We start from the raw sequence: 232,046 nt of genomic DNA, 5'->3' as shown, positions 1-232,046 counted from the left end.
TTAATATATGGATATGAACATCAAGAGAAGTATTTACTGTACAGTTTGATGAGCATAGTATATACATTTATCCAGACATTACACCCCTAGGGTTCATGACTACCCCTGTTGTAGGTTTTCAGTATCAGGGATGTATGTATTCTCTCCCATGGAGCAGGCCTCCAGTCCAATTAGAGGGCAGTTCATTTCCCCCATAACAGACATGCCACTATTATACCCATTGGCTCATTCGATCTGACTGGCCAAATATAAGGCTTGCAGTGTCCACTGTTACGTATCTTCACTGGTGATTTCTTTCTCTCCCATTGAACTGCATGCAGCGTGGCTTTTCCCAGCTTTCTGTCAGCTGGTCTACATGCAGGAGGTTTCCATCTCAGCTCCAACAGGATTTCTCAGTGATCTTGCAGCCCAAGTATGTGGAGTCTTCTGCAATAGGGTCTTACCATCTATTCCTGGTGGGAAACCATGAGCCTCAGCAATGGCCTGTAATGTTTTGTGGGCATCAGGGACCAGGGATCTCCCTGGCCAACAACTCACTGGAAAGTATCCCATCCCTGGCACTGAAAATTTTCTAGTAACAATCTATGGCTCTTGAGTGTTCCATTGTCAAAAAAAGTAGGTTTCCATATGACTTATTTATATCCTCTTAGATTTTGATTAATCACAGAGAGCTAAGCTGTTTTTTTTTAATATTTATTTTTATGTATTTATTTGAGAGAGGGGTGTAAATAGAGAAAGAGAGAGGGAGGGGAAAAGAGAGAATGGGCACACCAAGGCCTTTCCTTTACTCAATATCTTCCCCTGACCTCACTTAGGTCTTTTCATCCCCATTAATCTGTTGTTCTACTTACATATATACAATACAATCCTATTAATCCCCCCTCCCTTTGTATCTCAGATATCAAAATACAATTACTTTGCATCTCAGACTAACTTGATGCACAAAGGTATCAGTGACACACCATGAAGATCTAAACTCCAGGTTGGACTGAAGATGCAGGTACATGCTCACTAGCAACCCCATGACTCAAGAAGCAGAAGGGTAAGAATGGCCACATGAAAGTCCCGCCTTGCTACACAGTGACACCCTGTCTGAAAAAAAATACAAAACTGGAAAAGAAACAAACAAATAAACAAAAAACAAATTAGAGCTGGAGAGATGGCTTAGCAGTTAAGGCACTTGCCTGCAAAGCCAAAGGATTCAGGTTCGATTTTCTATGACCTATATAAGCCAGATGCACAAGGTGGTGTATGCATCTGGAGTTTGCTTGCAGCAGCTGGAGGCCTTGGTGTGCCCATTCTCTCTCTCCCTCTCCCTCTCTCTCTCTCTTTATACCCCCTCTCTCAAATAAATACATAAAAATAAATATTAAAAAACCAACTTAGTTCTCTGGGATTAAATGCTCAGTGAATGTTAGCTGGTAGTATTAATTTCCCTTTTCTTGTTATTGTGCCCCTGATATCCAAGGTTGACTGTGGTCCTCTTGTTAGCTGGGAAATCTTTTCATTATGTAAAAAGTATTTAGAGGGATGGCCTTCTGAATTGTCACCAATGCACATTAAATCTCAGATCCAATGTCATCTAGCGTGTACACCATTTGTCAACTGTGAAGTTAACTAACTGTGTCACGTATGCTTTCCTTTTCTGCATTTCCTCATCTGGAAATCAGGACAAGAAGGTGCCAGCTGGTGATGATGACAGAGTGATGAAACAGTGACCAGATGTCACAAAGATGGGAGGGGCTAAGAGGGTTCACAGCAAACATCAGGGATGTGTTCTCCCTGACCGAAAGTGGACAGTCCTGTTTCCCACGGCCTTGGCCTCAGAAACTGTGGGAAAAATAAGCCCTGGTCCCAGGGCTTCCATTTCCAGATAACAGAGCTACCTTCAAACAGTGGCAGTTTTAGAACAGCAAAAAGAGAGATCCGTGGACCTGGGACCCAGGAGTCTAAGGAATCAAGCTTCTCTTCCCTTGCCTACAATCCCCGGTCAGCACAGTGTTTCACTTCTACACCTCACAGGAAAAGAGCTGGACCACCATGAAACTTATTTTCTATATGAGCATCCTAGCTGGTATGTAACTACTCTTTCCCTTAAGGCGTAGGTCAACATAGGATGGGATGAGGCAAAGGTGAAATGTGGGAAAGTTGCAAGAGAACAATCAATAAATAATCAGTGCAGGGCTGGAGAGATGGCTTAGAGGTTAAGCGCTTGCCCATGAAGCCTAAGGACCCTGGTTCGAGGCTCGATTCCCCAGGACCCACGTTAGCCAGATGCACAAGGGGGCGCACAAGTCGGAAGTTCATTTGCAATAGCTGGAGGCCCTGGTGCACCCATTCTCCCTCTCCCTCTCTCTCTCTCTCTCTCTCTCTCTCTCTCTCTCTCTCTCTCTCTCTCTCTCTCTCTCTGTTGCTCTCAAATAAATAAATAAAAATAAAAATAAAATTTAAAAAACAGCAAAACAAAAGAGAGGAAGGAAGGAAGGAAGGAAGGAAGGAAGGAAGGAAGGAAGGAAGGAAGGAAGGAAGGAAGGAAGGAAGGAAAACTTCCACAAGCAGAATTAAGGTCTCCTCATACCACATCCAAAGGCTGTCAGCAGTAGACTAATTCCATCCTTCTAAATACTAAGCTATGGGATGGGTTATAGCACACAGCTGCCTGGAAATGCCTCAATAGTGAGTGCTCCCACCCTTTAATCTAAAATATGGCCTGCCTTAGCCATGATAAAAGTCCTTCAGTCAACAAGGACAGAGATCCCATGGGGACTTCAGATAAGTCCTCTTCCCTATAAGCTCAGAATGCAATGAATGGTAAAAGTGGAAACAAGATACTCAATACTAGGGTCCCTGCCTTCTGCATTCCCTGCTTCCATGAAGCTCTGGCTGTAGAATTGACTGGTGAGGCATTTCCAACTACTCCCTGATGGCCAAGGTCGCATCTGTATTAGCTGGGTAAACTCCACCTCAGCTGAGGTGGGATGGGATATGTTGCCAATGTCACAGAGCTGCCGTGAAGCTGAGATAAGTCTGTGCAAAACAAGGGGGCTGGTACCTGATATAGAGTTCAGTGTCTCTTGCCCTCCTTAGTCCATCCTAGGACACCCTTGGAGTTTTGAACTATGATCACACAGAGGAGGTGGGTGAGGGTCAGGCCCATTGTGGTAGGATCAGCAAAAGTACCAAGAACAGTCAAGATAGGAAGTGTTTCTGACACTAGATTGAGCATTATTTTCTTTTATATTTTGTTTTTTTAATATTTCATTTATAAAAATAATAGACCTCACAATGGATACCAATAACCTCCCTGGAATGGAGGTCAGGGAGAGGGGATATAAGAGCAAAACCATTTTAAGAGTAAAATATTTTTAAAACTGAAAAAACTAAATGTTCATTTTAGAAATTTGGGGTTTTTTTTTAAAGTAGAAAAATGAACTATATCACTGTCCATGCGTAACATACCAATAACTGACATTTTTCATTTAAATTATTTTTGTTTTTAGACAATTAAATTGTATTATATGTATTCCATTATTTTAACTGAAATGTTACTAATATTTCATTTTGCTATTTAATATTTTAAATACAATTTCAATAGATGATCTTTCACATGTTCATGTGCTTATTTATTTCAGTACTTAGCAATACTGTATTAGATATTTAGGCTTCCAATGTTCAGCTAATATAAATAGTGCTAAAATGATTAGACTTTTAATAATATGTGTATATCTGATTATTTCATTAAAACAGATTATTGTGGTTGGAATTATCAAGTCACAAATTATGAGAATTTATAATTCTCAATGCCTATTTCTAAATTAATTTTTAAGAAACTAAAGTCAACTTAGAAGCTGCAAATGTGTCTTTCACATACACTTTCTTAAATATTAGCAATATTAATCAAAAATGATTATTATAAGTATTATGCAAAGTGTAATTAATTGATTACTTCTTTTCATTTCTATTTTTTTTAAGTTTTGTTTATTTTTATTTATTTGAGAGCAACAGACAGACAGAGAAAGAGGCAGAGAGAGAGAATGGGCGCGCCAGGGCCTCCAGCCACTGCAAATGACTCAAGATGCATGCGCCACCTTGTGCATCTGGCTTACATGGGTCCTGGGGAATCGAGCCTCAAACTGGGGTCCTTAGGCTTCACAGGCAAGCACTTAACCACTGAACTATCTCTGGCCCTGATTACTTCTTTTAAATCATCCATATTTCTTTTCAACTGGGAAGACACTGACCTTGGTATATTAAGAAGATCATTTATTTTCCACAGGGATGTCTTTCTTTGCTCACTCGGCTGTGCAAAAAGAAGACCATGCTCCCTATTTGGTGTACCTCAAGTCTTACTTCAACCCTTGTGTAGGTGTCCTCATCAAACCCATCTGGGTGCTAGCCCCATCTCACTGCTACTTACCGTGAGTACTGAGCAACCTCAACCCCTGAAGCTGGTCCGACTCACTCCAAATCAGAAATTCTCCAATAAGGGCAACTGTCCCCCTTGTGTCCACTTGACAATGCCTAAGGATGCTTTTCATCACCCCATCAGGGAAGAGAGCTACTGTCATCTTAGTGGGTAGACGCCTAGTGAGGATGCCGCCAGAATTCTTAGCGTGCGCTGTGGCTCCCCCACCTAGAAACCTGTCCTGAAAAACATTGACAATGCTGCTATGGAAAGGCCCGAGCCACACGTCACACCTCCTCTATATCTCACCTGTCTTTTTGTAAAATTTTGCACTAAGACATGAATGCATTTCTTCCATTAAGAACAGAGAAGAGGCTGCAGAGATGGTTTAGCCTGTGAGGTCTAAGAACTCATGTTTGAATCTCCAGGTCCCACATAAGCCAGACACAGTAATGCAAGTGCACAATGTCGCACGTGTCTAGAGTTTGTTCACAGCAACTGAAGGCCCTGGCATGCCCATTCTCTCTCTCTCTCTCCCTCTCTCTCTCCCTCTCTCTCTCTCTCTCTCTCTCTCTCTCTCTCTCTCTCTCTCTCTCCCTCCCTCCCTCCCTCCCTCCCTCCCTCCTCTCTCTCTCTCTCTCTCTCTCTCTCCCTCTCTCAAAATAAGAAAAAGAAAAACTTTTAAAGAACCCAGCAGATAAGGTACAATTCACTCCAATTAGGTAAATTTAGAAGAGCTTTGAGAAGAGAACTAAAAAAGTAATGCACATAATGACAGGAAAACGCAAACAGTCACAGGTCCCCCAAAGGCAGTCTTAGGAGCACTATATGCCCATATATATATATATAGTGCCCATCCCATCTGTATGCCTATAAGGAAAGAAAGGGATTGAGGAAGACACTTATGCATGAAGAGTCTACCTGATGGCAAGGGTAACCTTTGTCAAAGACACAGCCAAGCCAGGTGTGGTGGCGCACGCCTTTAATTCCAGCACTCGGGAGGCAGAGGCAGGAGGATCTCCATGAGTCTGAGGCTGCCCTGAGACTACATAGTGAATTCCAGGACAGCCTGAGCTAGAGTGAGATCCTACCTTGAAAAACCAAAAAATAAAAGACACAACCAAGGAATGGGGAGGTGACTCAGCTGTTAAAGGTCCTTGCTTGCAAAGCCTGCTGGACAGGGTTCAATTTCCCAGTGCCCATACCCATGTAAAGTCATATACACAAAGTGGCACATGCAGTTTGTTTACAGCAACAAGTGATCTTGGCATGTCCCTCTCCCCCCGCCCCTCTCTTTCCTTACAAATGAATATAATTTTGAAAACAGACACAGCTGATCTGAGGCACTGACGCAGACAGAGAGCAGAGAGGACAAAAGACTACAGCCTCCCCCTTCTCCCTTCAAGTGCTTCCAGTGCTTCCTGCTAACCAAGAAATCTCATGGATTTAGTCCACATGCTACCTTCCAAAACTTCAGAGCAGCTTAGAGACACCCGTCAGTGGTTTGGGTGAAGAAAACAGAAGATGGACAATTCTCTGGTCATTTCATTCTCCTGTTTCCCCTAAAATGCAAATTTTACACCGTGATAGATCAGATGTAGAGAGAGGGTAGAATACTAAACTTCACAAGCATTATCTTCATCTCCACTGCATTAAGGACATCACCTTCAAACCCAGTGGTTAAGGTCTCCGCTAGGAATAAACACAGGGTCCCACTGCCCCGACATATTGTGAGCAGATGCGACAATCAAGATAGAGCATCATTCACAGTACCTGCCACATTGTAATACCCAATACCCAATGCCTTAACAACGATGACAGTTACTTTCCCCTTCTCCCTCCAGGAATTTGAAGGTGATGCTAGGAAATTTCAAAAGCAGAGTGAGAGACGGTACAGAGCAGACAATTAGTCCCATCCAGATCATCCGCTACTGGAACTACAGCGACGCTGCCCCACAGGATGACCTCATGCTCATTAAGCTTTCTAAGCCCCCCGTTCTCAACCACAAAGTCCAAGTCATGCCCATTGCCACCAGCAATGTCCAGCCAGGCACCAAGTGTATAGTTTCAGGTTTGGACTGGAGCCAAGATAACAACGGTGAGTGCTCCTCCCAGCAAATTAAGGATGTCAGCTTCCCCCTGAAGAGGAGTATCCATGTCCTAAGAGAAGGGGGCCACTGGGGAATGGCTGGAGACCTAAGGGGGACACTACAAGAGCAGTCAGGGAAGCTGGGCATGGTGGTGCACGCCTTTGATCCCAGCACTCGGGAGGCAGAGGTAGGAGAATCGCCATGAGTTCAAGGCCACCCTGAGACTACAGAGTGAATTCCAGGTCAGCCTGGGCTACAGCGAGACCTTACCTCAAAAAAAGCAAAAACAAAAAAAGAGTCGTCTGGACACCTGCCCAGAAGCCCAATGCTTCTCTGCTCCCTGGTGTCAAATGTCCCTTCCCTGCCTCTGCAGGGCTTTCGCAGCCAGAGCCCCCAGTCCATCCGACTGCACACAGACCACATCATTCCTGGTTGCTAGAGATGCCATTCCCACGAAGGAGGCCAGTGGTCCCATTTCACATGTAAAAGACAGCTCAGACAAACTGAGTCAGGTAATCTGATTCCCTCAGGACTGGACACAGAGGAAAATGGACACTGTTATTTCAGTGACCAGATCACAATACTCTGGATTAACATTCATAGTGACTCAAGTTCATTTATTCCCTTGTTCTTTTCCGTTTTAACTACACACACAGGACACACACAGAAAGAGAGAGAGAAAGAGACAGAGAGACATTGAAGTGAGGGTTAGAATTGAATAGCAATTGTGACCAGGCTGTTTCCTCTCACTCTGTCTTCTTCTCTCAGAGAGGCATCCTGACTTACGGCAGAACCTTGAGGCCCCTGTGATGACTGACGAAGAATGTCAGATGACTGAGCAAGGAAGCAGCCACCGGAACTCCATCTGTATTAAATTTATGAAAGTACTCAACCGGATTATGGGGGTAAATGTTTTTTTAATCTACATTCAGATTTATCTTACTTGTATATTGTCCTGTTAACTATTTAACCGGGGTGCCATTTTTTTATTGTCATTTTTTTGAGATTTTTATAAGGCCACTACAATGAGACTTTTCATTTCCTAATCAGGGATTCCCCTTACAAAGAGCTTTGTTAGAAAACAGTATAATGGGCTGGAGAAGATGGCTTAGCGGTTGGGGCACTTGCCTGCAAAGCCAAAGGACCCTGGTTTGATTTCCCCAGGACCCACATAAGCCAGATACACAAGGAGACCCTGCATTTGGAGTTCGTTTATAGTGGCTGGAAGCCCCGGTGTGCCCATTTTCTCTCTCCCTCCCTCCCTCTCTACCTCTCAAATAAATAAATAAATATTTTTTGTTCATTTTTTATTTATTTGAGAGCAACAGACATAGAGAGAAAGACAGGTAGAGGGAGAGAGAGAATGGGCGCGCCAGGGCTTCCAGCCTCTGCAAATGAACTCCAGACGCGTGCGCCCCCTTGTGCATCTGGCTAACGTGGGACCTGGGGAACCGAGCCTCGAACTGGGGTCCTTAGGCTTCACAGGCGAGCGCCTAACCACTAAGCCATCTCTCCAGCCCAATAATATATTTTAAAAAGAAAACAGAATAATGACTTTGAGGCCCCTACTGCCTAGGGACCAAGACTGAGCAAGAAATCTATAACAAGTCCCAACAAAGCCACCTGCATGGCCTTGGGACTTACCTAAGAGCAGAAGAGGAACAGAGCAGCCACACCTCCTTAGACACCTGGAAGGACTAAAGACCTTCTTTATCTCTCTTCTACCGACTCTAACTTCTCTCATATAATGTGTCCAGACACACCATTTCCCCCAGAAACTCATAAAAGAGAACACCCCGTTTCTTGGATTTCCAGAGCTCACTTGCCCCTCTCCCCTTTGTCTTTAGACCCCACTTCCAACTCTCTTAAGGAAAGCTTGAACTCTAAAAGACCATTGTCTCAGCTGCCTCTCATCAAATGAGCCCGTTGCTCTCTCTTTCATCCCGCTTTTGATCAAACTTTATTCACTGAAGTGTATTACATACCTCTAGTTATTCCCACTTTGCTGGATATTCATTCTCATAGCTACAAGTAAAAGAGTGGGGGGGGGGAACACTTTTTTTTTTTAATTTAAAAAAAAATCAAACTTTTAACAAGTTAAAACTTACTTCAAACTGGGCATGGTGGCACACGCCTTTAATCCCAACCACTCAGGATCTCCATGAGTTCAAGGCCACCCTGAAATTACATAGTGAATTCCAGGTCAGCCTGTGCTAGAATTAAACCCTACCTCAAAAAAAACAAAAAACAAAAACAAACAAAAAAACAAAAAAACCTTACTTCAAAATGAGGAAGGACTCATTTTATATGGGATATCCAGAGACGCTGATCTTGGATTTTCAAGATCAAACAAAGCTAGCTACCACCAAGTTAGACAAAAAGAGCCTAAGCTCTCAGTCCTCCAACTCAGTGCCCCTTTTATGACATCATGCTGCCTCTCAGCAGAGCTCATCTGAAGTGAGAGCTTCTAGGGAGGATTCCTGTGAGAGGACCTGATGACTCTCTCTCTTTCTCTCTCTCATCTCTGACAGGAAGTGGCTGTTGCGACTGTCATTTGTAAAAACAAGCTACAAGGGATCGAGGTTGGAAACTTCATGGGAGGAGACGTTGGTATCTATACCAATGTTTACAAGTATGTGTCATGGATTGAGAAAACCACTAAAGATAGGAAAAATTGAATCCCTACTTCGCCCTCTGCAGCCCACTGTCTCTGCCATTGACTATACAAGATCATATGCTCCCTAAACTCAAAATAAAATCTCCAAGTAGGAATGTTCAGGTGCAGCACACTTGGCAGCCAGTGTCGGCTTCTTTGAGCCTGCGCCCATACCCTGCTGCACTGTCCTGGGTTACGCTCATTACTATACGTAGTAATGCTTATGACAAAACCTTGAAGTTGTTTTTCATCCTCCTTTACAAAAGAAGACTTACAGCTAAAGAAAGCATAGCCCATAATTATCAGATTATCAGAGCTTTGAATGAAATGCCAAAATGCCTATTCTAAATCTCGTGCAATTTGCCTCGCTATTACAAGGGAATCCATGGCGTTGCTCTGGGGTGTGGGGTCAGGGCAAATAAAATATAGGCATAGTACTAGCTTCAGAGGAAAGGAAAGTATCCTGAGGGGCAGGACAGACTGTTTTAAGATCTTGGCTGCAGCTAGGGCTGGGGATATATATAGTTCAGTGAGTCCCGCTTGCTTTGAAAGATTGAGGACCAGAGTTCAATCCCCAGAACCCACGTAACAATGCCTGGAGTGGTGGGGCGTGCTTGCTTAGAATTCCAGCACTGAGGAGGCACAGGCAGACAGATTTCTGAAGCTTGCTGACCAGCCCGTTTAGTTTACTTGGCAAGCTCCAGGCCAATGAGAGGTCCTGCCTCAAAAAAGGTCAGTGAAGGAGGCTGGAGAGATGGCTTAGTGGTTAAGTGCTTGCCTGTGAAGCCTAAGGACCCTGGTTCAAGGCTTGATTCCCCAGGACCTGTGTTAGCCAGATGTACAACGTCTGGAGTTTGTTTTGCAGTGGCTGGAGGCCCTGGCATGCCCATTCTCTCTCTTTCTGTCACTTTCAAATAAATAAATAAAAATTAAAAATAAATAAAAAATTTTAAAAGCCCAGCACTGAACACTGCATGGGGACCACGCCTGTAACACATGAGCCTCTTGCAGGGTACACTTCATACCCAAACCACAACAGTGTTGAGATAAGGGCAACAAATCCCTGAATTCTTGAGATAAACACCTTGATCATGGCATATCCAGTGTTTTAATCTGGTGTTACATTCTGTTTTCTGATCAAATGATCATTTGTATTTCACATATCTTACTTTTATATTTACAGGTTAAGTTGGCCTATGGTTTTTTGCCTTTGATTTCTGTCTGGTTTGGGGGCCAAGATTGTATCAGCTTCAGAGTGAAATTGGGAAGTTATTTCCCTTATTCTTCAATTATCTAGAATAGCTTTTTAGAGATTAAATTATAGGGCTGGAGGGATGGCTTAGCGGTTAAGGTACTTGCTTGCAAAGCCAAAGGACCCAAGTTCAATTCCCTAGGAACCACGTTGGCCAGATGCACAAGAGGCCACACGCATCTAGAGTTCATTTGCAGTGGCCAGATGCCCTGGCACAACCATTCTCTCTCTCTCTTTCTCTCTCTCAATAAATAAATAAAAATTTTAAAAAAACAAGTAAATTATAACAGGGTTAATTTTTATCTATAAATTTTTCTGCATGGGAATAACTGCTATTACTTCAAGCTATTATATTAAATAAGTATGTTCTTATTTCTTCGTAACTCAGTTTTTAAAATTATTTATTTATTTGAGAGGGGGGAAAGAGAGAGAAACAGAAAGAGGCAAACAAAGAGAGAGAATGGGCACGCAAGGGCCTCTAACTATTGCAAACAAACTCCAGGCACATGCACCACCTAGTGAATCTGGCTCTATGTGGGTACTGGGGAATCAAACCTGGGACTTTTAGCCTTTGCAGGCAAGTGCCTTAACCACTAAGCAATCTCTCCAACCCCCTGAACTCCGTTTTTGTAAATTGTATTTTTCTAGAAATTTACAATTTCATCTAAGTTTTCAAATTTATTGAAGTAAAGTTTTGCCTGGGGTGTTTTTATTATCTGTCCACTGTCCCACTTTTATTTAATATAGTTTGGAAGTCTTAGCCATAGCAATAAGGCAAGAGACACACATAAAAGGGATACAAATTGGAAAGGAAGAGATCAAGTTATCATTATTTGCAGATGACATGATTCTATACATAAAGGACCCTAAAGACTCTACTAGCAAACTGTTAGAGCTGATCAAAACCTACAGCCATGTAGCAGGATACAAAATAAATACACAGAAATCAGTAGCCTTCATATATGCTAACAACAAACACACAGAGGATGAAATCAGAGAATCACTCCCATTCACAATTTCATCAAAAAAAAAAAAAAGTACCTTGGAATAAACCTAACCAAGGAAGTAAAGAATCTCTACAATGAGAACTTTAAAACACTCAAGCGAGAAATTGCAGAAGACACTAGAAAGTGGAGAAATATCCCTTGTTCCTGGATTGGAAGAATCAATATTGTGAAAATGGCAATCTTACCTAAAGCAATCTACACATTTAATGCAATCCCTATCAAAATTCCAAAAGCATTCTTCATAGAAATAGAAAAAACAATCCAAAAATTCATTTGGAACCACAAAAAACCTCGAGTATCTAAAATAATACTGAGCAACAAAAATAAGGCTGGTGGTATCACCATACCTGATTTTAACCTATACTACAGAGCCATAGTAACAAAAACAGCATGGTACTGGCACAAAAACAGACATGTAGATCAGTGGAACAAAATAGAGGACCCAGATGTAAGCCCAAGTAGCTATAGCCACCTGATATTCGATAAAGATGCCCAAAATACTCATTGGAGAAAAGATAGCCTCTTCAGCAAATGGTGTTGGGAAAACTGGATATATATTTGCAGAAGGATGAAAATAGATTCTTCTCTCTCGCCATGCACAAGAATTAAGTCCAAATGGATTAAAGACCTTAACCTCAGACCTGAAACTCTGAAACTGCTAGAGGAAAAAGTGGGGGAAACCCTTCAACATATTGGTCTTGGCAAAGACTTTCTGAATACAACCCCAATTGCTCAGGCAATAAAACCACAGATTAATCACTGGGACCTCATGAAATTACAAAGATTTTGCACTGCAAAGGACACAGTGAAAAAAGCAAAGAGGCAACCTACAGAATGGGAAAAAAATCTTTTCCAGCATGATATCTGACAGAGGATTAATATCTAGGATATACAAAGAACTCAAAAAGTTAAATAATAAGGAATCAAACAAGCCAATCAAAAAATGGGCTAAGGAGCTAAATAGAGCATTCTCAAAGGAAGAAATACAAATGGCATATAAGCATCTAAAAATATGTTCTACGTCCCTAGTCATCAGGGAAATGCAGATTAAAACTACATTGAGATTCATTCTCACTCCTGTCAGATTGGCCACCATCATGAAAACAAATGATCATAAATGTTTGTGGGGATGTGGAAAAAGAGGAACCCTTCTGCACTGCTGGTGGGAATGCAATCTGGTCCAGCCATTGTGGAAATCAGTGTGGAGGTTCCTAAAACAGCTCAAGATTGATCTACCATATGACCCAGCTATAGCACTCCTAGGCATATATCCTAAGGACTCATCTCATTTCCTTAGAAGTACGTGCTCAACCATGTTTATTGCTGCTCAATTTATAATAGCTGGGAAATGGAACCAGCCTAGTTGTCCCTCAACTGATGAGTGGATAATGAAGATGTGACACATTTATACAATGGAGTTCTACTCAACGGTAAAGAAAAATGAAGTTATGAAATTTTCAGAAAAATGGATGGACCTGGAAAGGATTATACTAAGTGAGGTAACCCAGGCCCAGAAAGCCAAGCGCCACATGTTCTCTCTCATATGTGGATCCTAGCTACAGATGATTGGGCTTCTGCGTGAGAAGGAAAATACTTAGTAGCAGAGGCCAGTAAGGTAAAAAGGAAACATAAAGGGAAGAGAAAGGAAGGGAGGCGGGTACTTAATAGGTTGATATTGTATATATGTAAGTACAATGATTAATATGAGGAGGTAATATGATGGAGAATGGAATCTCAAAGGGGAAAGTGTGGGGGGTGGGGGAGGAAGGGAATTACCATGGGATATTTTTTATAATCATGGAAAATGCTAATAAAAATTAAAGTTTTTTTAAAAAAATTTCAATAATCTCGGCAGGAAGATGGCGGGCCTGGGGTCCTGAGCGCAGCGGGTCCGCCTCGTCCCCCACCGCGCGCCTGTGGCCCGAGCCTGTGGCCCGCGGGGCAGCGTGAGTCAGCAGCGGCCAGCGCGGAGACTGCCCAGCCTGCTGGTGGACCCGGCCCAGGAGACGGTGCACCGCCGCTGCCAGGACCCCATCAATGTGGAGAGCCTGCTGCCACCAAAGATACGGATTAATTCAGGAAAAAATGTACAGTATGTATCCATGAGAACTCTAAAAGTGAAGAGGCCTCGTTTTGATGTGTCACTGGTTTATCTAACTCGAAAATTTATGGATCTTGTCAGATCTGCTCCTGGGGGCATTCTTGACTTAAACCAGGTTGCCACAAAATTGGGAGTATGAAAATGGCGAGTGTATGACATCACCAATGTCTTAGATGGCATCGAGCTAGTGGAAAAGAAATCTAAGGATCATATTCGGTGGATAGGATCTGATCTTAAAAATTTTGGAACAGTGCCCCAACAAAAGAAACTCCAGGAAGAACTCTCCGACTTATCAGCAATGGAAGATGCACTGGCGAGTTAATCAAAGATTGTGCTCACTTGAGTCTCCTCCAAATCATATTAGGAACCAGCCTGGTGCTGAAGAACCCAGATAGAGTGGCCATTATCCAGGGTTAAAGGGAGAGGTAGCAGGTAGAAGTCACTGAGGAAGGGTTAGGGGCTTCAGCCAAAAACAGATTCGGGGAGACAACCAACTGAGGCTTTAAATGTCACACCTTCCAAGTCTTTCCTACCTCATCTCCCAGCTTCAGGTGAGGTGTTAACAGTATTATCTCAATTTGTAGTCTTTTTTTTTCCATTCCAGCTGTCCTGAGCCCTCGATGGTGTATGCCCGCCCCCCCCACAACCTTTCCTAGCAGATTCCTTCCTTTCCCTTGGCCAAAGACTTATTGAGTGGATAGGGGTGAAGCCTTGGTCTGACCCTCCAAAACCCTGGCCACTTAAAAAGTATATCCCTGATGGGTGGAAAGGTGTGTGCTGCCACATAGATGTTTGGGTCACTCCCCAGAGGAGAGGTAAACGACACCCTCCATCTTCATGATATCTTTTTGCTGTTGCCATTGACTTCCTACCCTTTATTTTGTCCTATCCTACACTGCAGATTTCTATTTTGTGTTGAACTTGCTTTTTTTCATATTGAAAGGATGACATTGCCCCAAGAGCCAAAAATAAATGGGAATTGACAAAAAAAAAAAAAAAAAAAAAAAAGATTGTGCTCAACAGCTGCTTGAGTTAACAGATGACAAAGAAAATGAAAGACTGGCGTATGTGACCTACCAGGATATTCTCAGCATTCAAGCCTTCCATGAACAGATTGTTACCGCAGTTAAGGCCCCAGAGGAACCCAGACTGGATGTTGCAGCTCCCAGAGAAGACTCCGTAACGGTGCACATAAGGAGCACCAAGGACCCACTGACGTGTGTTTATGTGAAGTGGAGCAGAGCCACTCAAGTGGCAGCGCGTCTGATGGAGCAGAGACCTCCTCCTCTCAGAGCAAACACCCAGAACGCCCCGAGAAAGAAGCAACGCCTCAGTGAAGTGAAGGATCATTCGGGAGGAACTGACAGCCTCTGAGAAATGGACTGAGGTTTGAGAACTGCACATGTGGATAAATTCCGCATCGGTTTAATTCTCAGCAATAAATGGCCATGAAGTGCCCTCACTCTCCTTCCATAGCAGCAGTAAGGCCAGTAGGAGCTGAGTAGCTCCCTACTGGAGTAACTGGATAATTATGGTGACCACATTCAGAATCCACTTTTGATCATTGTTCTCTGCCTTTTATCAGTGAAAAAGACATCTTGTCTCCTGAAATAGTTTTATCACAAGGAATAGCATGAAAATAGATGGTCAGGTCTGACAAAGGCAATTCCTCATAGATGCTGCCTTTCCCTAAAGAATCCTGTTGTGTTACACAAGAGAAATTGCCTTACACTGGTTCACATTTGCAAGTTTGTAAGTGTTGTACACTGGCTAGGTGTACACACAGAACGATATGTGATGTCTTTGTATATATCTGTAAAATGTTTAGATTACTTGTGAAATATGTCTTAAGTCATACTTTCCAGCCTTGTACAGCCAAAATAATGTATAGGTGGAAAGTGACAAATAAATGCTCTAATTTCCTTAATATCTCTAACTTATTAGAATCCTCTGGATGAGAGTTAGCAGTTATTTTTTTTCAAATTTCTACATGTAGAAGTGTCACAAATGTGCTATACATTTAAATTCATGTACTTAATTAAACTATTTTAATATGGTTTCCAATTCTAAAATTGGAGTCAGGTATTTGCTGATTTTCAGCTGCCTACAGGATTACTGTGTCTCAGTCAGTTGGTAGCTTGCCTTAAGACTTTGGGAGCAAGTATAGAAATACTGTCAGGTTACAGATCAGCTCACGGAGATGAGAATTTGGTCATGGTGAAATTGGCAATCACGTGAAGTTTCCTGCAAGCAGGTTTTTGGGGTGCACTTCTGCACGCAGCCATGCTCCTCGGTCGGGGTCACCTCCCATGCCTTGTTCCCTGCCCACCTTTCAGCTCTAGTCCACCTTTCTAGCACCTCACTGTTTCTACCTCAGTAAGTCACGGACCACTCTGTGCCTCAGTTTACTCAGTAATTTACCATAGACTGTGAGCTCCTTGAGTTACCTTAGGTAGTCATTGCTCTATCTCAGCGCCTTACACCATGCCTGGTCCAGAAAAAGTGCCCAATAAATGTGTGACAAACCAAAAAAAAAAAAAAAATTCAATCTCAGTATCCAGAGGTAAGGAAAATGTTTCATTCATATTTTTCAACTTCAACATTCTTTATCTTATAGTGGTACATTAGTTTAAGTTGTCATAATGCATCTTAAACTGGGTGGCATATAAACTATTCCTGTGGTTTGGGCGGCTGTGAAGTCCAATGCCCAGGTGCCAACAGATTCAGTGTCTGAAGAAGGCCTACTTCCTAGTTCACAGCCAATAAGTGCATGTATGTGTGTGTGTGTACACATGTCCATGTATGTGTGTGTGTACACATGTCCATGTATGTGTACGTGTGACATAAGAGCCTTCCAAATATAAAGGCAATGATTCCATTTATGATGGATCTACCCTCAGAACCAAAATGTATCCCCTCACAAAACCCCAGCTCTAAACAAGGTTTCTGTATATGAATTTGTTTTTTGTTATTTCTTTGGTTTTGTTTCATCTTCCTTTGCTTAAGTCAGGGTCTCACACTGGATACAGTGTGATAACAGGCTTGCTTTATACTTGAAATAATCCTTTTGCTCCAGTCTCCCAAGTGCTAGGGTTACAGACATGGATTTGCCTGGCTTCATGAAGTCAATTTCAATTTCAATTGAATATCAATTTCACAGGGATACAAACTTTCTGTGTGTGGCAAGTGTTTGTAATTTACTAGCCTTTTTGGAGAACAAATCTTTTTTCAATATCTATGCAAAGAAGAAACACACTGAAGAAAGATAATTGAAGGTAATTTAATATGATATATTAAGGGTCAGGAAAGATTAAAGAAACTAACAAGGTGTGATGAAAGCTCCAGAATCTGATGGTTAAGTTCTATTGTCAACTTGTTCAGATTGAGAATCAAATAAGAGACACCCTCTTGAGCAGGTCTGTGAGGACTTTCTTTAAAAGATTGATGGAGGGAGGAAGGGCATCTTCCAGAGCAGTGGTCCCTCCAGTGAGAATATATACAGAAGCTCCCAGGGAACACAGGGCCTTTCCCTTGAATGTCCTTGCTACTTGCGAGTGGTACACACACCTTCCCTGTTGCTGTTATCCTCCATGGTCACTGGAGCCCCACCCTCATCAGCCTTCCAATGGGAACCAAAGACCACCAGCGACCCAGGAATCTTCCAGGTCTTTAGTGACAGATTGGGACTGCTGAGGCCCCCAGTTTTGTAGACTGAACAGCTTCTGTGTTCCCTGACTTTTCAGCTTGCAGGTAGCCATTATGACGGCTCAACCAGAATCCTGTAAACTAATATAGTAAGTCCTCTTTATAATACATATTAAGTATATCAGTTCTGTTCTTTTAGAGAACCCTGACTAATACAGAATTCTTCTCCAAACTCGAGCTTGAAAGTTTGCCAGTAGTTGGTTCATGTGTTAAGCTGGGTCTCCAGCTTGGTGCTGTTGGAAGATAATGAAATTTTAAGTGGTTGTGCTTGCTCAAAGGATTTGTGTCACTAAGAACTTTAGGACTCCCGCCCCTTCTCTTTCTTCTTTTTCATTCAATCGCCATGAAGTGAACGAGCATGTCACACACCTCTGCCATTACGTGCTACCTACCCCCACGTCTCCAGAGCCCTGCAGACCATGGGTCCCATCTACCGCTGACTGAGATTTCGCAAACTGTGGGCCAAGACCGCCCACTCTTCTCCATAAGCACGTCACCTTTGGCATGTCTTACAGTAGTGGAAAGCTTGCCAACACAAAGGTTAAGAGAGCAAGCGGGTGTTGCCAGCTTCCACGTGGCTGGGATGAGCATCCAAACCAGGGCCGGCTTAGAGGGGGAAGGGGTTCATTTCAGCTTGCAGATCAAAGGGGAGTCCCACCGATGGTGGAAGAAGCTGGCTCCCACTCATAAGTGCAGAAAGAAACCACCAAATAACCAGCACTACAAGCAAGCACATCAGAGCCCCTAGCCGGGCGTGGTGGCGCACGCCTTTAATCCCAGCAGTCAGGAGGCAGAGGTAGGAGGATAACCTTGAGTTCAAAGCCTCTCTGAGACTACCCAGTGAATTCCAGATCAGCTTGGGCTAGAGTGAGACCCTCCCTCAGAGAATCAAAAAAGTAAAATAAAATAAAATAAAATAAATAAAACTTCTTTGTGTATCTTTAGACTTGAATTCAGATCCACTCCCAGTGATACCTCCAGGCAGAAGGTGGAAGAGCCAAGTGGCAAGATTTTTTTTTTCTTTTGTTTTGTTTTTCTGTTTTTCGAGGTAGGGTCTCACTCTACACCAGGCTGACCTGGAATTCACTATGTAGTCTCAGGATGGCCTCGAACTCACAGCAATCCTCCTATCTCTGCCTCCTGAGTGCTGGGATGAAAGGCGTGCGCCACCACATCCAGCATTCCAAGTGACAAGGTTTAATAAAACACCTGCATCTATGGGGGAGTCTATGTGGGATATACATTCAAACAACCACGCAGTAAAGGCACAGTCATTAGAGAAGGGTCTCTGATAAGGAACCACAGCCTCAAAGACAGCAGCCTACCTGTCCCAAACCATTCCCATAAGGACATATACACAAAATTAACTTTCTCTATCTATGTATTATCCTTTTCTCTATCCTTATCTGACTGCCTTTTTTGTATGAAACTCTTCTGAATTTTATTGACATTTGTATACATATATACAATGTGTTTTGATAAAGTTCCATCCCACTGTCTTCTCTTCATTCCCCTTCCACTAGACCCCTCCTTCACAACGAGCCTTTTTTTTTTTTTAACGTTGATATCTTTTCTTGTGCATGTGTGTTGCACGGAGTTTAATTAGAGTACATAAGCTTATGGGTAACTTCCCAGTGACTACACCACTGCAGAAAATGTCTGCTGCCCAGCCAACGTCCACTTACTTTCCTTTTTGACAGCATCCGAATCCTACCCAAATGTTGGGTGCCTCGTTTTACCTAATGTAAATATTTCTGAAGTCGTAGAGAATCAGACCCCCAGCTTCAGTAGGTATGTGACGTAGAATCAGCCGTCCAGCCAGTAAATCCCCCTGAGGCCTCCGGATCAGAGCAGTGACTCAGAAATACATCCCCAGAGGCAGTGGGGCCATCAGAATGCAGCCAGGAATACACCCTGTAGTGTGACTTACTTTATGCCTCATTCCAGGAAAACACCAATATCCTTCCAAGAAACCTGTTTTTACCCTAATCAATGTAAAATCAAATGACATCCCTCATAAATAACAGAAGTAAGAACAAGAATGCCAGGTGTGGTGGCACATGTCTTTAATTCCAGCACTCGAGAGACAGAGGTAGGAGGATCACTATGAGTTCAAGGCCCTCCTGAGGCTACATAGTGAATTCCAGGTCAGCCTGCACTAGAGTGAGACCCTCCCTCAAGAAACAAAAAACAAATGAACAAAAAGTCAGAACAGAGCAGTGAGGAGAGCCAAAGCACCTCTTTCTTCAGCATAGCCAGGGTTCCTAAGATAGTGTCACAAGTCATGAATCAAAAAAGAGGAGTTGAGGGCTGGAGAGATGGCTTAGTGGTTAAGCACTTGCCTGTGAAGCCTAAGGACTCTGGTTCGAGGCTCGATTCCCCAGGACCCACGTTAGCCAGATGCACAAGGGGGCACACACGTCTGGAGTTAGTTCGTTTTCAGTGGCTGCAGGCCCTGGCATATCCATTCTCTCTCCCTCCTCCCTCTCTCTCTCTCTCTCTCTCTCTCTCTCTCTCTCTCTGCCTCTTTCTCTCTCTGTCACTCTCAAACAAATTTTAAAAAAAGAGGAGTTGAAAACATATTAAAATTATAAAACTAATGACTGGAAAAACTACAACTGAAATACAGATGTTCAAATTTAGGCATGGATTTATGATGAAGTATGATAATCTCCAAACTTTGATGAATTACAAAGGATTAAAAAGATACTGCTCACTTTTAACCAAATAAAAGAAGTAAAACCTCACATTGTAAAAATAATCACCAGAAAAACTAAAGCAGAGTGGAAACGATTATTGGCTGTAGGCAGCGAGGCTAATAGTGGTGAGCGAAATGGGAAATCAATGCTGTTCATCTCCTGCCTTTCTATACAGTGGAGTCATTCTTAGCCATAGTGTTAAGCTGAACCTTTATCACTTCAAATCTCCACATGACACCATCAAGGAGTAATACATTATCAGAGGGAGGCTATTAGTACACAAGCACATGGACACACACACACACACACACACACACACACACACACACACACAGGGATTCAGCTGCAACTCTGCGAATGCAAACTAGAGAAGATTTGATTACACAGGAATCCATTCGGGCACAAAGATTTGCCTCCTGATTTGTTTTCTTGCTAAAACACAAAGCTGCCTCACACCTGTCAACCACCAAACCATTTACAGAGAACAAAGAAATTAAATCCCAAAGTGCACATGGAAACATGTAAGGACTGTTTTAGTATCCAAGTTATACATCACATACCCTCCAAGGCTCAGGGTCCATTGCAGAAGAGGTGGCGGAAAGAATTTAAGGGCCAAAGGGAGGGGACCACTCCTTACATACAACGGTCCCGACAGAAATTGCCCTCGATACCCACGACCTCGCAGTGCCTAGCAATACCCACACAAGACCCTCATAATACAAGAAAAAATTAAGAGACTAATGGAGAGAGGGAGGGGATATGATGGAGAGCAGAGTTATGAAGGGGAAAGCAAGGGAGGGGAGGGAAATACCATGATTTGTTGTCTGTCAGTATAGACGTTCTCAGTAAAAGTATATGTATATTTTAAAAAATCCAAGTTTATTGAGGTATAGTTGGCAATAAAAATTATATACATTTACAGTGTATATGTGACATTTTGATGTATGATGCATTATAAAGTGATTACCACAATCAAGTGAATTAGTATATCTGTCACCTCACATAGTTCCCTCTCTAGAAACAGTAAGGCCTATTCTCCCAGCAAATGTCACGTGTGTAAAAGAGTACTGTTAAGCAGTGTTTTAGACTTCAGATCTCCAGGACTTACTCATCCAGGGAGCTTGTGGCCTTAAATAAGCATTCTTTATTTTTTTTCCCCACACTCCCATCCTGTAATGGCCACCATGCTCTCTTCTGCTTCCCTGAGTTTAATTTTCAAATTCCATGTATCAGTGAGGTCATCAGTAGTTGTCTCTGGGTGAAGTCTATTTTCTCAGCAGTGTGTCCTTCAGGTCTGTTCTAGCTTTAACGAACAATGGCCACTTTGTAAACAAACTGACTAACTTTCCATTGCATACGTAGGCTACATGCTCTGTGACTGTTCACGCCTTCGTAGTCACAAGGTTGATTCCACATCTTGCTATGCCCCTGAGAAAAGCAAGTCATAGAAAATTTGATTTGTTGTGATTTTGGATCTCAGCTCCCATGCATATTACCAGCACCACATTTGAAAGATTAGTTCTCACCTTATATGCTTAACATTTTTCATAAACTTAAAAAATAAAATTTTCATAAACTTAAGCATCTCACATAGGATACACCTGGCATGGTGTTTGACAAGTACTAAAATTACCTGCTAAGGTTTACTGGAAAGAGCACAAAACCTGGAGTCAAAAACCTGGGTCTGGGGCTGGAGAGATGGCTTAGCGGTTAAGGTGCTTGCCTGCGAAGCCTAAGGACCCAGGTTCGATTCTCCAGGTCCTACTTAAGCCAGATACACATGGTGATGCATGTTTCTGGAGTTTGTTTGCAGTGGCTAGAGGCCCTGGCACGTCCATTCTCACTCTCTCTGTCCCTCTTTCTGTCTCTAGTAAATAAATAAATAAAAATAAATCAGAAAAAAATTATTTAAAAAACCTGGGACAGCTTCGTCTGCACATTTACCATGGGATGATGGTCTTTTGCATAACATTACATCAGTTTTGTCACTATGAAATGAGAATAGTTACTGTCAGCATGACATTGCTATTAAAATCAAATGGGATATAGATATAAGAATGCAACATTGTTAGGCACAGTTATTTAGCATTATTACAATTGTCCACAAAGTGCATCTATCTATCTATATAAAACAGAACTGGCATAATGGGCATTCATCCCACTACTACCAAGAAGAGAAAGGAAATGAGCTCAGAAGTGAGCAGAGTTGTCATGAAAGTGCCTAACTTATTGTCCTTCAGAAGCTATCTTTGTTTGGAATAGAATATGATACAAATATGCATGATCAGCTGAATTCGCTGAGGCTCCTAAGATTCCCACCCCCTGGTGTACACACCTGGAGCGATCCTTGTGTGTGAATGTGTGGGAATGGAGCAAAGCTGAAGGGCTTTGTCAGATTCAAAAATGTCCTACATCAGTCAATTTGGAGTTAATCAAAAGGACACTATCCTGGGTGGCCTGAGTCAATCAAGTGAAAGCTCTGAGGAGTGGACAAGGTCTTTGCCGTTGCTTCTACCTCTTTCCGGAGGACAGCTGTCCTTCTGCTGACCTTGGAGAATCTGGCACCTTGTGAGAAGGTCCATGGTGGAAACATCAGGAGACCTGATGCTGAGAATCACCGCTGACTGACAAAACGAATGTATGTTGTCATAAGCTGCTAGGTGTGGGTTGCTGCAGTAGTGCAGTGACCAAACCAAGCTGGAAATGACTGTGAGGAGATGTGGACAAAGAGCATTTGGACTGTAATGAAGATGGACTGCCAGGCTAGTTTGCTAGGAAGGCAGTGTGGAGTAAAGAGTTCTTACCAAGAGCTAGAAGCACTGAAGTCTGGCTCCTGTACTGCCTTGGATTCTCTAAGAAGCTATGACAAGCCACTTCCCCCTCTTGGGATTGTGGACAAAATTTCCGTTTCTTCAAATAAACATAGAGAGTTCTTATTATGGTGCCAAACTACAGTGTGCTAGGTACACAGGACGTGACAGAGACTGCGGCAGTCTCTGTTTCCAGGGAGTGTACTTCCTACACCATCTCTACACAGCTCCAAGACCTTGCACGCAAAAGCCGTGGCTGCAGGCTAGAGGGAAAGGAGAAGTTCTGATCATCTACTGGCTCCAAAACCCATAAACTTGAACCTTCAAAAGTGCTATTTCAGGGCTGGAGAGATGGCTTAGTGGTTAACCGCTTGCCTGTGAAGCCTAAGGACCCCGGTTTGAGGCTCGGTTCCCCAGGTCCCACGTTAGCCAGATGCACAAGGGGGCGCACGCGTCTGGAGTTCATTTGCAGAGGCTGGAAGCCCTGGCGCGCCCATTCTCTCTCTCTCCCTCTATCTGTCTTTCTCTCTGTGTCTGTCGCTCTCAAATAAATAAATAAATAAATAATTTTTTTTTAAAAAGTGCTATTTCAGAGCTGGGGAGATAGCTCAGTAGTTAAAAGCACTTGCTTCCAAAAACAGTATTTATTTGGCAACATTTTGAGAATTGTAAGTAACTCACTCTCTCCATTCCTGGCTTACTCTAGTATAGACCTTCAGGCCATCCACCTGACATGTTCTCCAATGCCAAGTACAACAATAAGTAAATAATAAATTTACTTCAAAAAACATGAAGTAGAATTAAGACAGGCTACTTTATTTACTACTGATGTCAGGAAGCTAAGCCTAATAGAGAACTGAAATACACATTTAGTTAATTTCAAAAGAAAAATGCTTACCTAAAAAAATAGCTAGGGCTGGAAAGATGACTCAGTAGGTAAGGTACTTGCCTGAAAAGCCCAACAACTCAGGTTTGATTCCCCAGTACCTATAGAAAGCCAAATACAAATAGAGGTGCATGGATCTGGAGTTCATCTGCAGCAGCTGGAGGTCCTGATGTATCTATATTCATATTCTCTCTCTCTCTCTCTCCCCTCTCTCTCTCTCTCTCTCTCTCTCTCTGTTTGTAAATAAAAAAAATTTTAGTCTGCCAATTAAGATACTGGTTCATTATTTCTTAAGGTACATATACTTAAAAACATTTGTAAATTATGCCTATTTCCTGCTCCTCAACAAGGAGAAATAGTGAATGTATGGCAGGATGGTGTGCAGAATTTGAGATAATGTGATACTTTCTATGCAAAGTATAACAAACTGATTTGCCTGCTGGAGTTTATGGAAATGATGCATTTTGTATCACTTAGAGAGCAAAAGTTCTGGTTTCTTTGTGTGCTTTTTTTAATGTTACCTTCCCATTTTGTGTGAAAATCAATTAAGAAATGAGAATGAGCCAGGAAATAAATGATTTTTGAAATATTTTATTCATTTATTTGCAAGAAGGAAGAGAGAGAAAAGAGAGAGAGAATGGGTGTGCCAGGACCTCTTGCCACTGCAAAGGAACTCCAGTTGCATGCATCACTCTGTGCATCTGGCTTTACATGGGTACTGAGGAATTGAACCCCAGTTCTCCCCAGTACCCTTAAGCACTGAGGGTGCGCCTTAACCACTGAGCCATCTCTCCAGCCTCAAACAAGTGATTTTTTTTTTTAACTGAAAACCTCGGTTTTAGTGTTGTCAACCCCAAGTCAAGGACTTGGCTAAGTCAGTCTCCAGTGCTGTGTCCCTAGAATCACCAAGCACACACCACCTTCCACAGACTTCTCTGACAGCTCCACATCATCGTGAAAGCTGAGGTAGGATGGGAAGAAAAGATAGCCTAGACTATTGCAGAAATGGAGACAGTGGGAACCTCCGAGAGGGGACGTTTGGAGAGGATGGGGAAGGGTGAGGAGCAGGGCAGGGCGCACCACATCAAGGAGGAACTTCATAGCGTGCATGCATGCGTGGGGGGGGGGGGTCATGCGTGTGGAGGTCACATGACAGCTTAAGCGTGTCAGTCTTCTCATTTCACCTGGTTTGAGATTCTCTCTCTCCCTTCTCACTCTCTCTCATATTGTCATTGTTTTCTACTTTTTATGTTTGCTTTGTTTCTGCCACTGTGAAAGTCAGGCTAGCTGGCCTCTGTGAGCCCCAAGATTCCCTGACTCTGCCTATAGTTGCCACCATAGGTGTACTGGCTTTACAGATGCCTGAACTGCTTTGGCTTTATATGGGCTCAGGGGGTTAGAACTCCTGATGGATTCATAATGTGATGGTACTGATACTAGTCACCCGGAGCTCTGTGGAGCCTCCTTTCAGCTCTTAGGTGGGCTTAAGTCACTTGTGGGGCACCTGATTATAGTCACCAAAGCCACTCAAAGTTCTTTGTCTTGAAAAGTTGAAGAATTTACTTCACAATAGAGTTGTTTTCTTTGTTTTAAGAGCTTTATTTGCAGGGGGAAGAAGTAGCAAAAGGAGAAGGAGGAGGAGGAGAAGGAGCCACGGCCTATTAGGAGAACATCAGCGCAGATTGGAGTGCCTGGGCTGGGTATAGCAGAAGGGACCAAAAAGTGGTAGCTATTGATGGCTACGATCCAGGGTTTTTATAAGTTTTTCTGGTTGGGGAAATAAGTTCTGTTTTTTGTTGTTTTTTTTGTGTTTTGTTTTTTTAATGACTGGACTAAGACATAGAGAAGTATTGGTCTGGCCCAATCATTAATCCCCACGCTGTGTCTATGTGTCCCTTCCAAGCAAGGAACTACTCTTGACCCCATGGTCTTGGTGACTGGGCTGGGGGGCGGTGGTGGGGGTGCTGTTCAGCACAGACCTGCAAGCTCTACAAGGGAGAGAGGACAAAATCAAGGAGGGTAAACAGCCCTGTTGTCAGGACAGAGTGCTTTCTCATGTGGAGCAGGCTTCACGGGGCGGGGGCAGCTGGTGCCTGGCAACTGGCTTTACTGTTTCTTCCCTGGACACCCTCTGTCCTTCCCCTTACCTGCACTATCTGCTGTCTCATGTCCAGCTTCAAGCTGTCCTCCCTGGTTTGCTGTCTGAACCCCAACATTCACTTTAGCTGCTTTAGTTCCAGGGCAAGGACAAAGAAACAAAACTGCTGCCAAGGAGTAGCAGCCTGCCAAGGGCAGAGCAAGACTCTCAAGGTCTCTTCTCTAACGGCCTCCAGACATGGTCCTCCTGTCTTCACTGGTATTATTTGGAAGTACTGAAAGATGGGGGGGGGGGGGCTTACTTGGAGAAAGTAGGTCACTGGGGGCATGCATGTCCTGGAGAGGCCAGCAGGCATAGGAATTGTTTAGCTAGCACTGAATAAAACTTGAGTTCAATCCCCAAACACTGCAGCAATAAATAAATAAATAACCGCAACTTGAAGAATAGGAAAAAATAATTGCAAATTAGGCACTAGACAAGGGATTATTATCTGGAATATATATATGAAAATTAAAATGTTCAGCCATAAAAAATACCTAATTTCTAAAACAGGCAAGTTCTTCTTCTCAGACGAAGTACAAATGACCAACAACTGTGTGAAAAGTGTCCATCATCACTGGCACCAAGAAAAGGCAAATCAAAGTGAAAATGAGGTATTGCCTCCCAGTCAGGATGGCTATCATGGAAAAAAGTAAATAGCAACAAGCTCTGGTATGGACAGAGAAAGTCACTCCTTTTCTAAGCTGTGTTTTGATACCCGTTATTCACCTCTATCCCCTCCTCCCTAACTAGCTTCTTTAAAATTACTAGCCCACTGTCTTCCACTTTGAAATCAACCTTTTCAGATTGCAAATATGGTGCTTTCCGTGCTTATCTTATTTCAGTTAAAAATAATATCCTTCAGGTCTATCCATTTTGTCACAGATTACAGGATGAAATTAAAAAAAAATTATTTATTTATTGGATAGAGGGTGAGAGAGAGAGAGCGAGTGGCGAGTGTGTGTGTGTGAGAAAGAGAGACAGAGAGAGAAGGGGCTCATCAGGACCTCCAGCTGCTGGAAACAAACTCCAGACATGTGTGCAACCTTGTGCATCTGGCTTACAACCAGTACCCTAATACCACATTCATAGACCCTACATTTTAAAGAAGGAATAGGGCTGGGCATGGTGGCACATTCCTTTAATCCCAGCTCTCAAGAGGCAGAGGTAGGAGGATCCCTGTGAGTCTGAAGCCACCCTGAGACTACATAGTGAATTCGAGGTCAGCCTGGGCTAAAGTGAGACCCTACCTCATAAAAAGAAAGAATGAATGGAAGGAAGGAAGGAAGGAAGGAAGGAAGGAAGGAAGGAAGGAAGGAAGGAAGGAAGGAAGGAAGGAAGAAAATACAGCATTTATCAATTATTTGACCTATTAAATGTTTACATGTGCCAAGCCTGCTTCGGGCTTGGCTTGGAACACAGCAATACTAAGTAGGCAAAATCCCTGTTCTCATGCAGTTTACATTTGGGTGGCAATGCCAAGTGCCTAATAGTTTTGACAAGTTTATAACTTGAGGATATAGAGGGCTATATTTATACTCATGAACACTTATTTGCATAGAAAATAGGAAAGTAAACAGTGAGAAAACAAAACATAAAACAGGATGGATATTAACTGCTGAGTGAGTATATTCTAGAAGTCAGACAAGAATCTATTAATCACAGCCAGTACTCCATTTCAGCTCCAAAATCTGTCACTCAAAAGCCTAAATGGTGAGCTATATCCTCAGTCTTCTTGTTTATCAAAGCAACCATTTGGTTTTCATTTTGGACATCACTGAAATGTATCCACTATAATACCACCGTGCCTTTCTGCAAAAGAAGTCCCTTTTTAATTCACAACCCTGTACTCCACTGCTCTGAGTAGTCAGATATTTTCCCAGCACTTGAGCCAAGGTAAGAAAACCATGTGGCACGTGACCATCAGACACCTCCAAGGAGTGGCCTTATACTCAGAATCCACAGGGCAGCCAGTCCATCCATTCATAGGAAACAAACAGTGACAGGAAAAAAGGAACAGCTGCTGGCTGCAAAAAGCAAACACTTTCATTGTCAGACTCAGCACGGCTCCATCCCTTAATCTCTATCTGATTTACAGAAGAGGCCACTCTTCCAGCATTTTGTATTCCTATATTGAGGCAACTTTTCAGTCTTCCCAGGACTGTGTCTATCTGGCCACTAGATGGCAGAGAAGGAACTCTTCTATGGCCTCTGTTACCCCGAGGGACCTGATTCTCTAAATGAGTGGCATTTATTATTCCAGGTATTCAGAAACTGAACAGATCAAGTATGTCGTTAGTAAGCATCCGTAATAGGAACAAAAGTTATAAATGTTCTTCCCTGCCATCTTAGGAAGTGATGTTCTGGCTTGCAGTGTGGCACCTCAGGAATGGGAAGTAGACATTTGGTGGAAGGAGCCACCAAAACTACCAGGTCTAGGCTTCTGGGTGCAGCTGGGATCCCAGCCTTTGAGGAAGAATGGAATAAACACGGCCTTTCAAAATATTCCCTAATAGTTATATGAATTTTGGTAGTATTTGTAGTAACATCTCCCTGTGTGTCTACAATTTTTAAAACTTGATCTTCTTTCTTCCTTTGGGTTAGCTGAACCTTCACCAGGCCCTTAAAGGGAACACCTGAGCCACAAGACACTAGAGAGGGTATGATGAAGACTGACCTCAATCTTCTATAGCTTCTCTCCCTTCCTCCCCAACCCACCCCCTCTCTCTCTCACACACACACACTCTTCTCTCTGATTCTTATATATTAGTTATCTTTTTCTTCCTTTTCTTAGTGGGCACTGACCTGTAACTCCCAGTACCAGCATGTGGCTATCATCCACAATTAGCTTTTGATCAGAGAGACCTTCAAGGTTTCCTAAAAGAAAGACAGATTCCTGTCAGAGTACTTGATGACCCAGCAAAGGTTAGTGGTAAGACCCTACTGCTGAAGACACTTTATGTGGTTGACATGTAAAATGGAATGGCATGGCTGGAAGCTGGAAGAGAGTCAGTCCCCAGACAGTCAGTGCATCTAGGGCCAGAAGTTGCTACATGGGCGACTGGGGGAAAAAGACCAATATCTGTCCAAGCAACTCATGGTCTAACCTACTTAGCAGCAAATAACCTGTCGTGATGCTCACACAAGTGCAATAGTGGTGCACAGCCATGGTGGGAAACCAACTGCTCTCGATTCGGCTAACCGATCCCCTCAGTGGTAAGGGACCCATAGCTGGAGCTGGGAAACAAGTCAGAACCATATCCAAACATGAGCACACTCTCCATCATCAAGCTACAATCAATCGTGGGATACAAGAGGGCCTATGCCTATTAAATTCTCTATAAAAAAAAAAAGTAAGCGTTATCTCTTTTGTCTGGTGCTAACTTACTCTCCATTGGAGAATCTGCTTCTCTTTTTCAGATAGATGTAGATCCTAATGAGAGAGTCACCTCATCATACCTCAAAAGGGCCCCGGCTGAAACTAAGAACAATTGGCAAAACAAGCAAGAGTGCTGTTTCTTGGTGAACCAGGTACCAGCACAAGGGTGAAGGAGATCAACACAGAGAAAAACCAACTCCTACCAAATCAGAGATCCAGAGACCCAGAGGACCCCAATACCTCAGCACTGAAGCAGACCAAAACTGAACCCAACACAGCTCAGGGAAATTTTGTGGAAGAGGGGTCGGAAAGAATGTCGGAGCCACATGTTGGGTCATGATATGCAGAGACATTTATCCTACCCATAACTGTGGGCTAACTCCACAATGCATGACCCATATACCTCAACAAGGAAGGGCCATGGGGAGGGGGTAGGTCACGAATGAGCCTGATAAGGGAACCAAACTGACTGTATCCGCTGAGTACAAAACTAATTAATAAAAAAAAAAAATTTTAAGGGCAACTTTTCCATTAAAAAAAAATCTCACCCTCACTTGATTGCTCACCTGAAATAAAAGGTAAGAGTTTGTTGCAGAAGACATCACCAGCTGCCAACACAGAACATCAAGAGATCATGCTGGAACCTGGAAGGAAGCCAGTTCCTAGGTGGCTAGCCTATATACTGCTGAAAAGTACAACATGTGCTGCTGGGAGAAAATGGCCACCACCATTGTGAACAGACAGAGGACCCTGCTATACAAAGTCAACCATCTGGACAAGATGTACACACCTGCGCAATGGTGGCATCCAGCCTAGGCAGGTAACCAATGACTCTAATGAGCTAAGAGACTGACTCAGGGGAAAGGAACTCATAGCTGGTGCTGGAACCAAGTCAGAATCCTATGGATATGAGGGTTGTGGACTCCACTTTGAAGCTCCTACTAGTTTTTGGCCAAAAGAGAGGCTACACCCATCAAATCTCTCCTAAGTAACTATACTTATCCCCTTTATCCCACGCTGCTCTCACTCTCCATTAGAAAATTTGTATTTTTTGTTGTTGTTGTTACAGAAGGCAGCAAACCAAGGACAACCAGTCAGGAGCCAAGTGAAACCACAGAGGAATTGGCAAGTTAAACAAGAGTGCTACTTCCATGGCAAACATGGTAGTGCCTGCACCAGGGTTTTGGTGATAGACACTGAGGACACTCAAATGTACCAAAGAAGAAATCCAGAAGTTGCCAAGAGCTTAACACTAAAGTAGATTTTCAAACATGCCCACCAAGGCTCAGGGAACATTGTGGAAGAAGAGGCAGAAAGCTTGTAAGAGCCACAGAGTGTGAAGGAGTATCTAGAGGCATTGACCACCCCCCCCCCCCGCCGCCACCACAATGACTGCGCTCTCACAACTCATAACCCACAACCCCATGGAGAGTGTCACCAGCCCCAATGAAGAGTGCCCTCAGTGAAATGGGGGCAAGAAGGAGGGAAAAGGTACCAACACATGGGACAGTCAATGCCTCTAGATACTCCTTCACACTCTGTGGCTCTTCCAAGCTTTCCACCTCTTCTTCCACAATGTTCCCTGAGCCTTGGTGGGTATGTTTGAAAATCTACTTTAGTGTCCATATAAAGTTTGTACTTAATCACAATAATAATAAACTCACATAAACTGCAGGTACCAAAAGCCATTGACATGTGACAAAGTGCCATTCTGTTCTGGTTATGACAACTATGTCTCCCCACAGGATTTTCACATCCTCATCCCCATATTGCACGTACACTGGCAGCCCTGGGGTGTGTCTTCAGGCTGGACACATGCTACTTCGGTCATCATTTTCAATAGTTTCTTCCTATTTCAGGAAAAGAAAGAAGTATTAAAAGTCTTTTCAAAGAAGAATCCATAAACTTCAGAAAGAGATTCTTAGCAAACACTTAAAACTTTTCCTGAAATAGGTGGATGATACAGGGATGGGCAGAATCTTAAGCATTTATATTGGAGAGCCTATAAAATATCATGGATCAGCAGAATGTTGTCAGAAATGTACATAAAAAGTAATCCGTACACAATAAGACAATTTACTTGTCTTTCTAAGGGATGAGAAAGTGGACATTGACATAAAACTCCCCTATCTGTCCTTTAGAAGGATGGGTGATAGATGATAAACCCATTGACAGACTTGTACACATTATATGTATTTTAAAATATTTTGCTGATAAGTACAATGATTGAGATGGGGAGGTAATATGATGGAGAATGGAATCTCAAAGGGGAAAGTGTCGGGAGCTGGGTGTGGTGGCGCACGCCTTTAATCCCAGCACTCGGGAGGCAGAGGTAGGAGGATCACCATGAGTTCGAGGCCACCCTGAGACTACAGAGTAAATTCCAGGTCAGCCTGAGCCAGAGTGAGACCCTACCTCGAAAAACCAAAAAAAAAAAAAGGGGGGGGGAGTTTCGGGGGGAGGGAGGGAATTACCATGGGATATTTTTTTATAATCATGGAAAATGTTAATAAAAATTTAAAAAATAAAAAGTAAAAATAATATTTTACTGATTACAAAAGAAATATGTATTGATCATAGAAAACAGACAAAATAGAGCTAGGGATATAGCTCAGTGGTACAGAACTTACCTAATATTGCAAATGCCTTGAGTTCAACCCCCAACAGTACAAAAAAGTAAATTCCAATATAAAAATAATCATTACATGGATTTTTTTGAAATTTATTTTGTTCATTTTTTATTTAGTTATTTGAGAGCGACAGACATAGAGAGAAAGACAGATAGAGGGAGAGAGAGAGAATGGACACGCCAGGGCCTCCAGCCACTGCAAACGAACTCCAGACGCGTGCGCCCCTTTGTGCATCTGGCTAACGTGGGACCTGGGGAACTGAGCCTCGAACCAGGGTCCTTAGGCTTCACAGGCAAGCGCTTAACCGCTAAGCCATCTCTCCAGCCCCATTGCATGGATTTTTAAAGGCTTCTTTTTGGATTTTTCTCCAGCTGAACCTATTTTCGTAAAATTGGTATAATATTGTACACACAGGTTTTTGTTTTTTATTTTACCTAGCATATATTAAGTGTTTTTAAATATGTTTACTTAATTTTCAAGAGGAGAGAGAGAGCATGTCAGCCAGGGCCTCCAGTCACTACAAATGAACTCCAGATGAATATACCACTGCATCTGATTTTACATGGGTACTGGGAAATCAAGCCTGGATTGTTAGGTTTTGCAGGCAAACATCTTGACTGATAATCCATCTGTCCAGCCCTATTAAATGGTTTTAAATATAAGCTATTAAGTAATTACAGTATTCCATCACAAAGGTGCATGTTGTTGTGTGGAAGTAATGTAAAGCATGAGTTACTCGGTTAAGGCTATAAACTAAAGCACAGCTCCTGGAATAATGGTCTGGATATGTTTGCTTCTCATGATCAGTCCTGGAGTTCAGACATCAGAAGTTCAGAGCTGGCATGTCGGCGCTGCTGTGTCAGGAAACACAGCGATTCTAGGACAGATAATAATGCCACTAGCCCCAAGTGTTCACCTCAGTTACATGGTCCAGAATAAGCAATCATTACATCAGTATTCTAGTCACTGGCAAAAGAGAAATAGGAAATGGAGACAGGAAAGCATGGATCCTCCAGAGGCAAACCTAGAATTATATAATTACTTCTGCTCACATGCTATTGGCAAAAGTTAATCTTGTGTCATACAGTGCTGATTTATTGGAGGAAGCTATAAAACACAATTAGCTGCCAAAATTCTGGATAGCTAATAATTTGGTTACTAAGCCAAAGAAGAAAACTGAAAGGCACTGTAGGAGTCGGTCACTCATTTGACATACACTGATCATTCTCAGTAATCCTTTCACCTGTTAATTCCAACATGGCGAACGCCTCCAGGTTTTGTCCTATAAAATATTGGTTTAAGAATCACAGTCAAGATTCTGGTGGCCAGAATAGAAAAAGACAGGTCATTTGTAAAATTTGAAGATTTATTTTGAGATGTATAAATGTGATATGAGCACTTTATAAATATTTAGAATCAGTTAATTTTAAATGATACAAATGTAAATAATTAATGTCCAATTCCCCTCTCAAAACCTGTCAGCATCCCGCCATCACGTCCATGCTCCTCCAGAGCCCTGCTCCTGCTCTCCTCACCCCCAGAAGCAACGGAGCAACCCCCTGCCCAGAGCCACGGCATCAATGCACACTATTCAAGCACTCCCTACCAACCAGTGACTCCAGTCGCCACTGAACTCCATGACACACGGGGAGATGCGGTCTGTTGGACAGTTTCACTAAGGCAGTGTTAATCTCACTATTCAGAACTTGCTTTTGTCCTAAGGTTATTTTTCTTGATTCTAAGAACCTTTCAAACTCTACACTTGAATAGACTAACCCCAGTCACTTTCTATGACCTACCCATTCTGACTCTTCCCTCCAGTCCAGTACAAGGCTAAAAACCAGTTAGGATCATCAAGTGGGTAGGACCCTTTGTCCATCAAGTCCCACAATATGCATGTTGTTTTTTAACCTTTCTCTTTCCTTCACTTTTTAATCTCTGAATCTTTTCTTTTCTTTTTTGTGCCACTTTGTCACACATTTAGCCAAATTACTAGGTCTGAGTGACCACCTAGTCACAGGTGACTTCTTACTCAGGGCCCCTTAGTTAAACCCCAAAATCTTTGCAATCATGTACAACACGATGTACCCTTCAGTAGCTTCTGGAACAATGTGATGAGTCCCATCATCGAGGAATACAATTGCCATGCAAAATATATAATACCACAACAAACAATCTCCTTAAAGACTATGCCACACATTAAAATATCAGCTGAAACACACAAACTTAATCGAAATAACAATCAGTCAGAGGCCCACAATCCCAGCTATGATCTCATAAAATAAATTTCTCAGATCATTGGAAAAAACTGACAATGTAGAAAATCTTGCTCACAGACCATGAGGTGATGCAGTCAATGTTTACTAATAAAATGCCACTGTCCCTTCAAACACAGAATCTTCTTAGCTTTTGCCTTCAGTTTAGGATGTGTGAGAATGATGAGAATGGAATGGCCTGGAGGATAAATGGTAGAAATGATCAGGTAAATGGCACTGGCTCTCTGGTCATTCCGTACGCTAGAAGGGAGATAGAGCAGGACTGCGACTGAGTATGGAATGTAGAGGACGAGGAAATAGACCATGAGCTTCATGGCCCCGACATGAGCTTCGGTCTGGGGATTCCAAAAGCCAGTGCTTCTCTGCATCCTCTGGACATGTCTCCTCAATGAGTGGATCAGCAAGGAAGCAAAGGTCACATTGAGTATAAGCTGGAGTAATGAACTCAAAACCAAAGAGGATACCAAAGTCACGATGCCGTCCCTGCTGCCAAGGGCCGTGTCATTTCTCCCAGCCACATGCTCAGGAGAGCGGGCTACGGCCCTCAGTCCAAGATTCAGGAGGGTGGTGAAGATAGAAACCAGCACACAGGTCAGCAGCATCCTGGTGGTCTTGGTAGAGATATTCCGTTTCAGCAGGAGAAACACTGGGTGCCGGAAGTTGGTTATCTTTACACAATACAAGCTGTTGAGCAATGTCACAAACCAGAGACTGCAAGCATCCAAAAACTTCCAGCCCAACACAAAAAGTGAGGGCAAGAAGAATGACCTTCCATGGTTTGAATACACGTAGGTGATACTCAGTAGAAACAGTCCCAGAGTGAGGGATCGGGTGAGCCCCAAGCTGAACAGGATCCTCTCGGAAGAAGAGATTCTGTGACTTTTAACCCAAGTCATGAAAATGGCCACTGTCATAAATAGATTCACAATGATTCCTACACAATTAAAAATAATGGTGACAGTGAAAACAGCTATGAACAGCGGCGGAAGCATCTTGGCCCCCTGGCGATCCGGCAGCTGCAGTAGAAGAAATGCTGACCCGTATAAACGGGCACCAGCACGCAGCCTGGAAGGACGGATTTTTCCCAGTGTGGTAAGTGACTTGTTGCTGCTCTAAGAGGAAGCTGCTTTTACTAAGATGCAAATCTTCCAAAGATTGTGTTACTATTTCTTCATCCCCATCCTTTATTCCTTAGAAATGCTTAATTCTAAACAAGCCTAGGAAAACCTGGGAGTCCATTCCTCTAAGAGCAGGAGGGCCATATACATAGACACAGAAGACTCCCAGAACTTCAAACTCCAAACCAGAGCTCCGCTGTTACTTGTCACTGTGTCACGGCACAGCTTACTTACAGAAACCATGTAATATTGTGAGCACCCTCATGCCTTACTCCTCCCTCCCGTCTTCTCTCTGAATATCCAGGATTATTGGAATCCAACTTCTCTGCCTCCTATGTGACGTTGCTGCAGCCATTATTTTTTTTCCAATTGTCATTCTAACCATACCCCCTTCCTTCTATCCTTTAGCATCTAAGGTGATTTACCATACCTCTCTACATAAAAGTTCAAGAGCATGATCTCACCTTGATGCATCTTTTCATAATTACTTTGCGTTCCCTTATTAGCCGAATATCTAAATCTATGCCACCATCAATTGTTATATTCTGGATTGTGCCTAGAAAGAAAGGTTGGTCCTTTCACATGCTTCTTTGATAAATCTGGATTTATGCTTATATCACACAGAGTATTTTCTCTTAGGCAGTTATTGCCAATCAAAGTACTCTGGGACAAAATAATACAGCAATGTTGTAGTCACATTAGTGTTGGAAATTTACATTCAGGAATGCCATTCTGCCTCAGCCAACTATGTTCACAAAGTTTAAGAACTTTTTGTGATAATAAACAATATTTTTCTCATTGGCTTTTCAAAAATGTCCAATGAGAAGTGAACAAATGCCTATGTGAGTGTGGTCATCTGAATCCTAGATCTGAAGGAACTCTTTCTTCATAGAGTAGCAGAGGGCACAGGATGGAACCTGGAAGACCTCAGAGATCTTCTTGACCCTGCCATGGGACTAAATCTGTACCATTATTTAAATAGAATAGATATTTCTATTTTAAAATATTGATTAAATCTCAAACTTCATACATGCATCTTAGCAAGAGGGAGGGAAGAAAGGAGGAAAGGGAGAGAGGGACAGAGAAGGAAGAAAAAGGAGAGAGGAGCAAAAGGGAGGGATGAGAGGATGGTGTAGACATGCTGCTCTTTTACACAATCTAAAAAGAAAAAAATCGGGCTGGAGAGATGACTTAGTGGTTAATGTATTTGACTGCAAAGCCAAAGGACCAAGGTTTGATTCCCGAGGAACCATGTAAGTCAAAGGACCTTGCTTTGACTCCTCAAGACTCCGTAAGCCAGATTCACAAGGTGGCACATGCATCTGGAGTTTGTCTACAGCAGCCTGAGGTCCTGCTGTGCCCCTTCTCTTCCTCCCTCCCTCTCTCTAGTGAGCGCTCTTCCACTGACATTTCTCAACGTGTTTTACCCCTTCAAAACAACCTTATGGAAGCAGGCCATAAGAAGTGTGGTTCTGGGGCTGGAGAGATGGCTTAGCGGTTAAGCGCTTGCCTGTGAAGCCTAAGGACCCCGGTTCGAGGCTCGGTTCCCCAGGTCCCACGTTAGCCAGATGCACAAGGGGGCGCACGCGTCTGGAGTTCGTTTGCAGAGGCTGGAAGCCCTGGCGCGCCCATTCTCTCTCTCTCCCTCTATCTGTCTTTCTTTCTGTGTCTGTCGCTCTCAAATAAATAAATTTAAAAAAAAAATTTAAGAAGTGTGGTTCTCACCGTGGAACCAGGCAGGACCAAGTGCAAAGCAGACAGTGTCTGCTGGTATAGACTTGGCGCCACGGGAGGGTCGGGAAGAGCTCTATAGTCCGAGGTCTTCCAGGCTCCGTCCTGTGTCCTCTGCTACTCTACGCAGAAAGAGTCTGTTCAGATCCAGAATTGAGATGACCGCACTCATATGGGAGCATCGCCACAAATGTCTGCTTCAGCTTCTTGGTCCCCAGAATAAGGATAAATGAGTGGCCAGAAGGATATAGCATTAAGATGACTTCGCCGATCATCTTGGCCATCTTCACTGATGGTAAGAAACGGCTGACTGACACGATTATAAAGGAAAGGAGGTAAAGTAGGAGCGTCACGAGGAAGGAGAAGATGATTCTGAGGGCTCGCCGGTGGGCCTCGGTGTTCCGGTCTCCAGTGCCGGCCCCGTGGTGCCCCATGTGCTGCGTGTGCCTCCCCAGAGAAAGGAGCAGCAGAAAGTAGGCGGCGAGGGACAGGATTAAGGCAGGAAGCTTCCACAGATTCCCAAGGACGTGGAACAGATCGTATTCACTTCTGTCCCATCCCAAGGGTTCTGTCACATTCCCTGTGGTACTGATTTCCAGGAGGGCAGAATAGATCTTAAATTCATTCATCAGAGACAAGGTGCTCGCACAGGCTATGAGCAGTGAACCCCGCAACATCCACACAACCGCCAGGGAGGCTCTCCACTTGAGCCAGAGGAAGGCAGGATGAGAGAAGCTAGAAATTTTCAGGCAGTAGAGAACACCAAGCGAGGTGATAAACCAAATGCTCAGATGGTTTGTAAATGTCCAGAAAATGTCTATGAGCTGCATTCCTGTTCCCCAACTGTGCTGGTCATAAGAGAACACTATTAGAAGACCATCGATCAGGATGATCCACAGCAGAATAATCCTGGAGAGGGCCACAGAGGTAATGATGAAGTCAGGCAAGGACATTTTCTTGCTCTTGAGCCAGCCGCCACCATTGACCAACACAATGAAAACGTTCCCCAGATTTCCAAGGATGAACTGAGCAACAATCAGAATCAGGAACACCCCTTCAACGGGTCCCACCATGTCAGTACTTTCTCTTGATGTCATCTTGCCAATTTAAAATATTTTTCTTCTGAGATCTGCCCCACTCATACACACGTACCTGTCACTTCACTGTGAAGTGAGATGCTTGATTTTTCAGCACAGGTTAGCAGGCCATACAGCCCAGCTCTGAGAATCCTCTCTGGGTCTAACAGGTTACTCTGTCCTCTTCACAGATGGCCTGGGTTGTCACTTCCACCTAGGATCTTCAATTTGGCAGCTTTGCTAAAATGCAAATAGTGGCCAGTGTCATTTGGAAAAGGAAGACACCTGGTTCACAAATAACATGGAGGACCAGGACTCAACTTCAAAAGTGAAGCTGGGAGCCTCCCAGCAAAGAAGGATGACTGGCACCAAAAGGAGGCACACGCTAGCCAAGGGTCTTGGGCTTCATTCCTCTGAGAGAGTTCTAAGAGACACCAAAATGGGGAAATATACAAGAATGCCATCATGAGGTACTACCCATCACACCAGAGTTAGGTGTAATTCCTTATTCTTAACTGACCCTTCACAATAAAGACATTGACTTTTAGTTTTGCTTTTTTTTGTTGTTTTTTTGTTTTATAAATTTGCTCTTGTGGCTGCAAACAAAAACCAGATGCCAGATGCTTGTGCCACTTTTTTGTATTTAGCTCACATGGGTAGCTTGGGAATTGAACCTGGCCCCAAAGGCTTTGCAAGCAAGGGCCTTTAACTGTTAAGCCATCTTCCCAGGCTCCAGGTTTTTCTTCAGGCAAGTAAGTGTTTAAATAGCCAAGAATTTTGTTTGCATAAAGTGTAATCTTAAAAGAATCAGTGAGTGTTCTTTTTATTTTTATTTATTTTTTAAACATTTTGTTTATTTGTATTTATGTATTTGAGAGCGACAGACAGAGAGAAGGAGGCAGATAGAGAATGGGCGTGCCAGGGCCTCCAACCACTGCAAATGAACTCCAGACGCGTGCGCCCCCTTGTGCATCTGGCTAACGTGGGTCCTGGGGAATCAAGCCTCGAACCTGACTCCTGAGGTTTCACAGGCAAGCGCTTAACCGCTAAGCCATCTCTCCAGCCCAGTGAGTGTTCTTTTTAGGAGGGGTCTTGATAACAAATTTTCTGACATTTGTTGAATCATCTCTATTTTAGACTCATTAACACATGCCCCTTTTGTCAGCTATTATTTGCACATAAGCATGATCAGTTTCTATATTCTACGCCAGCTCTACTCATCCATTCCAGCATCAACAGTATACCTTATAACCACATCACAAAAGCAGCTAACAGAAAAGGTGAGATGAGCTCCCTCTTCTCATCTGTAGTATGTGGTTCTCATTCATCAACACAACTTTAGAATCTGCTTCTCCAGTGTCCCCAAAGGACTTCTGGAAGCTGATTTAAAATCACTTTCCATATGTGACATTAATTTGGGTGAGGCAGCGTATGTTTAAAAAACCAATGTCTCCAATTTAAAAGATATGGTGTGCACCAATGTGTTTAGTTTGCTTTTAGCATATTTAGTTTTTATTATTATTATTGCGTCTGAGAGAAAGAGGCAGAGAGAGAATGTGCACACCAGGGCCTTCTGCCACTGTAAATCAACTCCAGAAGCATGTGCCACCCTGTGCAGCTGACTTACATGGGTCCTGGGGAGGTGAACCGGGCTCCTTTGGCTTCGCAGGCAAGCACCTTAACCACTAAGCCATCTCTCCAGCCCAGCATGTTTAGTTCTATGATGTTCTGCAGAGTTCATGCATGGAAGAGATATATTCTGATGTGCACATGGAATCTCTTAAAATTTACATTTCTAATATTTTATTTGGGGGGGGACAGATAAAGAACTGGTGCACAAGGGACTCTAGCCACTGCAAATGAACATGACACATGTGCCACCTTGTGCATCTGGCATTATGTGGGTACTGGAGAATTGAACCTGGGTCCTTTGGCTTTGCAGGTGAGCACCTTAATGGCTAAGCCCTCTCTCCAGCCCCAAAAATTACATTTTGTATGTTGTTTGCAACTGACTCTTGGGCACTGATGTCATTTCCAGCAAATTTAACATTTTTATTTATTTTTTTGTTCATTTTATTTATTTGAGAGTGACAGAAAGATGCAGAGAGAATGGGTGCGCCAGGGCCTCCGGCCACTGCAAACTAAACTCCAGACACATGCACCCCCTTGTGCATCTGGCTAACCTCGAACTGGCGTCCTTAGGCTTCACAGGCAAGTGCTTAACCTCTAAGCCATCTCTCCAGCCCAAATTTAACATTATTTTAAATGTCTATTTGCAAGCAGAGAGACAGAGAATGGGCACAGCACGGCCTTTAGCCATTGCAAACGAACTCCAGATGTATGTACCACATTGTGCTTCTGGTTTTATGTGGGTGTTGGGGAACTGAACTAGGGCCATTAGGCTTTGCAGACAAGTGCCTTAATTGCTGAACATCTCTCTCCAGCCTTCATTTCCAGTAACTCTTATTGTATCTATACATTTGTTTTCAGTGTACTCATATCATTTGTGAATCACATTCTTGTCTATCTTGTTTTCCTTTTAGAATGGCACTTGCTGGATTCTCACTACAAGTACATGGTTAAGGAGAAGAGGTGAGAAGTCCTCTCAACTCCACTGTAAAGGAAATTTTTAGGAGTTTGATGACCACTTTTGGCACATAGCCTTCGCTTTTATCTTTAAACCACTCTGCCAAGATTGGTATACCCCCTTTTCTGTGATACCTGTTTTTCATTTCAGTTCCAAATTTATTTTGAAACTGTCACTTTCAGTTTTCTTCCACCAAGCCCAATGTTATCCAATGCAAGCCCACTGTACCTCTGGCTTCAAAATCCATTGTTGGGAGTTTTCAGCCCCAGGATGACAGCTACTTGGAGGTGAGGTTATTAAGAAGAAAATGAAGGTCAAGTGAGGTGAAAGGGTGGTGGATGGCTCCTGCGAGAGCACATCAAGTGAGCAAACAAGATGGCAACCATGTGCACACCCAGACGTTTCGTCAGAAACTGATCGTGCTGATACCATGCTCGGCCATCCAGCTTCCAGCACTGTGTCTGTTCGGTAAGCCAGCAGTGTATACTGGCATATAGCACAGAAGTACACTTGATACGTAAAGCCTATTCTGCCCTTGGGCTCTAGTTTCTTTGCGCAGTAATCCTATCTGATTTTCTAGTCTACCCGCCAGGGGAGTGTACTTCTACTCTTAACCTAACAGCTCCTCTACTTAGTGGAGGACTTAAGGATCCTCATTGGGAACTGTAACCTGATAGTATTTGCTTGCAGAAATATGCTTCTGCTTACCCTTAAGATTAACTGCTAAAATCATATGTTTTAATATCCCCCTCCTCAAATTTATGATTTAGGTTAAAAACTGCAGACTATGTGATCAGTGGTAAGATTTTTAGTTCTGCTTGCAGTGTTAGGTCATGTACCAGAAAGGGTAGGAGAAAAGATTTGATCACACATGGAGACAACAGTGAAGAAGGTGTGAATTTATAAGGATTAGGTTTGACTCCACACAGACACGAGCAAGACATTTATTTGCATACGGCAAAGGAGTTCAGAGGTAGACTATCCAGGCTGAGTGCGGTGGCTCCAGGCGATCACAGATCCCAGCACCTTCCATCTAGCATCCTAAAGACTACTTCATGTTCTGGATTCAATCATCTTGTCCCAAAACCAGACAAGACAACATAAAAGGCCAAGGGATGAGAGTCTGGAGGAATATGAAGGAAGACACTACCAACAGTTGACCCGAGAACTCTCCTGGAAGCACCACGTCTGCATGTGGCAGCATCTTCTGCATCTTAAGCAAGTCACCAGCTGGAAACCCACTCAAAACTGTCACTCTGTCCACCACAAAAAACAGGAGTCCTGATGACGTCTATTTACGCTGCGTGTGGCAGAATAATATGCCGAGTGCCTTTCCTCTTCCAGCTCTTGGCTCATCCTACATCCTGGGACAGAACTGCACTTTCTTCTGAGTTTCTCTGAGTTACAGCCAGCACAGGAGTGGCAGGGAACTGGAACAGTGTGTGTCAAATCCATGTGAATTCCAAATGCGCCTCAAGTCACCTCAAATGCCTGCCCCACCAAACTTCCCAGGGGCTCGCAGCGAGGCCGGGCTTTCCTGGGCTGGCTCAGCGCCTCATCTGGGTGCTGCTCTTCCTAGGGCACACCCCTCATATGCTCCTGTTTTCAGAGCTTCTAAGACTCCAGATGCTCAAAGCTCTCTACACATTTCCAAAGCCCTTCGGAGTCAACCTGAACCCCCCTTTTCTTGCTTTGTTTTTGGTTCTCAAAACCTGTCGCATGTCTGGCTCATCGCTCACGCTGCTGCTTCAGGTGAGTCACCTTTGCCAACTACTCGCTCGGCGCTCCTCCCCAGACCGCAACCCAAGCAGCTGCGCAAGCTTCTGCGTGTGAACACTTGTTTTATTTATTACATAAATCTCAAGAATTACAGTACTTATGCATTTTTCACAGCAGGCTTATAAAGAAGGTACCATTATCCTTGTTGTACTAATAAAACAACAATCTAAAACAGTGAAATGAAGTAACTTGACAAGGTGAGAAGCAAGGATTCAAATCTGAGCTATCTGATGGCATAGCATTCCTGCTGAACAATTAATATTACAGACTCCTTTTTACCCAAACAACACGTGGGGCAGTTAAAATTTTTGAAAATGCCAAGCAGGACCCCTGGGAAAAATCAAGATCCTGATGTCCAAAACGTGGCAGAGAACAAATGGTTCAAAACAAGTGATGCTTCAAGTGTGTGGCTGTGTGGTATTAACAGATAGGAAAGGTGCTCATGAATCCTCCAATATGGAGCTGTGAGGCTGGGGAAGAGGCAGTGATGAGAACACAGGTCAATGATGTTGATGCCTGCTGAATAGTCTCTTCTCTAAAAACTGAGCTAGCTGGGTATGGTGGCACACACCTTTAATCCCAGCACTTGGGAGGTAGAGGTAGGAGTCACTGAGTTCAAGGCCAGCAAGAAACTAGAGTGAGTTCCAGGTCAGCCTGGGGTAGAGTGAGGCCTTGCCTCAAAAACAAAAATAAAAATAAAAACTGAGCTAAAAACTTCCTGAATAACATTCTCAACAATTTAACTCTTAGGCAGTCAACAAGGAAAGGAGCACTCTAAGGAGACATGCTTATAAAGTGAAAGCAAGGGCTTGAGAGATGGTTTGAGATGGCTGAGCATTTAAGGCACTTGCCTGCATAATCAAAGGACCCAGGTTCAATTCCCCAGTACCCACATAAAGCCAGATGCACAAGGTGGCACATACTTCTGGAGTTTATTTGCAGTGGCTAGAGGCCCTGCTGTGCCCATTCTCTCTCATAAATAAATAAAGTTTTTTAAAAAATTAAAGTGAATCATGGAAAATGCTAATAAAAATTTAAAAAAAAATAAAGTGAAAGCAAGAGTAGTAGATCATTTTCTTGCAAGATCACCAACCAGAAAGAATAAGAGGTTGCGGTATTTTCCCTATTCATAAATCTCCACCCAATATTTACTCCTAGTATATTATGAATCACATTGTGTGGGCACTCTTCAAGTCCAGTACAAAATGTGTGCAGGCAGTGGGCAAAAAACTAAATGCACAGTTCACGTACCTCACTTCCAAGGCATGCAGCGTACAAACCATGACCTTGAGAAGTTACCTAGCATCTCTCAGCTTTCGAATTTCACCTGTAAAATGTGGACACGAGCGCTTTCTTCTTAGTATGAGACAATGGTAAAAATTTCTTAGCTTAGGGCTTGACCCGGGGGAAGGACATAATGTGAGCCATTGCTATGGATGTTGTTGCCTTTTCAGAGATTACCCTAAAACTCACTAACCTTAGCAATTACTGCTCATTTTCTAGGATTTTCCTGCTGTTGTTCTCACCAGTCTTCACAGAACGCAATTCAAATCCTGAAAGAAAATGAGTAAAATGATCCCACCCTCATTTTCATATCAATGCTCCACTGCAATCTAACATAAACATTTATAGAAGCCCTGAACGCCACTATGCTAGATGGGGACAAAAGGATAATCTGAGTAGCAGACAATCCTGCCCCCAAGAATTATATTTCTTACAGGGAAAGGTGAAAGTCTGTTGCAGTCAGCCTCTCGTTGCTGGCAGATCCTGACCAAAAGCAGCTGATGGGAGGAAAGGGTTTACTTGGACTGACAGACTAGAGGGAAGCTCCATGATGGCAGAGGAAAACTCAAATGAGCAGAGGCTGGACATCACCTCCTGAGCAACATCAGGAGGAAAACAGCAACAGTAGACTGTGTCAAACGCTGGCAAGGGGACGCTGGCTGTAACACCCAGAATCCTGTCCTCAATAACACACCTTCTCCGGGAGGCTCCACCGGTTGGGGACCTAGCATTCAGAACACATGGGTTTATGAGGAACACCTGAATCAAACCACCATACTCCCCAATAATGTTTACTACTCAGCCGTAAAGGTCACACGACAGTTTTATCTTGAACAACAAGTAATCCTCCTAAGTAATTGTATTCCCCAAACAGCCTCAGACAAATGTGTTGGGTGTCTTGGGTACTTTTTTTTTAAGAGGTAAATGAGGATGAAGCCTACTAGTATAAAGATGCTAAAAAGCTGGCAGCTGGGAAAAATATATGCAAGACTTTATTTATATGTATATGTGTGTGTGTGTGTGTGAGAGAGAGAGAGAGGGAGAGGGAGAGGGAGAGAATTAGTGCTGGCTGCAGGACAAGTAGAACTGTGAGGTTTGGAAATAATAGAATTTTTTTTCTCATTATAGAATACATGCTTGTGTGTGTTTTTTTTTAAAAAAACTACATAGGTGTGTGTGTGTGCGTGCCACTACTGCAAATGAACACCAAGTGTTTGCTCTGCTTTTTGCGTCTGACGAGCCACTTTCTCAGTGCCCACCATTCCAGACTTTTCAAAAGCACATACTCAACTATAACTTACTTTTCAAACACCCCAAAGTCCTTGGCCCTTCTCCTCCCACTGTACTAAGTAGTCACCTTTCCACTTAACAAGGAATCTCCAAATCAAAGTGATAGGGCGGTTTTCTACAGGCATGTGCAAAGAGAAACACTAGACCTCAAACTTGAAGCAGAAATCCCCCAGTCTCGTAGTGCTGTGGGATTCTCCAACCCTGCTCTGTGCCTGGGCCAGCGTGAGAGCAGCACCAAGTTTCAGGAAAGGCGGCTGCCCAGAGGTGATGCTCCGGCACATCCAGCTGGCGTAGGACAACGGGGCCTGCCCAACTGGCACCGGCAGAGGACTCGGCCTGACCGCAGTCAGTCGCCACCGCCTCTGCCTCACTGTCATTCAAGGACAGAGAAGAGACGGTCTCCAGGGAGCTGGAGAAAAGCCCCATAGCTGAGGTGACCCTGCAGGAGACACTGTTCTGTTTCTGCATCCTGGACTGCTGTGAGATGAGTATCATTTTACTGCAGTTTCATCACTGTTTAAATAGGAATTCTAACTTTTGTACGATTTCTCACAACATTTAAAGAGTACAAAAACTTCTTTGCTGAGGTAAGACACAAAATTGTCCTCAAGACAAATTTAATCCACTTTATCACCCAATCCCCAGCTTCACAAAAAGACCCTCACCCCTACCCTCAGAGATCTGGAAGAAAATCTCAAAGGGATAGTAAACAGGGGCTTAGAAAGATAGAATTGAATGGAATTATAGTGCCTGGAGATGAACTGTTTCATCTCTAGCTAAATCTCAGGTCTTTAATGCTGGTAACACCAGGTGTTAAAATGATATAGCAAAACTGCCCAAGAACAAAGTGTGAAGGTAGGTTAGCGTCAGAGCAGTTGAGACTAGACCCTATCCACACTAGCCATTACATCAAGAAATGCAGCTTAAAGACATGAAGACTGGGCTGAGCATAAAAAGATCTAGTATGCTGAGTAATGACCCCAGCTGCAAAAAGAAAAGAAGAAGAAACAGTTTTTTTCATCTGTTCCTGCACAAGACAGAAAAAAAAAAAAAACCAAAACCTAAGGAACTCCATCTTAACCAAATTTGACTATCAGTACAAGAAGGCTATTCAAAGTCAAGGGCCCATACAGTATTCCACTAAATGCTAAACTCACTGCAGTCCAACTAAGCTACAGCTGCACCATACTCGGGCTTCTAACACTTGAACAAATCAACCTGCTCAGCAGCAGGCAACTGCTGAGAAACTGTAGGCTGATCCAGGGAGGAGTGGCACAAATTTTAAAAAGATGTACTATAATCTTTATTGGCAAATTACGAGTAATCTTACAATCAAATTGTGCATACATGATTTGCATGTGTGTTTGTGCAACAACAAACCATAAGGAAAAATGCACTCTCTGAGGCTCTCTAGGAAGGCAAAGTCAAAAGTGTGAAGAGGACCTTTGAACTGGGTGCAGGTCAGCGTAGCACAGTACTGGCTCAACATACTTGAAGCCCTGGGCTCGATCTGTCAGCATCACCAAAGACGACCCTCTCCTCATCCTTATCCTGAATCCCAGGGGAAAAATTCTACAGGACCCACAAAGAAGGGATTGGAGAGTTAAAACTGAATGGAATTACAGAACATGGAACCGAACTATTTCCTCTGTAGTTACATTTCATGCCTTTGGTGCTGGTAAACTATGTCTCATAATGCTGTAACTAAACAACCCAAAATCCAGGGGTGAAGGTAGGTTAAACCTTAAAGCAGTCTAGACCACACACCAGCCACTGTTCAGCAACCTTCTGCAATTTGGGCCAAAGTTCGCTTTCCCAATGGGATTGCTCCCCATCAGCATTTACTGAGTGGCTCTTCCGTGCTAAGCTCTAGTTAAGGTGTCAGTGCACAGAAAGAAGTCCATCCTTACCTTCACATCTACACAGCAGATCAGAACAATCCACGTCTGACTACGGGAGAACTGATTGACAGTGATGCTCAAAAATACTGAGCGTCCAAATCAATTCTATAACAGACATGAAGAGGAAAACCTGAGGTCTTCCAAATGCCGTGGCCGCGGCACGACAGATGGCCCTAAAAGTTCACTATTTTGTGCACCTGGACACAGAACCACTCTTAAAAGAATAAACAACTAGTAAATGTAGAACTGACAGGCATTACAGAGACCATGCCCCAAACGGGAAAAAGGTAAGTGTCAGAAAAATATTACCACTCATTTTATATAAAAAGCATTTTAATATTTATCTTTAGAAACTATAAACTATACATGATTTGCAAAAGGAGACTATACCAAACAAAGGCCAAAGAAGAATCATCCATTCTACTCCTTTTCTTTTGTCTGGTCACTCAGAAATATAATGTTGTCTGTAAAGAAACCAAAATATAAACATTACTTTCAGAACTCCCATTTCATTGATAATTCCTCTCTAATGCATCCATATATTAGTGTGTTGCAATTTTTTAAAATATTCAATCTGTTGGGCTCACAAGAGGCACAGAAAACAGGTATAACTAAGAGCAGAAAGGTAGGCTTCAGCTATTTCCTCCAACTCAGACTTGGTTGGAAGAAGGGAAGTATGTATTCTCTAGTTTTCCCGGCAACAACTTCCTGAACCGGAAGTGCACATGCAGAGCAGCCTCTGAAACCAGACACACACCCACGGTCCACAGAGACCCAAGGAGCACGCGGCACGTGCTGCAGGCACACAGGACAGGGCTTGGGCTCACATGCTCCCTTCTTAGCAACTGCGCGTTCCTTCCATTTCTAAGTAAACAAAAGACATTTTCATTTTCTCACACAGGTTGTCCTCCCAAGCAACCTGTATTGCATCTCCCAAGGGTTTCTACTTAAATGACCCAGACCTGGAGGAACAAGCCTGCATGGGCAGCTTAGTGTGCCCCTGTCTCAAAATACAAAGTAGAAACAGGGCTGAGGATGCAGCTCGTTGGCAAAGGGCTTGCCTAGCCTTTGCAAGGCCCTATGCTCAACTCTCAGGACCAAAAAATAAAAAAAAGGAAAATTTAAAATATATATAATGCATATGTGTGTGTGTGTGTATGTATACATATATATATATATATATATATATATATATATATAGTGTGTGTGTGTGTGTGTGTGTGTGTGACATGTATGGCAGCTGTCTACAGAAATAAATTTTCAAGCCACAAAACTCCTTTGAAATTCTAATAATGGTTTTTATATACCTGTTTTTGTGAAGTTTTACACCCTACAGAGTAAGCATCTTTATTTAAAGAAAAAAAATCAGACATTGCTCTGATTATTAGAGAAAATTAGGATAAGCAGTTATGCTGTTTTTCATGGGTAACTTCAAAAATATTAGCTACTTATTAAAAATAAAATTGTATGCAAGATAGTTATTATGTAACAAGTGAGTATGTCCATGACTTCATGAACAAAAAAAACATTTTAACATAGAATGGTAACTGATTATTAAATTGAAAATATTGTGTCAAAAGCCAAGAGTGCCATCTAGTGGTAGTTATGTTTAAGTTCAGGTATGGTTTTTAAAGCAGATCAACTGAAATAATTAATAAGATGAAAAAGACAAAAGAAAAAAGAAAAAAGCCACGCGTGGTGGTGCATGCCTATAATCCCAGCACTCGGGAGGCAGAGATAGGAGAATCACCATGAGTTCGAGGCCACTCTGAGACTCCATAGTGAATTCCAGGTCAGCCTGGGCTAGAGTGAGACCCTACCTTGAAAAACCATCACAAAAAAAAAAAAAAAAGATAGGATTATTGGATGGCAAATGCATTCTTAAAATATACTACTGGGGAGCTTGAGGAATGGCCTAGTGGTTAAGGCATTTGCCTGCAAAGCCAAAGGACCCAGGTTCGATTCCTCAGGACCCACATTAGCCAGATGCACAAGGGGCACACGCATCTGGAGTTTGTCTGCAATGGCTGGAGGTCCTGGCGTGCCCATTCTCTATCTCTCTCCCACCCTCTTTCTCTGTCAAATGAATAAATAAGTAAAAGTAAAATATTTAAAATACACTATTTGGTAACTCCAATACGTCCTGTACACAAAGTAGACAGGATGTACCCATGCAAAAGACAAAAACTTAATCAAACTAAATGAAATCAGAAAAAAATACAAATTAAATTATTTTCTTCCATTCAGATATCCCTGTGATCTATTCAGTTTTACTATAATCAACCGGCCATGCTGGTGAAAACCTGTGAAAAGAAAGCAAATGGCAAACAACATGAAATGATTCTCTCTGGCTTAGCTCCTAACAACTCAACAATTCACATAATACGAAGTTTGTCCGCACACTTGGTTCATGATGGAGCACAAGTGAGGGTAGGAAAATACCTAGGTTGGTTTCAAATCAATGTATTTCCCAAAAATCTCACTATAGAAAGAAATGATTACTACAGTGAACTGTAATTTACTAATATGCACAGTGGACAAGACATGAGCTCTGGGGTGAAGGGGAAAAGACAAAGACTTACAGATTAAGACAGACCTAAGAGATTTTATACACACACACACACACACACACACACACACAATGTGATATAGTGTATGGACACATTTCTACAAAGTGATCCAGATAAGTTGAATACTGTGACATTTAATGAAAAAAAATAGCAATAATCTCTTCATATTAGGTTAAATACTGATCTTACTGTTATTTTTTTGGAGAGATCTACTATATTTATGAATAATATAAGGTTGGGTTCACATCAAACTGATACAGGTATAGGAAAAGTAGTTAAGGAAAGAAAAAAGCAATATTGGCCATCAATTGATAATTGACAAAAACTAAATGATGGGGTCATGCTACTATTCTGTCTACTCATATGTTTGGCATTTCCTCAACAATTTTGAATGTTATTACCTAACTACAGCATATCTCAGTATTTCGTAAACACTGAAACATCACCATTTCTTTTATTTATATTTATTTATAAAACAGGTTCTTAGTATAGTATTTATAGCAATACAAACAAAAGACTCAAATTGAGGCTTACCAATGCCAAATTTGAGAAAATTGTTGGAGAAGTAATAAAAACACCATCTATCTAATTAAAAGATTCTTTAAATAAAATTTTACTTTTCATGTTAACATATTAAATTTGCCAACTATGTACTATTGAAGAGCTCACTGAACTTAATAAGGTTGTAGGCATCAAACTGCTATAATATTTAGATTTATTTATACATAATTTGTACAACTGTCTGTGCTTATGCCTATCTTTGTATAAGACAAGTCCTTTAAAAAGACACTAACAGGGCTGGAGAGATGGCTTAGTGGTTAAGTGCCTGCCTGTGAAGCCTAAGAACCCCGGTTCGAGGCTCAATTCACCAGGTCCCACGTTAGCCAGATGCACAAGGGGGCACACGCGTCTGGAGTTCCTTTGCAGTGGCTGGAGGCCCTGGCGCCCATTCTCTCTCTCTATCTGCCTCTTTCTATCTCTGTCTGTTGCTTTCAAATAAATAAATAAAAAGAAACAAAAAATATTTTTTTAAAAAAAGATGTTCTTAAAAAAAAAAAAAAAAGACACTAACAGGAGCTGAAGATATAGCTTAGCAGTTAAGGTGCTTGTGTCCAAAGCCAAAGGGCCCAGGTTAAATTCCCCAGTACCCACACGAACACAGATGCACAAGGGGGCACATGCATCTCAAGTTTGCAGTGGCTGGAGGCCGTGGCGTGCCCATTCTCTCCTTATCTGCCTTTCCCTCTCCCTCTCTTTCTCTCTCTTTTCAAATAAATAAATAAAGATAAAAAAATAAGTTTTAAAAGACACTAATGTTAAGTTCTTCTAAAATATAAAGTAAGTACTGGAACAGACAATGCAATTTTATATTCTACTCAAAATTCGTGAAGTAAAAGGCATTGAGTAGATAATTTTCTAAAGGAACATATATAATGAAGAAACTCTTAGTCAAATAAAAATGAAAGTTATACAACTCTTCTGGTGCATTTCCTACAATCCCACAAGCATCAACACTTACACCCCGGCAAAGGCCCTACAACACAGCCGAGCTTTCACAGAAAGAAACATCACGAACTTCTTACCAGCTATGATCGTTGTTGCTTGTCTTCGCACATTATTTTTATCCATGTATTCACCATAGTCTACTTTCCCTTCCACATAAATTCGGGACCTGACATAAATGAATAAAATTTGTAATTTTTATTCTGAAGATTCTAATACTGCTTTAGGACAGAAAGTCAAGTCATGGTGGTAATGAGGTCACACATAAGGATGAAATAATTATACATAATATCACTTTTGCTACTACTTCTCAAAAGTTCAAAGTTAACAATACTGAAACCCAATGGGGTCTTATTACACATTGGGTAAAAGGCCAGTGTTAGTTAGGCATGGTGGTGTCAGCCTCTAGTCTACCTCAAGACCTGAGTAATTTACTGAAGCTTTGTCTCAAATTTTAAAAAAAATGAGACCTTGTCTCAAAATCAAAAACTTTATATACAGGCTTGGCGACGTGGTGGTGACGTAGCTCAGTAGTACAGCATTTTACTTACCATGCACAAAGCCTTGAGTTCAATCCCCAATGACACACACACACAATGCTCTCAACCTGCAGCTATTATCCTTAGGAAAGTCTAAAAACACTTAAAATAAATCTTAAGCCTAAACAAATTCCTTCTAAATATTTATGTTCATGCCCATATATTAGGGCTGTTTCACTTCTGGTTAGAAAAACTTCTCTTTCTCAGGTAGTGGTGATCACTGAGGAGACTCAAAACTCACCAAAGTGCTGAGACGTGATAGTGCAGTGCTCAGCACTAATAAAACACCTCCATCACACCTTCCCAGGCTAAGGGACCACTGGGGAAGAGGTGGCGGAAGAACGTAAGGACCAAAGGACAGGAAAGGTGCTTTGGAACAGACTTCTAGACAAAGTGGCTGATGCAGTCACCGACCTCACCACAGCTACTGTTACCTGAAAAAGACCTGAAATATACTGGCCCCTCTGCATGTTGTCAGGGATAATGGAGGGAAAAATCAAAACAGAAGAGGGAATAATTCAAGATGGTAGGCAATTGGGGGGGGGGGGACCAAAGGAGAGTAGTGATGGGGAGTGTGTAAATTTTTTAGTTTAAAATTTTGAAATATAAAGTAAAAAAAAAGCCCTAATTCAAATAGAATAACTTGATAGGATCCTTTAAATCTCTAGAAATTATTTCTTTTTTCAATTTTTATTTATTTATTTGAGAAAGAGATGAGGGGAGGAGGAGGGAATGGGCACTCCAGGACCTCCAGCCACTGCAAACAAACTCCAGACACTTGTGCCACCTTGTGCATCTGGCTTATGCGGGTCCTGGAGAATCGAGCCTGCATGCTGTGGCTTTGCAAGCAAGCACATTAATCGCTAAGCCATTTTTCCAGCCCCAGAATCTCTAGAAATGATTTCTAGTGGGTCAAAATAATTGCATTTTGGACTATCTTCCAGCTATGTTGATTTTTTTTAACTAATTTATCATGTCCCTTCTACAGTAGGGCTCCTGACCTTATTATCAAGGGACTGAGATTATTAAATTTCAAAACAGGTTTTTCAGCTTAGTTGATCACTTGGCATTAATTACTAAACTACTTCCACACTATATAGGCCAAACTTACAACAGTCCTAACTATCATTTTAAGGTGAAGAAAACGACCATAAAGGCAGCCAGTGTCTAAGTCCACCAACATAAAACACTACAAGACAACAAGACAAACTAGTGAAATTACCAGGTACTACAGACAGACAGACAGATACACATTCAGCAACCACAGGCCAAACTGTGTACATAGTCATCGTTCCTGAAATAGCCTTAGCCTGTGTTTGTATGTGCTGTACATGAGCATATATCCCTCACATATGAAGAAGAGAAATGCAACCAATGAAATGGAAATCTTAGTCACTGCTGGCATTATTCTTCATGAAATCTTGTATTTCTATAAAACAAGCATATGTTGGGGAGTCGGCTCAATCAGTAAATTGCTTGCCATGCAAGCATGAGAACCTGAGTTCAGATCCTCGTAACACTCTTTACAGCCAGGTGCAGTGGCACACGCCTGTAACCCCAGCTCTGTAGGACCCTTAAGGCTTGATGCCTAGCTAGTATAGTTGAACCAGTAAGTCATGGGCTCACTGAGACACCTTCTCTCAAAAACTAAGGTAGCAACAGATTACGGAAGATAGTCAACATTGATCTCTGGCCTCCACACACATGCATACCCGCAGACATACAAATACACACATACACACACGAATACCCATATATACAACACAGAAAAAGAATACCAAGTACATTTCTAAACATACCAACTATTAATACAACTTATATGACCCACAACCTCTGTCTGAGCATTTGGGAAAGACTTCTAAGACACTATTAGGCCTACAGAAAATTACCAAATACAAAATAACTGCTGAACAAGAATGAAGGAGATAGACACTGAGGACACTCAACTCCCACCAAACCAGAGATCCAGAGGCTCCTAAGTACCCATCACTGAAGTAGATTTAATATGCACCCAACATGGCTCAGGGAATTTTGCAGAAGGGGAGGCAGAAAGATTGTTACAGCCACAAGTTGGGACATTTTGCAGAGGCATTGCCTCTTCTCCATAGCTGACTGCTGCCCCCATAATGCATGACCCACAATCCCCATGGGGTTGACCTGCATCCCCAATGAGGAAGGCCTCTTCAGAACAGGGGCAGGGAGGAGGGAAAGGATGGTACCAACATGAGTTGTTTACATATTAAATATGTCCATATCTAATAAAAAAAAAAACTATTCCAGTTTCTCCATCATGTGGCTGCCAAGAGACAAGAGGCAACCTCCAAGACCCCTGGTCACCGTAACACAGGATTTTCTACAGCATACTGTGGATGCTCAGACAATACACGCTGCAGTGATATTTAACAACTTTACCATCTCTCCTGCCTCACCTACTTACACTTACACACACACACACACACACACACACACACACACACACAGAGATGTTGTTTGCTCTTAAGCTGTTAGAAGACTAAAATCACGTTGTTTTGTTGAGGGCAAATCTCACTCTAGCTCACACTGACCTAGAACTCAATCTACAGCCCAGACTGGCCTTGAACTAACAGAAATCTTTCTACCTCACCCCTGAGTGCTGAGCTTACAGGCAGGGGCTACCATGAGCAGTTGGAACCCATGTTTTGCGCACTCTGCACACAGTGACATTCTACACACGATATTAATAAATACCAAGTAGTATAATTACTCAGGAATATAGGAGTGACACATTCCTTGCCACAAGAGCACTTGCTTGCAGTTCATTAAGCCATTTCAATATGAAAGGTCCTTACCCCTTTTTCACATACTGGTAAGCCACATCCCTGAGGCCTGGCCGAAACACGGATATTCTGTGCCATGTTGTCTTCTGACTGACGTCGCCTGAATAAAGCACACGCACAGGGAACATGGTCATAAACGGAGCAGGCAAAGCAAAGGCCAGCAGACAAGTTGCCCAGGAAAAACAAACTCACAGCTTATAAAAAAAAGAAAACAACAGAATTAGAGAAGACAGACCTTACCTGAAAGTAGTATTTTTATGAAGATAAGTAGCAATAAATAGTGTCCATTTTTATTGCTGATAAAATAAGAACTCTAGTCTTTTACACTCACCTATTTGGTAAGCTTCACTGTCCCCTGATCGCCACATCTCATTTGTTGCTAAGGAAAATATTGTGACTGGATTTTTTCCATCCACCTGTCTCATGACAGGGTCCTGACCCACTCGCCCAAGTAACTGCACACGATTCAGAGCTGCAATGAAACGTGGAGATGATGAGATGACAGTAAGAACTTGCTGTGGATTCAATGTCTGTGGCCCTCCCCTTAAAATGTTTCTCAAAGTGCTAATTACCAATGTCACAGTATTTGTAAGTGAGCCTTGAGGGGTTAGGGAGATTTAGATGGGGTTGGATTCAGAAGATTGACTCAGCAGTTAAAGTCACTTGCTTGCAAAGCTTGCCACTCTGAGTTGGCCAGGGTTCAATTCCCCATTACCCACAGAAAGCCAGATGCACTAAGTGGTTCATGTGTCTGGAGTTCATTCACAGCAGCAAGAGGCCCAGACACACCCGTTCATTCTCACTGATACTCTTTCTCTTTCTCCCTCTCTCAAATGAATATATAATTTTTTTAAAAAAAGATGATTTAGATGAGATCACAAAGGTAAGGCATCAAGGATAGAATCAGTGCCCTTATAATAAGAGAGCAAAAGCCCAGAGTGTATGATATCTATCTATCAATCATCTTTCCCTCTCTCTCTCTCTTTCATCTCCCCTGCCACCACAGTGAGAGGGCAATTATCTGTGAGCAACCAAGAGGGTCCTCACCACTAGCCCAGACATGTTTGCACCTAACGTAGGATTTTCTAGCCTCCGGAGCTGTGAGCAATGCGTACTTTGTGCTTTGGCCGCCATGTCTGTGGTAACTCATTGCAGTAACCACAGCTGACTATGAAACCCACACCTACAGTTGACGGAAATGTCCAGAAAAGGAACAGCTACCAATATGACCTTCAACATCACTCCCTGTACTAAGCAAAACCCAAGCTACAGAAGATCAGCAAAAGGGAAGTGAGGGGGGAAGGGCTGACAAAGACAAAAGGAGCAGTCTCACAAAGCAAGTTTTAAGACTTGTAACTTAAGTTCTGACAATCTTGTAAAAACTGTCTGTGACGCTGATGAAAAAATCTTTGTAGGGCTCAGCAGAAAGCATAGCAGTTAACGGGCTTGATGTAGAGCTAGGTGCAAAAAAATGGCAAATGTGTCTAGCATGCATTTGCAGTGGCAAGAAGCCCTACATACTTGTGTGTGACACACACACACACACACACAAACACCAAGAATTTTTTATTTAACCATAAAAATCTTTATGAAAAAAAGGAATATTCCTGCAGAGTATCTTACACAAACTGATTAACACAACTTTGGAATATTCAACAGGACAGTGTGTGATAACAAGAAGAGCCCAACTTACACCAGCTCCCCACAGCCTGTGGGGGAAAGGGCAAGATACACGGAACAAATATGAACCAAAGGCACGATGACTAACGTGGGCAAAGCCATAGCTACATACACCTTTGGGAATATTAGCTACTTACATCTTTCGAGAACCAAACTAGTAGCTACTTCAGACTCATGTCTTACAAACTGACGAATTACCTGAAAGGAAACAAACACGTTAACACTGTTTTATATGTTTTCATTAACATCTTCTAAACACAACAACAGGACAGGTTCTGAAGTCAGACTCCCTCAGAGTCAAACTTACATAGTCTATAAAAGTGCTTCCCTGATGGCTTTTTCAGAATCCATATGGGATAGGCAGTCCCTGAAATATGATTGATCTAAAAAGTTTCATTTAAAAATGAGCAAAGATGATAAATCTCATTAATCTCGCAAGGTTACTGCAAACAGCAACAGTGTCGGTAGCAAGCTTAGCCCAATGGGAACATTCATGCTTTCACTGGATCAAAGAAAAGCAATCCAATATAAATGTGGGGACTGGGGAGATGGTTCAGTGGTTAAAAGTGCTTGCTTGCAAAGCCTGCCAGCCTGAGTTCAAGTCCCCACCCGTGTAAAGCAGGAAAGACATTCATTTGTTCCGGCAAGAAACCCTGAAGCAGTACACACATACATACAAAAGAAAAATTAAAAGAACATGAATTTGGTTATATAAGCATAAAGATATGACTACATAAGTCACAGTCACTGAAAAAGGGTATTTACTGCCAAAAAACAGCATCACTTCACGTGCAAAGTGCTTTACCAATTATCAGTCAATCCTAAAACTACATAAACAATGCACAGTAATTCCCACTTTAGAGACAAGGAAACAGCAGAGAAAGTACACAACTTGCCCAGGATCCTATTGCAAGTAAGCTCTAATTCATGACTCAAACTCAGGCTGTCTGACACCAAGGCCACTACTTTTCCTACTGCCCTCTGCTGCCTTCTGAAAGACATTGTCCTATTGAGGCCATAAAGGTTAGGATGCATATCACTGGATTTGGGGTGTCAAACATTCTACCAAAGAAATAGCTCTCAAATGGTAAGTCTCTGAGTATAAAAAGCAGAAATCCAGCTGGGTGTGGTGGTGCACACCTTTAATCCCAGCACTCGGGAGGCAGAGGTAGGAGGATCACCATAAGTTCAAGGCCACCCTGAGATTCCATAGTGAATTCCAGGTCAGCCTGGGCCAGAGACCCTACTTCAAAAAACAAAAAACAAAAAAAGCAGAAATCCATGGTGGTGCATTCCTTTAATCCCAGCACTTGGGAGGGAGGAGGATCGCTGTGAGTTCAAGGCCAACCTGAGACTACATAGTGTATTCCAGGTCAGCCTGGGCTAGCACGAGACCCTACCTCAAAAAACAACACTAACAAAGAACAAAGGGGGAGGGGGCGCTGAAGAGATGGCTCAGTGGTTAGAGTACTTGTCTGCTAAGCCTAACGACCCAGGTTCAATTCCCCAGGACCCACTTAAAGCTGGATGCATACAGAGGGGCACATGTGTCTGTAGTTCACTTGCAGTGGTTAGAGGTCCTGGCGTGCTCACTCGCTCACTTTCTCTGTCTCTGCTTGCAAATAAATAATTTTTTAAAAATATTTATTTTAAAAAGGGTAAATCCATGTGGTGAACAGACTGGCAAGTGGTGGAAGCGTACATCCTTTAGACCATGCAACAGAAAGAAAACAAGTTTACTTCATACACAGCAGGAGGGATATGGCTGGACAGTGAGAGCGTTGTCAGCCACTTTAAGGCAATGGACTGGGGAAGGAGCCTCCTCTATTGTGGAGTAGTACTCATTCAGTCAGGGTGAGCCACTTAGCCTGCCCTTTTCTGGCAAGTAATTCCCTCCATGTGAATAAGGGCAGTCTGGATTGGTCCATGTTGAGTCCTGGGAGGTTACTGTGTGTTGCTGGGCATGGAATTTCCAGTTATGCAATCTCCAACTTGTAAGTAAGGGCAGTCCTGATTGATCAATGTGTGTCCAGGAGCAGGGCTGCAGCTGTACGGTGGCAGGGTACAGTTTACCACAACTAAGAGTTTGGCCAGAGGCAAGGTCTTCCTGTGTGGTATTTCTGAGCCAAACTCGAGGAAATTCCCTCATAGGGACCTGTTCCCTTTTCTGGTCTCTCTACAATGGCTTTGGTTTCACACAACACTCAAATGAATATCAAATAACTCAGTGGGTTCAGAGTGTTAAAATTCTACCTAATAATAATAATTCTCACAAGGCAGTACTGTCAGTACAAAAAGCAGGCCATTATACCACACAACAAAGCTTAAGTACTACTATCACCAAAAGGGAGAACAAAATTAAGATTCAAGTTCCATCACTGTACAGACGCAAACTGTTAACTAGAAACGGTTTTTGTGCACATGTTCCCAAAGGCCTGAAGAAATCTGATGACTAGGACTCTCGAGACCAGAGCTTAGAACTAATACAGAAGAGTGCCTACCTGTAATACAGGTCTCCGAAACATGGCTTCAACTTTGATTTCTTACAATCTAATCTTTAGGCTTTTCTAAGGGGGAAAAAAAAAAAACATGAGTCAAGTTAAGTGCAATTTACAAGCACAAGTTCAGTAGTCCTAAATTCCTAATGACATTCATTTTTATGTACATCCAACTTGCAACCAAACCTTTTCCATTTAATAAAAAAAAAAAAGCCCACAGTTGGTTGTCTTTCTTTTTCAATCCCAATTAACTTCCAGGTCCCACAGCCCACAGTGGGAAAATAAATAAAACTCCCTTGAGCACTTCCAAGACACTGCTTAAATTCTAATGAAATGCAAATTCCCTCAGGGGGGTAAGAAACTTCTGGTTTATGTGTTTGCTGCTATTTTAAATCGGTAAAACAGTTCCTATACTAAGGGCTCAATTAAATATCACTGTCACTGAAGGACTAAAATACAAAACTAGTTAACTGCTCAAAAAGAAAACCAGTGCTCCGTTTCTCGTCAGCAATGACTAAGGAGCGCTAAGGACAGCCGGAGTCCCCATCCGGCACCTCTGGGACAGCGGGGAGGGAGCCCTTCCTAAAGGCAATGCTCCCACCCACCACCACGGCGGGGAGGACACCAGACTCCTCCCGACCAGTGACAATGACACACCGCTTCCCGTCCTGAGCACGCCGGAGTGCACGCCTAACACACCGCTCTGCCACCTTCGCTCGCTCGCCTGACGTACTACACGCGACGGCTGGGGACCGGGCAATCACTTCCAGTGCGCAGGGAAGGGGGAAGCGGGAAACAGGAAGTCCGTGGGGGCGTGCGCCATAGAAATGCTTCCGCCACGCCTGACGGGAAACACGTCGCCTTCACTTAAGCGTTCCGAACGTCCTTCTAGGCGGCAGTGGCTGCATTCACGCCGCCAAGTTTTCAAATTTTCATACAAATGAAATTTTTTTTTCTGGACCCTTGTTTTTTTTTTTTTTTTTTCCTTTCTGTTACTGGCAATTTGAATCTCAGGGCCCCGTCCCATGCTCCTCCCCCCACAAAGCACTCTGAAATGAAATGACCCGCCGAGGTACCCGTATGGAGAGGGAGGTGAGATAGAAGCTACTTCCGGTCGTGGGAGGGGAGATAGAAACCACTTCCGGTCGTGGGAGGAGCGAAGTGCGGCCTCGACCTTGGAGTTGGGCGAGCGAGGCGGCGGGGCGGCAGCCGGGGCGCAGCATGTGGAGCCGCGCGTGCGGCCGGCTCTCCTCGGGCCTGCGCGGCGGGGGCGCGTCGTCCGCCGTCGTCGGTCGCCGCGGGGGCGCGTCGGGGCCGCGGGCGTCGGCGGATCCGGGCGAGGGCGCGGCGGCGGCGGCGGCGTCGGGCCCGTTGCAGCCCGCGCTGCTGGAGTTCCTGGTGTGTCCGCTGTCCAAGAAGCCGCTGCGATACGACGCGTCCACGAACGAGCTGGTCAACGAGGAGCTGGGCATCGCCTATCCGATCGTGGATGGGATTCCCAACATGATCCCGCAGGCCGCGAGGTCCACGCTTCAGGCTGGGAAGCAAGAGGAGGCGCCGCCGCCGCCGCCGCAGCGCTAGGTCGTCCTTCCCTAGAAAAGAGCACGGCGGCGACTCACTGGGAGAGGACGGAAACCGAAGATGTTCGCGTCTCTGCCCACCTTGACTGTGCTTGTGCCTCTGATTTCTCTAGCAGGGCTGTTCTACTCCGCCTCGGTGGAAGACGACTTCCCGCACGGCTGCACTAGCGCGACCAGCCTGTGCTTTTACAGTCTGCTCCTGCCCGTGACCATACCCGTGTATGTGTTCTTCCACCTCTGGACTTGGATGGGCATTAAGCTCTTCAGGCACAACTAGTGGGCGCCCGCTCAACGTGGACTATAGGCTAGTAAAGAGGACTTAAGCATTGGCCCGTGAAAATTCAAAATAGATGCAAACCCACTTTTTTTGCAAGAAAAACTGCTTTGCCCTCCTCTGATGCCGAATTCCAGCTGCTGCGTTCGGAAGAGAGATTTTCTACGACACGCCCAGTCATCATCAGAGGACTGTTTCTTAACCCGTTCACTTAAACGTTAGTAATTTGGAATTTTGTTTGTTTGGGTTCATGGTAAACCCACACATATTAGGAATGACGCAGTCTCAGTGGAGCTATGGCATGTTGGAGTAATTGTAGGGAAATGCATTCCAACTAGTGTGATAAATTAGAAACTGGAAATTTCTGATACGTTTTTCTAAAATTCTGAGTTTGTAAAATTACTTTCATTTCTTTGGCATCAGATGCTTATGTTAATAATAAAGTAAGATGTTTACAGTTTCCCCACAAAAAAGCCCAGTTTGTTTATTGTTTTGTTCCGTCTCGGTGTGATATCAAGGGAAAATGTAGAAATATTTTCAATAAGTGCATGCTATCTTTACAAAGGCTCAATGCTAAATACCCAAAATTCCCATGAAAAAAAAAGATACTTTTGATGGGTAAAGGTAGGGATGGGAAGCTAATTATGTCCTGTAGAATTTAGAGCTGAGCCTGATTATGTCTTGTTGAATTTATTATTTAAGTCATTCTTGCAGTTTTTCCTGTCTTGGGAATTCTGGTTAGCCCTGCAAAGGGCCTTGATTTTTCTAGGCCCCTTAACAGAACTGATTGAAGATGGTACAAGAACTACTTTAGAAGCATGAGTGCTTCAATAATTAACCTGAAAGAAACATATCGGTTGTAAATGTGACTTCATATACACACAGGAGACACCTGTGCTAGGGCTCTACCCCAGGGCCTGGTGCATGCCAGGTTCCAACCACTGAGCTCTATCCCCAGCCCCCAGCTCATCCTTAGCTTCCTAACGTCGTTTAATCAAAGATTTAGACAGTGCTTCTGTCATCAGAAAATTAAAACATGTTGGATGGGTTCTATCAGTGCATTAAGTTTAAACATCTTCATGTTATCCAATGGCAATATGTCAATAAACTAGAGGTTCCCCAGTCATTTCCTGAAGTGGAGTTATTTTTTAACCCTAAATTTCACGTTTAACCATCTGCGAGCTGTAGCCAGTGTAAATGAAACATGTTTGATTATAACCATTGTATTCTGAGAAGTCAATCTTAGTTTTTGGAAGTCAGGCATTAAAGGAAGCTGATAAGATAATACTTGAGGGAGCTCAGTATTTAGCTGTATCCTCTCCCTAATAGAGTCTGTTTAGAACTCACTTGTATAAACAATATCAAATATGTTATTCACATAGTACACAGTCTAATCTTAAGGGAGTAGAGATTGACTTGAACCACAGTGATGGAACACTCGTGAGATCCCAGCACTATGGAGGTGCAGGCAGGAGAAACAAGTTCAAGGACAACCTCCTCTACATGAAACTATCAAAACAACAACAAACATACATTAACCAATGGGCTGGAGAGATGGCTCAGTGGTGAAAGTACTTGCCAGCAAAGCCTAAGGACCCAGGTTTGGTTCTCCAGTACACACTTAGAGCCAGATGCACTGGGTGGCACCTGCTTTTGGAGTTCACTTGCAGAGGCTAGAGGCCCTGGCATGCAAAGCAAGCTCTCTCTCAAAAAATTTTTGAAAAATACGTAGGAGGACCACAGTGAGTTCAAGGCCACCCTGAGACTACATTGTGAATTCCAAGTCAGACCCTACCATGGAGGTGAGGGGGAATAGCCAAAATAGCTAGTGATTGGACTGAAATGCAATCATCTAGACATCTGGCTAAAGTCTGTTTTCTTTATTGTCAAGCATACTGTGGACATTTCAATAGCTACCCTCTTTATTTTGTTGGAAAATTACAGCACTTTCCCCTAAACCAATTATGCCAGTATGCATTTTGGGGTGACTAAAGAGCAACACTTTAGAATTCATAGGGCTGTTTCTTAATTTTAAAACATCAAACTAATGAGCTGTATGCAATTCATGGTTGAAATTATAGTCCTAGAATTTTTTTTTTAAAGTTCCATACTCATCTTTCTCCACTTTTAGATAATTCATCTTTTAAAATTGGTACATGTAGCCGGGTGTGGTGGGACATACCTTTACTGTTGACCTGCTGGAATTGCTAACCCACTCAAAACATAAATTCCAGCGGTTGAGGAGATGGCTCAGTTTGGATCCCCAGCACTCACGTAAAATCTGGACGTTGTGGCATCCCAGTTCTAGGGAGGCAGAGACCGTGATTTGTAGGGCTTGCTGATTGGCTAGTCTGGCTAGCTAAGTCGGTGAGTTCCAAAATAAAGTGGAGAGCCATTGAAGAACACACTGGACAGCGGCCTCCACATACACACAAACGCAGCACCCAACTCCCACTACACACGCTTCTTACATATTACGAAGAGTTTTACACACGCTTAGGAAAAGATAAAAACCTTTATTTACAAATATTCTGTTCCTTTTAAAATGTATCCAGAGAAAGATGCTAAAAATCACAGGATACAAAGCCAAATTCCACTAAAATCAAGAGAAATTGTTGCTGTCAAAACTTCAAAAACAATCAGAACCAGCCACCAAAGGGTCAGGACACGTGGAGAACAGCCACCTCAGACTCCTGCTGACCTTGTAAATCCAGTTATTTTTGTTTCACAAGTTAATAACCAGCTCCAGAATGTTCACATATTCTTTTTCCTCACCACATCACTTAACGATAGCCATTTATTTAATATGGCCTGAGGAAAGAGATGACTTCCATCAAGAAAATATATTATAAATAAAAGGTACTTGCTCAAAGGAGCTGTGAGTTCTTCAGGGAGTAGCATTGCATAACCTGGGAAAGAAGCACTGTTGAAATCCAGGCACATTTTCCTGTAGGCTGTTACTTCAGTTTACTCCTTTGATATACAGGGAAAATCCTGAGGTCCTTGGTGATGGCAACTTCTTGATCCGTTAAGGCAAACCAAGAAAATTGCTTCCTTTTCTTCCAATCCACAGGCCCATGTTTGCTCATCGTTCATTCAAAGAGAATTAAGTAAGTTCTAAGTAGGTGGCATGAGGAATGTAACAGGCAAGAGAAGTACCTACCAGTTAATGTGTGGGAACCAAGGCTAATAAGAGGCCCTGGAAGCTTTGTGATCTTGGCTCTAGATGCTGGATTAGGACGGCTTTAGGCATTCAAGCTGGTTAATTTTTCCCTTACTTAAGAGGTTTCTCCGGGCCATGTGGCAAAAGGCTGGCTGGTGAAAAATCAATTTTTGTTTTGATTTTTTGAGGTAGGGTCTCGCTCACTAGCCCAGGTTGACCAGGAATTCACTATGTAGTCTCGGGATGGCCTCAAACTCACAGCAATCCACCTGCCTCTGCCTCCCGAGTGGTGGGATTAAAGGCGTGCGCCACCACGCCTGGGTGTGAAGAGTGAATTCTTATGGCGAAGAGGTTCCACAGGTAAAGCTTGAAGACTTCCTACTCTTTCCTCCCACCAGGCGTTTTGTACTTGATCCTGTTTGGGCTCCAGACGTCCCAGGATCACCTTGTTCAGCATCTCGCTGAGGACACTGAGTCTTCTGCACTTCTCTCAGCTCCCTGCAATGAAAGTTGATAACCATAGGCTACTTACTCCCCAGTTATAGATAGTATTGATCTTGACAGCTAATATATAGATTGTTATTTTTATTTTACTTGTAAAAAAGCAAAGCTAGGCAAGGTACAGGATAAATATCAGTTCCTGGGGCAGGAAAGATGACTCAGCAGTTAAAGGCGCTTGCTTGCAAAGCCTGAAGAGCTAGGTTCAATTCCCTAGTACCCACTTAGAGCCAGATACACAAAGTGGCACATATATCTGGAATTTGTTTGCAGAGGCCCTAGCATGCCCATTCTCATTCTCTCTTTCCCCCTCTCCCTCTCTCCCTTCCTCCCTCCCTCCGTGCAAATAAATTTTAAAAAGTCAGTTCCTATGATTGTTACTGTCATGCCATTACATACAAATGGATCCTAAAATGGCCTTTAAAATTAAACTGTTAACAACTCTAAGCTAAATATAAAAGCTATGTGGTCAATAAATTGCAGCCTCTTAGGCACATCCAGTCTACTACCAGTTTTGGTATAAATTCTTGGAACATAGCCACTCACATAATAAATATTTAACAGCTATTGTTTTGAACAGCAACAGAGTTGCATCATTACAGCAGAAATCATATGGTCTGGAAACCAAGCAATAAATATTTACTGTCTAGCGGTTCCAAAACAAGCTGAACTATGCCCTCTGGTCCAGATCGTGTTCAGATGCCATCTGCCTCATCTGAGATGGGGGTCCATCGCTGGTACTGAATGATAACCACCACATGAACCTCCAGCGCTGCTCACAGAATACATACACCACAGCTTGACAGACACATTCTTAGGACCATGTACGTAGTAAGAACTTTGGACTTTATTATCTGAAGCAACGGGACTCAAAACTAGAGTAAACAAACTTTGACCTGGTTTGTTGGGAGTATCGCCAGGGTAAGAACCAAGAGCCTGAGCAACTTACAACTAAAGAATTAGTTTGGTGACTTTTCAGGTTTTCAAACTAGTCTTTCTAAGATGCATTTTTCTATCTAAGAAAAGCTGGATATCTAAGCTTATTTTAAGCAAGTACCATATCTTATTTCCTTCTTATTTTCAACAGTATATAGATGATGTAATGATCCATTAAGATTTCTTCAGAATATTTAAATGTCACTGTCTGATCTCTTTCAACTTTATTCCAACTTTAATTCTTGTTTAATGAAAGAATTAATAAATGGTTACGTGTATGAACACAAGCCTACGTCAATCAGATCAAATTGCTTTCTTTCCACAGAAAAACACCTCTTCCTGTAAATATATGAGGACAGGATTCTGCTTCTTGTCTCTGAAACTTACTGGCTCTCTAAAGTAGATCTCTACTTGCCTAAGGTTTCTAAATTAGGTTTCCACTTATCTAACATTATGTCAGAGGATTGCCTCCAATTATTTTGATATCTGCTTTTCTTCAGAATCCAAGAATTTCTTTACCAATCGGAACATAAGGGATTGTTCCCTCTTGCTTCCTGCACTTACCTGGAACTCCCTCAAGTTGCCTAGTCACAGAGCAGCCCAGTGCCCGCCACCCCACATACACACAAGAATGGCATGTTGCCAGTCTCCCTGTGGTCAAAGCCTATGTATTAAAGTGTAAAAATATACACAAATTTGAATCAATAGACACACAAGACCCATCATACCATTACAAACATTGCACAATGGAGGCCATCTTGACTCCAACAACCAAAACCTACTTTTCCAGGGCAGCTATCTTGACCTTTTCCAGGTTCAGCTGTTGCTCAAGTTCCTCTGTTTTCTCCAAGAAGGGCCGGAGGATGCGACTCCTGGTCAGGGCTGCCGCAGAAGGCCTCTCTTTCGGATCGGGGTGGATCATGTTCTGGCGATTCAGGACCAAAGCAGGAAATAGGTTTCACTACTGAGAAAGTCAATCTTCCCCCCTCAACCCAGCTTCTGCTAGGGGTTTTGTGAAAGTGCTGCTTCTTTTTTGTGCACAGGAATAAATGACAACTTTGTTCCACCTTGGACAGAGTGTCCATCCATGTCTGGTAACAAATCGCATGCATCTTAAAGCTGCCTTTAAGTGTCATATTTGAGAGCTGGCTGATTGGTTGATTAGTCTAATGTTTTAATTTTAAATGGCACTACATAAAAGTGATTTGTCCTACTTATTGGGAGGGGACAATACTAAAACCTGGTTTACCCCCATCTTTATTCAGCTTGCTTTTTACTGCACTGTCGTCCTTGTCACTGAATGACCACAGTGACAGGACTCCTAAAATAGCCATCTCAAGGCAGAAGACATAAGATGATCTGAACATGATGGAAATACCAAATTGAATATGGTGGGAATGTCATATACATATTCCATTAACAGTGCCATATAATGACAAATACACTGAACTTTTTATAGCACTCTTTTGGGGAACAAATTCAGAACCAGCTTTACCATTTACTTAAAGTTTGATGCAGCTTAGTTTTCCTCTACCTGAATTTTACAAAGATGACATTTTCCTTCTGGGACTAATATGAGAATCAAATAAATGAACAAATACTCTGCATTACATAGCACAGGACCAATATTTAGGCACTCAGTAAGTACGAACTAAGTCTAAGAGCCTTTTAGCACGCATGATAGATGATTAAGCTGGAACAAAAGCCAAAGTGAGAAAAGGTTTGTCTCTTTCCAGGAAAGCAAAATGAAGTCAGAACGAAGATATGCGTAATCACATTTGAAGTCTGCAGGCGGTTCCATTCCCCAGGACCCACATAAAGCCAGGTGCACAAAGGGGCACATGCATCTGGGGTTCATTTGCAGAGACCAGAGGTACTGGCATGCCCCCCCTTTCTCTTTTATCTCCCTCTGCTTGCAAGTAAATAAATGCATATCTAAAAGATTCAAATATAATGCCCAAGAGAGTAGATTATTTCCAAGTCCACTTTAGAAATCCTAACCAATCCTGTTTTCTAACCCAAGAAGTTATGTATACATTTTGTTTCCTAGTTAGGTATATTTTTTTTAAAATTTTTGTTTCTTTGAGAGAGAGGGCAGGCTGGAAAGATGGCTTAGCAGTTAAGTGCTTGCCTATGAAGCCTAAGGACCCCGGTTCAAGGCTCGATTCCTCAGGACCCACATTAGCCAGATGCACAAGGGGATGCACACATCTGGAGTTTGTTTGCAGTGGCTGGAGGCCCTGGCGCACCCGTTCTCCCTCCCCCCCCATCTGCCTCTTTCTCTGTGTAACTCTCAAATAAATAGATAAAAATGAATAATTTTTTAAAAGACAATGAATGAATGAATATGGGCATGCCAGGTCCTCTAGTCACTGCAGATGAATTCCAGATACATGTGCTTCATGTGGGTACTGGGGAATTGAACCTGTGTCCTTTGACTTTGTAGGCAAGTGCCTTAACTGCTAAGCTATCACTCCAGCCCCTAGTTAGGTATATTCTAAGCTTCGTGGCAGTATAAGGGTCTTTTTTTCCATTGGTTGCTGTCTTTGTTTCAATACAACATACTTATTTTGTTATCTCTATACGTATGTAGCTATTATTGAGCAAATAAGATTTTTGAATTGAAACTATGCCATTTTTCTAGTAGTTAGAATACTTGATAGTATTTCATTACTAATCACAGTGCTCATTTTATACTCTTAAAAGTACACTTAATTCTTTTAGAAAATTCATCACTATTAAGATAGTGGAAATGCTAAAGTAGAATGGAAAAGACCAGGCTTGATTAGGGAGTTAACCAATTATTAGCTGGATACAAAAGTCAAATAGCTACCTTTGGGCCTTGAGTTTCCTCCATTGTGGGATGAGATACAACCTGCCATTTTGCAAGGTTATTGGGAAGAACAAAAAGATTTACAACAGTTTTTTTTTATAACTTTAACATGAAAAGTTAAGTAAGATTTCTTAACGTATCTTATCTGGACTTCCTACTTCCTTCTTCCTTCTGTTTATGATCCTGTCAGTTTTATTTTCCTAGCCTGCCCCCCCATTTGTCATCACATTTTTGTTTTTTATTTTTTATTTTTTGAAGTAGGGGCTCACTCTAGCTAAGGCTGACCTGGAATTCAATGTCTTCTCAGGGTGGCCTCAAACTCACAGCAATCTTCCTACCTCTGCCTCCCAAGTGCTGAGTCATCACATTTTTAAATTTCTTTTTTTTGTTTTTTTTTTTTTTTGTTGTTGTTTTATCTTTATTTATTTGAGAGTGAGAGCAAGAGAGGGATTGAGAGAGAGAAAGGAAGAGAGAGAGAATGGGCATGTCGGGGCTTCCAGTCATGCAAATGAACTCCAGATGCATGCACCCCCTTGTGCATCTGGCTAACATGGGTCCTGGGGAATCGAGCCTCGAACCGGGGTCCTTAGGCTTCATAGGCAAGCGCTTAACCGCTAAGCCATTTCTCCAGCCTGAGGTCATCACATTTTTATTTATTTATTTTTTTATTTGAGAGCGACAGACACAGAAAGAAAGACAGATAGAGGGAGAGAAAGAGAATGGGCGCGCCAGGGCCTCCAGCCTCTGCAAACGAACTCCAGACGCGTGCGCCCCCTTGTGCATCTGGCTAACGTGGGACCTGGGGAACCGAGCCTTGAACCGGGGTCCTTAGGCTTCACAGGCAAGTGCTTAACCAGTAAGCCATTTCTCCAGCCCGAGTCATCACAGTTTAAAATACAAAACAGATGTTTACATCCTCTCTATCTCACGAGAGATGTCACCTTGAGTAAACTGTGAAAGTCTTCTGACAGCTCCTGAGGAATGTCTGGGAAGTTGCCCTTGCGGATGTGATGCCACGCGTCACCGTTGGTGGGTAATGGCTCTGCTCCCGCAGCCACTGCAATTGTTAACCCCAAGGCAAATATGTCTGCTTTGGGAAGGTGTTTATAATCCTGCAGAACAGAAGACAGTTCAACCAATGAGTCGGCCTAGTAGAATGAGTCTACAGCGTAACTGGTGGGAGGTGTTTGTTGGGTGCACCTGAGCTCTCAATGCTAAGGCACAGGTATACCTTGGACAGCTGTGGGCTTGACTCTAAAGGGAACATAAGCATGCCATTAGAAAGAACAGTGAGTGCGAGCCGGATGTGGTGGCGCACGCCTTTAATCCCAGCACTCGGGAGGCAGAGGTAGGCGGATTGCCATGAGTTCAAGGCCACCCTGAGACTCCATAGTAAATAGCCTGGGCTAGAGTGAGACCCTACCTCAAAAAACCAAAAAAGAACAGTATGAGTACTGATTTATCCTTGGTGGAGCCAGTTTTCCCATGCTTTTTGGAAGACTTTCTTTACTATATTTGGTCTTCATTCTTAGTAGAGAAAGAGATACTATATGTTTCAATTATAAACACCTCAGCTTCACGTTTGGTATTGTGAACCTTCATTAGAGTCAAAGGGTTCAATTGATTATAAAACACCCAACATGCCTATAGTCCCAGCTACTTGGGAAGCTAAGGGAAGGAAGACAATGAACTTAGAACCATACTGGACAACTGTTGAAGTCAGGTTCACGTTGCTGGTAGAAAACACCTGACCAAAAGCAGCTTGTGGGAGGAAAGGGTTTATTTTGGCTTACAGACTCAAGAGGAAGCTCCATGATGGCAGGCAGAAATGATGGCATGAGCAGAGGGTGGACATCACCTCCTGGCCAATATCAGATGGACAGCAGCAACAGAAAAGTGCTAAACACTGGCAGGACACTGGCTATAACATCCATAAGCTTGTGCCCAACAATACACTGCCTCCAGGAGGCTTTAATTCCCAAATTACATCAGCTGGGGACACAGCATTCAGAATACCTAAATTTATGGGGGGGACGCCTGAATAAAAACACCACAACAACATAGAACAACCCTGTCTCATAACAAAATAAAAACTGAAAATAAATAACATATCTATTGTCCCAATCTATACCTCTTGCAAAACTTCATTGGCCAAGAAGCGAGTATCTCCTTCTTCCACTTTGGGTTTGTCTATTGATGTTGCATGACCCAGGTCACCTTCAAAAACAGAAAAGAAATAATTCTCTGGTCCCCCTCCAGAGACTGACTGAGGCATTCATAACTCCACACTGAATAACATAACACCACTGCAAAGGACCCCCAGGGAAAGGGGAGTAGGGACAAGAGAATAAGAGTATAATCTGACATATATAATAATTTTTGGTGCTGGAGAGATGGCTTAGTGGTTAAGGCACTTGCTTGTGAAGCCTAAGGACCCATGTTCAACTCCTCTGTTCCCACCTAAGCCACACACACAAGGTTACACATGTTCCAGGTCACACATATGCACAAGGTAGCACATCCATCTGGAGCTTGATTTGAGTGGCTAAAGGTCCTGGAGCACCAATATATTCTTGCTCTTGCTCTTTCATAAAAAGGCCAGTCTGTTGGGCTTGCCTTAAAAAATATTATTCTTTATTTTTTCTTAGAAATGGAATCAGTACAGTCATCATTTTTTACAGGATATTAATATATGAGAGGTATATAAAGCAAACGTACCAATTTTATACATCACGCTGGCAGAGAGAAACCAATCTGCTTCATTTTCAACCTCTTCTGGTCCTCCAAGAGAGTCACTTTGCATCTTATGACAAATAAAGATGTTACCTGAAACATACAGAGTAGACATCAGTAACAATTCTTGATCTTCAATTCCCAGGTATTCTTATCTGGATATGACATTTTTTTTGCTCCCTTCCTTTCCTCTGTGTGGCTGTGACAACACTATTATCACCCTTTGTTTTCAGTGTAATCTCTTACATCAACATTGGAGCAGCCAGTGAGGGATGACACCTATCTGTTAAACTGACTTCATACATTCTCTGTTCTCTGGAGAACCTGGTGGCAGGAAGCTGCTGGCTCAAACAAAAGCCACAAGATAATGACTTGTCCTTAGGTTTCATAGTCCAGAATGGTACAACCACTCATTTCTGCCCACTTTGCTCAGGGGTGAAGTCTGGTGCTAGCTCCAACACAGAATGTAACCAACATATTGTCACTACTCTAGGTCTTAAGTAAAATGTCTACATTTTGCTTTCTATATGAGAATGAGTCTTTTCTTCCTGTGTCATCTACACCCAAGGGGGGCAACAAGTTAAAGCTATTTGATGTTTTTTAATGAAAAACAAATAGAAGGAAGAAATTCTTCCAGAAACTGATGTCTTTGATATTGAAGACACACAGGTTCAGATTTTGATGGAAGTGTGACAAGGATCAAATATGGCAGGAATAACAAAAAAATAAAACTGTACTGACTGGGTTTGATGTCCAGGTGTACCATGCCAGAGTTGTGGATGTACTTAAGTCCCAAAGAAACCTGTAGAAGGATGTCTTTGAGTTTGGGCTCTTGGAAATGATTGCCAGACTTAGTGTTTTCAGATATAGCAGCTTGCAAGCTCCCACCTGGAAAAAGAAAACAATAGAAAATAAAGCCAAAAGAAAATAGGACTTAGCAGTAAAAAAAAAAAAAAAAAAAAAAAAAAAAAACTATATATATATATATATATATATATATACACACACACACACATATACACACATATACACACATATACACATATATATACATATATATATATATACACACAGTAAATAATCAGTAAATTCATCATAAATGATGTCAACAAATCTAAATTAATTCAATATCAGCATAAAGCTAATAACAGCTGTCCCATGGCTATGCCATGGCTAAGTTAGAAAACTGAAATGCAGGAATCTTACAGAGGAAAAGGAAATTCCAGCATTTTAATATGTGGCCCTGCTGCCTCAAGTACATGCCAACTAACTTTTTTTTTTTAAGATTACCCAATTGTTCCAGGTGTGGTGGCACATGCCTTTAATCCCAGCACTTGGGAGACAGAGGAAGGATCACTGAGTTCAAGGTCACTCTGATACTCCATAGTGAATTCCAGGTCAGCCTGGACTAGACTGAAACCCTACCTCGGAAAAAAAAAAAAAAAAAAAAAAGACTACTGAATTGCTAATCGGAAATCAAGCTTAGTTATATAGCTTATGTAGTTATATAGCTACTATTAATGTCAATAATTAACTTGATGTTAGTGTCACACTAATAGTTGTAGGCCATTAGTTTTGTTGGGTTTTTTTTTTTGGGGGGTGGTTTGAGGTAGGGTCTCACTCTAGCCCAGGCTGACCTGGAATTCACTATGGAGTCTCAGGGTGGCCTCCAACTCACGGCAATCCTATCTCTGCCTCCTGAGTGCTGGGATTAAAGGCGTGCGCCACCACGCCCAGCTTGCCATTAGTAATCTTACGGTAATTGGTCCGTATTCTATTAAGATACAGCATAAAGATAGGATATATGACTGCTAACCAAGGAAAAATTGTAAATTATATACATGTATATGTACATACACATACATGTAGATACACACACACACACACACACACACGAATCGTGTTTGGGCCATAGTATTTGCACATCAGTTGTAGACTATTTTATCTTTCTTATCAATAAAGGTTAAGGCCTGAGTTCACTTTACTACCTAGTCTTGGTCACTCATCCTGGGTATTAGATTGCTTCTGAATATTTTATTTCCTTAATTAGCATTTACTGAGACAAGATCTTCAGTTAGAGTCCTTATTCCCATCGGCAGTTACAGAACTATAGTTCTTCTGTCAAGTATATATCAGAATAATAGGATCTAAAATGGTGATAGAAATTTTAAGGAAATCTAAATTTGTTTCCTGTATAAAATTCAGTGTAGGGCTGGAGAGATGGCTTGGTGGTTAAGCGCTTGCCTGTAAAGCCTAAGGACTCTGGTTCAAGGCTCAATTCCCCAGGACCCAAGTTAGCCAGATGCACAAGGGCACGCACGCATCTGGAGTTCATTTGCAGTGGCTGGAGGCCCTGGCGCACCCATTCTCACCCCCCCCCACCTCTTTCTCTCTCTGTCTGTCACTCTCAAATAACTAAATAAAAATGAACAAAAAAAAAAAATCAATGTAAAGACTGATTTGTCATACTAATAAAAGTTCAGGAGGGAAAATTCATTCCCTTTCAAGGCATTATAGGAAAGCTTTTTATTTCTCTAGGAGTCTTCTTGGAAAAGAATTTATGTTCTATAGATGACTTGTTTAAAAAAAAAAAAGGATCGTTTTGGATCTTGTTAAAGAATTCACTCAAAGTGTATAGGTAAAGTTATGATGTGTTAAAAACACGAGGAAAGAGGCTGTGCCCCATAGGACTCTACTGGCTGCTACCAGCCCAGGCATTCCTAAAGGGCTGAAACCATGTCTTGTCCACAAGGACCCCTTAGAAGTAGAAAAGAAGAGCAGCCTTCAGAGAGGTGGTCCCTAGCAGTCCCTTACTGTGTTCTTGTAGAAAATAAACATACTTCTAGAGAACAGCAGTTATTTCATGAGGGCAACCCAACCTACGTTATCCCCACTTTGGAATACCTGCATGCTCTGTAAGTAAAACGAAATACAAGCACTGATTAACAGAAGTTACGGAATGGTATTCATTTACATGGAAGTGTTCCCATGTCCTTATTTCGCTGCAGCTAAAGCGGATCCTTCCACAGCTTGTGAAAAAGCATAATTGTTCTTTGCTAGATAGAGTCAGTGAGCGAGCTATGAGCTTCATCTCTGCTCATACCATCCAGTCACACCGAAGCCACAAATCCCACAGCCCAAGGATCTTCCCCAGGGTGTTGGCAGGGGAGTGGGAAGTATGGTTTTCAAATATGTTACTGTGGCTAAAATGTGGAATGTTTCTCCCAAAATGAGGGCAATGTTTTATCCAATCTATAGTGCTTCACTGTTTTACCTGTGAACATTCTGATGGAAATTATCCCAAGGCTTGCACCACATAATTGCGGTTATAGCAAGTCCTTAATCATAGGTTAGATGCTAAACCAAAGGACTACAGTTAATGGTCTAAATCGCCCAGAACAAGAGGTAGTAGCAGTGAATATGCATGTGTGGTCTTGAAGGACCTAATAAAATATACCTGAAGCCACGAAGCTTGGCCCTAGCACCCATTCCATGCCTGCACGCTGGTGAAAGAAAGATAACTAACTGTGCGTGGGAATCCCAGCACATACTGTTCATATTTGACTGTGAGGTATTAAACTATGAGGAGGCAGAGGTTATGGCTGAAAAACTTTCAAGTTAGTCTCCCCTCCGTCAGTACTTGTAAGCTTACCATTGCAGTACTCGTTCTGAATGATCACGTGATCATCCTCTGCCCAGGAGGAATAGTACCGCACCACGTGAGGATGGTGCCCAAGCACGGCGTGAGCATAGACCTCGTGCAAGTCCAGGTACCTGCAGGAGAGCAGAGCACGGAGAAGAGCAGATGGTACCAGAGACATAGAAGAGGGCACACCATTTACCCAGTGCCTACGCACAATATTCCCGAGATACTATTTGTGGCACTAAGCAGCCATCCCATGACTCATTCATTTATTTAAAAGGGCAATAAGAGGGGCTGGGGGATGGCTTAGTGGTTAAGGTGCTCACCTGCAGAGCCTAAGGACCCAGGTTCAATTCCCCAGGACCCACATTAGCCAGATGCACAAGGTGGTGCATGTGTCTGGAGTTCATTTGCAGCAGATGGAGGCCCTGACACACCTATTCTCATTCTCTCTCCCCCCCCTTTCTCAATCAAATAAATATTTTTTTTTAAAAGGCAGTAAGAGCTGGATATGGGGGCACACATCTTTAATCCCAGCAGAGGTGGGGGATCACCGAGTTCGAGATTACCTTGAGACTACATAATGAGTTCCAGGTCAGCCTGGCCTAGAGAGAGACCCTAACCTCAAAAAAAAAAAAAAAAAAAAAAAGGCAGTAAGACCAGTAGGAGAGAGTAAAAACCAAGAGATTAAAGCAAACAAATAAACTAAGCTGGGTATAGCGGGGCACCCCTTTAATCTTAGCACATGTAAGGTTGAGATAGGAGGATTTCCATGAGTTCCAGGCCACCCTGGGCTACAGAGCAAGTTCTAGATGAACCTGATCTCAAGTGAGATCCTGTCTCAAAAAATAAAAATAAAATAAAGCATGAAGTAACTATGTTATATTCTATGAAATAACACTGGGTACCTGGACAATAAAAATATGAAAGGAAGGCTGGAGGGATGGCTTAGTGGTTAAGACATTTGCCTGCAAAGCCAAAGGACCCAGGTTCAATTTCCCAGGACCCACATTAGCTAGATGCACAAGGGGGCACATGCGTCTGGAGTTCCTTTGCCATGGCTGGAGGCCCTGGTGCTCCCATTCTCTCTCTCTCTCTGTCCCTCTCGTAAGTAGATAAAACTTAAAAAAAAAATTAAAAAACAACATGTGATATTTACATACAAAATATGTCTATATCTAATAAAAGATTAAAAAATTAAAAGAATATGGAAGGACTATGAATGTCAAATGACATACAATGGCAGGGATAACTTAAATACAAGCAGGTGGTCTAGGCTGGGTGTTTTGTGTATGTCAAATGTTGTGGTGTGGATGTGGCCTGCACATGTATGTGCTCACGTGGTGACCCATGCTTCCACCTACCGTAGCCAGAGGGGTGTCCGGTGTCTTCACTTTTCCATCACTCTTTCACCTCATCTTACTTAAGCTAGGATCTTAAGCTGATCCCCGAACTTGCCAGGTTTTCTGTTTGCTTGGTTTTGTTTTTCCCTGGGAACCGAGGCTACCATCTAGTCTCTGCCACTCACAGGACAGAGGTTACAGATGTGCATGGCCGTGCCCCGCTCTTTGTGGGGGTTCTGGGGCAGTCGCTCATGGGTCCTTAGGGCCACATGCGTGCACAGGTAATGCTCTTAACTGCTGAGCCATCTGCCCAGATGGAATGTTTTAAATGACATCAGTGCTATTCTTTAAGATATTTTCATACAGAACATCTCCAAATCCAAATCTGTACTTCCAGTACTTTCCCCAAGGTACTCACTCAGCTGACAATCCCGAGACAGATTTTGTGGAGCGCTTTATTGCGTAAACACATCCGTCCAGCCTCTTGATGCATTTGTAGACTGTACCAAATTCTCCAACCCCTATTTTTTCTACCTCCAAAAATTCTTTTTCATAGCGGGAAGACATGCTAGTTTCTTGTAGAACACTTTTCTAAAATATTTAAAAAGAGTTAGAATTGGGATCTATAATATTCCATTCCATTGCTTATAATATTAAGTATCTTAACTTGCATCTGAAGAGACTTGGGGTAGCTATTCAAGGACATTTTCAAGGCAAATGCAATGGGCCTATTTAGGTTACCAGTGGCTGACCATATCTATTTCTTTGTAATCATTTCATGCAACTCAGCACTGACCTTTATCACATATTTTTAAATATTTTTCCCCCATCTGGTCATACTCCTTTGTGGGTCCTACAAGGAACACCTTCTCAAGCCCAGAGCTACTGTGCTCAGCTGAACTATTCCAGTAGCAAGAAACAGGACAGAGCACATTTAAAACAAGGAACAAAAACCAAAACCTCCCTTTGACTCTCTTTTCTGCCCATCTCACAGTATCTATGACATATTTCATCTTAGGTTCAATAAGTTGTTTCAACTTATCTTCCCAAAAATTTTAATGTGGGAAACAAAATTGCCAAATATGCTAAAAATCTAGTGAGCACTCCCCCTAGTGGCCAACCAGCAGCATCGACATCACACATTTTCCATCAAGTGAATAACCCGGGTTGTTTTTTTTTTTCATCTTTAACTTGAAGGTCATGCATGGCAAAGATTCTTCAGGGTACTTCTAACATTGTATGATGATATACAGTATCTTCTTATTTGTATTATTTTGTACACTAATATATATTGCCAAAAACATAGATGCATTACACGTATATATTAGTATAAAGCCTAGCATACAGAAAAATTTCAGTAAACTATGATCAAAATCTCCACAACCTTATATAAATCTAAATCCAAGGTTACTTACCTCCAAAAGTCATACTTCCCCAGTACCCCAATTAACAAGAATTTTCCTCATCTAACATTAGTAATTTTAAAAAGTCTTGATCCACACTAGCTCGTTTTGACTTCCCATTCTAATCTGTCTTCCTCAGCAAGGTCTATGACCTCCAGTGCCCTCTAATCTGAAGCTCTGACTTCTCCATATATAGACTTGCCTCAGCTCCCCCATTTCCACCTCCTTTAGTAGCGATTATTTCACTATCACAGAATTCAAAACCTAATTGTTCAACCCATGAGAAATGTAACCTTTGACAACAGGCCTGAGGCCCTTCTACCAACTGGCACAGAGGAACTTGGCCATCCTTGTTGCAGATACCAAATATCCCAGAGTATTGTCCACATCAGTGCCAACCACTCACTGATGCCCACCCAATCCTCTCACACATATGTCCTGTTCTCCTGACTTCGGAGCACTGAAAGTTACTTATTTCTTTTGCCTGGAATTATCTTCATACAAATGGTTCTATAGTCTTCTCTTCCTACAAGATTTCTTTTTTATCAGTTTGCGCTGTATTATAAACAAACACAGGCATTTATACATCATATGCAGGTCCATACAGATGCACACAGCTCACAATATGGAGAGGTTATTTTGAAATTTCAAAGGTGTTAGTTCCTCTTGGGAAGTGACTGTTGCAGAGATACTGTTTTTCCTTATGTCTTTATGACAGCTAAGTAACATGATTTGTACATGGTAAATGTTTGATGATTATTCTATCTGAAGTGAGGTGATAATACAACAAGTAAGCAACAAAATTCCAATGGCATGAAGGCATGAGTCCGATACTTTTGCATGTGCAGTTGAAATCTTGTTCCCATGCCTTGTTTATGGCGATTACAATAGCCAAACACTGAAACTTTAAAATATTAACTCAAGCCTACGCCTGCAATCTCAGCATTCAAAATACAATAAAAGGCTGGGGATATGGCTCAGTGGTGGTTAAAGACGTCTTCAGACCTGATTGTGATTAGCTGAAGAAAGGAGAGAGAGAAAATGAAGTAGGGATGAAAAAGAGCAGAGAAAGACTGGATAAGGGGTGGGGGAGGAAGGATGAGAGGAAGCAAGAGGAAGAGGACAGAACGGGAGGAAAAGAAAAGAGGGAGAAAAGGGAAAGAGTGGGAACATGAAAAGCGGACCAGTGAACTGTATTCACCTTAGCAGGCAGCCATTCTTCCAGTTTGCCTTCCTGCGCACCAGCTTCCTCGCTAAAAAGAAAAATTTAAGAAGAGCAAAAAGATTAGAGCAATGTATTATTAATGATTATGTATGATTAATGCACTTCCTGAGCCTGGTACCGTGCTAAGTTATGAGGCCATAGAAGTAAGTAAGTCTCACTAGCTCCCAAACAGCTAAAACATATTTCCTTCCATGTATATCTGGGAGTAAAGATAACTCGGAAACCTAAAACAAGAACTCAAGACATGGTAAGAACAAAACCTTGGAGAATACCATGGACAGCGCCCTGTTCTGCAAGTATTTCCAGAGGAAAAGAGCTTTCTGGAGAATTTGTAAGCTACCAAAGAATGAGTTGGACCTGACTAAGGAGAGTGAAAATTTTAGGCAAGTAGGATGTCACATGCTAAGAATTAGAAGCAAGGAAGAGCACAGAGCAGATGTGAAGTTGTAAGTTGATGCTACCACCTCCACATGAGCACAGCTGGAAGGGCACAAGTTGGATTTGAAACCAAGTAGGACACCACATCAGCTTCATGGCCACACTGCGCTCTCCCTCCAACATCTGCTTCCCTCACAACCTGGCCTTCAAGTCCGTGCACAGGCAGACATTGAGTCTAGTATAGTCCTGCCTATGAGTCTTCAGTTACTTTTAAGTATGCAAATGTCCTCTATCACATGAGTAGGCTATATTTTAATGTACATATCAGCCAGTTACATTTTTTTTTTTCTTTTGGAGAAGTACTTGGTAGAAATCGCAAATGATACTGCATTCACGGAAATAAGATGAACATTTATGACTTAAATTTAGCCCTATGTCCTCATACTTCAAAAAATGACAACACAATAATTAAGGAAGAATAGCCCATCTGAAGCAAGAAGTAAAGTGTCACCATGTTCATTGCTAAGAATTCAAATCAGCTGATTTTCCCCCCGCTGGCCCTAGTGAGAGGAGAAACCATCTATTCTAACAGTTTAGTAAGGCTCCCATGGAGCCAAAACCAGTGATAGTCTTGGTAGCTAAAGTCAAATGGGTATAATTGTGCTATGAAATCCTGCTTACTGAAGATTAGGCGACAGACTGGAGAAAACCCTAATCTTGCCACAAAGCTCTATAACAATACATAGTCTTGGATGCCAGAAAGACCAGGTAACACAGGAAGTGCTCCACAAAGCTCAGGTAGCTGTCTGTCTTGTGAAGCATGTATGGACACAAGTGACTTTCCAGTTTTAGAAACGCTTCTGCTCTATCAGACATCACAGAAACACATCAATGCAATGTCCCCAACTAACATGCACGGTGCTTATTTGGACAGTGTGGCTTTCATGAAGTAGGGTCTTTTTTCTTTTAGCACCTGAAAACGATACTATCTCTTTAATCTTTATGCAGTTTTCCATTGCCTGCAGAGACGTTCCCATCCCTTCTCAGTAGCAGCCATCATTAGTATCACTAAGTATCACCAAGGTAGATGCTGTCTGATGTCTGTGGGCTTTTCCCAGTTGCTAGCCTCATGTGAACCAATGAAGAGCCCTCAAATTCGGTCCCTAGCCCACTTTCATCTTTCTAATCGAAGTCACAGATCTACTGCTTACTCTGCCTAGAACTTTTGGGAGATTTCTGCCGAATGGAAAGAGGCTAGGATCTCTTGTTGATCAACACTGATGCTTAGGGAGGAGAGATATGTGGACATTATTTCAGCTTAATTCAAGTAGATTATTATTCCTAACCTTCATCTCAGAAGCTAGAGACAACTGCACACTTACAGATAGCCTCGGGTTTTCCTCTTGCCCTTTGACTGAAGCAATAATTTTTTATAGGTCTCTGGAGTGAATGGGTTGATATTAACCAAAGACAAAGAGGTCTTTTCATCCATGAAGGGAGCAGGCGTGAACCTCAGATGCTTGGAGCTTCTGGCTGAGAGCTTTCCCGGTGTAGAAACCTCTGTCTGGATTGGCTGACTCTGGGTTGGAATGATAAACATCAAGTCAGAATAGGGTTAGTAAAAAGAAAATTCCAGGTGGGAGAGAAGACTTAGTGGTTAAGGCTAGGGACCCAGGTTTGATTCTCCAGTACCCAATTAAAACAGATGCACAAGACGGCACAGAAGCTTTGGCATGCCTGTTCTCTCTCTCTCTCTCTTTCTTTCTTTCTCATATTAAAAAAAAAAAAGGAAAAAAGAAAATTCCAGGTCAGTTCAGTTAATATTTGAAGCAAAGACTATTTTGGCTTTAAAGACTAATTGACTCAGTGATACCTGATAACATTATGCCTGTTATATAAAAGTATGAAATCTGGGCTAGAGGGATGGCTTAGCAGTTAGGGCACTTGCCTGTGAAGCCTGAGGACCCAGGTTCGATTCACCCTTGTAGAGCTCTTTATGAAAGAATATCATCAGGCTTGGGAGATGGCTCAGCAGTTATGGTACACTGATAAATGACTACCCAGAACTACAGCTGGTGGAGTGGGAAGACCCCAGATTTCGTGACTGGGTTTCTCCTTCATAAAGAGCACAGACCCCAAGTATTCTTTCCAGTTCCTGCATTTTGTTTTGTTTTGTTTTTTGTGTTTTGGTTTTTCAAGGTAGGGTCTCACTCTGGTCCAGGCTGACCTGGAATTAACTCTGTCATCCCAGGGTGGCCTTGAACTCATGGCAATCCTCCTACCTCTGCCTCCCAAGTGCTGGGATTAAAGGCGTGCGCCACCATGCCCAGCTTTTGTTTTGTTTTCAAAGTAGGGTCTCACTCTAGCCCAGGCTGATCTAGAAGTGACTATGGAGTCCCAGCCTGGCCTCGAATTCACAGCCATCCTCCTACCTCTGCCTCCCAGTGCTGGAATTAAAGACGTGCACCACCACGCTCGGCTCAGTTCTAAGAATTTTTTTTTTTTTAAACCAAGAACCTTTCCCCAACCAAGACTTATTCATATGTGTCAAATACCAAATAATTACTGGCATCATTAATTTGGGGGAAATAAGTGTCAAAACATTGCATTCTGGGTTTTTTTTCGGGAGGGGGGGGAAGACTTTAAACTTGTCTTCATTTCTACCAATAAAAATGCAACAGGATACACCCAGCCTGGAAGACAAGCCTGTTACATACACATAAACCACCAGGTCCTCTTAGCCTGTCAGCTGAACTGCAGGAAAACAGATCTCAGAGACCTGGTGCCCTCCTATCCCATAGCTCACTCACCTTGGGGGTGGAGGGGCCTTCATCAGGTGGCGTCTTGCTCCTGCTGTGTGATGGTGCTGGTGTTGCCGGACACTTGGGAGGGTCCGAACTTGAAGACTCTGGGGTAGAATCTAGATTTCCCTTATCTTTCTTCTGAGAGGTGTCAAGTTCATCTTTGCTGGGAGTCCTGGGAGTCCTGGGAGCCTCCAAATCCGCAGTCTCTGTTGCCTTCTGTCCTTCCTTCTCAGTCTCTTCATCAGAAAAGGAAAAGTTTAACTTCTTGTTCAGCTCTTTCTGAGCCCCCTTGCCTTCCATCTCAACGATGGATCTTACAACGTGGGCAAGGAGATTTCCAAGAAAGGGCCTCTGAATCTATGGAGGTAAGGAGGAGAAAGTACCCCAGCAACTTCCACAACTTTAGCCCGCCTTTTCCTCATTAACTAGCAGCTGTGAGTCACTCGGTGGATTTTCTCCCTTAAGTACCACAAATCAGTAAGGCCTCAGCTTATTCTTATTTCTACTCTAATGAAGGAAGCTCTGGGAACTCTCTGAGCAGTTACACCTGATTCATGCACAGAACTCTTGTGTATATATCACAGGGTCTCCTTGTAGCCATTTGCTTAAAAAAATATTAAGAAGGGCTGGAGGGATGGCTTAGTGGTTAAGTCACTTGCCTGCAAAGCCAAAGGACCCAGGTTTGATTCCCTAGTATCCACATAAAGCCAGATGCACAAGGTGGCACATGTGTCTGCATTTGCAGCAGCTAGAGGCCCTGCTGCACCCATTCTCTCTGTCTCTCTCTGCTTGTAAATAAATAAATAAAATATTTTTAAAATATATTAATAAGATGTGGTGGTGCATGTCTTTAATTCTAGCACTTGGGAGGCAGATGTAGGAAGATTGCCATGAGTTCGAGGCCAGCCTGAGACTACACAGTGAATTGCAAGCCAGCCTGGGCTAAAGAGAGACCCTACCTCAAAAACCCAATAATAATAAGAAGAATATATTTGGATTCCTTTAGTTTACTATGGCTTTAAAAATGCTTATTGGCTAACTTGGGAGCAAGCTTGTAATCAGAAAGAATTATTTTCACTGTTTCACACCACACACATGCAATGGCTCACAGCAGGTCCTTAGCTTTTGGCATCACCTGGATATCACAATGACCTTTACTTAACCAACTTCTAACATGTCTTGGCTGAAGCTCATATTCCTGATGTGGTCACAGCTTACAACTTTGCCAAACACACCTGTCCTACTTCAGGCATTCTCCCTTCTTTCTAAGTACCAGCAGGTACAGCTTTGAAGACATTGGAAAATTTTTAAACCAACAAAAGAAAGCCTGTGGGGCTTGTTAGATGGCTCAATAGCTTGAGGCACTTGCTTGCAAAGCTTGCAGCCCCAGGCTCAATTCCCCAGCTCCCCATGTAAAGCTGGATGGGCATTCATTTACAATGGCAAGAGACCTTGGTGTGCCCAATACATGAACACAAATAATAAAGAAGGGAAGTCTAGAAAGATCAGCGATGCCTAGAAGCAGGTGTTGATCACTTTAAAATGGCAGTGACGTTTGCCACCAAATGCCTTATTTTATGGAATGTCTTTTGCTTACACTTTAGATATCTTTGAAATACACTGGTTTCCTTCTCAGAAGTCCCCATAGGAAGGGTGAAGCCTCTTTGATAGGAACACAGACTGAACTATCAAGAGATCCAAAGTGTTGTCTTCAGAGGATGTGCACCCAGGAGGAAATGGAATCAGCGCCTCAAAGCTGAGTCCAACCCCGTGTTCACGGCAGCACCGGCCACAGAGGCTCTGTGACGTCATTGATGCGAGAGTGGATTCTCTAAGCCGCAGTGCAAATGTCCAATGGGATATCTTCAGCCATTTGTGCAGGGAGCCCTGCCAATTTTTGACATGGATGAGCCTGGAGGATGTGATGCTAAGAAAAAAATCAGTAGGACACAAATGATCTTAATGATATGTGGAATCTAGAAAAATCGAACTAGACGTAATGAGTAAAATGGTGGCTGCCAGGGGTTGGGGACAAATTGCTCAGGTCCAGTTTTTGTTGTAAGGTAAACAAGTGCTGAGGGTCTGGTGATTAGCATGAGTGGTGACGGATGTGTTAATCTGGTGATGATCACTCACTGCGCGTGTGTGTGTGTGCGTGCACACACACTGAAAAAGAAAGAAAAGCCCCATTCGTACAACGTTATAGGAGAAAACTTTATGAAAGGAGGGCCATAAAAAAAGTTAAAGATACAGGGCTGGAGGGATGGTTTAGTGGTTAAGGCGTTTGCCTACAAAGCCGACGGACCCAGGTTTGATTTCCCAGGACCCACATTAGCCAGATGCACAAGGAGGCACACGCATCTGGAGTTCATTTGCAGTGGCTGGAGGCCCTGGCGCACCCATTCTCTCTCTGTCTCTCTCTCCCTCTGAATAAATAAATAAAAATTTTTAAAAAAGTGAATGGTGCACATAACCCTCCCAGAACCTTCAGGAGGCTCTATGGGGGATTGGCATGGAGAAGGAGAAAAAGGGACAGAGATTAAAGGACCAAGGCACCTCGAAGGAGTCTGAAACTAATTTTATTTCCTTTTCTTTGTTGCTCTTTGGCTTACCAGAGGCTCTCCACTCCTTCTCCTTCTCTTCACCTATCCCTGCTTCATCTTCTCTCCTACTTCTTCCCTGTCTCCAACACCTGAGAAGGGCAACCGAGAAGAAACTGAACCACAGTGAGAAAGTGTTTCCTTTGCCCAAGGCCTCCCCAGCGTCAGTGCTGCGTAGTTGGCCCGCCTCTTGCTCTTGCCTTGTCCCTCCCCTCCCCTCCGGCTCCCATGATCTGTCCCAGAGAGGTGAACAGCACTCAGTAACTCACTGCTCACCTTGGCCTCTCGGGGTTCAGCATTCCACGGGTGGCAATAAAGAATCACCCTAGGGAAAGGAAAGCACACAGGTCGCCAGTAAAGAAATCACCAGCTGAGCCCAGGGATGAGCTTGCTGGTTACAGGCCAATGTTGAGGGGATATGATTCCTCTCCTACAGCCGTTGTGTTGGTCTCTTTCCCTCTAACATCCCATAACTTGTCACTTCTGTCTCTTCAGGCCTGCTGGTAGCTGACTTTGCTCCCACCAGAATATGGATGGATCTAAGATGCTAAGAATATCACGGACCTGGAGGAGGCCCAGGGCTGTGGGTGTTGGTTGGGTGGTACCCAAATAGATTGTGTTAGTATTCTTTTTTTGAGGTAGGGTCTCACTCTAGCCCAGGCTGGCCTTGAACTCACAGTGATCCTTCCTCCTACCTCTGCCTCTCAAGTGCTGGGATTAAAGGCGTGCACCACCATGCCCGGCCTAGGTTATTACTCTTTACTACCTTTTTTTCTCTCTCTCTCTCTCTGCTATAATTCTCAATTACAAGTATACTCAATTATTTATGACTTAGATGTTTGCCTGCAGAGAGGAACTGTGCCATTACCGATGGTTAAATCATGTGTGATCAGTGATAATTCTAATAGAAACTACGGCTGTTGGCCCTTCCATGTAGGTTGCTTGGATGGTGATAGTCTACGTTTGGAAACCACAGTAGTGGGAAGTGGTCACTTGCTGATTCTGATGACCTAAGGCAATCCCTGGAGCACATACCATGCCTGGGGCCCAGGGCCTAGCAATTTTTTGTTGTGTTAACTCTGTTCTTCATTCTTCATCAAAAATTCCATCTGTGCCTCAGAGCATCCATCTCAGATCTAAGCTTTGTGAACACAGCCAGGATAATGTGAGAACAGGGACCACATGTTATCTGTGGCAGCAGAAGCAAAAACAGGTTTCTTCCCCTTAGTGGCCGTAGTGAACATAGTAGGTGTTCAAAAAATTGTGGGTAGATTTGGGGAAATAAATTAATATACCTCACTTTTGTTCAAAACAGTCACATCACTTACTTTTTTTCTTTCTGAGGTAGGGTCTCACTCTCGACCAGGCTGACCTGGAATTCATGATGTGGTCTCAGGCTAGCCTCGAACCCACAGTGATCCTCCTACTTCTGCCTCCCAAGTGCTGGGATTAAAAGTGTGTGCCACCATGCCTAGTGCCATAATTTACCTTTTAAATATTTTATTATTTATTTATTTGCAAGCAGAGAAAGAGTGACAGAGGGGAATGAGTACACCAGGGCCTCTGGCCACTGCACGATGCACGTGCCACTTTGTGCATCTGGCTTAAATACTGGGGAATCAAACCTGGGCCCTCAGGCTTTGCAGGCAAGTGTCTTTAACTGCTGAGCCATCTCTCTAGCCTTAACTCACTTTTTTGTTCATTTTTATTTATTTATTTGAGAGCGACAGACACAGAGAGAAAGGCAGATAGAAAGAGAGAGAATGTGCGCGCCAGGGCCTCCAGCCACTGCAAACGAACTCCAGATGCGTGCACCCCCTTGTGCATCTGGCTAATGTGGGTCCTGGGGAATCAAGCCTCGAACTGGGGTCCTTCACAGGCAAGCGCTTAACCGCTAAGCCATCTCTCCAGCCCAATTCACTTTTTTTTTTAGATCGAATGTTTTATTTATTGATGAAGTTGATGAACAGGGAAAAAGCAAAGACCGCCAAAAAGAGATCCATATGAAGAAAACTAACCTCATCTCTCAGGTTGCACCCAAGATCCTAAATGTCATGCTTGTAGGACGTGTGCCTCTGGCAAACATACTACCAAAGGATGCGAAAGGAAGCTCCTAGACTTCATTCTGTGCAAACCTTGGTTCCAGGGCCTTAACAACACTGATGGGAAAGACAGAAGTAGAAAATCTACTTATTCAAATGGATGTTTCATGAGGTAGAAACCATATTCAATATTGGGGGAGACTTCTTTTTGCAGGATAAAATTAAGCTATGCATATGACATACTTCTGAAGTGAAGAGTCTGTCACTCCAAGTAAGAATATGTAGCTTGATTGTCACCTCAGTCGGGGAAAAAAACTATAAAAACATTCACAGTTCCCAGTGAAGTCTTACCAAGCTGAAGATTGAGTTAAGACTGTCATTCAGATAGGTAGACAGTCCTGTATGGGGTGGAATCACCTCCCTTCGAAACTGTTGGAAAGTCTGGTTTCTTATCATTACTCTTTGTTTAAATTTTGTCTTATAACAGTGTTCAAACATACCAAAAAATAGGGATGTTAGTTTAATGAGTCCTAACTCATCACAACTCTATAAGCTTATTTGCACCTATACCTTCAAATTTGGGGGTGGGGGGAGGGAGTGGTTAAGTTGCTAGAGTATTTCATTGGTATGTCATTCCTCCATGGTTCTGCCCAGAACCATGATCCGTGAGAACCATGCTTTTGTTTGTGAACGAGTGGGTACCAAAGTATCTAGCAGGTAGAAGTAAAAGAGCAAATGACAAGCAGCAGGTGGGTAGCAGAATGTCAGGCTGATCCTGCAGCATCCAGCAGAAATGACGGGGCGGGCCCTGTTGAAACAGTCAGCTGGAGTCCCAGTAGATCAACAGACCCAGGCAGAGCATCCCCTTTTCTTCCAGTGAGCCTTCCAGTTAGCTATTTCCACCATGAGGATTTTTATATGATGGGATAAATGGTAGTGACCTCTGCTCAAGTCTTCAGATTTGGGGGTGGAGATGTCACCAGACAGCCTGGGAAGTGCTTTGCCTTCCAGGTGTTCTCAAGGACTTGAGGTACTTAACTCTTAGGCTGTTTATTGTTATCCTTTCTTCATATCACAGAGTCAGGGGACCAGCCTGCTCCAGGGTGAGGGGTCTTAGATCTGAGACAGGGGGTCCAGAATCAAATCTCAGCAAGCTTATACAGCACGTGTCAATTTATTAAAATAACTTACATTGCATATACACAAGTCATCTTGTGCCATTAGTAAAGATCTCTGGGTTAATCCATCAAATTTGAAATTTACTGAAATCTACTGGTGAATAGATCAAACAGACTTTAATGAATTGCTTCTCTGGCCATGGTTTCCCGTTGGCTAGAACTAGAGGCCATTCATCAAAATAACTGTCATAGTGAAGACATGCTGCTCGTCAGCCCACAGACACCGTCCTCTTCTCAGACCAGGAACGGGTTTCCAGAGACATGCGCAGAGTGCAGAGATTCATGGGGTCCTGTCCCTACTTATAGGACAGATGAACAGAGAGGCTTACATGACTGTATGACGCTATTTATCTAACCTTTTCTGTGTTAGCCACAGTCAGACTATGGTTATTTCTAGTTTCCCATAAAATTACACAGGTAATAGGCTTGTCTCTATGATCTCAGTGAAGATAAGAACAGCTGCCTGAGAGGCGAGACCTATGCCTCCCTGCTTTCTCTCTCTCTCTTTCTCTTTCTGTCCCCCCCCCCACTTTTGATACACGCAAACACATGTACACATATATGCTACGTCCACGGCGACCTCGCCTCTGTAGCAAAGATGCCTCTACACCGGAAGAGAGCTGAGGACAGAGGGCCAGCACTCTTTGGAGGGATGCCCCTGGTGACCCCTTGGCAGTCAGTTACTGTAATGGTTCCTGCTGCCCATAAGAAGTCACAAAGACCCGATTGCTGGCGCCAATGGGCTGTTTTCTGCGCTCTGTTTCTTTCCTGCTTTCTTCTAGCTGTTTGTCTAAGAACAGCTAATTCAACACTTATTAGTAATCATGCACGCAATCAGAGTACAAGAAACAATCTAAGCATTGAATGTGCCCCTCCTATGATTAGGGCAATGGAGGATATGTATAACTCTAATAGGAATAAAAAATTAACTCTAAAACAGTTTTTAGATGGTGTAGAGCAAAAACAGCTTATGATGTTTGAGAACGATACTGAGCCTGAAAAAATGAAAGTAAAAATGTTGATCAGTAATGTTCATTAGAAGCATGACAGTTCTACAGGAAAGGGGGTACAAAACTTAGGCATTCCCACCAGGAAACTTCCTGGGGGATATGTTCAGTACTTGATCAAGGGCAGATCGTGGATACCACCGAAGTGAACTCCTAGAGCTGGAATCTACTTAGTTCCACTCCCCTATGAGGGAGGATATGATAAATTCAGTAATAGATGGGTAAATTATGAAGGAAAAAGGAGGCTATGGCATTCTCTTCCATTTATGGGAACATTTAGCAGGGAAGTGTAAGCCTTGATGTTTATACAATAAACAAGTAAAAAGGGAATTTCTAAAAAGTATTACACCAGCCTTAAAATATTGGTGGTCTTTTGGATGGAAACACTTTTATAATAAATATGAGGATCATATAAATGATTTAATAAGTGGAAAAAAGATGGTTTGGGACAGTCCTTGGGGCATGACAGTCCTTGGGGCATGACAGTCCTTGGGGCATGACAGTCCTTGGGGCATGACAGTCCTTGGGGTATAAGAAATAAGTAACCTGTTATTCACCTTACACCTTTTGCCCTAGTTTCTGTTCGTATAATGTTGTGGTCAATGGTGCGAGACGTGCTTCTCAGAAAATGGGTACATTTCCTGCCTGATAAACACTACATGTATAAAATAGAACAATACTTAAGATTGTTTAAATTAATAATTCTTGAGATCACTTGTTCAATCTATATAAAACCTTAATGAAAACTTCAGTAAATCGCAACAACATATTCAACTTAGAGTGTGTCTGTCTGTCATTTCCTCGCCAAATCCCGAGTTCTCCTTGAGCCTTCGCCCTTGTTCTCCCTCGGTCCTGATCTCCCCGAGAGTCAGTCCGCGGCACATATATGCATTATTTCCCTGGGAAGATAAGACTAAGTACAGAAAGGCACCTTCTCAGAGCAGTATTGCTTGTGACCGTGACTTACTGCCTCTGTGTTGTCCCTGGAACAGGCTTTGGAAGTTGCTAGTAACTTGGGGAAATACTACCCGACATTACTTATAATTCTGTTTCAAATACTAGGTCACTATGCTGAAGTTTTACCTCCATCAAAACTTTTTCTATTTTTATTTTTTTTTTAGATAGTGATTCACTAGGCTCAGACTGGCCTTTGAACTGGAAGCTGGCCTTAAACTCCTGATCCTTCCGCCTCTACTTCCCCAGTGCTGGAATTATAGGCCTCTACTACCTCACCCAGCTTGGAAAACTTTCTGTAAAATATTTGATTTTAATTTATTTATTTGAGAGAGGGAAAGAGGCAGAGAGAAAGAGAGAGAGAGAGAGAGAATGGGTGCACCAGGGCCTCCAGCCACTGAAAACGAACTCCAGATGCATGCGCCACCCTGTGCATCTGGCTTACATGGGTCCCAGGGAATTGAATCAAGGTCCTTTGGCTTCACAGGTAAGCACCCTAACTGCTAAGCTATCCCTCCAGCCCTGGAAAACTCTTTATGAGTGTCTGAAGATAATGATAAATAAGAATTCTAACCTTTCTTCAGGGGTAAACGTCAGAAAGTCTGAAACCTTAGAAACCTTAAGAAGTGATTGTCTCCAAAGGAGAGAGTGAGGGTGGATTTAGAGAAGGCACTTGGTACTCGTTACATGCCTGCTATGTAGTTGAATTATTTGACTATTTTGCCATAAATATCTATCCACTAAAATGTTTCAAATGATGTTTGGAAATATCTGTAATCAGGTATACAGCGAAATGTACAAAGAGATATATTTGAAAAAAACTGGTCCCTGACTCGCTTGAATTGACTTTGGTAACTTTCAGACCTCTAAATTATGAAGTTGCCTGGGCTCATTCTCCCAAACTTCATTCTTTGTACCCCCACTTCCTTAGACTATCATTCAGCTGGAGATGCTGTCTACAAGCTAAAGCCCGCTACATTTGCATCTGCATCATAAACCTTTTCCTTGAACTTCCTATTTTCAATGGTCTTATAAAGTTTTCCTCTGCATATCCAAAAAGCCACCTCTTTCCATATCTCAAACTTCCCTATCACACCCTCTCCTTCTACCTGTTTCCAGATCTCAGTAAATGCAAACTCACTTCCCCTGCAATCCTACATCCAATTGGTGAGAAACATTTTCCGTTGTATCTTTACCTCTTCCCTGCAGACAATGGTCTCTTAACAGGGATCTGCTGAATTCAATCTGTCTCACTCATTCTTTCCTGCATCTATTTTTAAAATATTTTATTTTATTTATAAACAGAGAGAAAAGAGAAACAAACAGAGAAAGAGAGAGAGAATAAGTGTGCCAGGGCCTCTAGCCTCTGCAAACAAATTCTAGACGCATGAGCCACTCTGGCATCTGGCTTTACATGGATATTTGGGAATTGAACCTGTGTGTTAGGCTTTGCAGGAAAGTGTCCCAACTGCTGAGACCTCTTTCCAGTCCTCTCTTCTATATGTAACAGCGGATGGATGAGCTCCTTCCATGAAGTAAGTGAGATCATTATATTTCCTGCACTCAACCCCTCCCAGCGCCTCCTGCCTCACTGAGAAGACAGAGCTAGCTAACACCAAGGCCCCTATGGACACATGATCCCCATTGCCCCTAACTAGTCCAGCTCCTGCTACCTTCTCCCTCATGCATTTTTTTTGTTTGTGTGGCAAGCGCTCTTAACCCTGGAGCTATCTCCCTTGTCCTTGAAGTTTTCATTTTCAGTCCCAATATAACTTTGACAGGATTTTAAATAATTTAGTAACTTTATTTATTCAGTTTTGGATTTTCATGGTAGTGTCTCACTCTAGCCCAGGCTGACCCTGGAATTCACTATATAGTCTCAGGGTGGCCTTGAACTCATGGCGATCCTCCTACGTCTGCCTCCCGAGTGCTGGGATGAAAGGCGTGTGCCACAGTGCGTGGCTGATTTAGTGACTTTAAACATGTATTCCATTTCTTTAATCCCCTCTGACCCAATTTGGGCCCAGCTTCGGAGGTACATGACTTATCACACCAACGTGTGCCTACGCTTGGAGAGATGGTTGGCGAGGTGAAGGAAATGTCAGCTCAGACAAGGCTGCACTGTAGCTAGTGAGCTCTGATGTGAAGTAGATGTTCGGCAGGAGGGAGGCCGGAGTAGATCAACTTAGGCAGTTGGAGGGCTGAAAGTGGCCTGGAGCATCCCAGGATGCCTCTGGATACCCCGAGCTTTGGGCCCTGTGGTAGTTTGAATGGATGTCCCCCAACAGACACAGGGGTTTATTAAAGCCTGTGACTTGGCTGTTTGAGGTGTTACTGGGGGCGGATCTGAATTGCAGCCTAAGATATGCAGAGTACCTGAGCTTCACCTGGACCAGAGTGAGACCCTACCTTGGGGAAAAAAAAAAAATGAGAGAATGAGCACATCAGTGTAGGAATTAAATGAACATTTCTTAAGTGCATAGCAAATATTAACTATTCAATGGAAAAATTTAGTCTCACTTCATACCACCTGTCAATAATAAACATTGGAAAAGACTCAAACGCTAAATGGGTAGTTGTGCTCTGAGCAGAAACTGCACATTGCCAGCATTCAGTTTGTAAACATTATTATATTCAATCACAAAACACAAACATTCAGCACTCAAAAATCTAACACAATGAGCTGGGCGTGGTGGCGCACGCCTTTAATCCCCACACTCGGAGGCAGGCGTAGGAGGATCGCCTTGAGTTCGAGGCCACCCTGAGACTACATAGTGAAATCCAGGTCAGTCTGAGCTAGAGTGAAACCCTACCTCAGAAAGCAGCAACAAATCTAATACAATGAATGCACTTCAACCTGCTGATGACCTCCAGCAGTTATAAGTGCCTCTCTCCCCCTTTATTCCACATTTCATTTCTTATCCAATAGCTCTTTCTCTGCTAGTCTGTAAGCTTGACAGAAAAGACATCTCTATCTTCCCAGTGGACACATCAAGTTGAAAGTCATAGAACTTAGTAAGGATGAAATTCGGTAAAGACTTCAGGCTGAAAAAAAGGGAAAGGTTTTACTTTCCAATAATGACAAATGGTGAAGTAACTTATCAAACACTTATGATATCTATAAAAATGATGCATACAAAAATTTTCTGTATAGCATTCCAAAATATTCATATTTTGATATAAAGGGATAAAAGAATGTGACTCTGATCTAGAGAATACCTTCAATATGTAAGTGTAGAAAAAATTGTCTCCATACATATATATTTTCTAAATAGCCAGGCGTGGTGGCACACACCTTTTTAAAATATTTATTTTTATTTATTTATTTACTTATTTGACAGAGGGAGAAAGGGAGAGAGAGAGAGAATGGGCGGGCCTCCAGCCACTGCAAATGAACTCCAAACACATGTGCCCCCTTGTGCATCTGGCTAACATAGGACCTACGGAATCGAACCTGGATCCTTTGGCTTTGCAGGCAAACGCCTTAACCACTAAGCCATTCCTCCAGCCCTGTCTTAATATTTTTATCCATTTATCTATTTATTTTAAAGAAAGAGAAAGAGCAGCTGGGCATGGTAGCACATGCCTTTAATCCCAGCACTCAGGAGGCAGAGGAAGGAGGATCACCATGAGTTCAAGGCCACCCTGAGACTACATAGTTAATTCCAGGTCAGCCTGGACCAGAGTGAGAACCTACCTCGAAAAGAAAAAAAGACAGAAAGAAAGAAGGAAGGAAGGAAAGAAAGAAAAAGAGAATGAGTACACCAGGGCCTCTAGCCACTGCAAATGAACTCCAGATGCGTGAGCCACCTTGTGCATCTGGTTTACATGGGCACTGAAGAATCAAGCCTGGGTCCTTAGGCTTTGCAGGCAAGTGCTTCAACCACTAAGCCATCTCTCCAGCCTGAGAAATTTATGTTGGCATGCCAGTAAGAATAAAAAGTGTAATGTGGGCATACTGGCGCACACCTTTAATCCCAGCACTCAGGAGGCAGACGTAAGTGGATTGTTGTGGGTTTGAGGCCACCCTGAGACTACATTGTGAATTCCAGGTCAGCCAGGGCTACAGTGAGGCCCTACCTTGAAAAACCAAAACAAATAACTAAATAAGTAGTGTTCAAGACAGGGAGAGTAGGATCCCAGTATAAAATGATGGCGCTGGGCGTTGTGGCGCACACTTTTAATCCCAGCACTCGGGAGGCAGAGGTAGGAGGATCGCTGTGAGTTGGAGGCCACCCTGAATTCCAGGTCAGCCTGAGATAGAGTGAGACCCTACCTTGAAAAAGAAAAAAAAAAAAAAAAGATGGTAAACCAAGGGGTCAGGTAAGAAGACTGCATCTTGCATCTCAACTTTCTCACCCAGAAGAGGAGGAAAAACCTCACCTAAGAATTTGAATTATAAGCCCGTAAGTATTAAAGTTTGCTCTTTGAATTCACTCTTGTAGTGCTGTCCAAGAAATCTTGAGCAGAGATTCCACTCAAATTAGTCTCAGGTTGGTGGCTGACCAAAAAGCAGCAACTAACAAAACTCATGACAAGACTTGACTCACCTCTTGTTTGTTTGTTTGTTTTAAGGGTCTTGCTGTAGCCCGGGCTGGCTTGGCACTCACTCTGTAGTCCCAGGGGCTGGCCTTGAACTCACCTACCTCTCCTATCTCTGCTTCCCGAGTGCTGGAATTAAAGGCCTGTGCCTCCACACCAGGCATGACAAGACTTCACAGCGGCCAGGTATGGAGGCACAGGCCTTTAATACCAGCACTCTGGAGGCAGAAGTAGGAGGATCTGCTGTGATTTTGAGGCTACCCAGGGATTACATAGTGAATTCCAGGTCAGCCTGGGCTAGAGTGAGACCTTACCTCGAAAAAAAAAAAAAAAAAAAAAAAAAATAAGAGGGGCCCACAGTTGCTAGTCAAGGAAGCAAGGTGAAAAACAGAAGCAATTTGCATCCTAGAACTAATGAAACAGAACAACTAAAATCTTCACAATGGCCATCAAAACAATGAGGTCATGGATCAAAATTACTTTCCTGAAGTTATAAAATATATATATTTAATATGTAAGAAAGTAAAAATAAATTTATTTTAAAATTTAGACATCACATTTTAGGTAGACCCATTTTTGAAACAGTACATCAACCTAGGGTCTTGAAAAATCACTGATCTTTCTCTCTTCTTGCCTTCCATTCTTGTTCTGCAGCGAGATACCCTAAATTCATATAGCTCCCTACCATCTTGGGACACTCAGTTGACACAGAGATTAATATGATGGTCAAGTACCAAGCCTCCTTCAGACTGTGAATGGTGTCCTAACCACCATTAACATTTTAGCACCTACTATGTGCAAGATACTAGATAAGGCCTGGCAAGAGGGCCCTGTGGTACAGAAATATTTCTTTCTTGCATGCATTTACTGAATTTGACAGTTATCAGCTGAACACCTCCAATGCAAGGAATATAAAAGGGCACGTGGTTGGTGAGCTAGAATGTACTGTAACTATAAATGAAGACTGGACCTAGGAGAGAGGGGGAGGTGACTAGTTCACTCCCTGACACATACACAGCCCCAGGGTATTAAATGAGGAGGTGCTGGGACATTTAAGAGAGGAAATATTTCCACAAGAGATCAGGAAATTACCTTTCTCCAGGGAGAAAGAGAAAGCCCACTTGCCCTAATACTGATGGCCTTGGAAAGCACCTTAAGGATTTTTCTCCCAACCTAAACTCTTACATGTTTCCACCTCAGAAGTTTTGGCTGTGACCCCACCTTTTAAAGTAGTGGGCTTTGGTGTCTGGTCTGGAGAGCTGTGCTTAGCCTAGCCCGCCAAGACTTTGAAGGAACTGGACAGGGCCGTTAGATTAGGTTACCTGCCCCTCCATTTCAGGGACTGTGCATTCCATTGACTGGAGTCTCATATTTGCCCTTAGGGGATGGAAGTCAGATGGAACTAAATAAACGAATGATGAAAGCAGTCTGAGTTTTGTTTTAGGCTAAATTGTTTTGTTTTTATAATGCAGCTCACAAAATCACTGGGACTAGAAGTAGCAGCCAGGGACAGTCATGGCTGATTTCCTTGGGAACAGGATTCAGTCACTCCTTGCAGCTCTGGCATGATCAGTGTTGGATCTTCACAAGTCTCACCTGGTGTCACAGGTGATATGTGAACTAACACATAAATCCACTGGGTCCTGGTCATCTGGCCTTCCTGAATGGTTAGGTGAATTGTGTATGTCAGTACTTCTCTCTTGTCATCTCATTTCTTCCCCTGAATTTAATGGATATTTCTTAAGCTTATTTCCTCCTAGTTACTTAGCCACCAGATTAACCCCCAAGAGTCGAGATACTCTAAAATTTATTTTGAAATATATAAAAAGGGTTCATGGGGCTGGAGGGATGACCTTGTGGCTAAGGTGTTTGCCTGTGAAGCCTAAGGACCTAGGTTTGATTCCCTTTTACACACGTAAGCCAGATGCATCAGGTAGCCCATGCACCTGGAGTTCGTCTGCAGTGGCTGGAGGCCCTGGACCACCCATTTTCTCTCTCAAATAAATAAAAGTTAAAAATTAAAAAAAAAACACAACCTATTTTAAAAAGGGTTCATGAAAATATTCAATTTCCAAAGCCATAAGCCTTGGGCCTTTCTTCTTACTACTCCAAGCAACTTCTTTTTCCTGAACACCCCTCCTCCACCAAACCCCAGCACCTCCCAGTTTAATATCCTCAGGTTGGTTGTACATACACCCAGAGATCCATCCAAAATGCCACCCCGTCCACTTCACTGCGTGAAGAGCGAAAATCGCCAGTCCCCTTCCAGTCTTCAGGTCTGTTGACATTCACCTTGCAGGGGCTCACAGCTTTCCAAGATTTCAGGATTATATAATACATGTGTCATGGGTCCTTGTGACCACGGGACTTAAAAAAAATAAAATAGACCAGGTGCCGGATACACAAATTCGCAGAGGTAATAGTTTGCCCCCCCACCCCCCGATCCTAAGTGGGAAGGCGCCTCAACCCACTCGCAGGTGGACGGACAGACAGACCCAGGGATGCGATGTGCGTCCCGCCCCTCGCGCTGCCCATCGCGAGCACCCACGGTGCATGCCATGCAGGACTGAAGCCAGCCCTCCGAGCCAGGCCCTGGGGGCGCCCACCCTGCGCGGGGCGTGGTGGGTGGGTGGTGGGTGGGTGGGGGGCGCCTTCTCGAGGTTCCCGGGGTGGAGGGGAGGGACGGCGGCGAGGGATCTCGGTGGGAACCGGGTCCCGGGCCGGGCGGGGAGGGAGGAGCGGAGAGGGAGGAGGAGGGGAGGGAGGAGGGGGAGCGCCCGCGCGCCCCGCCCCGCCCCGCGCCGCGCGCCCGCCCGCCCGCCCGCGGCTCCTCCTCGCCTCGCCATGGTGGAGCAGGGAGACGCGGCGCCGCTGCTGCGCTGGGCCGAGGGCCCCGCCGTCTCCCTGCCGCAGGCCCCGGAGCTGCCGGCGGGAGGCTGGGCCCGGGGCGGCGGCGTCCGTCCGTCCGGGGAACCTCTGCGCCGCAGGGAGCCCGAGGCACCGAGCCCCTCCGAAGTGCTGCTGCAGCCGGGGCGCCTGGAGCTGGGCGACGTGGAGGAGGACCAGGTGGTGGCCGTGTTTGTGGTCACCTTCGATCCCCGCTCCGGTGAGCCTCTCGCCGCTCGGGGATGAGGGGCGGGGAGAGGGTCAGGGACGCGGGGGGGTGTGTGTGGGTGTGGGAGGAGGGGGAGGACGAGGAAGGACTGGCTGCGCGCGCACTCGCACCCACACACCTGCATCCTCACCGCCCCCCATCTCCCGCTCGCTGCTGGTGGTGGTGGGGGGTGGTCCCAGGCTCCGGGACCCCCAGATCTCGCCTGCAAAGCGGAGTCCCCGGGGCGGTGTGTGTGTGTGGGGGGGGGTTCGCCGGGATGGGGGAGCGTCTCCTTGGGATGGACCCCGGGGTGGGGGCTTTGTTCCCCGCCTCGTCCCGCCGCTGCGCTCGGCTCCCCGGTGGGTGTCTGGTCGGTTCGCTGAGCTCCGCTGGTGGACGATCGGGTTGGGGAAGCGGGGGCGGGGGGGTGTTGGCCTCCGCGGGCACGTTGGCTTTTGTTTTCTTTCGTTTCTTGCTGGACTGGAAGGCTTTTTAAATTTATTTTTATTTATTTATTTTTGGAGGTTGGGATGCAGAAAGCCCTCCCTCTCTCTCTCTCTCCTCCCCCCCACGCCCCCCCGTGGAACCCCTAAGCTCCCCTGCCCGCCCCGGTTTCCTGCCTGCTCCATCGTAACTTTCCTAGAGGCCAAGTTCACTTTCGGGGCCCGGCCGGCGCGATGTGCAGGAATGCTGGGCGAGAGCATTCAGGACTGGATCTGGGGATTCCGGGGAAGTGAGCTTGCAAGAGCATCTCCCCTCAGCTGGCTGTCTTTCTACAATTGCTAGTCCCCTCGTCACCCTTACCCTAACCCCCCACCGTGTGTGTGTGTGTGTGTGCGCGGAGGGGGGTATGCATTATAATGCTGAGCGATTCCGTGGGGGCTAAGAAGTAAAAGGATGGAGATGGCCCTCTCTCTGAGAGCTCTGGAGGTCCTGGGGTGGGGGGCATCTACATCAGAGAGCTGTTCGCTTGCTCAGTGTTGGTGCCGAGGGGTGACTTGAGGGGCTTAGAGACACCCCCACCCCCGCCCCGAGAGCCCTTCGCCTGCCTAGTGCGGCCCCTGGAGGGAGAGGAGCTGGTGTCTGTCGGGTGAAGTACTGACTTTTTTTCTGGGAGCTCCCTCCTGCTTCTCCAGCTCCCAGGGTAAGGTTGGGGAGGGGAGGAGCAAAGGATAGGATCTGGAGTAGGGGGTCCGGATGTCATAGCAGCTGGTGGCTTCCAGGCAGGGTGACTTCACTCTGACCTAGGATGCTGAGCAGGCATGTAGAAAGTAGACCGAGGTTAAGCCTCTCTTTGGGCGGGAGGGCCGGTCTGTGGGGGCAAGAACTCTGGCCTTTTCTGAACCTTGTCTGTTGCTTTGCCCCATGCCAGTGACTGTCAAACTGTTTTGGCTGATCCACCATATGAAATTAACGTTACATCATAACCAATGCATTCACATCATATGTACTTCAGTACCCAAACGACACCAAAGTCTCATGAAATAGTACTCATTCCTTGTGACTCCTTCCTACACATGGATCCTTTTTAAAATATTGGTTTTAGAGCCAGGCATGGTGGCATACGTCTTTAATCCCAGCACTCAGGAGGCAGAGGTAGGAAGATTGCTGTGAGTTCAAGGCCAGCCTGGGACTACAGAGTGAATTCCAGGTCAGCCTGGGCTAGAATGAGACCCTACCTTGAAAAACAACAGAAGATTGGTCTTTTATCTGCTCAGTATTGGGCCCGCTAACGTTCTGTTGTGGATGGTAGAGGAGAGCAAAAACCAAAAGACATGAAAGTGGAGGAGGGACTTGTTGGAAAGAAGTTCACTGGAAGGGGGTACAGAAAGGGCTCAAGAAGAGGTATCTTAAAAAATTAAACAAGAAAACAATAAAGAAGACATTGGTCTTTTAGACCAAAGTAACTCTTCTTGCTAAACAGAAACATATACTTTCTAACTAACTCTATTTCCTATGCCCTACTCCATCAATCGGGTAAATAGATGCAAGCTTTTCACTCTGGGATATATTTGATATCTCTCTCTCTCTCTCTCTCTCTCTCTCTATATATATATATATATATATGAGATATATTTAAAAGTCACTGAAGAAAGGAATGGAAACATTACTGGGGGGGGGGTCTGATGCATACCAATAGTTCACTGGTGATAATCTAGGGAAGGAAGGAAGGAAGGAAGGAAGGAAGGAAGGAAGGAAGGAAAAAAATTACCTAGAAGTCAAAAGTGATCATTGATCAGTTACTGATATTACTCAATTATTGATACTGACCAGTGAATATTTTTTATTACTTTATCTTTTATTTACTTGAGAGAGAGAGAAAGAGGCAGAGAGAGAGACTGATAGAATGGGTGCTCCAGGGCCTCTAGTTGCTGAAAATGAACTCCAGATGCATGCATCACCGTGTGCATGTGGATTTTACTTGGTACTAGGGAATTGAACCTGGGTCATTAGGCTTCGTAGGCAAGCTCCTTAACAGCTAAGCCATATCTCCAGGCCACCCACTTCTTACTAGAGAGAGAATGGGGGCATCAGGGCCTTCAGCTACTGCAAACAATGTCCAGACTCATGCACCACCTTGTGCATCTAGCTTCATGGGTCCTGGGGAATTGAATCTGCATCCTTAGGCTTTGTAGGCTATCACCTTAATGGCTAAGCCACCCCTCCAGCCCTTTTAACAATTTTTTTTTTTTTTTTAGTTACATGAGAGAGAGAAAGAAAGAGGCAGAAAGAGAGAGAGAGTGAGAGAATGGACGTGGTTGATAAATTGATCTTGATCAATTCACAAAAACATCCAAAGATCTGGGACCTTTCCCTACATCTTATCAGTCACTGCTGGGGAGCATAGCTTTGCTTGCTTGTGGAGCTGTCATGTATTTGTCTGAAATGGTTTTTAGACTAAGGCTAGTGTAGAAAGAAGGCAATACCACTAATCTTATAACAATTTGTTAAGGCATTTTACTATAATCCTGTTTGATTTAGTTATAGAGTTTGATAAAACAAATTTGCTGATTGCTTACACCCAATTTGTTCTTGAGGAAATTCACCAAAGATGGACAAGTGTTTGGGAACTGTTACCTAGCCAGTCTAGGTGTCTTTCTGGCACACTGCACTGCAGGAACCTTTATTCTGTAACTTTTCATTCCTTAGCTAGAATCTGGATGGAGGGAGAGAAGGGAGATATGTATCCTGGGTGAATCTTATTAACTTTGGTTAGGTTGGAGGGAGAAGCAGTTATTTTGTGTCCATAAAACTTGTTTCTTGGGGCTGGAGAGATGGCTTAGTGGTTAAGGCATTTGCCTATAAAGCCACCAGACCCAGGTGTGATTCTCCAGGACTCACATAAGCCAGATGCACAAGGGGGCACATGTATCTGGAGTTGGATTGTGGAGGCTGGAAGCCCTGGTATGCCAGTTCTCCAACTTGTCTCTTTTTTTAAAAAAAAATATTTTTTGTTAATTTTTTAAAATTAATTAATTTATTTATTTGAAAGCGACAGACACAGAGAGAAAGACAGATAGAGGGAGAGAGAGAGAATGGGCACACCAGGGCTTCCAGCCTCTGCAAACGAACTCCAGACGCGTGCGCCCCCTTGTGCATCTGGCTAACGTGGGACCTGGGGAACCGAGCCTCGAACCGGGGTCCTTAGGCTTCACAGGCAAGCGCTTAACCGCTAAGCCATCTCTCCAGCCCTGTTAATTTTTATTTATTTGAGAGCAACAGAGAGAGAAAGAGGCAGATAGAGAGAGAGAATGGACGCGCCAGGATTTCCAGCCACTGCAAACAAACTCCAGATGCATGCGCCCCCTTGTGCATCTGGCTAACGTGGGACCTGGGGAACCGAGCCTCGAACCGTGGTCCTTAGGCTTCACAGGCAAGCGCTTAGCCGCTAAGCCATCTCTCCAGCCCCAACTTGTCTCTTTCACCATCGATTTCAGTCCTAATTAGCATTTTTTTCATGTAAAAACATGCTGGTAGTGCTTGTGTAGAATAAAATTGTATGGCACCTCTCTTATAAGTAGGGGTGAATGAATGCTGCTGGGGTGCCCTGGGCCTCAACGGTTAGCTTCAAGATAAAGACCCTCAAAGCACCCGGTGTGCCCTCGCGCAGTGGCTGAGAAAGTCACGTTCAGCAGCGAGAGGAGAGGAGAGGTGAGGCCCGCGGTTGCCTTGCAAACTGGCAGGGTCATAGGGGCCAGAATGGTGTCTCCTGATTTGAGTGCAGGATCCTCCGTGCTGTTCTGATTCCATCCGCCCTGTGTTCCTTACATGTTGCTAATTACGTTCGTCCTCTCAGACTTCTCCCTCCTTAGCCTGAATTGCTAAAAGTAGCATGGTAAGGACTGCTTAGTACACTTCACCAAAATCCCAGCGTATGATTGGAGTTACTAAGTGGGAGGGGCTTCATCTCGTGTCTCTCCCTGGTCTACCTCCTTAGCCAGTCCCAGTGCCTCTCTCTCTGTCCTCAGTTGTCATTCCTAGGAGCTACCTTAGGCCCAGTCGCTTTCCGCACAGACCATGGGCATCCATGCCGCCTTTCAGCAGGCGTGGGTTACTGCTGGCTCGGGGTTCAAGTCAGCGGGAGGGGCATAAGAGAGAGAACTGGAGAGAATGAACAGTAGCCTGTCTATGTGGAAGTGGATGTGGGAAGATGTCCTGGTTACTTTTGTAGTTGCTGGGACAGAAATCCCTGGCAAAAGCCACTTCAGGATGGAGGGGTTTGTTTTGGCTCGTGGTTTGCAGGGCAAAGTCCGTCGTGGCTGGGGAAGGCGTGGTGGCGGGTGCCCGAGGGAGCTCGTCACATTGTGTCCATAGTTAGGACCACGACTGTAGGAAGAACGTGAGCGCTCAGCTTGCTTCCTTCTCTTTTCCTATTTTTAAAAAGTATTGTATTTTTATTTATTTATTTATTTGACAGAGAAAGAGGGGAAGAGAGAGAGAGAGAGAGAGAATGGGCACACCAGGGCCTTCAGCCACTGCAAACGAACTCCAGATGCGTGTGTACCCTTGTGCATCTGGATAACATGGGTCCTGGGGAATCAAACCTGGGTCCTTTGGCTTTGCAATCAAATGCCTTAACTGCTGAGCCATCCCTCCAGCCCTTCTTTTCCTAGTTTAAAATATTTTTATTTATTTGCAGGCAAACAAAGTGAGACATAGAGAGAAATGGAGAGAGAGAGAGACAGAGAGAGAGACAGACAGAGAGAGAATGTGCGTGGTCATGCTAGGGCCTCTAGAGTCTGTGAACAAACTCCAGATGCATGCGGCACTTTGTACATCTGGGTTTACTGGGGAATTGAACTAGGTTGTTAGGCTTAAGTGTCTTAACTGCTGAGCCATCTCTCCAGTTCCTTTTTATTCAGTCCTATTCCCTAGCCCTGGGCCAATGCCACCCACATTCAGAGTAGGGCTTCCCTACTTAGTTACAGTCTCTGGAAGCACCTTCATAGACACATTCAGAGGTATGTTTTCTAGGTGATTCTAAATCCAGTCAAGATGACAATGAACATTAAACCATTACCACAGAAGGAATATAAGGGAGGAGTGGATCCTTGTTAGAATGTGTGTGTTTGGATTAGGGCAGGAATGTGTTCCATGGTTTTCTGATAAATAAGGGAATAATTCCTTGACGCTGTTAAATACCACCCTTGGAAAGCTGTGTTGGGAACCTGTAGGAAAATTCAAGAAGAAGGTAGAGACATGAAGATTATTTCCAGTGGATTCATGGCTTGACAATTATGGAGGTTGGATCTCCACATGACTGGAAGACTGCGGCTTCAGGTTCAAGGTGAGGCATGCACATGAATACACAGAGCCTTTATTGGGGCAGGGCAGGGAGCTGTAGAGGGGGCATTGGCCGTCTGGGTTACAAAGCTGCCATTGAAACCAGGCCCAGATGCTAACTCTGCATGCTAGCCAAAAGATTGCTTTTTTTTCATTGTGTTCAAGCCCATGATGTAAGGCTCTGTTTTTAATTTTAGTTTTTTTTGTTGTTGTTGAGTTTCTAGTAAAGCTTTCTTTTCTCTGTTTCATTAAGAAAAAAAAGATATCCTCACACTTCTGACATGCCCTGGTGGTAGCTGGAGCTCTCTCTTCAAAGTAATGAGGCTGATGAAACATTGGACTTTCAATGATCATTTATGAATCTGACTCATTATACCATTTCTTGTTGCGATTCATATTACACTGTTGAGTTTCATCCAGGATTATTGTGTGGGTACCTGGGGCAATTCTTATGTGGTGTGTTTGCAGTGGGGTGGCTTGAAAAAGGAATGGCAGTGAGCACAGTCCTTATCACCTGCTGCATGTATATGCTGTCTTGTGTATGTGAAATGGGTATATGTAAAACTATCACTCATGGAGCTTCCAGGTGTGGCGGTGCACACCTGTATTCCCAGCACCTGGAAGGCAGATGCACAAGTATTGAAAGTTCAAGACCTGTCTGGACTATATAGCAAGACCTTGTCTCAAAAATAAAATAATGGGGCTGGAGAGATGGCTTAGTGGTTAAGCGCTTGCCTGTGAAGCCTAAGGACCTGGTTCGAGGCTCAGTTCCCCAGGTCCCATGTTAGCCAGATGCACAAGGGGGCGCACGCGTCTGGAGTTTGTTTGCAGAGGCTGGAAGCCCTGGTGCGCCCATTCCCTCTCTCTCTTCCTCTATCTGTCTTTCTTTCTGTGTCTGTCACTCTCAAATAAATAAATTAAAAATAAAATAAAATAAGGGCTGGAGTGATAGCTTAGCAGTTAAGTGCTTGCCTGGGAAGCCTAAGGACCCCGATTCAAGGCTCAATTCCCCAGGACTCACGTTAGCCAGATGCACAAGGGTGTGCACATGTCTGGAGTTCATTTGCAGTGGCTGGAGGCCCTGTTGTGCCCATTCTCTGTCTCCCTCTCTTTCTCTGTCTCTCTGCCTTTCTTGCTCTGTCTGTCGCTCTCACATTAATTAATTAATTAAAATAAAAAGAAGCCAGGTGTGGTGGCTCACACCTTTAATCCCAGCACTCGGGAGGCTGAGATAGAAGGATCACTTTGAGTTCGAGGCCAGCCTGAGACTACATAGTGAACTCTAGGCCAGCCTGGGCTAGAGCAAGACCCTACCTTAAGGAACCAATACACAAATAAATAGAAAGTTATTTGCAATTCTGATTTTGATCTGTTCAGTCACTGAATTATAAGCAGAGCAGATGGAAAGGCACAGTGAGATTAGGGCTAGGTCTGGGTGTCTGATGTATACATTGGAGCGCTGCCCAGGTCAGCTGACTCCTTGCAGATAATAGATGGCCCGAGCAATGGGAGGGCGTGACCAGATGAAATGTGAATGGAAAATTTGGAAATGCAAGAGCAGCCCTGAGAATGGGCAGCTCACAGAGAGCAGGGCAAAAGCCAGTTGTGATATCCAACAGGAAAGTCTCATAGGGGATGAGCTCTGTCAGTGTCCTTTCTCTGTGTTTCCCGTCACCTGCTAGCGGCCTGTAACTGTGGTTGATTGGAATCCAATTGTGGTTATTTGATTAATGCCACTCTGGCAGAGGCTTTCCCCGGCTGCTGGTGATTCACCTGTTCTGTGGTTTTTAGGGCGAAGTCAGTTTGTGACCATCTGTTGTGAATTCAGTTTCTTCTCTTGAAAATCGACAGACAGAAAAGTAGGGTGGGTTGTGATAACACCCACCACTCCATCTTGTGCCAGCTCGGTTCCCAGGAACTATGTGTTAGGGCTCAAGGACCTTGCCTCTGAACCCCACCCTCAACCATCTTCACGGGAAAAGCCCCGGAGACCTAGAGCCGTGAAGTCAGCGAGGCAGCGCCAGAGGCACCGTGAACTGGAAGGGTTTTTCTCTGTAAAATTAGAGCACTGGGATTCAGCCATGGCCTGACATATGGCTGACGTGAAGTTGCCAGGATGGATTTCTGCCTGACTCAAGGCACGTCATACTGTCTCCTCCTGTTGTTTTGGCTGTGCTTTCATTTGGGGATTTGAGGTGGCTTCAAACCACATAGGACGAAAAGTCAGTTGATGCCAGCTAAGGTTAGGGTCTGGACCAAATACTTTGAAGTTTCTTCCCTTTCTGGGATCTGAGGGCTCACTAAAGAGGTGGTTAGGGCTGGAGAGATGGCTTAGTGGTTAAGGCACTTGTCTGCAAGGCCAAAGGATCCAGGTTCAATTCCCCAGGACGCATGTAAGCCAGATGCACAAGGGGGCACATGCATCGGGAGTTCATTTGCAGTGGCTGGAAGCCCTGATGCGCCCGTTCTCATTCTCTCTGTCTCTCCTTCTCTCTGCCTCTTTCAAATAGATAAATAAAAATAAAATATTTTAAAATAAAAGAGGTGATTAAAATATGTTGTTGGGACTAAGTGTTCCTTTTTCCCTCCCTCTCTTCCTCCCTCCCTGCCTCCCTTCCTTCTTTGCTTTTGTTTGCTGGTTTTGTGTTTTGCTCTTGCTCTGTATTTGAGACAGGAGTTCCCTCTGCAGCCCAGGCTAACCAGGAAGCCACTCTGTCATGCATACTGGTCTCAAACTCACAATTATACCTCCACCTTGGTCCGCAGAATGCCAGGATTACAGGCACAAGCCTCTGCATTCACCTGGTTCTTGGCTTAATTTCTGATGCCAGATTTCCTTCTCTCTTGGTTGGAATTAGGGAACCTGTGTAGGGGAGGAAGCTGGTGGAAGGAAGAAAAGTCAAGGCACAGGCTGAAGGGAAACAAGTTGCATCTTCACCCACCTGGAGGAGCCATAGGAGGATCCCAGCTAGGACAGTCACCAGCCAGATCAGGAAGCAGGCAATCAGAAGGGCTTGACCAGATCCACCCAGTAGAGGGGTGGGAGGGCTCTTTTCCCAAGAGATTTTTTTGGTTAAGATCATTGTCTTCTCTGCTTTAATTATTTTTTAATTATTTACTTATTTGAGAGACAGACAGACAGAGAAAGAGGCAGATAAAAAGAGAGAGAGAATGGGTACGCTAAGGGCTCCAGCCACTGCAAATGAACTCCAGACACGTGCGCTCCTTGTGCATCTGGCTAACGTGGGTCCTGGGGAATCGAGTCTCGAACTGGTGTCTTTAGGCTTCACAGGCAAGTGCTTAACCATCTCCCCAGTCCCTACTTTAACTATTTTGAGTTTGACTTTTAAATGGTTAGCTGTGGCAGCAGCCCAGGCATTTAAGGATGAGCATTGAATGGACACGATAGGCCCGGTGCCTGGGGTTAAGGTCATTTCACATGAAAGTAAAACAGTTGGAAGACAGAGGCAGCCTTGTGTAAAAAGGGGACAACCTATGTCTTGTGAGCTTTGCTTGTTTTTGCAGTACTGGGAAAAGCCTCACCTGTGTTAGGCAAGTGCTCTTCCACTGAACTGTAGCACACTTTGGACAGTTACGTGTTGCCTAGCCCTGGAGCTTTTTTGTTTTTAACATTTATTTATATAAGAGAGAGAGGGGCAGATAGAGAGAAGGGGCATGCAAGGCCTCCAGCCACTGCAGATGAACTCCAGACCCATACTTCACCTTGTGCATCTGCCATTACTTGGGTACTGGGGAATCAACCTTGGGTTCTTAGGCAAGCAGCATAACCACTGAGCAATCTCTCCAGCCCCCAGAGCTTCTGAAACAGCAGCTCAGGTGGCTCTTAAATGCCACCCCTAGGCTGATCCTAGGAGCAATGGGGTGGCAGAGTTCAGGCCATCTTATCCACATGCCTGTTGGCGTCCCTTAGCAACCTGAGCTGCTAGTCCTGGTTCCTTTAAACAAGGTCATGTTTGCCTTTGCATGAGCTCAGCACCTGGCCCTGCACCTATAAATATAAATAAGACTCCACCTATATTGATCGAAGGACCTGCTGAATTATACACAGTACAGGTGCCACATTTGATCCTCCTGTGGTTATGTGAACTCCTCCTCCTCAGTTGTCTTTGCAGGAAACGGCAGACAGCCCACCGATCTCTGTGACAGTTCCAATGTGGCCCGAGGTGTGGGAGGCTATGCAGCTTGAAGGAGAGAAAGGAGCATCTTGCATATATTAAATGGATAAGAAATCCATAAATGACGAATGGGGACACTCAAAACACGTAGTGTACCAAGAAGTGACAGTGGGAGTGTTCCGCGCTGAATGAGACATCTCTAGCATTCCTTCAAGACTTAGGGACCATTGAGGAAGAGGTGGCAGAAAGAATGTAAGAGCCAAAGGAAGGGGAGGCGTGCTTTGGAACGCTGTCCTCCAGACCCACAGTGATCATTGTATTCATGATCTCACAGAGGCTGTTGCTATCTGCACAAGACCTGTGTAACATTGGGCCCATCAACATGTTGACTTGGATGATGGAAGAGGGCAAAAGCAAGGCATCAAAATAGCAGAGGGAATAGTTGGAAAGGTGAAGGGATTCAGTGGGGATAGGCCCTCAAGAAGAGTAATGGAAGGGAATCATGAATGTTTTAATAAGGTTTTTTTTTTAATTTAAAAAGAAATATATAAATACTAAAGATGGAACCTTCCCTCAAAAAACCTGAAGTTTTCTAAGGAGGTGAGTGTTGGAGGGTTGTTTATAAGCTGTAGTGAAAAGGTGCAAGGGAGAGCTGTCTGAAGCCACATGGGGCATTGCGACACTAGAAGTGTGTCACAAAGGCCCACGGCGCACACAGCAGTCCACACTGCAGATTAAGGAGACTGGATGTAGTGTGTTTATTCATAACTTGATTAAGCTGTGTTTGGTTTCCTGCACTCTTTTTTTTTTTTTCTCATGATTGACATCATGTGTAAGCAAATTTGAAGTTCTATATGGTAAAGGTGTCTTGCTCTAGCCCAGGCTGGCCTAGAATTCACTATGTAGTCTCAGGGTGGTCTTGAACTCATCGTGATCCTCCTATCTCTGCCTCCCAAGTGCTGGGACTAAAAATGTGTGTGCCACCATGTCCGACCCTTAGCCTCCCATCTTTAGCCTTCAGAATTTTGTTGGGTCATTTGGTCTTGTTTGTTTGTTTTGGCCTTTCTATATAAACTTTAAAATTAATTTGCCAATATTCATTAAATCACTTGCTGGGCTGGCTTTTTAAGTTTTTTTTTTTGCAGGGAGGGAAAGAGAGAATATGAACATGGGTGGGCCGGGGCCACCTGCCACTGCAAACAAATGCTTGCTTTACGTGGGTCCTGGGGAATCAAACCTAGGACATCGGAATTTGCAAGCAAGTGCCTTTCACCAACGAACCAGCTCTCTAGCCCCCCCTTTCCAAATTGGGATTTCATTGAATCTCTGTAATGGCATAAGCCATTGTGAAATTTTTTGTGCTCAGATTGTTTCCTAATATAAGCCGCTGCATTAACACAAATTGGGCACTTGTAAATAAAGGGCACTGATCGTATGAAGGTTCACATACACATTTTCCCTCCCTGAGCTATCTGAAGGCTGTCGATATAAAATCCACTCAATGTCTGAGAATGAACACATCCTCAGAATCTGACTGTCTTCCTACATAACCGTATCATGACCACTTCTAGGATCACTAGCTCTTAAGTCATCTGTTAGCTTTTGGAGAACTTGCCTTTCCTTAAGAAAGTTGGGGTTGTTGTGTTGTTTTTGTTTGTTTGCTTTGAATAGCCTTCCTGTCTTGTCGTAGGCACCATGCGATATTGGGATGAGAGGATGAATGGGAAAAACTGCCTCACAGAGGCTCCGAGTCCTGGGGAGCCAGGCAATGCCATAGGCTGGGATAAGAGCCATGGTAGCTGTGGGCACTTTTCTTTCCTTGAAGGAGCCAGTCAGCAGAAATGCACCTCCCATGGCGTGAAGATCACGTTCCCAGAGCGGCCTTCTGGCCTCTTTGCCCTACTCCATGACTGACTTGCCATTCTGGTTTTAATGTCTATTCTTCCCAACTCTAGCAGACAACTCCAGGTTCGCTGAGATGAACTTCCAGACCAGTCATCATTATGGAGGAAGGGATAGTTATTGAAGCTGACAGAACCTGGGGAACTTCCATACTGGCAGAGGAAGCTGGCCTGCCTTCACAGGACCAAACACAGAGAAGCGCAAGCCTAAAGCCAAAAGTCACACAGCACAGCACACTTCAGGAACTCCAGCTAGATGTACTTTGCATATCTTTAGATTGAAATCTCAAATCCACCATGATACCTTAAGATCCACCCAGTGCCCAGTGACACTGCCTCCAGCCAAGTGGCTGCAGATGAAAACTACAAACTAATAAAACATTGAATACTCTCTCTCTCTCAGCTCTTCCTCTTTCCTGCTCTCAAATAAATAAGTAAAAATAAAATATTTTTAAAAACTGAATATATTGGGGGCCATGTATTCAATCTACCACACCAACCCAGCAGAGCTTGTTTCCATCTACAAGCGAGGGATATAACAGGCAGGCTGCCTTTCCCTCCCTCTGAAACCTGCTGTTTCTGCGGTGAGGATTGGCCAGGCACAGAGGAGCAATGCAATGGCCTTTGGGAACCAGGCTAACGAATGGGGGCTTGGTCCTCTAGGTTTGTTCAGTAGGACATGGGTCTGGCATGGGTGCCAAGGATCCAGGTGATCTGTGGCTCAGTCAGTCAAGGTGGATACTTGTTTCTTTTTCATGTAACAGTCCAGAGACAGCTTGCCAAGGATTGAAATGCTGCTCAGATCCTTAGGGCCGTCCATTGACTGAGTTCGTGGGTTCGGGGTGGTTGATGGCTCCATCACCCCTCATAGGAAGTTACCACATCTGTGTTCTAGGCAGTAGGACGGAGAAAGGGGCAGCATGTTTATTCCCTATGGGGCACATTTTGGAAACCGCACGTCTCACTTCTGTCCACGTTTCACACCTACCTGCAGGAAGGTACAGGGAGCCACGGTCTTCATGAGGAAGGGAAGGTGTCAAGCTAAGCATTCCAGATTCGGGGCTGGGGAGACAAGTTAGTGGAGTACTGGCTGAAGCCTGAGAGCCCAAGGGGGTCTGAGATGACCTGAGTTCTGCACCCACAAAAACAGTTGGGCTTGGCCATGCATACCTGTGAGCCCAGTCATGTGGGGAACAAAGACAGAAAAATCCCTGAGGCTTCCTGATCAGCCAGTGTGACCAAACAAACAAACAAACAAACAAACAAAACCCAATCCCAGAAAAACAAAAACAACAACCAAAACAAACAGTGGTTCCACGTTCAGTGAGAGACTGTATCAGAGAAACACACAGATGAACATTTGAAGAGAATACCTGACTTTTAGCTCTGGCCTCTGCATGCACACTAGACATGTATGTGCACACACCTGTGCATACACCATACACACAACATACCACACGTGTCCCACGTGTGCAAAGAAAGCAAGCTGGCAGATTCTAGTTCATGTGAAGGGAGCAGCGCAAGGTAGAAGATGACCCAGAAGAAAAAGCTGTTGTGTGCTGTGCAGGCCTGAGCACCTGCGTTCAGACCCTAGAACCTTCGCAGAGCCACACTGGGCATCTGTGATCCTAGCCCACCTGTGGAGACAGGAGAATCCCCCAGAAGCTGTAGGCCAGCTAGCCTGGCAAACACAGCATTGCATGAGAGACCCTGCCTCAAACAGGGTGGGAAGCAAGGGCCACCCAAGTTTTCTTCTGAACTTCACACCCATGCCTGCACTTGAACATGCTCACATACTCACTCATCCCCCCCCCCAAAAGATTAAATAAAGAAGAGAAGAGTGGATATTGAGGGTAGCCTAGTATATCAGCATGCCTTTAAACACCAAAAATGCCTTCTATAAAACTAATCACTCAAAGCGCTTCTTAAGAATAGATGAACCGCCAGCTGTGGTGGCTCATGTCTATAAACACAGTAGTTGTGAGACTGAGACAGGAGGATTGTCAGTTGGAAGTTGGAAGCCAGTCTGGACTACATAGTGAATTCTTGGTCAGCCTGGGCTATAATGTGAGACCTTGCCTGTAAAAATCAAAACAAAACAGAACCAAAAACCAACCAACCAACCAATCAACCAAGAAATGCCAACAACAAAAAGAACCCAAGTCACCAACAGCATAAAACCCTAGATGAATGCTTCTGGAAAACATTCAGCACTGTATTGATCTTGTTGAGATCCACAGGGCCCACTGGCGGCTCTGTAAAGCCCTGCGACAGAAGAATGTATCTCTCTTTGCTTGATCTAAACCACTGATCAGAGACCCACTTCACCACCCCGTTCATTTCTCTCTCAGAAGTCCCATTGTTAACAAAAAAAGAAAATTACAGACCAATCTCCCTCAGGAACATAGATGCAAAAATTCTCAACAAACAGAATACAAGAGTACATCAAAAAGGTCATTCACCCTGACCAAGAAGGCTTTATCCCAGAGATGCAGGGATGGTTCAATATACAGAAATCTATAAATGTAATATATTATATAAATGGGTTGAAGCACAAAAATCACATGATCATCTCATTGGACGCAGAGAAAGCATTTGACAAAATCCAACATCCCTTCATGATAAAAGTCCTACAGAGACTGGGAATAAAAGGAACATATCTCAATATAATAAAAGCTATTTATGACAAGCCTACAGCCAACATATTACTAAATGGGGAAAAACTGAAAGCTTTTCCACTAAAATCATGAACAAGACAAGGGTGTCCACTGTCCCCACTTTTATTTAATATAGTTCTGGAAGTCTTAGCCATAGCATTAAGGCAAGAGACACACATAAAAGGGATACAAATTGGAAAGGAAGAGATCAAGTTATCATTATTTGCAGATGACATGATTCTAAACATAAAGGACCCTAAAAACTCTACTAGCAAACTGTTAGAACTGATCAAAACCTACAGCCATGTAGCAGGAAACAAAATAAATACACAGAAATCAGTAGCCTTTATATATGCTTACAACAAACACACAGAGAATGAAATCAGAGAATCACTCCCATTCACAATTGCATCAAAAAAAAAATAATAAAGTACCTTGGAATAAACCTAACCAAGGAAGTAAAGAATCTCTACAATGAGAACTTTAAAACACTCAAGCAAGAAATTGCAGAAGACACTAGAAAGTGGAGAAATATCCCCTGTTCCTGGATTGGAAGAATCAATATTGTGAAAATGGCAATCTTACCAAAAGCAATCTACACATTTAATGCAATCCCTATCAAAATTCCAAAGGCATTCTTCATGGAAATAGAAAAAAAAAATCCAAAAATTCATTTGGAATCACAAAAAGCCTCAAATATCTAAAATAATACTGAGCAACAAAAATAAGGCTGGTGGTATCACCATACCTGATTTTAACCTATACTACAGAGCCATAGTAACAAAAACAGCATGGTACTGGCACAAAAACAGACATGTAGATCAGTGGAACAGAATGGAGGACCCAGATGTAAGCCCAAGTAGCTATAGCCACCTGATATTTGATAAAAATGCCCAAAATACTCATTGGAGAAAAGACAGCCTCTTCAGCAAATGGTGTTGGGAAAACTGGATATATATCTGCAGAAGGATGAAAATAGATTCTTCTCTCTCACCATGCACAAGAATTAAGTCCAAATGGATTAAAGACCTTAACATCAGACCTGAAACTCTGAAACTGCTAGAGGAAAAAATAAGGGAAACTCTTCAACATATTGGTCTTGGCAAAGACTTTCTGAATACAACCCCAATTGCTCAGGCAATAAAACCACAGATTAATCACTGGGACCTCATGAAATTACAAAGAAGTCCCATTGTTTAGCAATAGCCGTGGAAGCACTGCAGCTCCTGAGGGTGCAGCGACACAGAAACATGTAGGCATTGTATCAGTCAAGGTTCAGTGAGAGAAGCAGAAGAGTCAGGAGGCAATAAAGGGATCTGCTCCAGTCTCGATCTTAGGTAGCTGGGGGCTAGTTAGACGGGTCATGTAAGACGCTTGTCTTGGTGATGTGGGTCCTCTATGGAATTGAACACACGTCAGTCTTAGGACTTGCGGGAGCTAAAGGAAGATACAGGGCTCCAGCATGGGCAGGCCTGGCTGCTTCCCCATCTCCATGTTCAGCTTGTGGATCAGCAACAGTGTGACGGGGGGTCTGCCTCTTGCCCCAGTGCCAACCATGGAAACCTGACATTCAGCACTATATTGCTGTTGCTGAGATCCACAGTGCCTACTAAAGCCTCTGTGAAGTCGTATGACAGAACAGTCTATCTATCTTTGCTTAGTCTAAACTACTGATCAGAGACCCATTTCACAGCCCTGTTCATTTCTCTCTCAGAAGTCCCATTGCTGGCATCGGAAGCGCTGCATTCCTCGGGGTGCAGTGACGTAACAGAAACGTGCAGGGGTCTACACCACATCCACAGCAGCAGAAGTGATCTGGAGAGAGTCTTGTCTGTTTCGCTCGGGTTGCCAGTTATCGAGCCCAGGGTCCTGAACCACGCCACACCCACTTTCCAAATTTTAACCTGAAACGCCACGGAAAGGGAATTTTGAGCACCGTAGTCTAGCCTCACAGGTCGGCGCTTTATGGAGCCACTGCGCCAGATGGCAGCCCGGAATTGTTCACAGTCACTCTAGATCGAGTAGCTTTAAATCGGAGCTAACCTCAGGGAGCGCTGGCGGTGAGGTATGGGTAATGTGTGACATGCATGTGGGAAGAAGGGACATACGAACAGATGTTTCGCATGCATCAGCACGGATGAATCTCATGGAAATATTGAGCAGGAGCAAATAACGCTATTACTGCTTTTATAGAATTTCAACAGGGCAAAGTAATCCATGAAGCTGGGAGTGAGGGTCACAGTTACTCTTGAGAAGGCAGTGACTTGGGGGGCTTGGAAGGGGACTCTAATGGGCACACAGTGCTCTTTCTGCTCCTTGATCTTTCCGCCTGGCGGCACAGTTCAGTTCTCTTTGGGAAGTTATGTTCAGTACAGAGCATAGGTACATTAAAGTTCTCACAAGTCATTGAGTAATTATGGGCTGAAAGAAACTTTTTTTTAGAGCTGGTTGAACCCCACAAGGAATGGGGTGCAAGCTGGGGAGGTAGCTCAGTTGGCAGAATGCTTGTTTAGTATGCACGAGCCCCTGAGTTCCATCCCCAGCACCTCATGAAGGAGGCATGGAGGTGCACACCTGAGATCCCAGCACTGCCAAGTAGAGGCAGGAGGATCAGAAGCTCACAGTCACTCTCAGCTACCTAGTGATTCGAGGTCAATTTGAGTCCAGCCTGAGCTATGTGAGATCCTGTCTCAAAAAAAAAATTTTTTTTTTTTTTCAAGAATGGTAGACACAGCTTGGTTGAATGAGGAGAGGAAAACCTACTAAGGGTTATTTGGTTCTGTCCCAGGTGTGCCTTTTCCCTGCTGGCCACATGTGGTCATTAGGGTGGTATGGGGCCGTGTGCACAGAAGCCCATTCCCGGGCCCTTGCCTTGTTACCTGTTAGAAGAACCGCCTGTGTGGCTGAGAGGACACTGTGGTTCTGTAGGCCCCAGGGTAGGGGCTCAGATGCAGCTCAGTTGTAGCGCACAGGACGCTGGGTTCAGTACCCGGCATCCCAAGCCAAACAAAGCTCTCTCCAGATCACTTCTGCTGTTGTAGACGTGGTGTAGGCCCCTGGCACCTTGACGTGATCTGTAGCTGTCCTGATTTATTCCCCCAGGAAAAGAACCCACTGGACTGTGAGTGGATGTGCACATGTGGGAAGAAGCACTGAGCTTTATTCCCAAGCTCAGTGCATTTTCTGGGAACCCCTTCTTGTCTTTAACCTGATAAGCAGAGTGCCATTCTAGCCTTTCTGTCTACAAGTTTTCTAACCCCCTTTCGTGCTTGTTTTTTTGTTTTTGTTTCAGTGAATTCATTGCTTGATTGGTTGATTGTGATACTTTCCTCAAAAGAAAGAAATCATTTAAAAACGTCTTGGGCTGTTGAGTGGGGATTAAATAATCCTCTGTAATTGCTGTGTCACAAGAGTGCATTGTGTCATTGATGTCACTGAACATTTATCTGAAAGCGCTAGTGGCTGGAGTTATTGATGGTCTTTTTAATGCCCAGAGAACTAGGATTTGGAGTGGTAATGAGTTGGTTCAAAAATGAATTCTCACAAGTGGCTTAGTCTTTCATTTATAAAAAAGTTGAATCAACACGAATACAAGGCCACTGTATTCGTCCTCTCTGCCTGTAGCTCACACTGCTATTATGCAATGCTCTGACCCCCTCAATCTGCCCATGGCTGGATTCGAAAATTCCGCTTTCGGACGTAGCATTTTCCCCAGTGAACTGTAACTGCTGGCCTTTCCTCCGCTGTGTTCATTTCTTTGTGGTCCAGCACTGTGCCTTACTTTACTCTGCGTCTCCAACATCTACCTCAGTTGACACTCAGAACCTAATAAGTGAATGAGTCTCTTAATTCCTCAAGCAAAGAACTGACAGTTCACCCTGGAAGAGGGCTGCCCTGGAGGAGAGATGAAAAACAGGTTACACTGGTCAGAGAAGTCAGAAGAGACCTGCCATAGCATCCTGCCAGGGAAACCAAGGAGACAGAAGAGAACGTTTTGATGAATTAGAAACATCACAAAGGTCAATGAAAAATGAGGATTTTTTTTTAAATGAATTTTTGGATTTCTCAATGTCATTGGTAGCTGTAGAAGGTCAGATTAGAAACAGTATTCAAGGGATTAAGGAAAGCATGAGACATGAACAAGTGGAAGAGAAAGTGAAACGCAGACCTTCACTCAGAGGCGAGGAAGACTCAGGAGCGGCTGAACGGGAGGCAGAACTAGACAGTCCACACTGAAGCAGGGGTCGGGTCCCCAGGCTGCCTCCTGTCCCTGTCCCTGGTCCTCGGGAGTAACTCATCAGGTGGGGGAGACGAGCCCAGGAGCATCTCACTGGTCCTGAATAGACTGAATCAGCATCACGCTGGAGAAGCCGTGTGTGCTGACAATTCAGCTCTTCCCCTCGGATCCTTTTGTTTCTTTTCTTTTTTTTAATTTTAATTAATTAATTATTATCAGTTTTGTACACAGTGTGTAAACAGCCATGTTGGTACCATTGTTAGCCTCCTCCCTGTCCTCCCCCTTCCGCAGGGACTTTCCTCGTTGGGGAATGTGGGTCGTACATTGTGGGGTAGCCATCAGTTACAGGGGAGGAGGCAATGTCTCTGTGCATAATGTCCCAACGTGTGGCTCTAACAATCTTTCCGCCCCTCTTCTGTGGAGTTCCCTGAGCCATGTTGGGTTCGTTTTAGGTTTACTTCAGTGATGAGGTCTTGGGAGCCTCTGTGTCTCCGGATCTCTGGTTTGGTAGGAGTTGAGTGTTCTCTGTGTCTATCTCCTTCACCCTTGTGCTGGTACCAGGTTCACCAACAAAGCAGCACTCTTGCTCATTTCCCTAATTCCTCTGTGGTTTCAGCTTTCCTTCTCACGTGTATCCTGCTGTGCCCACAGGAAACATGGTGGAATGGTGCTTACCTCAAGATATTGACCTGGAAGGTGTGGAGTTCAAGTCTATGGCCAGTGGGTCCCATAAAATTCAATCTGACTTCATGTAAGTACTTCGGAACTTGTCTTCCTGTATGCCTTCAATTCCTTTTCCCCCACATTCTCCCGAGCATCCTATCAGGGGTCTTTAGAATGTGTGTATAAATGCTCTGAAAACAAATATAATTCCCTGTAATTGATGTATTAGGGATTTTTGTGAGCAGGAGTCAATGGAAGTAATTGAAGTAATTTGGTAGACTTAATCTTCTCATTGGGCCCAAACCATAACTGATAACAAGTCTGAGAAAGTGGAAGGAAATAAAACGACAGCTATATTGAAAATATCAGAGGCTGAAGAAGTAAGAGAAGAATCAAGGTTTGTGTTGAAAAATAGACTGATCGTTCAGAGGAACCAAAAGGTCAACTTTGACTGTCTTGCCTACGCCATTAGCTGTGGAGGAGAGGAGGAGGACAGGGTCTCCTCTGGTCTCCAGCGTTTGAACAGCAAGCTTGCCTGAGACCACTTGCTGACTCCAGCCCGTGACCCTCAGCCGCCAAGGTCTTTTGAGCCTCAACTGTCTTCCCTGTGACATTGAGTGACCTGTTTTAAAGCTTTGAACTTGTTTGAATTGTATTTGGAGCTCTGGGCATAATTACATTCTGTGGTTTGGGATTGCATTATAAAGAAAGAAACCAAACAAGACAAAAAATGTCCATTTGGAGCCACACTACTTACTTGATCTATTTTAGCTATTTTCGAAAGGGGCCCTTCTTTGGCCTGGCCTGCTTCGCCAACATGCCCGTGGAGAGCGAGCTGGAGCGTGGCGCACGGATGAAGTCAGTGGGCATCCTGTCTCCTTCCTACACCCTGCTGTACCGCTACATGCACTTCTTGGAGAACCAGGTCCGGTACGTGGCTTCCACGTGTGAATGTGAGCTGAGGGCGGAGACGGCTGCGGGACCGGCCAGCCGAGGCCTGTGTTAGGAGCCGCGGAGACAGAGCCACAGGTGTCTTTCCAAGGGCATCTGTGGCACCTGGGCAAGCCTCAGGTGCTGGTCCTCTTTTTTTTTTTCTTTTACCAAAGTCCTGTGAAATAATTCTTCATCCTATAATGAAAGCTGGGACATTTTACTGTCAGTTTATATTATATTAATATTTTCATTACTTAGTTTAAACAAGCTTCTTTCAATCAGACCTGTTTATTCTAAGCCACTATAATTACCTCTTAGCCCCAGGTAAAAGGAGGTAGATTTTTAAGATGTCTTTATGCCTGGTAATTTACTATTTAGGATAATAAGAAGATAATTTTTCACAGAAGCAGTAAAGTTATAAGTTATACGTATAGTTTTTCATTATTCAAGTACTCTAATTCACTTCAAAATTTGAAGTCGAGACCTTTAATCCTGAAGGTACTGTTATAATTTAGCCCCTTTTTTTTTTTTTTATTTGTTTGAGAACGACATACACAGAGAGAAAGACAGATAGAGGGAGAGAGAGAGAATGGGCGCGCCAGGGCTTCCAGCCTCTGCAAACGAACTCCAGACGCGTGCGCCCCCTTGTGCATCTGGCTAACGTGGGACCTGGGGAACCGAGCCTCGAACCGGGGTCCTTAGGCTTCACAGGCAAGCGCTTAACCGCTAAGCCATCTCTCCAGCCCTAGCCTCTTTTTTTAAACATTTTTTTATATTTTATTTTTATCTATTTAACAGAGAAAGAGAGAAAATGAGAATGTGAATGGGCATGCCAGGGCCTCCAGCCACTGCAAATGAACTCCAGATGCATGTGCCCCCTTGTGTATCTGGCTAACGTGGGTCCTGGGGAATCGAACCTGGGTCTTTTGGCTTTGCAGGCAAATGCCTTAGCCACTAAGCCATCCCTTTAGCCCTCTTTTTTTGATATGTATGCTTCTATACTTTTAAAAAATATTCTTGGAAGCTCGGCATGGTGGTGTTTTAGCACAAGAATTCAAGATTTTTAGTTTACATTAAATAGCAATGTAACAAGACACACACACACATTCTCTCTTTCTCTCTCTCATAGTATATAAACATTGTATGTGTGTATACATTAATTAATCTATATATAGACTCTTGCATCTTATTTATTTAGTCATTTATTTTTAGACAGGGTTTTGCTTTGTAGTCCAGGCTGGCCTTGCACTTGGAATCCTTTCACCTTGGCCTTCTGAGTGCTGAGATTACAGATTTGTGTCACTGTTATGCTCAGTTTTTATCATGATTTAATTTTTTATAAAACAAAATATCCTGATCATCCTTGAAAGAACATAAAATTGATTCTTTGTGGAAAATATGTATTATTTTTAAGTTTTACATTAAAGAATAAAAAATTCATGCCAAACATTAACAGTCATAGATCCATTGTCCATACCAGTGAATATCCTCCTTGAATAGAAATTACTTTAAAAACTAAAATAAAAAAATTCATAAAGATTTGCTTCTTTGAATAGACTAAGGAGCTATATTAAATATAGTTTTACGTACATAGATCAGAAGAAGGGCTGGAACCTCACGAGAGTGCTCTCATTCCTTGTGGTTGAATATCCCTCAGCCTGTTTCTCTTTCTTGCTTCTCTCTCCCTCCCTACCTTCTATTTTATTTCTCTCTCTCTCTCTCTCTCTCTCTCTCTCTGTTTTTCTCCATCTCCTTCTTTCTTTCTTCGTTAGGGTTGGCCTTGAATTCTCTATGTAACCAAAACCTAAACTCCTTCCTCCACTGCCCAGATTTTTGGCTTACAGTGTGTGCTGCCACACCTGGCCTTTAATCTTTTTCTCTATATGAGATTTTCCCAATTCTGTATCTCAGAAGTAATCTTAGAGAGTTTAACATAACAGTTTTTTTATTTTTTTGGTTTTTTGAGGTAGGGTCTCTCTCTAGCCCAGGCTGACCTGGAATTCACTGTGGAGTCTCCTTGAACTCACGACAATCCTCCTACCTCTGCTGAGATTAAAGGCGTGCGCCACCACGCCCGGCTTAACACAACATTTTTAGTATGATCCTGATGTTTTTAAAATGATGCCTTCGTTTCCCAAATAGATAATACATTTGCATGGTTTAATAAACCTAAATTATAAGTGTGGATTATGTTGGTTAAAATCTGAGCTAATAGTAGAGGCTGAGGCCCCTGAGTATGATTGCTTCGTTCAGACAGAAGATTCTTGCGTAGGAATAGTCTAGAGATAAACAGTGGTTGAAGTGGGCAGCCTGCTGTGCTCTATGTAACTGTCCAAGGACCTCACTGTACTCTGTTATTATGTCTCCACATCCTAAGAGTGTTTGCCTGTATTCTAAAGTCTCCTTGTCCAACTGGTCACAGCTGCTCGCTGTTACTTACGTCTGAATTCTAGCCCACAAGGAAGAGGGAAACAATCAAAGTTGTATACATTTCTTATCTTACTCCATTGTCAAGTTCTCAGTCATGAGACATATAGACTGGGGAAATATCTATAGATATATAGGTGACTCCATAACCACTTAACATGTCTGGGACTCTGGTAATAAACAGGAAGAGGCAAGAACAGATTCTGAGGAAAAGCCTCTGCTTCAAGCGGAGGCCACTCAACAGTCCTGTATGCTCTTTTGTCCACTTAGGGACCATTCCTTCCACTTAAGGGAGTGTCACTGTCTCCTGGTGACGCCCCCCATCTAAAATCCAGGGCTCCTGTGCGCTATTCTGCAGTTTTTTGGCATTGGATAAGGACATAGCCTTAATGATACTGACTACAGACAAGGTTCCCTCCCTGTCTTCTAAAGGCAGAGTAGAAGGCTGAGTAGCAACTGCATCACACGCTCTTATTTGGAAAAGGGAAGGAGCACTATAGCCGTCATTTGTCCGTCGCAGTAATGAAGCTCTGCCACGTGGGAATGGTCAGGACTCTGTCCCAGCAGAGCAGCGTGTTGCTGTGTAGAATGTTGCGTCCATTGTCCCCTGTGGCTCCTGAGCCTTGAAGAGAATCTCTGTGTTCCCCCATAAATGCATCTGAGGCAGACCCTGTAGAGCAAGTCCTGAGGCAGCGTAGCTCTGGAACATATCCATACTGGTGTGGATATTGGAGTCTGGTGATTTCTTTAGGAGTTGCCAAGTCACTGGCTGTTATAGGCCAGGTGTGTGGCAATGCGTGTTTCCCAGAATCTAAATAGGACAGCTTAGTGTTTGCTTCATGTCATTTCCAGGTTCCCAGTGCCAAAGATCTCTTCTGGGTTATGTTTTTTTTCTTTAATTTATTTTTATTTTTATTTATTTATTTTAAAGTGACAGACAGAGAGAGAAAGAGGCAGATAGAGAGAGAATGGGCATGCTAGGGCCTCCAGCCACTGCAAACAAACTCCAGATGCATGTGCCCCCTTGTGCATCTGGCTTATGTGGGACCTGGGGAATTGAGCCTTGAACCGGGATCCTTAGGCTTCACAGGCAAGTGCTTAACCGCTAAGCCATCTCTCCAGCCCTGGGTTATGGTTTTTAAATTGCTGAGTTCTGCAGTAGACTATATTCCTTCCTCATCCCTCCCCCTCTCACTTTCATTGTGACTTCTGGGGGGGGTGTGTAGGGGTGTATTCTAAATTTGATCTTTCCAAATCTGCACAGGAGTACTTTGAAATCGTGAGACAGACTCTTTTGCTTTTGAGCACAGAGGAATTATCATTTCTAGCCTTATGGAACCTAAATTATTAAAGCCTTGGTTGATATACATTGCAAAATTCAGAACACACAATTTTGCTAAGCTCCATCACCTTCTGTTTCTGCTTAGAAACTGGCCAGTTCTTATGTGTTTTTATTTTATTCATGAGGAGCACAAAGAAATTGCCAGCATGTATCAGTGCTTCATTTCTTTTTTCCCCTCTACGTTTTTAGTTTGTTAAGTGTGAAATATAAATATATAGTATCAATGTGCCCCTGTAAACTTCGATCAATTGTATGGTCTGGGAATTTTCAAAGAACAATTTTTTAAACTCTGGGTGTTATCAGTGGAACAGTAGTGAATGTGCATGTAATTTACAAAACGCCATCATAGGCACATCGAGACTACAAACTCAGATGACACAGGGCCTGTCTTCTAACTCACGAAGTTTCAGCCAAGGTTGTGCTACATTTAAATACCGTTTAGCTGTTTCCTCATGTGCATAGCTACCTTTTCATCACCGTCCTCTTCAAGCTACAAAGCCATTCCACAGTGTAGTTTTTGATATTGTGCTAGCTCGTTTCTAGATACCAACTTCTGCTATAGCTAAGTTAGAAACTGTGTTACCATAACAAACAAGCAACAACAACAACAAAACCCCCCAATACAGCAAATCTAATAAGGCGCAAGTCCCAGTTTTCTAACAATCCAAGAGGGAGAGGTGCATTCCAGCATGGGCGGTGGCTGGTATGCACGCAGGCTACAACCCAAATCCTTGTGTCTTGTGCCATCTCCTAGCATGACGTCTTCATCCATGCGGTAGGAGCTTCTCACGATGATCATGTCATGTTCCAACTAGTGAGAAGGGGGGAATGACACAGAAGTCATAGGACTTGAACACGTCACCTCCACCCACATTCTGTTGGCCACCTGTAGCAAGAATGGAGTCTGGGAAATGTAGTCTTGAGGGGATGTGCCATCTAAAATCTGGAAGATTCTACACCCAAAAAAGAGAGCAGCAGTCTCTGTCATTGTCATAAAATGTAAAGTCTTCACCTTGTTCCCACTTCTGTCCAACAACATCAGTGATCACTATTAATTTCTCAGGTATTCCCCCCCAATTTATTGTGAATGTATACACAAATACAAATGTATCTTCTCATTTCTCCCTTTCATATAAAAGGAAACATTATACATGTTTGCACTTTGCCTTTTTAGGAGGTCTCACGTGGGTGCATTGAGAATGTCTTCAGTATTTATTTATTTATTTGGTTTTTCGAGGCAGGGTCTCACTCTAGCCCAGGCTGACCTGGAATTCACTATGTCGTCTCAGGGTGGCTTCGAACTCCTCTGCCTCCCTAGTGCTGGGATTAAAGGCGTGTGCTACCACACCTGGCAATGTCCTCAGTGTTTTTTACAGCCCTATTAAATGCCCTGTATAGAGAAATGATGCTTTATTAATCCGGTGCTGATAGAGATTTTTTCTTCCCAATCTTTTTCTCGTATATCTACACACACACACACACACACACACACACACACACAGAAAGAGAGAGAGAGAGAGAGAGGAAGAAGAGGAGGGGGGAGAGAGGGAGAGAGAACAGTTTTAATTTGCATTTTTTCTTATTACAAGGGACACTGAGTACCTTTATACATGCTTGGGTCCTTTGTGTTTCTTTTTCTATGGATGATTTCTGCCTTGCCATATTTGGTAGCTCTCATTGGCCATTTCCCATTAATTTCCGAGTTTGATGTATAAAAGGGAAATTTGTGGGCTGGAGAGATGGCTTAGCGGTTAAGCGCTTGCCTGTGAAGCCTAAGGACCCCAGTTTGAGGCTCGATTCCCCAGGACCCACGTTAGCCAGATGCACAAAAGTGGGCGCACACATCTGGAATTTGTCTGCAGTGGCTGGAAGCCCTGGTGCACCCATTCTCTCTCTCTCTCTCTCTGCCTCTTTCTCTGTCACTCTCAAATAAATAAATAAAAATAAACAAAAAAATTTTTTTTAAAAAGGGAAATTTGTTCTTTGCGATATAAATTAAAATATCCCCCCCCACTTTGTCATTTGTCCTTTAACATTACTTTTCTGTAGATATTTTTCTTCTTTGAATTAACTAACCTTTTAATGACCTCTAGATTTGAAGTTAATAGCTGAAAAAGGGTTCTCAGCTCGGTGATTAAAGAGGACTCGAGGTAACCGAGAAGAGGCTGGCAGGACAGCACGGGGAAGACGAAGGATTGGCTCTAGGCAGGGGTGGCACTGTGCCCAAGCAGAGCCATTGGTCCTGTTCTTTCATTGGGTGCATGGCGCCAGGGAATGGGAAGAACAGCGGACACTTAGGGCTCGTAGTTCCAGAGATGAGAAGCCCAAGTCAAGGGGTGAATGCCAGTAGGGTGGGGTCCCATGTCCTTCCCTGGCTCTGGTGGCTTGCTGGTAATTTGGGGGGGGGGTTCCTTGGGCTTGCAGATGGATCACCACAGTGTCTGCCTTCATTTTCCTATGGTTTGCATTCTCTCAGAATCTCTCTTTCAGCATCTCTCCCTTGCTCTCTCTTCTTTTTCTCTCCATCTTCCGTTTGTCTCCAAATTTCTCCTATTGAAGTCGTGCTGGAGTAGGGCTCACTCAAAGGACCTTGCTTTGACCTGATGGCCTATGTAAAGACCCGTCCACATTCTGAGGGGCTGAGGATAAGGAGTCTTGCTTATCTTTCTCATAGGAACAAAATTCAACCTCTGTCATTCTCATTACAGTGTTTTGGCTTAGAGGCAGGATTGTTGCATTATCCAAATGATCTAGGGACTCAATATTATGCTCTTGATCTGAGGGTCAGTTGACAAGGCTTTTGACCCAATGAACAGAGGGTGAGATCAGTGTGGAAGAAGACATGCTGGTGCATTAGATTTCTTTATCACTTGGTGAGAAATTATGAGCCCTCAGTGACCTCCAGTCATGCGTCTGCTCATATAATTGCTGCTGCAAAACAAACTCTGGATGCACGCACCATCTTGTGCACCTGCCTTTAAGTGGATACCGGGGAATCGAACACAAGCCAGCAGGCTTTGCTAGCGAGTACTTTGAACCACTGAGCCATCTTCTAGCCCTATTTCCCCTATCAGGGACACTGAGGGGTAAGCTCCTCTCTGATCCTTCGTCCTTCGTAACATCAAGGAGAATGAGCATGCGTGCTATACAAGGAACAGCTTTAGGCAGAGCGTGCATAGTCTTCCAGGTATTCTTCTCACAATAAGCAGCCTTTCTCTGGGAGACACGTAGGATCTCTAGTGTCCACCCTAGTGGACACTGTAGCAGTTACTTTCTCATTGCTGGGACAAAATACCCGGCCAGAAGCAGCCTGTGGGAGGAAAGGGTTTGTTTCACCTTTCAGTTTCGAGTGGACATTTCTTCCCGGTAGGGAAGGCATGGATGAGTGGCGTCACGCCCACTTCTTCATACACCAGCAGAGCGGTGTGGCAGGAATAGCGAGAGTGAGCCAGCTCGGAACACCCAATGTCCCCGGTGACACATTTTCCAAAGGCTCCAGCAGCTGGGGACTAAGTAGGAGGCTTAATCACAAACACCTGAGGCTACAGGGAACATTTTTATTCAAGTAATCGCACATACATTGCTCAAGAGCCATAGACGTTAATCACAAAGTCTATTCACTCTATTTTCTTTCTTTCTTTTTCTCCAAGGTAGGGTTTCACTCTAGTCCAGGCTCACCTGGATTTCACTATGTCGTCTCAGCATGCCCTTGAACTCATGATGATCCTCCTACCGCTGCCTGCCGAGTGCTGGGATTAAAGGCGTGTACCCCCATGCCCAGCTTTTATTAACTCTATAAGAAAGGAAACGTGTTAAGTGGTGCTGTCAAGGAGTTTCAGGCCCTATGTTTGAGTTTTTCCTAAGGGTCTTATGACACCAAAGGAGGCTTTGGTGCAAATCTGCTGCGTGTATCTGAGCCTTTAACCTTTGTGGGTGAGTGAGCTGAATGCTGTTCTCACTGTGTGCGTGTGTGTTATGCAGGCACCAGTTGGAGATGCCAGGACATTACTCTCACCTGGCTGCATTCTATGAGGACAAGAAAGGGGTACTCCATGCTGGCCCTGGCAGAGGAGGCAGCCTGCCCCCTGTTTACTGGCTGCCCTCCATCCATCGCTACATGTACCCTGAGATGAAGGTAAGGTCGGCCATTCTCTCACATGACACTGGAGTGGACAGTAGTGGTGGATTTTTAATTGATTAGGGAATTATGTCTTGAAAATATCTGCTCTCGATAGAATTGGGTTTAACATAAGTATTTGGCTTCACTTGAAAATAAAGCAAAGTTGCCAGGTATGGTGGTGCATGTCTTTAGCCTCAGTACTTGGGAAGCTGAAGAAGGCTCATTGCCATGAGTTCAAAGCTAATCTGGAGCTACACAGTGAGTTCCAGATTAGCCTGGGCTAGAGTGAGACCCTGCCTCAAAAAAAAAAAAAAAAAAATTGCTGGGTGTGGTGGCACACACCTTTAATCTCAGCACTTGGGAGGCAGAGGTAGGAAGATCACCGTGAGTTTGAGGCCACCCTGAGGTTACATAGTGAATTCCAGGTCAGCCTGGGCTAGAGTGAAATCCTACCTCGAAAACAACAACAACAAAAAGGCAAATTATCTTGAGCAATATGCCTTATAGACACTTCTATAACCCTAGTGCAAAGCCGCACATTCTTTGCTATGTGTGATGGACTCACAGGAGGAAAAAGATGCATTTGATTTTTAATGGTCGGTTCCAGTGCTGCAAAGCCAAACATTTGCAATCAAGCTCCTTTAACTGTGGAGACGTCTGCTCAGCCCACAGAGTCAAACATTTGAACTAAAAGTTGGATGGGCAGCAGACATGGTATTTCTAAGTTATGATCTGTTTGGCATAATGCCATTTCTACATTGCTTTGCTTTTATACCAGTATGGTTGTGTGAAGCAATCAAAAGCGCCCAGCCTTGCATCAGGTGTTGGGAAGATAGAAAAGCAGCATGAGAACATGAATCTCTGCTCTCTCTTCCCCCTGTGGCTGGTCACAAGATACTTCAATGGAAACCTAGGGCTCCCCTTGCAAAGAAATAATGCATGAGCGTAAGGGAGGAAGCGTCTTGGAACAGGAGTCAGCCCCTGAGGCACTGGCTGTATAGACAGGGAGGTGTGCTAATTCCAGACTGGGAGGAAGCGTGCGCAGTCGCGACAGCCTTCACATCTTCTACATCTCAGCACATCTGTGACTTAGGCCTTATGCTAGCTAGTTATCAATACCTGTTGCAGCATTCTTCTTCTTCTTTTTTTTTTATCCTTTTTCAGGTAAAGCAATTGAGGCTTATTAATGCTTCAGGCCTTATAGCTGGCAGGATACAGGGCCAGAATTAAAACACAGGTCATGTGTCACAGCCAATGCCCACACCTTGCCCTTCTCCATGGACCCAGTTTCTGGGTCATGAGCAAATTATTTGAGAATGGATTTTTATGTCAATGTGGTCATAAGGGACAAAAAGGGAAGTAATAGGAAAACAGGCACTAATTCAAACTAATGCAAGATAAGGATTCTAAAGAAGTTAGAAGACTGAAGGAAGCAGAGGACAGTATGACTCCATAGTTAGGGCGATTACAGCCAGCGATCTCTGCCCTGCGCTAGCCACCTACTGCTGCCTGGCAAACTCCCCCAGGATTAAAAGCATAGAGCGGTGCATCCGTATGACCCCACACTTTCTGTGGGTCAGGAGTCCGGCTTCATGGCCTTCTGTCCGTGTAGCTGTGGTTTCAGCCAGGGTCAGAGGCTCAGGTTGAGTGGGGAAGTAGGCCCTTTTCTAAGCATCTGTAGTTGTTGGCAGGATCAGTTTTCCTAAGGTGTGCTGAACTGAGGGCCTCCGTAGCTTGCTACCTCCTGGAGGATGCCCTCACCGTCAGTTCTTAGCCGTGTGGGTCACTCTAGCTTGGCAGCTTGCTTCACAAAGCCAGCAAAAACAGCTTGTGAGCAAGGCAGGGTCAGACTTCTTTGCAACCTCATCATGGGCATGAAAGTCCTCTCATGTAGCCGTACACTGCTGATTAGACGCGAGTTCCTCAAGAGGAGGCTAAGATTTCATAAAGCTGTCAATGCCAAGTTGGTGGAACATGGAGGCTACTTGAGAGGCTGCCTGCCACATGCAGGGTGGGGGCCCGGGGGTACAGGCATCATTATCAGGGACTTGAAGGAAGGTCTTTGCACAGCCTATGTTCAATACCTGAGGGAAGCGTAGTGTTCTGCTACTTGCATAGCTTGACTTGTGCTGGAAGCTAGAGTCAGGCGCCCTCTGATGCTGTGAAAATACTAAAGGGAGCTAAAAACCAAAGAGAAATCGTTCTCCCTTCCTTCCACCTTCAGCCTCTAGTCAAGGCCTCCTACTGGGAGAATGTTAATAGGAAGCCAGCGGGCCTGGGAGTCCAGGAAGGGTAATTTGCAAATTTCCAAACCTCATAACACGGCTGAGGCTCCTCAGGGGGTTCTGGGAATGTAATGGTCTGAACTCCGCTCTCTTTCCGTCGGCTCCTAGCTTCTTCTTGGGGCTTTCTCCATACTTAAAGGGACACAGCCACCGCCTGACCTGCATGGTCCTGGTGCCCAGCCATGAAGCAGAGGAACAAAGGAGGAGAAAACTGTCATGTGCTTTTGTACTACTGAGGACACCTTGTCAGCATGCCTCTTAGACGCTACCAGAAGCAGGGGCAAGGGCCCTGGAATAGGCCGCAGAGACAGACAGACAGATGGGGCGTTCTGAAAAGAGCATGCCACATTTCAGCAGCCCCACTCCTCAGGGGGGCAGTCCTGGAAGAAGGTGTGGATATGACTTCACCATTCAGCATGGTTCAGAGTGGTAGAAAACTACACTTTCTGTTGTGAAGAATGAGTTAGCGCCCAAGAAGATGACAGGAAAGGTCCACCAGGTCTGTTTTCTTTGAGAGGAGCAAGGGCAGAAAACCGCAAGATGATACGATTTGTCACTTTTGTCAAATTATCAGTCTCAGGTATAAAAATGTGAACCATGCGTACATGAACATAGTAAAACACAGATAAATTACACTAGGTTATTAACACACATATGACCCAGGAGTGAGGAAAAGTATGGAACAGAGAGAACAGCACTTACATGTATAAAAAGCAGGAAGGCTGAAGGGAAATGACAGCATTAGAAGGAGTCACGTATAGCTTAGCTTTCCATGTTTGTGGGTTCAAGATCTGCAGATTCAACCAACACCTGGACACGCGCAGATGTTTTCTGGTTGTTTTGCCCACAGTACTGTCCAACAGCTGTTTACACAGCATCTACGTTATATGAGGTGTTATTAGTAAGCCAGAGATGATTTAAAGAATAAGGAAGGTGTGTGTAAGCATGCCGATACCATACCCATTTTATGTATGGCGTTGAATGTATACAGAGTTGGTTATCCTGGAGAGTGGATCTTGGAACCAATCCTCTGTGGATACTAAGGGACTACTGTGGATGATATGACTGTTATTTATGGAGAATCACGTATGTGTTCATACTAAGAATTTCTGTTCTCGGTTAAAGGCCACAGAGGACTAGGCTGAGGAAACGGAAATAGAAAATGGAAGCAGAAATGTGGCTCCTTGTGTGGCCTAGCTGGGTGACGTGAAGAGGGGATGAGTTCTCTGTGGCCAGGCGTCAGAAAAGAGGAAGCCTGGCTCCCCAGCACTCCCTGACACAGGCCTGCACGGGGCACCTGAGCCGTTGTTGGCAGTTAGCTGGAAATAGCAGGCCAATGCGCGTACGCATCCCTCTGCCAAAGGAGAATCCCTCGGATTCATCCTTTACACGGAAGCTTAGACATCACTTCCTCCAGGAAGCTTTCTCCGTCTCTGCTAGAGAGTAATCAGGCGTCTTTCTGTGTTCTCTCCAACAGCTTCCGTCCTTCCCTCCACGCCCTCTCCTCCCACTGTAGACTAAGGGCTTTCTTTCCTGCCTTTTCCCACCAGCCTGTGAGTTGTCCAGGAGGACCTAGTTCTTTTCTGTGCACTGTTTGTACTGGAAAACTTAGCGCTTTGGCACAGTGTGAGCACTTAGGAGCTATTTCTTGAATGCATGCATGCATGCATGCATGATGAACTGATTATTCCAGGATACACTTGCACAATCCCTCCCAGACCCTCGGGCCATGCAAACATACGTCGGGGGCCTGAAGACAGCAACAGGAATGGGGAGACTGGGTTGTGCTCTGGCTCCTTCTTGTCTGCCTGCTGTCTGGCTTGATGGAAGACAGTGTCTGCAGGGGTCGGACCAGACTGCCTTGGCTGTAACCTCTTTTCCTGGTGGTTTTTGAGGTAGGGTCTCACTCTAGCTCAGGCTGACCCGGAATTCACTATGGAGTCTCAGGGTGGCTTCGAACTCATGGCGATCCTCCTACCTCTGCCTCCCAAGTGCTGGGATGAAAGGCGGGCGCCGCCATGCCCAGCTTTCCTGGTGGTTTTGAATGAGGTGGCAGAAGAGTAGGCAGAGGCCGGGTAGGCATGCTCAGTGCAAGGTGGCCCTGCATGCAGCAGCGTGGGGCAGGTAAATGGTGTGGAGGCAAGAAGTTGGCGGCGCCTTGGGAAGGGAAGTCCTCCCCCAGGTAGCCCAGGCACGGCTTTGGAGTTGAGGGCACTCCTCGTTTGGCCTGGCAGACTGCAGGGCCTGCCTCTGGGCTGGTTCAGGGTTTGGGTTCTCCACGGCCATTCAACTCAGCATGCTCCTTGGCATGGCTGGCTTCAGGACTGCTCTGACCTGCCTCTTAATGGAAATAAATATTCTTTTTTTTAAAAAATTATTTATTTATTGGAGAGAGACTGGGGGAAGGAGAGAGAAGGGGATGGAGAGGGAGGAAGCAGCAGATAGAGAGAATGGGCATGCCAGAGCCAGCAGCCACTGCAAATGAACTCCAGATATATGTGCCAACTTGTGCATCTGGCCTAAGTGGGTACTGGGGAGTTAAACCTGGGTCCTTAGGCTTGGCAGGCAAGAGCCTTAACCACTAAGCTATCTTTCCAGCCCAGGAAATGAATATTCTTATTTCTGACATCTAAGCATTTGTGACTTTCTGAAGCATTCACAGGCAACTGGTTTGAAGCCTTTGTTCTGCCAATAATAATATGGCTGCCCTTAACTGCAAGTCCTTCATGTTTTGTCTCAGGTGCTCCTTAGAGCCGCCCAAGATAAGTGATGGTCTCTGTGTTTTATAGATGAGGAATATGAGGAAACATGAGTTTGCTTTCCCCACTGGTGACTGGCAAAGCCAGGAGTGGGATTCCTCAGGCTTATTCTCTGCACCCCCAGGGTGTTCCTTCTAGAAGGCAGCCCCGAAGGAGGAGCAGCTCCCTGCAGTCAGCACACAAAGGAAATTGGTCAGAGATTTTACATCCTTCAATTTCCATATGTCAGGGGAGCTATTGAACCCTACAGTTTATAAAGTAAAACCTTCCCAGTGGCAAATACCCTAGAGTTCAGTGGGACTTGGAAGTTTTGAGGGGAGGACGTTTATCACTGTGCCTCTAACGAGCTGTTCCCTGCTCCTTTCATTTTTCCAGATCACACACCCAGCGGGTTGCATGTCTCAGTTTATCAAGTTCTTCGGAGAGCAGATCCTCATCCTGTGGAAGTTTGCCTTACTCCGAAAGCGCATTTTAATATTTTCTCCTCCACCTGTGGGTGTAGTATGCTACAGAGGTAACTAGAAGCCCAAGTCAGGGACTCTTCCTAAGTGCCCAGAAGAGATGCCCATCTTTCCTTCTTGTCCAAATTCAGAAGACTTTAGGCTGTATCAGTGGCACCAAGGATTTCAGCTAGGAGTGACCCTGCTAGATTTGTACTTTAGAACGTGGAGGCTGGAGGCAATGAGTCACATGGATGGGATAGCATTTCAGTAGCCTGGGAGATGATGACAGTCTGAATTAAAGCAGAGAAGGTGGGTTTTAGGCATGTTGAAGAAATGAACTTGGGGGCTGGAGAGATGGCTTAGTGGTTAAGCACTTGCCTGTGAAGCCTAAGGACCCTGGTTCAAGGCTTGATTCCCCAGGACCCACGTTAGCCAGATGCACAAGAGGGTGCACGCGTCTGGAGTTCGTTTGCAGTGGCTGGAGGCCCTGGCGCGCCCATTTTCTCTCTCTGTCTGCCTCTTTCTCTCTCTGTCTGTTGCTCTCAAATAAATAAATAAAATTTAAAAAAATATTTAAACAAAAGAAATAAACTTGGGGCTGGGGACATGGTTCAGTGGTTAAGGTGCTGGCTTGTAAAACCTGCTGGCCTGAGATTCAGTTTCCCCAGTACTCACATTTAGCCAGATGAACAAAGTGGCACACGTGTCTGGAATTTATGTGTGCAGCAAAAAGAGGCTCGGGCACCCCCATTGTCTGTCTCTGCTAACGAGTGAAACATAAATTCAGAAATACGTAATTTGTATTGGGTTATCTGGCCGGGTTGTCAGGTCTTGACATGTGAAAGGTATAATAGGGGAAGAGTCTAAGATGACAAGGATGATGGAATCACCATCCTAGGAGACAGAGGAGGACTGGGTTTGGTAAGTAGGGTTAACTTGGGACATGCTGGATGTGGGCTGCCTGGAACTTTCCCAGGAAGATGTGCCTCAGGAACATGTGCAGTTGGGTCGGGGCCACTGGGAGATAGTGGGGCTAGAGATGAAGGTGTGAGACTGTCCTGACACCTCTGGAAAGGATGTCATGACCTAGAGAGAGAGAGAGAGAGTGAGAGAGGAGGGCCTGTGCCAGGCTCAGGAAGCAGACCAGCAATGGTAGCAGGGCACAGGAAGCGGAGCAAGAACTTTCGGGAGGAAGAGCACCAGTGGAGGCAAGGTTTTGGTGGGCCAGAACCTTGAGAAGGATGCCCCTCTGTCTCCCCTTCCTCCAGTGTACTGCTGCTGCTGCCTGGCCAATGTCTCCCTGCCTGGCATCGGGGGCACCGTCCCTGAATCCAAGCCCTTCTTCTATGTGAACGTGGCTGACATTGAGAGCCTGGAAGTAGAGGTGTCCTACGTGGCCTGTGAGTGTGAAGCGCCACTCTCGTCTTGTCCCCCCCCCCCCCACAAAGGGACTCTGTTTGCCTTGGTTGGGTTGGATTGACGGCTTCACTATGCCCGGAAGGTTCTCCTACCTTCTTAACCCTGGCTCCTTCAGGCACCACGGAGAAGATATTCGAGGAGAAGCGGGAGCTGTACGATGTCTATGTGGATAACCAGAACGTGAAGACGCACCACGACCACCTCCAGCCGCTGCTCAAGATCAACAGTGCTGACCGGGAGAAGTACCGGAGGCTCAATGAGCAGAGGTGAGGCAGCGGGGTGCCGGGCTCAAATACCGTCTCTACAGCATGGGTGCCGGGGGCGCAGGTCTGGGGGCTCCACTCTTCTCAGGATAGCTCTGGGGGGAGTCTCTGCAAGGCCCATCTCACCGTCCCCTCCCTCGCGGAGCTGTCCTATCAGCGTGCCTGTGCTTGGGGACACAGGAGGAAGCAGATACACATGCATAGTTTCTTTCTGATGGGCTTTGGAATCTGCAAAGCTTCCAGAAACTCCCCCAAATAACCTCGTTTAGATTTGCCTGTGTGTTTAGCCATTGTCTCTGCTGTGTGGATACATATTAGAAACTTGCTTTTGCATTGTCTCAGGCAACTCTTTTTTTCTAAATTTTTAAATTTTTATTTATTTATTTGACAGCGAGAGAGAGAGAGGAAGAGGCAGATAGAGAGAGAGAGAGAGAGAGAATGGGTGCGCCAGGGCTTCCAGCCACTGCAAAGGAACTCTAGATGCATGCGTCCCCTTGTGCATCTGGCTAACGTGGGTCCTGGAGAATTGGGCCTCGAACCGGGGTCCTTAGGCTTCACAGGCAAGTGCATAACCACTAAGCCGTCTCTCCAGCCCAACTCTTTTTTTTAAAGATATTTTGTTGATTTTTATTAGGTTGGTTTTTATCTTATTTTTATTTATTTATTTGACAGAGAAGTGGGGAAGAGAGAGACAGAATGGATGAGCCAGGGTCTCTAACCACTGCAAACAAACTCCAGATGCATGCATACCCTGCGCATTTGGCTGACATGGGTCTTGGGGCATTGAACCTAGGTCCTTTGGCTTTGAAGGCATACACCTTAACCATTAAGCCATCCCTACAGCCCAGGCAACTCTTTTTTAAAAAAGTTTTTTGTTCATTTTTATTTATTTGAGAGTGACAGAGAGAGAGAGAGATTAAGACACACACACACACACACAGAGAGAGAGAGAGAGAGAGAGAGAGAGACAGAGAGAGAGAGGGGGGGGGGAGGGAGGGAGGGAGAGAGAGGGCGCGCCAGGGCTTCCTAACCACTGCAAACCAACTCCAGACACATGCGCCCCCTTGTGCATCTGGCTAACATGGGTCCTGGGGAACCGAGCCTCGAACCAGAGTCTTTAGGCTTCACAGGCAAGCGCTCAACCGCTAAGCCATCTCTGCAGCCCTGTCTCCGGCAACTCTTGGTACTGTGAAGTCCTCCATGCTATTGCTGCCATCTCCATCCAGTAGACAGTTAGGAAGAAAACCACGGCAGCGAAACTGGCTATGGGCCCTGGGGTTGAGTCAGATCCCCATTTCTTCCTTTCCTGTCTGGGGCCTACTCCAGCCAGTGTTGCTCCAGGGAGATGTGGCATTGGGAGTGCATGCAGCTTCCAGTGTCTGATGGCATTCTCTGTCCCCACAGGCAGATGCTGCTGTACTCCCAGGAAGTCGAAGGGGACTACAACCCTTGTGAAGAGGACCTCTTTGTGCTGTGAGTCAGCCTGGGAATCGCCCCGTGGAGGGACCTGGGGACCCTCCCAGCACCTCATTGAACATCCTTCCTCATGTCACCCACAGGCTCAGGATGTCCTTTGTTAGCGTCCAGGGCTCTTAGAATCGGGCTCCTTATAGAGGTGGTCTGAGCCCTGCCAAGCTATTAAGGGGAACCCACCAACTCAGAAGGGAGGCAGGGGCAGGTCACAGAGAAGTCAGGGTCCTCGGGCGTGAAGGTTGAACATTTACGCCCAGGACGTCACCACATAGTTCTCGGTCTGTCATTTGGGGCTCGGAATCCTCTTGTTCATTACTTCCCGTGAACGGAGCATTCCTTGTGCTGTTATGAGGTTATTTGAATGTTCACCTCTTGAGTTGAGTGGACTCTCTTCCCCTTGGATCTGCTGGTGGCCGGGGGGCCTGGCCATCACTTCTTGCAGCACACCTGATTCCATTCAGCCATGGGAAGTCATATTCCAGTCCAGGACCAGGGTTCTAATTAAAATGGAAACAAACAAACATACAAAAAAAGACCTCCCAGCTTCCAGCCAGTGTGATGGGATGGACCAAGGGAACACTTGCAGTCAGCAGACTCCTTGACTCGGATGGGGAAACACGGCGACATTCCCACAAAGGTTCAGCTCCTGGTTATCAGTGGACTTTGTAAGGTACACCCGCTGTGTGTCCACTCAGCAGGTCTTCAGAAACTTGGTAAGCGCGGTTTTGTCAAGGCGGGACACACGCCGTGGAGCCAAACCCTAAGTGTTCCCGGCTGCTTTGATACTTCTGCCCACCCAGCTCCGAGCCGCACACGGAACTAAGGCCTTCTGAACCCTGCTGCTTTATTCAGGCAGCAATGCTGTAAAGACGTGGCTTTTAAATCGTGCTTGTGTAAAATCCCGCTCCCCCTTCCACAAAGGAATGCAAGAAGAGCCAGCGCCCAGGGGTGCTGTGGGCTGCCCCAGTCTCAGCACCTAGTCTCACCTGCCCTTTCTTTGTCACCTCCTTCCAGTGTTGCCCCAGAGCCTCCGGGCTCCTCCTCTCTTGCCTGCAGAGCCAGCTATGGGCTTTGTGCAGAGCCGGTCAGAGCCCTCTGTTCTCCAGCGAGGCTCCTTAGCTGCCAACTCTAGAGGCTGAGCCGGGGCTTTGAAAAAGGTGCATTGCGGTCACTCCCTTGAAGTCTGGGACTCAGGCCTGCGTTACTAAGCTGTTTTCAGTTCTCTTCCCCTGGTGACTAGGCAGAGGGAGAAAAAGCAATGTATGAGCCTGACCCATAAGCACTGTCGGCAGTTAAGCCATCACCCACTCATGTTTCTCCATCATACTGTCATTTTTGCCCTTGCTAATCTGGGCTCTATACATGTACGTTATCTGGTAAGGTGTTTTTGTTGGTGGTGGTGGTTTTTTTTTTTTTTGTGTGTGTGTGTCTCATTTTCTCCCTTTCCTATGATGCAAATGCAGGTTTTTCCTGGAGCAAAACAACCGGATTTTTCAGACTTTGCTGGAGGTATCGGCCAGTCAGGACAAAACTCTGACAGCTGAGCATGCACGAGGCATGGGCCTGGACCCGCAGGGAGACAGGAGCTTCCTCATGGACCTGCTGGAGGCCTATGGCATTGATGTCATGCTGGTTATTGACAACCCTTGTTGTCCATAGGAAGAGTGACATGGGACTGGTGAGCAATTCACGTGGGGTGACAGGAGCCTGGAGCATACCTTAGGCCCCTAACGGCTTCCCATTTTTTAAAAACTGACACAAAGGAAGATTGTTTATACTTTCCAACACATGTAATTTTTGCAATGTCCCTGGCAGGTGACTTAAGATGGCCTTGGTTTTGCATCCCACTTTGGTAGGCCACCGGAATTATCACTGTCTTCTAGGGCTATTGGTTCTTTGGTTTCACCATAGCAGTTCTGCCAGCAGGAGTGAGGTGAGCTCTGTCAATACTGGAACGAACTGCTCAGGAAGCCTCTGTCTTTGTCCCTTGGAGGCAACCATCTGCCTGGAAGCAGAAACTAAGCAGATGACCAGGTCCTAGGAGTCAGAAATGCTGGGGTCATATCCTCTCTCCTGTTCATTTGGGCGAGTCTCTGTCTTCTGCACTCACGTCTTGAGCAGCGACCACAGAGAGGGACTGAGGATTTTTCTGACACTAAATGTGAGCTTCTCACGGATGGGACAGTGGGGAGAGGTTGCTTAGTGGTCAGCTGTCAGCTAAAATTATGTAACAGTACCTTGAAATCTTTCCTAAAGTAAGTGCCACTCAGTGTAATGCTTTCTTGTTCGTAAATTCTCCCCTGCCCACCTTGGCATGGCTTGGTGAATTCCCAAGATTGGTGCCAGCCCTGGAACTTGCAAGAAAACTCATTTGACATTTTAGTTTCTTTTAAGGGCTGGACATCTTCTTGGAATAACTTGGATGTTTTTGAAGGGTGTGGTGGTGGGTACTAGAGCAAGTGAGGGAAGAAGGTATCTGGTCCTCTGTTCTTCTGGAATGTTCATTGGAGACATACCCAGAAGCAGAATAAATCAGTAGATTCTAAGATGTAGCCAAGAACCCCAGCTGGTTGACTCAGAGGTGAACATGGTATTAACAAGACTGTTTACTGGTCTGGAGCCACACAAACTGCAGTTGGGTCCAGACACCTAACAGATTTGACAGAGGAGTATGACAGTGCCTTCCCCCAGGAGAATGGCCGGAGTCCCTGACAGTGACAGACATTCTTGCTTCCTTTGATGGGTCCTGTGGTCACCTGCTTGTTTGGGCTTGAATTACTTACAGCTGCCAGCTTCGGTGACAGAGCAGTTAGGAAGCCGCTCGTTCAGGACTTGGCTGAGACGCAGAGCTCAGCTTCCCCTGCCCTTCTCTTGCCTGGCTTTGTTGTGGGAACAGCTAGCCATCAAGCACCCGCGTGTGAGGCCATGCCTAATGTCCACAGCAGGCACACATAACTTCAGGTGGATGCGACATGCCTTTTACCTCAAGTCTAAGTTCCTGGGGCCTGTTGCTCTTCTCAGAAGTATTTTTCTGTATTTCCTTCATATGGAAATCAAAAGTGAAGAGATTCATGTGTGTGGAAATGCAAACAGACACTAATGGATCAAGGTAGCATCTGTTAGGTACATAAGTAAGCTTGGGCATTGGCCTGCAAACCATAAAACTAATAGATTTTCCTCCTCTGCAGTGTGGGTGTAGCTGTATCATTCTAGTAACTTCTGTGTTCAGCAGTCCACTTCCTCTTTATGGCTGTCTTCTCTTCATGCTTGCAAGGCTGAGAAAGGACCTTCTGGCTTGGGTCAACTAAGGTTTCTTCCAGTGGTCTCCAAGAGCTTGGGGCTTGCTAAGTTGGCAGTGGGTAGCCAGAGATAGGCACGGGAGTGAAAGGAAAGGTCTGCTTCTCCTGGGGAACCCAGCTAGATCTTCTCTCTCTGGAATTGAATGAGTTCCTGGACGCAGTTCCTGAGACCTTCTCCCAGAGCCTTCGGCCTTCAGCCACTGTTGCTTCCTGTGCTGTGGTAACTTCAAAGCTCAGAAACACACATGCAAAGACAGCAAGGGTGACAGAAAGGTTCCTGAGCTGTCCCTTGGTGAGCCGGGGCTTTGGCTTCTCTCAGCTAGGTAGCTATCTTTCTGGCATCTCCTGTTTTCCCCACCACCACCACCATACTGATGCCGGGCCGGGGTACAGGTGGTCCCAGAGGGGAGCACACGCATGGGGTGGTGCCATGTTGTAGGTCACAGGGCCTGGGCTCAACTGATGCCAAAGCAAAACTTCTTGTGTAACATCTCCCTTAGTCCTTCCTTACCTTGCCAAGCTTCTTCTGGGGCCAGTAATTGGGCACAGAGCCTCTGCTGGGCTGAACAGCTTGTATGTTAGCTCCTCAGAGAATGTCCTGGGAAGTGAAGCCTTGCTTAGGACCAGACGGCTCCTTGTGGTGGAGGTTAGCAGGTGCAAGCCAGCGTCGCGTGCTGCTCACTCCCTGTAAGGTAAGGGCTCTGTGACGTCCTAAGCAGGAGTCCCTCTTCACTGGTAGAAGAAGCCACATGGAACCGCTCTTAAGCTGTTCCCGAATTATTTTGAGAAGCCCTCTGTTTTTGCTTGGAGGATGTTGGTACACAGTCTCCAAGCCTTGCAGGTCAGAGAGCTCCGCTGGTAGCGTTTGCCTAAGCCGACGGAGCCCTTCCGGGAGGACTGGGCCTGCTGGGCCACACTGAGCCACGTGCTGACGTGGAACTCCTCGCTGACCTTTCATGCCGGGCTGCCTGATCGTTCAACAAGCATTTCCTGGCGGCCACACTTCTCGTGGGGAGTAGCACCTAGGTTTTAGATTTGTTAACGTCCACATTAAGTATGACAAAAGCCTATCAAAGTAGATGTTTCCAGTTTTATAGGCATAACCGTTGGTAATGAATACTCAGGATTTGAGACAGTGATGCCTGGTCCAGGAGGCCTTAGCTTTGGGTTAGACATGCAGCTTCCCATGTGCCTGCTGTGGATCCATTGTAACAGTCTCTCACCTGCACTCCGTGCAGTCCTGTCGGTTATGAACACAATGAGGCAGGAGTCATCTGCTTCCTCACCCACCCATGCATTCTGGCTCTCTTCTTCCATCTGGCTGAAGAGGGGCAGCTCAGTTCATCCAGGACACACAGAAGTTTCCCCGGGAACTTTTTCCTGTAACTTAACTTGCTGTGAAACACAGTGGAAATCACAGAAGTTAACAGCACCACTCAGATCTAGTAGTGGCAGATGCTATCCATGAAGGCTCACTTATTTACTTACTTAAGATAGTTTAGCCTGACAAGAAAGGTAAGTGCAATCACAGAGAAAAAGCTGTCTTCACGCTGGTGGCTAGAAGGGTGAACCAGCTAATTCTCTTGATGAACTGAAAGCCCATCAAGCACAATAAAAAGGTGAAGTTACTCAGCTTTCCCCTGAACATTTCAGTGGACCTTGTATAAAGAGTGGCAGTGAATTCACCTTCCCATGGCAGACGTCAACCTCTTCAAAGAGGCAGGGACCTCAGGAGCCGCCGCACCCCCCGTTTGATACTGCATAGCCCAGAGAATGGATTGAGAGGATTTCTCTAGGCTCAGTGTTGATCATCCTTAGAGGGGATCAAGAAGGAAATAGGGGATGTGGATGAATAAAATTACAAGATAACGCTCAGCTTGGCAGTGAGTTTGCCTTAGCGTGAGAACAGTTCCAAAGTGGGCAAGAAAATTAATATGGAGGTCAACAGGTCTTCCGTGGGCTGCTGTCTCACCTAATTTGGGGCCAGGCTGGTAGGCTATGAATCTGAGAGCTGTCCAGCCCTCCCGTCTCCTTCCCGTACCTTATAGTTACATCCTGTGGTGAGCCTCCCAGACTTAGCTCCGCAGGCCCAGTTTTACCCCTTCTCATGTCAGGAAAACCCTTCTCTGACTCAGGTAGAGGGAAGAGGAGGAGGTAAGTTTCCTTTTAAACCCGTGTCATGGGTTTTTACTGATCCATTTTTATTACTGATATACCTCTGCGCTGTGCCCAGGAGCTATGGGAGTATTAAATGTTATGGGAAAAGGCTAACTGTGAATTATGTTAATGTTTTTCTTATGAGAAATGGAAGTTTTATTTTTATATCAATGTTACTGTGTGACGAACTGAGTACAAAGATGTTGAAATGGAAGGAAATTTCAAAAGTATAATCCAAGGAGAAATGGGTATTATTGTAATTTAGTAGCAGCTGGGACCTTGGACACTTCAGAGTGAACAAGGGCATCGCGCTGTGAGATCTCGACACCACTCCCTTCAGAGAACACTGACTGGCCCTGGAACCACACCCTGGAGGGAAACGCCAGGGTAGATGGGGGTAAAGGTGATCTTCTGGTGACGTGGGAATGAAATGGGAAGTAGTTTTGTAACTGGCACTTTAATTCACTTTAGCAGGCTGGAATTTATAGAGTCAGAGTGACAGAAATTTGGAAAGAGATTAGGATTTTTTTTTTTGGGGGGGTGCTATATAGGGAAATGAAGGTGGATAAATAAAGCCCTGCTTTCACCATTTTAGAATTATTCTAGAGTTTTAGCATAGCACCAAATTTTAGAGCTTTGATGACCCAAATTGAGAAAGTTTATTTAACATCATAGGATAGGTGTGAATTGCTTTACATTTTCAGTAGAACGCTTACTCAGAACAGTGATGAGTTTATCTTGCTTTCTGAGGACTGTTGGGGCCCATGGGGTAAAGTAGGGTTTTATAAACTGGGCATAGATTGATATAAAAAAATGAAAAACTCACAGGTCAAGTTAGCTGGTTGCAATTGATACTGATATTAAAATGAAAACTCCTTCCTTTGGGCAAATTACAGCAAAGCTAAATTATATAAGCATTCAAAAGGGAAGGTTTGGGTCTGCATGTCTGTCAACAATGGTGGCTTCTGTGTTCTGGAACAGAACAGGACTTCAGGGTGAACACAGTGGCAACCAAAAGGAACCTCCTTTAATTGCCCAAAACTTGTTGGCTAAATTTTTGTATAGATCTGGAATAACCAACCTTTCCTTAAAAAGGACTAGTTGTTACCTTGGAAACCCATTTTCCTATTTTTTTTTTCTTTCAAATTAGGATCAGCATAGTGTCCCTGTTGCCTTAAATGTACACACCTATTTTGAGTAATAACCACAGCCCAAGAGTCCTAGCAATAAGAAAAACTGAATCTATTTTCATTTCAAGTGTTTACCTCATAGGACATCAGAAACACACTTCCTGAGTTTTGCTCCACTACTGCTGTAGACACGTGTGGAACTCTCACTTGCTCTCTCTCTCTTCAATTGTGATCATTTAAAAGGCCTGAAGAAAGTTGGGGTTAATACTGATGTTGCTTGAATTAACTCTGTTCTGTGATACAAATAACATCTGTGTATATCATATCTGTATATATTTGAACCAGGTTGTGTGCAGAGAAGTTGATATAACTATATTTACAGAAAGAAATTTTTACAATTAAAGCTTACATTTTAACATGAGCCTCTGTGCTGTGATCTTCACGTAGCCCAGGAATGTGGTTTGTGGTAAGGAGGAGTAATCATGGCCCAGTTTGTGAGCTGAGCCGATGGGCTGAGCGTTGCCTTCGTTTACAGTGATGAGGAGACACCAGGGAGCTGCTGCTGGTCCTTCAGGAGGTTTCATGAAGATCGACACACATAAGGCAGCAGAAACTGAAGTGGAGGTGCCTGGGCTGTCCACTCAGCACATGGCGCTTCTAGAAGAGACCCTATCAAAGTTACATTTAAAATAAGTCTCGGTGTTGGTATATCTATGAATGTGTGTATACTTATTCAAAACTTTTTGCTTTGTTTTTTGAGGCAGGGTCTCACTGTAGCTCAGGCTGACCTTGGAATTCACTATGTAGTCTCAGGGTGGCCTTGAACTCATGGTGATCCTCTTACCTCTGCCTCCCGAGTGTTGGGATTAAAGGCGTGCACCACCACACCTGGCTTATTCAAAACTTATTTCATTGTTAGCTTTGGAGGGGTTATTTTAAACCAGCATAGAGTGAATTATTGGTCACAAAGACTGAGTGAAGCAGGCACTATGCAAACTGATAGGAGTTGTCGAGGCACTTGGTAATTACAGAGCAAAGAAGAATGTTTTGGGTTGAGTTATTTTTACAGAAAGCACCTACTGTATTTTAATATTTAAAAGCATTGATGAAGTTAATTCACAGAAGGGACTGTACTAAACAGGAGGGGCACCCAGATTCTCCTTCACAGAGCTCACATTCCAGCTTTGGCTGTCAAGGATTGTTCTTGTTAAGCTGCACTGTTAAATCTTTTTAAACTTTTTCCACCTTATTTTATTTGTGTGTATGTGTGGATGTGTGTGACGTAAGAATGTATGGGTGCATGTGTCATGGAGGTCAGAAGACAACCTCCACCTGTTTACCCTCTCCCTCTGCCTTTGAGACAGGGTCAGTCTCTGTTTACCACAATGCTTGACCTAGCATAGTTGGCCTGTGAGCTTCCAGATTCTTCTGGCTTTATCTTCCACTGCCACAGGCAAGCTGGGATAACAGATGTATGTACCACTTTGCTTTTGGCTTTACATGGATGCTGGGAAACTGAATTCAAGCCAGCAGGATTGAGAACATGCCCCTACCTGCTGAGCCATCTCTCCGGCCCCCAGTGTCTTTCCTTGAATGGTATTATCTACAAGACAGTGCAAAGAACTAAGCAGTAGATGATGAGAAGACCAGAGACCCCACAGAAAGTAAGTGTGAATAACAAGGACAAAATGTGAAACCAAGCATTTAGGCATTGAACAGTGCGTAAAATTCATAATGCGGGTTCGATACCCTTCCCCAGCTGTACGGACCATCCTGGTTATGACTGATAAACACACGTAGGTGGTACTTCAAAGAAGAGACAGGGAGACTCTATATCAGTCGACACTGTCACAGAACCAAACTATGCTACTTTTCTTCCTCCACAGCATCCCCTTTTCCCTCTACAGGTAGCGTGACCTAAATGATTTATGGGTATCTTTGGACACATCTGTTATTTTTTGCTAAAGCAGAACTTTTTACCACACTGTAAGCAGTGCTAAGTAGGTGAGGCCTTATTTTTTCTGGTCTTTATTGCATTCAAGCACTGGCCTTTACTCTCCACACTCATAAGTGTATTATCTGTCTTTATTCAGCTTTCTGGGGCCCCTGCAGCTAATGTCTGTCAGCAATTCTTCCTCATTTTACCCTTCATAACGGTCATTCTTTACAACAAGAAAGGCACGCGCCTCATCCACTTTACCGCAGCTCGGGCCCAAGCACTGTGGTGGGGAGCAAAGGAAACACCCATGGTAGTATCAAAGTAAATGGAACTAATGACTTGTTAACGACTCCTTAGTGATTCAAGCAGGTTTTGGTTCCCTGCCTTCAACACACTAAAGGAAAAGCTAATCAAATGTTAACTGAATATTTAAATTTCTGATAAAGTACACTTTCACACTTGTATAGGATGCATTTTGGTTGTATCCCATTCAAATAAAGCTGTCTTCCTAAGTAATCCCCATCCTAGTTTGGGTGTTTTTTCATTTTAATTTTTTTATTTTTGTCTTTGATCCAGTAAGTTAAATTAGGGCTGCCTTCACGAGTACGGGTAGGAGGCTACTTAGTGGAGATGAGCAAATGCCCAGTGGCCACTCACTGCAAATGACTTCTCCCCCAGCATCTAGGAATTACACTGGAGGGGGGGGGGCGTGAGGTCTTAAAACCCTTTCCCGATATGGGATGATGTAATGACAGACTCGATCTTGGGGCACTATGCTTTTGCCATTAACTTCAAGTAAAAGAACTACAGGACATTGTCATAATTCTTATTCCCATGTACCTTCTTATTAACATTAAAAAATGGAACACAGAATTAACTGATGCTGGATCTCCTTGTCCTGCTACAAATAACATTTATACACTGGGTAAATTAATTAGGATAGAGAACATTCTAACATAATTTTTATTGCTAAAAATTAATACTGTTCTCATCAAGCCTACTAATAATTATGAAGACATTTGTTTTATAGTTTCTATCTTTTTTGTTGTTGTTGTTGATGAGAAATAACTGATGCAGAAGATCAAGCAGAAAGCTGGGGATGCTCAGTAAATAAAGCACCTGCCATGCAAGAGCAAATACCTGAGCATGGATGTTCAGAGCCCATGTGGAGCCAGCTGCTATGGCACCAGCATCTACAGTACCAGAGCCCACAGCAGGAAGGGGCGTGGAGATAGGACAATCTCCTAGAGGTTCGTGAGCCAGCTAGCCTGGCAAATGTGAACAGCGTGACCCTGCCAAAAACAAGGCAGAAGATAAGGACCGACTCCCACAGTTGTCCCCTGACCTCCACCCTCACACACACTCACATGCACACACCTGCACACACCACAGAAAGCAAAAAGAATATCAAGCCTAAAAAGTAGGCTACACTATGATAAGATCTTTTTTGCTGGCAGTGGTATGGAAATATACCCATAGGGGAAAAAAATAATGTAAAATTTCAACTGCTGAGCAGCTAGTTAATTTATTTTTATAAATGAATGAGAGATGTCAAGCAGGTATGGTATTTAAATTACAATTGATATGTTTAAAATTGATGTAACAGTTTTTTTTTAATTTTATTTATTCGAGAGTGACAGACAGAGAGAAAGGGGCAGATAGAGAGAGAATGGGCATGCAAGGGCCTCCAGCCACTGCAAACGAACTCTAGATGCATGTGCCCCCTTGTGCATCTGGCTAACATGGGTCCTAGGGAATCGAGCCTCGAACTGGGGTCCTTAGGCTTTACAGGCAAGCCCTTAACCTTCACAGGCAAGTGCTTAACCGCTAAGCCATCTCTCCAGCTCACAGTTTTTCTTTTTAAACATCAGTATTTACATGACACTAGAAAGTACACTGGCAACTGTTTAACTTTCTATGAAAAATTTTAGATGCTGATATGAAGGGTTAGATGATTTTTGACAATACTTTTGGTGAAAACAGAATAGTCTCTGGAATACTGTTTTCAAAGACCATTTTTCTATGGAAGGCCGAGGGGAGGCTCACAGACTATCTGTGAAAGCAGATCTCTGGGCCTCAGCCACACGGCGGAAACAGGTGTGTGGTGAGCCCCAGGTGGGATGCGAGTAGACCAGCAATGAAGAAGCACTACTTTAAAAAATCATTTACAATATTTTAGTCACGGTTGAAGAAGGCAATTACCTCACATTTGCTTTTGGATGGAGGAAACAAGAGCTCACAATGTAGCAGCACCCGTGGAGAAGCCCAGAAACAGGGAGGTACCTAGAGATGCCAGCTGCTTCCCTAAGTCCCTAGGATGGCCAGTGAACAGAACAGGAAGAGCTGAGACAGTCTGAAGACCCTGGTCTCCCCTGTGGGCACATCTGGAAAAGTCGCCACATTCCATCCCTTTTGCACCTACTGGGAGAACTTCCTTGAGGCAGCCCAAGGAAACTCTATGTAGAAGGGACTCTGTCATACCACAGAGCAGGCAGGCGCTAACAGAACGCTGATCACGGTGGGTGATCACGGTGGGTGATGGGGTGTGCTCTGCGCATTGCAGGGAGGGGAGAAGGGACTGGCCATGAAAGTGCCATTGTGATCCTCTGACAATGTGAGGACAGAGAAGCACCTGTTTCCTTTTGTTCCCATTGGTGGCCTAAGGTATGGTCTCAGAGCACCCCTTGGCGGCCTGGTCACTGGGCTGCGTTCTGCAGCATCTGTTCTCTCCTCCTGGGATCACAGAAGAACTGCAGTTTTCTGGGCAGCAGCTTCACTTCCACAGGCATCGCTTCATACTCTTCGCTGTCGATGCTGAAAGAGCCGCCCGTTCCCTGGGGAAGAGAGGGTGGAGAATGGCTCACATGCACCTCAGTGGCCCACCACCACAACGGCACCACAGTAGGGTAGGCAACATCTCTGCCCAGAGCTTATTCTTCCATTCCCACAAACGATTTCACTGCTGAATAAGGTACTGACAGTATTGTTCTGGAAGCATTCCAATTCAACTATCCATGAAAAAGGATTTATTTTCATTTTAAACCTCTATCCCACAAAGCATGTTGAAACTTAAACAAGGCTAAAATTTTCAAATATTTATTGAGAGGCAAGGGTCCTATCAAATCTTTATGAAATTTATAAACATAATCTGTAGTCCTTGACCCTAATCTTCCTTAAAAGTATAAAAGCTGACTCTTGTGAAAGCCATTGTGTCTACAGAATCATTGTCATCCTGTAAGATCCGCTAAGCTTCGTGCTTAAGTGGTCAACGTCGGTGCCATATAGACTCTCCAACGTCCTTTCATGACTCATGCATTTAATCCAACACTTGCTGAGAACTACGGGGTCAGTCATGTTTGGACACCTCAGTGCAGCTGCATCACGGTCAAGGCTCCAGAAGCCTCTGATAAGTTTTTCCTGTAGCAGTAGCAAATTATTTTATAATTCATATATTTTCAACTTTTATGGGTTACTCTTTAGAGCATGTGTTGTGGTTTGAATGTAAGAAAGTCCCCCACAAGCTTGTATGTTTTCAGATTTGGTCTCCAGCTATTGGCACTGTTAGGAAAGGCGGTGGGACCTTTAGGAGGTGTAGCCTTGCTGGAGGAAATGGAGGGGGGGGCTCGGGGGTTTACAGCCCTGTTACTGCTCTGGACTAGTCCTGCTGTGACCAGCAGGCTTCCCACTCTGGCCACCATGATGAAGTGTATCCCCTCCAAACCATAACCCCAGAATAATCTCGTTCCTTCCTTACTTAAATTGCCTCTGATCAGGTATGTATTCACAACAGTAAGAAAGTAATTAACACAACCTGGCATTTCACACCACAGAAGAATTTAGTGCAGAACTGAAAACTGCTCCCAAATTCTTTACATAAAATGTTAAAATCAAGCCCACTTTTCACCAGCTGGGTAGATTTGCACATTTTATACTATCACAGAAACCATTTGCATTATTGATATGAAAAAGGTGAATGCTCAGGAAAACTAACTACCACTTTAAGGGAAACCAGTGGCTTGAAGAGTAGAAGTCTTCAGGTAGCCACCTCTGAACTGGTAACTGAGGTGGATTCTGCCTTTCTTTTCTGGCCTCCCTAAGGCCTTTGTGTTGCTGGGACAGAGCACCCGGCCACAAGCACCTGGCGAGGTGCCTAAAGGTCAATTAGCAGGGAGAGGGAGGAGACAAAAGCAGAGAGGAAGGCAGACCGACCAAGAACCTCACAGCTGTGGGCTCTGCCCACCTTACCCACCTCAGGAAGTAGCAGAGTGCAGCGACTGGCTTGGAGACACTCGGTGCCAGCAGCGTGCAGCTCGGGGTCTCTCATCTTCTTACTTCTGTTGGCACAGACAGAAGCCAGCTTGGAAACCAGTGGTGGCTACTGCACTAGACTGCAGACCCAGCAAGCAAGCTCCTCCCCTCCTCTTACACGCGCAGATAAGTGGCCAGAGACCACGAAGACGCGCATTTCTGCGGATAATTTTTCCTGCAATGATTCCTGCTCAGTGTTGTGATGTATTCTAAATGGCGAGGATGCACTTGCTGTATACAACTGCACAAAAAATTGAGACAAAATCTCTTTGTCTGCAGTGTTATTTAATTTGAAATTGTTCCACATAATTCTTAGTCTGGTCATCTCAAAATTAGCATGTAAGTAAATTCTTTGGGAAAAACTAAACTTCTGTTGTTTGGTCCTTCTTGTGATTCTTATTACTTGAATAAAAAGATTTTTTTTGGTTTTTCGAGGTAGGGTCTCACTCTAGCTCAGGCTGACCTGGAATTCGCTATGGAGTCTCAGGGTGGCCTCGAACTCATGGTGATCCTCCTACCTCTGCCTCCCGAGTGCTAGGATTAAAGGCGTGAGCTACCAAACCAGCAAAAAAGATATTTTTATTGTAATTAAAGATAGGTATTTCTTTAATATATATGAGCTAGTCTTAAGACATTCTCTGATAATTATCTACATATTTACAGCTTACTTAGCACATTATAACAAGTGGAGTGAAACTATCACATATACAATGCGTGCGCACGCGCACGCAAACACACACACACGCCCTTGACCTAATGCACATGGCTAGACATGGTATGTGAAAAGAGAAGGCGTAGAGGCAGGAGGATCAGAAGTTCAAAGCCAGCGACGGCTACTTAGCATTACGTTCACTGTCAGTTGTTACTTGGCAACAGCAGCTCTTTAGTATGAAACTGTCGTCAGGGTTTTAAAAGCAGCTTCCCCATATTCAGTGGACACACTTCACACAATTTTACTCCTGCAAGGACCAAAAGGACATGCTGCTGCTGCTGACAAGAGTGAGGAACATAATGGCACCACCCGGCTTCAGCAAGGTGGTCGGGTGTTCTTTCTGTTTTGGACCCATTTTATAAAGGGGAGACCTCTGGCCCGGCTCTCAGGGACGAGGGTGTGTGCTTTCTGGACACCGTGGGAGGAGTACCAGGCTTCTCCTTACATGCACTTCAGATGCAGAAAGACACATCAAAGGCCTTTGGAAGGAGCCGTCTGAAGAATCTGTTCTAAAGGCAAGGACAACATAAACTGAGGAAAGCCATTCTCCACCAGGGCTAGTGGAAATAATGACGTAGCCATGGAGACACAGCCGCCAGCGCAGCAATGCTCCATCCCTGAACGGTCACGAGAGGGAGCACCGAGACAAAGCGTAGAAAGAACGCTGAGCAGCCTGCCCGTTGACATGGGAACAGGCCAACTCCTCGGATGCTCTGAAGATGGCTAGAGGGCTTACAGTGTTCTCAGCCAATGAAATTCTGGCAGAAGGAGTGCTTAACAAATCAGGATTTGGAATGAAGGGTACGTTGTATTGGGAAGGGAAAGAAGCCTGGGAAATGTCCAGGATGTTCAGTATCTTTTCAGGTTTTCCATTAGTGACTTGGGAACAGGAAAACAAGGTGAACTGACACGCACAGGGAAAGAGACTGTGAGGTGCTGCACAGTTTAAAGACTCATGACTGGCCAGCAGTCTTGAGATCAGCAGATACGATTATGTTCTTGCACTTTAAAGATGAGGAAGGATTCAGGAAAGTTAAATGTCCTTAATCATGACACAAGTATGTGAAAGAATCAAGACTTACGATCAGCTCTTTGAAACCAGAGTTCCTGACTTTGCCATGAAACCCTGAATTCTCTAATTTCAATAGGAAGGCAGACTTCTTTCTGATCTTCCCAAAATGAGCAAGGAGGCCCAAAGTACTAGACGGGTCCTATATATGCCAGCCCATTGTGAAAAAGAATGTCAGCTGTCCTAGACAAGACACAGCCTCTGCTGGGTCTAATCTTGCTTAGACTTCATGGCCCAATGAGAACAGTAAGGCTTGAGAACATCAGCTACTTACCCTATGGTTATGAAATCACCTTTGCTGACAGTGTCAGGTTCAATGGAAATGTTCATGAAGTCCTCTTTGCTCTAGAAGGTTAAGAGCACAAACGTTACTATGTAAAGGTTTGCTCACACTGCGTCATGTCATCCTTCGCCTTATGTTGGAATCTGAAGAATTTGTAACAAAGAGCAATAAAACATGTGCATTGTTTTCTTTGAACAGTTCAATCCTAAATACATTCTGTTTATCTTTCTCTGAGTATTTTTGTACTGTAGCTAATATAAAATTCATCTCCTTCTTAGTTTACTTTGTATTGTTTATGACAAAAGCAAAGTAAAAACTCAAAGTAGATTTTTGAAGTTCTGTTACCCCCTGACAGTCATAGATGTTAAAGTTCCTAGGAGTCCTTCTTTCTCCTGCAGGCCAGTCTTTCAACCTGTCCATCTCGGCACTTCTCATTCCTCGTTGTACGTGAGCATCTCACCAAACCACACGAGAGACTTGGTGTGTACAGCCCAGGGGTCAGTGTTCACCCAAATGTTCTATATGAAAATGTGGCATGTCACCAGAGGTGAAAACAGCTGTTTATTCCCTGATAACAGCTGCCAAACTAGGCTATGAAGAGACATCGGGCTTCTGTACAAGCCAAGTCAGCAGCTAGCGATGTTAGCCGAGCCTTTCCCAGCAATCCCAGCACAGCCATGTCGGTTCAAAATGGGCAGGCTAGGCTAATGCACAGACCACTGAGAGCCTGAAGTGTCTGTCAGGTTCAAGGGTACCACCAAGTATGGCATCTCTCACCCAGGACTTATACAACAAAGGGGCTCGTATTGCGGTATGAGCACGCCTGCTGTGCATGTGTATTCATACGTGGGGAAGCGTGTGTTTGTAGAGGCCAGAGACTGACACTGGGTACCTTCCTCAATTACTTCACCTTATTTACTGAGCTAATGTCTCTTACTTGAGCCCATGGCTTGCAGACTGGATTAGCCTAGCTAGCCAGCTTTCCCTGAGGATCCTGGCCCCACCTCCTGAACGCTAACATGACAGACAGGCCCCTTTGCCCACCAGCATGTACTTGAGTGCGGGGGATCTGAACTTTGCTCCCCACGCTTGTAAGCACTTTATCCACTGAGCCATCTCCATAGCCTCGGCAGTGTGTGAACATGAAGTGTGACTCCTTTGCTACTCAACTTTCAACTACTACTGAATGCCAATGGTGAACCACCAACTCTTCAGACGTGGTTGCAGCAATGAATAAAACGAACAGGAGGTTCCAGCCACAAAGATGGAATGGACAAAGCATAATAAAACAGTAGATTGCTGGGTACAGGGTATCGCACAGTAGAAGTCTATCAGAGCATATTATGAAGTGGCAGACAAGAAGCACACCTAGCAAGGAGCCTGAGGTGGCACTGTGGGCAGTGACCACACCTTAAAGAGAAGTCCAAGTGAAGAGGTGACCTCTGACAGAAAGTTGCAGGAGGGGAGGCAAGTAGCCTGTGTTTATCTGGGGCTGCAGCAATTCTTGAGTGTCAGCGAGTATCCCTGGAGAGCTGATTACACTGGGGTGCTGCTTTGTATTTGTTTGTTAATTTAAAAATAGCCCCAGACTCAGATCCCATGCTCAGAGAAGCCCAAGAATCTTCATTGCAATTTCCAGGTGATCTGATGCAACTAATCTGAAAACTATGCTTAGGGATGACTTAGGGATGGATGAGCCATCATGTAGAGGAAGGGGGTACATATGCCAGAGAGGGGCAAGGACCAGGAAGGAAGAGAAGTAGAAAATGGAGAGGAAAGAGGAGAGCTTGATGAGCAGAGCTTTGACCACTACATGGAACTTTTAAGCTAAGTGACACGGACAGCTACTGAAAGGCTCCAAGGAGGGAAATGCTCTGGGTTTGCTGCAATAGAATCATTGTGCTGAGTAATTAAGACAGGGATCTTAGTGCAGAGGCAGCCAGCCAGGAAACACCATCACAAGGAAAGTGAGTAGGAGCAGCCCATGGCTCAGTAGATGTCAGGAAAATAAGGTCTAAGGATAGGACAATGAAAACTTGGGCAGGGGAGGGGCCAGAAGAGAAGTTTAAAGTCATAATGAGCAGTTAGGAGGAAAGCTATCCAGTTTGTACAAGGGGCAAGGGGAAGAAAATGACCATTATTTAAGTCTGCTGTGAGGCCACAGAGCCATGTCCCCCTCAGAACAGACAGTGGCAAATGTTTTCAGCTAAGGGCTAGAGAGGAATAATTTTAACTTGCAGACCATAATGTCCCCATGATGGCCACTCAATTCTTCTATGGTCTTATGAAAGCAGCCACACAGCATATAAATGGGTTAATGTGAGTTTCAATAAAATCCTACAGGCACAGAAATTTGAATTTCATGTAATATCCACATTTAACAAAATAACACTCCTAAATTATTCTCCAAGGATTTGCGAACGTAATGACCATTCTTCACTTGAGGGCAGCAGGAGTAGGGCACGTGGTTGTCCTCTCCTGACCCCTGTTCTTTAGCAATGTTTTAGAGGTACAATTAAGTTACGCGGAAACCACGGTTTCCCACATGGTTAGCCTTTAAGCTTTGATACACATAACAAGCAGCTTAGAACCTATGAGGGATTTTGTCCCCTACTGAAGAAATGCCTTTCTAAGAACACTACTCAACACCCCTGGATTGACAATTTTCAGTTCTCACTGGTGGAAACGCTCTTCCTGGCACTAGGATGTGACTGGGCCTGTTCCTTGCTGGAATTCTTCCTCCAGCTCCCGTGGCTTCTGTGTGCACATGTCATCAGTCAGTTCTCAGCTCAACACCGCACAGGGGGCTGGAGAGATGACGCAGTAGTTAAGGCACTTGCTTGCATAGCCTGATGGCCTGGCTTCAATTACTCACATGAAGTCAGATGCACAAAGTGGCCCTAGTATATCCATTCTCTCTCTCTCTCTCTCTCTCTCTCTCAAATAAATAAATAGATACTGCAGAGGTCTGAGGATCTCTGACATGCTTCTCAGGGCAGTGGTCCTTTACTTTGCGCTGTAATTCTAGCTGCCCTTATGTGGTGGCTTGAATCAGGTATCTCCCATAAATGTATGTTTTCAATGCTTGGTCCACAGGAGATGGCAATTTGGAAGGTGGAGCCTTGCTGGAGATGTGTGGCTGGGGGTGGACTTAGGGGTCTTATGGTCCGCTCCCCCTTGCCAGAGTTCAGCTCACTCTCCTGCTGCTGTTTCCCCACCTCCTATGGCAGAAGTGATGTCATCAACAATTAAGATAACCAGGAATATATCCAGCAGAAGAAAGAATGCTGCAGAGAAAACAATGAAGCCTCATAGAAGCACCAAAGTCCTAAATAAACGAAGAGATACATCACATTCATATGCCAGAAGTGTCAATATTGTTGAAATGTCATTTCTCCTCAAATTGATCTATGGAATCAATTCAACCCAGGCCAATATTATAAAACTTTTATGAGGAATTTAATAAAATAAGGTTCTAAAATATTTATGGAAAACAAGAGGCAAAAAGAGCCAAGAGACTCTAACAACAAGAAAACAGAAGAACTGAACACCACTATGAAAACATTTACATGTTTACAGACACTTGCTAGATAGCAATGACTTTGTGAAGTCAATGGAGAAAAATATATAAGAGAAATTGTATCTTCCTTTAAAAACTCCTCTAGTGGGCTGGAGAGATGGCTCAGCAGTTAAGGCACTTGTTTGCAAAGCCTAACTGCCCAAGTTCAATTTCCCAGTACCCATGTAAAGCCAGATGCATAAAGTGGCTCATATATCTGGAATTCATTTGCAAAGGCCAGAGGCCCTAGCACACCCATTCTTTCTGTCTCTCTCTCTCCTTGCATATAAATAAATAAATAATCATTTAAAAGTTCTTCTGTATCAGAATTTTTTAAGCATTCATTCACTCACTTTTACAAAGTTTTCAGAATTCTATTGTGTAAGTACACACAGATTACCTAACCTCCATTTTATATTTACCAGGTGATTTCCATAAGATAAATTCCTCCACTAACTAGAGCAAGAGGCATGCAGGCATTTTAGACATTTCATACAAACTACCAAACTTCCATCAAGAAGGGGTGTTATAATTTATATTCCCATGAACAATATGACTCAGCTTCCCACACATAACAGCATCGTGTACCAGCATGCTTTTTAATGTATTATACTTCAGTGGTTACTATTTTAATTTACATTAACATTGAGTACTTGTTCTGTACCCTTATCTAGAAAAGTAGACAAAAGTCCTAACTGACAGTATAGGTATGAGGATTAAGTAAATTAATATGTACATGTGAACACATAACACATAATGTGTATATGTTAATATGGACACTGACTGTATGTAGCCAATACTCAACAAATATGAGCTACTTTCTAAAATTTTATTCCTTTCTATTTCTATTCCTGAGTTTTCTATTTTCCTTTATGTCCATTTTTTTAAAATATTAGTCCTTTCTTTACATCTTATTGATTTATTCTGGGAGTTGAGATAAAGGAAGCTATTAACTTCTGGTCTAGCACATCCCAAGATTTTCTCCAACTGTCATTGGAAGGATTATTTATAATGTCTTTTTAAAATAAGTAGATGAGGAATGGAAAGGTTAAGGTGCTTGCCCGAAAGCCAAAAGACCCAGGTTCAAATCCTCAGGACCCTCATAAGCCAGATGCACAAGGTGGCACATGCAACTGGAGTTCGTTTGCAGCAGCTGGAGGGCCTGGCATGCCCATTCCTTCTCTCTCTCAAAAAAGTGAATAAGTAAAAATTTAAAAGAATAAGTAGGTGAGTGCACCCATATGAATTTTTCTTTATGTATTATGCTTAGAAACCCTTTGTGTCCTCTCCAAGTTTACAGGGATAATGACATAGACTTAAATGCTTTAGTAGTTTATTGTTTTGAATGTAGATCTTTAATTGAACTGGAATTATTTTAGAAGGTAAAGGAGGCTGACGAGATGGCTCAGTGGTTAAGAGTGACTGCACTATAACATAACATAACATAACATAACATAACATAACATAACATAACATAACATAACATAACATAACATAACATAACATAACATAACATAACATAACATGAGGACCTGAGATCAGCCCCCAGCACCCACATAAAAATCTAGGCCTGGCTGTGCTTGCCTACAGTCCCAGCCAAGAGTGGAGGAACAAAGACAGGAGGGTCACTGGCACTCCCAGGCCAGCCAGCACAAGGAGAAATGGAGCACGCCAGTGAACGAGAGACTCTGTCTCAGGCAAATAGGGCAGAAGAGCAGTAGAGGACACTCAGTGTCTTCCTCTGGCCTCCACAGCATGTGTACGGGGCACGCGCATCTGCATGTACATGTGCACACACAGTCTCATAAGGTGAAGGGAACCATATTTGCTCCCTTTTGTAAGTAGAAAAACAACTCAATACTCTTAAATATTAATATTAGAATCAAACTTCTCTCTACTTTACAATTCCATATGCTAGTTTTTTGATTAGCCAGACAGCAGTGATCACGGAAGTTTGATTTGTATGAAAGCTGCCTACAGTAATCCACAGTTCACAATGACCCATCAACTCTCACTTCTCACTTACAAATACAACTAAGCTTTTCTTCAAAAGAGGGTCAATAAACTTCCTAAAAATGTTCAAATGCTAAATGTTTAAGGCCTTTGGGCCATAGCATCTCTGTCACAACTACTCTGTTCCACTGGTGTTGTGCAAGGGCAGCCACAGACTATACATGTAGAAATAAAAGTGGCTGTTAACAATAATGCTCTGTCTGTAGATACTGAAATGTGAATTTCACATTCCTTTCAAGTGCCACAAAATATCATTCTTTTGACTTTCCATCATTTAAAATTAGAAAATTTACTCTTTGCTTATAGGCTATAAAAAAACAGCTGGCGGGCTAGAGAGATGGCTTAGTGGTTAAGCGCTTGCCTGTGAAGCCTAAGGACCCTGGTTCGAGGCTCGGTTCCCCAGGTCCCACGTTAGCCAGATGCACAAGGGGGCGCACGTGTCTGGAGTTCGTTTGCAGTGGCTGGAAGCCCTGGCGCGCCCATTCTCTCTCTCTCTCTCCATCTGTCTTTCTCTCTATGTCTGTCGCTCTCAAATAAATAAATAAAAAATGAACAAAAAAATTAAAAAAAAAAAACAGCTGGCAGTCACAGCTTGCTTTATCTCACCTTTTTTTTTTTTTTTTAAAGTGTGTTGTCTATTCCAGCATTATCCAGTAAAATTTTCTGATGATGTAAATGCTTTACTTCTGGGCTTGCAGTATATCAGCTGCTAGCTGCATACATCTATCCAGCACTTGAAATGTGGCTAGCATGACTGAGGAGCTGCATGTTAACTTTATTTTAACCCTCAACCACTTCAACAGCCACACGAGGCTGGTGACTTCTGCACTGAGTAATGCACGTCTATGCCAACATTAAATCCACGTGGAAGCCTGCGTGTGGTGGAGCACACCTGTAATTCCAGCATTCAGGAGGCTAACGCAGGAAGATCAGAGGATAAAGGCAGTCAACTACATAGCAAGGGCCTGTCTCAAATACAAAAACAAAACAAAACAAAACTGCTGATCTAGATAGAGGTCTGTACTTCTAGGGATCTGAATTCACATATTTAATATTCACAAAACATGTATATTTGCTGAAGCAAAAGTTCAACAATTTTTTATTCTAATGACTAGAAGAGTAGCTAGTTTTACACTTTTTGTTTGTTTGGTTTGGTCTGAGGTAGGATCGTGCTGTAGCCCAGGCTGACCTGGAATTAGTCTCAGGCTGGCCTCAAACTCACAGCAATCCTCCTACCTGAGGCTTCTGAGTGCTGGGATTAAAGGCGTGCACCACCACATCTGGCCTACTTTTCCTTTTGTTTTTGTTTTGTTTTTCGAGGTAGGGTCTCACTCTGGCTCAGGCTAACCTGGAATTCAGTATGTAGGGTCAGGGTGGCCTTGAACTCACAGGAGATCCTCCTGCCTCTGCCTTCCCAGGGCTGGGATTAAAGGCGTGGGCCACCACAAAGGCATTTGTCCTAAACCCTTTGAAGGCTAACCACCCATGATCATGACACTTCTCCAAGTTCTATGCCACAAATGCCCTCAGGGGCTGCTTCTCCTTGCTACTACTCCTTTTTTTTTTTTTAATTATTTATTTATTTATTTGAGAGCGACAGACATAGAGAGAAAGACCAAGAGGCAGAGAGAGAGAATGGGCGCGCCAGGGCTTCCAGCCTCTGCAAACGAACTCCAGACGCTTGCGCCCCCTTGTGCTAACGTGGGACCTGGGGAACCGAGCCTTGAACTGGGGTCCTTAGGCTTCATAGGCAAGCGCTTAATCGCTAAACCATCTCTCCAGCCCATCCTTGCTACTCCTTCTTAAAGGCACACTACATCCTCTTTTTTTTTTTTTAATCTTTTCATCTTTATACCCTCAGAATAAAAACAAAATATGCTGAATCAGTGCCTGAAAAGTGTGTGCCTTTTTTCCAAAATGAATGCTTTTCAAGAAAACGAGCACTTACCATCAGATCAAGATGGCTGTTCCGGGTCATGATGGACAGTTCAATGGTAGACAGCTGTACATCTTTCCAGACCTCTGGACTCATCTCTCGAGAGCGCGCTGTGGGAACCCATCAAACACAGAACTGTTTTCCAGTGACATTTTATCCACTGCCCTATTGAGCTGTCAGTGACTCTGCTGAGCAGCCCAAGGCCTTCTTCTACTTCTACCTCAGCTTTCTTCTATCCTTACGCACAAAGGAAAAAGTCCAGGTTCAAAACAGGATCTTGATGCCTTAAGCATCCTTAACGAAAGCAGCCTGACAGCACAAATGCCAATGACAAAAAGAGGGGGCACAGAAGCTACTGTGCCCATCATAAGACACTGGGCTCTGCTCTGGTGGAACCCAGAAGACTGAATTTAGTGAGGCTAGAATGCTCTTCCCGGGGTCTGCCTGAGGGCTCTTCTAAACTGGGTGGCACTTGCAAACTACAGCCTCCACACTGCTCACCGTCCTGTGGCTGCGCCCAGTAGGAGGCCAGCCTGCGTAATATTCTCCTGTACAGAGAAGGCCGGGGAGGGGTCTCGTCTGCCTCACTGGGAGGTCTCTCCGTAGGTCCAGTGTAGGAGATGGAGGCTTGATGAGTCTGAGGCCACTCCTGTCGAGTGGAAGAGAAAACTTCTGTCATGTTCATACACATCTCACTGCAAGTTTTGCTCTGCAAAGCTTAGAACTGTAGCAATCTAGTCATCTCCTCACGGGACAAAATGCTTGACACTTGGAGCATGGAATCCTCACACTTCTTTCCCTCTTACACCTCTGTGTTGAGAACCAAGGACATACTGACTCTAATGCTCTAACCCAACAGCCGAGAGAAACTAAGCGGAATGGCAAGCACTGCTTACACTAGTCCAAAACAACAGAGTCAGTATGGCCGGTCATGGAGTCGCTCCGTAATAACCTTACCTTTGGTTTGCACGTGACACAAAAGTGAAACTAATGAAATCTGGTTGCATTAAACATCTACTTCACTTCAGAAGATGTGGCCTGACTTCACAACCCAAATCCAGCCTAAGCCCTCTCATTTTTGCCTCAAGGTCACCATTCTTACACTAAATTTTTCCTACCACCCCAAGTCCAGTGTCATCCAGGATCTACGCACAAGAAAAGTTAAAATCATACCCTAGCCTCTCAGCCTGCGACATCACCTGTAGTTCACTACAGCCACCATTTCTATGACCTTTACCTGAACGTATGAACCCCATGGAATTTTTGTGTTCAGTATGCCTGTTGGAGGGGACTACTCCCTGTTGTCAAGTTTTCAGGGTGAGTTAGAGAATACTAACATATGCTTTCTCGGATTTATTCCTCCCAAGTACCAAAGGATCAATTCAGGCACCCAGCATGTCCCTGCCTGCTACCAGCCAGAGGCTGTCCTGAGATGCATTCACTGCTTCTGCCAGGGCAAGCTTACTGGGGTGGTCTCTGCCTGGAAGGGGCTGTTTTCGGTGGAAAAATGCAATGTGGAGCATTAGAAAATCGGACTGTGACCACATATCATGGTTATGTCCTTTACTTGTGCTGACATTTAGAAAGATGACATTTTTATCTCCAAATGTCTGGTTTCTGCAACTTAGTTCAAATTTATAAGAGACAGAGAATGGTATTTTTTGGATCCTAGGCATAACAAATTTTCAATCACATGGTGAACTCTGCATCTGACCACTGTGTTTTCCTTCACTATCAAGGTAAACTGATCTCTTTTCCCATTGCTTTTGCCCTTTTGTGTCTTTATTGTACAGAGTCCTGGTTCTGGATCAATTTTGTCTTGAGGTCTCTCTACTCTTGCAACCAGGGTTCAGAAAGAAACCAACATACACCTGGGCAGCGCTGACCAACCCCCCCCCCCCCCCCCCCCCCCCCGCGCAAGGAGCATATTAGTGTCACTACAACATGTCAGTCCCAGGGCCTCAATGCTACCTGACAATCCTAATTCTCCTGACTTTCATCTTCGCCTCTCCCACCACCGGCCTCATTCTCAGCACATCGCTTGGGAAGCTCCTCACTCTTCCTCCTGCCACTTTTACCTGGGCCTCTTCTCTCCTATCGCAGGGAGAGGACACCCCACCCCAGTCCTAGGACAATCCAGTACTCTGAACTCAAACCCTTTTGTCTGTGCTTGGGGTTTTGACAGCTTAGTCATCTTTGTCTTCTTTCTCATCACTTCTTCCCATTCTTCTTCCTTCTTCTTAAGGATGTGTGAACACATGGATATTTATCCAATGAAAAACACCAAAACTGTTTCAGCTTTTAACTTTCCTATCCCTTCTTCAACGTCAAGTTTCTTGAAGGAACAGTCTCCCCTCATCTAAAAAAAATTTTTTTATCTTGTTTTTTTGAGGTAAGGTCTCGCTCCAGTACAGGCTGACCTGGAACTCACTATGTAGTCTCAGGGTGGCCTCGAACTCACAGCAATCCTCCTACCTCTGCCTCCTGAGTGCTGGGAATAAAGGTGTGTGCCAAACGCCCAGCTCTACCCCCACTTCTTGACATCTCATTGATCCCTAATTTTCTTCAGTGTAGTCCACGTCCCTTTGATCTGGAGGTTGTCAAACTTTGGATAAATTCAGTGAACACTTTCTTGTCTTTATTTACACTCTTTGCTATTGCTTATTAAAATTCCTCTTCTATTTTCTGCTGTGTTTAGACTGTCTCCGAGAGTTTCTCTTAAAACTTTTCACTTACCTTTTCTAACTTTCTAAATATTTGTATTTCTTTATGCTCATCTGGGAATCAGTTTTCAATGCTAACTGTACCATGTCTAGTCACACATGACAGGTAAAGATAAAATTCTTCTGCATAGGCCTTACAGCTAAGTTCTAGAATTAATCACAGCTATTTCTCTGTGTATTTTTTTTTCTTTTTTTTTTTTAATTTTTATTTATTTATTTATTTGAGAGTGGCAGACACAGAGAGAAGGACAGATTGAGGGAGAGAGAGAGAATGGGCGCGCCAGGGCTTCCAGCCTCTGCAAACGAACTCCAGATGCGTGCGCCCCCTTGTGCATCTGGCTAACGTGGGACCTGGGGAACTGAGCCTCGAACCGGGGTCCTTAGGCTTCACAGGCAAGCGTTTAACCGCTAAGCCATCTCTCCAGCCCGTATTTTTTTTTTTTTTTTAACCACAGATGTGCTACACTTATGGAGCAAACTGAAATTTCATCCTTTTCCAAAATGTGGTCTTACTCCAATAACATCAGCATATGGATAATAGCTCACAAACCTCTAATCCCCCCAACCAGAAATCTGGTAGTCCAGTACCCTTCTGACTTTGAGGGGGGGTTGCCCCAATGGCCCTTTGACCTATCTGCCATTTTGACTACCCACTGCTAATAACTTAATCTATAACTCACCGCTTCCTCTTTTGCTAACACTATATTTTATTTCTTTAACAACTTTCTTTCCATTTGCTGTCCTTACCTTTAGCTCTTGTATTCAATCTCTCATACATACAGATGCTAAACAATTTTCCCGAAAATGTAAACTTGCTTATGTAAAAGTCTGTCCTAACCCATCCCTGCCCTGACCTTCTGCTTTTACTCACAGGCCCTCTACTACCAACTATAATTAATAGCCACGGCTCACCAGTGACTTCACACTGCCTTTCTCTGCAATCTAAATGCCCTTTATCTAGTCCTATAGATTTATAAATTTTGGGGCTGGAGAGATGGCTTAGCAGCTAAGCGCTTGCCTGTGAAGCCCAAGAACCCCAGTTTGAGGCTCAGTTCTCCAGGATCTACGTTAGCCAGATGCACAACGTGGAGCATGCATCTGGAGTTCATTTGCAGTAGCTGGAGGCCCTGGCATGCCCATTCTCTCTCAGTCTATCTTCTTCTTTCTCTCTCTGTCTGTCACTCTCAAATAAATAAATAAATAAAACAAAAAAAAATTTTAAATTTATAAATTTTGCACAAGTGTCACTTCCCCCAAAAAGACTTTCTAGCCTTCAGTCAAATTTAGGTGGCCTTGTTTTCTGCGCTGGTCCTGTCCTTTCACACCTCTCCTCCCACTATGAGACCAACGATCTACTCACTTCTCTCTGGCACATGAGTACTTCAGAAGGCTAGAAAGTCTATCTTCACTGACTTTATATGCTAGGCACATACCAGGAAGTACATACTGGATACAGTCATAACAGTTATGTCTCAGCAACTCCACCACTTAAGCAAAGAGCTACTGTTTATTTCTTTCTAAAAACATCTACTGCTCCACCAGTGTAATGACTGTCTTTTGTAACAGAATGTTTTTTACTAGTTAGTTTGTTTTAGGTATAAGAAGACCCTTCCTTAATTTTTAAATTATGTAGATTTACTTCTAGTACTTCACTGACTTTAGTTTTTACATGTCAGTTTTCAACCCAACTAGAATTTTTTTTAAAGGTTAGGGAGCTATTTTCCAAATGTTTACTAATGGGCATATATGACATTTAAAGTTAAGAGAATGCTGGGTAACTCTGAATATTAACATTGGAACCAATTTTCAGATTCGTAACCAAACTGTGGTCCTACCATTGTGTCTTGCATGAAAGTAGAACACAATTTATTGTTCAAAACTAAGAGTGACTTTTCTATTAGCACAGTCATTACTATACATTTTTAAGCTTCTTCGTTCTGTGCTAACATTTTTACAATGACTTTGTTTTAGTTTTGGGTAGTTTTGTTTTGGTTTCTCGCTGGGAATGAAGCCCATTGTCTTGTCTGCTAGGCAAGTACTCATCCACTGTAGTGTGTCTTCAGACCCTAAGTTTTTTGTTTGTTTGTTTATTGTTTTTGCAAAGTAGGGTTTCACTCTAGCTCAGGCTCTGCTGGAATTTACTATGTAGTCTCAGGGTGGCCTTGAATTCACGGCGATCCACCTGCCTCTGCCTCCCCTGTGCTGGGATTAAAGGTGTGTGCCACCATGCCCGGCTAAACCCTAAAAATTTTTAATGTTAGTATATGGAAGCATTTCCTAACAGAAGTATCTCTGATGAGGAAATGTTCTATACCTGTACTATTCAATACAGTACATATTACCCATATTTAACTAGTACAGTTTGAGAGAAAGCACCAAATCCTACCCAAGGAACATATATTTTGTAACCTATTGATATTATACACAAGCCTGTTCAATAATTTGATAAGTATATTCCAATACAAATCTTCAGTTCATTTCCAAGTAACACACACACACAACCATAGATATTCTGTCCACATTGTTCAGGTTTGTATGGACAGAGCAAATGGATTAATTAGATATGGGTTTGGCTATAGAGAGAAGGAATATACATAAATGAAGAGCGCTGGCTTATCAAAACAAGAATGCTTTCTATAATTATATAATCAAATATATACTATTTTTGTGTTGGAATCTATAGCAAGAAATTAAAAATTGTCTCATATATACCACAGAGAAACAACAAAACACAGGGCAAGATCTACATTATAAATTGCATTTACCTGAAGAGTGCTGAAAAAGTGAGCTGCTTTGATTTTTAGTGGCCCAAGAAACCAATACCTAAAAAACACCAAGATAAGAAATTGGTTAGAATGTTAAGAGTGATAGATACCACTCATGGCAGACAAATCTTAAGGTTCACTATGATTAGCTGCTTAAGGACTGTGGTTAACATAGAAGTAATACAAAACATTTTTTAAAATATATTTTATTTATTCCTGGTTGCATGGTCTGGTATGCATGGGTGCACCAGGGCCTCTAGCCCTAAATGAGCAGCAGATGCATGCACCACTTTGTGCATCTGGCTTTATGTGGGTATTGGGGAATTGAACTCAGGCCGTTAGGCATTGCAGGCAAGTGCCTTAACCACTGAATCATCTCTCTAGCCCTGAAAAGATTTTTAATTAATATTTCAATAGCACATCCAACATTATGCAACTAGATAATGGAAAGATTCTTGCAGTTCATAAGCAACATCTAACCGGAGTCTCCTTAAGGCCCTACATTCAGAAGTGTTTCTACAATGGAGACTTTCAACCCCAGAATACAGGGTGCAGTGAAGACAGCCATGAGAGGCAATGAAGCCACATGGAAAGAAAGCAGACGCTGATCCAGCGCTACGAGCTCCAGACTGGGTCCTGCACCTCGTCCTCTCTCGTAATGCATGCACCTAACACATGTTCAAATTACTCATGTCATCCAACTTTAGTGTGGCAAATGTCAAGTCTGGGAGGGAAGAGGAATCACTGCATATTGTTATATGCATAAAAACTACTGGAGAGAGACAGATGCTTAGCTGAAGTCATAAAGTGGCATAAAATAGATTCCTCTTTGAAGACATGTCTGTTACCAACTATGCCATTTTACTGTTTCCCATTTATTCTAATCAAAATGCTTTTGTTTAGCTCCTATGTATACACGTGGAGAAAAAAAAAAACATGCACTCTAAACTTCCCTTTTGGAGCTTATTACTTGAAAAGTGAAGACCCTCAAAATGAATAGAATATAATGAATGACTACACACACACACACACACACACACACACACACACACACACAATGTCATAGTATAAACTGATCACCATTTATTGGTAAGAGGAGTCAAGAACAGACAAAAATCATTAAGGGCCTAAAATCACTGGAGTAGCCAGGCTTGTAAAATGAATGCCACAGCCAGGAATGTACTGAATTTAGATCCAAGAAAGAGGGAAAAAAATCATTCTAGGAAAGAGAGGAGCAAAGAACTAAAAATAATGAACATAGCAGACACAGAAAGAGAAAAGGCTTAAAAATAAGGATGCATTAGATATAGTAATTAAGGGTGGTGACAGAATAAAATGGATATATATTAAAGAACAGGGAGGGTTGGAGAGATGGTTTAGTGGTTAAGGCGCTTGCCTGCAAAGCCTAAGGACCTAGGTTCGGCTCCCCAGAACCTATATGAGCCAGATGCACAAAGTGAAACATGTGCACAAGACAGTACATGTGTTGAGTTTGATTGCAGTGGTGGAGGACTTGGTATGCCAACTCTCTCTCTCATAAATGACATAAAGAATAAGGAGGTTAGATATAATCCAATGGGCAATGGGGAATCATTCAATTATTATTCAACTTAGTATTGTGAGACTACTAATCAGGGCTTTGGATATCTTGGGTGTGTGCGTGCGTGCGTGCGTGCGTGCGTGCATGTGTGTGTGTGTGTGTGTGTTTAAGCTCACTGTATAGTTTGCTTCTTATCCCAGCTAGCCAAGTAGAAAAACATCCTGACTCAAGCAATTTATTTCTGAATTGTCAGCAGTTCCTTTCACCTCTACCGGTAGTAAATTCTGACACTATGCTCGCAGTCTTCCTATGGCCAGCCAGGGAATGATTTCTTATATCCCATCTGTTTCCTATTTCACACAAAAAGCAACCCAGTGGCCAGTCTTAGCCAAGGTATTATATAACCACCACTTAACTTGAAAATTCGCTTTTCAGAGACCAAAATGTGAGGCAAGTGTATGTGGTATTCCTAACTCAGCTGACCTGTGAGAGTGCTTAATTGTTGATTAGGTATTTTTGGAAAGTAACTTGTTCTATCCAGATGTCCTCAGAGAGCTAAGCAATTCTTCTTCATGAGCTGTGGGAACGTGAGATTACAGGCCAAACACAAGGTAACCTGTGGCATCAACAGAATCATGGCATACTTGCAGGTAAAATGATATGAAATATTTGACAACAGTGTGTGACATAAAATGTCTTCTGAAATTCTCCTGTCAGGAATTTCACTACCAGGAACCATACAGTGAAACATAAGAAAATTCTGTAAAGCAAGTTTGGCAGGCTGGCCTCCAAAGTACAAGCAGGTTTCTTGGTGAAGAAGCTGTGGGTAAGATCAGTTATAATTCAGCTAAACTATACTAAATCCATAACTCCTAGGCTTTAGGAAAAGAGTCCCCCTGCCAGGAATGAAGTGAAGCTCACACGCACATCCTTCAGAGCTGCCTCAGGAAGCCCTTGCCCGTACCACCTCTCCACACAGAACATGACACCTCTTCCCAACCAAGACTTGCATCCCATATAATGGAGTCTCCAAAAATAAGCAGTCCACGAAAGCCAACAGGAGCCCTCTAATCAGCTCCTCTGCAGGCCAGTTCTGCCCCATCGCAGCACAGCTGGGTGTCCCCTTTCCTTCCTTCGCTAAGGGGAGGGGCCTGTGGCCTCTCAACCCATGAGAACTTTAAACAACAAAAATCTCTCAGGAAGTCTTCTGACCAACTAGGACCGTGAGGGCTCTGCTGGGCTGAGCCCAGGTAGCACCTTCCTCTTTGTGCCTACGCTGCACGCTGCTGTAGGAGGAGCAGCTCCATTTTCCCCTCCATCTAGCCTGAGCCTAAGCCATGCTCAAATATCAGGTCTGAAAATAGAGAGGAACCCTTTTCTTTCGCTTTCACCAAGCTACTGCTGCAGAAACTGGGCTTTCCCTATCCTTTCTGCATGCAGCCTCCACTTTATTGTCTTACCCTGTAATCCACACACATCTCAACTTCGAGAACCAGCAGATCTATCTCCAGATCACTGTATTTAAAAACCTCAAAAGCAGGGAAAAAAGGTTTTGTTTTATTTTTTATTTTTAAAAAAGGCATGTATATCATCATAGTTATCTTTACTTGCTAACTTTGACGGCAGCATCTCTGAAAGATCCCCATCGGAGGCCAGTCACTGCAAACACAGGTTGTTCCTTTTCACCCTGGAAAGAAATACGTTTGATTTAGCTTCATGAGCACAATACCTCAGAGCTCTTATCTATAAATATCCAGCAAACAATCATGACCTATTTTTCACCAAACCAAAAAGTTTTAAAGTATGTTCACATAGTAAAACAACCCCATGAATTCACAGTAAGAGTAGTGAAGAATCCATGTTGTAAAACAGAAGTGATTTTTATATATTAGGTCTGAGAATCTGCTGCCAAGGTGGGGTGGTTTGAATGTAAGTGCCCCCTGTAGCGTCAAGTGTTTACGATTATGTTTCCAATAGTTCCAGCTGAGGGAAGATTCATGAGGGAGCCTTGCTAGAGGAAGTGAAGTATATTTCTGGTGGGATTTGGGGGTTGGTGAGTCCAGCCTTCTGTGTGTTCTGGGCAGCTCGCTTTTGCTGTTTTCTCTCCCTGCTGCAGATGTGTGATGAAGTAAGCTAGTTTCCTCTGCTACGATGAAGCTTCCCCCTAGAAACTGTAATCCAAAGTAAACCCTTTCCTCCCACAAGCTGCTTTTGGTCAGGTGTCTTTTCCCAAAGTGAGAAGGTTACCACTACATAAGAGTTATTAACTACAATTCTGGGCAGCTAAATTTCCAGAGCTGAAAACAGACACCAGGCATCCTCATATTCTAAAGGGAGCTACCAAAGAAGACAGGGCATAATGCTAGAGTTTGCTAAAAGGCAGAAGAACCAACCTGGATTGCCTCAAACCCTCACCTACCATGGCCATTACCAGCCAAGATTAAAACATTAGAATCCTTGGCATTGGAGGTTGCTAGCCCGGTACAATCATGCTGCCTCTTCTGTTCCTGGAACTGTTGGGATCACTCCTGTTCCCGCTACACTAAAGCCAAACACAGGGATTTGTAAGAGGACCACATACAAGCAGGAGAAGCTACCGAACCCGCACTATCCTTTGGTGTCTATCTGCTCATGCGCTAGATTGGTTTGCTACTCACTGTACTCATATAAGGAAGTGAAAAGGGAACTAGAGGGAGAGATGGCACAGCAAACAAACGAGTCATGGTGAGGCAACCTGCAGACTGGCACAGCAATGATGTGTTCGTCCGAGGAGTCCAGTGGACACTGTGGAGGACAGCAGGACTTTAAGTCACCTTGACAGTGTCTCATCTGCAGGTGGGTCAGGGCCATGGCACCTCAGTAACAAGAGCCTGAGAAGTGAAAGAGGAGCTAGAACAGATATCCAGCCTAGCAAACAGCATCTTGGGAAGGCATCTCAAAGAACTCCCATGCGAGCCCTTGAGTGAGCTAGCACTGAGATCACCAACCCCCAGGGACATGGAACACTGCCAAATGGATACAAAGAGTTCCCTCTAGTCCTGTGTATCCTCACACTGTGTAGAAACAGTGTGAAGAGGGAAGTCAGGAACAAGAAACATTCAAACACGTTGACGGGAGGGTAACTGCCAGTGGATGTAAGGACATGAGAGAAGATGCTGCTAACGAGTGACATCTGACAGACACATGGATCATACTTGAGCAATCCAGATAAAGCTAGATCGACCACACTGTATTTGGCTTGAAGGGCCTTTGAATGACTTTGGCTTTTATTGAGAGATGGGAACACTTTTGAAGTGTTTTAAGCAGAGAAGTAAAGTGGCCTAACAGGAGAGCACAGACATATTATTGAAAAAAAAAAAAAATCACAGGGAGCCAAGGAAAGAAGTGGAGGATCTGGCCACAAGATGCCATTGCCCAGGATGAGGGTGGGAACAAGAGAGTCAAGAAAGCTGCGAGACCCTGGATGCGTTCTGAAGACAGTGCTGACGTGGTTTCGTGCCCACCTGCTTATGGAGCATCAAGGACGAGTTCTCTGTGACAGAAACAATGGTCTTACCAGCACATATAGTGATCATAAAGATCATGTTATTTCTGAGGAACGTTACATCCTACCTTTAAGTCTACTCCTCACATCACACCTAAGGGATCTTAGGTGAGCACCTCTCTGCTGAACACCGGCTTCTACCCATGGAAAGCAGCTTCATCTTTTAGCTGACAGATTTCTCCGTATGGTAGCCTACAAGTATGCGAGCGATTAGTGCCACTGAATCCTTACTTCCAAGACACTGACCGGCAATGAGCAATGAGCAAAATTCATCCTCAAAAACTTCAACCAATAAAGAAGAAAAATTACTATTGTTAATTACCTTGAAAATCATTTACAAGAATAAAAATATCTCTTCCTCTGCTATAATTTTCCACCCGTTAACTCTCAAGTATCTTAAGATAGATGTATCTTCATTCATTCAATACATGTTAATTGAACTCCTAGTCTAAGGCAGACCTTGTGCCAGAGGCAAAGGAACCCCAAGTATAAAAGGGGTTTGTAGAGACACATGCTAACAATAACACATAATGTAGGCAGTTTGGATAACAGACATAAAAGTAACAAAATATTGTGAAAGAAAGGGAGAAAAGAATGGATGGAGCAAACAAAGGTGATGGATGAATTTTAAAACATATCATACATTTTATTAACATTATATTAATTTATAAATCCTGTATATATATAAAATACACTGTGAACTTTTGATACAGGTGATGAAATAGAATGATTAAGCCAACTAATATACCCATCACTTTTCTTTTTTGTGGTAAAGCATGTGAGGTTTGCTCTGTAATGTAGAAATATGCATTGCAATTGATGGTAGTAACCACACAGTTGTACTTCAGGCTTCTTCCTGCTATCTAAGTACAACTTTGTATATTTTAACCAACATTTTAAAAATAAGAAAGCTGGTCTGGGAGTCGGGAGCGGGGAAGAAGCAGAGACAAGACAGCATCATCCCAGGGAGTCTCAGCGAGTGTGCAGTGCCCTCAGCAGCATTTCCCCGCACTCCCAAGATGGTAACAAGTGTCACTGATGATGGTGATGATGACAGCGACAAAAGGGTCAGGTGAGACAGGCTGGGACATATCAAGCTTATTTGGCTTGAAACAAGTTTGTGTTCATTGCAGTCCTTCTTGGAGTTGTTGCCTTATTAATCATAAATATATCATATCATATCATTAATCATAAAGTATAAATTTCCAAAAGGCTCAGAAGGGCCTGAGGGTCAGAAATGGAGATGAGTTTCTGCACATGCATGGTCAAATTGAGCATGGCCAAGGACAGACAGATAGAAGCCAATGGACACAGAATCACCAGACTCAGTGGCACACACCTCAAATCTCAACACTTGAGAGGTGTATGAGAAGAATCACATATTCAAGAAAAGCTGCAGCTACATCACAAGTCTGAGGCCAGCCTGGGTAATATAAGACTCTGTCTCACAAACAAATAAACAACATGCCATCTTATTCCAGTGAAGGTGAAGGTCTTGGCAGGTGGTCAGATTAAGACATGTCAATACACAGAACAGAAACAAAACCAGAAAGAGACACACTGCCAGACTGTCACAGGAAAGATGTGCTGCCCCAATTCACAGTCACCCCAGGCAGAGGAAATCTAAGAAAACAGCCTAGGGGTTTGTAAAGAAAATACTGGGCTGGAAAGATGGCTTAGTGGTTAAGGGGCTTGCCTTTAAAGCCAAAGGACCCACGTAAGCCAGATGCACAAGGTGGCACATGCATCTGGAGTTTGTTTACAGCAGCTAGAGGCCCTGGTGTGCTCATTCATTATCTCTCTCTCTCGCCCAAATAAAAAAATAATAAAAATTAAATACCTTGGAGAGTTGGCTTAAAGACAGTAGAAAGAAAACCATTCCTGTCAATGAGTAAGTTACATACCTAAGGAGAAAGACAAGGTGGAAAGAGCTCTGAAGCAGCTCCAAGCATCAGTAAGGAGAATGTCCAGAGATTCATCTAAAAAGAAAGGATCTAAGAAACTAGCTGTGAAGAAGAAAGAAGCAGCAGATATTCCAGCTCCCCACCTACAATGTTTGGTTTTGGGTTAACAAGGTCTATAAAGTTCATCTAGGGCTGGAGAGATGGCTTAGCAGTTAAGGCACTTGCCTGGGAAGCCTAAGGGTTCATGCTCAACTGTCCAGCTCCCACATCAGCCAAACGCACAAGAGCGCAAGGTCGCACATGCACACAAGGGGGAGCACATGTCTGGAGTTTGACTGCAGTGGCTGGAGGTCCTGGCATGCCAATTCTCTCTCTCTCTCATTAAAAAAAAACAAAAGTCAGTCTGTTGGCTTGCCAAAAAAAATAAAATAAAATAAAAGCCAGGTATGATGGCACACGCCTTTAACACCAGCACTCAGGAGGCAGTTAAAGGTCACCCTGAGACTACATAGTGAATTCCAGGTCACCCTGACTAAAGTGAGACCCTACCTGAAAAAAAACAAACAAAAAATGGCTAGAGAGATGGATTAGCGGCTAAGGTGTTTGCCTGCAAAGTCAAAGGACCTTGGTTCAATTCTAAGGACCCATGTCAGCCAGATACACAAGGGGGTGCATGCATCTGGAGTTCATTTCCAATGGCTGGAGGCCCTGGTGTGCCCATTCTCTCCCTCTGTCTCTCTTTCTCTCTGCCTCTCTTTCTCAAGTAACTAAATAAATTTATATATATATATATATATATATATATATATATATATATATATATACACACACACACACACACACACACATATATATATATATGAGCAAAAACAAAATTTTAAACTAGGAAGAATTCCATAAAATTTTCTGTAGTTTGTTTATAGCCAAGTACTGGGCATGACAGATGTCTACACTGGAAAACAGTGGCCTTTAAAGTCCTGGGACAGTGCCAGGTGTGACATCATCGTGAACTAGAAAAGCAGCAGATCATAACATAAAACTCTAGCTACTAGCTGTCCTCAGCACAATCCGTGATGCAGCCAGTGACTGTTTTTATATCCATCAAATGAAGATACTAATACACACGGTGACTTCCTCCTCAAATTGAAGTTCAACAGAGAGCTGCACACACACTGGCTATGGACAAGCCAACTATATTACTGCGTCTTCCAGGGACAAGCTCTTTTCCTTCAGAGATTCCTCAGGTCATGTTAATGGGCCTGGGTTGCTATCTGAAGAAAGGCTTTGGAGTCAGGCCTGGTCTGTAATGCTTATGCTATCAGGCTTTGTCTATAGTGATGTTCTCCATAGTCTGAAAGCAATTTCCAGAAATAAGGAGAGAAGAGGAAATAAATTAAACCTAGCCAGGTTCCTCAGAAACCAGAGCAGAAGCTGCTACACCACATTTTCGAGGAACTGACTTAAATGTCTTCTGTTTCCTGGGCTGGGCTATCACTACACAGAGCCTGGGGCAAATCTGACCAGTTTCATCAATTCACAAATTCGATATATCTGGGGGAAAAAAAGAATGTTGGGAGGCTGAGTGAAGGAGAGCAGAGACACTTCAAGACAAGCACAGCAAGGATTTCCAACTACATACACGTTACTCTGTCATTCCTCACTTCTAACACACATAACAAACACCAAAGGTCTCAGCTACTAAGACATATAAACTGACTCATCTTCTTCAGCAATAATCGTATTGTACAGTAATATCCGCATAGATAACAATACATAATACTTTTCCTTTAAGCACAGTCCCTTCATTCCGTGAAAACTATTTAGCTTTATTACATGTTAAAAGACCAAGAGCAGCTTAGATTATGACTAACGAGGTCATAGTGGAGAGTCTAGACATCACTGCATGAAAGCAGAAAAAGAATAAAAGGCAAAATTGCCTACTAGCTTATAGGTTCACCAACTGCAAATATGTACTAAACTCCATACAAATTAAACATCCCTTAGCTGAAACATTTGAGAATGGAAATGTTTCAGATTTTGGAGTTTTTCAAAATTGGAAATATTTTCAAAAACTTCATTAGTTGAGTATTTCCAACCTCAGGATCCAAAATCTTGTAACTGAAATGCTCCAAATTTTCAGATTCTAGAGCATTTGGGATTTGGGATCTTCTGATTTGGGATGCTCAAGCAGAATAATCACTGTTGGGGGAATAGAGTTTGGAATCCTGGCACAGTCCGAAGCAGCTTTTCCAAGTATCAGAAGTGGAAAGAAAATGTTCCGCCTAAATGGAGCTGTACTTTGTAAGCAACTCTCAGACGAGCACACAGAACTCTTTGTATGGTTTAACTTCATAGCTCTGCCTTCTGAGAAATTTGTTCTTTATTTTTTTTTAAGGAAAAAAAGAAAAAAAAAAAACAGGACCAATAGGTTAGATGACAAAGGAATAACTACTTAACTACAATCCAAATGAGAACATCTGTTTTCTAGGAATTAAATTCTTTTTTTAAGACAGAATCTTTCCCAAGAATTAGAAATAGCTACTGAACCTTCTTCCCCAACCTCAAATTTCATTTTAGAAAAATGCAAAACCAAAAAAATCTAAGTAGTACAATGAGCTGCATTTATACCACTCTCCTAAATTCACCACTACCAGCATCTACTCAATATTATCTATATTTGCATTTCTGGTAGTATTGTTAAATGTACAACCAATTTGTAGACTCACTTTATTCCCAAATATTTCAGCGTGTATCTCCTAAGAGCAAGGATATACATCAACACCACTCTCAAGAAATCTAACATTAACATACCTCTAAAATGCAGTTCATTTCAAAATATCTTTAAATATTCTAATAATATCCATAAAACATTGTTTCCACACCAAAAGGGGAAATCTACAGAACCGTAACTTCTCTTAAGGCCATTTGAGACCTGAGAATACAAGACAACCAAGCAACCTGAATTCCAAAAAAATTCCAAGAGAGCATGAGAAAGATTTCACCTTTGGCAGAATATGGGAGAAAGATGTGACAACCAAATAAACAGGTAGAGAAACCAATCACCATCCTACGCACTTTACACTTAGGGGCTCTTCTAATACTCAAAAGAAGCATCTGGGGTTAATGAATTTCTTATGGTCTAAAGGTAATCAGAAGAACCAAGAATACAATATATTCAGAAGAAATATAGAGGCATTCTTACATGTAACACAGCAGCCAAAAGATCTAAAACTAACACAACAAAAAGTGCACTTGGGGCTGAAGAAATGGCTTAGTGGTTAAGGCACTTGCCTGCAAAGCCAAAGAACCCAGATTCGATTTTCCAGGACCCATGTAAAGCCAGATGGACAAGGTGGTGCATGTGTCTGGAGTTCATTTGCAGTGGCTAGGGGCCCTGGTGCACACATTCTTATCTATTTTTCTCTTACTTTCTGTTTTTCAAATAAACAAATAAAAAGAAAACGTAAAATAGAAAGGTACCCTCATCTACTTGAAACTATTAAACAGTACACTTAAAATGATGATGAATTTTATATTATGTGATTATTTTTTCCTTAAATATGCAGTTCAGGCTGCCCTTGAACTCCGGATCCTCCGGCCTCCACCTCTTCAGCAATATCCTACCAGCGTGCGCCACCACAACCGGCATATGATGTGACTTTTATCACAGTGTTTTACTCATGTTTGTGAGGGCCTGAGAACTGAATCCAGGGTTCTACACATGTTAAGCACACACTCTAGACTGTACTATCAGTCTGCACCACTGTGGCTTTTTTTTACATTTTTGTTTGTTTGTTTATTTGAGAGAGACAAAGATAAAAAGAGGCAAAGAGAAAGAGAATGGATATATCAGCACCTCTTTCTCTAGCCACTGTAAACGAACTCCAATGCATGTGCCCCTTGTGAATCTGGCTTACATGGGGAATGGAGCCTCGAACCAGAATCCTTTGGCTTCACAGACAAGCGCTTTACTTCTGATCCATCCCTCCAGCCCCACTGTGTTTTTCAAAACCTATTTATTGATAACAGAACTACTGGTAATTTTTTCTTATGGGATTAATACTTGGAATAGGAACAAAAGAGGGGCCGTCATGTTCATTGTAATCTCATTGCAACTACTAAACTTTATTTTATTTAATTCATATTTAATACCTTGATAATTTGTTTTCAAAATCTGAAGAAAAGATTTGTACCTTGATTTGTAAGACATCCAGTGGGACTGTCTCTCCTTTCACAATGGCAAGTGTGGCATCCGTGATATGTCTGAAGGGAAAGGGACAGGAAAGGATCAAGCTCTAACAAACAAGCCCATCTCCCCACGGTGCGCAGCTTGCATGCTTGCATAAACACACTCTCACAGGCCCAGAACCCCTGTAGGGAGGTCAAGAAAAGAAAGAAAGAAAATCTCTTTCAAAATACTCCAAGAAAGGAGAACAAAGACATGTATAAGACTTTCTAGTACAAATATAGTAGTGTTCACCTACAGGCTCAAAGAGAAGGCTTTGGCAAGGACATGTTTGCACAAGGTATCAATCATTTACTTACTTAACACTTACTGAATCTCTCCACTGTGCCTATTGTTAGAAAATATGGCACTTAAATTATAACATAATGACTTTTCTTCATTGCAAGAACTTCAGGCACTTGAGGAAAACAGTATTTCTTTCTACTCAAGAATCCAGAAAGGTAACTAAGGGGCAAGATTTGTTGTAGCTATCTTAGCAAAATAAAATCCAAACCCAAGATATATTTCTCTTATTTTTCAGAATTACAAGGATATACTTCCTTTTAATTGCTTCTTTCTTCATTCAAAGACTCAAGATTATCCTTACCTACATTATCAAAAGGTATATACTGGACTGGAGGGATGGCTTAACAGTTAAGTCATTTGCCTGCAAAGCCAAAGGACCCAGGTTCTATTCCCCAGGACCCATGTTAGCCAGATGCACAAGGGGGTGCACGCGTCTGGAGTTCATCTGCAGTGGCTGGAAGCCCTGGCACGTCCATTATCTCTCTCTCTCTCTCTCTCCCTCCCTCCCTTTCTCTATCAAATAAATAAATAAGTAAATATATATTTTTTAAAAGGTATATACTATTCATATGGATTCAGGGCATGTGAAATTGAACCAGGCTTAGAAGCAACCCTAGAGTGTGTACTTTAGTTAGGTTCAGAGTTAGACAAACGTAAGTAACACAACAGTGAACAAAAGAAATCTGACACCCAATGACCAGACAAGAAAGCCGGCTCTCGGCTCTCGGCAGTGAGAGCAGGGCCGCTCCTGCAGCAGGCACTCGTCGGAATGCAGGTCCCGCCCACACCTCCTCTCACCAGGCACTCACGCTCACCGCGCACCTCATCCTGCCAATCCGGCTGGATAGTCACCCTCTCCAAGAGACCTCCTCCACCCAGCACAGAGGGGCCTCTGCTATACTGCTCTACCACTAAGCTTTCTGTCACTCCTTCTCTGACCACAATCTCACCATATATTTCTTTTATTTACTTCATCATCTGCCTTCTCCTGGTGACCTAATTTTCCACAAGGCTAGTGACAATCTATATTTCTCTACTGACCAATGGAAAACCTACACCTAGAACAGTGCACGACATATAGCAGGCATTCGATATCTCCTAAATGAGCTACTTTACTCTACAGAATTCCAAGTGCATAAAACTACAGTGAACTCCTTCATATTCTTTCCTCCACCTGGATCAAGGTCTTCCCTTTCCATGCCCTGTACTCCTGTATCAATGAAAGTAAATCTGGGATCTTAAAGACAGTTTATTACATATCTGCAAAAGATACACTTTAAGAGAAAACAAAACATCATACTTAAAATATTCATTCATGTACATCAACACATTGAGTCAATGTTCAAATTTTCCCAATTAGCATCTACTGAAATGCATATGACTTTATCCAAATCAAGATGAAATGAAACATGTACACTTCAATTGGCTTATGTCTTTCAAGTTGTTTCTAATCTACTTGTTTAGGATATAGGCTTTTTGTCTTACTGAGTTTCTGCAGATGTTTGCTTTACTGATTATATCCACATGGCATTAATATGCATCTGTAGTTCTTGTATTTTTTTTAAACATCTATATCTAGAAAAAACTCTATCAGGGCAGGAGAGATGGCTTAGTGGTTAAGTGCTTGCCTGTAAAGCCTAAGGATCCGGGGTTCAAGGCTCGATTCCCCAGGACCCATGCAAGGCAGATACACAAGGTGGCACATGTATCTGGAGTTCATTTGCAGTGGCTGGAGGCCCTGGTCTACCCATTCTCTCTTTATCTGCCTCTTTCTCTCTCTGTCTGTTGTTCTCAAATAAATAAATAAAAATAAACAAAAAATTAAAAAAAAAAACTCTATCAATTCAGCCTTTCAGTTTTAGCAAACCAATCCTTGTGTGGTACCATATACTTCCACCAGAAGGAATATCTGTTGTCTCTCTTTTTATAATGAAGGTAGCCACTGAAAGTCCATTGCCTGATTGTTGAGTTGTAAATTAGTGATTTTTCATGTTATTATTCCTTCTCATTAATGATCTGTTCTACAAAGAGAACCTTTCTCTCAACAATCGGGAGATCCTGCAATATAGATCATATAAGAAAGTCAGTATGAATCCTTAAGATTTTTTTTAAATTGTTTATTTATTTATTTGAGAGCAACAGACACAGAAAGAAAGACAGATAGAGTGAGAGAGAGAGAATGGGCGCGCCAGGGCTTCCAGCCTCTGCAAACGAACTCCAGATGCGTGCACCCCCTTGTGCATCTGGCTAACGTGGGACCTGGGGAACCGAGCCTCGAATCATGGTCCTTTGGCTTCACAGGCAAGCGCTTAACCGCTAAGCCATCTCTCCAGCCCAAATCCTTAAGTTTTTAAACTTTTACCAGTTCTCGAAATAACAAGTTAGCTCTCAATATTATCCAAATATGTCCAGGTTTTCATTTTCTTTTCTGACTATAACTAGGAAAGTAATCAAAGGTATATATCTGACATGTTTCAACGTATTATAGATATACACCTTACTGATAGTCAATTTGAAATGAACTTTAATGGTGGGGTGCAGGAGCATTATATAATTAGAAAGAGAAAAAATAGTATCCATAGAGATGTATGTTGATGTTAGCAAAACTGAGAAGCTAAGTGCTCTCCCTAATGCTTACTTAAGCAAGTAAAATCCACATAGATTGAAAGCACTACATTAATTTTTTTTTAAATTTATTTATTTGAGACAGAGACAGAGAGGAAGAGACAGAATGGGTGCGCCAGGGCCTCCAACCACTGCAAATGAACCCCAGACACATGTGCCACCTTGTACATCTGGCTTACATGGGTCATGGGGAATCAAACCTGGATCCTTAGGCTTCACAGGCAAGTGCCTTAGCTGCTAAGCTATCTCTCCAGCCCCACACGACACTAATTTTTAAGTGTGTGTGTATGTTTTGCTGGAGATCAAACCCAGTAAGCTTATATTTTTTTAATTTTTATTTGAGAAAGAATGAGTAGGTGCGACAGGGCCTCTAGCCACGGTAAACGAACTCCAGTTGCATGCCCCACTTTGTGTGTCTGGTTTATGTGGGCACTGGGGAATTGAAGGTGGACCCTTAGGCTTTGCAGGTAAGTACCTTAACTGCTAAGCCATCTCTCCAGCCCAGCTTATTTGTAAAAATATTTTATTCATTTATTTATTTGAGAGAGAGGGGAAAAGAAGGAAGGTGAGAGGAAGCAAGATAGATGATAGACAGACAGACAAACAGATAGATAGAATGGGTACGGCAGTTCCTCGAGCCACTGCAAACGAATTCCAGATGCATACACTGCTTTGTGCATCTGGCTTTACGTGGGGCCTCCAACCACTGCAAATGAACCCCATACACATGCGCCACCTTGTACATCTGGCTCACATGGGTCATGGGCAATCAAACCTGGATCCTTAGGTTTTGCAGGCAAGTACCTTAACTACTAAGCTCTCTCTCCAGCCCAGTAAGCTTATTTTTAAGTCTAGTCTTTTGGGTCCACCTTGAGGGCCACAAGAAAATGGAAGTCCAGATTTCCCTATATGTTCTCTACACACTAACACAAACATAGCCTCCTCCGTTACCACACCCTTTACCAGACTCACTGGGATGGCACCTCTGTCACAGATGAAGCACTCGTACTCGTCCACTGGTGTCACCCACAGTCCAGTCTTCATCAGCGTTAAGGGTTATGGACTTGGTCAAAGGTGTGATAACATACGCTCCAGTATTTACAGTGTAATTTGGTTGCCCTACAAAGCCTCTCTGCTGTGTCTTTTCAAAGCCCTCTGAACCCTAACAACCAACTCATCTTCTGACTACCTCATACCTTCACCTACTGGAGATCCCAGACAGCTGGAATCACACAATGCAGCACCTTCAGATTGGCTTCTTCCACTTAGCAATCTGCATTCAAGCCTCCTCCATCTCTGTTCATGGTTTCATAGCTTATTTCCCTTTAACCTAACTAGTATTTCAGTGTCTGCATACACCAGTGAATCATCCTGTTCATCTGTTATTTCTTCTTGTGTGTATTCAACTAAAGTGCCTTTGACAGAACCAGTCTATTTCATCAGGATTATCAAACCTGTGAGTCTAGAGTTATTCATACTATTTCTTTATTGTCCTTTCAGAATTAATAGGGTCTGTAGTGATGTCCTCTCTTTTTATTACCAAAAATAGTAATTTGTGTTCATTCCAGTATTTTTCTTGTTTAGGTTGGATAGAGATTTATCAATCCTATCATTTTTCAAAGACCAGCCTTCTACTGACTCTACTTTCAAGGTCATGGATTCCCACTCTAATTCTGATTTTTTTTTTCTGTTAAGTTTAGATTTAATTTGCTCTTCTTCCTCTTCTTCTTCTTTCTCCTTTTGTTTGTTTTGACTTTAGAAATAGAGTCAAAGTATGGAGCCAAGAGTGGTTTTCAACTCACAGTTCTCCTGTCTCAGCCTTCCAAATCGAGATTACAGTCATATACCACCAGGTCTAGCCTTAGTCTTTTTTTCTATATTTTCTATATTGGACATTCAGTGTGGTGAGTTTTCCTCTAAGCACTGTTTTCACTGTATTCCACACATTTTGGTAAGCTGTGTTTTTGCTTTCATTTAGTTCGACATTTTTAAATTACTCTCGAGATTGCTCCTTTATCTACATGTTCTTAAGAAGCATGTTATACAATCACTACAGATCTGAAAGCTTTCCAGTTTTTTTTTTTTTTTTCTGTTTTACCTTTTTCTATAGCCTTAAATTGGGGCAGGGTAGCTGGAACAGGCTGGAATTGGATATTTCCTTTCTCCCATGTGGAAGTTAGAGTTCAATAATTCCATTCCCCTAGGAGTGTTAATCTTGATACTATCCCAGCAGATTAGGCTGATTAACTAGTGTCTCCTTCAGGCAGGACTTGTGGGGAAGAACAGACTGCTTCAGAGTGCTAACAGTTCCCTTCCCCTAGCCAGGCCAGGAGCAAGGGGGAATTTTTCTCTGATACTTACCATGGGATCCTGGCCAAGCTTCTGGAGATAAAAATCCCAACATTGTGAGTAACTCTCTATGGCTGAGACCCCAGGAGGTTTGAACTCTCAAAGTTGACCATGAAACCTTAGCAATCGGTCAATGGCAGTTCAAGTTTTCCTATCCAGCATTGGAGCTTGAGTGGTTTCTACCCATGAATCTTTGCTCTGCTAAGCTGTGATTCCATGGGATCCCACATGTCTCCCCTGTCTTGGAAAGAACTGTCTTGTCTGCGTCCATTCCTTTCTCAGCTCCAAGAGCAGTTTGGGTTTTGTTTTGTTACTTTGTTTTGCTTTTCCATCATGGTGCTGGGGACTGAAGCCAGGTCCTTGCCCAAGATGACCTGGTTGGCTCTGTATTTGCTGTTACCTGAGTGCCAACTTCCAAGCTCCTCAAATGCACACCTGAAAACTGGAAGGTCAGCTTCTGTTTTAGAGTCAAGTCTTTTGAGGTATAATTCACACACAGTGAATTTTGTCCTTTTAGGCATATTGTTGTACACATTTTGACAAATGCATGCAGTCATGTAAACAACACCATGTCCAAGATATTTAACCTTTCTAACATCCTCTCAAATTCCTCATTAATCTTTATAGTCAATCCCCCGACACTCCCACCATCAGCTGCTGGCAGCTACCATGTCTACAATTGTGTCTTTCAAGAATGTCATGCAGATTTCCAAAAGCATCGAGCCTTTCAGCTTCAGCTAGTCAGCTTTTCTCTTAGCTCCAGCCTGAGCTCATTCGTTTGATTGACTATCAGTACCGTGACAGGTGGCTTCCCTTTACGCTTAAGTGGTAGTCAGCCACAATTTGTTTATCAGTCATGGACTGGTGGGCATTGGCACTATTTTCAGCTAGGAAGAATAGCTGAAAACCAATAGTTTATGTTTTTGAATGTGTGTACATCTTCATTTCTTTTAGAGTAAATGCCTAAAAGTATGATGGCTGCTTATATAGTGTATCTGTATTGACTCTCATAAGAAAATGCCACATTGTTTCCCACAGTAGCTTTCCCACTTGGCAAGCATTATCAGCAAAGCATTTATTTCAGTTGCTGACTATACTACTATTTAGTGCTATCTTTTGCTTTCTCTTTTTCTTTGTATAAGCCATTCTAACATCATAGTGGCTTTTCATTATAGATTTACTTTGCATTTATTAATAACTAAATGTTTATTCTAGAGGCTTTAGAAGTTTAGGTTTTTATACAGGCCTATGATCCATTTCACATTAACTTTTATATGATGAGATATGCATTATGGTTTCATATTTTTTGTATATGGTTGTCCAATTATTCTAATACCTACTTGTTAAAATAAATGTCCTTTCTCCACTGAACTACTGAAACTTATTGGACTACTGAAAGCCAATATTCTATATGTGTGTGGGTCTAATTCTCAACTCTTCTATTGATGTGTCTGTTTCTTCTTTTGCCAACACCACACTGCCCTGATGACTATAACTTTAGAGTAAATCCTGGAATCAGATATAGTAAGTTTTCAAAAGCTTTTATTTTTTATAAAAATTATTTTTGAACATTCTGGTATCTGAACATACAAATTGGCTTTGTACATGTATGTGTGTGTATACAAGGCCAGAGATTGACATATGGTGTCCTTCTCAACTGCTCCCCTCTTTATTTTTACTGAAGCAGGGTCTCTCTCTCTCTTGAGACCAGAGCTTGCCAATTCAGCTGGCCTAGCTAGCCAACTTGCCTGCGGGATCTCCTGTGCCCAGCCACGTGCTGGATTGTAGGTGGCTGCCATGCCCAGCCAGCACTGATGTGGCTGCTGTGGATCTGAACTCTGATTCTCAGGCTTCAACATTTGGCATTTTATCCCCTAAGTCTTCTCCCCAGATCCCTCCACATTAACTTTTTAACCAGTTTGTCAATTTTAACAAAAAGTTTTCTGGCACTTTGACTTGCTCAATTTACAGGTCCATTTGGAAAGAAGTGACACTTCAGTATCGAGTCTTATAATCCATGAACACAAATTTAGCTCTGCTCATTTGTTGTCTTGATGTCTTTCATCAATGATCTGTAATTTTCAGTTCATAAATCTTGTACAATTTGTTAGATTTATCCCTAAGCATTTAAAATTTTTTGTAAAGGGTTATAAATGTTAACATTTCACTGCATTTGTTTTTATATTTTCCTAAAACACAGTAATTATTAATATAGTAAAGTAATTACCACAGTAAGAGTTTATGCATAACCACAAGACAGGAGTCACTTAGAAACTATTTTAATTTCTATTCACAAAAACACAGTTTCTTTCCTAATGTGGTCCCTTTTAATCTGCTCTGCCTTATATAGACCTGATTGATAATGGGATTTTGGTTAAATAAAAAATAAAAGTAACCTTTCTCTGGCAACTGATTTTTTTCTATGCAAAACAGCAATAAAATAGAAAGTTATCTGGGTTGACTTATGTTTGCTTATAGGATCTGGAATCTCATGGTATAGTCATCTCATCTGTTACTGTTTGTCCCTCCCTAAATAAACTTCCAATAAATAAGTCTTTGATATATCCAGTACTTTACAAGGCATCACTACACTTACCAAACCTGTCCTAATTTTAACTTTTTAATAGTCTATTCAAATATCCCTGCACACTTGATAAACACGGGTGAAGAAACTGAGGTCTGGGGAGATAAATTCAATTCCTAAGATGATAAATCAAGCTTGTGCCAAAACACAATTTGGCTCTGGGTCCATCCAACCCCAGGAGAGCTCGTTCTTCACCCTGCGAAGCCACTCTGATGGAATTAACGAACTTCTGCAAATCCCCAAAGGGAAATCCCACGTCTAAAACCTGCATGCTTTTTCTGTCAACGTGGCCAGGCTTAAAATACATGGAAAGCCACACATCTACTTAAACCAATAGTTACACAAAGTTAGGCATAACTTAAAATACCTTAAAAATCCCCCAAACTATGCAGTAACTCAAATACATGGACTAAATTCTGGGTCCCCTGATAAATAAGATGCAATTATGCATTCTCATATATATCTAGGAATCCATTTTTTCCTTTCTAATATAGATGCTACTTGGGAGTAAGTAGCAATTTAAAACATGAGATTCTAGAAGCAAGATGTAGGCTCGTGGGTCTAGACTAACTTGGTACAACCATACCAGCTGTGAAAGAAGCCCTGTGGATGAGCCCAAAGCAACAGAGCCCAGAACACTAAGAGCTCAGACAGTGCCTGTTAAGAGAATGACCTCAAAACAACCAAGACTTTCGCAGTTCAAAATGACTTTTTATATTAAATTATTTTCTAAATGGTTGGCATAAGACAACTAACATGAACCTTACACTTTACCAGTCTCCAGTGATAAGAATATCCCAAAGATGAAATTTCAACTTTGCCAGTCTCAACCAAGGACATCCCAAATATGAAACTTTAATTTTACCATTCTCCAGCAATAACAACACCTCAAACACAGTAGCAGAGTAACGTGGCTCTTAGGATTATTTACCTACAACATCCCACATTCCAAGAAAAAGATTCTTCTTTTTTTTTTTCCTTTTGTAGTAATTATGGTACAAGAAATCTTGACAGCAGGGCACAAAGCAAGCCTTGTTCTTTTAAAATAGCCTCAGGCAACTGCCATGTTAAGAAATCTGCAAAATTCTGAACCTAGGAGAGTGTTACTTGTTTACCTAAGAGCCCTGGGGCATGCTTATAAATTAAGTCTTATAAATCTTTAAATTATAAATAAAAGCAGCAATAACAGTGGTTTAACAACAGGGGGAAATCAGCTCCTAAAACCAGAATGCTACCTAATATCCATAGGGCTGCTGGACTCTGCATAAATTGGCTTTTGGACAGGCAAGAGTTCCTCCAGAGAAAATAATCTATCTCTGATCACTGACATGTGCTATTTAGATATGTTGGTGAGAGCAGTTCAGATAGTCTCGACTGACACAAAGAAAAGACATGCTCTCTCATATAACTAGTCCCAAACCAGATAGGAGTTATCTCAGATCGGCAAAAGAAAAAAAAAGAAAGGAAAAAAAAAAAAGCTTGAGTGATTCACTTGTCAGTATCTATTGCCCTCAGAATTCTAAACTGTAAACAAAAAGTATGGCCAATGAAAAGGCCTTTCCAGTCAGCAGAACGGTTGGAGAATAACTGAGCAGTCCTGTTGTAAAGCATGAGAGAAGGGCTGTGACATATACCTCTGTATGTACCTAGCATTTTCTATATACACTCAGGCTTTCACAGAAAAGCATAAAATTATTAACAGGTACAACAGCTGACTCCTAAAACTACAACAGCAAAAACAGACCTACAGGAGCCAGTCTAAAAAAAACATTCCAAAGCAAGAAAAAAAAAAAAAATCCTTATCCAAACCAGAAAATCACTCAAGTATTATTATTATTGATTCTATAAGGTTATGGTATAAAACTTGTGAGAAAAAAATTTTAACTAATTCATTCAACACATATTTACTTACTGACTTCTTCCAACTTTCACATTAAATATGATGTAACTGTCAGTAATCTCTCCATCTTCATGGGTCCTTTGACAAGTTATTTGGGAACGATCACTGTGAAAGCCAGGCCTCAAATTCAAGATCCTGCTCAAGACTTGGACTTTGAACACACAGCATTCAAGAAACAGGAACAATTTGCTTGACTGCAGGTGACACTTAGACTCACAATGATTTAATTTAGATGTCAAGCCTACACTGCTTTCACTGTCTATTTAATCCATGCTGCCTACTACTTTGGGGAGTAACAAAGAGATGTGATGGTATTTAATTGTTTTACCTACTTATGCCATCAAGATAATGAAGCCAAGATTACGGCTGGCTCAGTTTCCAGGAGGGACCGACTATTTGTCATCATGTAAACTTAAAGGGAGCAAATCTGCCTTCACATTCAGGAAAGAATCTTGCAGTATGAAAACAGAAAAGCAGTTGTGATCAGAGACAACCAATCATATCAGACACAAGGATACAAGGCATTCACCTCCATACTTGACCTGGGGACTTACTATCCATATCTCAACAGCGAAACTCCCCTTTAACTAAAGGTTAAATCACGTATGTATGTAAGTGGGGACAATCACTTGAAGTTTCAGGATACCAAAACATAATCAATCAAGTAATCAATTAATCAGTCAATCAATCAAATCAATACAAATGTACAGCACATGTGCAAGTTTGCATTCCCAAGCTCAATCAACCACAAATGCAGGCATTCCACATGACAACCTACTGGACTTTGTTTCCACTTTCGGCAAAGAGGGTATGACTCAAACTACTGGTCTGTCCCAGCGGGATAAATCCAATAGGAATCTTACTGAAGGTAGCCTGGCAGGAAAAAAAAAGAGAGAAAATTTTTATTGTCATGTTCAGGCACAGAGAGGCTCAATGGAGGGACACAAGTGTACCCCTCTGACAAAGTAAGTGGCTCTGCATCTGTGCCCCCCCCAAGCTCCATCCCCCATCATAAGACCAGTAAACTAATAAGTAAGCAGTTTCTAAAATTAAGCCATCAATGGTAGCACAAGGACTTAGTATTTATAAGAAATATTTGGATACTCATTAAGGACAATTATTTGAAAGAAACTTGGGTAGGATAATGATGGTCTCACAACTGGTGGATCAATGCACTCGTGTGACAGACACTGTACCATGCTACCACATTATTTGAAAAAGATGCAGATTGGGAGGGATTTACCATGGGATATATTTTATAATCATGGAAAATGTTAATAAAAATTAAAAAAAAGAAAAAGATGCAGATAAAACTCAACTGAAGACATCTACTACCTCTATAGTAACCAATATAGTAACCAGTGACAGTGATTAAGTGTTTTATATTCTATCTAACTCAAGAACAAAGAAAGGAAAAAGACTAAAGAAATCATACAGCAGGAGGTAATGGTATAGCAGTTGACTAATTGACTGCCATAAATATAATAAATACTTGAAAGTTCTTAAAAAATATCCTGAGAAAAACTTTGCTGGTGTTTTCAATTAAATATTTTCATAATTCCTGATACATCCATCTTCCTGCAAATTTCTTAATTTCATTTTTCTTTGCTGCTCATTAAATTTTATTGTGCATAGTCGTTATCTGAGAGAAAGGACAGAGCATGGGCATACCAGAGCCTCTTGCCACTGCAAATAAACCCCAGATGCATGTGCCCACCATTTTCTGCATCTGGATTTACATGGGTAATGGGGAATTAAATCCAGGCCAGCAGGCTTTGCAAACAAGTGCCTTTTTCTGCTGAGCCATTTCCCCAGCCAAAGTACCACATTTTCATTATGCATTCACAAGTTGATGGACATCTAGATTGGTTCCACTTCCTTGCAACCCAACTGCATGCTCCCTCTCACACAGAGATTCTAGCTTATGACAGTTATATGTATGTATATAAATGGGGACAAACATGAGAAAGACCTAAGAAGCTAGGAAGAAGACCAAGCAGGGTAAAATGAGGCTGCAGGGTTAGGGGTAAAGGGGGCACACAGCAGGAAGGCAGAAGGGAGACGGGCTGGAGGTGACACAAGGAGGGGAAGGGGATGGGCAAGAGGAGGTGCGTAGGAGACACAACTAAAACTAATTGTTTTTGAAAATGCCATAATGACGCCTAATATTTTGTATGCTAATTAAAAATAACTTTTAAAATACTTTAGATTATGCTATAAAGTGACTGAGATCTTACAAATACCCACAACCTAGTATTAACAAATGTTAACATTTGCCGTTTTGCTTCTGATGCTTTAAGAAATGAAATGGTAGCAAGGCTCAATCTCAAAATTAAAAATAGGAACAAGTCCCTTGTAATCCTCTTCTCCTTTATCTTTTCCCAGAGGATATCATTATGATGGGTTGGTATGATTCCTTTTCAATTACACTGTTATTCTATTACTGCATACTTTAACAATTCATAGTGCTATGTTCTGAATTTTAAAACTACATAGAAATGCATAACATTCTTTGGTAACTTGTTTTATATTCAATATTTTTCAAAAATATAGATATTTAGAGTTCTAATTCATTCATCTAGTTGCTGTCTGTCCCCCCTTATGAACATAACATTATTTATTTATGAAGGAAGTTTTTGAAGAGAAGATCCTATAGGATAAAAGATTGTATATACCCTCTATGGTGGTTTGGATCAGGTGTCCCCCCTCTGAATGCTTGGTCCCCAGCTGATGGAAATTTGGAAGGTGATGCCTTGCTGGAGGAGGTATATTAATTGGGTCAGACTTAGGAGTGATACAGCTAGCTCCCCCTTGTCAGAACTCAGTTCACTCTCGTGCTGCTTTCTGGAAGCTTCTATGGCAAGAAGGTGATAGCCTCTGCTCTACCATCTTTTACCTGCCACCATGCAGTTTCCTCTCAAGACTATAAGTCAAAAAATAAACTAGCCAGGAGTGGTGGCACATGCCTTTAATCCCAGCACTTGGGAGGCAGAAGTAAGAGGATCATTGTGAGTTTGAGGCCACCCTGAGACTACATAGTGAATTCCAGGTCAGCTTGGACTAGAGTGAAACCCTACCTCAAAAAACTAAAATAAATTAATTAATTTAAAAAAATAAACTCCTTCTTCCCATCAGCAGTGAAGTGTTGGCTTGCCTCAAAAAATAAATAAATAAATAAAGAGCCAGGAATGTAACTCAGTGGTAAAGTATTTGCTTAGCATGTACAAGGCTCTGGATTCAATATGTTGTGTGTGTGTGTGTGTGTGTGTGTGTGTGTGTGTGTGTGAATAGCATGAAGAGAAAAGTAAAAGTGATTTAAAAAATAGAAAAGTAAAAGCTTAAATGTAATTGTTTCTTACTAGCTCACCTCATCTGTTCTTCGAAGAACTCCAGTAACAACCTATGAATGTAAAAAAGTTATTATAAGCAATATGCATTTCCTTTATCATAACGGAACTGGATTCAATTTTCATGGACCATAAACTCACTTGTTTTCTTCCTACAAACTATGGTAAGTGTTATACTAGATCTTAAAACACAATATATTCTCAAATATGATCACAGATAAACTGGACTTTATTCTTGACCTAGGATCAATAATAAAGGCCAAGATAACTATAAAAAGTTCTACATGATATTAGTAAAATTATTTTTTGAGTTCTATAAAATATAACTTTAATGGTGCCTACATGTTTTAAGTTCCGCTGAAATGTTCGTTCTTTTCAATTACAGATAAGCCTGCTGCCCCTATAAAGTACGCATGCAGAAAAACACAGCTTGTTATACTTGAAACCTGAACTCAGTAAGTGTCTCTTACTGAGGAATGTAAGGACAAGAGGCATAATATTATTGTGAAACTATGAAAAATACTCCCAAAACATTCTCATAATTCTAACATGCTAGATAACCCATTAAGCACCTGTTGAAAGTTTGTTGTTTTTTTTTTAATGTTTTCTACAAATACTTTCTTGGTGTGTCTCATTACATAGCCCATGCTATGCCAGGAAAATCCTCCTACCTAAGCCTTTATACTGTTGGGATTACAGTCCTGAGTCACCATACCCAGCCAGTCCTTCTTACTTAATTTTACAGTCTATTTTGATGACTAAAAAATACACCAAATGCACAACTCACTCTTTCTTTCAAAACAGTTTGTAAAATAAAAGCAGATGCAAACTCCTTTCCTCTCACCCTGCCTTACAGAGATGTGCAGCATCAAATGGAGCTGCCAAGTGGTCTACTTCATTCTTCCTAGGCATACTATCAGAACTCTTCACACTTCATTAAAAAGCCATAAAAACACTTAGAAGATCATTAGCACCGGCTTCTCCTCCCCATCCCAGGTAGGGTCTCACTCTAGCTCAGGCTGACCTGGAATTCACTATGTAGTCTCAGGGTGGCCTCGAACTCATGGAGATCTTCTACCTCTGCCTCCCAAGTGCTGGGATTAGAGGCGTATGCCACCACGCCTGGCATAGCATGGGCTTTTTAAAAGGAGCTTACAAAGGCTCCCCTAAGTACCAAGCCAAACACAGGAAAGCGTTTTTGCTGCTAGCTTCTGACCCCAGCACATAGACGAGGCCACCAAAGAGAGGTAAGGGAAACCAAAACTGAGGTGTGGCTTTGAAGTACAGAGTGCAGGATAAAGTGACGAGCACTGGGCACAACTCCCACACAGGGCCCTTAAGGGGCTCCCAGTGGACACAACATCGCTGGTCTGCTGCCGGGAAGACGGGAAGAAAAGCGCCTGCAGGGCAGCTCACTTGTCCTCACTGATTGGCCAAACTAAGCAATAAAGATATGCCACTATCTTCAATTAATAAACCGTGCTTTTTAAAAGCAGTTTCAGGAAGCAGAAAGATTGTAAGGGTGGGAAGGAATATTCTGTGGCACTGCGCACTCCCACAGAGACTGGTTCATATAGTCACGATCCCATGGGGAACAGCAATAACCCCATTAAGGAGGGCCCTCAGTGGATTACGGGCGGGAAGAGAAGATATGAATATAACCTGATGGGAATATGACCAGCACATGATAGGGTCATACAATAAAATTCAGGGCAGGCGTGGTGGCACACACCTTTAATCCCAGCACTTGGGAGGCAGAGGTAAGACAATCTCTGTGAGTTCAAGGCCATCCTGAGACTACATAGTGAATTCCAGGTCAGCTTGGGGAAGAGCAAGACCCTACCAAAAAAAAAAAAAAAAAAATCATAATCAGTTTTTAAAAATAAGAGGAGGAGGAGTTTTAGGTTCATAGCAAACTGAATGAAAGGTGCATCAATACCCTGTACACTCCTGCCCCTCACCAACATCTCCCAACAGAGCAGTCCATTTGTTGAGCCGATGGCCCATCATCGGCATCAAGTCTGCAGTCGTTGCACATGCTGCCTCCTCATCCCTCTCTTCCCGGCTCTGCAACTACTCATGCTGTGCAAGTCCCTACCCTTTGTCTTGTCCTAAAGTCAAACAGCGTAAATGTCGAAGAGCAGAATCCTGTCACATCGGTTTCTTTTGTCTAATAATAATAAAATGTTTCCTCCAGGTCTTCTCGTAGCTCAAAGGCCCCTTTTTTCTGAGTGCTGAGTAATATTCTATTATCTGAATATGCCACTGTGTGTTCACCTACTGAAGGGCATTCTAATTTTTTCCAAGTTTGGTCAACTAATGAATACAGATGCTATAAACACTCATGTGAAAACTTTAGTGTGAGGGCTGGAGAGATGGCTTAGCGGTTAAGCGCTTGCCTGTGAAGCCTAAGGACCCCGGTTCGAGGCTTGGTTCCCTAGGTCCCACGTTAGCCAGATGCACAAGGGGGCGCACGTGTCTGGAGTTCGTTTGCAGAGGCTGGAAGCCCTGGTGCGCCCTTTCTCTCTCTCTCTTCCTCTATCTGTCTTTCTCTCTGTGTCTGTCGCTCTCAAATAAATAAATAAATAAATAAATAAAATAAAAATAAAAAATTTTAGTGTGAACCTGAGTTTTGAATTCTTCTGGATTAATACTAAGGAGCACAACTGTGGAATCACATGGTGATAATATATTCAGTTTGCTGGAAACCAACAAACTGATTCAAAGTGACAAAACTCTTCCATTTTGTCTATCCCGTCTTTGGGTCATTCTAATAGGCATAAAGTGACTAAACCATCTGGTATCCCCATCAGCAACAAATGACAGCTCTGGCTCCAGTTTCACCAGCACTGATGTTGCCAGTGCTCTGGTTCTCAACCCTCCGAGAAGGTGTATGGTGCTTGTCTCGTCGAGCAGACATCACAGGGAAACAAAGGCAGGGCAGGAGAAAAGCTCAGTGGCAGAGTATGTGCCCAGTACTGATTGTCAAATAAACACCCTTACAACAACAACAAAAACGGAGGCAGACACATATATCTAACATGTAGCCCCTCTTCTTATAAACATAGTACCCAGAGTCAACTTAACATACGATAGAAACAGTGTAAGAAGGGATAGGTGCATTTTCTTGCAGGGAGTCACGTTCCCCTGACAAGAAGTGGTCCTCGTAATTGGAGCTAGGATTCCATTACAAACACAACTACTTCATAAGAGTCCCCAGAGCAGGACAAGCTTATCCTACTCATCACCATGTCGCCTGCTTTGTGCTGGGGAGAGTTTATGAAAACACCAAAGAAAAGTGCATGAGAAAAAGTTAGAGCTATGCTACTTTGAACAGATTTCTAAAGGAATATATTAACAACAATAACAACAACAACAAAAAATTTCTTTAGGGGCTGGGGAGATTGCTCAGTGGGTAAAGTCTTTGCTGACAAGCATGAGGACCTGAGTTCCGATCCTCAGCACCCATATACACACTGGGAATGGTGGCATGGGCCTGCAGTCCAGCATGGGGGAGATCCAGTGCATGACCATGTCTCACAGAATAAGATCGAGAGGGACTAACGAAGACACCTAATATCAACCTTTGGCCTCAACATGCACATGCATACCGTGTGCACAAACTCTCACACATGTGAAAACACACATACATACCACAAATAATGCAAGAAAAAGGAAATCATTTTCTTAAGCTATAAATACTTATGCCATTGTTCTAGAAACTAATTTCCATTTTTCTCACTCTCAAAATGGTTCCAAAGAGAAAAACATAGTCTTACCTCCTGCAGTGTACCATCTCCTCCAGCAACAATGATCACATCGGTGCTGTCCATCAGTTCCAGGAGTTTTTTGGCTTGTCCCTCATAATCCGTCTGAAACACAAAGGAAGGTTTCGCTAGATTTTTCACCATAGGACCACAAAGTCAAAAGTGCCAAGGTCGAGATTACTTTCTTTGTAATTTTACACTGACTCTATTAAGGAAATAACTATCAAAGCATTATGTTGGTTTTTATAGTTTTATACTTTTAGAGCAGAAGGGATTCCAAGAACTAGGTAGTCAGCCCTTTAAAAATAAAAATCCAGCCGGGCATGATGGTGCATGCCTTTAATCCCAGCACTCATGAGGCAGAGGTAGGAGGATTGCTGTGAGTTCGAGGCCACCCTGAGATTACATAGTGAATTCCAGGTCAGCCTGGGCTAGAATGAGAACCTACCTCGAAAAACCAAAAAAAAAAAAAAAAGGTAATAAATAAAATAAAAATCCAGAGGCTGGGGAGATAGCTCAGTAGGTAAATAAAGCACTTGACAGGGTTCTGACCTACAAGAATGCAGGGCGGGTGGTGGCCTGTTATCACCAGCACTCAGGAGGTGGCGACATCGACAAGCTGGCTATCCAGACCAGCTGAAATGGTGCATTCCAGGTTATAACAAGAGGCCCTGCCTCAGTAAATAAAGGTGCGAGCAATCTAGAAAGACATCGGACATCAATCTCTATCCTCTACAACACACACACACACACACACACACACCTGTGCCCCATACCTACACACATGCATGCACACAACATACACATTAAAAAAAAATAAATAAATTTACACCCAATCATGACACGAGCTATACAATTAGCTAATCAAAGGACTTGTTTCCATGCAGGAGCTAATTCTATTACACTGTTTACCCAGTGCTTGCATCTGAGGAAAGGAAGTCAAGTGTGCATGCCAACAGGGAAACACACGTAATAAAAGGAACACTGATTTCAGAGTGGCGAGCCCCAGGTTAAATCCCAGCTCTACTACTTTTTACCTGAGTTGCATGGAACTCTCTGGATCTTAATTTTTTTATCAGTGAAATTCTTTGTTGAGGTGGGGTAATCAGAGTTCCCTTTACCACTGCTAGACAGCAGGATGTAAAGTAACTAGAAAAGCAAATGCCTGCAGTAGGTGCTGTGCTAAATGAAAGAGGTTACTATTGGTTTGCTATGATGGGAGCACAAAGAAATAGAGGTGTATTCCAAAGTACTTACAGAAGAACACTCAAGCCTTTCCATTTTTATTGAGAATAAGTCATCTCAGACGCAGGCCTACACTTAAATAAACATCGCAGCCACCAATGATATGGAAATCCCTGAACATAAACACTAAATTTTAAAGGCCATAAAGCAACTAACATTGGAATAGGAAACACTTCTTCCAACTGGAAGCACACTAGACATACTAATAGGCAAAATCCGAATATTTAAATTTCAGAGGGGCTAAAACACCAGGGTTGTAATTAAAAATATTTGGTGTTGTCCCTTGTTTCTGGTACAGAGCTTTGAAAATTTCCAACAGCAGCTGAGTAAGGGAGATGTATTTTGTTATTCACAGCAAGCCCCTCTCAGCCGAATCAGAGTATGTGCTATAGAGGTGACTTTAGTGGGCCCCGGATAGCTTCACGATGGGACCTGGTCACCAGAAAGGTCACAAAGGTGACTCAAGGGTTAGAATGTTTAGATCCAACCCAGACCTCTAGATAGACAATAGGCATATGGAAATATGCTCAGCCTTATCTGCCATTTCAGAATTGTCAGTTTAAACAAAGAGATGTCACCATATACTTACTTGAAATGGCTAAAATGGAAAACACTGGAAACAACAAGCTGACAGGGATATGGAACAAAAGGCACTCTCAGCCATTCCTGGGAGTGGGAGTGCAAAATGGTATGGCCACTCAGGAAGGCAGCTTGGCAGCTTCTTATAAAGCTACACAGACTCTTATCTGCTATCAAGCATGAGCACGCCTCACTGCTTACGCAAACAAATTAAAAATTTGGGTCCACATATATACATGCTCTCCTTCTGGCAATTATATTCATAATTGCCCAAATTGGAAGAAATCAGATGTACTTCAATTAGTAAGTGAGTAAGCCTCAGGATATCCAGACAAAAGAGTATTATTCATTACTGAAAGAAAAATGAGCTATCAAACCATGAAAAAGCAATGAGAAACATAAATATTATATGAAAAGTCAATAATTGGCATATTGCTACATGAGAGCCAATCTGAAAAGGTTACATGATACATGATTGCATCCATATAACATTTCCAAAAATGTTTGGTAAGAGTAAAAAAATAACTGGTGGGGGGAAGGGTGACTGGAAGATTTTTAGGTCAGTGAAATTAATCTATATAATACCATAATGATGAACACATAGATGGTGGGAGTGTAAGACTTACCAGTGTACATTCATCAAAATCCATAGAACCATATAAAGGAGTGAGCCCAAATAAAAACTGTGGGTATAAATTAATGATAATGTATTCATATTAGTTCAATTAGGACAAACACACCACACTAATGCAAGATGTTAAGAACAGTAGAGTGGGCAATAAGAAAGGAAGAATATCCCTGAACACAGACTGTTGGTCAGCAGGATCATAATCAGAAAAGCAGTGGTCCAGCTAGGGTGTGATGAAGCAATGGAAAGCTGGTACAGATTTAGAGGGGAATGGAGAGGACTCAGTGCATGAAACACTTTCATACAAGGCTGATACTTGAGAAGGTATATCCAGAACCCACATAAAGCTGGACATGGTAGTATAAGCATCTATAATCTCATACTTCCTACAGCAAGGAGTTAGAAATGGGAAAACACCTGGAAACTCACAAGTCACTTATCCTAGCAAATGTAGGGGCAAATGAAGAGATTCTGCCACAAACAGAGAGGAAAGCAAGGACCCTTCCCCAGGATTGTCTTCTGACTGCACACCTGCACTCTGGCAAATGCACGCCCCCCACACACACACTAGATTAAATTAAAAAGTAGTTTTAGGGCTGGAAATATGGCTTAGTGGTTAAGACACTTGCCTGCAAAGCCTAAGGACCTAGGCTCAACTCCCCAGAACCCATGTAAGCCAGATGTATGTACATGGTGGCACATGTGTCTAGTACTCATTTGCAGTGACTAGAGGCCCTGGTATACCATTCTCTCTGTATCTCTAATAAATAAATAAATAAAATAAGTTGTTTTAAATATATAAATATTTAAAAGTGTTTATTGATTCAATGATCTAGTCAAAAGGTAAGAGCCTTTAAAAAACTCATTCTCATGCCTGTATCAATGATGCAGCTAAAATAGAACAATAAAGAAGGATGAAAGCAAAAAATGTACAAGCTATACTAGACAAAAATTAGCATGTTTTTGCATAATTACTAGTAACACTAGAGAACATATGACTATCAAAAAGAAGTATTAGCATTAAGGGGAGTTATTCTCTTGACAGTGTCAAAATGCAAGAAAAAGGAACTCCAAACAACAGTGTATCTAAAAACACCAACTCAAGATATTAAAAAACAAAAATGGACAAAATCAAATAGAGATACAGGCAAATCCATAATCACAGTAGGAGAACTGTAACAACCCTGACATGATATTTGATAATTAAAAGTAGTTACTACCAATAAAAGCAAAATTAAAATTCAGAAAGGACACCGATTTGCACCCCACGATTAACAGCTATAACTCAATGGACATAAATAGAACATGGTACATAATAATGGATTCTAATTATCTTTAGACATACTTGGAACATTCATAAAACGACAGACTAAGGGCTAGAGAGACCATTCATTCACTGGGTACCGTGTTCGCTATGCAAGCACGAGGACCTGAATTCTACCCCCAGAAGCAATATAAAAATGCTGGGTATGGCGGCGCATACCTGTAATCCCAGTGCTGGGGATGAGAAGACGAGAAACCCCTGGAGCTCACTGGCCAATTCCAGGCCAATGAGAGATCCTTTCTCAAAGAGAAGTGGATTGTGTTCTTGAGGATAATACCCAAAGTAGTCTTTAGGCACGTGCACGTGAGCGCTGTCTCTCTCTCTCTGTCTCTCTCTCTCTCTCTCTCTCTCTCTCTCTCTCATATGCATGCACACACGTATGTATAAATGTGTGTCCACACATACAACCACACACATGAATACCATATCCACATAAAAATGAGACTACCTCTTTCATCATAATGTAGTTAAATCAGAAATCATTAACTAAATAGTAACTAGAAAAAAGTTAATCTGGAAATTAAAACACATTAAATAACTCATAGGAAAAGCAAAAATCATGATAGAAATTAGAAAATATTTAGAATAAATATGAAAGTGTTATATGTCATAAGTAACAGGACATAGCTGAAGAAATAGAGTTATATGATACATATGTGTGTGTGTGTATATATATATATGGAGAGAGAGAGAAAGAGAAGTGAGAATTAATGCTAAAGCATCAAAACAAAATGTCAGAACAGCAGAACCAAAAAGAGAAAGTAAAATGAAAGAAATAATAAGAAACAGACTAGAAATCAAAATCAAACCTGTACACGAGAAGATCAATAGGAAAAATTGGTTTGGGGGCAGGACTAATTAAATTGAGAAAACTTACAAGGCTTCTGAAGAGGAAAAAGACAGAGGAGACAGAAATACACAAGATAAAGTATGAAAATGATGCAATAGCGTTTCTACACAAATATCAAAGTTATAAAGAAGATATTATGAACAATCTGATGCCAACTAATTTATAAGTCAAGATAAAATGGACAAATCACTTGTTAACTTTTAATCTTGACAAAAAAGAAACAGAATTTGAGTACTTCTGGTACAGCTAAAGGAATCCAATATACAAAAAACATCTCCCATCACCAAAAGCTCCTGGCTCAGATAGCTTTATCCTTGTGTCCCATTCAAGGAGCAAATAATACCAGCATTACATAATCATCCCAAGGTTTCTCATGCCTAGAATCTGGCACATTGTAGATTCTTGGATAAATGTTTTCTTCCCCACTTTCCCTGGTGGCAAAAAAACTGGAAAGCCAAGTGTTGGACAAGTTCATAAGAGAGTTCAAGGGCTGGAGAGATGGCTCAGCAGTTAAGGCACTTGCCTGCAAAGCCTAACAACCCTGATTCAATTCCCTAGTACCTATGTAAAGCCACATGCACATGAATCTGGAGTTCATGTGAAGTGGCTACAGGCCCTGGTGCACCCATTCTCTCTCTCTCTCTCCCCCTCCCTCCCTCCATTTCTCTCTCTCTCTCTCTCTCTCTGTCATCTCTGCTTACAAGTAAATAAAAGTAGTTTAACCAAACACCAGGTGGGTAGCCTTCACTAAGTACTCCACATACACACCCACCCACACCACTTAAGTTTCACTCACCAAGTGGAGACCCAAAGAAGCTTCTTCTGAAATAGCACAAGTTCTTTTAACTTATTGTACTCCTTTTTTTTCCTACCCAAATTTCACAAACTCTAAGGAGTTACCATTTAAAAATCCTCACACAGACAATTCCTTATCAGGAAGCCAAATTTAGCTAGTTGTGAAACTACCAAGAAATTAAATTACGCAGACTAGAGGGTTTTATATTTTGGGGAATGAATTCCAATAGCTCTAACAACTTCCATCTTTCAAGCGGTAACTCCATCTCCTGTCTCATATGAAAGGTATCAAGGTCTCTGCACACCCATTTAATCCTGTTCTCAACATGAAAGGCTGTCAGAGCCAGGAGAAAACCAAACTGCTTTGATGAATTATCAGAAAAGACATAGAATTGATTCTTTTACTCTGTCTTCTGAAGCAACAACTGCTCTATGGTAGTCTGGGTAAAATAAATATTCCAGAAACCTTCTTACCTTAACAACAGTCACATCCATGCCAGACAAATGTAAAATTGGAGCAGCATTTTTTTCAAATAGAGCTCTGGCTTTGCTATAAATAAAGGAAAAATAGAATTATTTCAACATACTATCTCAAGATGAAGACTAAAATAATCCAACCTTCATCTCTAGAGAACACAGATTCCCTATACTTGTTCAGGCATAGTAAGTTTAACAGTATGTGCATTGTCATGGGTAAAGAAATAGTTTGTCCCTTATCTAAGAGAATCAGCTTTTAACAAGATGTTGGCAGTGGTGTTAGAATGAACAAAGATTAGACTTCACTCCAAACAACAATGCTTGCTCTACTCAACATGCATCTACTGAGCACTTAGTGAATACTATACACAGGTAGGGGAACAGCTACAACATGACAGGAGAGCACGCTTCCCATCCTCGTAGAGCTTACACTCATGGTACACTTACAGATTCTAATAGAATTTACTTGTATTCCAGTGGAAGGAGGGAAAGATTACTGTAACATTATTCATATGGCAAAGGAAAACAAAAGAGGATAACTTAATTCTTTTTTCTCCTTCAAGGAAGGGTCTCACTCTAGCCCAGACTGATTCACTATGTAGTCTCAGGCTGGCCTCGAACTCACAGTGATCCTCCTGCCTCGGCCTCCTGAGTCCTGGGATTAAAGGAATGTGCCACCACACCCAGCTTTTTAATTCTTATTTAGCAACAAAACATTTTGGAAACAGCTTCAAATACTAATCCTCTTTTGGTTATACCTCTTGGGGACAGACCAAAATTCTTTTCCATGACAGTCACATTTTTGCAAGGAAATTTCAAAGTTATATAGTGTAACTGCAGAATAATTAACCAGAAGCTGGTATGAAACTCCCAGGCACTGTTCCATAGCACTGTGTTCCCATACCACCTACTACACTGCTCCATTCACACCTCTCTCAGTGCACGATGATGACAGCTTTCCAGAACTGTCTTTAAGACTAGACTAGAAGTTATGCCAAACCTGATACTTGTCCTTGTTAATCCTTGAACTTGCTTCTAGGACTAAGTTCTGAATATTTCAAAGATACTTACTAAGTAGCTGATGAATTAATACACAAATGAATGAATGAATAAATCTGCCCAAATGTAGTCGGGTAAATTCTGAGGAAAAGGGAATGGCATGAGTGTGCTGCCTTATAATGAGCAATCACTCAGCAGCCTTTGGATGGGCTCTTGCACTTCAAAGTATCACATACGTCATTTTGGTATTAGATTCCTGTTCAATTCAGATCCAGACTTAAAACCAGGAGTCAAGGGATACAGAAACTGAAGTACACCCCTCCTTGTGGATGGCATAGTTATAATCAAATAAACGTTAGCACATAACAACTAGTTAGTTGGCCTTGTACTTCAGTATTTTCTACTATTAAAAGAAAACATGTGGTACTTCAAGCAGCATCAAACCCCTAACTTTTACATCCATATTTACTCAGGTTCTGTTGCAGTCACGCTCGCACTGCTGGCAGAAATCACCTGACCAAGAGCAGCTTGTGGGCAAAAGAGTTTATTTTGGCTTACGGACTCAAGAGGAAGCTCCACATTGGCAGGGGAAAACAACGACATGAGCAGAGGGTGGATATCACCACCTCACCAACATCAGGTGGGCAACAGCAATAGAAGAGTGTGCCAAACACTGGCAAGGGGAAACTGGCTATAACACCCATAAGCCCGTCCCCAACAATACTCTGCCTCCAGGAGTATTAATTCCCAAACAACCATCAGCTGGGAACCTAGCATTCAGAACACCTAAGTTTATGGGAGATACCCGAATCAAACCACCACAGGCTCCTTCCTCACAATACCATTGCAATAATGCATGCTTTACCTTTAAGGAGATTTGTACTAGAAATAAACACAAGGGTAACTAATGAGGAGGATGTACAGTCACATGCAGAAAAAAATTCACTGTCAATATAACCACTAAATGGCATACAGAACACAAAACAGTTCTTAGCATGAACTGAAAGAGAAATCGAGAAGATTACACAATTTTCACAAGAACCATCAAGAGCCTAATGAGCATATAATAAGCAAGCTAAGTATCCCTACCTCTTCTAACGCTTGAATGATTATCAGAATTAGCGTGAAAGGCTACACGGAAGTTCCTCCTTTCCATCTCACCACTTCTGGAGCTTACCCAACCAACAAAGGGCTGGGCTAGTGACACTGCAGCAACTCTGCACTCAGGGCGCTTCGCTGCTGGACCGGGAAGAGCACAGCAGCTGGGAGCAGATCAGATCTACCTCCTAAAGGCAAGGCTCCGGAAAAATCTCAATCTGCCAGATCAATCACAATGAATCTGTAAACTCCTATGAGTTTAAGAAAAATGGTTTGAACATTTGGTGTTTATTCACATCTTTATATGATGCATGGGCTCAGAAAAGCTCTTTAAAATAAAGACTTTTCTTAAGATGGATAAACAAGTGTTGCCGATAAGAAATGCATTATTTATTACATAATTAAGAGTGTAGCGCTACGGCAGTTTCTAGACCCAGACACACACAAAATAATCACTCCTTAATGTATTATTTATTAACACTAAACATGTACTTATCTTATTTCTTAAAGCTCTAAACCAGTATTATATAATGAAATAGCTGAACAATAAATTATAGATTATGTGTCAGGGCACAACCATGATGACAAAAATAGTGCAATTAAACAGTGAAAGCTTTAAAACAAAAATTAAATTTTTTTTTTTAAAGCTGGCGAGTTTCACTGTGGCTGTGCCCTAGACACAAGAAGGGATGGTCCTTGTTAAAGGAGACAATGCCTTCACGGAAAGACCTCTTTGATGGCAGTATCTTACCCTGTTATACTCATAAAAAAGAACCCGCTTTTAAAACTGTCAATACATTTATATGTTAAAACGTAAGGAGAACCTAAAATTTCTCTAAAAAATTAAGTTTATTAATTTAAGAGATGTGGGCTGGGGATGTTGCTCAATGGTAGAGTATATGCTTAGCATACAAGAGACCCTGTGTTAGACTTGCAACCCCAAAACAACCAAATAAAAGCAATAGGAACTTTCAATAACTAAGTATGCCTGATATTTAACATACAATAACTGATTTACCTTAAGGAAATCGGCATAAATTTCTTCACCAAGTTAGTGAAATTAGGATTTCTAATACAGTTCACCAAATAGTCACACTGAAGTAGGTTGAAAGAAGAGGTACAAGAGTTCTTGGAAATGTGGGAGAGCAAAATGGGGAATAACTCCAAATCTAGCCAGTCTCTAACCACAATAACAGCAAGCCTCTGTTCTCACGTTGATACAGAAATAATGCTTAACATCTCATAGGCATTACTTTATTTAATATTAAAGGCAGCAATTCTATATGGTCATGTCTTAAGGTATATATTATGTTTTAAGTTTATATTTGTGTAGACAGAGAATTTAGGAAGATAAACTCCTGTGACATCTTAGAGTTAGTGGACAGCAAAACAATATGCAGACCGGTCCATTGATAGCAAACCCACTGGGAGGGATCTGCTGCCTCTGCTCATAAGCCACAGTGACTGACCCCTCGGGTATTCTGCTTATATAATGTTGTGCTAGAACCTACATGTCAGTCTTATTGAGAACTAACATTAAGCAAGAGTGATTGATATGCATTATTACTGGTGTGTTCATGGGACACAGGAGTGGCTCTAACCAAGCCTACCAAATATTCTAGCAGGCAAGTAACAAGCCCATTTAGATATCTGTTTAGGAGGCTAGAGAGATGGCTTAGCAGTTAAGACACTTGCCTCAAAAGCCAAAGGACCCAGGTTCAATTCCCCATGACCCATGTAAGCCAGATGCACAGGTGGTACATGTGTCTGGAGTTCATTTGCAGTGGCTGGAGGCCCTGGCATGCCTATTTCTCTCCCATTCTCTCTCTCTCTTGAATAAATAAATAAAAATAGGTATCTGTGTAATCCATGTGTAAAACTCTTAGATGAGAGATATGATTTGTCCTCGTGTGTATGAAGTCATGCTCATTGCTTCCCAATAAGTACTTATAGAAACTGACAGGCAACGGCCATGCTTCATTTTACTCCTGGCAACAGTCATCTGATACTCAACATCGGGCCCCAACTATTCATTTTGTTGCTGTTTTCATCTTGATGTCATCTGGCTTAAATCTTATAGTATCCTATCTAACACATATTTATTAGTTACCTAATCCTCTGAAAAGCAGAAACGATTGGTCTAGATGTTGAGGACAAAAGAAGACATCACTTTCCCTCCTTCAACCTCTTCATTACATTGTTTCCTTCAAAACCACCAAAGTCTTTGCATTTACCTTACCAACTAAAAAAGAGCATCACCTGAATTTTTTTTCATATGATGTTTTTTAACTCTTAGTAACTGGGTTCCTCATACCCTCTTCCTGTCACACAGGACCTATATTCTAGTATGATATAGCTGGAACAATTGTGACTGACCATACATGCATCATTTGCTGCCAATGGCCCAATGGTTCTTCACACTTTGATTCCTACAATCTCCTCACATGACAGCTGTAAAGTCATTAGAATGCCCAGGCTGCTACTTGACAGTCCATGCCCGCACGTGAGACAGCAGGTGTTCTCCTCTAAGACCCCAGCTTGAGGTTTGTACCTTTTGGAAAGAATATTCTGCCCCATGAGACCACTCTGAATAGCTTATCTACAGAGATGGTGTAGCAATATATGCCACCTACCTAGTAAAACAGTTGTTCCCAAAGGGAAAACTTCCAAACAGGCAATCCTTTTATTTTCCCCCCAAGCTTCAATTACCTTTATCATTATTTCAAATCAGTGGTATGTTATACACCATGTATGACTTTTACTGCTACAAGAATATGGGACCTAGTTCTTCCAATTCCACACAATCTATGTCACTTATTCTATAGGTTTTTTTTTTTCCTTTAGAAAAATTAAATACATAATAAGTCACAAACTGAAGTACCCTTTGCAAGCTGCAGGATTGAGAAAGACAGTTGCTTTCTTGACTTGAGCATTGGGAGGAATGAGTTGGTTGCCAAACACCTAAAAAGGAAAAAGGAAATGTTTTCAATAAATGTCCCTTTTTTTTTTTACAGCTAGTGATCATATATATTCTTTTTTTCTAAAAGATTTTACTTCCAGCAGATATTTTACTTTAGAGAAAAAAGCATTCATTCATAATCTTACTAACAAAACATCATAAAATAACAAAAACATCTCACTTAATGACAGTAACCTCAATTCTGTATTAGAATAAAAACCCTGCTTCACCTACCACAGGCTAAGTATCTTTTCTCTATTAAATATAGCATTTTACAAACACATTACCTACTAAGAAAGAAGTTTAACTGAGGTGTCATTAGTTTTCACAGCATAAATTTTTGTCTCCAACTTATTACTAAGATGTTTCATGAAAAATCTATATTACCAGTTGGTTTTTACATTTCATCACAGACTAAACCCACTTCTCAAAAAGTCCTTCTCTCCATCAGCTGTAAGGATGAGCTCAAATCAAGAAGCAGAGAACTAGGTGTGAGGATTCAAAGTGTGAACTAAGTAACAGCTACTGCTGTGGTATCCACACTGGAATAGACAGTCAATGAAAAGAGTAAGGCTATGAAAACACCAAAAGTTAAAAAGTAAGGTCTTAGATGGTAGGAAGCAAGTTTGGGCCAAAGCAGCAATTTTTTTTAAATTTTTGTTTATTTTTATTTATTTATTTGAGAGTGACAGACAGAGAGAGAAAGAGGCAGAGAGAGAAAGAGGCAGAGAGAGAGAGAGAGAGAGAGAGAGGAGAGTGGGCGCACCAGGGCTTCCAGCCACTGCAAACGAACTCCAGATGCGTGCACCCCCTTGTGCATCTGGTTAAAGTGGGTCCTGGGGAATCGAGCCTTGAACCGGGGTCCTTAGGCTTCACAGGCAATCGCTTAACCGCTAAGCCATCTCTCCAGCCCAAGGCAGCAAAATTTTAATAGAGAGGAATAAAGAAAAAATGGAAAAAGGACATTATGCAAAGCTATTATACTATATATACAACCAATTCTGAATCTACTACCCCCAGTAGTCTATTCTCACCATTTATCCGTGCTTAAAAAAATAAAAAAATAAAATAAAAACGTGTTTCCTTCTGAACACTATTTTGTAAAAAGTACTGATTCACTGTCTTTCTGTCCTGTTTTCACTCTTAGAACTTAATATTTTGCCACCAAATCTCCAAATGTTATAATTTGTTCTTTTTCTATCCATACTGTCTTGGAATGTGTCCAGAAATGATTCAATTACTAGAGCTCTCTGGCCCACCAGATTTCAGAACTATATATAGCACTAGATTTTCCCCCCTTGTCCATATTTCAGTCTTTAGAACTCTTAACAGTATGTGAAATTTAAGTCTCAAATTCATAATAGATTAAGGAATATATGTGAAACTATACCATGAGATTAAAAAAATCATTCAAGAAGTTAGACTAGGGGCTGGAGAGATGGCTTAGTGGTTAAACACTTGCCTGTGAAGCCTAAGGACCCCGGTTCGAGCCTCGATTCCCCAGGACCCATGTTAGCCAGATGCACAAGGGGGCGCACGCGTCTGGAGTTCATGTGCACTGGCTGGAGGCCCTGGCGCGCCCATTCTCTCTCCCTCTCTCTATCTGCCTCGTTCTCCCTCTGTCTGTTGCTCTCAAATAAATAAATGAAAATAACAAAAAAATATTTTTTTAAAAAAAAAAAAGGAAGTTAGACTATAAAGAGAAGGCTACAGTAAGGAGAGAAAATACTAAAGGAAGCTTGTTCCTGGACAAGCAACACTGGATGAAATGCCGAACAGAAGCAGAGGCTTTCACCATAAATAGAAAAAAGGAGGATATTTGGAGCAGGAATTATCTCAAATTTACTATTAAAGTTTATTTGATAGTTTTCTTGATTTGATCATTATACACTGCAAATCAAAGTATAGTACTGAGCCCCATAATTAGGTATAATATCGTGCCAATTAAAAATAATCTAGGTCTGGAGTAATGGCTCAGTGGTTAAAGTGCTTCCCTGAGAAGCCTAAGGACTCATGTTCAACTCTCCAGGTCCCATGTGATGCAAGACACACAACGATACAAGTGTGCAAGGTCGCACATGCACACAGGGGGAGCACACATCTGGCATTTGACTGCAGGGCTGGAGGCCTTGGCACACCCGTTCTCTTGCTCGCTCTTTCTGTCTCTCTCACTCTTACATTTAAAAAAAAAAAAGGCAGTCTATTAGGCTTTTCTCAAAAAAAAAATTTTTTTTATTTATTTTTTTAAGGTAGAGCCTTACACTGCAGTGTAGGCTGGCCTGGAATTCATTATATAGCCCAGGGTGGACTCAAACTTGTGGCAAGTATCCTGCCTCAAACTCCTGAGTACTGGAATTACAGGTGTGAACCACCACACCTGGCTTTACTCTTTCTTTTTAAGTGTGCTTGAATTGATTTTAAAATAACTTGAAATCATATGACTGTACATTTAAGCAAAAATAAAATCAAATTCTTAAGACAGATTTAGAACAGTTAGATATCAATCATTAAAGAGAACAATTTATTAATTTATGAACACTGTCACTGTGATCCATAAAAGCATGTCAAAAACAAACATGAGGTTTGCCACCCCTTCTACTAAATTCTTTATCCTTTTGTCATTTTTAACTTGCATGTTTCTGGCATCATACACTTAAGTGGCATAACAAAACGACAACCAAGTCACAGAAACTAATCTGCAGGGTATAATGTACAAATGGAGAACAGAGCAAAATTAGAGTCTTAAATTTGAAAGGATTTATAGTTTAACTATAATTAATACAGCCAGCTAAATGAATGCTTAAACAAAATCCTACAGGACTGGAGTAACAGTGTGCATGGAACAAATCTGTGTGATAAAGAGATGGGCTTTAAAACTGGGAATCAACAATTTTAAGAAGATTTGACTTTTGGAGGGAACACCTGTTCTGAACCAATACCCTTGGGGGTTATTCAACCAGCAATGACTCCGGGTTTGGCCAGATCTTCTAGAATAACTGCAAACATGAGAAAATTCCCAGCTCTCAGCCAATCCAGTTAGGTGTTCTTGGGAGCCATCCAGAAGTAAACAAGTCTAACAGGGTGGGCGTTAGCAGTGCTCTCCACCAGATGCTTAACTTCTACCCGTTCTAATCAGGAGCTGGCTCTCAGCCTGATTCCTCTCCTGATGGAGGGAAAATAGCCAAACTGCACTGATGCAAGACCCTGTATAAATCCCCGGAGTAGCTGTGTTTCCTGCACTGTGAAGATAAGAGGAGTTTTAATTTTATCACAGGAAACAGTGTTACCTGAGCTTCTTGACAGGCTGCTCTCCTTAGCAGGTTATCACTATCAAAGCAAACAAAAGAGAACCAACATTAGCTTTCACAGCAGATTAAAAGCCAAACAAAACTCGTGAGTTAGAAACTGCAAGTGAAGATTTCTTATAGACCTGATAACAGGTCATGAACACATTTCAAAAACATCAAAATGAAACTTTGTGTTAAGTATTCCCATATTATGGTGGGTAGAATAATGTCCCTGACCCCCAAAATGTCCACATCCCAGAACCTGAGGACATGTGACTGTACAGGGCAGACATGATATTGCAGATGTGATCAAGCTTAAGACTTGAGACTCTGAAACAGGGAGGGTACCATGTTATCCCCTAGATACATCACTCCATACAGTCCTAAAGCAGAAACTGCTTTCCAGGGTAGAGCAGGCATGACTCTGGAAGGATGGCACTTGCCAGCCGTGAAGGTGGAGGGGCCTGTGAGTCCAGGAGCACGGCAGCCTCTCAAAGCCAAAAATCCCTGAAAGCTTATTCCCTAGAGCTCCCAGGATTGGCAGACCTTGCAGACACTTGTATTTTAGCCCATTGAGGCCTTTCTATACTATTAATCCATTAAATATAAAATAAATATTAATTCTACATTTAAGCCACTAGGTTTATTTAATTTATTAGGCAACAATAGAAAACTAATAAATGTATCTTGGATTTTTCTCATACAGTGGAAATTACTCAGGTTATTTGCCTAAAATAAGTTGATGTTTAGCTGCTACTGCTAATATTTTATCAAACCCTAACCCATTTTTATGTCACCATCAGAGACTCATGCATATCATAAATGGAATTTTTGTTAAAAGGCAAGATTTTGACTTCAAAAAATGAAAGCATTCTGTCAGAATACATCATCTATTTCATAGAAAGGTCTCCAAATGTGTCATCAGAGCACTCTGAATGGCTCTGGTTGCTTTCAAGGCCCAGAATCTTTACCTCATTTGAGTCTGTTCTCATGCAAATTGCTGGTACTACCCAGAAAACAGCTAAGAAAATTAATACCCAGAAAAAATGACCAATGACCAATGGGAAGGAAAAACTATTAAAAGGAAAAAGGGTTTTATTCTTTTCCTAAGTATATTCTCCTCCTACACATTCTTCATACCATCAAAGACTTTGGATTTTGCATATTCAGAATAATTTCAACTCTGATTTGAATATTTAAGGATGAATAAGAATAAAGGAAAATAAATAATCTATGGCTTTGCAACAGCTGTATTCAATGGCTGCCTGATAGCTTATTTACCATAGCCAGGCTGCAGAGCACCACTAAAATGGTGAACAATATGAAGCCCCAAGATAATATGTCACTAAAATTAAGAAGGCACTGGGACCTTAAAAGCCTATATTGTATAATAAGAGCTCAGGAAAATTGATCCTTTATGCAGTCTGGCTCATGGGGGAGGGGAGTCCTGGCAACTAGACTCACTCTTGCTTTACTCACCCAGGCCCAGAAGACAGGGGAATTGTGCTGCCTTCCCCTGCCCAATCCAACACTTGCAAGTATGTTCTGCTTTTCTCCTTTCTTTTCATCTCAGATCTCTCTAGGGAATCATTCCAATATTAGCAACTCATATACTATGAGGTCAATTCAGGGTGTAATATTCACATGTTTAAAAACAGTATGTTGGGCTTGTGGGATGGCTTAGTGGTTAAGGCATTTGCCTGCAAAGCCAAAGGACCCAGGTTCAATTCCCCAGGACCCACATTAGCCAGATGCACAAGGGGGCGCACATATCTGGAATTCATCTGCAGTGGCTAGAGGCCCTGGTGCGCTCATTCTCTCTCTCCCCGCCTTCTCTGTCAAATCAATAAAAAATACAATAAAATATTTTAAAAACAATATGTTGATAACCCTTTGCAGCTTACTTGACATTCTGCAGTCATTATCTGGTGTACAAAGTAGGGGTGAAGCACTGAACCCACAGTCACCTCTGAGTTTTAAAGTATTACTGGGTTCTTTGTAGCAATGTGTACATGGTCATGAAATCTCCTCTGGCCTGGGCAAACTTCCACCCAGCTCCCACACCCAACTGGAAATATGCTTCCTGCCTCTTGTGCCTGCATTCAGCCAACCTTCTGTTTTTAATGATGGGTAAAAGCTGCAGACTGGTCTCTCCAACCCCCCTCATTTCCTGTACAGCTTTCTTCCAGGTTCCTCCCACTATACAGGACAGAATTTTAAAGGACACTGGCTCCTCTGGGTGATGAGCAGAGAACATCATCCTTCCTTTGTTTTATCCATATAGACTCCCAGGCACTAGCTAAAGAAAGTCCCCCCAAAAGTGTATGAGAATATGTGGTAGAAACTTGGATCACTTTTTCCCTAAATTCTTGCTAGAAGTAAAATGTGGATGGCTTCCCAGTGAGTAACTGTATTAAAGATCTGAGGTCTCTTGAGTTTATTAATACAGCTTGATTTATAGGAGTGCTCTTCAAAAGCGAAAGAATTTGACTTTAATGTGCCAAATGGAATCCGCTGCCAATGCCATCTGTGAGAAAGCCAAAATGTCCACAAAATTAGATCCCACATAAGAAATCTCCATTATGATCATATTCAGCTTTAATACCCAAATGGTCTAAACCACCCTGATTTTATTCTCTGAAACAAACTATTTTTAAAAGTCAAACAAATTCTCAAAGAAAAAGTTTCTTGCATTAAGATACAGCAGTCCCTTGGTATCCTGAAAGGACAGGTTCAAGGAACTCCTTCCTCAGTGACCAAGTCATCACTCAGAATATTTAAAACTAGGGAAACACTATATATGCAAGTGGCTGTAATACTATACTGTTAGGGACTGATAAAACAATCTATACATGTTCAACACTGGTGTGTGGTAGTTTAAATGTATATCACCCAACAGATTCAGGTATTTTAATTTAAAAGGTAAGTGGGGGCTGGAGAGATGGCTTAGTGGTTAAGGTGCTTGGCTACAAAGCCAAAGTACCCAGGTTTGACTCCCCAGAACCCACGTAAGCCAGATGCAAAAGGGGGTGCATACTTCTGGAGTTCATTTGTAGTAGCTGGAGGCCCTGGTGCCCCCATTCTGTGTGTGTGTGTGTGTGTCTGTCTCTCTACCTACCTATTTCTATATATCTCTCTAAAATAAAAGTAAAAAAAAAAAATCTTTAAAAAAAAAAAGGTGGCTGGAAGAGATGTCACTGGGGGTGGATCTGAGTTCTAGCCTAAAGGTATGCAGAGTGCTTGAGCTCTGCTGGGTTTTTGGTTTTTTTTTTTTTTTTTTTTTTTAAGTATTTGTCAGTTTACTTGACAGAGGCAAATAGAGAGAGAATGGGTGTGACAGGGCCTCTAGTCACTGCAAATGAACTTCAAACACACACACCTCCCTGTGCATCTGGCTTACATAGATACTTGAGACTCAATCCTGGTAGGCTCCGCAATCAAGTGCCTTCACCAACCTCTAAGCCATCTTTCCAGCCCTTGCCTGCTATTTTGCTGCTGGTTTTGCTGTGCTGGTGGTGGTGGCTGGGTGACTGTGGCTCTCTGCTTGGATGTATGAAATGCAGCCCACTTCTAGCCGCCATCAATGGACTGCCCCGGATCTATAAGCTTCAAACGAAACCCTTCCTTTCATAAACTATGTCGGGTTTGCACGTTCATCCCAATAGCTTGGAGCTGACTACAACAAGGTGTAACTTTTTTCTTAATACTTTATATTGGTAGCTGTGAGAATATATAGATGTAAGATCTGTTGATAGGGGTGGCAACTAGATTCTGATAGTCTACAGCAAGCTCTGAAAACTACCTAAAGATTTTCCAAAATGTTTCAGCAACTATAACTGTGGTAGAACAGAAAATAAGTTAGCATATATAAGGTGATTAGTTACTATGTGGTAGGTATGTACCAACTGTTTTCACAAACTTTTAATCTTTGTAACTATCTTGCAAGCAAGAAATTAACACATAAAATAGGATGCTCTCATTTTTGCAGATAACAAAACTAAAGCTCAGACAGAAAATGACTTGCCCAAAAGCACAGTGTTACTGAGTGGTAAACAAGTGGAATCTAGGCCAACCTGAATACACACATGCCTTACAGCTTCTTCTTTGTCACAGCAGGCAATACTGAATGGGCAAACACTCGTTCAGATGCAGACTTGATAGCACAGCTACAATATTATCTTGCTTCCTCATAAGGTAACTTTTCTAATCCACATTCATATAAAGAGTTCAAGTACAAGAAAAATCCCCAAAGTAGTTGGTGAAACAATCTCAGAATGCTAGGCACGGTATAATGAACAGGACATGATCCTCCCCGTGAAGAAGCTGAGATGAAGTGGCAAAGAACAGCTACTATTCCTATGATGGAATGGTAACAAGTGCATTTGGTAAGTAGTATGTCAGAATAGGAGTCTGGGCTATGCTGGTGAATAAGCTCAGCATTCCCTGGCCTTGAGAATCTTGTAGTATAGAAAGGAAGAAGACAGTTCAACAGGTGACTACAGTACAATTTGTCTTTCTATGTGCTACATAAAAAAGAGCACAAAAGGGCTGGAGAGTTCACTTAGTGGTTAAGGTGCTTGCCTGTGAAGCCTAAGGATCCAGGTTCGATTCTCCAGGTCCCATGTAAGCCAGATGCACAAGGTAGCGCATACATCTGGAGTTCGTTTGCAGTAGCTAGAGGGCCTGGTGTGACCATTTTCTCTCCCTCTAATAAATACATGAATAAAAAATATTTTAAAAAAAAAGAGCACAAAAGGGGAGCATCTCTCCTGCCTCTGAGGGAATAAGAGAAAGCTCTATGCAGGCAGAGACACTAAAGCTGAGATGAAGGGGAGAAAGCAAATAAAAAGCATTCGGGCAAATATGGGAGCAGAGGGCTCAGTGGGTGCTGCACAAGCCTAATGGCCTGAGTCTGGACTCGCCAGAACGCATCTAAAGCCAGATGTATAGAGCAAACATCTGTACTCCAGCATACCTATGCTGAGGAGGGAAATACAAACAGAAGAATCCCAAAGCTTGTGGACCAGCTAGCCTGGCAAGTGCAACAGAAAATACCAAGAGAGATCCTACCTCAACAACAAGGAGGAGGCTGGGGAAATGGCTTAGTGATTAAGGCACTTGCCTACAAAGCCAAAGGACCTAGGTTTGATTCCCCAGGACCCACATAAATCGGATGCACAAGGAGGCACATGCGTCTGGAGTTTGTTTGCAGCAGCTAGAGGCCCTAGTGTGCCCATTCTCTCTACCTCTGCTTCTCTCTCTCTCTCTCAAATAAAAATAAAAATAAAAATAAAAACAAGGTGGAAGGCAAGGTGATACTCAAGGTTGTTCTCTGACCTCCACACATGTGCCGAGTGCATGCCCATTCATACACATGAACACACGTACATAATAAGTGCACACACGCAGTACACTAAGGAATTTGAACTTTATCCTCGGGGTCATAAAGAACCATTAATAAAAGAACTGATGTGCTGAGATTCAGGCTCTATAGAGATCGTTCTGGCTGCAGCCTGAAGGCACCAGGCTAAGGCAAGACTCAATGGGAGAAGACCGGGGAGGCGCCACCAACACTGCAGGCCGGGGACAATGACTGAAGCTGGGACTGTGGCAGCAGGCCCCAGAGAAGCCAGACTCCGCAGTTACTCCGCAGGTAAACATTCAGGGTGACCTGAAGAGAGCACCCAGAGACTGTGGCCACCTCCTGCAACGAGCAGCGCTCAAAGATGGACTGAAATAAGAATTACTGGTGTAGAGAGATGGCTCAGTGGTTACATGCACTTTCTTGAAGTAGGAATTACAGATATAGAAGAGAACCAAGTTTAGATCTGGCTCTATCAACCATTCAGAAAACAAAAAGAAGCCAGGTGTAGAGGCCTAGGTCAGAAATACAAGGCTACAGTGGCAGGCAGCACTCGGCTAAATGGCACGAGGAGAGTGGGTCAGATTTCCACAAGTAGGTGAGGAATAGAAAAAGAAGGGGCATCCTGAGCACTGGCACACGAACAACCGCCACCCAATGAACCTCAAGTAAACCGAAATTCCATTCATGTGGAAGTCAGAGGAAAAGTCTAGTGGAGAATGTAGGAGTAAGGCTAAGTTTTCCCTATTTTCTATTATTCATTTGATGTTGCATTTTCACTCAAAAAACTACATGTTTTGCTGCTCCTAAAAGACACTGGAAAGGATTTGTTTTATCCCTCCCTTTTAATCCAGAGGCTTCTAATTTCTAGATTAAAGAAATTAAGAATTAAATCTGAAATGTTCCCATAAATTCATGATTTGAGCACTTGGTGCCAGTTCACGGTGCTCTTCGGAAGGCTATGCAACCGTTGCAGTTAGCTTCTTGTTGTTGCGACAAACACCTGACCAGAAGCAGCTTCTGGGAGAAAAGGATTTATTTCAGGCTACGGAGTCCAGGGGAAGCTCCACCATGGCAGAAGCTGGCTCACTTCCACACATCCACAGCAGAGACATCACCAACACCAGCAAGCACCAACAGCCAGGGCTGAAGCTAGCTCTCCACACACCTACTGGAGCCAGACTCAAGATCCACCCCCAGCAACCTACCTCCTCCAGCAGGGCTTCACCTGCAGAAGGCTTAAATAGGAAGTTAATCAAAAATACCAGAGTCTATGGGGACATACATTTACATTAAAACCATTACAGGAACCTTTAGAGGGTAAAGAGTATCCAGCTGAAATAGTTCACTAGGGGTTGGCCTGGGAAGGTTATACCTGACCAGTGGGCTATACTCTCTTCCCACCTGATCCGCCACCATGTGAGTTCCACCACACGTTCCCACTGCCATAGACCAAGCCACTCTCACCACCATGCCTTCCCCACCATGATGCAGAGTAATCCTATGAAAATTGCGAGCCAAAATAATCCTTTCTTCCCTTTCTATTAGGTAGTTTGGTTACAACAATGAAAAGTAACTGATGTAACTTTGGAGTAAAAGGGGTGGAGACAAAGACAATACTACCCATGCCTCGCTTCTCCACACACAGAATTGCTTGTCTTATCATGCTTGCCTTTCTGAATTTAAAAACTTCTTAAAATTATGGATAATTTGCCATTTTCTCTTATACAACCCACAACACACTCTTGTAGATAGAGGGGACACAATGAAAACATGCTAATCAGTACAAATATTTGAACAGGAAAATTGACTATGTTCAGAAGGAAGAATTTTGTCCTGGAAGGAAAAACGAAGGTTATTCTTGGTATGAGTGTCTGGCATTCTGTAACCAGCAGAGCAGCTGGGACAGTGCTCAATGAAAGAGTAAGAGTCACTGTGGGGCAGTACAGGCTGAAAAGTCCAAACTGTCATGGCAAGCTTGCAGGTCAGGAAGAGCTCAGGGTGCTTGTGCTTACACATGTGTCTGTGCAGGGTGTAATGAATCTAGTACCCTTGAAAATCTAGATGAGGAATTCCTCTTGGTATATCAGGAAGCGTAAACAGTTCCCGTGCAGGATAGACTCTGAGTCTGGTGTTGCTGAAAAAATTCCAGACTGCTAATGAGTCAAAAATCTGAGCATGAACCACAAACCCTAATATCAAACACACAAAGTAACTCTATCCAAGTTGCAAGCCCATGCTTTTCTCACTACACAGGCTGCTTCTGGGAACTGATGTTAAATGCAATTTACAAGAGGTGCTCCAAAATATAGTGATATCAGAAAGGGTCCCCAAAGAGCAGCGCGGTGCTGAAATGAAAGTTCTTTGACAGAAAGAAATTAGAATCCTCTGGATTAGAAAATGAAAAAAATATCCGCTAATGACACTGCCCGAAGCTTAAAAGCGTATGAACAAGCCTGCTATGACAGGTAATAGGATGCTCTCAATTTATTCCAAGACATAAATGTTTTATTTATTACTGTAGGACTGCAAAATAAGATAAGTTGTTATTTCAATAACAACTTTACATGGAGAGAAAGATCACATGGATCCATCTTATTTCCCAAGAAGGACATTTCCCCTCTGGTCTAGAGGCAAGTTGTTCGACAATGCCTACCACCAGCTCTCCCTTGGTGCCTGAAGATGTAGTCTTTGCAGTGCACCAAACAGACCGCAAGTTTGGATGCTTATGCTGGCCCAGGCTTCCTAAGATAATTAATCATCACATTGCCAGTGGCTCTGCCCACCGGTTGTCCACGGAACAGCGGGGATGGAGTGGAAATGACAGCAAAGGAAAAAATGAATCTTAGAGATGTGAGAACGGAGGGAAAAGACTTTTTTCAAACTATACATTACAAGCCCTCCTCATGCCCCAGACCCTCCTCCCAAGCAGGGAATGACTACTGCAGAGCTTCTGTTATTCACAGGAACACAGTGACAATCTCTACCTCAGAAAAAGACACCTGATCCAGTGCAAGGAAACGCAGCCTGCTGGGGAAGACTGCTTAATCTCCCCTCCCAAATGAACACAAGTTGGCTATGACGAAGCAGGCCGTGCAACAGGCCAGAAAGAACATCAGGGCAGCAAGGCGAATGTGAAAGATCTTGAAGAGAGCCGCAAGGCCTTCTATTCTGGCCTTTCTATTTAAGTAAAGGATGTTAGTTTTTCCTGTTCTCAGGACCTTCTTGTGAGAGGCTACCTGCTACCAAGGACGTTTACATCTTCTAAGCTCTCTCAAGCACAAGACGATAAAGAAGCTTCCTACAGTTGTGAAAGCATAAGGGGCCAGGAAGAAATTCCATTAACAACCCCACACTAAGTGGTGACTGTCTTCACTGCAGTGCTCCCTGCAGGACGTAACAGAGAAGAAAGACACCAAGGAGAGCGACACGGGTAAAGACTGGCATCAAAATCCAGCATTCAAGTTGCTGAGTGAAACTTTAGCAGAAGCATAAGAAACTTAACAAGTTCTACCCACCAATGTAAAGGACAAAGGCCTGGTCTGGTGAAAAGTCAGGAATTTGGGGGTCAAATGTCACCTCACCTCTGACATTTTTTTAACAATAGGATAAAGCAGCCATGGCAAGAATTATTTGCTAAAACTAAAGATACAGGAAGGGAGAAGCTTCTACTTAGCAATGACATTAATTAAATGACTGTGAGGAAGGAGGAGCAGGTGTCACAAATAAATCGACAGTGAACAGTACTCCTGATAAGCCGGCCAAAATCCATAACCCATGCAATGCACAAAGTTTGCTCTTCACCCACAGTTATGAATTCCCCCCACCTCCGCTGAAACAGGGGTGCCTGAACCCTTACCGACGTTCTAAGGTTCGCAACCCCTGTCTCTACTATCTGTCTTTGTTTGTCGAGGTATGTGAAGGACCCAGAAACTAAATGATGCCATGACAGGCTTCAGTAGAGCGCTGCCCTGGTCAGGCCTGAGTTACAAGTTTCAGCTTCAACAGAGAAACAAAGGGGCAGCTGCCCTGCCCCCTGCCCAGGACACCTGAGACTGGCCAAAGACTCCCTGTCTCGACCATTCAAAGTACATACAAATGTTCTTTACTGCTTGTTGCTTAGTTACCTAGCTCCTGCCGCCAACCTTGCCTAAGAAATCATCCAATCATGTGCCCATTCCCTACTTCTTTGTTCAAATCCCTATAAAAAAAAAACCTTCCCCCCTGCTGCTCGGGGCTCTTGTAGGGACCCACTGAGTTGGTGAAGACAAGAGACAGAGCTTAAGCCTGAAAATAAAGCTCCTTGCTCTTGCATACGTGTTTGGTTCTCCTTGGTGGTCACTGGGGGCGCCGAGAACTGGGCATAGCAGTATGAAAGCCAAACAGCAGCCAGAGCAAACAAGTCCAAGCTTGATTTCCTAGAAATCTAAGGTGTTAAGGTTACAGGGCTCTTTACAAAGTGTCTAGTCTAGTGCTTCTCAGTCTCTCGTGACTCATCCTGATCTCCATCAATCAAGTGACAATGCAGAGTAACAAAGGTCACTATCTACGGCCCTGATTCCCATCTGGGCAAGACACCACCCCCCCAATACATACACTTTGTAAGTCCCAACATCAGGGCCCAGGTGATTTTGTTATGTTCTGTTCATTTAAGCAGCATTTTGTAAACTTTTTTTTCAAGCTTCTACAAAAGTAACTTATCATTTTACTTTGAAGACATTTCTGGCCCAGGGTTTTGCCCACTGTTATAAGTCATTATCCTGATTCTCAACATGGCATTATTTCCATCAATACTCTTCTACAGACATCCTCAGATGACAAAAATGGAATCAATCAAGCCCTGGCCAATGTTTGATCAGTCAACAACTTCATACTTTTTCACTGCACTGGTATGAAAGTAGCATCATATTCTTTATCATTCTTAAAAGTGGGCTTAGGGAAAAGCCCAGTAAGTCAGTTCATAACTTTAATTCATTAATCAAAACCACTTATCAGTCAAAGAATGAACTCTGGCCTTGATGGAAAGGCTTCAACTCTAACAAAATCCAAAGGCTACATTGAATAGCTCTAGTTAGACACCTAATCTTTCTCACTCTGGAGTAAGAAAATACAAAAACCACCCTTTTCCAATCTTATTATCAGATCCCAGGCACTTGGCTACACTTGTATGGAGCAATATATTACTAATGAATACTTCAAGTACCTCCTAATTTCTCAGGTTTTCTCCTCACAGTCTATTCCCCTTTCTGGACAGGACAGGAAATTACCTAACAAAGGATGACCTTCCCTAAGGGCTCTTCTATAACTAAGCTAATCATCTGGGCCTGCTGGGCAGGAGGAGCTCCATTCACCAGAGGATGGTTGTGAGGTTTATCCTTATAACCTACTGAACAAGAGAAATGGACCCAAGAAGGCTTTATCTTTCAAGTTCTTCCTCTCTTTTTAGAACACAAAATTACTTTTTTATTCTTTTACTGTAGCCTCGGGGTCCCACAAAATATTGTTTTCTCTTCCTTCCCCACCATCCTACATTCACAGAAGCACAGCTTACTTGGTTGAGTTCTTTAATGCTGGGGAAAGTCCCCATCTCTGGCTGGCGGCCATATTTCTGCTGAGGCCTCCTGTGCCAGCAGTGGGGAAGCTTTGAAGCCACTGCAGCACACCCTCTGGACTGAACAGCTACAGCACAGCCAGGAACTAATCACCCTAAGAAGATAGTTTTCATGGCTTCTTCCATTTTTCTAACTTCTCTTCAACTCTTCATATTTACCCCATAATCCATTTTAAACATTCTATTCCAGATACATTGGTTGTATACAGTAGGAAACATTAACTTTACTCAACAATCAAAACACTAACTTCCTCAGTTCTACTTGTTATTATGCATTTGCAAATGCCATTATAAGTAAATACATATTGAATCTCAGTTATGGACAAGGCATTCAAGTATATTTGCAGAGAAAAAGGGGGGGAAAAGCACTACCTAGAGATGATGAAAGCATTCAAGAAGAAAAGTATAGGATGAGTCAGACCCTTCCTATCTCTTTCTAAAAGTTCTCTACCAACAGACTCCATGAAATGGTATTCTCTCTAGGTTCCAGGCTAAATAACTGATCTGATCAATTAGACTACTACCATCAATATTTTGCTGTGCTAAAACATGAACTATTTGAGATATTGGTCACTACCTAGACAGGTGCTACTTTAACATCAGCCACAATTATTCCCTCTACAGTCCTTGGAACAACTAAAATTACTAAAAATCCGCCCAAAACATGTGATACCAACAAGACAAACTACAACCTAAATATACCTCCTGCCTTCATTCTTAGCTCCCACCCCCAGAGATAACATATAAAAGTTGCTTTTCTCATTGCTGTGACCAAATACCTGACAAGCACCAGTTTAAGGGAGGGTTTCTTTTGGCTTTCAGTTCAAAGGGATACAGCCCATCACAGCAGCAGTAGCTGGAGGCAGCTGGTCACATGGTGTCCATAATCAGGAAGCAGAGAGCCATGAATGTTTGGGTTGCTTTCTCCTCTTCATTCACTCTGGGACCCCGGTGCATGGAATAGTACCACCTACAGTTAGGGTGGGTTGTCCCACTTCCATTAACCGAATCTAGAAAATCCCTCGCAGATAGGCCCAAAGATTTGCCTCCTAGGTAATTCTAGATCCTGTCAAGTTGAAACATTAACAATCACAGGGAATAAAATTGAGGGTTTTTTTTTTTTTTTTTTTGCAAAACAAAAAAAAGACAAAGAAATCTGTTTTCCACATAATCTAACAAAGGAGTTGAAAGGAAAGGGAATATAATTAAACTTCATTGTATTTATGGGGGGGGGGGAAGGTTCCTCTATTCCCTATCAAATCTGGGCTGACAAGCATGTTATTTAATTGCCCATAAATGAGCTTCTTTAAATAGCACCCATTAATACCCCAATTTCAGCATCAGCTTGAGAATAGGGGATGGGGGAAGGAACTTTGAAATGGCTAAAAAAAAGCAAAACAAACTGCTTTCTTAAAAATTCAATAAGATCTGAAATTAGGAGAAGCCATAGGGGGAATAAACCTCCAACCATCCATCAGCTGGTGAGGCAACAGCTAGCAGCCAGTGCCCTGACCCCTGCCAGCCAAGCCAGAGACTAACTGAACAGATGTCAAGGTAAAGCATTTGCACTGTCAGAGCCCCAGAGACACTGAATGCCAAGGCACAAGATGTTTCTGACACCATAATCTGTACCAAAAGATGAGTCTAGTCAAGTGTACCTCATGCATAATTTAGCCCTGGCATCTAGCACATTCCCCAAGCACATCCTGCCAGGGTCTCAAATTTACCATACCTAAAACAGAATGTAAGACCTCTCCTCAAACCAATTCTCTTTGACAGTTTCCTTTTTTTATGTATCACCAATTATCCTAGTCTTAAAGCCAAATCAGAAAAACAAAAAAGCTGCCTCCTATGTTCCTCTGCTTCAGCAGGATACACGGTCAATCGGCTCTTACTGACAGCTAGCATCTGCCGAGGGCTACTTTAGGCACAAACAGGCACATCATCTGCCTCCCTTCATTCAATTCTTGCAATTCAGTTGCCATACAGATTACCCCTCTTATGAGGATAAAGAACCGAGGCTCAGGGGTTACACGGCGCAAGTAACTTGACAAGGCCACATAATACATAGCTAATAAGTAACAGAACTGAAACCAGCAAGTCAATGCTCCAGCTCATAGGCTCTTCAGAGTTATACTTCCCAATGAGCACCTCTCAAGCTTCAATGTGCTTTACACAGTCAGGTTATTTGGGGGTCTAGTTAACACACAGAGCAGGTTTGGGGCCAGGCTTGAGACTCTGCATTTCTACTGGTCCTAGGAGAGCTCAATGGTACTAGACCCTGGCCTACCCTGCAAGTAGCAAAACTCTAGATTCTGGATCTAACCCCTAGCAGACAATCCATAGGCGGGGTAAGGGCACAAATTAACTCACGGCTGAGGTCAGGACAAGGCACGTCAGGCAACACTGAAGGCCACAGGCACGCACGCACACACACAGTAGAGATATTCTAATACTGGTTTATAAAATAAAAGGAATATGAAAAACTATGATGAATACCATATCAATTATAAATAAAGTCAGGATGAATCTCTGGCCCCAATGTGACTCTGCAGTGTGGAGTAGTACATACAAGCTATCTTGCAAACCTAGAGTATAAACCTACAGAGCCCATGAAGTTAATCTATCAAACACTGTAACAAGCAAGGAATTACAGTTAAACTGGCAGAACTCTACAAGGATTTGGTCTGAGGGTCCAGTGCAGGTGCCCAGTCCAAATCATCTGCAAAATGACTAACCATATAAAATGCTGATGTTTGGGACTGGAGGGATGGCTTAGCAGTTAAGGTGTTTGTCTGCAAAGCCAAAGGACCCAGGTTTGATTCCTCAGTACCCTCGTAAGCCAGATGCTCAAGGGGGTGCATGTCTCTCGAGTGTGTTTGTAGTAGCTGGAGGCCCTGGAGCACTCATTCTCTCACTCTCTGTCTCTCCCTCTCTTTCTCCCTCTTTCTCTCTGTCAAAAATAAATAAAATGTTGATATTTGCTTGAGCTAGGTCATGTTACATTGAACTCATTACACTATTCTACATGTTAAAATTTTCCATGATAAAATTCTTTTTAGTTAATCCTTTCCTAAGGCATCTATAATATTTACTTTTGTACCCTTTGAACACATCTAGCACTAAGCTAGGTGCTATTTCCACTATGTATCCAGGGGTGTTATTGGTTCACTTAAATCTCATAGTAATGTTGAGATTTATTATACAGGTGAATAAAAGCAATGTTCCCTAAGCTCAAACAGCTTTCCTGAAATCAGATGCCCGGGAAGTGGTGAGAGTAAGACTGACCTGGAAACCCAGATGTTGAAGGACTATTATGACAAGCTCTCCTGTGATATACGGGCATGTCCTAAGACAACCTCAGCTCACAGTTCCTCACAGCTCTCATGGCACCTGAGACACAGTGGCCATTTTGAGTCATCCTGAGAAGCCAGGATCAGGACTACTTGAACTTGATTCACAGCTCTGATACACACTGCCTGTGTGACCTAGGCAAATACTGGCTATCTCTATTTCTTCACCTGAATGTGGCATTTAATGTCATGCTACTATGAGATCAATAACCACATCCTCCTCAAGTTACTAAGAAAATAAAAACGATGTCATAAATACTGAATCTTACAACCATGTCCAGCAAGGATAGTCAGTAGTTAAACGTTAACTACTGTGATCATTATTATTCAGTTCTCAATAAAACCGAACAGCACAGAGCAAACCCTGCAGGCAACCTCATGCAGGGGTTACCTTAATTTCTAAAAAAATATAAATAACCCGAGTGTGGTGCATGCCTTTAATCCTAGCACTTGGGAGGCAGAGGTAGGAGAACTGCTGTGAGTTCAAGGCTACCCTGAGACTACAAAGTGAATTCCAGGTCAGCCTGAGCTAGAGTAAAACCCTACCTCGGGAAACTGAAAAAAAATTATAAATAGCTATTTATTTTAATTTTTCAAAAAATTTCTTGACCTTAGAACTTGAAAGGAACCTCTCAACAACGCTTAGAAAGACCAGTATGTAAGAAGCATGATTTGTATTCATTTATGTGGAGGCAAAAATATTCAATATTAATAAAAACTTATGACAAGAATACCAGGAGTATGTCTAAAGAATAATTTGCTTTCTAAGCTTACTGGCATGGGATTTGTGGTAGCTGTGAAATCTTAAAACTCTTAATGAAAAGATACCAGGATTTCTAGCAAACATGTGAGGCTAGATACTCCACCAAAATGAATGAGAGGGGCTCAGGACACAAGCCGTGGTGGGCAGCAGAAAGTGCCAGAAGCTCTGAGCCAAAGGAGTGAGGTGCGAACGGGGAGTCAGAACACTGCCGAGCAGAGCCATCGCTACCTGCTGAGACAAGGGGCTGTTTCTCATAGCATTCACTGCCTGGTACCAGCAGCACTTTGTTTGAACTCCCAAAAATTATATAAAATTTACTCATACTATTAGCACTTAAGAAGTCTTATGTCTACACACTAAGCTACATGTTTTTACACTTGATATACTTAATCTTTCAACGATGCAATGAGATACTGTACCTATCCCCATTCCACGGATGAAGAATGTAAGGCTTTGAGAGCTTAGGGTCCACTTGCTAGCAAGTGTCACTACTGTCAGACTCGTGGCTACTAAAGGGGCTAGAAAGGCGTGAGAGAGATTCCAGGTAAGCTGCTGCTGTGATGAACGAGCAGCCAGGAACGTACTCTTCCCCGGGGACCTCAGAGAGCTCAAGAGCAGTTGAAGAGCAATAAGCAACACTTAAACTCTCTTTCCTCTCAGCACCCGGGGTCATTTCTCCTCCTCAGCTGCTCTCGGGAGCCGGGAGCCGAGCTGAGAGGCGTCCCCGCTGCTCCTGTCAACGACTGCAGCCTGCACTGGGGGAGATTTCATGAAGGGAAGGAAAAAAATTCACACACTTTCTTCTTTGAAACCTGGGAGAAGGGGAGAAAAAAAAAAGTAAATATTCTCAACAGAGAAAATTTATAATCTATGAACAATGGAAGAAAGCCTGCAAATAACTGCCTGACATCACAAGATGAGTAAGAGGCAGCAACTGAGAATAACATGAGTGAAAAAGGCCTTTCCTCCCGAATTGCTGTGATTTTTTTCTATTTACACAGAACCTCAGGAGAAGCAGGATCTGGGCTAGAGAAACACGATGGCCCCATGCCTTCCCTGATAGCGACGATGAGGCAGACATCACTGCAAATGTGCAGAAAGAGGAGGGAACTTGGGAGACATCAGCATTCAAGGGACAGACAAGCAAGAATACACTCTACTCACTGCAAAGGACATGGTCAGAGGCAACGGAATACAACAAAGACTGAAAACTACCCACGAGCCACTAAGAGCCCATCAGCGGTCTTGAAAGAGTAAGCTCAAATGACGGAACGGAAATGAAACGTGACTAAGCTGACCCTGCACGGAGGCAGAGCCTGCGAGCATGAGGCACACACTCAAAAAGGATCCGAGGGCTGGGAAGACAGCCCTCACCATGCAAGCCCAAGAAGCAGAACTCAAATCCCTAGACCCCACATAAAAGCCAGAAGCCATGAGGGGCTCCTGTAATCCCAACACGCCTAAGGTAAGACGGGAGGGGGGGGGGGGCAGTGACAAGATATTTCCCTGAAAACTCGGGACCAGCTAGCCTGGTGGATACAGCAATGAACAATGGAAGCTCCTCCCCCAAGTGAGGCAGAGGGCATGGGCTGACACCAGGAAGTTACTGTCTTGACCCCACACTAGCGCTGTGACACATTCACAGACAGGAACATGCATATTAATACGCACACACACAGCTCAAAGTTAAAAATAAATAAGAGGGCTGGAGAGATGGCTTAGCAGTTAAGCGCTTGCCTGTGAAGCCTAAGGACCCCGGTTCGAGGCTCGATTCCCCAGGACCCATGTTAGCCAGATGCACAGGGGGGCACAAGCGTCTAGAATTCGTTTGCAGTGGCTGGAAGCCCTGGCGCACTCATTCTCTCTCTTTCTATCTGCCTCTTTCTCTCTCTGACTGTCACTCTCAAGTAAATAAATAAAAATAAACCAAAAAAATTAAAAATAAATAAATAAGAAACATATTAAATGGTATGTATGTATGTATGTGTGCAGATAGATAGATAGATAGATAGATAGATAGATAGATAGATAGACAGACAGACAGACAGACAGACAGACAGACAGATAGATAGATAGATAGATAGATAGATATAGCAGGGAAAAGGCAGGGAGAGAAATAAATACACAGTTGAGTAAAGACATGTCCAAGCTAAGAGAGAAGCAGAAGTCTGAGCTAAGGATACAAGCGAGGGAGGAGTTAGTCAATGAGAAGAAGAACGGGGCGCAGAGGAGAGGCAGAGGACGAGGAGGAGAAGCCAGTGAGAGAGGAAGAGAGCATGACTCTGGAAGTCGGAAGCTCAGGAATTGCTTGAGTAGTCAACTGTCTCAAAAGCTGAGTGGACAAGATGAGAAATCAAGCTGGCGGAAGTAATGAAGAGTGACAGAAGACGGCATGAACAGGAAGGAAGAGGAAGCTGTAATGAGACTGGAGGTGGCCAAGATCCACACCTCAGAAGTGGAATGGTGCAAGTTAGGACCCAGCCTAGCAGTCAACCAATGGGTGGGAGTGGGGGGTGGTTGAAAGGAACCTGAGCAGGGGTGAAAGACTCAGGACACGTAAGGTCAGTGGGTAAGGTGCTTACCTTGCTAGCATGAGGATCTGAGTTCAGGCCCCAGGACCCACATAAAATTGCCAAGCCTGGTGGCGCACACCTCTAATTCCAGTACTGGGGAGGTGGAGACATGGATCCCTGGACTCACTGGCTAGTCAGTCTAGTCTACTTGGTGAGCTGGGGAGACAGAAACAGAGGACCACTAGTCTACTTGTTGAGTTCCAGGTCAGGGAGAGCACTTCCTAAAAACAAAAGTGCACAGAATTTCTAAAGACACCACCCCAGGTTGTCCTATGGCCTCCGTAATCAAACACACACGAACACACGCCTTCAACAGACTTTTCTCCACAGGAGACACACAAGGGGCTGACGTGTACTCAAAAAAGTACTCAGGGTGCTGGGGAGATGCCTCATCGTCAAAGCGCTTGCCACACAAGCACGTGCGCCTGAGTTCGGGCCTCCAGAACCCACGTGAAAGCCAAGCACTGTGGTGGGTGTCTGCAGTCCCAGCACACCTCTGACCAAAAGGGAGGTGGAGACAGCAGACTTTCTTGGAAGCTCGTGGGCCAACTTCCCTGGTGAACGCAGTGGTGCACAACAGGAGATCCATGCTTCAAACAAAGTAGAAACAAAGACACCCAAAGGTGACAGCCACATCACTCATACACATGAACACACACCCTCCAAAGGTATCTTCTTTTACCTGCATGTACACAATCACACACACACACACACACAAACACACACACATGAAAAGAACTGAAAACATGATCTGAAAGATATTTGCTCTTCCAACTTGATTGTAAGATTATTCACAATAGTCAAAGATAAAAGCAACCCCATTGTTTACAGACAGATGAATAAAATGTAGTATATACATACAATGGAATATTATTTAATCTTTAGAAATTCTTCCACATGTTGTAACATGAATGAACCTTCAGGACATTTTGCTAAGTGAAATAAATCAGTCAAAAAAGACAAATACTGCTGGGCATGGTGGCGCACACCTTTAATCCCAGCATTCGGGAGGCAGAGGCAGGAGGATCACCACAAGTTGGAGGCCACCCTAAGGCTACATAGTGAATTCCAGGTCAGCCTGAGCTAGAGTGAGACCCTACCTCAAAAAACAAAACAAAAAAAAGACAAATACTATATGGTTCCCCTTATATCAAGAGTCCACATTATTTTAAGTCAGACAAGCAAAGGAAATAGGAATTGTTCCAAAAGTATAGAGTTTCAGTTTGGCAAAACAAAAAATTTCTTGCACAACAATGTGAATATAGTTAACACTGCTAACTTGTACACTCACATTGATGAAGGTGGCAAATTTTGCTTTTCACTGCACTTTGAAAATGAGGGTCCAAATGTTACTAAACATACAGAAGGAAAGTTTGAGAAAAAGTAGAGAGAGCAATGGGAGGCTGCAGCTGGGACAGGAACCTTGGAATTTCAAGAGTGGAGAGAGCAATACGCGCCCTCCAGGCACTTACCACACTGCAGTGGCAAGCTGTGTCTAAACCCCCTCAGAATGAGGTCCCTCCCTGCTGAAGACCTCGTGGGCCTTTTTAAAGTCTCAAGACTTTAGGAAATGATTACAGGATCTCTGAAGGCATCCTGAGGAGAGGACACAGTGAGCTCTTCAAATCTTCACCCCATGGTGGAAGCAGCAGTAACCCCAGTGAACAGGAGCGTCCCTGATTAAGTTGGCCCTGGTGTGGCGTAGAGCTCCTGCAAAGAAAATACAGGAGACTCTTCCTAAGGGATCAAGATAGTTTTTTAAAAAAGGGAGGACAAAAGCCGGGCGTGGTGGCACATTCAGGAGGCAGAGGTAGGAGGATTGGTGTGATTTCAAGGCCACCCTGAGATGACAGAGTGCATTCCAGGTCAGCCTGGACTACTATGAGACCCTACCTTGAAAAACCAAAAAAAAAAAGGGAGGACAAGCCAATTATTACATGCCTCATATTCCATTAATTAAATATCTGCCTCTGTTGTCTTTTCTTACATTACAAACGGTAAGCTTCTTTGCTCTGTTTAGATGGAGCTCATGGAACCTGAGAGCTTAGCCTTGAGAACACTCAGCAAGGAAAGAGGGGGCTATGTTCCAAGTGACACAGCAGCACGCTCTGTCATGACAGCAGTGAGCTGAAAATTTTCAGGAAAGGATCGATATGAATTTCCTTTCCAGTGGAAAAACTTCCTTTCCATTTAATACATCTGGATTTCTGTGCTGCTATACACTTATCACGGGGCATTTCATCCCCAAAGGACTACAATTCGGTTGGCTGTCTTAAGTCTTTATGATATTTATATGAAATATCTCTGTTTACTCATCTTATTACCCTGTTATGCCAGAAGAGACGCTTTCTCCTCCCTCTGTGTTTGAAGGCTGGCCCAGCCCATGACAGCACTGAACTCCTCATTCAAACAAGTTACATGGCCCCAGGCCAATGGGATAGAAGTGTGCAGTCACAGGGGATAGAGAGAGCAGAGCCAGCATGTGCCAGCAGGCAGGGGTGACAGATGGAGGCCACAGGAAGAATCCGAAGGAATTCCTTTCCAAGAAGATAACGTCAGTTGCAAGTTTCACCTGCTGATAACTTGGAAGAGGACATCAAAATGTCCAGAATGAGTCTCAATGTTTTTAATTCTAAGTAAGGTGAATAAAACAGCCTCGGCTCCCATCTCACTACGGTAACCCATGTGCACTTAAGTCTGTGCCATCGCTATTGCTCCATGTCACTGCAGTTACCAGAACTGGTTAAGGGAAGCCTGCGCTATTGTCTTTGTTCAAATGACATCTGCCCACCACAGTGTCTTACAGAGACAAGCACAGCTGAACAAAGGGTCAGACTCCAGCCCTTTGGACGGTTCTAGAGTTGGGGTCAGGTGGGTGGGGCTGCCAATAATTACCAGTGTTTTCCATAAAGCCAATGACCTCCCCATGTCAACAGGCAGAGTCCAGCTGTTGTTTTCTTCCAATGATTTCGAAGGGTTTTAAAGAAAGCCATCTTCTTCTGAAGATTTTCTAGGGTAGCAAAGGCAGAAAAAGAAAAGATATGTGTAAGTATCCAAGAGACACATGAAACGTTCTATTAATCTCTCTTTCACCGACGCCCTCCCGTTCCTTTCTTCACCGTTTCCGTCTTACCACTTCTGCTCAGGCTCCGCCATTTCCCTCGGAGTCTCAGCACCTTCTCACCCACTCAAGTACCGTTACTTCCTTCTCTGTGCACACACTTCTACTTGCATACACTCCTTCCGCCCCGGATTACTTTTTCCTCATCCATATGTGAAGGAAGGAGGGGCAAGAAGAAAGGACCAGGATTTCCAGGCTTCCTCTGGTTTTTCTGGCTTTTTAAAAATTATTGCGTGTGTGTGTGTGTGTGCGTGCGTGCACGCGCGCACATTTGCTTCTTGCCACAGTAAATGAACACTAGACACATGCACCACTTTTTGTATATGGCTTACAAGCACAGTTTGGGAACTGAACCCAGGCCAACAGACCTTGCAAGCAAGCATCTTTAACCATTAGGCTATCTTCCCAGCCCCTACTTTTTCTGACTTTTTACAATTCCACTCTGCCATGGTTTCAGATTATTTGTCCATCACATATGACAGACCCAACACCACAATCGCTTAATCAAAACAAAGGAAAATACCAGCCCTTCAATAGGAAAATCACAGGGAACACTTACAAAAAAATCAATGCATATGACTCTGTGAAAACACACAGCTTACTAAATAATCAAAGACATGCAAACTACAAGAGCTCTCATTATTCACATAGAACATTAACTACCACTCTTTTTCTTCGAGGTAGGGTCTCCCTCTAGCCCAGGCTAACCTGGAATTCACTATGTAGTTTCAGGCTGGCCTTGAACTCACAGCAATTCTCCCACCTCAGCCCCCGCCCCCAACCAGTGCTGGGATCAAAGGCATGCACCACCATGCCTGGCTAAAATTAACACTTTTAAGTTCTCATATTCACCGATGACAAAATACGATGAGGCTAGGACTCTCAGATACTCCTATCAGGAAAGTGAATTAGTACTCAGAATAACAATATGACAAAACATATGCTATTCTGTCTTTTTTGTATGACATCAAGTGATGATATATTTATTTGCTAATGTGTTGCTTAGCCTATCCCCCTTGGAGCAAACTTCATGAGAGTAAATATTTGCTCAGGCTACTGATAGAACCCATGCCCCAAACAGGATCAGGAACATACATGATAGCTATTTCAGAAACATCTGTTGATGAGTAAATCATGTGCCAATTAATTTTTTTCTGAGAAGTTTTAAGATATGGAAAAGGCAAATCAAAACATGTTAAGTGAAAATAGGATTAATAGCCATATATAACTGTATTATCCCAATTGTGCTCAAATATGAAATAAAAAATTGCCAATACTGACAGACAAAACAAAAAGTATTGTTTTAAAGGTGTAGGGTGGCAGTTACAACATAGGGCCAAACATGGTGGTGCACGCCTCTAATCCCAGCTCTCCAGAGGCAGAGGTAGGAGGATCGCCATGAGTTCGAGGCCACCCTGAGAGTACAGAGTGAATTCCAGGTCAGTCAGGGATAGAGTGAGAACCTACCTTGAAAAACCAAAGGGGGGAAAAAAAGTTACAACATAAATACAATGCTGTTGTTTTTATAATCAACATATTTTCTTTTTATTTATTTATTTACTTATTTGAGAGTGACAGACACAGGGAGAAAGACAGATAGAGGGAGAGAGAATGGGCGCGCCAGGGCTTCCAGCCTCTGCAAATGAACTCCAGATGTGTGCGCCCCCTTTTGCATCTGGCTAACGTGGGACCTGGGGAACCAAGCCTCGAACTGGGGTCCTTAGGCGGCTTCACAGGCAAGTGCTTAACCGCTAAGCCATCTCTCCAGCCCAATCAACATATTTTCTAAACAGCTAAAAATGTAAACACAAAGTTTTATATTGGATGCATGAGTTAAACAGATGAACTTTTTCACTAGAGTCCTTTTCTTTTATGTCTTCCTTTAACTCCCATTGGTTAAAATTTCCCCCTTATTTACACACAGCAAAGAAACCACTGCCAGAAATCCCACCTTCCCAAGAATCTCACATACCAGCAGACTGCTACTGGAAAGGTCCCAAAGGCCTGTCTAGCTTTTACGTTATCTGCATATATGCATGTGCCCATGGGTACGTATATGGCCGCCAGGGTCTACTGTCACTGCAAGTGAACGGCAGATGCATGCCCCACTTTTTGCAGTCCAGCCTCAGGTAGGTGGCTGGGGTACTGAACCCTGGGCCACCACAATTGGCAAGCAAGTGCCTCTAACTGCTGAGCTATTTCCCCAGTCCTTGTGTCTAGTTCTGACCTCCTCTCCACCTAGTCCTAACCCCTCCCTCACCTATGAGGCTAAGTCAGAAAGAGTAAGTCCCATTTTCAAGTGTTAACAACTGTTAAACCAGGCTTGTGGCAGGATTACACAATTAAGGATGGATGGAGGTTGAAGATGAGTGCAGGATCTATGTAAATCCACAAAAGTAGATCTGGCTGGAACTGGCATGAAAGGGCCATGTAGTCAGAGAATTCTTCCTTTATTCTTGAAGAGTAAAGAGACACCAAAGTTCAGGAGCTATGTGTGCGCCATGTTCGGAACATCCGCATGTTTCCAAGGTTCATATACTAACACCCCACTGAACTGCCGATTCCCACTGAAATGTCCTGATCCTCACTGAAATGGCATTAGGACACAAGCACTTTGGGAAGTAATGAGGTCATGAAGGTGTTATCCACAGGAATGAGATGAGCACTCCCATAGGAGACATTGTGAGGGGTGGCCCACTCCATCCTCCACCATCTGAAGCCACAGCAATAAGACAGCCACATGCAAACCAGGAACAGGACTCTCACTCAGTACTCAACCATGCTAACATCTTGGTTTCATAAACCCCACCTCCACACTATGAGAAATCAATTGTTATTTAAACTGCCCTAGTATATGGCATTTTTGTTACAGCAGTCTAAGACAGTGTACAAAGGCAAACACCTCAGCAAGTTAGTTTATGTTTTGAAAAACAGGGGCAGGTCATGGAGGGGAAGACATAATTACTCTTCTCACCATGACTAAGACCCCATAACAAAAGATATATTAGCAAGAGGAAAGCATTCACATCTACGTAATGTAAGTTTTGTAGTGGACAAGAGCCTTCAGAAGTGACAAGCTATATGGGGAAACGTGTGTCATTATGCTAATATGAGGGAGAGTGGAAAGCCCTACAGAAGCTAACGGCGATGACTCGCAGACATTAGCAGGGTCTGTTCACTCAGATACTTGTGTCCCTGTGACTTTCCTCCATGTAGAAGACAGCCATCTCTCACCTGAGGATCTTACACGAGGACAAAGATCGCTTTCATCGTCTGCCTCAGGGGAGAGGAGTAAAAAGGTCAGAGAACACCCTTTCTGCTTCTGCTGTTCACTCAAATGACAAGACACCACATTTAAGGGGTAGCATGTCCTGAACATCACGGAGTCTGATATGAGTAAACTGCAGGTAAGCATAGGACAGTGTCTAGAACACAGGTTCTCATCCTTTAATGTCCTGCTTACTAAAATGCACAGCACTTACTAGAAATGCATATTGGGGGACATTATCTGTCTTCCCCTGAAGCACTGTTTGTTCTGGAGTTGAGGAGTCATCTTTATTCTTAACAGGTACTCTCATAATTACAATGTATGTGAGAACCATTCCAGACTTTGGGAAATGATAGTTCAGAGAAAAAGGACAGGGGCGGGGGGGGGGGGGGTTAGAACACACATTGAATCCACACTAACGACTCTGGATATTATGTTGAAGACAATGAAAAAAAAAGTGAATGACAGTATATTTAAGCTACAGAAAGATCACCGTTCAGTAGCCTGTCAAGTGGACTGTAGAAACTGAAAGTAAAGCTATCCAGAACTGTTACAACATTGCTGCCATGATTTTTAGGCAACAAAAGGAAGGGACAAACAAGAGCTTGGGTTTGGAGGACTTCCCAAAATAGAAATTGGCAGCACCCAGTGATGAATTCATTACAGGTAAGAGATGAGGGGCCAAGCCGGGATTGTGCTTGAGCAACTGACTGGAAAGTGCTTTCAATCGGTTAGATTTGTATTGTAGGTTTGGGGAGAAAAGCATTGTGTGGCTTAGGAGACGCTACGATTGACCTGCCTGTGGTACACTCAAGTGAAAATGTCCAGCAGATGCGTGGACTTAACTGTGTGAAGCTAGAAATTAGGTCAAGATACAGATTTGGGATCCTTGCATGTGGGTGTCAAGTTTGAATCTCGTTAAAGCCACCCAAGTGAAGGGTAAAGTGAAAAAAATGCCAGTAAATCAGAAAACAATCTCAGAGTAGGGTCTTTTTGAAGGCCATTGCTGACCTAACCTCCCTTGGAGTCACAAATGACTTGGATATTATAAAAACAATGGAGGGGGTTGGAGTGATGGCTTAGCAGTTAAGGCATTTGCCTACAAAGCCAAAGGACCAAGGTCCCACCTAAACCAGATACACAAGGTGGTGCATGCATGCATCTGGAGTCCTTGGCAATGGCTGGAGGCCCTGGCGCACCTATTCGTTCTCTCTCTCCCCCTCAAATAAATAAATAGGAAATAAGATGCTTTAAAAAGAATGAAATTATTTAGATAACCTAGTGGGGAACATGTTTACAGGAAGCACAATTTCTGAACATAATTAATTTATGAATGTGAGAAACAAGTTTGAGGAAATATCTTAGGTTCAGTGAAAATTATGAGAAATGAAAACTTAAAAAAAATTACTGTTTATGCCATTAATTCAAAAAATAAGCAATTGGTAAGGTAGTTAATAGTTCGTATGTCTCCTGCTACAAGCTTAAACCTACAGATGGAAAAGTTAGACAGGATAATGGACCCTCTCCTGAAATACATCAAGTGAATATTGCTTAATAAAAAGGTCTCATTTAATATATATATATATATTTTAATTTTTTATTTATTTATTTGAGAGCGACAGACACAGAGAGAAAGACAGATAGAGGGAGAGAGAGAGAATGGGCGCGCCAGGGCTTCCAGCCTCTGCAAACGAACTCCAGACACGTGCGCCCCCTTGTGCATCTGGCTAACGTGGGACCTGGGGAACCGAGCCTCGAACCAGGGTCCTTAGGCTTCACAGGCAAGCGCTTAACCACTAAGCCATCTCTCCAGCCCTCATTTAATATATTTTTTAAAAATTACTCGTTGCTTTGTCACTTACTGATGGTAAGACCCTGGGTAAGTCTTTTAGCTTCTGACTCCATTTCTTCACTAGTAAAAGGAAGGTACACCATCCTTACCTGATTACTTAGAAGTGGTGACCAGCTGTGGGGTTGTGAATGAAACCTACATATTTGTCACCACAATAATACACAATGATGAAAATTCCCTCCTAAAGTCACCAGAATTCTCCTTCTCTAACGTCAACTTTGAAATCTAAATTTTATGTTTCAATTAATACATTTTGGAGCTGGAGAGATGGTGGTGAATGTGTTTGCCTGCAAAGCCTAAGGACCCAGGTTCGAGTCTCCAGATCCCACGTTAAGCCAGATGCACATGGCGGCACATGCATCTGCAGCTCGTTTGCAGTGGCTAGAGGGCCTGGCGCGCCCGTGCTCACTCTCTCTGCGTAATGAGTAAATAAACAAAAATAAATCTTTAACATGATTTTGTCCTCGGAGCGGGTTCATCTCCCACGTCCTTAAGAACTCCGAACTGTAAGCCCATCCACCGCTCTCGAGGCGAGGGAAGTCCTTCCCGGCGGGCTCTCTCCATCAGCACCACCAGAAAGCACCGAGAATGAATGAACCATCCGCCCACCAGTGGATCTGATGCTATTAGATTCCCCCCCGCCACCTTTTTTTTTTTTTTTTAAACACTCGAGTTCTTCCAAGCCCCAGGGGGACCGTCGGATGGGCACAGGTCAGCAGCGACAGCTCCGGGACTCGAACCCACGACACCGCACTCCCGGCGCCCACGGACGCGCGCTGGGCCCTGCCTCCCACGCTTGCCGCAGCCCCGTCCCGCCGCCGCCGCCGCCGCCGCCCGGCCCAGCGCCGCCCACGCGGCCGCGGCCCCGCAGCCCGGCCTCGCTCGCCCCGGCTCCCGGCCCCGCCGCCCGCCCCGCCGCCCCGCCGCCCGCCGCCCGCCGCCCGCCGCCCGCCGCCCGCCGCCCGCCGCCCGCACTCACCGCAGCCCGGCCCGCTCGCCGCCGGGCCCTTCCGGTGCTCCCTCTCAACACTCCCCCTCGCTGTCAAGGGAAACCGCGGCCGCCGCCCTCGGGTTCCGCCTCGGGGCTGCGCGGGCTCGGCGGGCCCCCCCGGCTGGCGGCGGCTTCCGCGCGGCTCACCAGGGAGGAACAATACGATCAGTATTGTTAAGTGTGGACAGTGTTAGGGGTGGAGTGGCGCAGAGAAAACGAAACCCGGGGAGAAGGGCGCGAAGTGAGGGTCTCCCTGGGTCCCACCACCACGGGCCCCCGAGGCCTGAATGGCCAGAAGAGGCGGAGGAAGCCTGGATCCCCGGGAAGAAGGGAGCACAGCGAGGGAACCCGGGCAGCTCCAAATGGGAAGCTGGTTAGGCCGAAACAAGGAGGGGCAGATGCAGGAGAGCTTCCTGCTGCGCCTTCTCTTTGCCTAAAGAGCCAGACATGGATGCACAAAGCCTTAGGGTCTTGTCACTTCTCTCCATTAGGGAGATGCAACAAAAATAAATAAATACATAATAAATTAAAAAAAAAAAGCAGGCTTACTTGCCTTGCTTCAAAGAAAATGTTGTGGAGCACCTTCCAGAAACCAAAGCAACTGGGATTACTTGCACGAAACCCTCACGAGATAGGACCCAGTGATGTCACCCCCAAGAGGGTGAGGCAGGAGCCCCACCTGTCAGAGTCCAGCAAGATCTGTCTAGAAGAACTGAGCGTCGAAGAAACCAGTAGCTGGATTCAGGCTGAACACTTTAGAGAACCCAAGTTCAGTGCACAGGCTGGATGCCTCAGCGGTCCCCATCTGACACTGAAGGCCTGGAGGATTCCGGGAGGGCCACTGTTCTTCAGTCGACTTTGAAGGGCTGACCACTCATGCTTGGCATATTCCTGACTCTTACATTTTCCTGGGGAAATGTGAACAAACATCTATTGACCCTACACAAACCAAGAAAAGGATTCCACTAAGTCTAGCATGGTGACCTAATGAGTTTAATAGGTATTTCTTAAAAGAGCTTGTAGAGATGGCTCGGCCGTTATGACTCTTCTCTGTAAAGTCCAGACCCGGGTTCAATTCCCCAGTACAGACGTAAAGCCAGATGCTCAAAGTGGTGCATGCATCTGGAGTTCATTTGCAATGCTAGAGGTTTTGGTGCACCCTCTGCTTACAAAAAGAGAAAAAAGCAATTAAAAAGGGCATGGAACCTGGCATGTTGGTCCACACCTTGATACAGCTTGTATCTTATAAGCTAATGCAATAAATCCCCTTTATAATACATATTCTTTCTACCAGTTCTGTTCCTGAAGAGAACCTTGAATAATGCATTAGCCTTATTATTGAAACAGTAGTTTTTAAAAAACAAAGTTTAAAAAGCAAATTTTAAAAATCATCAATGCAGTTTGAGAAATGGCTTGGCAATTAAGGCTCCTGCCTGCAAAGCCAAAGGAC

General features: G+C 43.3%; 9 protein-coding genes and 1 pseudogene across 12 annotated transcripts; 5 read left to right on the top strand and 5 right to left on the bottom strand.

Moving 5' to 3' along the window:
• Positions 1-2,040: 2,040 nt before the first annotated feature.
• Prss37 (serine protease 37) lies at positions 2,041-9,173 on the top strand. Its single transcript, XM_004661085.2, has 5 exons — positions 2,041-2,074; positions 4,277-4,418; positions 6,250-6,503; positions 7,264-7,400; positions 9,027-9,173. The coding sequence occupies exons 1-5, from the start codon at positions 2,041-2,043 to the stop codon at positions 9,171-9,173; spliced, it is 714 nt and encodes a 237-aa protein (XP_004661142.2).
• A 313-nt stretch (positions 9,174-9,486) lies between these two features.
• Positions 9,487-14,848, top strand: LOC101613726 (annotated as a pseudogene).
• A 19,262-nt stretch (positions 14,849-34,110) lies between these two features.
• Positions 34,111-35,025, bottom strand: Tas2r4 (taste 2 receptor member 4). Its single transcript, XM_004661086.2, has one exon. It carries the CDS (start codon positions 35,023-35,025, stop codon positions 34,111-34,113), a length of 915 nt encoding a protein of 304 aa, XP_004661143.2.
• A 1,979-nt stretch (positions 35,026-37,004) lies between these two features.
• On the bottom strand, positions 37,005-37,955 carry Tas2r3 (taste 2 receptor member 3). The gene has a single exon (XM_004661087.2). The coding sequence runs from the start codon at positions 37,953-37,955 to the stop codon at positions 37,005-37,007; it is 951 nt and encodes a 316-aa protein (XP_004661144.2).
• Positions 37,956-43,303: 5,348 nt separating this feature from the next.
• Ssbp1 (single stranded DNA binding protein 1) lies at positions 43,304-59,191 on the bottom strand. 2 transcript variants are annotated; one of them, XM_045160473.1, is made up of 8 exons: positions 59,105-59,123; positions 58,409-58,474; positions 56,045-56,105; positions 54,559-54,699; positions 54,240-54,327; positions 50,953-51,041; positions 47,190-47,263; positions 43,304-43,877 (listed from the first exon to the last, which is right to left on the bottom strand). In XM_045160473.1, exons 2-7 carry the CDS (start codon positions 58,430-58,432, stop codon positions 47,220-47,222), a joined length of 447 nt encoding a protein of 148 aa, XP_045016408.1. In that variant the 5' UTR covers positions 58,433-58,474; positions 59,105-59,123; the 3' UTR covers positions 43,304-43,877; positions 47,190-47,219. The 2 variants fall into 2 exon arrangements, with proteins under 2 accessions (XP_045016408.1, XP_004661218.1); XM_004661161.3 differs by having other exon boundaries at positions 43,305-43,877; positions 59,063-59,191.
• A 435-nt stretch (positions 59,192-59,626) lies between these two features.
• Pyurf (PIGY upstream open reading frame) lies at positions 59,627-59,986 on the top strand. The gene has a single exon (XM_045160080.1). The coding sequence runs from the start codon at positions 59,627-59,629 to the stop codon at positions 59,984-59,986; it is 360 nt and encodes a 119-aa protein (XP_045016015.1).
• Positions 59,899-61,385, top strand: Pigy (phosphatidylinositol glycan anchor biosynthesis class Y). Its single transcript, XM_045160442.1, has one exon. It carries the CDS (start codon positions 60,047-60,049, stop codon positions 60,260-60,262), a length of 216 nt encoding a protein of 71 aa, XP_045016377.1. The 5' UTR covers positions 59,899-60,046; the 3' UTR covers positions 60,263-61,385.
• A 2,301-nt stretch (positions 61,386-63,686) lies between these two features.
• Wee2 (WEE2 oocyte meiosis inhibiting kinase) lies at positions 63,687-81,518 on the bottom strand. The gene is made up of 11 exons (XM_004661089.2): positions 81,225-81,518; positions 79,797-79,993; positions 78,013-78,064; positions 75,827-75,999; positions 74,075-74,196; positions 71,164-71,310; positions 70,408-70,515; positions 69,821-69,906; positions 68,631-68,801; positions 65,639-65,781; positions 63,687-63,920 (listed from the first exon to the last, which is right to left on the bottom strand). The coding sequence occupies exons 1-11, from the start codon at positions 81,516-81,518 to the stop codon at positions 63,761-63,763; spliced, it is 1,653 nt and encodes a 550-aa protein (XP_004661146.2). The 3' UTR covers positions 63,687-63,760.
• A 14,867-nt stretch (positions 81,519-96,385) lies between these two features.
• Dennd11 (DENN domain containing 11) lies at positions 96,386-140,484 on the top strand. The gene is made up of 9 exons (XM_004661090.2): positions 96,386-96,647; positions 116,002-116,101; positions 116,785-116,943; positions 124,697-124,850; positions 130,255-130,393; positions 131,591-131,722; positions 131,857-132,007; positions 133,409-133,477; positions 134,941-140,484. The coding sequence occupies exons 1-9, from the start codon at positions 96,386-96,388 to the stop codon at positions 135,134-135,136; spliced, it is 1,362 nt and encodes a 453-aa protein (XP_004661147.2). The 3' UTR covers positions 135,137-140,484.
• Positions 140,485-144,154: 3,670 nt separating this feature from the next.
• Positions 144,155-231,403, bottom strand: Agk (acylglycerol kinase). Of its 3 annotated transcripts, XM_045160801.1 has the most exons (17): positions 231,276-231,403; positions 224,260-224,374; positions 222,943-223,074; positions 203,703-203,742; positions 200,338-200,417; positions 195,357-195,432; positions 189,474-189,566; positions 185,715-185,747; positions 183,126-183,220; positions 172,552-172,621; positions 164,518-164,597; positions 161,371-161,428; positions 156,384-156,531; positions 155,895-155,992; positions 148,366-148,436; positions 146,252-146,336; positions 144,155-144,836 (listed from the first exon to the last, which is right to left on the bottom strand). In XM_045160801.1, exons 2-17 carry the CDS (start codon positions 224,355-224,357, stop codon positions 144,699-144,701), a joined length of 1,395 nt encoding a protein of 464 aa, XP_045016736.1. In that variant the 5' UTR covers positions 224,358-224,374; positions 231,276-231,403; the 3' UTR covers positions 144,155-144,698. The 3 variants fall into 3 exon arrangements, with proteins under 3 accessions (XP_045016736.1, XP_045016738.1, XP_045016737.1); XM_045160803.1 differs by lacking the exon at positions 222,943-223,074; XM_045160802.1 differs by lacking the exons at positions 222,943-223,074; positions 231,276-231,403 and adding an exon at positions 230,585-230,676.
• Between the last annotated feature and the right edge of the window lie 643 nt (positions 231,404-232,046).

Source organism: Jaculus jaculus, chromosome 10, assembly GCF_020740685.1.
Source record: "Jaculus jaculus isolate mJacJac1 chromosome 10, mJacJac1.mat.Y.cur, whole genome shotgun sequence".
NCBI lineage: Eukaryota > Metazoa > Chordata > Mammalia > Rodentia > Dipodidae > Jaculus > Jaculus jaculus.
This window is presented reverse-complemented; position numbering and strand designations above follow the sequence as displayed.

What these genes read in the sequence shown, in the direction of transcription:
- Pigy (XM_045160442.1), top strand. Translation starts at nt 60,047, where the DNA reads ATGTTCGCGTCTCTGCCCACCTTGACTGTGCTTGTGCCTCTGATTTCT.
- Tas2r3 (XM_004661087.2), bottom strand. Translation starts at nt 37,955, where the DNA reads ATGGTGGGACCCGTTGAAGGGGTGTTCCTGATTCTGATTGTTGCTCAG.
- Pyurf (XM_045160080.1), top strand. Translation starts at nt 59,627, where the DNA reads ATGTGGAGCCGCGCGTGCGGCCGGCTCTCCTCGGGCCTGCGCGGCGGG.
- Ssbp1 (XM_004661161.3), bottom strand. Translation starts at nt 58,432, where the DNA reads ATGTTTCGGAGACCTGTATTACAG. An exon ending in TAGTTTGGTTCTCGAAAGAT is followed by an intron (nt 54,700 to 56,044) that starts GTAAGTAGCTAA and finishes GTTTCATTGCAG; the next exon opens with CTCTGAATCGTGTGCAGTTA. An exon ending in TACCAGTATGTGAAAAAGGG is followed by an intron (nt 51,042 to 54,239) that starts GTAAGGACCTTT and finishes CATTTATGTCAG; the next exon opens with GTCCCGAATTTATGTGGAAG.
- Tas2r4 (XM_004661086.2), bottom strand. Translation starts at nt 35,025, where the DNA reads ATGCTTCCGCCGCTGTTCATAGCTGTTTTCACTGTCACCATTATTTTT.
- Wee2 (XM_004661089.2), bottom strand. Translation starts at nt 81,518, where the DNA reads ATGGAAGGCAAGGGGGCTCAGAAAGAGCTGAACAAGAAGTTAAACTTT. An exon ending in AAGGCCCCTCCACCCCCAAG is followed by an intron (nt 79,994 to 81,224) that starts GTGAGTGAGCTA and finishes ATTCCAACCCAG; the next exon opens with AGTCAGCCAATCCAGACAGA. An exon ending in AAGAATGGCTGCCTGCTAAG is followed by an intron (nt 76,000 to 78,012) that starts GTGAATACAGTT and finishes TAAATATTTTAG; the next exon opens with AAAAGTGTTCTACAAGAAAC.
- Agk (XM_045160801.1), bottom strand. Translation starts at nt 224,357, where the DNA reads ATGGCTTTCTTTAAAACCCTTCGAAATCATTGGAAGAAAACAACAGCT. An exon ending in TTCTTCGAAGAACAGATGAG is followed by an intron (nt 183,221 to 185,714) that starts GTGAGCTAGTAA and finishes TTTTCCTGCCAG; the next exon opens with GCTACCTTCAGTAAGATTCC. An exon ending in GCACTCTGCTACTTCCTGAG is followed by an intron (nt 144,837 to 146,251) that starts GTGGGTAAGGTG and finishes TCTCTTCCCCAG; the next exon opens with GGAACGGGCGGCTCTTTCAG.
- Dennd11 (XM_004661090.2), top strand. Translation starts at nt 96,386, where the DNA reads ATGGTGGAGCAGGGAGACGCGGCGCCGCTGCTGCGCTGGGCCGAGGGC. An exon ending in AGAGGTGTCCTACGTGGCCT is followed by an intron (nt 131,723 to 131,856) that starts GTGAGTGTGAAG and finishes TGGCTCCTTCAG; the next exon opens with GCACCACGGAGAAGATATTC. An exon ending in CGGAGGCTCAATGAGCAGAG is followed by an intron (nt 132,008 to 133,408) that starts GTGAGGCAGCGG and finishes CTGTCCCCACAG; the next exon opens with GCAGATGCTGCTGTACTCCC.
- Prss37 (XM_004661085.2), top strand. Translation starts at nt 2,041, where the DNA reads ATGAAACTTATTTTCTATATGAGCATCCTAGCTG. An exon ending in CTGGAGCCAAGATAACAACG is followed by an intron (nt 6,504 to 7,263) that starts GTGAGTGCTCCT and finishes TTCTTCTCTCAG; the next exon opens with AGAGGCATCCTGACTTACGG. An exon ending in TACTCAACCGGATTATGGGG is followed by an intron (nt 7,401 to 9,026) that starts GTAAATGTTTTT and finishes CATCTCTGACAG; the next exon opens with GAAGTGGCTGTTGCGACTGT.